At 44.0% G+C, this 216243-nt stretch overlaps 3 protein-coding genes across 8 annotated transcripts; all 3 read right to left on the bottom strand.

The window, feature by feature from the left end:
* Positions 1-3594: 3594 nt before the first annotated feature.
* On the bottom strand, positions 3595-16142 carry HERPUD1 (homocysteine inducible ER protein with ubiquitin like domain 1). 2 transcript variants are annotated; one of them, XM_074968529.1, is made up of 8 exons: positions 15996-16142; positions 12109-12186; positions 11924-11995; positions 9958-10091; positions 8978-9097; positions 8076-8414; positions 6453-6558; positions 3595-5235 (listed from the first exon to the last, which is right to left on the bottom strand). In XM_074968529.1, the coding sequence occupies exons 1-8, from the start codon at positions 16140-16142 to the stop codon at positions 5068-5070; spliced, it is 1164 nt and encodes a 387-aa protein (XP_074824630.1). In that variant the 3' UTR covers positions 3595-5067. The 2 variants fall into 2 exon arrangements, with proteins under 2 accessions (XP_074824630.1, XP_074824629.1); XM_074968528.1 differs by having other exon boundaries at positions 11924-11998.
* Positions 16143-27657: 11515 nt separating this feature from the next.
* On the bottom strand, positions 27658-65245 carry SLC12A3 (solute carrier family 12 member 3). Of its 2 annotated transcripts, XM_074968530.1 has the most exons (26): positions 64877-65245; positions 62243-62389; positions 59033-59108; positions 58329-58424; positions 57240-57379; positions 56189-56299; positions 55208-55319; positions 52861-52991; positions 51087-51171; positions 50116-50270; positions 49332-49439; positions 48193-48316; positions 47077-47178; positions 46232-46387; positions 45755-45854; positions 45158-45269; positions 42136-42276; positions 41407-41513; positions 39836-39918; positions 37831-37908; positions 37183-37284; positions 35203-35314; positions 33728-33814; positions 32725-32860; positions 30813-30880; positions 27658-29087 (listed from the first exon to the last, which is right to left on the bottom strand). In XM_074968530.1, the coding sequence occupies exons 1-26, from the start codon at positions 65177-65179 to the stop codon at positions 28946-28948; spliced, it is 3114 nt and encodes a 1037-aa protein (XP_074824631.1). In that variant the 5' UTR covers positions 65180-65245; the 3' UTR covers positions 27658-28945. The 2 variants fall into 2 exon arrangements, with proteins under 2 accessions (XP_074824631.1, XP_074824632.1); XM_074968531.1 differs by lacking the exon at positions 56189-56299.
* Positions 65246-87693: 22448 nt separating this feature from the next.
* Positions 87694-212652, bottom strand: NUP93 (nucleoporin 93). 4 transcript variants are annotated; one of them, XM_074968533.1, is made up of 22 exons: positions 212459-212652; positions 199658-199875; positions 194831-194948; positions 140174-140236; positions 135548-135676; positions 119736-119810; positions 117103-117192; positions 114249-114388; positions 111226-111358; positions 108642-108799; positions 105419-105584; positions 104429-104522; positions 103152-103343; positions 102749-102875; positions 102565-102637; positions 102138-102182; positions 100232-100348; positions 99429-99547; positions 97038-97155; positions 96554-96637; positions 94604-94732; positions 87694-88052 (listed from the first exon to the last, which is right to left on the bottom strand). In XM_074968533.1, the coding sequence occupies exons 2-22, from the start codon at positions 199834-199836 to the stop codon at positions 87942-87944; spliced, it is 2460 nt and encodes an 819-aa protein (XP_074824634.1). In that variant the 5' UTR covers positions 199837-199875; positions 212459-212652; the 3' UTR covers positions 87694-87941. The 4 variants fall into 4 exon arrangements, with proteins under 4 accessions (XP_074824634.1, XP_074824633.1, XP_074824636.1 ...); XM_074968532.1 differs by lacking the exon at positions 212459-212652 and adding an exon at positions 210476-210569; XM_074968535.1 differs by lacking the exons at positions 194831-194948; positions 199658-199875; positions 212459-212652 and adding an exon at positions 157406-157685 and having other exon boundaries at positions 87699-88052.
* Between the last annotated feature and the right edge of the window lie 3591 nt (positions 212653-216243).

Consider the following 216243-nt stretch of genomic DNA (forward strand, 5'->3'; position numbering starts at 1 on the left):
CTCAGAGGGGACTCCAGCTAGGCTGAGGAATTTACTGGCCAAATATCCAGTGCAGCCAATTTATGATTTTATCCCAAGTCTCATTGCTTTGGTGCTTTCCTTAAAGCCCTAGGTCTGGGAGGCCTGGTATTATATTAGACTCTCCCATGAAAAGAGTTCAACGTTTATTAACTCTCATGATTCCCAAGCAAGTCTCGTGATTTTGGGAGGTCTGACCCAGGATTTATGAATCCTTGGGGCTAACACTGCTCAATATCTTAAATCCATGCTTGAATTCTTCAACAGAGGCAGGAGCATTCAAGCATCCAACTCTCTTCAGGTTTAACCAAAGGTAAATGACTTAGAGAATCATCAAATTTTAGTAACACCCCCCTGGCCAAACAAACACATTCTCTGTCTTGAGCTCCGCAGGGACAGCCTGGTTCATAGAGGGGGCAAAACACAGCAGGAAGAAGTGGTCAGTCAACTAAACATCAGGTTAAAAAAATCCCAGATTCCTTACACATACAGGTTCAGACCACCTGGTTTTTCACCCTGCTGAGTGAGACACCCGGAAAATGAAGTAGTTCACTCTAAAAGAGTTTTTCAGATTCAACTTTAGAGGGCAGCTCTGTTTGACAACATGCCTCTGTACAAACAGCACCATAAAATCCCATGGTTATCATCTCCCAGATCATGTCCCATGTTCTCACTACCAGGGAAAATCCATTGCTGACTAGTACTCCTGCAAACCTCACCTGAGAGCCAGCCTGGGCTTTGTTCTTTTACACACCGGTAAGAAAGGCCAAATTATGCTCAGTGACACCTTTGCAGTCCTAGTGCCATCAATAGGTTTGTACAGGTGAAATGGTTTGCTCAGTTCCAACCAATCATGTTGATGAGGCACAGTAAGGAATAGAATCCACCTGCCTCTCTTTGAGCAGGTGTTTCTTCTGGGCTAAAGAGATTAAAAAGCAATAGAAACATATTTTTGTCTCTGATACATGCACTCGGTGGATCGGATTATGTCATTTTATGCAATTGCGTTTCAGGGTAGAGCTGTTCTCTGCTACTTATAGGTATAAAATCCCAGTAGGCAACTCTAGATATTCCAGGGATGAGCACATTAGCAATGTCTTAATAAGTTCAAGGGGAAGAGGAGCTCACTGTTATGTCCCTAACTGAAAATTCTAGTACCTGTTCATAAACTGATCATGGCTTTTCCCTAAAGGGGATTGGCATCTGGTAAAAATTAAACCACACTGGGCCTAGATAATCCCCTATCATTTATACCTGAAGGAAGCAGGACAGATCCTCAGCTGGAGAAAAGTGTCTGAGCTCCCATGAGGCTCTTCCCCCACAACCCCAGGGTAGGGACAAAACGTTACCAGTAGTGGGAGTGAAGAGGAAATGTTTCCATGATGACCCGCAGCAGTTACCTATTAGCAGTTATTGGGCTTGAGCAGCAGTCAGTCTGGTTTTAAATTCCTCTTTCCTGTGCCATGGGGAGCATCCCAGGCTAGCACCAGTATTTTGATTGCAGTTTTACACACTCACTAAGTTAATGCACTGTCACGTTAAAATAGCTGGAAAGACAAAAGCTTGAAATCATTTTAGAACCCAGAACTTAGGATCTCCCTGCCCTGGTTTCCCAACAGGGACAAAGATCTGTTCACCGTGCAGGCAAAGTAGCCAGAAGCTAGGAAGGGACAGAGCGCCATGGAAAGCAGTTGTCATTTCTTCACTCACTCTGCCACCTTGTGACCAATCCCCCTATTTACAACTTTTGTTCTTTCAGAGATCTATTGTTTTCTATCACCTTAGCCTGCGTCCAGGCTGCTGGTTGAAAAGCTACAGCCCCGAGCTGCTGTTTGTTTCAGTTGTTGAAATACGGTTGGTGATGCAAACAGCGGATAAAGCGAGAAGTTATAATTGAACAGCTTGTTGTTGGACCAACCAGTAAAGCCTAAATTATGTATAAAAGTTCTTTGCCCATAAACCTAGGGCTCATCTTCAACTTCTCCTCCCTCAGCCAGGCAGTTTCCACATCCTTCTGCATCTTCCTCCAGAATGTTATGAGAAATCAATCCATTTTTCTGCTGCCAAAGCTCCCTTCAGACCCTCATCTTCTGTCTGCTCAGTAACCTCTGGACTACCCTTCCCCCCCACCCCGCAGTTCTAATCATATAAGCCTCCCCCACAACTTTATCCCTCTGTTCTATCCCACCCCAGCTCCCCCACTTCCACCCCATCAAGCTTCTAGGACCTTCACAACTCAGCCCCTCCAGACCTGTCTTGCATCCTTATCCTGCTCCTCCACCCCACCCATTTATCAGCCTCTCTCAACATCTTTTACAAGGCTCCTGGCACACTACCCTACATATGGGCTGTCTTCCCAGACCTCATCATCCTGGCCCACACCCTCTTTTTCCTTCAAAACCACCCGTGATAATCCTAATAGGAAAATCAATCCATGAGGGTCTGATGGATGGGAAAAATTGACACTAATACAGCAGGTTAATTAACTTATACATTTAACTACATCCTCTTCCCCTGCTTTATCAATGAGTTGGCTCCTTAGATGTACTCTTCAGGACAGGGGCTGTCATCTGATACACTTCAGTTCAATTTTGCATAGGCTTGGCAAATTTTGATTTTATTATAATTCCATAAGATAGTTTTTATCACTTTAAATGGTTGCAGTTGCAGGAAATTATGAGGTGGATGGGGCAGACAATTTGATCAAATCAATTTGGGATGCCTAAGGCTGATTCTTCCTCAACTTTCAGAGTAATGAATACAGTACAATTACTGGAGCACCAGCTCTAGTAACAGCAGAAGCAGCTGTTTTAAGAGAAATGTAACGATGTTTTATGCACATAAAGGTGAAACTAAGAAAAACATGGCTTTAACTTACTGTGCCCATCTGAAAGGTTCAGTTATCAATGGAAAGATTCTTTCAGCAATTTGTGTTTGGCGAAATCAACATTTGCCAACAAGAGTAGCCTTTCCAAGCATAATCATGTCTACTAATGGGGCCTCTGCCCTACTGTAATATTATATACATATGAAAAACAAGGCTGGTGGAGGCTTTCAGGCACATTACATTGGAACAATAAACATGAAGATTTCTCACTGCTCTCAGGGATACAGATGATCATGCTTTATAAAGATTTGTTAAAGGCTGTATTACTTTACTTAACCTTCCTCTTCACTGCCACCTCAGCAGATTTATAGGAGTGACAGCTTCCCACTGAGGTTGCAAGCTTCTGAAACAGGAACTCTTATGCAGTGGTGACGGATTTATCTAAAGCTAATTTGTTATGATAAGGAATGAAAAAAAAAGCTTAACTGCAATAGATAAAACACTGACAAACATTAAACCCTGTTTAATGGGTAGGTGTAATATGTGCAAAGAACAGGATTAAGAATTTCAGATTAAGGAATTACATGGTCAGCTGTACAGAACAAATTCATGCACATTAGCATGACAAGATATTTACTTTAAAGCTTTATCATGCAGTTTTGCCATCTACAAATAGCATTACTGACAAGAGATGTTAATCCCACATCCCAGGAAAAAAAAAAAAAAAAAACACAACCCCCCCCCCCCCCCCAGATGTTTACTTCACAATAAAACATCATCCTTGAGCTAAAACAATGTATTGCAAACCCATGCATATGTCAAAGGAGCCTCGTACATCAGGCCAACTTCCTGAAAGCCTCTAGAACTACTAGGAGCAGCTACAAGTTGTTTATGACCATTGTAACTTCAACTTCTTTTGTTTGTTCAAAGAAAAGCTATCCAAGGCACATTGGGAAACAGAGTTATAGGCTGCAGAGGAGTAAATCTAGTTTTAAAATGTGCAAAGGCTCTGTTCACCTATACATGCAATTAGTGACTGGGTGTGCAGAGTGCAAGTTAGGTGCATAGCCATCCATTTGCAGAGGGCAATTTGATAATTGTGGTCAAGTCTGCACCCAACTGATTGTTTTCGAAAACAAAGCCCTTGAAAATATTAGAAGTTAAAGGGAACACCATGAAGGAAGAAATTAGTACAGTGACAGTTCTGGAGCAGTCTTGTGCTTGCTGGGATGCAAAAGCCTAGTCACTTTTCTGTACATCTCAAAAGGAATGTAGCCATTTGTCATGAACTTCTGGGATTCGGAAAGTTCTAACTGACAAAGGTAACAGGCCCTTCTGAGTTTAAGTTGACAGCAAAAAAGTGATTTTGGCATTGGACTTTCTAACAGTACAGAAACTTACATGGATTGAATACAGAACCGCTAGGCTACTTAAACTGAGCATCCTGGAAGCGGTTACAAGATGCACAGCACAACTAAATTCTACATGAATGAAGCTTTGGGATTTACAAGCAAGAAAAGGAACCTTTAAATGGTTTTTAAAAATACCTGAATTTGACAACTTGAAATTCACCCTGTAACTCAGCTGATCCATTTGGTGTACTTTTTTATCAAAGGCTCTGGTTATCTTTCATTTTCTGACAAAGTAGGTACTTACTGTATTACACAGCATGTCCTCCATAGGAAATTTACAGAGAAAACATGATTTGTCTTCATTTTCGTTTAAGATTAATCACTACATTCCTTTAAGCAATTTAGGGGTAAATCTTCCCTAGAAAAGTCTGCCAATACTTAACAGCAGTTCCTTGTTTTAGATGAGATACTACACTCAGTGTAATTTAAATAGCATTTGAAACATTCCAACAGGAATCAAATAGCATTGGTAGAAGCAGTCTGCTTCTCTTACATCTCCGACACACTTGCTTAACGTCTGTGCATTTAGGGCACTGCTGTACAATGCTAGGCCCTCTAGTTTAATGCCTGTTATACAGCACATTGAAGTTCTTTGGAACGAAGACATGGAAAGCACTGTACATTTTAGTCTATATGCTGTAAAGGTTTAAGGCTTCTTGCAGCTTTGAGGTTGCTTAGCTGCTATAAGATAGGGAAATCCCACTGATACTTGTCATTTTAACTTTGGAGTTGGTGTCCAGACTAGTCAGGTATACATAAGAGTAATCTGCTGGAGTTACAGATGGGCTAGTACATCGATAGCAAAATCGGTTAGTTGGCCACAGCTGGAGGCCCTTCTGGCAGGAGTGATGCAAAGAAAGTCTTGAAGAAAAGCCAGGCTGTGTTCATAAATGAAGGACTGTCCTGCTGATTTTCTGGTAAAGCTCTTCCTTCATCAGGAACAGCCTCGGGTTCAGCTTCGCCACCTACATTTTCCTCCTGCCAATATAAAGTATCTCTTATAAGTGGGGATAGTTGTTTTAACAAGTCTAAAAACCAGATTCCTTTCTAAAACAAGCTATTTTAATTCCTTTCAACTGAAGAGCGTAAAGAACTCATTAACAGCCCTGATTATACTGCAGTATTTCATTCCTTTATTACCCATTGTCCCAGAATTGCAGCTCAAGAGACCACACAGCTAAAACACAGTAAAGCCACCCACCATTGTCACCAGGGCCAATACTGTCCTGTGCTAAATAAAACTATTTTATGACATTTACAAGTGGGAATGATGCATCTGATACACCAAAACAAGCTGCTGAGTCGGAATATTTTGATGTTCTAGTTGTAAATCGGTCAGCACCAGGAGCACAATTCCACACCGAGTACTAATACCAAATGAAAATGCCAACTTGAACATGTCCCATTAACGGCATATACAGAGAGAAACATTGTGTATAACCCCCCATACCAGATTAAGATTCATACACATTCAAGTATTATCTGCAATTATGAGAGCTGTTCACTTGTAGCAGAGACAGATTACGGTGGGACTGTTAACACCTGCTGCAGCAGTGTTGTGTAAACAAGCACTGCAAATATTTGCCTCTTCTCAAAATATGAAAATTGTTGAGCCTGTTACACTGCTAACAGCCACAGTAGCCCTTGGCCAAGCAGGGATTTTCAGGAACAAAATGCATCAACTACAAATACCAGTGATTGCCAGGGTTAAGTTTTAAAACCAAATACATTTCTAACGTACAGCAGGAAAGATACTTTGATTTCTATGAAAGCAAAAGTATCAGAGTACCTATTACAGTGGTAACAACTAGAAACAGCAACCAGACAGAGCAGGAATTAACCAGATCCCTCCTGTTCTTTGCCTATGGCACATAATGAATTTAGTCTCCTGAAGGCTGTTAATATTTTAGTCTAATTTCAGTTGGGTTTAGTATGCGAGTGGGCTGGGCGGTGTTGGTGGCCTCTAAAATACAGGCAGTCAGACTAGAGGATCTGTGGTCCTTCTGGCCTTGAACTCTATGACTTAGTGAGAAAAGTAGGCTAGTTTAGGTATTATTTTACCAGGAAAAGAAGTTTCCAGCAGAAGATTTTGTAGAGAATACTATTCATCTTTACTAATACAAATGTTTGGAAAATGGAAACTAAACCTTTTCCCAGGATTTCCTGCTGTTGTATGTCAAATATTGAGCCAATACCTGTAAGTTATTGTTTTGGTCCTGGTTTATCACAGCTTGGGGAACAACATTGTTTGGAAGAGGGTGAACTGGCCGTCGTCTAAATGGAAACCATCCAGCATGGTGCCTGGAAGACAAGAACTCATTGTTAAGACCAGTTAGCTAAATGTTACTCCTGCCTTGCTACACTTCAGGCCGAGCAAACACTTGAATATGCACACAAGAGTAGACAGTTTGTTCAACACCCTGGGATAAATTCTGATTTGTTCAGGTGCTGGAGGAAGGCTCCCAAAACCTTCTCCGCCACAATCCCTACCACCCAGCATTATGGCAGCAAGGCACAGCATAGCATTCAAGAGGTAGCAGTGGATCCAGCTCTAAACAGGCTGGTGCATCATAGCCTAAGGGGTCTTGATCAGGCCCCCAGCAGGCTAGAGCATATGCTGCAGCATGTACCACCATACCTTGGATTTCCCTACATCTGCCCTGTGCTAACATGATAACTAAAACTGTGATGCTGGCATTGCTCCCTCATCCTGTGCGGCTTACAAACAGGAGTCATAACAGGCCACTAGGAAAACTAATCTCTTCCCCTCCCTAGTGGCTGCATCTTGTGCTCCAAAAATATAAACTTTTAAAATGCTGTACCCTAATTGCTGTGAAGATAAACTTCAAAATACTAACCAGATGTAATCCAATGCTGACTTCCTGAGTCTGCAGACAGCCTAAAATAGCTCTGAGAAGTGTGGACTGCTTCTGTTTGAATGTGTTAACTCTTAAGCCTACTTGTGGCAATTTAAAGGTCTACACTAATGTCACAACTGATTCAAGCATGTAAAGGAGGACGACAATTATTTGAAGATCAGTGCAACAAATTATGAGCAGCTTCACAAGTGGGCAGAGATTGGGAAGTACTACAAATTACCACCCCATTCAGAGCAAAAGTGGTCTGTTTGACTGGTAACATTTTTTCTAGTCAAGAAAGTGGCTAATGATTACACTGCATTCAATCAGTTTTGCATGTTTAGAAGCAGTCAACCATGGTAAAAAAATGCTTAGCCACATCTTATATAAAGGTATGGGATCAATTCCCCTACCAAAGACATGGTTGCACACGACTACACGATCTTTAGCCATGTTCTTTGAATATTAACCTGAACTGCTAACGTATGATGTAGTATGTTAATGCTTTATTGTAACTTTGACTTAAAACAATTCGCCCAAAAAATGTTGAGCTAAGAGTTACAGTAAGAGATTTGCTGATCCTGGGATACATTTTGACACGCCAATCTAAGACCTGGTCTTATCAATTATTTTGGCTAGGAATGCGATTTCTTACAGTGATACTGATAAGCCCTCATGTGGCTACAGTTATACCAGTATAAAGGTGTCCTATCTTAGTACAGCACCTTCCTATCCCATATGGGATAAGCACTTTTATACTACTATGAATGCATCCACACTAGGGGGTTGTATTGCTTTAACTATACGACTATAGTTAAACTGGTACAACTGATGCATAAATGAGCTGTAAGAGACTTGATTACAACAAAGACTATCACAGTGCAGACAAACTGCTCCAAAGAGCAGTCACCTGAATGACAAGTCACTGAAATGTTTACTTCATGAGACATGTATGCTTACAGGTACATCAGAACTGTGCCGCCCATAACCATGAGGAACCTGCTCAGGCTGGAGTAGAAGTAGATAATGTTGACAAAAACGAAGAACAGGGTTGCCGAATAAAGCCAGTCCAACCAATCTCGATTCATCTCCTCCTCCTCTTCCATGAGAGGACCCCCCTGGGCATTCATTTGCAAATTCTGATTGGCTCCTGCATTAAGCTGAGGAGGGGCGTTATGGTTTCCGGGCAGGTTTTGTGCAGGAAATGCATCTGGAAGAGGGGCTGGAGCTGCAACTGGTGCCACTGGTATCTCTTGTGACCTTTGGGTAGGTGATCTATCAGCAGAAACGGCAGCCAAGCTGAAAAGAAGATAAAAGTAGTAAGACTTTGCCATGCTCTGCAAAGGATAATAAAGCAGACATAAAAACTTGTTAATCTTAGATTCATGTGCAACTAGGAAGCAGCACGTGGTTAGAACAGTGACAGAAATCGGCCCTGTTTATGCCAATGACATGCCACGTGATGGGACAAGTTCAACTTTGTGGATCAGTTTCACCCTCTGTAAAATGGGGTAACAACCATCTTTGTAAAGTTGGAATACAAAGGGTTTATTTCAGTACTCCACTGTTGAAATATTTCAAAACCTCAATACTTAGACCCGGTAGTAGGCTGGGTAACAGTATCAAGTTTTGCAGCACTTAGCTTTATCTAGGCAAAAAGTTGCAAGTAAAACTAAACCTAATTACATTTTAGGAGCCACATACAGCATTTATATTTACATCAGACATTTGAATCATAAAGGCTAAGTAACTTGCCTTTCAACTACATTACACCTGAGGGAAAGAAAAAATTCCCTCATTAGCAAATAGTTAGAACATTTCAAGGCTCTCAGGGAGAATAGGAAACAAAAATGAAAACTTACTATTGCATGTAGTACTGTCTTGCATAAATCTGTTGAAACCAGGACATCTGTAGTATGTTGTAAGTGGTATATGCAGAGTACCCAGGAGCCACACCATGGGGAGGCTGAGCAGCTTCAACCCTTATTCAAAGGGTAAAACACAGGATGTTTGTTTACAAAAGAACAGGTATGCCCACCTCCCCAGGTCTTTCCCTACTTGTACTATTAAAGAGACAAGCAAACAGCTTTTGTGATGCTGTGCATCTTATTGTGGGTAAAGCATCATATACCATATACTTTCAGTATATCCTGACTTAAATCTGGGCTTGAAATACTGCAATCATTTTTATTAGAACATGATTGCAAAAATCTACATTTCATCCTGAAAAATATGCTGTTGTGAAAGCAGAGGGGGACTCGAAGACAGTCTTACTACCACTGGATCACATGTACCATATTTCTGATTAAATGATCTGATATTCAGCTTTTAAGTTCAGTTCAGGTCCATTCAAACGGAATGGCAATGCTTAAGGAGTGTTCCAGAAAGTAGTACTATGATCTCAGAGGAAAGCAAGCCCCCTCAATCTAGCCTTCTTAGAAGCTCAATAGAATAGTGGAGACAGCAATTCCTGGGAGAAAAATATTGATCTCCTAACAAAGGAGAATTAATTGTAGGGGCTACCTGCATCAGAATTTAGGGATCAACATAGAAGCTCCTGGATTCATAGTTCCATGAAAATGTAACAATTCTACTTTCCCACATATAACAGTAAAGATAACTCTTCCCCACTGGTTGGAGAGGCATACATCCCTTTCACCCCTTCAGTGTCCACTTAACTATCCAGAAGAGTAATATACATGGCTTATATTCCACTGACATTTACAACACTAAGTATGGCATGAGGTGCTGGTATTCAAAGCTTAGATTGTCCAAAAAACAGACAGTTGAACATGAACAGTCAACGTTTTCAGAAAGCTATTGGCATGTGTGGCATATTTACCTAGTACTGGCTTCCCCTGTAGAAAGCTGGTTGCAGGAAGTCTCCCTTTGTCTCAAGCCATCATTTGAAGAAACTACAGAAGGATCTTGACCAGGTCCTGAAACAGTCTTTGGCTCTTGATTGGTTTCGTCAATCTAAATAATAATAGAGTTAATATTGGAGCTGACTCATAACAGTATTGGAGAAAAGTCTTTTATTCCAAAGCTAAGAGGACGGTCTTGAAGTTTCACCAAATTGCTGTGCATTTGTACAGATCTTTGACAATGGCTAGGACTATTAATTTGTACTGTTGTAATGCCCATTGTTATAACCAGTCCGTCCATACATATTCAGTTTCTAACACTCCTTTAAAGGTAACCTGGAAAGGAAAAATTAGTTTTGTGATTTTTTCCCCTGCCCCAGCCATCTCATGATATATAAAGGTCTGAGTAGGTTTTTTAAAATTTTTGTTTGCTTATGGGTTTTTTGGATTAGAAATTCAGATCCTGTGCTGGATAAAAACAATAACCGGAAAACTCAGACTTGTCTACACAAAGAAGTTGCACCAACTTAAACTGGGATAACTTTGTGCTTGTCTAAACACAAGCTGTTCTTCTTTAACGATTCCATTCCCATACAGGAATAAGTTATACCAGTACAAGCATTTTTATGCTAGTATAAATGCATCCATCCATACTAGATCATTGGACCACTAACTATACTGGTATGGTTAAAATGGTATAACTGGTGTGTTTAGACAAGCTCTAAGCATAAAAAAAAGTAAAGCTTCCTTGGGCCTTTTTTCTACACCATAAAGCAAAAAATGTTCGCTCTCTTTTTTCTTAATTCTTTTGCAGGTCCCCTTTAAGAGCAAAGATCATCTGTCCTTCTCATACGTGTACTAGTACGAGAATTTATTTTTAAATGTGTATCTAATTTTGGAGTTTATGAAATGAGGTCTTAAGTCCTAGCAGCATGTGGGTGGCTGCTCTGCAAACTGCTCTATAGAACTAGGACAATGCACCTTAATCAAAATGCAATACCTGAACATTTCTAGTCCCAAGGATCTCTGCCTCTTGTGTTGTGACAAATATCCAACTAGAATTAGGACCTACTGTATGCAGTTCACTTTTGATTTAAAGAAGGGTGGAAATTTATGCCTTCAGATATGAAGCTTGTGCATTAGTTAATCACCCAACTTCCATTCAAGAAAAAAAAAATTGAGAGATCATATGGTATTGTGTACTGAACTCACACACATAAAATTGAAATTCTAATGCTCATTTTTAGTTTCAATTTCCTCTTCCATATACTTTTGAAGTTTTGTTGCCACAGTAAGTCCCAGCAAAATTCGTATGATGGACACTCCCTATTCAAATGGTAATCACTTCCCCCTCCCTCTGCATAACCATTAGTGTGATTGGAGTCAGTAATCATGGGGGAACAGGCACAATTTCATCCTTTGCATACAGCCCAGCCACCGTGTCCATCACTGGCTGAAGAGTCTACAATATGAGGTGTCACTAGCTATTTAATGGGACTAAATTACATGTGATTAAACATTTCGCCCCCCTCCGGCAGTAATGTCAACTCAAGTTTATGCAAACAATTAGAAACTGAGGTTTGACAAGTTAGACACAAAGTGGGTGAAGTAATATCTTTTATTGAACCAACTTCTGTTGGTGAAAGATAAGCTTCCGAGCTCCACAGAGCTCTTCAGGTGCCATCAGCTCAAACTTAAACAATCCTTGCTCTGCGATTACCATACTTATTCCAAATGTGTAAGTGTTCCTTCCCCCAGCCCTATTACAACTCTGAAGCAATGCTGCCACAACACTTAAAATGACAGAACTTTTGACACATGAGGTTTGCCACCCTGCTTTGACATTATCAACCTTTACAAACATACAGTAATTAAAAAACGAGGTCACATTCCACAGATTTTTGCTGATTCTTTCAATACCTAATGTAGGAAAAAACTACATACCTTTGCATTGGTTTCTTTCATTTTTGACAGATTCTTTGAATGGTATACCAGATGAAGAGCATGAAACGTCTCCTGCTAAAATAAAAGTCAAGACCTCTTATAATCATTTTGTTTCATCTATTAAAACTTTATTTGACCTCACTTGATACTGCAGTGCAGCTACCACAAACATGTAAATACCATACCTTGGGCAGCACATCTCTCAAATAAAGATGGTCAAGCAGCAACTTCCCAGAATAAATCAGCTTCTGGTCCTCTTCAGGCTTTGAGAGGAGACAAAAATATACTGGTTACCAATCCGTCAAATGTCAAAAAGAGCTGTGTAAGTAAAAGCTGACTGATAAACACCAGAGGCCAAACACTGCTGTCAAATACACAAATCACAAATGCTACTCCCCCCATCCCCTCCCCCACCGAACAGAAGTTGTGTGCATCTCTATTAAAGATTAATTCAGTCAATTACCTGTATGCAAAATTTGTAATACCCTAGAGATTTAGACAAATGTATACAGAACGAGGATAAAACAGCTGCTCCGGTATATGAAGTGATTAATTTGTAGTGTAGGCCAGAACCCCAATATTTGCTGTCCCCACCACAATCCTGGCAAAAAGGAACCTCTCTACACTCCTTAAAGCAGAGCTTTGGGATATTGACCAACTTGAGCAGCACAGCAGGCACTTTGTAATCTTGTGACAATTTGCATTCTCCCCCACCCAGTAAGTCTGAGCAGCTCTTTACACAGAAATCCACCTGCAGGTGGAGCACAGTCACTGGGAGTTGCCCCAGAGCAGGAGAGCCCATGTTCCCCGCCCTACAGGAAAAGGTCAGCTCTGCCAGCCTACAAAGCAAGAGTGCTACTGCAGCTTCCAAATTTAAGTCTTCAAAGCTACTAAAAACCAGTCTTACGTGATTGCTACATAAATAATGTATCTAACCAATGCTGATGGATACCATTTTAACACCCCAAAGCAGCATATAAAGACCTCTAGGCTTCCACTGACACTGGACATTAAGCAGAAAGCTGCATTTCCCATAGCAGCACATCACCACAACATGCATGGAATTTGCTCAGATTGTCCATCATCTAGCACTCGAAAGCAGGGTGGATAAAAATGGATTTAAACAAATCAGATTTTTTCAATCAAATTAAATAAGCAGGTTTAGTTCTAAAGAATAAACCTATTTAAAATTAAATTTGAAATTTAAAACCTAAGTTAAGGCCTAAATTTATAATCTATTGAAATCATTTAAATAAAATACAAAAAATTGTCTTAAGCAGTACATGTTTGAATTTCTTTAACACTTGGCAGCAAAGTATTGAAAGATGGAAGTCACTAGCTAAACATCTGGAACTAGACTCCACTGAAGTGCTAAAATAGTTTTTGACAGCAAAAAGAAAAGGAGTACTAGTGGCACCTTAGAGACTAACCAATTTATCTGAGCATTAGTCAGTCTCTAAGGTGCCACTAGTCCTCCTTTTCTTTTTACGAATACAGACTAACATGGCTGCTACTCTGAAACCTTTTTGACAGCAGTAGCCTCTTCCACAGGTGCAGAGAGAATATATTCTTCATTTCCAGTCTATTCACCTAGTTCATTCAAAGTTAGCAATTGGGAGTTGAAAAAGCAGGAAAACTTGTTTTCCTCTTCAAATCTATGAATAAAAACTAGTTGAGAGAAGATGAGATCCAAGTTATAAAATCCTGAAGGACACAGTCAACAGAATTAATCAGGTTAAATTCACTAACTAGAGAGAGCACTTTCTTTGTTTAATAAAAATCAGTTTTAAAAGCAAAACTATTTGAATTTTTGTATGTTTCCGCACAATTAAAATTTAGTAATTTTAAATACTGTTTGTGTATTTTAATTGAATTTGATTCCGCATCCAAGTAGAGCTTGACACAAATCATAAGTTTAAAAAAAAAATCCAATCTAGTCAAAATAAAAGATAAAAAAAAGGAAAGCGTCATTCAACATTTCCTACCAAATACATATACGTATATAATTGCTTAAATACAGATGTAGTAAATCCTCAGCAAAAGAACAATAGACTTAGTGCAAAGGCTATATTTAGTTACAAACCAACAGGTTGGTTTCTAAAAAGGTTGATTCTCTTTGGTAGAGTAACTAGAGTGCAAAACCACAATTAAAATCTATTACTTAAAATCAAGGTTTCCTGCTTGCTGATTGACAGCAGATTAAAACTGATTATTTAAATCAAGCCACCCTGCTTGAAACCCCACTGTGAGCCTACTGCCCCCCTGCATCATGTCAATTCACATTTGTACCGAATTGTTATGTCAACTTATTTGATTAGTCTTAAGAAGCATATAGAACAGAGTTATTTTGGGGTTTCCTATAGTGCCCATAACCAGAATATCTGACATAGTAAAAACAACATCTAAATACTATTTCACACTGAAACAAGCAGCTGTTTGTTTTTTTTGTTTTTAAGGCTAAGTCCAAAAGATTTCTCTCAATCAATCTAATGCTTACAGGCAAAACAGTTTCGTAGTTATTTCATGGACAAAGTTTCTTTTGACAAAAATAATGCAGCAGTTTAATTCCCTTGTCTTGCCTGGAACACTAACTTAAAACGTTTTTTTTTTTGTTTGTTTTTGTTTTGTTTTGTTTTTTACACTTTGTTACCATTGGGGGGAAAATACTAAGACTCCAATTACATACTACTTCAGCATCCAACAAGCTACTAAGCCACATCAACATTAAATGGCAGCTGAACAGGAAGAAATAAATCAAAAAGCCCCAAACAGGTTCCCCATACACTGAACAAGTTTCGCTTCTGTATTTACAACCGATTTCCATAACATATTTACAAACTATTTTGAATTGCACTGTAACATTTGCAACTAGCCAACCATGCAGAAGCAGGTGTTCTGGAATGGGGGGGGGGGGGGAGAGAGAAGAAGAGAGGAGAGGAGAAGAGGGAGGGAACCACACTTTTTTTGCATCCCATTATCAAACTTTAAAGAGACATCAAATAGATGCTGAAGTTCCCTGAACCTGTGAACACTTTTACAGACACAAAGTGGGTGATGTAATATCCTTTTTTGGACCCGCTTCTGCTGGTGAAGACTAGTTTCAAGCTTACACAGAGCTCTTCTTCAGGTCCTGAAGAAGGTTCTTCAGCTCTGTGTAAGCTTGAGACTTTGTCTCCCCCACCAACAGAAGCCGGTCCAATACAGAAAGTTTTACTTCACCCAGCTCGTACTGCTAAAACCCTGGTACCAACAAAGCCACGACAGGGCATGAACATTTTTGCCTCTTGTGGACAGCAAGGTAAACAGTGAAACCTTTTAGAGCCAAGGCTGCCATAATTAGCATGCTTTATTTATTTATTTTTTTTTTTTTAAGAGGGAGGGCAAAGCAGATTGTGCAATGTAAACGACAACAGCTCTGCTGTAACACAACCACTCACGTCCACGCCTGGAAGCGGCCCAAGCATGGGCTCTCATCGTCAGGGCCCTACCAAACTCACAGTCCGTGTGGGTCAAGGTCAGGGGAGTTTAAAAATCGCAAAGGTCATGATTCCCGCTATTTAAATGGTACATTTCACCGTGTGGTAACTGCAGGGGTCCTGACCCCAAAGGGTGTTGTGGGGGAGGGGGGGGGCGCAAGGTGGGGGGGGGGATTTTGCCTTCTGTGCGGCTGCGTCCAGAGCCGGGCCCTTGGCTAGCAGAAGGCAGCGCAGAACTCAGGGTGCCCCCCCAACTAACCCCCTGCTGGGTCAGGACCCCCCCGCCGCCGCCGGGTGAGGAAACACCCCTCTCCCCAGGGAGGCCCGCAGCGGAGCGGGCCACAGCACTGAGGAGACCCGCTGTCGCACGGCCCCACTCACCCTCCCGGCTTGGCGGGCCCCCGGGGGGGGGGCGGCCCCGCAGACGAGACGAATCCCAGCTACTCCCCCCGCCCACACACACACACACACACACACACACCCGTGGGTGAGGAAGGCGGGCACGACGCCCCCTCCCCCCGCCGCAGCCCTGCCCGGGGGGGGAGGGGGTGCCCGGCGGGGAAAGGTGGCGGCAGGGCGGGGGGTCCCCTCCTCACCGGCTCCTCGGGGTGCAGGCGCCGCAGCCGGGCCTTGAGCTGCCGCACGGTCCAGCCGGGCTCCCCGCGGAGGCGCAGGTCCGGGTGCCGCTGCGTGGGGCTCCGCACGAGCAGGTCGAAGGGCTCCGCGTCGCGGCCGGGCTCCATGGCGCGCGGGGCTGGGGCTCGGCCTCCGCGGGCGACCGGCTGTGAGGAGACGGCGCGCGCGCCAACGGTGACCTACGACCGCCGGGCCCCTTTTATAGCCTCACCGCCCCTCGCCCCGCCCCCTGTTCGCCTGTGCGCTGTGGCTCCTGCGGATTGGCTCCTCGTAGAGAGCGTGTCAATACGTGGGCCTATCAGAGTGCACATCCGGCAGGAGGGTGACAGAGGGTGGAGCCTAGGGAAGGGGCGGGGCTAGGAGGGAGGCTTGGGCGGGGCTGCCCAGCTGGGCTGCGGTGAAAGAGGCTAAGGGCCACCCCTGCAAGGGCCAGGGGCCAGTGTCAGCCTCACCTGCCCTGGTGCGGGCCACGGTGGCTGTGGCTCCTGTAGGGCCACCCCTTCCAGAGCACACCGACAAAGCATCCCGGGACCGTCGAATTCTTGAGGGTCTTGCTTCAGCCCAAGGTGCCATGGAAGGGAAGAAAGGAATTCCTTTCTCCCACCCTTTGTCTATCTTGTCTATTTAGATTCCAAGTTCTCTGGGGCGGGGACTGTCTCGGGGGTGTTTGTACAATGCTAAAAACAACAGGATCCAGAGCTCAGCCAGACCCTCTAGGCCAGCGGTTCTCAAACTTTAGCAACCTCGGGACCCCCATTTTGATTTAAAAATTTTTTGCAGACGCCTAAGCTGCCCTGCTCAGGCCCAGGTCCTGCCCCTTCTCTTCCCTTCCCCTGAGCGTGCCTTGTCCCTGCTCCTCCTCCTCCCTCCCAGCACCTCCTGCACACCGCTGAACAGCTGGCGTCCAGGAGGCAGTGGGAGGGAGGAGGAGGAGTTGATCAGTGGTGCCCGGGGACCCCCTGGAGTACCCTTGCAGACCCCAGTTTGAGAAACGCTGCTCTAGGCACCATTGCTTCAATACAGAAACAACACCCCTGGGACCCTAAACACCTACTTGTCACCTGCCACCCCACACTGGAACCCATACAGTGCATCATCAAACAACTCCACCCCATATTTGATAGAGTCCCCATTCTGAAAGAAATCATTCCTGAACTCACTACCTCCACTTCGGGCCTTCAAACAACCCCCCCGACTTCTCCAAGCTTATCATCAGATGCAAGCTCCCCCAGTCAAGGACACACAAACTTAAAGTGCCACCCGACTCTGCCAGAACAACAGAGGCAACGCCTGCAATCATAGCTCCACTGCTACAATGATCAACACCCCCCCCAACAAACCTTTCTCAAGATCCATGGATCCTACACAAGCCCATCACAACATGTGGGGTTCCTCATCCAGTGCACTAAATGTCTCAATAACTTTGGGTGAAACTAATCACTGTGCTCTTGAATGAACTCACACAGAAAAATGATGAAAGACAAAAACAGCCCATCACCTGTGGGTGAACATTTTTCACAAAGTGATCGCTCTATGTCTGACCTATCTGTCTTCATCCTCAAAGGAAACCTGCACAAAGCTTTCAAAAGATGAGCCTGGGGGCTTAAATTCATAATGCTGCTTGAGGCTAAAAATCCTGGACTGAACAGAGACAGTGGATTTATGGTTTATTACAACAATCTGTAACCCAGGAACTAACCAGCCTCTTTTTGTCCTGTGACTGCAGAGGTGTTAATGGGCCACTCTACCTTGAATGGCCCCTTTGAATATGGACTAACTACTTTTGCTAAACAATCTGTCCCCCTTGCATTTGGCTGTGATGCTTGGAGTACCTTTCCCAGTCCTGAAGAAGAGCTCTGTGTGGCTCGAAAGCTTGTCTCTCTAACCAGTAGAAGTTGGTCCAGTAAAATGTATTATCTCACCCACTTTATCTCTCTCATATCCTGGGGCAGACATAAATACAACTATACCGCATACAAAAACAATGTAAGGAAAGAGAAGAGCACCATGTCTGAGTAAGTTACTGTTATACTTCTCTAATATTTGTATTGCATTAGCGCCTAGACCCCCCGGGTGCTTGGCACTGTACAAACATTTAACAAAGAGAGAGTCCCTACCCGAAAGACCTTACAGTCTCAGAGTATGTCTACACTACAGTCTAACCCTAGAGAGAAGCAACAGTACTGAGACAGAGAGATGCTTTCTGCGCCAATGTCTCAAATACAACTGCAAGAGACAGATTTCCTCAAATTTGGGGAATTATAAAAGACATCTCAGCAAAGTGCAGTGAGGAAAAATTGTTCCTGGCCCTGAAAGACAGGGGAGCAATGGCACTGCACCACTTACTATCCTGACACCAGATCAGGTATGGACAGTAATAACAAATGGACCCTCAAACAGTGTGTGACCCCATACTGGCTGGGACATACCTGCCCCTGACAGACACCTGAAGGGTCTTACACTTTAGCAACACGTGTGTATCTTGTCATCCCAATAAAGTCTCATTGAATTGAACTGCTTGGTCTAACCCTCCCTGATACCCTCCACAAACCCCAAACAACCAATAAACTGGCAATCCTCTGCTGTGTCATCTCCTTTCAGTCCAGTAGGCTCAGATCTCTGGATCTTGACTCAGTTTCCCTGGAAACAGGGATGTCCAGTTCCCATTGGCTCTCTGACAGATTCTGACATATCCATAATTTGCAGATACCTGAAGCACAATTGCTTGGCTCTTCTCTTACTTTCAAGGTAAAGTGCCATTAAGTCCTAAAAGTCAAGGAGACCCTCCCTGATCTGATGCTGTTTAGTGCAGAGTCTCTTTCCCATTCTTTGTCCCCAGTTGAAATTTTCTTCTGAACCCTCTTTCCTCCATTGACATCAATGGTAAAACTCCCATTAATGTGAACTGGATCACGGCTGTAGTGTGATTAAAAAAATAAATAAAGCAAGATATCAGTTTTATTTCCAAGCACAAAGTATTTATTTTTTGCCCATTTCATTAGGTGCTCAGTTTTCTCTGGCAGCTGGCGACTGTTGCCCTGAGGCACAATCGGTTCACGGCCAGTACTGTACACTTGTCTCTCATGTGTGTGTCATTTGCGGGATTAGCGAGACAAGGAGGGTGAGGTCATATCTTTTATTGGACCAACTTCTGTTGGTGAGAGAGACGAGCCTGCAAGCTTACCCAGAGCCCTTCTTCCAGTCTGTGTAAGCTTGAAAGTTTGTCTCTCTCACTAACTGAAGTTGGTCCAATAAAAGCTATTACCTCACCCACTTTGCCTCTCTAATATCCTGGGACCAACATGGCTACAACACCACTGCATACATTTGGACGCTTGTCATTTTTGGTTCTAAGCCAAGGTGAGCTGCAGTGTCTTATCCTGGATTGCCATGTGCGGTTACCCATGACACGATTATTTATTATTTGTATAACAATAGTGCCTAGCAGCCCCGGTCATGGCCCAGGATCCCATTGTGCTAGGCACCATACAAACACAGTCCCTGCGCCCTAAATCTCTACTGCCCTCCTCTACGAGGTTCCAGGGATGGGGGTGGTTCTATCATTGGGGCACTATCCCACTCAGAAAAAAATGAGAAAATAAAATGTGAAATCAGTTGAGCCTCATCCCAGTTCCATGACCCATCCACAGCTGATCAGTCTTTAACAGAGTAGCTTTTAGAGACAAAGGATGCAGATGGATGCCCTGCATTGTATAGCACCATCCAGGGGTACCAAAGCAGCAGGATCAGTTTAGCTGCTGGAGGAGAGCTGCTGTTCTTTAGTCACCCTGCCCCTGTCAACCAGCTAATAAGTTTCCGCCCGCCTCTCCCATAAGCAGGAAGGTTTTGGCTTCTCCAGTCCTGATCAGTAGTTGTACTCCATGCCCTCTCCTGGGAAGTAAGGAGGAAGGAAAATGCTGCAGTGATACAACCCAAGAACCTGATCCTCACGTGGTGCAAATAGAAGTCAATGGAGCTAGGACAGTTACCGCCTGTTGAGGACTTGGCCGTAAAACTCTAGCAGAACCAGCTGCTGCTCTGGTTTTGTTCCTGGTGTAACTGGCTGAGCACCCCTAGCACCTACCTTCTAGCTGGAAGTGGAAGAGGGCTTGGCAGGAGAGACCAATATGATCAAGAATTTAAAGGGGCACACCTGTAAAGGCCCAAAGCAAGATTTTTACAATGCGGCGTTGGCACACAGGGCCATCCAAATGTTAGGAGTGGATCTTGTGGGTTGGGTGTCTGTGTCTAGTGTAGGATCTTTGGGATTTGAAGAGATTAGTCCCAAGCTTATTGTCAGACTTTTCCTGTGTGGTTTCAATAAGTGGCTGTCATTTCCTCCACACTGTGTTCAGCTTTCCACTGACCCATGAACTATGCAAACAATGGAAGTCACCGTGCCTTTTCTGTAATCAAGATTAAAACTCGAACATAAGTTTGAGGGACAGAGGGCTGAGCACTTGCCGAGGCCAGATCCCACCTTCCTCCTGCCCTGCTCCTGCCCTAGATGTTTCTCGGACAGTTTGGAATGTCATTTGAAACCTCCCACCATTCAGTGTTTTTCCTTCCTCTGGGCAGGTTCTTGGGCAGAGGGGAGTCAGGACCTGGCCAAGTCATGGGAGTAGGATATTGGGGATCCCTCAGATGTTCTCTCTGCATGAGAGAATAGCCCTGTCTCTCACTCTGCATTTTGTTCCACCTTGCCACCGGTCAGGAGATGCAGCACAGGATGATCAAGGGATAATAGGATAACTCCATCCTAAAGGCAAGTACAGAGGCTGTATTGTTGTGTTTAGAAGCACTGGATTTTCTGGGGGGGGGGGAAGGAAAGGAGCAGGGCTGGCATATTATTCTTTATGGTTCTTATTCTGTATGGCTATATTGTTATTATATATGGACTGCAAGCATCCCATGAGCTCTCCTTCTCCTCCAGGGTAACGCCTCTGGGGATTTGGAGGTCACCTCCCCATGGTGATTCTTTTTCCAGTTGGCCCTGGTGTGTCTCCTCTCACTCTGTCCTCCTCCTCCTTGAGTTAGCTCTGCTTTGCAGAGAGGCTCCTCTTGTTGGCCTTTCCTCCCCCTTCTGGGTGTCACTTCTCCTTCTGGGCAGCTTCTGAGTTTGTAACACATCCTCTCATTCTCCATAGGATTGCCTCCAATGCAGCCTTTCTGTCTTTGGAAAAGAATGGCTGTGGATCCAAACGTCCACGAGCAGACTCAGCAAAAGTGTGAGTAAGGAAGATGCGGTTGGCTAGTAACATATAAGTAATATGGACAGCCAATCCATTGTCATTCAGAGCATATGACAAAGGCATTCCCAGCATATGTCCCACACGGACTGAGCACATGTCCAATTCGGCAGTGTTGTGGCAGAACCCCTGGATCTCTATGCCTTGGGAATGCTCTGCAGCTGAGCATGCTCCGTGCCCTTACATGCCCAAATAATCATGTCTTGGATCACAAAGTCAACAGGAAAGTACTAAATATAGCAACCAAACCTTTCCGTTTGTTCCCAGAGCCCAAAAACTGCTCTCATACTGCGGTGCATTACTAAGCCCTTTCTTTGCTACAGAATTCCTGTGACCACCTCCACAACGAGAAGTAAATTTGGAACCAGAGTTGAATCTAACCAGATCATATGGATGTGTACAACAGCAGAATGGCATTTTAGCCTTTTTGCATGATACAGACTCCTGACCTGGCAATGATAGAAAAGGCCACAGCCTAAGCATCAGAGAGGGCTAGAGGACAAAGGCAGGGAAAGCCATAAACATGTCTGGCTGGTAAAAGACACAAGGAAGAACTCAGTGCTGCTAGGAAAGAGATGTCCTTCCAGTTCCACTATATAAGGGTCCCAGGGGTTGGATTCAAGCCTTCACACAATGATTTAGACCTTGGAGAAGCTGTGGCTGGCAGCTGGTGTTTTTTAAGCTTCTTTTTAAATAGATATCTATAAAAAAAACCAGCTCTCCCTTTTTCACACCACACCAAAAGGCAGCGCTCCTAAACCATGCAGCAACAACCAACAGAATGGTTCTCACCATGTCCAGCTGCAGATGGAACTGTGGGTCTTTATTGGATCAGTCAGAGCCCAAAGAAAGAGCTGTCAGCTCCAGGAAGTTTGAAGCTGAGTTAGAGTGACATCTTGTTCAGTCAGCTAGTGAGTCAGGTGTGTGGTTCCTTTGATGTCCCTGATTCTGCAGGGTGTTTGTTCAAACATCTGTGCTTTCTAGCACAGTGGATCCTGCGGTCTCCAAAGCATGCTCTTCTGCCTTGTGATTAGAGAGAGGAGGCCCACACATCCACTGACTGTTTGCTTCCCTTGGTGGCAAATGCATTTTTCAAAGGCTGTGATCAGGCACGGAGTGAAGGGGATGACGCACTTGAACTTTATATAATTCTGTTACATTTTAAACAAATTAATCCTGGATCCGATTCTTCGCTGCTTCCACAAGTTCCAAAAAACTAAGATATGGGAGGGAGGGATTCTCAGAGAAACTGATTTACATCGGTTGTAGAGTTCCTTTAGGGGCTAGATCACGCCACCGGGGCACTGGCCTGAGTAGAGAGGCAGTATGGAGCTGCACTGCCCCGTGCTGGGCTTGGGGAGGGATTCAGACACAATTTCTTCTTGCACTCCCCACTGTGCAGAATAAGCCTGGTCCCCCAAAACGGCTGGTCTCCTCTGTGATCCAGTGTAGGAGGCGGGGAAGAGCCATGGCCCCACCTCTTCCTCATCACTGCCTACCCCCTTGGGACAACGTGGGCTCCTAGAGGTGCACAGAGAGAGTCTGTGATTGTCTGAGACTGCGATTAGTTCTTGGATGGGGTATGTGATGGAGAAAGGCTCCCCATGCCCTCCATCTCCCCAAGCACCTGGGGAAGGGCTTCTCACCATGAAGTCCTGCATGATAAGGACATTTGCAGCAGTCCAGTTGTCAATGTCAGGTAGAGTTTTGCCCATGAAAGGATCCATGCTGTGTCCATGAAAGATCAATTAACACCTGTAAAGCTCTTTGAAGATATAAAGTGCCAAGTAAGAGCAAAGTGTTATTCTCATTAATGCCTGGAGCATTGGCATTTCCCAGGCTGCAAGCCCAATGCATCTATTTGAATATATTACTGCATATGGCTGTAGTCTCTGAAGGGTTTGAAAGTACTGTGCTCACAAGAATTGTAGGCAGCTACGCTCCATTCAGCTCTTTTCTATCCCATCCTCAACAGATGCCAAGGTAGGGGAAAGGAGCGAACAGGGACTAGTCCTTTGACTCTGTGAAAAAGTGGCTGAGGCCAACATTTTCAAAAGTGGCCGCTGATTTTGGGTGCCCAACTTGAGACATCTCAGGTTGTGGGTGCTCAGTTGCTCGGAACATCGAGCCCAAGCTGTCGAAAGATGGGCTCCCAGGAATCGAGGGATCCAAAATGAGTAGGCACGTCTGAAAATCTGGCTGCGTGTGTGCCAGTCCCAGAGGCTGATGATCCTGAGCACTTTAAGCTAAAGCAAGAACATGTATCGTCGGTGATTATTCTATACTTAGCTTCATCTCTGTTCTGTGGTAATGCATACTTGGAAGGAACTTAGCAAACATGGGGTGACCAGCATGTGATCAAAATGCCCTAATGTACAATTAACTCCGATGTTCAAAAATACAAAGGCCTTTATGGATCAGAAATCCAGGCTTGTTATGATACAGCTGCATTCCTTGGCCTTAGTCTGATTTCACTTACACTGGAGTAAATCAAGATTAAATCACTGAAGTCAAAAGTGTTTACTGGTGTAAAACCCATCAGAATTAAGTCCCTTGGGTGAGATTATCAGCTTGCTTTCAACACTCCTGCTAATGCAAGATCCTAACCCTTAGAAATAAAAGATGTTCCCTTTTCAAAAGTACAGTGCAACCGGACAATTGTAATTCAGCAAAAACCTAATTAAAGACAAAGGGATATTGCCTGAATTAGGACTGCCCTATAACATCAACAGATATTAAGGTTACTTTGCACTTGCATAGGGCTTTCAACCCAAGGATCTCAAAGTACTTTGCAAACAGTAAAGAATTCAGGCTCAAAGCACCCCAGGAGGCATGGAAGAATCATTATCCTTATTTTACTTATTATTATTTACACACACACACACACACACACACACACACACACTCTTAAAAGAAGGTTAAAGTTGCAAAGTCAAGCCCTCAAAAGTGAGGAAAGGCCAGAATCAAGGTTTGCAGTCTTGTTGTAGCCATGCCGGTCCCAGGATATTAGAGAGACAAGGTGGGTGAGTTCATATATTTTATTGGACCAACTTCTCTTGGTGAAAGAAACAAGTTTTTGAGCAATACACAGCTCCTTCTTCAGTTCTGGGAAAGGCACTCAGAGTGTCACAGCTAAATACAAGGTGGACCAGATTGTTTATCATGCGTAGTTAACGTATATAGTAAGAGACCATTCAACAGGAGGTGGCTTGTTAACACCCCTCCAGTCCAAGGGCAAAAAAGGGAGGCTAGTGGGTTACAGATTGTTGTAATCAGCCATAAATCCATTGTCCTCATTAAAGACCATGATTTTTAGTGTTTAGCAAAGTTATGAATGTAAGTTCCCAGGCTTCTCTTTTGACAGTGTTGTGCAGGTTTCTCCTAAGGAGGAGAACTGAGAGGTCAGATATGGAGTGATTGTTGTGTGAAAAGCGTACGCCCGTAAGTGACAGAATGTTTTGTCTTTTATCGTGTTTCTGTGTGAGTTCATTTGAGAACACAGTGATTGTCTTGGGTTTCACCCACAGAGTTGCGTTATTGGGACATTTAGTGCACTGCATGAGGTATACCACATGTTGTGACAGGCATGTGAAGGAGGACCCACGGATTGTGAAAGGTGTGGTGTGGGAGAGTGTTGATCATTGTAGCAGTGGAGAGACATCTGCAGGTTTTGCATCTGTTGCTATGGCAGGGTCTGGGCACTACTTTAAGTTCTTAGGTCCTGGTCTGTGGGGAGCTTGTGTCTGATGATGAGTTTGGCAAGGTTGGGAGGCTGTTTGAAGGCCAGAAGAGGGGGTTTGGGAAAGATTTCTTTCAGGATGTGGTCCCCATTGAGGATGGGTTGTAATTGTTTAATGATAGCCCATATGGCAGGTGACAACGAGGTCTGTGTGGTCGGAGGTTCTCCTCCCCCCAGCCATATTGAAGTAGTTTCTCTTGGGGTCTTTGGGTGACCTGTTCCATGATGTGATCTACTTCTCTGGTGGAGCATCCTTATTCGCTGAAGGTGGTGTTAAGGTGTGTATCCTGGAATTTCTCCTTGGAGCATATTCTGTGCTATCTGAATGCCTGGCTGTAGATTACAGATTTCTTGGTGTGTTTGGGGTGGTTACTGGATCTGTGAAGGTAGGTGTGGTGATCCATGAGTTTCTTGTCCATGGTTGTTTGTAATGTTCCATTGCTGAAGCTGATTGTGAGTCCAGGAAGTTGATACTGGTGCAGGACTGTTCTAGAGAACATTCTTCTAGCCTTCAAACAACGCCCCAGACTCACCAAGCTCATCATTGGAAGCAAGCTCCCCACAGACCAGGGGACACAACTCAAAGTGGCACCAGACCCTGCCAGAACAACAGATGCAAAACCTTCTGGCATTTCTCCACTGCTACAATGCATTATATGTACAATGGACAGGATGGGAGCATATTAATGTTGGCTGGAGTCTTCTGCGGTATGCACCGGATATAAATGCTTGTACATCTGCTATGTATTTTGAAAATAGATCTCCTTGTTTGTCCTCGTGTGCTGAAAGGACTTTTTATCCTCTAAGGATTGTTTGCTACAGATAAACTCTATAGGTAAGTGCATGTGACCTTTCATCAATCAGAAAAAAAGACCAGATGATGGAGTGGTTTGAGGGGAAGTCCCAGGAACTTAAAACAGCCAGGACTCCTGTGGCAGCCGTTAGTCCTACTGTGAATTGGGTTCTTGGGAAGGGAGGGTGGGAATATTTGTAGAGGGCGTGAGCAGTTTGTGCTTTCAGTTGCACTTGGAGAGAGCGTTGCACCTGACCCCTGGACCTGAAGTTTATCACTGGGGCCTCAAAATAGAGCCTGGGGCCAGCTGCCCTGCTGGCGGCTGGTGTTTAAAGAGGAGGGGAGGCCTGAAAACAGATCCCGTGACCAGCAACATTGTAGTTGGGTGACATTGAGGAGGAGCAGGCAGGCTGGAAGCTGAACATAGCAGCCCATCCTCTCTGGCATCTCACTAACCTCCCTCTCTCCTGAAGAATTAGCAACCGATTCAATGACTGTGCTCACATTAGCAGATGTATCCGCTGCAAATAGCACTTTGCTTAGCACTTAGCACATCATCCTTTGATGCAGCGCTGAGCTCCCTGGCATTGGTCCAGCATATCACTAAAGCACATGCTTGGCTTTAAGCATGGGAGTCACTCTGTTAACATGCTTCAGTGCTTTGCTGGATGGCTAGGGTGACCAGACAGCAAGTGTGAAAAATCGGGACGGGGTGGGAGGTGATAGGAGCCTATATAAGAAAAAGATCCAAAAATCTGGACATCTGGTCACCCTAGAGCACACAGCACCTGGCAGGATCAAGCCCTGCCTACTTCTGGCTTTATGATGCAGTGGTGGAAAAGGCTGTTCCATAATCTAACTGGTCTTTAAGGATAACAATCTCAGCAGAGAGGCCAAGGATTTAAAGGGCCAAGGAAATGGAACCATGACAGCTGGTCCGAATTAAGACCCAGCATGTGAAAAGCTTCCATTGCTGCTGCCCAGGCTTTACCTGTTCTGAGGAAAGACAGGACTGCAGTCTCCAGGTCAGCCCAGCACCTTTCACCATCCCAAAGACAAGAGATGAATTGGCCTGGCTGCCTCTGTCACTCACGTCTCTGAAGTACCGGGAGGGAGGGATTTTTCTCCATGATGGAAGAGTTTACTAGGTGGAAAAACACCAGCCTCCGGCTCGGCACTGGAGAGAAGTCCATTTGTGCTGCCCACGTCACACATGGCTGAAAACAATCCATGGGCCATTGTGAAAAGCGGAGCCTGGTACCCGTGCCAAGGTCAGGGTGACCTAGGCTTTGCTGACCCTCGGGTAGCATTCACACCACTGGTGCAGTCTCACCAGTGGTTCAAACATGGGAGCACTAGTGCGGACAGGCACCAGCACCTGCCAGGGTTTTAAGCATCATATCACGCTGCCCTGCCCTGAGCAGAGTTACCCCTGGACCCCTGTCTTCACCAGTGCTCCCACCATGCTGCTGCTGGCAGAACTGAACCAATGGGAGCAAGAACAGGGAATTTCACACAGCCTTAGGCTGAGGTGCTAACAGCCGGGCCAGGTGATGCAGTGTCACCAGACAGAGCTAAGGCTCACGGCGATGCCAAGGTGTCACTCTGGAAGGAAATGATAGAAGACAATAAGCATCAGTTGCCACTGTGGGCCACTCATTTCCCCCCTCATTTCACACATGGGCAGCCACTTTCCCTCACCCGACGGGCCTATGGGTTTTGCGAGCTTAATACCTGTTTTTAATAGAAGAGAGGACTGCAGGGCGGCGTGTTTCATGTACCCCCGCCAGTGTTGTGTGCGGGTCTAAGGAAGGCAGACAAGCGCTCTCGCTAATGCTTGATTGGGGTCAGGGTAGGTCATTAAAACAAACACGACCAGGGAGGACAGCAGTATCACTGTCAAACCTTATGGTGAGCACATTCCCCGTAGCATTCACTCTGAACCAAATCTGTCTCTGACAGTATCTTAGAAGAAGGTTGATTAGAAAACTGGCCTGGGGATCAGGAGACCCGAAGTCTGCCACTGACATGTTGTGTGACCTTTGGCAGATCACATCACCTCTCTCAGCATCGCCAGCTGTAAAATGGCTATAATAATGAGGGAGGCAGTGTGGCCAGCAGGAATGAGGGAATGGCTGGGAGTCAGAGTGCGGAGTTCTAATCCTAGCTCTGCTAGTGACTCACAATGTGGCCTTGGGCCTCTCACTTAACCTCTCTGCCTCAGTTTCCTCAGCTTTACTAAGGGTCGGCAAACCTGACTTACTGAGTGTCATGAGAATGGAACAGTTCAGATTTTTAACAGTGCAGTTTCCTTTGTGGGGACAAAGGAGACACAATATGTGCTGACACAGCAGCAGAACATCCTGGAGCAATGCGTGGTCATTGGCACAAACCTCTACGCTGCAGTGCAGGATTGTAATGCAGTGGGGTCTCCCTTTCCTTCCCTAAAATTCTAAGGCAAGTCCCGTCCCTATTAATTTTTCTTCCTGTTTTCCCTCACCCCCTTTCTCTTCTCTCACCAGCCTCTTTCCTTCACTGACAAAGAAGCATACAGCTACTATACAATTGGGGCTAGAAACTTTGATGAATTTCCCAGCTTCTAACAGCCAGCAGTCACATTCTGATTGGAATCACAGGGTCATTTTCAGCAAATTAATGGGAAATAAATGGGCCAGATGATATCTGGGGGAACTGGAAGCCCAGTTCCTTTGGGCATCCAAATCTTTTAGGCAGCTTTGAAAATCTCCCGTAAAAGCTCTGACTTTCCCCCCATTACTGCCTCTTCTGTGTTGCCCAATAGGTCCCACTCAGGAATTTGCATTAGAGAACTCAGGAACAAATTATTCCCCCCATACAACATTTGGCATGTGGTGGTATTAAGGCGCTCCCAGGATATGCAAAGACTAGGATCAGCAAGATCGGTTTTCAGGAGGGGGAGAGCAGAGTTGGTATAAACCAGTGTTAGTCATTTCCCATCAGTAATCCTTTATCAATGGTTGCCATCAGCTGAAACCAGGAGAGTTTGCTTTTACCAGTGACTAGCACCCGAAAAACCGGAAGAGTTCATTCCAAGGCCAAAACCTGGCCTGAAAAAGTCACATCCCAACCCACCGTGCATTCAACCACATTCTATTGGCAGTAAAACGTCAGAACATTTTCTTGGTTTCCTCTGGTCAGAATAACTGGGGGTCTCAGGTCTTGCGAGAGGGTTTCTAGCCAGGCCATATAGAGGGAGCTGGGGCATCGCCCCTTTCTGCCTATTGGCAAGGTTCTGGAAAGGAGAAGAACAAAAACAAGAGAGGTATAAAGGGGGGGAAGAGAAAACCCTTGCATCTATTTTTGCCTTGGAAGAGTTTTATTCCCTGTGTGATGAGTCCATGTAGATTTGCAGATTATAGATCCACCTCATACACGAAAAGAACAGGAGGACTTGTGGCACCTTAGAGACTAACAAATTTATTTGAGTATAAGCTTTCGTGAGCTACAGCATCCGATGAAGTGAGCTGTAGCTCACGAAAGCTTATGCTCAAATAAATTGGTTAGTCTCTAAGGTGCCACAAGTCCTCCTGGTCTTTTCGCGAATACAGACTAACACGGCTGCTACTCTGAAACCTCATACCAACTGTGTGCCACCAACTTTCTGGGTCCTGTCCACCACACTGATTCCTGTTCACTTTGAATTCTGCTTTCTTTGTACTATCTCTGCTAGCAGAGGGGCTGAGCAGAACTGGTAAACTTGACTCGCCCTATAAACAGTCCTTGTGCTGCAGATGCTTCCATAGGCAGCCCCTGTTTAAGATTCAGTTCCCTGAATAGTTTGTGTCATGTCGAGCATTCACAAATGAAGAGCTGTGTTTCCTCAACTGGTCACTAGGTGGCCTGTGACTACAGGCTGTGGGGGGAGTTCAGTGCTCGTGACTTGTAGCTCTTACAATCAGGGCAAGGACCAGAAGAAAGTTAATTGAATTCAGTCAGCTGGCCTTGACAGGAGAGGGGCTCGGCTTCCTGTGTCACACTTGTGACCAACACTGTCTGGAGGGTTGAAAAGATTTCTGAATGAATGACAGTCTCACAAGAGTCAAAATCTAACTGGGCATCACTGACACAGGGACACCTGCTCGCCTGTTTATGGCCATATGAATGTAGCCTCCAAAACTACACCCAATAGGCCTTATGGGCCAGATTTTGTTGTGAAATCCGGCCCTTTTGCACCACTCAGGAGGTGAAACAGGGGCCAGAAAGCAGATGGACCTCCCCAGTTGAGAATTCTCCCACCATGTGGAGTCATCAGCCATGTGACAGACCCAGAGTAACCCACTCCTACACAACTCCCACACACCACCTTGGCAAAGCCAATACAACTGGAGTGCTGTTGCATTCCAGCTATTCTGAGCCTGAGATTGGCCCTTTTAGGGGATTCTATCAACTGGTATAGTTTAAAGCAACCTTGAGGCTGCTCTAAATTATGCCAGGACAGGTTCCAGCATCGAGCCAACCTCAATCAGGGAGCTGCAACCAGCTTTTTTGTGGCCCCTTCCCCTCTTCTGGAGCAGCAGAGAACCTGGCCTTCTAGGTGGAGATTATATCATCAGAGGAGCAATTATCCAGTCTACACAATTAGGTCTGCTCCAAACTGCTGCACTATTGTACAAACAAATTGAAAAAATATTGCATTATGCTACAGTAATGATCCTGAGCCCTACCTCCTATAATAACATCACTCATAGTGTATGAGGCCATCACTGTAGAAAACTAGTATTTTTCGGTGGGCCTTTCTGCAGATGCTGCATAGAAGGGGGTATACTTGTGGGCATACATGGACTGGTAGTGTCTGCTTAGTTGTTATTATGTAGAAGGAAGAAGACTGAAGGGACTGTTTCCATAGTAATCTATCCAAGAACAAGAACAGCCCATCAATACACTGACTTGTTGGAGAAGACAATACATAAGAGGCACATTATGGACCCTGATCACTCTGGGGGCTGCTGTTACTTACATGGCTATGAGAGCAGCATCCCGTGAGTAATCCAGCAAAATCTCATTCAGTCTCACTTGGCGAAGTGACTAAGGAGCAAGAAGTAAAAATCACATCAGCACACAGTCAGTCAGGCAGCGTCCCCCCGGAATGCCCGCGGATTTCCCTGATTCAACACCCGCCGTCCCCAGTGGGAGTCATTCCATCGACTTCAGTGAGTCCTGAGCGCATGCTGCAGGGCTGTGGTCGTTTGCCAAACAGAGGAGAGATCTGTGACACTCGGGACTGTCCCACGGGATCAGTGCTGGGTTTACAATGGCTCCAGTGGCGTCATGGAGCCATGCCCATGCTCAGAAGGGGCCCTGGCCTGCTCTGCTTGCCCTGTGCCCCGAGACCCTGCTGGCTCCCCCCGCCCACCACTTGCTCCTCTCGGCCTACCCGCTGGCTGGCCAAGGGCTCCTCTCTGCTCCCTGGCCCCACCCCCCCTGCTCAGACCCCAGTGCACCTCCGGCTCTGGGAAGTCTCTGCTTTCCACCACCTGTGGGCCCCCAGCTGTCCCCCCGGAGCTGGGCTGCTTGGGACTGGTGCAGAAGCCTGGCCAGTCTCGGCCAGGTGTGTGTCTGTGTGTGTGTGGTGGGGGGGAAACAATGTGGAGGGCTTGGCTGGGACCCTCCTGGCAAGTGCGTCTTGAGGGAGCCTGGCCGGGCAGGCGCTAACCTGGCTAATCACACCACTCCCGAGGGGCCAGGGCGATTCCCAGCCCTGGGCCCAGCCCTGGCTGCACTGCCGGCTCAGCCCGGCAGACACAGTCGCCTTCCCGAGGGCCGGTGAGAGCGGCCGGGAGGCAGGGCTTGGGGGAGTGGGTCTGTGGGGAGTAGGGGGGGTTGCTGGGCTGTGAAGCGGTGGGGAGGATCTGTGTGTGTTGGGGCACTAGGGAGTGGGGGTTCTGTGGGGGGTGCTGGGCAGTTGTGGTGGGGCTGTGCACAGGGGTGGTGTTGTGCAGGGTCCTGTGCATTTGTGGGTGGGTCTGGGGGGGTGCTGGGCATAGTGGGTCCAAGGGGCCTCTGGCTATAGGGAGTCGGGGAGTGTTGGGCAGGGGGGGCTGTGTGGTGCGGCATAGGCCTGCCCCTGAGGGGAAGGGGCTTGTTGCCAGCACAGAGTCGGGCAGGCCACTGTGCGTCTGGCAACTGCTGGTTTGTAAATAGTGCCCTCGCATTGGGCGGAGCAGGGCCACCCCTGCCATGCCATGCCCATTGCCTCTGGCTGGCCCCTCGCCATGCTGCATTGCCTCCATGGGGTCCACATATATGTTTGGCGCCGGCCCACAAAAGATCCCCTGCATGGGATTAAGGATGAACCATGACCTCACCCTGGTTACTGGTGAGGCCCCTAGCTGCCAGCACCGGGCATTCCTAAAGTCAGCCCGGTCTGCCTGCTGACCTCGTCTCCAGCCGAACGATGCCGCCTCCCTTCACCTCTCCTGAGAGCCATTTCCTTCCAAACCCTTTGGTCCTTCCACTGCGTCAGCATGGAATCAGCATGAAAACCCTCTGCAGCTCACTCTGTTCTCCACAGCACCAGACGAGCTCATGAAGGATCCAGTCTGCACCCAGTGAAGTCAATGGCAACACTTCCATTGACATCAGTGGGTGCAGGATGGAGCCCAGAGGGCTCCCAAATCATTAAGGGCCCAATCCTGTAAGGTGCTGAATGCTATTGCTTTGTAGTGATTTCAGTGGGAGTGGAGGGTGCTCAGCAACCCACAGGAGGCGCTCACGGCACCTTACAGGATTGGGATCCTGGAAAAGCCTGGAAGCAAGAAAAGCTTTCTGAATCATGGATTAGGTCAGGAAAATCCTTTACATGAGAATTCCTAGGTATTCTCCCTTGCCCAGCTGTTCAAATCTCCCAATAGCAGTGGTCATGTCCCTACCTTTGCTTTGTTTTTATTAACCTCCTCATCAGAAATCTTCCACGGGCAGTCACGCCTCATTTCATTCACCACGGCCTCATCCTTAAACCCATCGTTCAGCCTGAAGGGGGCGATCAGGTCATCAAATCTCTTGATGCTGCAAACAAACAAAGAGCATGATAGGATTGGAGCTCTGTCCTGACATTTGCTGTACTGTGTAAATGCTGCTAGGGTTTGTGAGCAAGCTAGGGGATCCCATTAGAAAGATGGTGGCTGTGGTTTGTTTCTGTCTTCTGAAGAGAGATCCTGGATCAACAAGAATGCTGGTCAGGTCTGAGTCATCATGGATAGTTCCCTGAAAACTTCAGCTCAATGCGCAGCGGTGATCAAGAAAGCTAATAGTATGTTAGGAGCCATTAAGAAAGGGGTAGAAAATAAGACAGAAAATATCATAATGCCTCTATATAAATCCATGGTACACCCACACCTTGAATACTGTGTGCAGTTCTGGTTTCCCCATTTCATAAAGGATATCACGGAACTGGAACTGGTTCAGAGAAGGGCAACAAAGACCATCAAGGGTCTGGAATGGCTTCCATATGAGGAGAGACTAAAAAGATCAAGGCTGTTCAGCTTAGAAAAGTGGTGACTGAAGTGGAATATGACGGTGGTCTATAAAAGCACAAATGGTGAGGAGAAAGTGAATAGAGAAGTGTTATTTATACTTTCCTACAGTACAAACACCTGAGGTCACCCAGTGAAATTAATGGGTAGCAGGTTTAATACAAACAACCGGAAATACTTTTTCACACAACACACAAATTAACCTGTGGAACTCATTGCCATAGGGTGTTACAATAGCTAAATGTATAACTGGGTTAAAAAAAACCTGAATAAGTTCATGGAGGATAGCCATTGATGGACCTATTAACCACTTGATATACCCACAATCAAGACACACACACACAGGAACCACGTCTAGAGAATCAAAGAGGCAAAGACAAAAACTATAGCAATAACGTACTGTTCAGGGCGTGGTTTCTGGTTAATGTCTGGAAGGACATGCACCTCATGGAACCCAAGTCGGAACTTGCTCAACAGAGAGACAATCCTGTAAGAGAGAAAAGGGGGGGATTTTTTAAAAAATCTACTCATTTTTTCCTGCTCAATATTTTACCAACCATCCCAGAAACTCTCTGAACATTTAAGACTCAAGAGAAGCAGATCACTAGCCTGAGACTCAGGAGACCTGGGCTCCACCACTGGCCTGCTGAGTAACCATGGGTAAGTCAATTTGCCTCTCTGTGCCTCAGTTTCCCCCTCTGTAAAATAGGGAAATTGCTACTGACCTCTTTTGTGGAGCACTTTGAGCTCTACTGATGTAAAGTGCTAAAGAAGAGTATTATTATAAATATCTGTCTGCTTAACAAGCCCTGCAAACACTAGGCCCACTCATGGTAGTAAGAATTTAGCCAGGTAGTAAGTATTGGCACGGTCATCTTCAAGGTGAAAAGTCAGAACCAGGAGGTAGCAGGGCGAGCTTTCATGGCATGGCCAATTTCTCTTTTTCTGGTCCACTGAGTATTTAACAATCACCTAACTACCACATCTTCTGTAGTGGCATTCGGCTACTTTCCCATTTACTGCTGACAGCTCTTTCTGTGTTCAGCTCCTGTAATTTCACGAGCCACCTAGTTCAGGCCTCTTACCAGCGGGAATTTCATTTCCGTGGCCCTAGGGTTTGCATTTTTAAAAATCATATTTGCATTTTTTATTCTCAACCCTTGTGCACTCTCAGTACATTTTCCCACAAACACAAGCAATGTCACTTTAAAATAAACAGACAAACAAACAAATGGAGCAGATCCTCCGATGATGAAAATCAACATAGCTCCGTTAGCTGGAATGGAATTATGCTGATTTACACAAGCTGATGACCAGGACCATGGCATACCATGCAGAAGAAATACAATTTAAAAATGATCAAAATAAAAAAAGAGCTTTTGACATTTCTAAAACGAAGAGAAGAGTGTTGGGTAAACAGCAAAATTCCAGACTTAAATCCCCAGAAGGTGCAGCAAATCTGTGAGATAGTACAATCTATGGGGTAGGTGGCAGGTAACTGTTATTATTTTGTTTTCTGTATGCTGTGCCTTTACATTTCTAGGAATCTGGTGAGGCAAGCTGCCATTTTGGGCGGTTGAGTTGATTTCACAGCAGACACACAGATTGGGCTCTCCCATGGAAACTTTGCTTTTGTTCTTTCTTCCTTAGTTATTTCAATTAATCCAAAATACACGCTATTCTGACTGAATATACAGAGTTGATGCAAGGTCCACTCAAGTCAATGGAAAGACTCCTATTGGCTACACTAGGCTTTGTACTAGGCACTTTGTGTACAGAAAATCATAACAGAAGTGACTCTGAATTACTGATGGGATTAGTGGCATCTAATGGTCTCACGAGCTCTATTTGATCAATGCTCAGTAATGCACTTACGCCTTCCTCTCTTCATCCATCCTGTGGATCTGCCCACCAACAAACACCCGGGTTTTGCACTTGCCCCATCGCTTCTTGCGGCTGAGGAGGTATGGAATCAGGAGCGTGAGACCTGCCACAGGGAAGAGCACAGGGATTGGGTCTTACTTTTGGGGACCAAACAACTGTTTAACATTCTAAATCAGAGATGGAGAAGACCCTGTGTGCTTGCCAGCCCATCCCCCCACCAGTGTGAGATTGCACCCTGGGATGTATTTTCTAGTGTACTGCTCCGTCTAGTATTAAATGTCCCCAGCTAAAAATCACACCCTGCATTGCCAGATCTCTGGGTTGCAGTTAGTCCCAGATGGAGACTCATGCAAATATTGTAGTGCAATCTCTTTATCTTGAAAGTGCAAATTACAAATGTAGAATTATTATTTTTTACATAACTGCACTCAAACACAGTGTAAAACTTTAAAGCCTACAAGTCGAACCATGAAGGGGCATACGAAGGTTTAGCATATCTGGCATGTAAATACCTTGCAGCACTGGCTACAACAGTGCATTGCGAACGCTTGTGCTCACTTTCAGGTGACATTGTAAATAAGAAGCATTCTCTCTCATTAATGTAAATAAACGTGTTTGTCTGAGCGATTGGCTGAACAAGACATAGGACTGAGCGGACTTGTATGAGGTGAATTGAAAAATACTCTTTCTTTTCTCTTTTTTTACAGTGCAAATATTTGGAATAAAAAATAATCATATAAAATGAGCACTGTATGCTTTGTATTCTGTGTTGTAATCGCAATCAATATATTTGAAAATGTAGAAAAACATCCAAAAAGTGTTTATAATAAATATAAATTGGTATTTTGGTATTGTTTAACAGTGCATTTAAAACTGCAATTAATCGCAACTATGTTTTTTAATCTAGTTAATTTGCTTTGCGTTAATCGCATGCATTAACTGTGATTAATTGACAGCCCTAATAATATAGTAATTCACCTCCGCTTCACTCTACATCTTACCCTCCTACCTTCCTCCCCTCAAGTTTTTCCTCTGTTCTGTCCCCGTCGCTCCTCTCCCTTCTCTTGTCTTTCCGTTTAGCTGTTTCCTCCTACCTAACACTCTTGGGGGAAAAAATCATGGAACAAATACTCCATTTGCCATCATCACATTGATTGCTCTGCTTGTAGATTGTATTCTTTTCCACTACCCCTTGTCTGTCCTGTCTATTTAGATGGCAACCCTTTTGGGCAGAGACAGCCTACTGCTTATGTCTGTACCGTGCCTTGCACAACGGAACCCCCATCTCGGTTGGTCCCTAGGTGCTACCGTAACAAACATGATTAACCGAAGCAAGTCTCTGTAGCCAGTGCTGCTGTCGAATGTTTTCTGCTCAAAACGATTATATTGAAAGCCTCCTGCGTGCTATCAGCAGCCCTGGTAGAAAGGGCAGTGCAGGAGAGATTTTGCAAAGAGAGTATGAGTGAGATTTGCAAAAAGAGTCTAAGAGAGTTGGGCACCCAAATCCCACTGGTTTCAATGAGAGTTGGGCACCTACCTCTCTTCATCGCCTTTGAGAATCTCAGGCAATGTCCTCCGTAGGCCACGCTGGCCAAGCATGGCAAGGTTTTGGTGGAACTTAACAGCACTGTACAGGAGCAGTACAGTGATCTGGGGGTAGCTGACAACTGCTAGGCGGACACTGCTGTGAAGGGCTTCACCCTGCGGAAAGCTGGAAATGCATGGGTAGGAACTGTCCTTCGGAGAACTTGACCCTGACACTGCTGAGGAATGACTGAGATGGATGATTACATGGGGGTGAGCACAGCTGAAGAGGTCACTGCCCTGCAGTGGCTTGAGACCCAGCTGTAGCGGGGAAAACCTTCAGTGATCAGACTCATTCATGAGCTGAATGGAGGGTGGGATGGAAATAATGAGATAAAAAAGTCCCAAATCTGTGTGCAGACTCAGAGTATTAAGGTCAAAGGTCACCTCCATCATCAAAGAGCCAGTAGATGTCAATAGTCTTCTTGCCCTGTTCAGTCTGGAAGATGGTGCTTGCTTGCTGTTCCGCTGTAAGGGCATCAGGATCCGCTAGCAAGGGGGAAAGAACCCACAGCATGAGAGACAGGTCCTGGAATTTGACATGTGCTGTTCTTCCAACTCTCTGCAGCAGGTGGCAGGCCCTTCCTATTTACAGCCTGCAGGCTACGGCAAAATGCTGTCTAGGCCAGTGCTACTCAAAGTGGTGGTCTGCGGACCGATGCCGGTCCGCGAGCCATCGGCTGCCGGTCTGCGCGCACATTGGAAAAAAAAATGCCGGTCCCCCACATCAGATAGCTTGAGAAGCACTGGTCTAGGCCATATCCTGTAAATGTATGATCCAGAGCAAAGCTTAGTAGCTGAACCCTATTTCTGTATTTGGTTAGACCAAAACGCTTGATCCAAACATCCCCAAACCCTGCAGACCCAAACTTTAGCGAAGTTCAGATCTGGACTTTGCAGCCAGGGTCCCTGTGTAACTAGTAGCCAAAAATCAGTCAGCTAGTTGGCCCTGATATGGTAGAACATCATTATTTTTCACTGCAAGTTGGAGGGTGAGCATTTCATATTACAAAGATGAACGTGGTTAGAACTAACATGTGCCTGTCACAGTGGGTACCACACCATTTGCTCCATTCTCTTTAGGGTCTTCTGCTGGGTCAAACACCGGGTTAACTGCAAAAGAGATGATGAGAAGAATAAAAAAAACAAGGAGTACTTGTGGCACCTTAGAGACTAACAAATTTATTTGGGCATAAGCTTTTGCGGGCTAAAACGCACTTCATCGGATGCATGCAGTGGAAAATACAGTAGGAAAATTATATACACAGAGAACATGAAACAATGGGTGTTGCCATACCAACTGTAACAAGACTAATCAATTAAGGTGGGCTATTATCAGCAGCAGAAAAAAAACTTTTGTAGTGGTAATCAGGATGGCCCATTTCAAACAGTTGACAAGAAGGTATGAGTAACAGTAGGGGAAAAAATTAGCATGAGGAAATAATTTTTACTTTATGTAATGACCCATCCACTCCCAGTCTTTATTCAAGCCTAATTTAATGGTGTCCAGTTTGCAAATTAATTCCAATTCTGCAGTTTCTCATTGAAGAATAAAGAATAAAGGCAATGGAGACGTGAAAGACAAAACAATGGAAGGTTCTTTTCACTTAGAAAACTATTATGGCTAAATCCAATGAACATTGAACTTATGTTCATTTTAATTTGAACTCTAAAAACATCCTGAACAGAAAAGTTAAAGCTAGTTTAGAAAACGTTTGCATTTATAGTTGCAGCGTTAAATTCTGCTGCATGTGTGCTAGTTTAGGGGAAAATTCACTTCTGCACAGAAAGCCAGCACAAAGGACAGACACCACTTAAATTCCACTTAAGCCCTACGCTGAAGACTTAAATGGTCCATAGACTTCATGCCAGCCTTTTGCACGATGGTGAATTTCATCGTTAGCCAATCTGCACGGAACCTAACAAAGATTTAAAGCATGTTAAAAAGCAGAAGGTAATTGACTTTAGACAAAGACCACTTCTGTCAGCCCCAAGAACTCCTGTGCACCTGTGGCAGAGGGTGTTCCAGCTGCTCATGAGGAGCTCATTGTTATTTCAGAGATGTGCATGACATAGGACTGCTGTTCACTGTGGTGAATTTACCCCAAGGCAGAGCACAAGGCCTGGGCACTGTTCAAGCGAGTCTTAAGTGGTGCATAGACTTTGTGTGAGCCCTCTGCACGGGAGTGAATGGTCACCCTGAGAGTAATTTGCTGTAATGACACTGGCAATTCGTTCTATAGCCTTTCATCACTCTTTGTGGGTGCGGTGATGAATTAATGGAGAACCAAGCGGCCAGGCTGATCTCAGACACTGGAGCTCTGTAAAGCAAGCTCTGAATTTTACAAGAAGTCTGTGGTGAGGTGCGGTGACTGAGTTGTTCAGGGGGTTGCCTGCGGTCCTGAAGGCTGTGGGTGTGTCTTATTTGATCTCACACTGAAAGGCCACCTCCAGTTCACCCAGCAGCAAGATGGGTACCTGATCCACTGGGACAGGGCCGTCAAAGGCGGTCAGATGTGATGCTGGCAGTACCACTCCCTTGTGTACCATTGGCTGTGAAACGGACATGCCTTCACCATGTCAGCCCAATGAGCCGCTGGCTAGGGGGCACTTTGAAATGACCCAGAAATATGTTATACACTTCATTTCCCCAGTGACATTCCCCAGTGCAGCCGCTCGGGTGGAACAGTGCAGAGTACTGCCATGAAATGATTTTGGGCTGGGAAGTGAAGAATAGCACGTTCAGTTGCAGTAACTGGAAGAATTTGGGGAGTCAGAAGGATTCTGGCCACGTACAGTCAAAGTTCTGTGTCAAAGCCCTTCCTCTTGCAGGGGGAAATATTTGACACCTTGTTTAATTATTAACAAGAGGGGCACCGTTACTGATCTGCAAAGGGCAAGTGGGTTTGACTTACTGTGTTCATCCATTCAACTGATATGCCCGTGTGCACTCCCTGCTACTTAAGACTAGGGATCTAACAGTCTCACCCCAGCAGCAGCTGGTGCAGTTCCTGCACGTGTGGCTGCAACAGACACTTACTGTGAGCCTGGATCATTCTGGAAACATTCAGCCCTTCCTTCGTTCTCATTAAGCATATTCCATACTTGAAGTCAAACGCATCACTGGAACGAGAGCGAGAACACACACTTAGCACTGACATTCTTTGCATTCGATGGGACTCTAGGAACAGGCTCAGAGGGGCTGTCCCTTTAGTTCAGTATGCTAGCCATCTGACATTGGTCACTATTGGAGACAAGACACCAAATGAACCTGACCTCTGAGCTTTTCCAGTGGGGAATGCCTTTAAAAGCTAACCAAAACTTCAAGACAAATGGTACTGGTGTGATCACTGTAACTGAGGTTACTACAGAGCAAATCCTGCCCCCAGCACAAATCCTAGGTGGCCAGACTACACCTTGAGGAGTCTCAGAGAGAGCCCAGAGACATGAACCCTTCCTACTCCAGCACAGAGCAGTCTAAGAGCTACTCACTTCAGTCCCAGGGCTGTGGTGGAGGTGGTGTTCAGTGATCACTCCGTGCTTCAGGTGAATGCAAGAGCTCTGCTTTATTCTGTGTCCAGTTCCAGCTGGCTGTGCCTAACAAGAGCTTCCCAGTGCCCCACCCAGACGCTGTCTGGGAAGCTCAGCCCTTAAGGGCACAGGCCCCAGTACCACAGTGGCTGTGTTTCCCTTCTACACTGGAAGTAGGGGGGAGTGTGGCCTGTGGATCTTCCCAGATCATAGCGAGCTTCCAAAAACCACTGCTCCATGGCACCCTTGATGCAACGGAATTGTCATCTTTCTGCTGCATCCAGGGTCTTCTCCACCCATGGAGAGGGTGGGCAGGATTGTGCAGAGCACCGAGCTTGTCAGATCCTCTTCCCCCACGTGCCTGGAAATACTACTGATGCAAACGCTTGTCAGCCCTTAATTGGAGCAAAGCTAAAGCAAACACATCCCTGGGATTGCCTTTGCCTATCAGATGTGGTCAAGGCAGCTGGTGAGATGTAGTCAGTGTATGGATGCAAAAATGGGCAGAGCAATTTAGACGTCTGAGGTGCAGATAAACTGCGGTGGTTGGAATCCACCTAATTTAACACATGCTAATAAAAACAATCACGGAAATAAGGCTTTGCCCTCCTAAAGAAAGTCACAACTCAGGGTCAGGTAGGTATTCTTATCCCCCTTTACAGAAGGAGAAGCTGGGGCACAGAGAGACTGAGTGACTTCCCAGAGGTCACACAGGAAGCTAGGAATTAGATCTCCATCCCGACCTCCTGACTCCCAAGTCCCCTGCTTTAGCCTCAAGCCCATCCTTCCCCACTGCAGTGAGAGACTGGTAGTAGCCCTGAACACCCACCAATACACATCTTGCTGACCAGCGGCTGCAACAGCCTTGCTAAGTTTCCAGAGGCTAAACTGGGAGCCAATGGAGGCTGCTGGTGTCAAACTTTGCAGTGGATTCATGAAGATGGATAGCCATGAAAGCGGGCTAGTTATACACCACCATATTCCTTCCTGAGTGTCCTCCAGTTCACCCAGAACTCCCTACTGTTCAACTGGGAGCAAACAAAGCAGGCAACACTATCATCAACCAGCCTCCCAACTTACTGCAGGATTCCAGTGTACTCCTCCACCGTCCTAGGGTGAGCTGTCTGCCAGTTCTTCTTGTACCCGATCACCAGGATATTGGGTTTCATCTTCCCAAGACCAGATGCCTTGGTTAATAGATATTTTTCCAGTGTTAATAGGACTATATATACATCCCTGCCATACACACATGCATTTATTTCATCTGAAGGTATCATCACATGCACAGAGTCCTATGACCCAGGAGCCACTAGATAGTGCCCTCTAGGCCCAGTTCTGAGCAAGGAGTAGTGTGTAAACTGCACTATGCCAGGAGCAGTCCCAGGAGCACTGTGTCTCAGAGACACCCCTCTAAATCTTAAGTCCTCCTCCTTGCTCCATGGGGGACAAGGATAATATGCCATTGGAATAGGTCAACAGCAAATTATAACATTGGCCAGTGAGTGGGGGGTTGGAGCCAAGGGTCCACTCATTCCCCACCCACCTGCTCCAGAGATGGAATGAAGAGTGCTGGCTAACCCATGAAGGGGCACCAGGAGAGTTTTTACTCCCCTCTAGTCCCTTGGACGGGCATGAACGCCAAGTCATAATCCATCCCTTAGCAAATCATGCTGGCTCCCACAATACTGACCTCTTCTCAGTGAAAAGGTTGAAGGCCGCTTTTAAGAAACATTGAAGAATTCCTTGATGCAAGATTTACAGCAGGGGACTGCAGTTCCTTCATAATTCATATCCAGTTTAGGGCTTTACCTGCATAAGTGTTTGGGCTCCGCTTCTCAAGTCATCAGCTACCACGTCCGTATAGAAAGCTTTGATCTTTCTCTTGGTCAGCCACTTTGTATGGCCATTGGAGGTGAGCCTGGATTCTGGCATCTTCTGCTTGCATGGTCCCTGTTATTGAGTGGGAGGAAAGGACACAACAGTAGCATTAAGGCTCGGTGTGTTTGCGACATGCAAACCATTTTTAGCTGGTGGTTTTAAGTTTATCCCCATAAAATAATATGCTTTACTTTGCACCAAACAGCTTCATATCCTGCAGTCTCCTGAATCATATATGAGATCCAGACTTAGCCCCTGGAAATGTGGGATGACATAAGAACAGCCATACTAGATCAGACCAATGGTCCATCTAGCCCAGTATCCTGTCTTCTGACAGTGGCCAGTGCCAGATGCTTCAGAGGAAATGAAAATAATAAGGCAATCTATCAAGTGATCCATACCCTGCCATCCGGTCCCAGCTTCTGGCAGTCAGAGGTCTAGGGACACCCAGAGCATGGGCTTGCATCCCTGCCCATCTTGGCTAATAGCTATTGATGGACCTATCCTCCATGAACTTATCTAATTGTTTTTTTGAACCCAGTTATACATTTGGCCTTCACCACATCCCCTGGCATTGAGTTCCCCAGGGTGACTGTGCGTTGTGTGAAGAAATACTTCCTTGTGTTTGTTTTAAACCAGCTGCCTATTCATTTCACTGGGTGATATCTGGTTCTTGTGTTAAGTGGTTCTTACTCACCTTCTCCACACCAGTCATGATTTTATAGACCTCTATCATATCCCCCTTTAGTTGTCTCTTTTCCAAGCTGAACAGTCCCAGTCTTATTAATCTCTCCTCATAGGGAAGCTGTTCCATCCCCTTAGTCGTTTTTGTTGCCCTTCTCTGTACTTTTTCCAAGCCATCATTAGGCAGAAGTTCGATTAATCCTCATCACACTGCAGTGTGATTTGGAATACATGTTCCCCATCCCACACACACATTACATTAATAGTGGCTCCACAGGGCTCACTGTGTCTGTGTAAAATAAGGTTGAAAATAATTGGAAGCTGAAGACAATCTTATAGGGCCAAATCCTGAAGTCCTGACCCAGGTCCTGATTCTGTCTCCCACTGAGATCTCTGGCAAAACTTCTGTGGACTTTAAATGATACCAGAATTCAGTCCTGCCTTTGCCAAAATCTCACTGATACCAATGAAGTTTTATGTGGCACAGGACCTGGTAAAATCTGTGAAAAGCCTTCATGATATCGCCTGGAATGCAGGTTTCATTGGTTGCTTTTAAAGAAGGACTTTTATGTACACAGATCCATATTCATGTACCAATACAGCTTTGAAAATCCTAGCCTCAGTGGTTTGCCCAAGGTCGCACACAGCCGGAAATTGACCACAGAGCCTCATCTTGGTGCCTTTACTGCAAGATTATCTTTAGTAATACAATGTACTGATTATGCTCCTGTTGATCGGGCTCTGTGTGAGCAACTGTCAGTCTGCTACACCTCAGGCAAAAATGAATACATCTACATCAGCCATTTGGTCTGGAAGAAATGAAGTCACTGGGACAGAATGTTGTCCTATGATCAATGTCCCCTTTCAAAAGCAATGCCTGATCTTCACATTGACAATTCATCTGCAGCAGGAGGCCATTAGCCCATGAAAATGTTGTAGCCTGTCACCAATATTGCTTAATTAGCCTGGGATCTTTCCAACAGAAATGAGTTTACTTTTTTTTTTTTTTTTTGTCATTTAACAGTGCCTAAAAATATATTTTTAAATCATAGGTACGTGGTAAAGAATTGGGTTTGTCTATCTACCTCCAAGTCTTCTATACAATCCATCACCACAGTGAGCAAGGTGGAAGGATGCCAACATCCCAGTCAAACACCTCATCAAGGACCCAACCAAAGAATCCCCATGGTTTTTCATTCCCATAGAAAATATGGTCGACTTTTAGCTGCATCCCACAACACATGACAGATGCATCTGCCTTTTCCATAAATGGGGACTGAAACACAATCCTATCTGTGACTTCAGAAATGGACATCAAACTACAGAACACCTCCTCAATCAACATCCCAAACCATCATATCCCCATGAGATCTCTGCCATCCACTCCGCATCACCTGAACCAATCCATTGGATCACTAACCTAGACTTGGACATCTAACAGTGCTGTTTTTAAGACAGACGAAAAAAGAAGACCATAGTATCTAAGTGACTCCCAGATATCTCCATGATGAGATTCCTAGTGATCTTCATGGAGTTCCTCTCCCTAGTTAAAGGAGGCTTTGCTTGGAGATTATTTTTGTTTTTTTATCTTCAGGTTGTTATGCTCTGTCAAAGAAAAGGGTCTTTATCTTGGCCTCAGGGTGCCCCAACTCTGGACTACTCTAATTTCCTTAGGAAGCTTGTGCCACAGGTAAACCCCTCAGCCAAGAACGCTTTATCTTCAGCTCTCATGTCCTATTGTGACTGAGGGGTAAGGCAGCATAGGTGCTGGTTCACTCAGCAGTGGTAGACTACTAACCTGCAAAGGTTCTGCTATGTGCCAACTCCGCAAAAGTCCGGGCATCAAACCCTGAAATCCCCTCTCTGGCAAAACTCAAACTGAACCAACTCCTTGGCCGTTAATGAGGTTTGAACCCAGGACCTTCAGAGCTGAAAACATAAGTCTCTACCACATCAGCTCCTTAGCTAGAGATAGTATCAGCCTCATGACCCTCGTAGGTAACCCCACCACCAAAGGGAAACAAAGACCTGCAGTTTGCATGGGCTACATAAGGACTGGAAGAGTCATCCCCATGCATTTAACAACCCTGGATATTATTTTTCAGGGCCCTGCCAGGGAATATATCACACAGCTTACTCCTTTTGTACTGGCAGTGAACAGATGCCAGATTAGGGTTGGTGTAGATACCTGCATCCTACCCCACCTTGCACTGCTGCTCGTGCTGCTCTTATGGAGGTGGTAGAGAGAAGCTGAACCGAAAATACTTACTACCAGCACATTCCCACAAATCATCAAGCTGAGGTTTTTGGTGAAAGTGCCCACAAAATCCACCAGGGCTGGGCGGAAGTTGGGAGGGCCTGTTAAGACCAGACACTGGGGTCTAGAGAGGAAGAAGAAAAGATGGCTGGTAACTTACAGCAAAAAAGTCACTGCTGAGATCTTCTGGTGGAATTTGATCACTATGCCCCTGTATGGCTAATGGCACCCACCCAATCTACGCAGTATCTTTTGGATGCATGGGTCCTTCACTACCAAACTATCAGATCCTCCAGGAAGTACACAACTGGGCTGGAGACCTCAGGCTTCCTTGCAAGGACTTCCGGTGTCTAGCTGGGCTGAAAAGACTGTGAAAACTCTCTTCCTCTTCCATCCTTCTGGCCCTGGCTGCAACCCAGAGGTGCAGAGAGGAGCAGAAATTTAAACAAGTTTACTAACGCTCAGTTGAGTCTCATTTGGGGTTCAGCTGACTAGTCATGCCTTTGAGGGGAACATGGGGGACTTATTCAAACACATGAGCCCCTTCTGTGTTTCGGGATGAGGGCCATGTTCCCTTGCCGTCATCCTCCACACAGCACTATTACTTGCCTGTAGTTCTTAATGTGTTCGTTGACTTCGTTGAGTCCCACGGAATAGTTCAGGGCCAAGTTGTATGAACCAGCCTGCACAGACGAGCCCCAGTTCACTTCTGGAGAGGGACAATCATTCGGAACATATTAGACCATTTAAAAACAGAAATAGGAGTGATGCTGGCAATGAGCTGGGCACGTGCACGGGCTGCTTTGTTATTGTAGGGTTGCTCCAGAGAGCCTGGCTGTGCATGCGTTGGTTTGTTTAGTTGCCCGTGTGAAGCAAGTGGGAGGGTTTGGGTTCAGTTACTACGGCAGGCTTGGCCGCGTCATAGAAACCTCTCTCCCAGATGACTGCCTTGTTGGCAGAAGAGAGCATGGTGGAATCTTGCACGGATGCTGCCCTGCTCCGAGACCAATAGACTTCCGATATCTCAGCCTGGCATTTTCACTAGAGCCACTGTCTGCTTAAGAACAAGAAGCCCCAGTTACTCACCAGGCTTTTTGTAGAGCACGTATCCCAGTAAGAAGACAATGATGCCAATGGCTATCAGGGCTGCCCACCAGGTCAACAGAAACATGATCACGACAGAGATGATGGCACCGAAGAGCGCAGCCCACTTGCTGTAATACCTAAAGGATGGTCTCCATCCTGCGTGGACATGACACAAAAATACATTCATCACTTACATGGCTAAATTCTTCCCTCACACCTGGGGGAGGGGTCCTCCAGCCTCTGAGGAGAGAGAGTAGAACAGGGGCACCCTATCTATCTTAGGTACTTATCTGGCCTCCATCACCACCACACCTGCGCGCCTCACAACCTTTAATGTGTTTATCCTCATCACACCTCTGGGAGGCAGGATGGTTACCCCCACTGTACGGATAAGGCACATGGAGGCTAAGCGACTGGCCCAAGGTCACACAGGAAGTATGTGGCAGAGTAGGGAAGTAAACCCACATCTCCCAAGTCCTAGGCTAGTGCCCGTATCACTGGCTCATGCTTTCTTTGTAACCCTGGGAGACAAAGGCGGGGTGGAGAGAGAACCTGACATCTCTCAGAGTAGGAGCAGACACCTGTACCCAACCACCCCCACCCAGAGATGCTCTGTTTATGGAATTGAAGATACTCCCCATCTCCTAATCACCATGGATCCTCCAAGCATATCGCCTTGTTCAGCTCAAAGAGCTTCTTACTATGAAACTTTTGGGCTAGGTCTCACACCTTACCCTGATGCAGAGAGTGACCCTCCAGCCTTATAAAGCTCAGAGACCCCTGACACTACCTCCCAGCCAACAAGACGGGTGTAGCTACCGAGAACCAGTGTAGCGATCACTCACCCGGTGAGTTGGTGATGGAGGCGTGGAAACAGCTGAAATTGATGAGTGCGTACGAGCACAGGAAGAAGTTGGAGATGATTGGGGCAATACTGTTCAATTCCGCTACAGGGAAGGGAAAGAGAGGGATGGCTCATTAGTGCATTTGCTACACCCTGGCCAACTCAACCTCTGAGAATGGGAGAAAGGTGAAAATCAAGAAGAAACTGAGAGCCCTGGCTGATTGTTCCAGCTATCGTAGAGATTTCTAAGATGTCCATCAACAACTTAGGGGTGGAGGGATAGCTCAGTGGTTTGAGCATTAGCCTGCTAAACCCAGGGTTGTGAATTCAATCCTTGAGGGGCCCATTTAGGGATCTGGGGCAAAAATTGGGGATTGGCCCTGATTTGAGCAGGGGGTTGGACTAGATGACCTCCTGAGGTCCCTTTCAACCCTGGTATTCTATGATTCTATGATATTGAAGAGCCATTGGATATGGGTTCTACTTCCAGCTCTCTCTTTCCCTGTGTATTTGTTATGAAAGGACTCTTCCCCCTAATATTAGAATGCACCTGGGGAAGGATTAGCCCCTTCCATCAAGATCAAACTTCAGTTAAAAAAGCAGCCGTGTCTTAGTGGTTTAACATATGCCCTACTGAGCTCCCTGCTCCTGGGAGGGAATTGCGCTCAGTGCTGGCTTGGCTGGTCAGGTTTCAGTGCAACTGGAGAAGTAGCCATCAGAATCTTCTTGCTGAGCGAAGGACAGAACTCTCTTAGATTTGACATTTTGTTCCATGAAGGTAAGAAATATCTGGGCCTGATCTCCCCTCACCTGGGTGTAAATATGGAGTAACTCTACTCCAGACTAGCCAAGCGTGTAAGAGAGGGTGGAATTAGGCTCTCCCAATCTACCTTGCACTCATCCTTTGGTAGAATATAGTTTTATCTTCTGGCCTCCTGTGTGTAGGAAACCTGCAGCTATTTTTCATACCACAGTGGAAGAAGTTAACAAAGGCAGGAATTTGGTTTGACAAAGAAAGAGCCACCCGGCACCACACTGATCATTAATCGGCCTGTAGAAAAAAAGGAGAGAAAACTACCTACTGGATCTGGCAGCCTATTAAATCTGAGGCACTTACCGATAAGAATGAACCCCACTGCTATGATGTAGGTCAGCATGTAACCCCTGATCGGCTCGTTGTTCTTCCCATAGCCCTTCCCAAAGAAGTCGATCAGAGGGTAGAGCTGGTCCTTGCACAGGCACTGTGGAGAGAAAGAGATGTCATCTAGACTTGACAGGCACTGCGGACTATTGGTTAGAGATGAGAGCAAGGGTCCACTGAACCAGGGTTCAGCTCCAAGCACTTTCACTGGCTCAGTGTATATCCTTGTTCTTGAGTGGACTTACTCCAGATTTAACAGTGTGAGAACAGAATTTGGCCCCCACCCTAGAGGGCTGATATATTTTTAGAACCAGTTTGCCCATTCCTGCTATCAGGTCCCCTTCACTTTGGAAAAGCTAACTGTAATAACTTTCATCCCAATATCAGTGGTAACAATCCTAGCACACTTGTACTCTGCTGATGGGGCATTGCTACCACGGATGGCACTATGGAAAGGGCAGGAGATGTCACCTTAATTATCTTAATTCATAAAATGAACAAAAGCAATGAGCCATATACTGCCTCATTTATACTCTTGCAAGCCCACTGAAAGGGAAGAAGCTGCATGGGAGTGACTGAGGACAGAATCTGTCCCATTAGGATTAGCCAAGTAGGAGCAAAGCCAAGGGGACAGCATGAAAAAGTAGCAATGTGCATAACCCCCAGCTCGTGGGCTGCACCACATGATGGGATCTGCTGGAACAGAGCTCCAAGCAAAAACCCCAGAAGCATCAAGAATATCAGATTAAAGAATTTGTCCAGAAAGCTGGCAATTCCCGGTGATTAGGGTGACCAGATGTCCCATTTTTATCGGGACAGTCCCGTTTTTTGGGACTTTTTCTTATATAGGCGCCTATCACCCCCCACCCCCTGTCCTGTTTTTTCACAGTTGCTATCTGGTCACCCTACCAGTGATGCATTGTGAGGCCCAACTACGGTGGTTATCCAGCTTATTATAGAACTCACAATGCCTACGCATGGTGGAGACTCAGCCTGTAATTATGGCTCTGAAATGCCAGGGACCTGCTAGCTTGCCGTGGACTCATGTTTATTGTATACATGAAAGACAACGCTGGAGATGTTTTCATGGTCCCCTGAGCATGCCACCATCTCACCTGGAAGACTTTGGGTGCTGAGACCAGGCAGGCCAAAGCAGAAGAAAGGGTGGCCCCGAAGATTCCAGCCGTGATCAGGGGGGCAAATCCAGATACCATGCTCATACTCTACAGAAAAAACAGGAGGCGATAGATCGCTCCAGCATCACCCTCACCTAACAGCCTGGGCTCCTTCCCCTGCAAGCCTCAGACTCTGACAGCCACCACTCAGAGCTCCTCAGAGCACAGCTTATTACAGCCCAAAACACCCTACATCAAAAGAACCTTATTAAGACTGCAAAGTCAAGCACTCAAAAGGTAGGAAGTGCCAGTATTCAGGCTGCCTGTGCAACCTTAACTCAGCCCTCTAGTGCATATGCATTATAATACAGTCTTTAATTACATGGTCACGTGCGATTTTTCCCCCACAGGGCCCCATCTCGTTCATGTCACAGGAGGCTCTGGGAATGAATCAGGGTGGCGTAGGGAAAGAGCCCATTATCTGTAGGACCCCTTCCTCATTTGTGGCAAGTTACTTTTTTAAAAGAGAGAAAGCAGCAATTCAGGCAACTGACCTATCACCCTCAGTGGCTACTGGCTGCATTGGGATGTGACCACTACTTCCGCTCTGAGGGGCGCTAATGCAGACCTAACAGAGTACAGCAAAGGAACTGGGGTGGGGACGGGAAGGGGGTCAGAACCACCAGCCATGGATATCTTAGGATTTTGCGCACCCCAGGCCAAAGTGACCAACCCTGTTTCAGCCTTCTAAGCCATGCTGCTGAGAGCACCAGAGTGACAGTACCTGGTAATAATTGCTGAGTCCATAGTTACAGCTCTGCTTCTGAGCACACTCCGTGAAGTTCCACCCATAGTCACAAGCAAGTCCTTCGCAGCCCGGAGAGCCAAAAGGAATGGAGTCATTCAGGCTCCCAGAGGCATCTCGTACCACACAGGCGCCTAGGAGGGAACAGCTCTCATTCACTTCCCAATCTTTCTTTTCCAATACGATGCATGATGCCCAGATGTGCTTTAACAAAGGTCCCTGTGTAATTGTAACCCACTACTGAATGTGTGTTACAGGTGCCCTTCTGTGCCTGATCCACAGAGGAGATAAGTCTGTCACAGTCCCCATCTAGAGAGCTTTAGCTCAAGCTGTAGCAGCTTATGCTTTCCCCTCTGAACCAGGGACCTCCAATCTCCAATGTCCCAACCAAGATGGCGGCTATCACAGACTGCCCATTCATTTTGCCCAGTGTCCCAAGTTCCTGGCTGCTCCTGGAATTAACTTGTACTAATTTTGTTTTTAAAGTAACTTTCAGCTGTATCAGACATGTCCACCCTGCATAGGCATCCACCCAGTGCTAACTAAAGCTCCCAAGGTTCCATACCATGGATAGTACATACTGGGCCCAGTGTCAAACCTGGGTTGAATTCTTTGGAGACACTTGCAGGGTTGCCAATCTCAAGAGGTCAAAATTCCTGAGTCAGATCTCAAAAAATCATGAAATTAAAAAAAAAAAATCATCAAACTATAATTTTATTAGTCTGTCTTTTTACTGTTTAATGCCCCTCTACTCTGCACCCCTGCTGGTACCCAGGATCAGAATGGGTATCTGAGCCAGACTGAATCAAAGTGCCCTGTGTCCCAGGATTCCTGATAACTGGGAATTGCCCTGTCCCTAATAACATGAAAGCATTAAATTAACCATGAACATTTAATCATTTGTCACTTCCCCACCACTGCCATGGATTAAGTCTATGCATGTTACTTACCAATTGTAGCAGAAATAGCCAGATAGGATATTGTAGTCCAGAATATAGCCATCAGAGTGCCTTTGGGAATGGCTACAGCTGGATCCTAAGCAAGGCAACCACAGAGTTACACAGCAGCTTTCCATAGGCACCACAAAATTACCTTTCATTTTTGTAGCCATAAAGAAGAGAAAACACTCCTAGATACTCAAAAACCACAGGACAGCTTTCAACCTGATACTTGCTTTGTCCAGAGTCTGGATTTCTTAACCTGCTGGGCACTCTGCAAAGCCCACTTTCGGTGCTAGATGTTTGGAGGTGAAGTGGGATTGATGGGCTGGCGTGTTGGAAATCTCAGAGCATGTCGTACTGAACGTTGTTTTAATCTACTTAAAGTGACAGTGACAGAGGATATTGCATGCACTGGCCTCATCTGGGAAGAAGTATCACAACAAGCGAGTGACTGATCAATAGAGGAACTGGACTGCCCAATGTGTCAGTGGTACAGGAGGAACTAAGGTTTAAAGTAGGGTAAAGCTTCGGGTACAAGATAGGAGCTATAAAATCAACTAAACAGCTGTCAGGCTGGACAAGCCTCGTAAGGATCCAAGGTGCCAGAAATGGCCCTAAACTTGAACTTTATAAATATGTCACTACAAGGGAGGAGGGTGTGATCCCTGGTGAATAAGGAAGACAAAGTTGGGCTGTGCAGAAGCCTGTTTGTTTGTGTCTATAGTTTGTTGCTCTCGTCTTTAATAAGCACCTCCTCTTTAAGAAGGGCTGGGTTTCCATTTATCATGCAACCCAAACCCTTGGATCCAAACTCCGGAGCGTTCGGCATGCCAGTCCAAATCAGCATGCTGGGTCCATCTATAACTGATTGAATTTGGATACTTATAGCCAAACTATCTGACATTTGTTTGGGATGCAAAATGAGCTGGGAATCTCCTGAGCCCAAGCCTTTTGGAGAGATTTCCATTCATTTCTAATCTGCGGCTAGCTCAACACTTCTGCAGGAACGGTCTTCCTCACATGATTTTGGCACTCATGCCCCAGGCAGCAAGGGCAGAGACCTGTGGAAATGAAGAAACGAAGCTTACCAGACTTTCTCTAACCTCAAAAATAGTTCAATTTATTGCACGGGCAACTGATTTATCCAAATCAGTTCAACCATGTCTGTGCAATAAATGTAGGCAGCCCAGTATTAATTCTATTCTATTCTATGTAGAGTCTTGTAGCGCATCCATCGCTGTGTAATCCAATGCCTCAATCCTGCAAGAGGCTTTGGACCCCTGTGCTAATGTAACTGGGCCTCTATATGGGTGATGGGCGCAGGATCAGGATCCAAGAACCGATTGAGTAGAGCTAGTTGGAAATGCAGTAAAAAATATATATCCATGAACATTTCTTGAAATTTTGTGTTAAAATTTTAAAAATGTCAACCAGTTCCATCGCTGCTCAAAAAATGAATAAAACATCTGGGGGTTTTTTTAAATTATTTTTACTGTTCTTTCAAAATTTGGATAAAATGTTTTGAAAATAAAAATATTTTGGCCAGCTCTAAAACAGAGATAGACCAAAAAATTGTCCAAGTAAAGCAGGACCTGGATCCAAACCATGCCTGCTCTTGGATTTACAAAATCAAAAGCCAATCAAGGAAGTTTTGCCGACTCTGGAGTTTGCCCATTTCTGACACACAGAGCTTGATCAGCACTACCTCATTCCTGCCTATAGCACACAACCTGGGACGCTTGCCCTTGTGATGCTGTATTGGCCAGGAGTAGTAAAAACCTACCTTCAAATCGCCTGAAATGTTGGCTCCAGCCAAGATGCCAGTTGCTGATGGAAAGAAAATGGAAAACAAACCAAAGAAGGTGCCATCTGGTCCACGCCAATTTGGCACAAAGTTCTGAGCAAAAATATCAGCTGGAGGAGAAAAATATTTATCTATCAATTCCAATCTACTAGATCATTTTAATCTCGTTTCTTTCATTTTAAAGGCAATCGTTGAAACAGTAGCTGCAGTGACGAACGGCTCTTGAGAGGCAACCTTGCAGCGTTTCATTGTTATTTATACAGCACCCTAAAACATGCTATGTGCTTTCTTGTCATAAAGTTAGATCAGAGTTCACAGTCTAAGACTCTGTGTTTGCAGGCAGATCAGTGGGTTTGCCTACACATGTGTCCAGTTTCTTAAAGGTATTTAAAAGCAAGGCCTAAGTGATTTAGAGGGTTATGTGCCTTTTTCAAAAGTGCCTAAATACCTTTATAAATCTGGGCCTGGGCTCCTGCACAGGTGTATGGATCTGCCCATGCCAATCTGATTGTGAAATGAAGGTCTACACAGACAACACAAACTCTAAGGAGGGCTGGGAAAGGATGCGTCATGAGCTAATTTCTTGTTTGCTATTTTTACCCCTCAATCTGTTATAGGGTCGGGCCTTAAAGTGGACAGGGCGGAGTCCAAATTAAAGATGCTTCTAGATATAAAAAATTATTCTGCCACTGCCTGCCTGGAGATTTTGCTCCAGGGGATGAGAATGATTCCAGCAGAAATGGAGAAACTCACTAAATGAAAGAGAACCATTTCATCACAGCCTTAATTATCACGACTGTTTCATCCATTGATCCATCAAGCTCTCTCAGTGATAAGCCCTTTCCCTGGCAATAAATGGGCGTTCTGTTTGACAGCAACAAATAGCCACATTCAGCCGATTCATTTTGATCCTTCTTACGTCAAAGAGTAAATGGTAATTAAGACAAATGCCAGCATATTTTATCCCCAGGAGTGAAATCAATGGGATCTGTGGATGCTCAGCTCCTATGAAAATGAGGCTCATGCCATACTTGTATGCTTGGTAAATGACACCCACAAGAACTCTAGAGTCCCAATGGTCTTCCGCTCTTCACTCAGAATGAGGGTCCAAAGCGGTTTGCACAGAACCAGGCTGAAACATGTATTGAGCTGGGTCCCCTGCCACACGGGCTGGGTCCATCTCATACACACGGCAGGAGCATTCACCTCTCTGCCCCTGGATGTAGATCCTTATGGGCCTCCAGCATCTTGCAAATGTTCAGCAGAACATTCAGGAAAGTGTCATTGTCTCCCTGGAAGCTTTAATCATTACCACACTGCTCTTACTCAGAACAAGCAGGCCAGAGCGGGCGCTTAACGTGAGAGGCTATTTTCCTTGCAGGCACATAACAGACCTGAACGAGATACATTTCTGTTACATGCTGCCCTACTCTCAACTAACTGTCAGGACCTTGAGAACAAAGTGACCATATGGAAATGTTCAGTTCAACACTGTACTAGAGCATTCATCTACATTTGTAAATAAACCATAATCATGCTAGTCCAGTAGAACAAAGCCCTGGACCGGATGATTTAGTTGGAGATGGTCCTGCTTTGAGCAAGGGGTTGGACTAGATGACCTCCTGAGGTCTCTTCCAACCCTAATCTTCTATGATTCTATGATCCAAAAGCCATATAATCCACCAAAACTAACCAGGCCCTCTCCACCGAAATGGAACAGCGGCGATTATGGTGAGATGTCTGAGCACCAAGACTTCCTCGTTTTGTGACATGTAGCGGAGAACATTTGTTAGCACATTATCATAATTAAGAGTCCTGCTGAATAGAAAACTCTGGTGCAACCCTCACTGTGGTTTTGTTCCCATTCCACCATAACCATTAGAACTAAACTCCAGTTGACACAGTAAACTGACTGAAAATACATTCTGGCCAGCTTATGTGCATATCTGACCCCCACCACCTTAGTACCCAAATGCCTCACGATCTTGTAATGGCTTTGGCCTCACAACCGCCCTGGGAGGTAGGGAAGTTCTATTATCCTTACTGTACGGGTGGGGAACTGAGGCTCAGAGACAAGTTGCGTGAGATCACACAGGAAGTCTGCTCCCGAACAAGAATTTGAACCTGAGTCTTCCCAGTCCCAGGCTGCCTCCCTAACCACTGAACCATCCTTCCTCTTCCTTTAGGGGACGCGTTTGTCTTCCCTTTTCACTGTTTGTTTGCTTACTTGCAAACCTCAGTCATTCACGCCGGCTCTCCCAGCCATCCATGAGAATTAGTAAGAGTCCCCCCCAAACTCCTGCCTCTAGCCACCGCTGGAACCTACCTCGGTAACTGAAAAATCCTTTTGCCTGCTTCTCCTCGGAGGCTGGAATCACCGTCCCCACTATGTAATTTAAGAAGGAAATCATGATGATGATGAAGAACAGCACCTGTGCCTGCGAGACCAAAAGAATCCAGCTGAACAATCTGCTGGCTGAGTACCTGCTGCAAACGCTGTACAAAGGGGTGGAGTGAAAAGTACCGGTGGGCAACTCCTAATTAAGTTTAACCCATCTGCCAGCTGGGAATCTGCAAACAGGCCCCCCTGAAGCAACATTCTGCCCTTGTGACTAGTAGGTCAGGGTAAGTAACCTGTGCATTCCTCCCAAGCTGCAATGCTGCTTATACCCTAATGCTACTTGGTGCAAAGGAGCGACCCAACCTCTTCCCCCAACCTCTCCTCTGTACCATGCTTCCTGCCCCTCCTAAACTTGGGGACAGATGGTTCTCATCCAATCTAACAGGCTGAGCTAAGCATCCGTTCTGGCTAGACCTGTATTACAAGATGCAGCATGACCCTTGAGACGTGCCTTGCACAGTCTTCTGTATTTGTCTGTCTCTCTAGGTTTTCTTGGCCAGCAGGCTTTTGTGGCTAGTTAAAGGAGGCCAATAGCAGCATCTGAACAAATGAAGCAGACAAAGGACAACACTGAGGCAAACGCGGTGATAAGATTCAAGAAAGATTTGGATATTGGTATGAATGAGAACAGATTCTGCAGTTTCAACAGTCAGAAGAAAATTATATCTAGGCTGACAATGCTTATGCTGCAGGGCAAAACCCAATCATCAGGAAGGATCAGGAAGAATTTTCCTGGTGGTAAGAACCTTGCAATTAGGTGTATTATTGGAGGGAGGGTATAGGTCCACTATTCCCTGAAGCAACTGGCTTTGGCTGCTGTTGGAGGCCGGATACTGAACTAGCTGGACCATGGATGTGTTGTGGTATGGAAATTCCTACATTCATCCTAACAATTGAGACCGTTACCTTTGCTTCCCATTCCATTCCAGCCAAGGAAATCCCAAGTAGCACTGTCACTGTGATGACCCCGATGATGCGGATGTCATTTGTGGGGTCTACAATGGGCGAGTTATGTTCCTGGGAAAGGAAGCCCAAGTCAGCAGTCTGCAGTTCTGGAAGCTGATGGCAGAGTTGAACCTAACCATACAGACCGCATCCGATTCCTTCACTTCCTTATGTCTTTCTGTACTTTTAAATTCCTCTTTTTATTAAAAACCAATAGAGAATGAAGAGGCCTATAAAACCATCATTCTTTTGTACCAACATTCAACCAGCTAAGTCATTTCAGTCGGCAGTGACCTTAAATCTGGTCTGCCAGGCACTTTTCTAGACTTTTATTTTACATTAAAACATTATGGACCTACTGACTGTGAGTTCTTCAATGCCAGGGCTGTGTCTTACCTAAGTTCCATAGAGCACTGCGTGAATGGATGGGTCTATATAATTTTCGGTGTGTTTGTGGTATGGATCTGTAAAGTCATTTATACTTCCTAAATAAACAGCTTTAAAATGATATTTAAAACAAATGTGAATCATTAAAAAAACAAATTTCCAATTTCAAACCAGGCAGGAGCAGGCTGTATGGAACAAGCCTGAACTGGCAAACATGTGGAATGGAAGAGCAACTAGGTCATTGTCATCTCTAATTAGCATGATTTCCATGGTTATTGATTGCTGTTGATTATTAATTGTTGGTTATTGATTTGAGTATTGATAACTAATCAGTGGCTATAAGTGATTAATTACCATTCATGTATCAACTATTGATTATTAATTTGCTTATGATTAATGCACACGCAATGGCATGTCAAGAGCAAAAAGTTTAATGACAGAAAAGTTGAGGGGAAAGAGAAAGAACAAATACAGATTTTTTTGTACAACTAGATTCACCGTCGGCAGCATGGCAGAAGTTGGCCTTTAAGAAGGACTTAAATGTTGACACGGTACAAGTTCTTGCGGATGAAATCGGGGGGGGGGGGGGCGGGAGGGGCATCGTGAAACAACTCGGATTCCTTACCTGGAGCAGATCACGCACAGTTTCCGCAAAGCCCACTGTGTGCATGGCCACCGCCACGGCATTCGCAAAGGCAAATATGAGACCGATGGAACCACCCAGCTCTGGACCGAGGCTTCTTGAGATAAGGAAATAGGTGCCACCTAACACATGCCAGAAACATTTCGTTGTTTAAATACTTCACACGCAGGATCAGCACTGCAGCACCTGAGGTGATCACAGATATTCATGACCCAAACAACATGTCCTTAATGACTCTTTGTCCTCCGCACAAACTAATGACAAGTAGACCACAAAAGCCTGTGTGGCAGACACCTATCTACATCCATGCACTGTATGCACGATGAGTGACAATGACACAGGGAGATAGGATAAGATGCTCAACATTTTACAAGGCAATTTATCAGGGTCTGAATATCAAAGTTCAGGCAAGTCTGGATCTGGAATTTTGAGACAGGCCCATCTCTAATTAAAAAGCATTAATTTTGTGCTCATAAAGAATCCCTTCCTAGGAGAAGGAAGAGTTTGAAGGGAGATTGGAACAGTGACTTAGAACTAGACAAGAGCAAACCCTTGAGAAATCGGCATGAGGGAACTAGGTGTTGATAAGACAAAACCAGACTGAACCTTTCTTTAACACGTCAGAGATTTCATATTTCTGTTTCACCCAGGACTGCCCCCCCTTAGCCATAGACTCCTCTACAAGTCATGTGAATGTCCTTGCTGAGCCGCTCTATCTCCTGCCAGAGTGGGCCCAGAAGCAGAAGAGATGGAGGAGGTAGCTTGAGGGGATGGCAGCCCAGAGTTCTGGGAAGCAGGGAGCTGGGTCCAGGGATCCTGGGGGCCAGAGCCTCAGGAGGAGCCATCTCCCCTCCAGCCAGTTGCTGACAGCTTCTATCACCACTTCTTCCCCATATCCAGGGACCAGCCTTAGGTGAGAGGGACTGCCTGGGACCTGTTCCCCTTCCCCTCCAACCAGAGAGACCGGGATCAGCCGAGAGAGATCTGTGCCAGCTGGGACCTCTTCCCCCTCTCCTCCCCCAGGAGAGACCAGGGCCAGCCCTCAGAAGGAAAATGGGAGCCAAGCACTACCTGATTTCACTTTGCCGTTGGTGGAGATGGCAGAGATGGACAAGCCTGTGATGCTCGTTACTGTCACAGACATGAAGATAATCAGCCATGTGAGCGCTGCAGAGAAGAGGAACTATTTTCACTTTGTTGCCTGGTGAAGAAAGCAATACCACCATCTCTGACTCTTTTCCTTGGTGCCCCGTACATTGATCCATAAAGTCACCCTTCCCCTCAACCCACTTCTTCCAGGATGTCGATAAGGGCCCATGTCCTCTTCTGAGCCCAATTTCTATATTGCATCTGCCTGTCTATATCCCTAGCCCATCTTCTCCATTGCTGTCCCATAGACACCAAAGCCCAGATTTTTAAAGGTATTTAGGCATTGCTGAGTTAAGTGTTGCAACAATTAACAGATTTAGGAGCCTATGTCTTCTTTTCAAAAAAGATTTAGGAACTAAATCCCTCAGTCAATGGGATTTGGTCTCCTAAGTGCCTAAATAACTTTAGAAAATGAGATTTAGGCTCCTAAATCAGTAGGCTTTGCAATGGGGGGCGCAGCGACCCCTGAATACCTTTAAGAATTGGGCCTAAGGATATCGGGGAAGGGAGGGACTGTTTTCATGGTGTCTTGAATAGTGCCAAACACTCTGTCAGGGTTTACAATTAAACAAATTATGTCAAATATAATTGTTGCTGGCAACTCTAGAGAATGGAGCTGCACCTACCAATCCCTGCCTGTGCAGTGATCCAGGGCAATCGCAGATAGAGAATCACACCCCAGATGTTCAGCATGCATCGAACCTAGAAGGAAAACAGCCACATTAATCTCATGTGATCGTCTGCATAGCTAACAGTGAGCGTGAATAGAGAAACAGCAGAATTGCCAGCTCAGACCTATGGCTCCTCAAGTCCAATATCCTATCTGCAATAGTGGCCAGTGCCAAATGCTTGAGACCCATGAAGTGGAGTGACCAGCCCACAGGAAGGTTTCCTCCTAACCTCATCAGCCAGAGGCTGGTTTAAGCCCTGAAGCAGGAGGCTTAATTTCCCTTCTAGAAGTTTTTAAATCCTTCCTATTGCAACTCTGTGGTGTTCGTATTATCCAAGTCTATGTCTAGCTCTTATCTAGCACTTTTCATCAGTAGATCTCAAAGAGCTTTACAAAGCAGGTCAGGATCATCATCCCCCATTTTACAGATGGGAAAACTGAGGCACAGGGCAGGGAAGCGACTTGCTCACAGCCTCTCCAGCAACAAAGCAGGGAATGGAGCCCAGGTCTCATGAATCTTAGCCCAGTGCTCCATCCGCTTGGCAACACTGCATCCTCTTCGGAATCCTGCTAAGCTCTCGGCCTCAGTGATCTATCTGTGTTAGGTATTTCTGTAACCCCCATGGCCATAGCTGAGAACGTCACAACCTTTCAGTATATTTACTCTCACAACACCACTCTGAGGTAGGCCAGGCCTCTTGCTATTATCCCCATTACAGTTGGAGAACACAGGCACAGAGAGATGGAGGCTACATCTATACTGCAAGCTAAGGGTGTGACTTCCCTGCTCATGACTGGATGTTTTTTTTCCCTAAAAGATCTGCTCTAGGAATTATTTTATAGAAGGTCTTTGGCTTGTGTTATACAGGAGTTCAGCGTATATGAGCACAATGGCCCCGTCTGGCCTTAGAATCCACGAACGTGAAGCTGGTGGGTCTCTACTCGGCATGGCTCGTCCGTGCCTTCACTGCCTCTGCTACACATGCCACTGCAGCTGCACTGCTATTTATACTCACGCGAGCTTGAGGAGAGCTAGCGCAAATACATGTACACAAGCAGGGAATCACGCTCCTAGCCTGAGGTGTAGATGTAGCCTGACTTCCCCAAAATCACACAGGAAGTCTGTGGTGGAGTAGAGGATTGAACCTGAGTCTCTCAGGGGCCAGGCTCATGCCTTCAGCACAGGACCATCCTTCCTCTCTACCTGAACATGCTACCTCTGATACCTTGTGGCAATGAGTTCCACAGATCCATTGTGCATTCTGTGTTAAAAAAAAAAAAAGCATTTCTTTTTATTGTTTTTTGAATATGTCACTTTGCCATTTCGTTGAAGGACCCTTTTGTTCTTGTATTATTAGCAAGGCTCCGTGTTTGTCCCGGAGGTCAGGGAAATCAGGGATTCCATGACCTCCATGACTTCCGCAGCAGCACAGTGCGGCTGGGCTGGGAGCCACCTGAGATGCTCAGGCAGCCCCTGGGCCAGTTGCAGCAGGAGTTTGGGTGTGTGGGGGGGATCAGGGCTGGGGACTGGGGTGCAGGGTGGTGCTTACCTGGGGGGAACTCCCCGGAAGGGTGACAGGAACTCCCCTCCCTCAGCTCCTAGTTCCATGAGCTGCCTCTGCCCACAGGCACCGCCCCCGCAACTCCCATTGGCTGCAGTTCCCAGCCAATGGGAGCTTCAGAACGGGGGCTTGGGGCGGAGAGGAGGCAGCACGTGGAGCTAGGAGCTGGAGTTCCCGCTGCCCAGGAGCTGGGTAGGGAGCCTGCCCCAGCCCTGCCAACCCCACCCCATAGCACCCGCATCGCCCCCCTGGGCCTCACCCTCCACTGCACCCGAGGCATCCCCCCAGGCTGTGCCCCACCCTCCACAGCACCCATGGCGCCTTCCCCGGGCTGCACCTTCCCCGAGTACCCGCGGCGCTTCCCCAGGCTGCACCCCCACGCAGCGCCCGCACCCCCCCAGTACCCAGGGCGCCCCCCGGGCCACCCCCGGAGTAACTCCCCACCCCCGCAAGTTTTAGTTAGGGGTATATAGTAAAAGTCACGGACAGGTCACGGGCCGTGAATTTTTGTTTACTGCCCGTGACCTGTCCGTGACTTTTACTAAAAAGTACTCATGACTAAAACGTAGCCTTAATTATTAGAGCGGGTTAATAGAAATGTCTGATCTACCCTCTCTAGACCATTCATTGTTATGTATACTTTTATCACATCCCTCTTATCTGTCTCATCTCTAAGATGACTCCCAATTCAAATCTCCCTTCATATGGAACCCTTCTTATGCCCCAAATTATTTCATCACTGGTCTTGCACCCTGTACCACATTCTTTCTGTTGTATGCTGCCTGAAATAGGGTGAACGGAACTGAACGGAGTCTTCCAGGTGAGGGCATTGGATTGACATATAATGAAATGAACATATTTTCAGTATGATTTCTCATCCCATTCCTTACACCTCCTAACCATTTGATTGTTTTTTCGGCACCTTGAGCAGCGACTTCCCTGAGCTTGCTGCAAAGATACCCAGTGGAGGCAGTCAGGTTAGAACCTAGTAATGTGCAACAATTATTCAACTGTTTCCTTTGAATCTGTCTTCTATTTGCCATGTCACCCTAGTATTCGAGCATCTCACGGTCTTTAATGTACCTAAGCTCACAGCAAGTAAAGTGCTATTATCTCCATTTCACAGGGGAGACACTGAGGCACAGGGTGGCTCTGTAACACACACAGAATGCCTTCAGCAGAACACAAAATTGAACCAAGGTCTCCAAAGTCCTAGACTGATCCCCTGGACCATCCTTCCTCCCTACCTACATCACCTGCCATTTATCGAGTTTGAACGTCACCTGCCATCATGTGGCTTAATATAATGGGTTATACTTGGCAGATGAGGCATCAGGGTTGCATACTTGTCACAGTAAAATAAGCTAGATTATACAGTGAACCCAGGGAGAAGAAAAGTTCTGCACTGACTTTCAAACACAAGCCATTACCCTCTGTATGGTCCCATTGAAGTCAATGTAGGAGTGATCTACAACTTGGGGAGAGTGAAGGTGGCGAGATCGGGCTGTACGTGAATTGTTGCCAGCATAGGACCCGAGGTCTCCCATTACACTTCCTTCTGGTCTGTAGGCAGCAAAAAAAACAAAACAAAACAAAAAACTCACCATCACCCCTTTCACCCATCCAAATCGGACAGGCTCTCCTTGAGGCTTTTCCCCACCCTCACCACCATCTTCCTCAGTAGTTTCGTCACTCAGGCCATTACTTCTCTGGGGCTCGTACACGGGGTTGTGGAGATGACTATTGTCCGACTGAGAAAGCAGAGAGAAATCAAGTCACAACAGGGCATAGAGGTGAGACAGAAAGGAAGATGTCTGGGACCATATTCGACCTTGTCAATTTTCAACCCTCCGTTTGAAATTTTTAATCCTAGAGGTAAGCAGCAATGTTGTGCTAACAAGGTTTGTCCGGGCAGGACCTGTCTCTCACTAGGTGTCTGTACAGCGCTGAGCACAATGGGACCCCAATTTCAGTTCACACCACCATCATACAAATAATGAACACCACCACCCTACAAGTAGAGACGTACTCCTGTTTCTTCTTAAAATACTGTAAATCAGAACTTGCAAATAACAATAATACCTAGCTTGTGTACAGTGGTTTTCATCAGTAGATCAGTAGTAGCAGATCTGGGGAGTGGAGACTTTGGGTTTTTTGCTTCACAATTAGTTAATATTTGTATAGTGCTGTAAAAATATAAGGAACTATGGGTGAGATTTTCACAATCTGTCTGTCTTAAGGACTGACATGGCCCCCGTCACTATTGGATCTGAGGACCTCACAATCTTTAGTGCATTTATCTTCACACAATCCTGGGAGGCTGGGAAGCACGGTTATCCCCATTTTATAGATGGGAAACAGAAGCTAAAGACCAGATTTTAAAGGTATTTAGGTGCTTAAAGATGCAAGTGTTTTCAGAGGGATTTAGGTGCCTAGGTGCTTTTGAAATCCCCCATAGCAGCTATTTGCATCTTTAGGTGCTGAAATACTTTTAAAAACATGGCCCTTAGTAAAGGCGGTGGGACGCATGGGAAAACCACTGTTCACACGATGCCTCAAATGGAGCTTTCATCAGCAGTGCAAGGACAAAAATATCTCCGAGCACGGGGGCAAGATGATGGCAGGTTTCAATGAGCCCCAGGAGCTTGCTGACTACAGGCTGCAGAGAAACGAGTCCATCTTCAGCTCATCCCTGGAATGCTGAGATAGCAAAAGACCCCTCATGGAGAAGGCCTGTGACCTAGACCACAACAACAGAGTGACTCGCAATAGGATGCACACAGGCCATGTCACACAGCCCTGCAGTCTTTACTGCTTGAGTCTGTGTCATGCTGGTATGCCCCTTCCCAATAGCTGGAGTAAGACAACTTGAAACACCTTGTTTGAAATTACTGAACCTCCATGACTACTTTCTTAAGAGCTTTGGCAACAGAGAAGGTGGTTCTGGGTTGGGATGCAGATAGATACCCCTAAGGCCAGAGATTTTACAGACCATGGAGCCCTCTTCCCCGTCCAAGTAAGGGGTACAATAGTGGGAGCAGTTTAGGGAAAACATGCCCTGCCCAAAGTCAATCTGTTTGCTGGATAAATACAGGATTTGAGTCTCTTGGTCCATCAAGCCAGGAACTTTCTGCAGCACTAATTTCACTTGAAAATAAAAAGCCACAAGCATACCTCTGTTTGCCGCAAGGTCAAGGTAAATGACCATAACCGTGCAGAGAGACTTCAACAGCATTCCTTCTATCCCCCAGGACAGAAAAAGGACGGGACACAGAAACATAACCCTACACCACCATTTATGAGGCGGATGCATGGCCCAAGAGCTCAGACCTGACTTTGCTAGGAAGCAACTGAGTTTTGCAAGTCCTCTGCCAGGCCATTTCTTTTCTTTATTTACTTGAGTTTATAAAAATGCTAAAAAGTTCTCGGCACCCTTGGCATAACTTAAAAATACATCCGAATGCAGGTGACCCTCCCAGTCCCCATCCTGGCAATTACAATTCTTCCCTAGCTGCTCCTTGCCATGCCTGGAGGGAAAATATGTTCTGAAGAGCATCAGAAATGGGATGTTTTGGACCAAGGAAGGGGCGGATTCCAAAGCTGGAGACAGATTTCACTCTACTTGGACATGATGGAAGCAAGGCCTTGTTATTATTGGAAAGCAGACAGGCTTCCTCTTCATATGCAGTAGAACGACATCAATGGGAAAATATTGCAGAGCATGAGGGTAGTTAGGTTACAATACTACCGCAGGTTTGTTTTATGTCTGGGAATATGAATTTACAGCAATCTTCATTGTTCATCCTATATGCCAGTGTGATTTACCTCTGCCCTCTCAGGAGGGTGACACAAGCCGATGGAGTCATGAGCTGATCCATCTGCCTGATATTTAAGTCTCAAGAGCCAACATTTTCTCCTGGTGGAAACAGGGCACTCAGCGCTCCAAAGCTGTTGGTTGTCTGCAATAGAGCTGGAGAACCATTTGCAGTGACCTAAAGCATCAGATTTCACCTTTGTTGTCGGTTAGTAACTAGATTAAGAACAGATCACGATTTCCACCCATGGTTCACAGTTATTCAGCGACTCTTTCTATGACCCATGTTTGCAGAAGGCTTATTTCAAAGTCTATGTTTCTTCTGCAGGGACAGAGATAAGTACAGAAAGAGCATTCGCTACACACAGACTACAGCACTGCTCAAGTAAATCGATGTTTGAGACAGTCCTGCTACATCGCTTACCTTCAAGAAAGAATGTAGATCTGCCAGCGTGGGCCTAACTTTATTGGTTTCACCCACCGCCTTCGTGTTGGCATAATGTTCATAAGTCGGCACAACATCCACTGTGTTGTAGCCAAAGGTCCTCATGTAGAATGTGCTCCTGTGGGTGAGGTGGCTGGGATGGGGAGCCTCGCAGGGGGCAGCGGCAGGCGGTCCATAGTGAGGTTTGCCGCTGTCCTCGGTGCTGATCAGGGTGCTAATGGTGAACCTGCCACTGGCATGGGCCAAGTCAGTTAATTCTGTGGCTGGCAATTCTGTGGCCATTTCATCCCTGCTCTTCTCTCTGCCTGGGTCTCTCTTGGTCAAGTGATGGGGAGCTGTGATGCGATTGGCGACACACAGGAGCGTATGGAGACTTTATACACAGCGAAACCAGAACAAACCAACTGGCCACCACTTAATCAATTACTCACGGGGAAAACTAATTGGCTTGAACCACCCGGAGCTGGTCGTGGGAAAGTATAGCCTGAGGGGGTATCAAAATGCCTGTTACCCGAATAGCTGACTCCCAGTGCCTGATCGGGGCTGCGATAACAGATTGGAGATTAAGTCCCAAGGACAGATCAGTGGGAGAATGTGGAGTTATGTTTCCCCTGCAGCCTAACCAGGTACATTCTGTTCCCGCTGTTAGGTAAAAACAAACAGATCTCTCTCGGGGATATTGCCCCAGCCTGAATGGCCTCTGTAAAATGGCTATAGAGGAAGCATATTGGCCTTTCCTTGGGTTTTTCTTGTCACTGCCCATGTCGCTCAGAGGCTTTCAGGTCGAGCTGCTGAGTTTAAGCCTGTAAAACAGGAGCCATCTAGACTCTCTGTTATGTCATGTAACTTCATGCAACATACTGTGTCAGATTCAGCTATTTACAGTGCAATTTTAGTTTAGACAGCACCTTCTCTACACACCAGGAATCCCAAAGGTCTTTGCAGTGTGGAATAGGGAAGTTGTAGAGTTAAATAAAATGAGAGAGAGAGAGAGAGGGAGAGAGAGGAGTTGAGCGAAGGCTCAGGGAGAAAAGAAATGTCTCCCTCAGGGATCTGATGGAGAGAGGAAGATGTGAGGGGGATACAGGGAGAGTGCTCCAGATGACAGGCGAGGCAGAGAAGAAAGCTCTCCTGCCAACACCAGCAAGACTGTGGGAAGGAACAGGGAGGAGGCTGACATGAGATGAGAGACCTCACATGGCCAGATGCTGAGTGCCTTCAACTCCTATTGATTGAGCGGGAGCTCAGAGTGCGCAGTACCTCACAGGAGGCACTCAGCCGCTTGTAGGCTCTTGTCTGAGCAGAGGGAAATTGGAGATGCAGGGCAGAGTTGCTTGTGATTCTCTGTATGCGTGGGACACGGGAGGGCAGCATCCTGTGCATGCTGGGGTCCAGAGACATAGGGCTGTAGCATTGCAGTTCTCATCTCAGCACTGGGGGTGGGAGCACCCATGATTGAGCCGTCTGATTATTATACACAGCGTTCTCCACTCATGTGCAGTGCCTGGGGGCAAAGCTGTGAACTTATCTCCCTCTGGCTTCCATTACCCAGTGCCTAAGCAACTAGCAATCTTCAGTCCTCACAGCAACCCAGTGAGGTAGGGCAGTGCTATCACCCCCATTTTACAGATGGAGAACTGAGGCACAGAAGGACTAAATGACTTGCCCAAGGTGAGGTCACTCAGAAGAGCAGGAATTGGACTCAGCTCTCCTTGAGTCCCTGGTTGGTCCCCTAACTATTGGGCCATCCTCAGAAGGATAGGCAGGTACCCAAGAGTTAGGCATTTAGGTCATGGGACAGTTATGTTCCCTCTAGTGAGCACAGTGCCAGATTTTTCAGAACTGCACGTGATCAAGCAGCTCTCTGACCAACATTGTGTATACGAGCACATCCTTCATCCACATGCCATCACCAGGATCCTGTGTGCATATACTAGGGCCACTGGAGGGTGGCGGGGTGGGGGGTATATTTTATTGGCACACCAGAAGCTGGGGTGTCGTGTTTTTGTAATGAGTGGACACATACGTGTGTGTAGTGTGTAATCTGGAGCAATTCCCAGAATATGGATCTCCGCGTGGTGCGCAAATAGCTGGATTTGGCAAACAGGCATAACAGGCAAACAGGCATGGTGTAAAAATAGAACATTTTACCAAAAAGAATTTTTTGCTGTTGCCTGCAAAACACTAGGAAAGGTATTTGAAGGCGGCCTGCACAGGGAAATAAAGTGGGCTTTGTGCTCATTTTCCTTCTGTATGATATAAAGAGAAAACCTGAAGTGGTTCTGTGCAAAAAAAGTTGGGTTTTTTTAGCATTATAAATCCAGATCATGTCTACCCTGGGGGACTCTGTGGTGACTGGAGAGCTAGTGAAATAAACATCTCAAGAGACTGAAAGTTGAACAGTGACAGGGAAAGGGATTTTAAAGTCAGATAGTTTAAAACTTTGCTTTTGCTAATGCCAGTGTCTCATAATCTCTTGGGAGAAGTGATTTTTTTAAAACAAAAGTTAAACTCTCCTGGCCTTTGGGTTAAAGCATGAAAGCTCATGAGACAAATCTCCATGACTTCCACAACATTCTCCATCAAAACCTGGAAACACCAGCTAGACCAGATAAGAATGGTTCAAGTTGGGTACATGCTCTGGATTAGAGATCATGAAAAATACAGGACAAATGTACAGATCTGAGGCAGCGGTAGTGCTGGAAAGCATTATGCAAGCACCTTTCACAGAACTCTGCCAACCTGCCTTGCTCCTAACCTGCAGCATCTCCCCGAGCTGCTCGTACCACACCGTGCAAAAGAATATGGCAGTTGTGTGATGGGGACACAATGAACCAATCAGATATTAATGTTATCTTCCAATTAATCCCCCCTCATTGCATCCTTCCACTGGGGCTCCTCCCTCACAGACACAAATTTCTTGCCTCTACTTTTAGGGCTCTCCCTAGTTTGGCCTCACTGTCTGTCACCTCTAACTTGAAGCCAGATGCTGCTGCTTCTGTGCCAGAGGTGCTAGCCATTAGGACCCATCCATCAAGTCTCTTTGGGCTTTCTCCCATGCTGTCCCTTATGCACAGGAGTAGCTCCCATGAAACACCAGATTGTCATAAGCAGAGACTGGTGCTTATTCCCCAATTGTGATCTCGTGATCTTCCTCCCCTGCCCCCCGATTTGTCATACCATGTGCTCAGATTGTAAAGCAGGGGCTGTCTTATCACACATGTGTATGGTGCCCAGCTCAAGAGGGCCTTGATCCTGGGCTGGGGTCTCCAGGCACGACCACAATACAAATAATAAAACCACAGTGAGAAATTAAGCCCCAGTTCACCAATGTATTTAAGTGCCTGCTTCACTTTAAGGATTTGACTTAAGCACATACTTTGGTGCCTTGTTCGATAGGGCTGAGATTTCTCACGTTTACAGCTAGGCATGTCTCGAGTGCTTTGCTGACTCAGCGTGGTAGGGCTGCTGGGAAGATTTGTGAACCCCTAATCCACACAACAGGTATTGTACTAGAGGTGGCAGCAGTGTGGGATTCCTCCATGGGGTCCCACTGATGTGCTCCCACCTCACCATGCAGAGTCCAGACCTCACGCAGAAAGAGCAACCTACAGGGGTTCACCTCGAGAATGAGACTGGCATCAAGGGTGCCCATTAGCCAGAACGGCAGCGACTTACTGTGATGTGGACACCAGTTAACGAACCCATTCCATATAGGGCATCAAACACCCTTCATATGGTAACAAGTCCTGGCCTGGCCTGGCCTGGCCTGGCCTCAAGCGAGTGACCTAGAGATGAAAGACCACATAGACCATTAACAACCCCCTGAGCCCTCCAGAACCCAAAATTGCCTTTCAAATGGGCTTCTGTATAACCGATGCTTGAAGCCTGTGAAACTCCTACCGGCACTAACAGGTACCCCGCAGGGACTGGATTATTTACTTTGCGTAAAGCCCTCACACCTCAAGGGAGCTGAGTAGCTGCAGCTCCCGGACTCCTGGGTACACTATTCAGCACCGCTCAGGATAGGGCCCATATTGAATATACTACGGAGATGCTAAGGTAATCTGTCATTATTATCTGTCTTGCAGTAGCCCTGAAGGGCCCCATGCAGGGATTGAGGCCCCATTTCTAGAAACACGTCTTGAAAGATCCAGAGATTATGGCCCTAATTCAGAAAGCCAACTAAGTGCAGGCTTATTTCCTTTCCTATTCAGGAGAGCCCCCAAAACCAGGCTCAGGTTCCGCTGGCTTCAATGAGGGGGACAGCTCCTAAATTTCAAGTTGACCTCAATGGCGCATAATCGTGCACTTAAAGACAAGCATATTCTCAAGCGCTGCCCTGAATAGGGACGGGCTGCCTGAATCGGGGCCTAAATGCTGATCTCATCTGATCAAACAGAACTTCTGAACAGCACAGAGGTGGGTGTACGCGTGTGTGTGGCGGCGAGGGGCTTTTCCAGGGACTGAATACTGGGACGCTTGTTCCCAAAGTCACATGTCCATTTAAAAGCAGTTACAGATAAGATCTCTCAAGACAGCAAATAGAAGTCAGGTCATAAAGTTTGAGTGCGACACCAGAAAAGCCATTTGAAATTCAGCCCTGTATACGCTGGCTGGCGGGTTAATGGAAAATTCAGTCTGCTCTCTGGAGTGCCTCTGGCGATCTTTTGTATTCACATTACACCTTTCACCTGCCTTCCTTTTACTGGGGGTTATTTCCTTCTGGGTTGTATTGTTTTATGTACTGGCCCGCAGAGAGCTAGCTTATGCGCCTCAGAGGACGAGCTTATGCACCTCTTGCTCCCTTGGGTGGGCTCTTACTCATGTGAGGCCACCTGACAGCAATGAGCTTACGCACTTTGGTAAGCACTCCCTCGCTTGGGTAAAGGTTACACAATCTACCTCACAAGACCCTGCGTAAAGCAACACTAACCTGCGTCAGCACACTCATCCCCTTCAGACATTTCTGGAGCCTGGCAAACCAGCCACCTGTCTGTAACATTACTGTGCATTCAGTTGGTCCCCTTCTTTCTGGTGGGTGCTGATGAAGGATCCAAAATGCTAAGGCCAAGGGTGGATCCCCAAATCTGAAGTCCACTGACTCTCAGGCTGACAGTTTAAGCTTTACCCTCCCATCGTCCATCTCCTCCGGCAGAAGGGAAGCCAGTACTGCCGGCTGGCTGGGCTTGGGAGGGGAAAGAGAAGGGACTCAGGTTCCCAGAGCTGTGAAGGCAAGAGGCTTGTTAGCCGTCCAACCATAAGCAACTGAGGAAAATGCTCTTTGCGGGGCGGGGGGGGGGGTGCTGAGGAAAACTGACAGGCCCCACTCTCCAGTGTGCAAGTGGGGTCAACTGTCTCTATCCTGGGCCGGGGCGCAGGGCAGGCCTCAGGTGAGGAGTGGAGCACAAGCCTGCCCCACACTCAGCCCGCAATGGCGGCTTCTGTCCCGCAGAGTCCCACTCCGGCCCTTTGGCTCTCCCCGCTCGTAGATTTGCTGTGGCAGGCTCCCCAACATGGGGGCTGGGTCTAGCCATCAGATCACCCCAAGAAGACAATGAGAGGAGGGGAAATGTCACCAGCCCTGTGTAACACTCCAGAGCGACGATGGGATGCTGATGCCAGGGCTAAAGGAGTGAAGGGCCCTGTGGGGAGTTCCTGGGCAAGCTATACGGGGCTGGAGCAATTGAAGGGAGCAGGGGGGATTGATGCAGCCAGGAATTGGGGACATTTGTGCTGATCTATTCAGACTGAATGGACTTGGATGCTGGGCACAGCAGAAGGGCCCTGAGGGGAATAAGGGGTGCAGCGGGAGCGGGGGGAGGAACATGCTGAGGCAGAAGACTGGTGGGAGGGAAGTGGTTTGGGGCCAGTGAGGGATGGGGGAGCTTTTAAGAGGTGGGTTTACTAGGGAATGGGGGGGGGAGCAGTTGCAGGGGAAGGTTTGGGGGTGGGGATGTGGGGCTTTGGGGAGTGGAGGGAGGATTTTGGTAGGGGGGTGTTTCGTTGGGGTGTTTTCGGGGGGTGCTGCAAAGGATGGGTTTATTTGAGGAAATGGGGTTGGTATGGGGGGGAGGTGGGATGGGCAGGGGGCCATGGCAGTAGGAGGGTTTGAGTTTATTCGCGGGTGGGGGTTAAGCAGGGTTTGGAGGCGTGGAGGAGCTGTGAGGGGGCAGGTTGGATGTTGTGGCAGGATGGTTATTAGGAAGATTATGGCAGGGGGTGGGTAGGAGGCTGTGGGAGGGAGATGATTTGAGGATCTATTATGGGGGATTTGGGTAGGGGTCTGGGGGAAGGGCCTGGGGGAGTGCGGGGAGCTGTGTGGCAGTGCCACTAGCTGCGGCTGGCTCCCCGCTCTGCACCCCTATCCCCGCTCCTCCCTCTCACGCTGGCACCAGCCCCAGCTCCCCTCACAGGCACCGGGGGGGGGGGGTGGACTCACCGCCGGCACACCAGGGACAGGGTTAGCTCACTGGGGCAGACTCTGCCTGCAGCACCAGGCCAGGCCTCTGTGGACACAGTCTGGCCCCCCACCCTGGGCTCCAGGGTCTCCGCCTGCTTGTCCTGCCGCTGGGCAGCTCAGCACCATGTCCGGGCACCACCTGAGGTGGGGCTATCCCTGCTGAGCTGGGCTGTGCTCAGGCGCTGGGGTGGCTCGGACTTGAGGGGGGGCTCCGGCCAGGCTCTGTTCCACACGAGGACCCTGCCTTGGAGCCCAGTGGCGTGGGTGGGGCCTGGGTTCCCCTAAACCCCAGGGGAGGAGTGTAGAGAAGGCTCTAAACCCTCTAGGCCGAGGGCTGTCAAATCCCCTCGAACAACGATTCTCAACCGGCTTACCAGTGTGGGCCACATATATGGCCCACAACGTGTTATGTGGGCTGCATCCAATACAACCCGTACGGCCCTGGGGGTGTCACATGGGCCACAGCTCTGTGCTGAGGGGGCCGCAAGCGGCCCACAGGCCACAGGTTGAGAACCACTGAGCTAGAGCCACTCCTCCCTGTTAGCCTGCAAGGGACAGAGCCTACTAAGGACCTGACGAACAGAATTGGATGTGGTGGCATACGGAGGGTGGAGTCCGGTAGTGCAGCTCCCCATCTGGCCTCAAGGGGGTAGTAACAGATAACAGCCCCATCTTGCCGCCACAAAGCTTAGGGCATCCCACCCTTAGGGCCAGGAGGAATAATCAGCTGTCATTAGAAGGGGTGTCATTAATCAACAGTCAACTGCTCCATAGGCCCAACCTGCACCATGAAGAGCATTGCAGACCCGCCCCAGCAAGGCACTTAAGCAGGTGGTTAATGTTAAGCAGGTGATTAAATTTAAGCATGTGTTTAAGTGCTATACAGGATCAGAGCCAGAATACTTGGTACCCTGCAGGATCAAGCACCAGCGTTGGTAGAGTTTACTTGCACCAGGCACTTGGGCATACTTTTGTTCAGTTGTTTCAACTAAAAAAAAATCTCCCAACTTCTAGCTGGAAGGGTGGGGTTTAGTCGAGTACACACCCTAGGGTAAATTCATCTCCTTCTAGGTTAGACTACATGATCCAGTGGCGCTTTCAAACTGTATAAAACTTCAGATTTCATGGCAGGCCTCGTCCCCTAACCCAGCTGAGAGGCTTTCCCTTTGGGGTGTTGGACAGTGAGACGTGGTCTTGAATTCATTTTTTCTGCCCAATGCACGCCTTGTGGACTGTGAGGCTGGTTGTACATAAAGGAGACCTCTGCTCTGTTGAAGGCCTCAGTTCAACAAAGAACTTTAAGCTAGTGCTTGAGGCATGCCCGAGACACACTAGGGTACTGCTGTAATGGCTGTCAATACAGCTTGATTTTATGATTTGACCAAAATATTTGTGAAATTTTTTCATTTTTGGAAAAAGAACCATTTTTAATTTTTCTCAATTTTTCCAGTGTTTGACCAGTTAAGGAGACTTCTTGGTGCTGGGAGCTGTTCGTATATATAGTAAGAGAGAGTTCCTGCCCCAACGGGCTCTCACTAGACAAACCAAAAGGAGCACTATCCCTATTTTTCTGATTAAATGACTTGCCCAAGGTCACCCAGACAGCCTGTGGCAGAGCTGGTAAACTGAAGCCAGCTTGCCTGAGATCCAGTCCAGTGCAATAACCACAAGTCCATCTTGCCGGTGCAGATCTGGATCCAGACTTCCTGAATTGGGTCTGTCTCCAGTAAATACAAAATAACCGCAACTCTCCAGCGCTAAACAAAGACAAGGAGGGAAACTGTCTGGGGCTTGGGGGCCTTTCCAGTGTCTAAACTGCAAATCTCTCGGCAAGAATTACATGTAAGACACACGGCAATCAGAGGGAAATTAAAGCGGACAAAACCCTTTCCAGGTAAAACACTGCATCATGTGAACTTGCCTTCTGGGTAGCTGTCCAGTTACAACAGACGGAGAGGCCCACAATCTGTGAGGGAAGAAAGGAAGAGTTTCCGAGGAAGGGAGGCAATGACAGGGGAAACTGAGGCAGTGCGTAATAGCATTCAAAATACTACAGCATGACAAAGGGCAGGAAAAGCTGCACAAAATGAGATGATTTGCAACAGAAATTATGCATCTGCAGTGGGAAACCGATGGCTCAGTGGGCTGACAATAGATGGAGCATGTTCTTGAAATGAATCATAGCCAGGATCTGCAATGCCCACATTGCAATAGTAGCTTGTATTCCAGCAGCACCTAGAATATCCAACCAAGATGAGGACTGTCTTATGCTAGGTGCTGTAAATTCACATAGTGAGAGACACTCCCTTCCCCAAGGAGCTTGCAAGCTAAGCAATGAAGGGGAGGAGTATTATTGTCAGTGGTTTACGAATGGGGAACTGAGGCACTGAGAGATTGTGACTTGCCCATGGTTCGTAGCAGAGGCAGGAATTGAACCCAGGCTGCAGACCACACCCTTCCCACAGAGCGCCAGCCCTGTTCTCTACATGGTGTGCCACTGGTATGGAGAATAATCCACTTCATCCAGACGTGCTTAACCAGGACACCTCCCTGAGGAGCGATTTAAACCCAGTGCTAGGTCTTAATGGGCGCCTCACTCTCCCGCTGGTTCTCTCTGCTTGCTCCTCAGCAGCTCGGGCTCCCACCTACAAATGAAATATGCAGAGAGCATAGAAGCTGCCAGGACCTGGCTGTTTGCCCCTCCCCCGCCGACTCACATGTGCTACCCTCCAGGCACCTTGCACTGGGCAGGCATTAGGCTTAGTCCTTGGCTGAGCACAGCGTCACCTCCACGGGCCTGTTCAGAAGCGTCATGACCATCTAGCTACCCCAACGGCAGCATTATTACGGAAATAGTAACTAACAGGGGCGAAGGGCCAGCCATCTGATGGCTGATCACTCTAAATTACCCCAAGGCCACAGTTCATACGGCTGACGCTCGTCACGGCACCAAACGCATTCCTGGAAGGTGCTCAGATGCCAGGGTGATGGGCACGGTATAGGAACCAAATAGAATATTTCGCTCCTCAGAAAACACAGTTCTGCATGAACTGAGCATCCCCGAGTAGTCAGAGCGTATGCAGGCACGGTGTGTTCTGGCTGGCTTGTGTCAAGACTGGTAGTAGCCACTCAGTCACTTCACATTGTAACTTATTTTTTTTAGATCAGTGTAACAAACCAGGTCCATCAACATAAATGTTTTATTCTAGACACCCTTATGCTGAGCTCTTATTTCAAAAGAAATAAACGTAGTTAGCACCACTGGAAAATCCGACTTTATAGCTAGATTGTAAACCCATGGGGGCAGGGATCGTGTGTGTTCTGGGTTTGTACAGCACCTCACACAACAGGGTCCTGGTCTGTGATGAGGGCTCCTAGGGGCCACGATCATGCAAACTGAATAATCATTTAAACCCTACATTGATGGTACACATGTATGATTGCTTCTTACGATCCCTACGGCAATGCCTTCACTAGGGGTTTCTGGGATGAATGCCGAGGCTTCCTGAGAGTAAACTTACGTGAATGCTGAACGCTGAACTAAAGCTATGCCCCAGTTTGAGTCTGGACTCTGCCATTTCTAGCTGCATACGATAGCTGGTCCCAGCTGTTGGTTGGTAAGGGTGGAGGCCTGGCTTGACATGGGCGTGGCCACATTTCTTGGGAGACAGGATTAGGGAGCTAAATGGATCAGCGGGCTAAAAACAGAATGTCTACACTAGCTAAGAGAAAGGGGTGCATCCAGGGAGGGAACAATTTCCGATAGACAAGGTAACAATGGATAAGATATGCCTGGAACGTAAGGTGAGGTAGAGAGGAAATAGTGCACGGCCAGTGTGTGGCCAGAACATGTGGTGCAGGGATTGGTTCCTACAGAGACCAACCAATCCCAAAGCATGTGAGGCAATGTCCAGTGAATGCAATATACTGTGTAAATATAGATAAAGGAAGAGGTCTGCCGTGTAACTTGGGATCTGTGGTTCACCCTATACCCAACCCCTTGGCTTAAGTCTGCTCAACTCAGCATGGCTTTAGTGTATGCCAAACAAAGGAACCGGAGTCAAACTGAGTTCTTGGGGGACCAAGTGGAAGAGGCCTTGGGGGAACCCCGAGAGAGAGATGCTCACTTCTCTTTGCCATCGGTTTGGAAGAGACCAGCCTCTGCGGGAGAGACAAATCCCCCAGGAGCTGAGCGTTGGAGATGTAGCGCTGGGAACCGAGGCTCTGTGGAGGAAAGTCAGTGGCTTATGTCCTGACCCTTTCCGGGGCACGTGACCGAGAGCTAACAAGCACTTGTCCCCTGAGTTGCAGAATGATTCATCGGAAGGCAGCCTTTTAATCTGAGATGCTGTCGTTTGCTGCCCTGTGAGGTTCCAGCCCCATGCTTTGTGCCTACCCAGCAGTGCTTATCAGAGCATCCACCTCAGTATAGTTATTTCCCGCGGTCTTTCTTCTGACAACTGGCTAATAAAATCCCTTTAATTATGCTGCTTGGAAGTGGCGGTGGACACTTAACACGGGGGCCTCCGCAAGGGACCACACAAATCAGTGTCTTCAGGGGAGCTGACGCAGAGGGTAGGGGAACGGTTCAGCTGCCCTGCCATGCATAGCGGAGGTGGCAATCTCTACCCCCTGAACAGCACTGGCCCAGGCAGGCATGCTGTAAGGCACGAGGAGGACCAGGCTTTCCTACAGTTCCCTATCAGAAACTGTTACACAGCCAAAACCCTTAGAACATTACTCTCCTGGAGCAGATGATTGGATCAGACCCAGTATCTGCTGTGCAGTGGACAACACTACTTAAGGGGACTCCAAAAACAACAGTAGAATTCCATTCAGCAGCTCCTTGAGGACCAGCCCATGGACTTTACTGGGCTGCGTGCTAGGGAACAGAATGCGGGCAATGCATTTCAGGGACTCCAATCAAGGGATAAATGCTACACCTGGCTCATTCAAGCAGCGTGTCCAGTAGAACAAGCCTCTATTCACAGAGTTAAGAGATGCCAACTAATTTCTGCTCCGGGGCCTTTGTTCACTTCACGCTGCTTCCTTTGGTCCAAAGCAAAATGCCTTCCTGACCCAGGAGGCAACGGACAGCTTGAAACAGAAGCATGACTACCCCCTCTTAGCACCACCAAGTGCTCATACTAATGTGCATAAAAGGATCTGTTTTTAAAAGAGAGCTAGAGCCCTCCAATTAAGAGACAGCCTCAGGGCTCACAAACTGAATTTAAACCTTTCCCTAAAACTCTACCTGACTAAATTGCATTGGGAGTCACTCAGGATCAGCAGAGATCACTCAGCTCTACTCTGCCGTAACCCATCCAAAACTTCAAAATTTCATTCCCGCAAGTTCATCAACTTCCATTCAAAATAGCTCCAGGTCAGGAAATCTCACACGCCTTGTAGGGAAGGGCTTTATTTTGACAACATATTTAAATAACAGGCATCAGCTGTTTCCAAGGACATGCGAGTTGTACATTGAAGCTGGATCCAAGCGGTGTACAATCAAAGCAGGTGCAGCAACGGTGGAGGAACGCAGAAGACTCCCGGCGCTGGCTGTGTAGCGAAGTTGAGTGGTATGATGCAACCCTGGTGTAGTGAAATAGCCGGATAGTAGGATGAGCTTGTTGTCGGCCTGATTCACAACACCAGCTGCAGCAACAATACCTTACGCCATCCTGTGACTCCAGGACTCTCCTCCACCTCTGCAAACAGCTTCTCAGTCCCGTGGTGCAGGATTCTCAGTCCCGTGGCGCACTAAAGCGGATTGCAGAAACCTTTCAACAAACCCCTCTGCAGTCACAGCTTACTCGTTCCATTCCCCCCGCCCCACAGCTATTGTATCCCTTTGCCATGAGCGGGCATCTCACCACCTCCTGCTATTTCTTACAATAGCAAAGGAGTTTGGGAGCTAGCCTTTGTTATAGAAGGGGAAACCATTTGCACTGGCCCGGCCAAAGCCTTTCTAAATGCTGGCTTCGATGCCACATAGCAGCAACCCAGTGGCATCAAACTGACAAAACACAGCAGTAGAATTCCATGCAGCAGCTCACCGACGAGCAACCCACCCACTTGATTGGGCTGCGTGCCAGGGAACGGAGTCAAGGCAATCCATCTCCGTGACTCTAATCAAGGAATAAATGCTACACCTGGCTCATTCAAGCAGCGTGTCCAGCAGAACAAGCCTCTATTCACAGAGTTAAGAGATGCCGACAAATTCTGCTCTGGGGGGCCTTTGTTCACTTTCCTTTGGTCCATTCTGGCTGTTAAACAAGACAAATGAACCTTAATCTAGTTTAAAAAGAGAAACATTTCAGTGCGTTATCGACAGCTTGCTTTTAACGTTCTGCCAGCAGAGTTTATTCCTCCGAGCTGTTAACAATCGGGACAAGGTTTTAATTGACATGTTTCCATCTCCTCTGGCGCATGCCGGGGAAGAGGAAATCTACTGCACTGGAACGGAGAGGCATTGCATTACATTACAACAACATACGAGCAGGGCCTTAGCATTGAAAATACACAGTGCAGAATGAAACAATGTCTGAAACCACAGGGAAGTCTGAAAAGGGAAAATACAGGAGTTGTTCAGACAGTTTCTGAATATCTTACAGGGCAAGCAAAAGTGGCCCAACTTCCCCACCCACCCAGGGCCCATTCAGACACCAGAGGGATGAGGGTCTGAACAGAACGGCACAGAATTAGATGGCAACTCGCATTCCGGCAGGATCTGAGCACCCCTCTCCCCAGGTATTTAAAAACAGATCTAACAACAATCTCTTTCTTCCTTCCCAGCCTGTGGAGAAATAGCTTGATTAGTTGGAAGGTTTTGGGGTTCCTTTTTTTTGAGGGAGGGAGGTTGGCATGAGGGGGGTTTACAGCATATTGAGGGGAAGCTTAAATCACAGAACTGAGTTTTGCATTTTGTTCTGAAAGCAGTGAGCCCATCGGTTTCTCTTATCTCTTGCAAGGGACAAATCCATAGCATGGGTCCCACTCATGCTTCCAGGTGTCACGCTAGGGGCTGAGATTGTCATTGTGCCAGTGGAACAAAGTTGTTGTGGGAGGTTAGCATCGTGGTGGAGGGAGAGACAGCCTCTCACCTCGCTCGTTAATCCCGTCCGGATTGAAAGCTCTGAAGATCAGGACAAAGACCTTGAACTGGAATCTGTACTCAACAGGGAGCCAGGCATTAAACCCAGAAGCCAGTTTTTCAGTAGTAGTAGATACTGACACAGGCTATTGTCAGCCACTCTATGCCAACGGGAGAGAGCTCTCCCGGCAGTAAAATAAAACCACCTCCACGAGCGGCAGTAGCTTTGTTGGTGTAAGCAGCTCTCCCGCCAACAGCACTGTGCACACTACCGCTTATGCCGGCGAAATGTGGTTGTGGGGTTTTGCCGACATAAGCGGTAGTGTCGATGTGGCCAGATGGACAGACTTTGAGAATTACATCAGTGCAGCAACTCGCTCAGAAGCCAACAAACATTTATATTTTAAATACGTGTTTTTCCTTTGGTGGCTGGTAAGCGAGTTACAGATTGCCCTTCAGGGCCCTTCACTGGCTTTGTGGTGCCTATAAACTGATTCTCATCTCGCTTACATTGGCAGAGAGGCAGCGTAATACCGCTGACACCCGATGTACCTTGTGTTACCAGAATCAGTGTGCCTGATTGGCTCCCATAGGTCTGTCATATATACTTGTATCAGACAGCGTGGAGAGCACTGAGCAAACAGATCTGGCAGGATCGATTTACCAACATCTCCAGTCCCAGGCAGGAAAGGAGCCTACACCCATTTCCTCTCAGCAGCCAGGATTGTGATGAAAGAGAAGAACCAAGCAGGTGAAAAACATTATCACACTGCAATGCAATCTCATCCCCTGCTGCTGCAACATCAGGACATAGCAATAGATATCTTGTGGCTCCATCAGATGGCGAAGTAGCTGTAAGGGACACTCCTATAACAGAATAGAATACAAGATAGCTATTGACTTCTTTAAAAAGGACACATGTATTTTTAAAAACATAACGGAACTGATTATCCAAACTAGGCTTTCTTCCTGCCTGGTGTTCTGCATTCCGGCCAGGCAGCTCACAAAGCAGAAACAGCATCAAAACCCAGATTCAGCAGAGGACATAAGCATGTGCTTAAGTCTCATTGAAATCAATGGACCATCGCGTTTAAATGCTTTACTGAATTGGAGCCTATATTACTCCATGTAGAGCCTGAACCAGTGGGGAACATATTGACATCAGTGGGCCATGGACTGGGCCTTTGAGAAGTGCTAAGTAGTCCTCAGTATTATTCGAACACAATATACATGATGGAAAGCACCAGGATCTCAACTGGGAACACTTTTAAACAAATACCCACTATGAGGTCGACGTCTGTATCGTTATTTTAAAAAAAAGAAAACTCAGATAAAGAAACTGATCTGCAAACCTTTTGGGAGAACGCAGGAAGATGTCCTGGAAATGTGTTTAAACAGACTTTCTCCTCGTTGGCACAAGGCGAAGAGTTCGCACAAAGCGGGGCTGTGCGGTTCAACTCCAGCTCATGCAAAGATTTCTACTTACAGCCCAAGGCTAATCTCAGTGCAGTTCCCGGAGAGACATCTGAAAGGTGATGATGGCCGGCAGGCTAGCCACAAACTGCATGCAGCCAGCCGGAGGAATAACTGCAGGCCAGAGATCTTGACAGCCAGAAATAACTCACAGTTTAGCTTAGGGAGCTACAGCAAACGCTCCTTACCCAGTTCAAACAAATGCTTGCGGGGCGGGAATGAAAAAAGGATATTTACTTTAACTGTTCTTTTACTGGGCAAGTAACACATGCTAGAACTACACAGTGATGATTTTTAGCTTTGCTGCTAAAAAAATGTTCCCTCTGTGTAAACCCATCAGCCTTCCTGCAAAAAATATTGTTTAAAATGTCCTTAAACACATGCCCAACTCAGAGATAGCAGTCTATTCCACTGTCAATTTGTCAATTAACTAAGTCCGCAAAGCTAGAAGACCTGTTAAACTAAAGTCAAGATACTGACAGATGTTTCACTAAAGAGATGTTACAACCAGAAATGTGACGTGTAAAATGGCACTTCCCTACTCAATAACGCTGCTCCCTGTTTGTCGACAGTCAGATCTACCTACTTCAATAGCAAGGTGTCCTTTTTTTTAACCTGTCACCACTGCAGCTCTAACACAGCTAAGAGAATGAGCTGCATGCTATTGAATATTGAGGAGCCCTCCTTGGAGCTGCTAACTTAAGTTCCAACTGGAGAATCTTTATGGCTGGGGATGAGGCACGGAACCGGAAAGACCCTCAAGGTATGGTCAGACTCCAGCTTTAGTTCGCAGCGTTGACAGTTGAACAAAACCCCAAACCTCATCCTTTCACTTCTACCCTGAGAAAACGTTACAGGGGTTCACTGGAGCAAACGCTCTTCTTGGAGACAAATGAGCAGAGCTTCCTTGACGCCAATGGTGTTTTGCCAATTTACAGCAGCAGACTTGGCTCATTAATGGAAAAAATGACACCCAAAGTCACTGTCCGGAAAATAACTGTACTTTAGTTCACTCAGAGGATCTGGCAACATCAACAGTTTCAGAGAAATACTTTGGCCAGTGGAAGTTTGTACCCTTTAGATTAAGGCCCTTCATGCAAAACGGTTTCCTAGAAAGGTGATTCCACAACCTCCCTCGAAAGCCTATTCCAATATTCTCATATCCTTATTGTTAGAAAGTTTTTCCTAATATCTAACCTAAATCTCCCTCGCTCCATTTCTCCTATCACCGTCCTCTCTAACAGCCCTTCATATAGTTCAACACTTACCAGGTCCCCCCTTCAGTCTTCGTTTCTCAAGACTAAACATGCCCAGGTTTTATTTGTTTTAGATAGTCTCCTTCAGCAATGGAGAGAGCTTGGGCGCCACCCCACCCAGGACACCTGGGTTAGGATGCTGGCTTACGAAGACCATTGAAAAAGATCAGTCTAACTCAGTTGGTCGGACCAAGCCTTTTGTTGGCATTGCCCCAAACACCATGGGCCTGAAGTTTACCAGAATGGTAGCGAACTAGGGCATCATAATGGTATCTTGAACAATGGCTGGTTTACTCTTTAGGGGAGAACTGGTACTGTGCCTTTGAAAGACACCAGTTAGTATCAGAACAGAGATGGAAAAGGGTTATTCGATTCATCCAGACCATCTCTTTGCCAGCACAGGATTGTTCCCTACAGGATACGTATAGAATCACAGAAGCTAAAAAAGCACCAGGCCCAACATGTGGCTCCGATCCCCACCCTGTGATGAATAATCTCATGTTCCACCAGCTGAGACCAGACCTCACCCAGAGCACTGATGACCATATCTCGGAAGAGGAGAGGACTACATTTGAGAAGATGCTGTGCAGAGTAACTAGACCAGAAGAGTAAAAAACCCCAGCCAACCAAACAGCAAACAAACAAAACACATGGGAGAGAAAAGAGCTTCGCCAGGGACAGTATTTCTGGGCAGGTCACGCAAAAAAGCTGTGAAGGGAATTAATATTACAAACAAACAAACTGTGTCTCCTAGCTAAAGTCCCCAAAACTAGAGAGTAAATTAAACAGCTTAAGAAACCTGGGAGCAATGGTACAGAAGCAAACACATTTCATGCCAGGGCAGCTGAACACAGCTGTAACAAACAGAAACCAGGGAAAGGGGCAGAGAGAAATGCAATAAAATGTGTATTTGGAGCTTCTTAAGAAAGGATAAAACTGAAAATAGGCCAGCTGAATAAAGCAGAAAGTTCTTTTCTACATGGCAGAGTCCCAAGGGAGCAGAAATTGAAAGCTTCCCCCTTCTCTAAGAATAAACTTGTAACTATAAGATTTATTTAATCTCAGATGTTTACAGCAGAATAACAGATGGAGAGTCACTAAGGTCCTGATTCAGCAAAGCAGCTAAAGCCCAGCCCTGTGCAGCAAAGCACTTACTTACAGCAGAACAGAGATGGGTTTACTAGGTACAGAATACGGCACAGTAGACAAGTCACAGAGTCTGCTGTCCTGGGAACATAAAGACGACTTATTGTGCAGGAATTAGCACCTGCACTTGGGCATGGATGGGAGAAGAGACCGGGAGGTGCTTTTCTCTTCCCGGAGAGCTAGCGGGCCCATGAAAAGCAAAGGGAATGGAAAACAAAAGCCCTCTACTTATGTCTATGCAGTCCTCCCATCAACGATATCAATCCCTGACTGGAGGAAGGTGGGATCTGGAAACGAGGGCAAAACCACCCTTAGTCTGGACATCTGTAACTGTCCACTAGCCTCCTGTAAGGGCAGGTTTACAAAAAGAGCAACATGCTCGCGGGGTGAGGCCACCCCACTACACTCAGAGATTTAAGCTGGACTATGGACAAGATCTCCGAGGAAGAAAGACTAAAGCTGAGCTACTTTGAAACCTATAAACCTAGCATGAAACACAACAGTGTTATTTCACTGGTACTTTATTCATCAGGGTATCCCCTCTCTCCTTGCACATCTCACTTCCATTCATCATGCTACACTGAGAAATTGCCTATCCCCTGCAACCTGCTAGGACTCTGCTAGCGTTGAGAGCTAGGATGGAGCTTTCCAGGGTTAGCACCATGTTTTCTTAGCCAAGGGTCTTCATCTATGGGATCTATTTCCCTGTCAGTTCCCAAGAGACCGGGCGTGTGGGCTGTTAAAGCACAGCGCAAGGCATCCCTGTTTCAGGCCAGCTTTCGGCTAAAACATATGCTTAGGAAGAGGCCACAGAGGCAGGAGTTACAGCCACTATGACATGGAAGGAGCGGCTTAAAATGAAGTTTGCTTCAATGGGTCTGTTTTTTTGGTAATTATTTTGGGTTCAGGCTGTGAGATCATAGCCATGAAGGGCTGGAAGGGAATCTCAAAAAGTCATCAAGTCCAGCCTCCTTCACTGAGGCAAGACCAAGTAAACCTAGACCATCCCTGTTTGTCCAACTTGTTCTTAAGAACTTACAGTGATGGGGATTCCACAACCTCCCTCGGAAGCCTGTCCCAGAGCCTAACCTTATAGTTAGAGAGTTTTTCCCAATACCTAACCTGAGTCCCTCTTGCTGCAGATCAATCCCATTACTGGTCCTACCTTCAGGGGACAAGAACAATTGATCACCATCCTTTTTATAACAGCCCGTAACATATTTGAAAACTGTTATCAGGTCCTCACCTCAGTCTTTTCTCAAGACTAAACATACCCAGGGTTGGTTTGTTTTTTTAAAACCTTTTCTCACAGGTCACGTTTTCTAAAGCTTTGATCATTTTTGTTGCTCTCCTCCGGGCTCTCTCCAAATTGTTCATATTTTTCCTAAAGTGCGGCACCCAGAATTGAGCACAGTACTGCAGCTGAGGCCTCACCAGTCCCGAGCTGAGTGGGACAATTACATCCCTTGTTAATACACCCCAGAATCATATTAGCTTTTTAGCAACTGCATCACATTGTTGACTCATTTTCAATTTGTGATCCACTATAATCCCCAGATCCTTTTCAGCAGGACTACCATCTAGGCAGTTATTTCCCATTCTGCAGCTGTGCATTTGGTTTTTCCTTCCTAAAAATGCACTTGTCTTTATTGAATTTCAGACCAATTTTCCAATTTGTCACGGTCATATTGAATTATATTCCTGGCCTCTAGAGTGCTTGTAACCCCCCGCAGCTGGTGTCATCTGCAGATTTCCTCAGCATACTCTGCATTCCATTATCCATTAATGAAAATATTGAATAGTGCCAGAACGGATACCTCTGGGACCTCCAGTAAATGCATCCTCCCAGTTTGACAGCAAACCATTGATAACTACTCTTTGACTAAAGTCTTTCAGCCAGTTGTGCACCCACTTTATAGTAGGTTTCAGAGTAACAGCCGTGTTAGTCTGTATTCGCAAAAAGAAAAGGAGTACTTGTGGCACCTTAGAGACTAACCAATTTATTTGAGCATAAGCTTTCGTGAGCTACAGCTCACTTCGTCGGATGCATACTGTGGAAAGTACAGAAGATCTTTTTATACACACAAAGCATGAAAAAAGGTAAACACCCATTTTTTCATGCTTTGTGTGTATAAAAAGATCTTCTGTACTTTCCACAGTATGCATCTGACGAAGTGAGCTGTAGCTCACGAAAGCTTATGCTCAAATAAATTGGTTAGTCTCCAAGGTGCCACAAGTACTCCTTTTCTTTTTGCACTTTATAGTAATTTCATCTAGACCACATTTCCCTACTTTGCTTAGGAGACTGTCACGTGGCACTATGTCAAAATCCTCACTAAAATCAAAATATATCACATCTACCACTTCCCCCAGATCTGTTGGATGCCTCTGCAACAGCATCCTAATAGACCAGGTTTGAAAAAACAATCATCAGCTGTGCAAAGGACCAAGAGTCCTTTAATCATCCAAATTCAAGAACAAAATTACACCAATAAAATAACATGGCTTAATAGCTAACCAGAGTGGGAACAGGTAACACACAAGCCACCAAGATAAACATGCACTGGAAACTACAGTAATAAAAACAAGCAACGGGAAGTCTTCCATCCCACTGTGAAGATGCACCAATGCAAATAACCAAGGGGATGGAATTATAAACAAGCAGGCCCTTCAGGAAAAAGGCCTGCTCCTCTCAAGGTGATCTCTTCGGAGAGGGAGCAGTTCCAGTGCTGCCTCAGGACAAGGCATGATTCCTCGGGTCCTGTATTACATAGGGTGTTATAAGGTAACGACTAAGGACGTCCTGTTAGTGCACTTGCTGACGTACAGACAGGTGGAGAATTGGGGAAGGAAAGAGAGGGGACTGGACTTCACCTGAAAAAACACAAGTGAAATAATTTGGTCAATGATTATTAAACAGTTGGCTTTAGAAAAGACGCCCCACTCTCTTGTCTAGTTTACAGCCCTGATCTAGCAGATCAGACTAAGTGGTGAAGTGGGTCATATCAGGAAATGCCCAAACATACCAGAAATATTAAAGATAGGAGATTTGCATGTTGAATTAGTGATGATTTTTTTCATTATGAAACCATAATGTAGGCAGTTAGCTGGTATGTAGGATCACTCCAATACATCCTCCAGGCCTTGTCTACACTATGTGTGAAAGTCGATCTGAGCTACGCAATTTGAGTTACGCTAGTAGTGCGACCCAGGTCGACGTAGCTTAGAACTACTTACTGCGGGGTCCACACTATGCTATGTCAACAGGAGAGGGAGACTCCCCCTACTCTTCTCGTTCCGGTGGAATACAGGAGTCAACGGGAGAGCGATCCGTGGTTGATTTAGCAGGTCTTCACTAGACCCGTTAAATCTACCACCCATGTATTGATTGCCATGCATCAATCCCTGGTAAGTGTAGACAAGCCCCGAATAATGTTTAGGTATCTCAACATCCCCACCCTTAACTGTGCTGTCATCTTATGCCTCCTCCTGTCCTTTCTTGCACTTTACGCTCTTCAGGCCAGAGAACGTGTCATATTTTGTAGAGCGCCACATACATTTGTAGCGCTATACAGATGATCAATACCAGTAACAGTCATCTTTCTAACAGGTTAGTGCCACAGTCTAGAATTTCCCAGGACTAAGTCTCCCGCTGTGTGCTGTCTTGTGGTTTCTCGTCAAGCGGAGAAAAGTTGACAAAATTAGGCATAACAAAGATGTGGTAAAAGGCGGTTAGAAAAATCTGACCCAATAGTTTGCAAGTCACTCAGAACAGCAACTAGCAGTGTGTTTATATATCCCTCTACACATGTTACGAATCATACTCAGTGATGCAAAATAGGAAACCAGTTCTTCCCATCCTGGGCACCGAGATGGGAAAGCTGGTACTATTCTGTGTATTAACCTCTTGACTGCTGGTTCGTCTCTTTGGAACACATCTGCTGTGCTTCTAACCATGTATGTCCTGACATTTCCATGATCTGAAAAGCTACATAGCAGGTGCTATGGAGGACCAGGAGCAAAAAGGCTAAGAGCTGGTATCTGTCCCATTCCATTTTTAAGATGGATAGGCCGCTATATACAAGTGTATTTTAAACCGTGAGTTTTCATACAATCCAATCCCTGGGCCTTCCTGATGACACACTTCAGTCAACATTTTCAAACTTGGGTGCCTAAGTTTAGTCACCTAAAATCCACACTGCAGCACTGATTTTCAAAGGTGTTAAAGCACCCAGAACTCTTAGTGACGACAGTTGGAATTGTGGGTACTTGCTACCACGGGAACTGTACCCTGCGTCAGACACCCACGTTTGAACATTTTGGTCTTCCTCTTTCAGATCTCTAGCATTCTAACCTGTGGGTAAATTGTACACTGTGTCATGGCAACCTGAAGTCTTGACTGGCTAAAAAGTGACTGGTATTTAGTGAGACTCTTCTGTTCAAATCTTTTTCTGAAATATCATCCTTTTGAATCAGCTACAGTAGTTTCTGTTTTTCTTTGGAAACCTCACTGATTCCTGCAAAGGCGTCAGTGCAGTTAGATTGGATCTCCACCAGCGTACGTAAGCTCAGAATCTGGCCTCGTATTTTAAACCTCCTCTGAAGTGTCAGTTTATGCTACCTATCCTTAGGCTTGGAAGGGTTAGATTTTTATCAGTAAAAAAGTCAGTAAACATCCATTTCACCACACACCCTAATCCATGAAAAAAAAATATTTCCATTGATCATCTAAATTTACAAGATAGGCAAAGTAAGGAAAATGCTGTATGAGAACTTATTACAGTTTGATTTAAGGATATTTACTTTGTACATTTTGAAGGGATGTTGACATTTGTGTTAGAAAGCTTTTGATTTTTTAAAATCGCATTGTCTAATAGTCATTAAATAATTATTGTCTGACCTCCCTGTAATTTTCTGCAACTGTGAAAAATTTAAAATAGATAGAAATTGAAAAGTGTGCTTAAAACTCAATGTCCTGCAACTGTGAACATTTATATTGATAAAAATTAAAAATACGAAAAATAAACAGTGATATTATTCATCAAAACTTTAAAAAAATAAAAGTCTAATTCTGCCAACTCTACCTATTCTATGTAAAGCTGAACTGCAGCATATAAAGGTATATAGTTATTCACAAGAGAACAATGTATGCTATGTACAGCAGCTCTTATGTAAGACAAAGAACATATACATATTTTCAACTTATAAATTACCTTCATTTTTCAAAGAAGCCCAAAAAGGTGAAGATTTCCAAGCTGTGCAGTTATTAAATGCTCAAATCAGAGAAAAGTGCATTGCCATTAAAACCTTCCTCTGTCACTTCCTGATTGTACTCTACAGTAGTTTACTGACCTCTCCAAAAATAACAGCTACCCCATCTCTCTCCGTATGGCAGCCCATTTACTTAAAGCATGTTTTTCTATAAAGCAATGGTTAAAAAACGAATAAAAAAATACAAATCGGTGAAAATAAAAAGATGTCAAAAACAAATATAAACCAAAGAAATTTATTTTCATTGACAAAAATACAGGATACAAAATGATACTGGGCCCATCTGCTTAAAGAGCTAATGACAGGAAGGAGATGCTACAGTTCTAACTGAAAGCATCTGTGCTAATTCATAAGGACCTCCATCTGCACCAGTCTTGCATTCGTGTCTCCTGACGTTCTGTAAGGGATCATTCCAGCAAACGTTATCAGTGCACGAGCTTGGGATCGGAGTTGCTAAGAAATAAAAAAATTAAGTACTGGTTACTTTAAATTAGGTCCATCGAAATACCATTCAACTCTGAACAGTGGTTCATTTAAAGACTCATTTATTAAACACTCCCAAATCAAACAGGCACAGATAATCTTTCTTTCACACTGTTACTCTTCTGACAATGCTTCTCCACGTTTAGCAAGGAAATCCAATTATTTTCATTTGTGACTGTCAAAAGTATGTTCAGTCACCCATTCATTTAAAAATCCCATTGATGTAAAGTTTCTCCAGAAAAGGCTTTTTCAGCAACAGAGTATTACCCTGCTGCAAGAACAATCTCACTGATTTCCATCACTGTATCAAAATTTTTCTCTACTTTAAAAGAAGACTACGAAATGCAAAAAAAAAAAAAAAAAAAAATCACATCAATGCAATGTGACAATTGACACTTTAAAGCACTAATGAAAGGAAATACAAACTTATTGATCCTGGAAGTCAGCCACACTACACATACATTTAGGTCTTCATTCTCTGTTACACTAAGGCCCTTACCAACACTGGCAGAGTGGGTTATACTCCTTGTAAGGTGCCTTTGCTCTGCCACAGCAGTGAACGTAACTGAGAATCAGGCCTATAAAGGTATTAAATTAAAGTTAACACCCTCTACTGTAACAGAAAATACGATACGTGCACGAAGGTGGCCAAGGTGCAGCTGCAGCATCCAAAACTATTTTTCTTAAATTTCCTGAATTAAAAAAATTAAATGCGTAAAAACCAACTCTGGGATCTTGAGAATGTTTCAGGTTACATGGTTAGGTTAGCCATAGTCTGTGCATAATAAATCTGAGGCTGAAAACTGAGGCTTTTTGTCAGCCTGCAGTAAGGTTTTCCTCCTAAACATGAAGTATCCTTAAATTGTTATACTGAAAAGTCTGTGTTTAGAGACATAATGAGACTCAAGATCATTCTTCAGTCTGCTGGATGAATTGGGAAGTTGAAGCAACCATGATTGTTGTGGGCATATCAATGGTTAATCAAGTGCAGGATGAATCAGGGTACAGGGATTTACAAACCGCAGAGTTATTGAACCCTATTGTATAACTGGAGTCAGTAACAACAGCACCCCGGCACCCTGTCTGGGCAAGACCCTCCCTTTTCAGTACAATATTACACCGGTTATTTGGCCAATGGAAACAGAACCTGGCTGGATGTAATTTAATAAGGGCATCCACATTTGGCTAATGCATAAATCCAGTGTCTCACATGTAAGGAAAATTGGATTAATAATATTATAGGAAAATACTAAACAATTTTCATTTAATACGGAGATCAAACGTCATTTTATTCCACTTGTGATATATAAACAACATGTGTATAAACCCCTGGGAAGGGAGGATCACAGGGACTTCAGCTCTGTTTTCTAAAGGTAGGGCACTACACAAAACCAGACGGCACAGCTGCAATACATCAGCACATTTTGATCCGGGGCTGCAATCCTGTTGGTCATCCCTCCCAAGGTAAGCAAGGTTGGGCTGAGTAAGGATTTCGATGAGAGGCCTCCAAGAACACCAACGTGCGGCAAACGGTGCTGCTGGTGATTCAACAGGGGGCACTCTTCCCGCCGAGTCAGGGCTGAACCACTGCAGCAGCAATTCATTGCTGGAGGTGACCTCTCAAGGGAGATGCAAAGCCGAGGTTCTGACGATCTGCAGTCGCTCAGATCCCATTGCAATTTATGAGACAGTAGGTTATTTAATACATTTCAGAGAGTTTAAGGCCAGAAGGGACCATCAGATCATCTAGCCTGACCTCTGTATATTAGAGGCAATTAAATTTCACCCAGTTAGTCTTGTGTTGAGCCCAGTAACCTGGGTTTCACTGGGGGTATGTCTACACTGAAACGTAAGCCCGTGCTTGAGCCCAGGCTCAAGCCTAATTCCCCTTGTGTCTACACTGCAATTGTGCCTACCCAGGGCTCGGACCCAGGGTCCAAAGACTCTGGAGGGTCCAAGCCGGGACCCAGGGTCTGAGCCCTACTGCTTTGCAGCATAGATGCAGCCCCACTTGACTCAGGTACCAGGAATGAGCCGGAAATATCCCACAATTCCATGGGACAACTTCCTTAGCCGCTCTGTCCCAACAATCTGCAATCCATTCTGCTGAAAATGGAAGCCATGATAACAGCTCAGGTCAGTGGTAACCCATTCTGTTCTGATCACCAATTTGCAAGCACACTATCAGAGAGCTTCCTGGGTTTGCAATGGAGAAAGAACCCATCAAGCCTTTTGCAAAGTGAGCTGCTTCCTGGTAACGTGCAGGGCGGGCAGTAACTTTTCCCCACAGTGCAGCACGGTCCTAGGGCTAGACCAACGATACTTTGGAGGGCAGGGGGGAGCACTAGAGACTGTGGGACAGAGTTACTTCGACTCGGGTTTGTGCACTGCACTGTGGACACCAGAGCCCTAGGTTCGAGCACAAGTTAGAAAATTCTTAACACAGGGTTAAAATACAGTGTAGATGCTCAAGCCCAGGGTTCCCTCACGTGGGTCAGCTGACTCGAGTCCCACTAACCTTGGGTTTACATTGCGGTGTAGACATAACCCTAAGGCATTTCAGTCCTCAGGCAGAGAACAGAAGGGAGAAGGTTGCTACCAATGCCTGAGGCCTCTGCAACGGCAGGAAAATTATTAAGTGAGATAGGGGATATTAATCTCTGTAACCTAGCCAAATCCCAAATCAGATGACAACTTTCTGTACACAGACTCTGAATCACCCCTGCATTTTCTCCCACCGTCAACATTTTTCTTTTACAATCTCCCTAAGCTGTTGGGCACAGTTGCTGGGCAGCCACATTTTGCCCCACAGGTGGGCTGCATATTAGCAGTGGGCAAAGTGATCATCGAGTAGAATGGAATCGGTTACGTTTGTAAAAGTGCGGGGTGATTCTTTGAGATGAAAGCGCTGTACAGAAAGGCAAGAGATTATTCCTATGATGAATACTAACTCTGAGGAGCAGGGAATAAATGCTGAGCAAACCTCTTTAAAGTCAGTGCATTTACTGTTCCCCTTATCTTTTCATTGGCGATGATATGGGAGTCAACATATTTTTAAAAAGCCATTCTGAACCCCAGCAGTAACTCATCAGGAAGGGGTGGAGGTTTTCGGAGAAGGTTAAAAGAAGCCGAGAGATGTAGGTGTTCCATTGGTTGTAATTCCTTAGGGAACATTCAGGAAGAAATCAACGAAACAAAACAACGCAACTTTCACTTGTGCCTTGAAAAAACAAACAAACTGCAAATAAAAAAATGCACTGTGGCTTTTTCACTTCCTCTGCCAGGAGCATGCCCTTCAGCTGTCCCAAAGAGTTAATAGCAAATCACTGGGCGAATGTATTACATGGCAGTGACGTGTTAATTAGGGTTTAGCTGCCGCTGCCATTAAAAACATGCTTTCCCAGATCGTAATGTGGCTTGCTGTAATCTGTTTCGGACTGAAACTTGGCAAACAGACCAGGTCTGGCTGGATAGGATTTTGTTTCTTAATCCACGATGCCAATTAATTTCATCATTAAATAAATTCCTAAAAATTGCTCTACTTAAAAACCTGGCTATTTAAAAAATATTTTAAAAGGTAGCTTGGCTTTCAACTGGCATTAGGAAAGCTAGAGATGAGATGAGGCTTATTATTTTAATGGAAGCAGGAAGACTGAAAAAGCCAAAAAGCGCACGCGTACCACCACTGGTGGTATTCTTACACATCCCCATTGCTGTGTACTCTATATGGACCTATACAACTCCCCCTGATTTCACTGGAATATGGCTCAAGATGGTCACCCCAGTGGCCCTATTTGGCAACAGTGGGCACATTTAAGTGGCGATTAAGAGAATTAGGTTCTTCTAACTCAGAGTCCCATTCTCCCCTGAGTAGGAATAACCTACATGGGGACTGGAAACTGCAAGAAGTGCTACTTGTGACATTTCCTATTAGTTCTCCCGACGAGAGGGGGGTCCCCTACCACTGAAGAAGCTAAAGGGCTCCAGGAGGCAGTTGCAGGTCTCTAGAGATCTGATGAAGGTAACGGATCTCTCTGTGAATAACCTTTGACTCTACACTGCTGCCCAGCCTCTCCTCATCTTGCCGAGTCCCCTGGACAATGCTGACAAGAGCCAGGCTGCCAGGAGCTTTCCCTAGAATCTCTCCCCAGGAGGGGCGGGTTTGTATTTTCCAAATCTGCAGAGGGGGAAGTGCTCTACAGGAACTTGTGTTGGCTTCCCCTGCTGATTTGGGTGGGCGAGATTTTGCTGGAGCAAGGCCCCTTCCTTCTCTCATCCACTCCCCCCACCAAAAAATAAGCACCCCAACAACAGTGAAACTGGAATGCCACAGAGCCATCCCACCCCGGTGGGGTTTCTGCATGGTACGGCGAAAGGGAAGCACGCTAGAGAGCCATTAACTACCTCTCCTTCCATGCCCCAGGGGTGAGATCTGTGGGTCTGAGCCCTTCTTTGCAGAAGGAAGGGGAGGATGGTGGCCATAGTTGTGGTTTTTTTACATCCCCCAGCAAATGTAACTAATTCCACAGGAGGGAGATGTCTTCATTCTTGTGGAGCTATGATCAGCACCACTGTCCTCTTCTCCCACAAGTGACTCCACTGAACAGGGCACAGCAGCCATACCGCCCACTGCAACGTCTAACAGTAAGCTCCTGTTGCACAGAAGTGGGATGGTACTGAAACCGAAATCCAGTTGTGCCTCTGATCACCACCAAATAGCTACGATGCCATAACTAGGCTAGAAAGCCAGGTAACAAGCTTTCATGCCTGAAATATAAAAGTTAAAAGGATTTTTAAACAAGGAAAATAATCAGCAGCTGTCCACAACTGCAATAGCACAGGAATGCACAGGCTGCTCACTGAACACCTTCACAGCAAAGAAGCTGACATTATAATGGCTCCGGAAAACATACATTTCGTTTTATGCAAAGTCCTGCTAGCTAGCAGCTAATTCTGTCAATGATCAGCTTTATAATCCCTGAAGAACCATGCACCTTGCAATGGGACTTGCTGGAGTTATACCTCAGTGGAGATGGCAGAAAACAGAACCTACACAATATGGCACAACAAAACACACAGTAGAAGGAAAGGGCTTAACTTAAAAGCAAGGGACTTTGGAGCTAAGGCTGCCGCTCCTCCACCCTTACGCCAGTTCTGGGATAATATTACAGGTATTATCTTGCATTATTCTGATATTGCTTCTCATAAGAGTAAGTTCAAAGTGACGTGACAGCCCAACTGCTAAAAGTCCTTCTTTGCTTCTGCCACTCTAGGCTACAATTGTTATTGCAAGATTGGGTTTTGTAGTTAAAATAACCTAGACAAGTATGGACTGTACATCAAAGCAAAAAGGTACTTTATCACCTTGATTTTTAAAAAATGTAAACTTTACTCTCTTTTAAATGTATCTATTGTGGAAAAGGTTCTCTCTAACACTGAAATGTGCAAGTCAAGCGATAGTATTTGCCTCGTATGTGATAAACACAGGAAATAAAGCTGACTACGACCTGAGTTGTTATTAACTCGAAAGGGGGAATTGATTTTTTTCCCCCTAACCAGTTAAATTAAAGGCCAAGTTCCTGTACTCCTTACTCAGGCCTATCCATGGGAGGTTTACCTGCGTAAAGACTTGAGGTCTGGTCCCAGTCGTAACCAGTAATACTGAAAACTCTCTAGTTCGGTTTAAAGTCTGTCCCTGCAGTGACACATACTGGAGGTTTATTTCGCTGCCCTTGAGTAATTTCTACATGTTCCTAATGTCCTTCCATGTTTCCTTGGTGTGGAAGTTTTGGGATCGTGGGGTCCCTTAAATCCCTCCCCCTCACCCCACCCCACTCAGGTTAAAATGGAAACAAGATCTAGAAATCTGTTTTGCAACATCAGGGACAAAGCATTAACCTAAATGACAGGAGGAGAGTGAGTCAGGTTCTTAACAGTGAACGGTGTAACAGTCAAATCCACTGCATCAATCATTGGATTCAGTGCATTAGTTATGGGACAATAGCTAATAAAGATCCCATCAATGGGCAAATTTATCACACTTTTCTTGATAAGAGCGGGTACGGGATGTAACTACATTTTAAAAATTAGGGTGGTGCGATTTACAATGACATTCTTTCCCAACATTAAAGGGTTGAGCCCCCATACATCTTTGTCCTTACCCTTTTTTTTAAGCCTGCATCCTCACTACAAAGTGGGCAGGCTCAAGCCTCAGTCAACGCAGTGCTTGGGTTCTAACGCACATCCCTAGCCAGGTCAGGTAGCCGAGGCTTAAAGTGCCTCCAAACCCGGGTCAGAGATTTGTGTGTGTGGATCACAGGCTAAAGCCCGGCTAAGAGCCTGGGTTATCTGGAATGTAGACATACCCTAAGCAAGCTGTCTTGTAAGTGAAGAACAAGTCAGTCTAAGATAGTGACCATCTGAGGTTCATTGTTACATGCATTTGAGACCCAAAATCTTGAAACAAAAGAAGAAAGCATTCAGAAAACATCACTGACCGACGATAAGGACTATAACCTTACCGAATCTCTATCCTCCATTACACGCTGGGGTCTTGCAGGAGTGGCAGGGCTTGTGCCTTTCATCCTCTTGTATTGCATGAACAAAATATTCATGGTCGCAAGAAGGACCTCAGATAAATTGTGTCTGATCTATGCAAAGAAAAAAACACAAGGGAATGAAGAGCGGGTCAATATGGACTCATTACTGTTAGTACAAGAGGTCAGAAAGCCGAGCACTATCTGTTGTTTATACAGAAGGATGTGTTGAGAAATGCCACCTCATAATTAACTTGATTTGAAGATGACTGGGTCATAACGAATAGAGGATTGTGACTTCAGGTGGGGAATGAGCAGCAGGAGAATATGAACTCTGAAGAAACAAAATACGCTGATTTATGGCAAATATCCAAAGAAATAAAACCGGAGGGAAGAAAAAAGTTGATGACATCAGCTGAACTGCTGCTAAACAGGACAGATTTCCAAGGTTTCCATGAAGACACTATAGACTTGATTTACCAATCTAGGACATGAAGAGTGAAACTGAAAACAGTACCTTTTCCATTCTTAGTACTGTATGATTCATTGCTCCAAACAGAGTCAAGAGATGACAGCAATGCTGTCACATCAGCATGGGCACAGTCCCTGAGCATTAGGCTGTCATTCATTTGGTCAGTCTCCTATTCCTGTATTCATTTCCAAGCTGACAATACCAAGCAAGACATTTTCTTAAAATGTTGTTGTGAGATCAACTGAACTGGACTTGAAAGGCCAACAAAGGCAACCACTATTCAGTATTCGGAACCGGGTATTACACTGAAGAGATTGCTTTCAAATGGCTCCAGACACTCTTCTCTTTTAAATTCTGATCTAACCCTTATGTCAAAAGGCTGTGGTTCTTCATTAGAAACTGGTAGGCAGAGAGGATGCTTTACAGATGGGCCATGCTATGGAATGTTAGAAAATTCCCCCTGCTGCTACCATCAATTATGCTGCAGCAGTGAGGGGTTTTTTTTCCCCTAAAATTCTGTGGCGTTAGCTATGGGCATGGTGGTCATTTGGATACTAGTTTTTGTGCTAAGATGATAGAAAGCACAGTAAAGGCTGCTCAGGATGCTTCATCCTACCACTAACCATCATGATAGAATAAATGGTAGGAAAATCCTTCTTTTACCACCTCAGCTAGTACTTTGAAGATGGGTGAATTTACAAGCAAAAAGAGTCAAGACCCACAATATTAAACTCTTCAGCTGGATTTGCACCTGTTAGAATCTAAAGCAGTTTGATTACAGGGAAGTGACTTTAGGGCAACAGTCTACCGCATGTATGAGTCAGGAAGGAATCAATAAATTCTAAGGCTTGACGGGAAATGTCATTCATTCATTCACAAGCCTTTCATCTACAAATTCACGTAGCAGCCAAAAACGATTATGCTATTAAAAATTCTCTTTAATATATTTTAAGATTACATCTAACATTTGATAGAATGTTCAAAAGTAAGTGCTAGGGAGGCTTTGCCCCTGGCATGTCAATTTCAATGGACAATCTCCCAGGGTAATTGCTGCAGCCTGCAAACCAGTAATAATTTCCTTTAGTTTGGAAGGAAAGAAACCCACATTCCCTCACACGCTGAGTGGCTGTTGAAAGCATCGAGGGCCCAATTCAATACAAATGTTGAAACTTTTCAAATAAATTTTCTAGAACTCACAAAACACGGTGTGGAAGATTCCAAACAGATCCTGTTCCACAAAATGGATACGAAGTTCTGAGATTTCTAGTGCCTGATCTTAATGCTGCACGAAGGAGCCCAAGTGGTGTAATGGAAAACTTTGCGATCAAAGACTAGAATATGGAATTAATCTGGGCCTGATCAATAATATTTCCAGTTACAAACTATAAAACGGCAAAACTACAGGGCTCTTCCACATAAATAGCATAAGTAGCAAAAGGTTGAGGGCACAAGGCGTTGCTTACTTCATCGCTGAAATTTCTGAAGGCAGCCACCCTCTCTTCCACACAGTCTTGGCTCAGGGGCACGAGCTTTAGATGTTCAATAATCTGCAAAAAGGAGAGCAGGAATAAGAGTAGATTTTAAACGTAATTTCTCTCTACCATATGCTAAGTAACAGGTTTGTAATTTTGAAATGTTTGCAAAGAACCCCATTACGTAACTGAATTGTACCCGATAATGCTATTAGACAGCATTTTACCGCTTCCCCATTCATTGACGTAGCATGGACATTTTGGTCTGGGGCTACAAACTGTCTCAAGAAAAAAATCTTCCTGATCAGATTACAGGAAAGAAATACACTTTTTAAACTCATGTATCATCACTGCACCTTTTAACTCATTCAGTGTAAGATCCCATGACACCTTTTTATTGTTTTAAGTCGTGTTACATGAAATGCTTTGGGTTTGCAAGGGCATCGGTAAGTCTTGTACTTCAAATGGAACTTACATCAAAGGCCCTGTCAAGGTGGCCGGCATGATATTCATCAAAAAATGTGATCAAGTCTAACAGAAGGTAGAATGTGGAGTCAATGGATTTCTTTGTACTTATCCCTTGAGCTTTATATCTGAAAGAAAAAAAAAAGTGTTTATAATTTTACTGTGCAAAACAGCATCCACTTATAGACATGAGTCCCTAACTTGCAATTCCTTGGAAGATCAGGCTTGAAGCAAAAAGACAGAGGCATCTAACAACAAAAAGGCAGCTTTCATTTCTCTTAACCGTAACAGAGTTTCTGGCGGCTTTCTCTTTGGCTCACTTTAATTATTCCTCCCACTCCTAATTCTTACTCACAAATAAAATGTTTATTTACATTTACATTGCTAATGTTTCCATATGCAAGTGACAACTGGCTATGGAAACTGGAATGCTATTTATCTGATGGGCAGGTGTGGTCTAAGCATCTCTAAAATACTGCTTATACAGCATAGTTACCTGTGAAACTTGCTGCCTTGGGATATTCAGGCAAATACCTTAGTAAGACTTAAGAAAGGGTTAGACACTTAGGAATATTATTTCTAGCTATACTACTTAGAACAGAAATACAAAAGCTACCAATCCTCATTCTTTAGAGTCTGAGCAGATTGCCAACAGGGTCTGTTTCTCTTCCCCACTCCAGTACTACAGTGCAGTCGGTCCAGTGCATTATATAGACTTTTAACCATCTGTCCTCTGATGCATCTTGTATTAGCCACTGCGGGGACAGAATACCAAACTAGATGGACATTTGGTCTACTGCGTATATGGCATGTCCTCTGTTTCTGCGAAATGGTGCAAGAAGGTGATCACTGGCTCAAGTGCTGCTTGTGTCACTAAAACATTGTCCACAATACATAAGCTGAAGAAAAGCCCTAGACAATAATTAAATGGGAAAAAGAAACCCATGGCCTAGTCAAGTGTCCTGAACATTAGGAAGCACAAGGTGGGGAGAAAAAGCAGAAGTGGCTGACCTAGCCATTGATGGTGTGGCTGTAAAGCAGTACTATAGAACAGTCATGTTTAGAAGTCCCCCTCATGGAGACTGAAACAAGCTATTAAAGTGCTACTGTAGATTCTGTTACATCATAAATTCTAACCATCGGCTTCATTCTTCTTGATGGCTGCTGAATATCATATTAAGTCAATATAGTACTAATTTTCACTCTTGTTTTAACCCTCACTATCAGGAGATAGGATAAATTGAAACAGTGACCTGAAAATATCACTTTTCAGTAAAGAAAGTCAAAGATAGGCTAAAACTCAACACATCATTTTAAAAGACAGAAATGCTTGGAGATTTGCTTGGTTTATTTTATTTATTTTTTGCACAGCAGAAGGTACTATGGTAAGAATTAAGAAGTTTTCTAAAAGCACGGGGATTTTCCTCTATTGAAACACAGGAATTCCCATACTTCATCAGAAGCATGATGTATAGTATCCTGTCTCTGACAACAGCCCCTATCAGATGTTTCAAAGGAAGATGTAAAAATGGGACTATTTGCAACAACGTGCCAATGAGAGCAGTTTACTCCTAACCCCAGAAAGTTGGTGGCGCAGGAAGGCTGAAGACCCTTATAAACGTTTATCCCAGTTAGTGTACTGTAACAGCAAATGACAATCTTACTGTTCATATAAACATCTTCCTTTTTGGATTCCTATAACGCGCTTTATCTCAATAACATTTTGTGGCAGGACTGGTTCACTTCATCTTCTGTAAAACAGCCTTATCCATTTTGAGTTTAAATCTGTTGCCTTTTTAATCCAATGCTATCTTCTTAAAACAGCAATGAAACAAACCTGGTTCTTGGAAAACCAAGTTTTCAGGATGCTAACCTCCAACACTTCCATCTGGTCTCCAATTCTCTCAGAACAGCCCCAGTCATTAAAGCTTATTCTTAATTCAAACTTTAAGTTAGTGGGTTGCACTACTAACTAACAACTACTACTCACTAATCTGCCTAGGGAAATTTCATTAAAAATTCTCTTTCTAAAACGTACAACTAATTATACTTACTGCTGTTTAGATTATCTCTCTCTCCCCACCACCCTCCTTCTTTCCAGTGATATTGCAAGTCTCCTTTTCTAATCTGACCAAGGGTAATATATCTTGCTTCTGTCACATTCATCTGACCAGGAACACGAGATTACATTTTCTATTTGTGTAATATACAGTAATTAAAAGCAGGGCAGGGCAAGTTCTGCCCCTTCTCCATTGAAATCATCAATAAGGATACTGCTCAAGCCAGCATGAGCAAGGTTAAGAAAATCTCCAGTGTATTGACTGTCAGAGGTGTAGAAACCTGAACTGGAATGGTCAGGTACACTCTAGTCACTTTGCAGACATCCAACTCCCCGTCTTACCTCTCTGCAATGGAATGTGCCATATTCTTCAGCCTCTCTTTGTTAGACTGGGGAGTGCTGATCTGTGGAACCACGGGACTGAGTAATTTATTAATCAGTTCTAATACCTTATCTGGATTCTGTTAAATAAAAAGACGTGAAAGAAAAAGCAATGTTACAGAACCTGGCTCTCGCACCTTGTGAAGAAAATGTAAAAAGTCCTGATCCTGTGGGTGCTGAGTGTCTCCCCATTGAAATCAGAGATTGGGCACTCCATTATTACCGGTTAGATAGCCATCTGTTATACCAGAAAATTGGAAAAGCACGTGGCATTCCATTCCCTATTAAACAGCTGGCTACCGCACCATTCTCTTTGACTTCAGATAGATTTCAATAGCAAAATAAGTGTACCTACTGCAATAAAGGCCCTATTGTTTTAGCCTTGTTTCCAAGTGCTATTTCAATTAAATATGAAAAAAACACACTGGGTAAATTGCTTTGTTGGCTAGAACAATCTTGCTCATGGAAACAATTATTCGAAAAGTGAATTGTACATCGATCAGGAACCTAGACTGCTTAAGGACTATATAGCTAAATCCCAGTATGGGTTGGATGCTAAGATCCAAGTCCTCTTTGCTTTACTTTCGAGTCACCTCAGTAAAGCCAATGGAAGAGCTTGAGCAATGAGATGAGCAAGATTTGGGCTTAATATTGTCAAGACAGTTCACATTCTGAGATTAAAATAACCTTCAAATCAATGTTGATGTGTTTTAAAATAAGATGAAATAGGTAGATATGGATGGCAGCTATGAGAACACATTTACCTTCGCAAGGTCGTAAAGTTTTGCAGCTTCTTCAAATAATCCTTTATTTTCTGCCGCTGAAGCAACTTTGTTAATAATAGGTTTTGTGTCACCAGTAAACTTGTCTATCACTCCTGGCTGATGAGACAAGACAAAAGGGGAGGAAGAGGGGGAAAAAGCATTTGAAATCAGACAGACAGTTTTTAAATTCCTGGAATATTCTGTCAAGGCAATGAATAGTATACATGTCAGGTTGTGGTCAGAATGGACTGTACATTTCCATGGGAACAAATAAGAAGGCCACATTAAAAATAGAAAGAGCTCTTGTAAGAGAAGAGTTCTCCAACTGGGGAGTGAGCACGGAAATATCAGCTGTTTCTAATTTATTCAAAATGACCCACATAATAGGTCAAATTCTAAATTATTTTAATTTGCTGAAGACATCACCAGGGAGAACAGTGAAACACAAAAGGCTTGGGCATATAACACTTCAGAGGCTTTGGAAAGGTTGTATATATGGTTTGACAGGTTGCAAAAATGTTATGCTGACAAATGAAAGGCAAGAGTTATTAGCACAAAGAAAAAGTACAAAATAAAAGGGAGAGAAAAAAAATGTCCAGAGGTTTCTGAGAAAGACATAGGAGCAGTATAAAAATGGGATCACATAAATTCCTGGAAAGATTCACTACTTTAAAAATGGTTCTGAATTCTGGTCTCACCGTCTTCATAAACAAACAGTTATACTTGAAAGGAATCAAGTAAAAGCACGAAAACAGGAATAATCATTAAAGATAACCTGAAACCTCTCTCTCTAAATATACCACACACAGAAATATAAAAAGGAAAAACACAGGGAAAGATCATTGCATAAAAGAAAATAGGGCAACCTATGCTTGATGCTTTTAGCCTAAAAACCGATAAAAGCCGACAGGGGAGAAATGTCCAAAGAAAAATTCTGTCAGAAATCAAAAGTACTTTTTGACACTGGTAAGTGTAAAACATCAGGCAAGATTATTGAGATCTGAACATGTTAGGGAATTAGGTTTATGCTCCAAACTAAGGAGCACAAAGAAAAATGGGGCTTCATTGAACAGAAACTTTTTATTCATTTTCCAGAACTGTATACAGTTTAAAAAACAAAGCTCAAATTTTCTCCTACCCTAGGTGTGTGCATACATTTTAGTTGTTTCGGGGTTTTTTGCAGCAGTAGCAAGATTCATCACTCAGTTAAGACGACTGATTCTTTGATCAGATATTCATCTTCATTTGTATGGAGAGACAGGATCACTTACTTGTGCTATGCCTTTGGTATGTTAGCCCTCATTTCCTTAGTCATAAGGATTTGTAAGGGGTTGCAACACATTTCTCCTTTGAAGCGAATGAGTATATATATATATATTCCACATTAACAACAGAAGAAAAAAAATTTTCGCAGGCTATTTATGGGTGCAGCTACTGGTTTATTATATAAGCCTTCTTTAACCCAAAACCTAAATCCAACGCCAAAATCTTGGCTGTTGATTACAGAACAGATGAAATCCTGGCCTCACTGAAGTCAGTTGAGAATTTTGCCACGAAATTCAATAGAGCCAGGATTTCACACTATGCCTTGTGTCTCTTTAGATATATACTTTAACTATATCCTCTTTTCATTCTAGACCCCTTGTAATTTGCCTTCCTCCTTGCCAACCATCACCCCTTTACAATTACGCAGCTCACAATGACTTTGTGCTTGCAGCAATAGTCTGCATGCAACCATGGTATTACCTTAGCTGTGAAAAAATGCAGGAAAGCCAGAAATTTGACTCGAGAATAACTGGAAAATCATCTTGTGTGCATGCACACACATCCATCCACGCCCAGAGAACGAGATATATATCATATCATATATCATATCATATATATACACAAAATGCTCTCAACTCACCTTCCTACTGCCATCATTCTCCAGCTTCCCCAGAATCATATCAAACTACAGGCACACAAAAAAATAAGAAAGAAAGGAAATTAACTGCATACCTACTGCAACACACTTGGTAGCAGCCTAAAGTTGCAGTCCTGAGTATACCACAAACAGAGCACTCAGTGAAGCCAAGATTTTTATTTAAAATAAATACATAAAAATGCAAACACCTCTGGTGCTGTATTAAACTAACACCAAACATATGGTCATACGGCCTTTCTGAGAAATAGATCAGTTCTCTCTTGATCCATGCAATGGGAGAGAAACAGACCAGGAGAGAAATTAGATGTCTCAGGCCAATTTGGCTTAAGTAGTGCACAAGGCCTTGAATTGGCCTTCTATAAAGGGGTGAATTGCACTTTAAGTGAAGAAAACGGTGACCCAAACATACCTCTCTACTTTCGATTACTAGCTCACTAACACAACGCAAGAACATGTTCTCTCCTTGGCTATCCTTCTCGTTCCTGCAAAATACAAACAAAACAAAAGAAACAAAATGTGTGTTTCACAGACAGTCTATGGTTATTGCTAACATAATATAACTGTGCCACTGAATTTTAGACCCAGGCTCCTACCTGAGAAAGTAAAAATACTGCAGAGCTTCCCTTGGGTCCGTTGACTCAAATTTACGGGTGTAGAGCATCAAAAGGCGAACGAAATTAAGGCGCCTCATGCCGGGAGGGTCGCCAGCTTCATGACTTACTGTGACATTGGAAATAACATGGACCAAAACAAGATTTCTTAGCATCAGACATTTTGGCACCATCCTACATTAACCCAAAGATCAAAGCAGTGTTTCATCCAAGACACTCACTCACTCTGTGAATATCTAAACAGACCCACATGGTTAACCCTTAGGGAACGCTGGCATGTTTCACTGTTGGTTCAAATGATGGGTTAGGATGGATATGTCCACCTGCAGTCTCTCCAGGGTTAAAGGCCAGGGCCGAATGGTAGTGGGAAGCATGCAGGACTTACACAGCTGTGCGCTCTGCCCAGAAGATTTCAGGAGCAGCTTTAACTCAAAGAGGACCAAAGCAATGTGAACAGCATGACAACGCAAGCGCTCCATCCGGAAGAGAAAAGCAATTGCAGCTTCAAACTGTGCTGTCAAGAACAATACTTGGAAGTAGAGAAGAGGCTGCTGATTCACTGCAAAATGCGATTCGCCTGAGGAAAGAAACATACCCATGTAAGTGAAGATGATTTTGCAACTGGGATCTGTGACAGTAGGTGCTTTCTGTCACCGTATATCACCATCGCTTACTCACTCCACGTGGAAATAAACACACAAGACAAAACAGAATATCTAATCACGCATCTCTGGCTTATCTATAATTGCCCTATTGCATGTACATCATGAAAGGTTGCAGCAGCAGAAGGGAACACAGTTACTCATCATGAAAGGAGTCCCTCTTCTCCCTCCTGACAAAGATGCCTCAATTCAGCCAGATTCTCCACTGTCCTGAACCTCGTGTCCACATTTACCCCTGTGCAAAGCAAGTGCAAAACACCACCAAATCAGAATTCTCCACCCACTCGCAGCACTGGTACCTGTTTACACTCTCTCTGCACTCACTGTACGAGCGTATAAACGATAAAAGTACAGGGCAGTGGAGAATCAAGCCCGGTATTTTTTCAGCAGTCAGAATGACCAGATGATTTTTGAATACAGGCATCCGGGGGAGGAACTGGACACTCTCACCTCACCGCTCGCCCACTCCCCAAACATTCCAAAGTGGAAATGACCACGATTTATATGGCCAAGCTCCTGCCATATTCACTCGTTTGAGTCTTCAGTGAGTGACTTGGTAGGGTCATCTACAGACAGGAACTCAGGGGTTCAAGTGTTCAGACAAATGTTGGAAAGAAAGACATTCCTGCGACCGAGAGAGACTCCATTTTCTTCCCTTGATTCCAACAACGGGCAGCTCTACTAGAAGAGTTTAGCAGACCCAGGAAGAGAGAAAACGATCTGCAATTTGGAACAGACACAACACATGGGACTCCTGCTCTGGACAGCGTATGGGTGTTACTTACCTGGACTGATGACAAGGCATATGATCCATTCAGCAGTTCTTATGAAATCTGCTAGTCCTCTCCGGGACTCGCTGTATTTGAGGGTTCTCAGAGACTCAGAAGTAAGCAACTGGGGAGCTGAAGTGGATTTTAGAGTTTACATAAGAAGTAGAAAGTACTTTAAGCAGAGAGGTTGAACCCCAGCCGAAGAGTCAGTCCCACAAAAGCTCCCTTACCATAGTCTTCAAGTAGTTGTTTCTGGAACTGCGATAACGTTAACCTGTCCTGGGGGGAGCTGGTACCATCATCCTCAAAACACACCTGGTTCAGCTAAACACAAAAAAGGGGAAACACGGACCTTTAGGTAACTGTCTCCTGCATGATGGAGGCAACTGAAAAGTGCTCTTCCAGGAGCTGGCCAATGGACTAGCAGCCACTTGCAGTCAGACACTGGACCTACGTTAAATCAACTGCTGGAGCACGAAGAGACGAGAAAGAAGAATAACAGAATTCTATTTCGACACACCTAACGATTTCTTCACAGTTGTGCATGCAATCAAATGAAATCCATGGGGCACAAGCCACCAATAATAATGACAACATTTTGCATTTACAAGGCAAACTCGCTATTCTAATTCCTTGGCTTCCATGTAGGAGGAGGAAATACCCTAATGACCAATATTTACCCATATTCCCTCCGTGGAACCCCCAACACTGTAGAGAGTTATTCACATTTTCTTCTTCTCTCAACTCCCAGGCCAACATTTCAGCCAAGATCCATCCAGGAAGGATGAACTGTAAAGGACTCTCTTTGCAACAAGTTAGTTATGCTCCTTAATCAGCTGAAGGGAATTGCTGTTGAGTGAGGAGAGCCACTCTCTTCCTGCAGAGGATAAGTAAGCTGCCTTCACACTAATGTCAGCTCTGGTGCCATGGGAAATGACAGACTGGAGTTGGGACAGGTTTCTGTCACCATTTTGCCACCACAACTGCCGTAAACCATGTCATTTTAATGCAGCAGAAAGACTTAAGATTGGAATGTACTGGGAGGCAGAATAACTGTGTGTAATGCTGGAGGAAGAACCATCCTTCCTCACCTTCCAATAGCTATAAGTACACGGAGGTCAGATCCTCATCTAATGAACCTCAGTGAAGATCGCTGAAGTCAATGGACCAATGCTGAGAGGATGTGGCCTATTGAATCCTAGTATTGAAATCACACTTACCTTTAGCCAAAGATAATCTTCTGTTTTGTCAGCAACTTCACTCTGGTTATCAGCGATGTCACACCGGCCTATGATACAATAAACAGCTCTTTTGTAAGGGTCTGTATTGTTCCTCAGGGCTCGTCTGTAATGGAGGCGAAGCTTGTTTTCAGTGGTAGGGGACAATCTAAAAAATAAAACCAAATGATTATACAAGAAGTCTTGGAACACCTACAAATTCCAACCTTCTCCCTGTTAGAACACTTTGAAACAGATAAACACGTGCAGGGTACAGGTTCACAGGGACGAGTGAAACGCAAGTAAATATCTGTTTGGGAAACACACATTGCAAGAAGAAAAGGAGGACTTGTGGCATCTTAGAGACTAACCAATTTATTTGAGCATAAGCTTTCGTGAGCTACAGCTCACTTCATCCGATGAAGTGAGCTGTAGCTCACGAAAGCTTATGCTCAAATAAATTGGTTAGTCTCTAAGATGCCACAAGTCCTCCTTTTCTTTTTGCGAATACAGACTAACACGGCTGCTACTCTGAAACCACACATTGCAAGGCAATCCTTGCGCTTACCACTTATGATTGCAAATAAATAAGCATTAGAGCTGCAGATTTGTCATGGTGAAAAATCATGGAGTGGTCACGGTAAATTTAGTAAAAGTTTAGTGACCACTCTGAGTTTTGATAAAAAAAATGCCCTGACAAACGAAATTCAATTATACCTCTTCAAAATCCTCGCAATCCAGCGTCACCCTCTTCTGCAACTGCCGCCTCCTAGCCACACCGCGGGGACACTGACCAACCGTAGCAGCCCCTCCACGCTGACTCTGCAACCCTAATCCTGGCCTGGTAATGGCCCAAGGAGGGGAGGGGGGCACTGGAGAGTTAGCCCTCCCTCACAGTCACCTTTGGGCTGTGCCTGGCTTCCCGTTCCGGGTGCTGTGACCTGGCGCACAGGGTTGCAGCGCCACTCAGGTTTGCCCCGGCCACCCTTCCGTCATGATGGAGGGGCGGCCAGGCCAAATTTGAGGGAGTGCACCAGGCCGCAACGCCACTCACTCAAATTTCGCCCAGGTGCCTTCCACCGCTCCCAGCAGTCATGACAGAGGGGTGGCAGGGCCAAACCTGAGCGGTGCTGTGACCCCATACAGCAGCTTGCAACACCCAGAGTGGGGAGACAACAGGACACAGAAGCCGACTCTGCGGCGTGAGGGCGGGGCCAGTGGGATGACCCACACAGAGCATTCCCATGCAGAAGTTACGGCAACAGAGAAGTCATAGTATCTGACTTTCACCACCACAGCAAGGGTTGTGAGTTCAATCCTTGAGGGGGCCATTTAGGGATCTGAGGCAAAAATTGGGGATTGGTCCTGCTTTGAGCAGGGGGCTGGACTAGATGACCTCCTGAGGTCCCTTCCAACCCTGAGATTCTATGAACAGAAACCTGCAGCCCTAGTAATACTAATATCACTTACATAACATGTAAAAAGCACTTTTCTCCCCTTTAAATTAGCTAACACACACATATACATACACACACACACATTAAATGAATGGAAAGACTTTTGAAAAAACACCAAAATGGAAAATTAGAAGGAGCAGTTTTAAGAATGTGTTTATATTACGTAACATGGGTATCAACTATTTGGGCCTGAGGCTACATCACCTTTCTCACTTAAGCAATCATCAGTCACACAGGTCAATGGGAATACTTGGATGAGTAAACATTACTCAAGCAAGTAAGAATTTGTTGTATCGAGCCCTTTATGGGGGCACTGTTTCATCTTTATCATTAAATATTACCACAATGTGTTCTAGGACGTGTTTTCCTTGGAGAAAAACCTAACAGAGTCAAAGCAATGAAAATGAAATGCGCTCTCGTTTGTCAAGTCTGTAGCCAGAGCACATTTTTATAGCTGTAATAAAGTCAGAAAAAATCAAACCTAACATATAATATTAAAATGTTTGTAATAGAAACAATGATAGAGTCGTCACCAAGGTTTCTGGAACAGTAATGCTATAACGTGCACTGTTTCAGACTTTATGAGACTCAGGTTAGTCTATGAATCAATCTACATTCGGCAAGAAAGAAATAGAAAACTTGACTAATGGCAGTTGTAGCATTTTTCATATTTATTCTTTTAGACCTTGATCCTGCAAGAACGTATGCACTTGAGTAATTTTACACACACAACTAGTCCCATTGGGCTCAATGCATTTGCAGGACTGGGGCCTTAATTTGTCTTAATAATTCTGTCACAAGGGGGAGTGAGATACAGAGGTTATGTCTACACTGCAATAAGAGACCCACAGCTGGCCCGGGCCAGCTAACTTGGGCTCATGGGGCTATGAAATTGTGGTGTAGACGTTCGGGCTCTGGCTGGAACCCTGCAAGGTGGGAGGGTCCTAGAGCCCAGACTCCAGCCCAACCCCCGAAGTCTACACTGCAGTGAAACAGCCCCGCAGCCCCAGCCCTGCAAGCCCAAGTCGGCTGGCACGGCCCACCTGTGGGTGTCTAGTTGCAGTGTAGACAGACCCTAAGGGGCTCAAGTCCCAGCGGTGATGCTGACCTCTGCCTGGTTTCCCCATGCTCTCGATTCCCCAGGTCCTGGACAGCAGCCCAACACAGGGTCACTCTTACCAGCTCTTCTGGGCTCACAGAGAACAGATTAGTTCTCACAAATTCCAGCAGGACTAGCTCTAAGTCACCTTCACTCTGTGAAGTGATGAGGGAGGGGGTATATGAGAGGGAGAACAGACAGAGTCAGAGCTGAGGCTTGAATCCCTTTACAAGGCCCAGTTCATCCTGTAAAAAATACCAGTTTCCTTTGCTGCATGGCTAGTCGTGTGAAAACAGTCACAGCAAAGAGTAAAATATAGGGTTTAAGATAGCAGATCAGATCTTTGATCTATCAAGTCCAATATCCTACCCTGATCTAGAAAATGGATCATACATTAAAAAATTGAAGCTAACACTAGTAAATTAGTTTTGAAGTGTAAATTCCTGCATGTTTTCCAATCTCTCTCTCTCTCTCTCGGTGGAGGTTTCTAGACTTCAAAGCCATGAGTTAAAAATGTGAAAAACGTATGTGTAAAATTAAATAGGCAATGCACATATTAGCCAGCCATTTTCACAAGAAGAGACCTCAGGGTTTCATTTTCCTCCCAAAGCATTAACCTTATTCCATAGCGATTTTTCACAGCACATAGATTTTTCCCAGGTCACAATACCTTTTATCTTTACTGTGCATATACTCCTGGAACCAGGTTTTAAACTCGCCCAGCTGATGCTGCGCCCGATTCACCACGTGCAAAGCGGCGATTAAATCTCCACAGCGCATGCAATAGTAAATCAATGCCCAAACGGGATGGCCTTCCACCTCCCCATCCTGGAAACAAAGGAAGACTTTTAAAGCAGAACAGCTTGCACAATACTTTGATTTATTTTTCTTTATACGCGCCAACCACCTAGTTCATTTTGTTTCAGCAAAATACTCAAGTTCTCCCTCATACTCAGTTCTCCATTGACTTCAGGCAGAATTCCATTTGTGTAACAAAAATGCAGGATCAGACCCACTTGATTTAAGTTCTGGGGAAGCTGTGCGTGTCTGTGGATATGAAAGAATATCCTGCTTTTAGTTCCCTTTCCCCCGCATTTTCCCCTCTGGATGAGAACTCTCCAATCATACTAGTACCATCTATACGAGCTGACCTCATCACTTTGCTGGGAAAAAGCATAAACCAGCCAGGTCTGTGGCACCCACTCGCATAAGTAGTGACATGCTTAGTCCCAATGGGACGAGCATAAGAGGACGATTGGGCAGTCCACTGTTAGCACATTCCTGTGTGCACTCTCCAGGGCTGTGAAGGAAGGGACTCTTTATGCCTTCCAGCTGCATGACATCACAGTGACAGAGGGAATCAACGGGAAGGAAACAGGAGTGGGATTAGAGTCAGTAAGTGTTCTGGACACAGATCTACTCTCTTTGCTCACTATTTATTTTGGCACTTCTAGGCCTGGAACTGGCCAGGCCTCATCTATCTTCCAACAGGAAACAGAATTATTAGAGCCATGTCAGCCCCAGGGTATTAGAAAGACAAGGCGGGTGAGGTCGTATCTTTTATTGGACCAAGCTTGTCTCTCTCACCAACAGAAGCTGGTCCAACAAAAGACGTTACCTCACCCACCGTCTCTCTCTCACAGGAAAGAGCCATTCAGAATCTTCCCACTGCACAGTAGCGAGCCAGTAGGTACAGAACAGCAGGTTCAAATGCTCCACTGAACTGCTTTTTTTGTACCTTTCTACAGAAATACTCCGCAGTTAAGATCACCACATCCTTGAGCCCCTGTGATTCGGTTAAGAGAACAGGCACAAAAGCGCTGAAGGGCTTGGTGATGGAAAGAATAAATATTTTTTATTGACTATAATAAGTGAAGTGCTAAGCTATTTGTTCATCCATATACCTATAAATGATTTCATGCTGCTAGCAGCCATCGTGAGTCTCTATCTGAGCACCTACGAATCACCCACTAGCCATATTCTTTTACTTCTACTGGATTATTTGGAGCACTGAGGTTCATTCTCCTTGCTCAGAAGGGGACATGGCTGGGGAGAAGATACACCCAGCTACGGGCAGGGACAAAACAAAAACGCTAAAATGAATTCCAAACAGATACAAAGCTTTAACGTATGGAAGCCATAAGTATAAGAAAGGGTTCACGGACTATTACTTCAATAGGAGGTAATTCTGTAAAGAGATCCCCCTTTCCAGTTATTAAAAAAGGAGTACTTTTGGCACCTTAGAGACTAACAAGCACTCCTTTTCTTTTTGCAGATACAGACTAACATGGCTGCTACTCTGAAACCTTTCCAATTATTGTCAGTTATTCAGATTTTATTTAAAAGGTGATCTCAGAAACTTGTCAGCTGCAAAAAACCAAGTTCCAGTTGCAAAAATTGAGGCTATTCTCTAGCACTGATAACAGAAGAGGGAATTACTTTTTCTGCTCTCCATTCAGGGGCTTATCCAAAGCCCAATTAAGTCAATGGAAGTTGTTACAAAGGGCTTTGTCTGGATTAGGCCATAAAGTATTCGTGATGCTGTTACCAAGGGAAAAAACCCATTAAACATGGGTCTCAGCAAGTCAGCAAAGGAGGAGCTGAATTTCAACTATTTTGTTTCTAATTGTCTCTATTCGCAAATCTTTCATCCTCCCTATTTGCACCTACAATTTTGTGGTTCACGTAACAGTTGGCACAACTTTGCACTGACGGGGATGGGCGGGCCGAGCTGGTTTGGGTTCGATTGCTGAACACTTGATTTCTGCCTGTGCTTCAGTAGTTAGACATCTCAATGGCAGCAACTGGTGCCAGCACAGCATTATGGGTGCAAAGTCGTGCCCAAAATTACTTGCACCTGCAATCTGCAGCAGCAAAAAGAAAGCTGCTTTTTAGATGTTTAAATTTAGCCCTTTAAAAACGACAGCTGTATGATTTCTCTATCTTAAACAGTTGAATATATCTCAATGCTCTTTTAAGAGAAAATTCTAACATGCATAATTCTAAGGCTTAAATATAGAAAATCACCATTTTGTAACTGTTTCTAAACAGTCAAGTGATTTCCATCTACTATACTCCATTTTACCAATGAACCGTTACGGTTATTCAAGGGTGGGGGGAAGGAAAGAGAGCACTGCCTAATGCAATCTAAATAAAATAAAATCATCAGGGGGTTGCACTGGCCTATTGCCTACACTAGTGTGAAGAAGTGTGCAATAGCACATTGGCTGTATCAGTAACGGTACTGCACATACCTGGAGACCGGGGACAGGTGCTGGGAGTTTGATATTAAGGAAACTGCAGACTAGTTGGTAGGTCCCAGGTACTCCACCCAATTGAGCCTGGTGCAAGTTTCCAAATACTGTCACCAAAGTATAATCCTTGTAACTGTAAGAAAGCATTTTAATAAAAGTAAAATACAAGCCCTGGAAAAAGGCCATGACTTTTCCTGTTCAAAAGAACCATCTATCTTTGAGTGAATTACTATGAAGTGCAAACACTATCGTGGGGGCAACATGATCCATGGAGTTATGTTCCTTCATGTAGGTGTTTGTACGTGGAAATCATTTGAGAAACTGTAACGTTCACAGTGCACTACAGCTCAACTCTCATGCTAGCAAAACACATTTCCATCTAACGATGCTAACAAGGACAAAATGACATTTAAAATGCCACATGCATGCTCTCGCCATGTCTGTGATGGAGAAACGATCAATAAGACCCTACTTGAATTGCGGGACGCTTGTCAAATAATTGTGAGTTGCAGACAAGACGTGAAAAAATTGTGGAAAAGTAATAATGGACCTTTATTAATTGCGGTATTTTGGAAAAGCCAGAGAAAACCTATTTGTTTAAGAAATATTTGCTGGAACAATATAAAACACTCAGGTATTACGTTATGTTTTTTTTTTTTTTTTTTTTTTGATAACCAGACATTTTGCTGCAACTATATTACAGCCACTAATGCGTGGAACTGACAGCCAGAGCCCCGCCATTGTCAGCTCAGATAAATGGGGTTCCAGTGGACTCCTGCGGGGAAAAGTGTGTGTTGCAAACCCCAAAATGTATGCAAAATTGTGGACTGTGCAAAGCAAGCTAATTAAAATAAAAACTGTGATAGAAGCTTAATATTGCGAGATCTGCAATTTGCACAATACTGCAAATTAAGTAGGGCCTTAATGATAAACTTCAGAGACACTGGCTTACCGTAAGGGAACCACAGGGGAAAAAGAGAATTTAGATGCAAAATCTCTACATACAGAAAGTGGATCTGAGAACACTATCTACAAGTGAAAGTAATTCACCGAGGCAAGCTAATAAAAAACTCTCCATGTACTGAAACTACAGGGAACGGGCCGGAATATGAATTAAAAAAACTGTAGCAACACTATATGGATGGCTGGGACAAATGAGCTCCTGCTTTTTCCTTCAGCCAGTAATGAACTAATGAAATTCAACAGCCTTCTACCTAGCGTGCACGCTACAGAAAACTAGGCTAGAAGATTAATACGTGAGACTGAACTGCATGTGTGAAAAGCTATGCTAAATTTAGTACAGTATCAGAACTCTAGAGTTCTGGTTGAGTTAAGTATGTGTTCCTCAGGGTTTAAGACCACAGATGTCTGCTGTAAATGACCTGACAAAAGGCCAGCTGTGAGTGACTTCAATTTACCCAAGGCATACCTGCAGCAGTGATAGGGCTCCAGTAGGGAAAGTTCACTCTCATAAGGGTCTGCTTTGCCAGTAGGCCAATTCATGGCAAATAAAAATTAATGCTGCGAAGCATGTTAGTTGGGCTTTAAAAATAGTAAGCCTGAAAGGCCTCATTTCAAAAACCATGCAAGAAAAAAATGTGGTTGTGATCATTTACCAAGCTGGATACTCAGCAAATTGGGTTAAGACCCAAATTGGCCTGTTGTGCATTGCTAATGCTGAAGAATTTGCAGCAGAGGATTCTTCTGATGGGTCAATTCATCTGGAAACAGATGGGCATGCTGCCATGAAGCCCATGAGTGATAATGAGCGACAGCGTACTGATGAGGCATGGCAACCAACTGTTAGTGGTCAGAAGGAGGCTATGATGGGAGGGGAAAACACCTCACCCCAAGGTACTGTATCAGGCCCCAGTGCCTTAGCAACCCCTACACAAAACTAGAGAAGGTTATATCTATTGTTTGCTCTCTACGATCATACTTTCCAGCTAATGTCATGATGGCAGCTGTTGGAACGAAGGACACTCTCATAGTCAGCTCTGTGACTACTCATGCAATGAACAGTTCAGATTTTGTAATGCTCAACACACAGTCAGTGGAATCTTGCCTTGAATCCTAACTTTGTGGGCACCCTACCTGCTGCTGCAGTTGTTCTATGCACGTAACCGTGCACACACCTTGTTCAAGCTCTGACAGTTTGTGCCCCAGCTCTTGCTGATATTTGCTGGGACTGATGATCTGTGTCTGGCCTAAATTCCATCATACTCTCTATGGCCCTCTTCCCTACAAGCAAACTGACAGAACGTTGGCTATTGATTTATCGGTGTTTTCATATAGTAACTTGGAGAGGCAGGGGGGAAAACAACAGGCTTCATAATCATTAGGAACAAACGCATTAGTGGGTTTGTTCATGACAAACTTAAATTTTGCAGGACTTCTATTGCAAACACACAACAAAAAACAGGCCACATTTAGCTCCTTTTGCAGTCTGACAAGCACGGAGTTATGAAAGCATTCCACCCCCTCCGCCCTTGTCATACGCTCCAACTGCAGTCTCCTGCAATTTCACCAAGAAAAGCAAAATATTCAGGGTCACTGCATGAAAAGGAAGGAGAACTGTATTTACACAACTTTTCAGCAAAGCATGCTCACCACTTTCACCCAGCCCTAGTTTCCAGTATCTCCATGTCATTAGCATCCCGAAGGGAATGAGGAAGAGGGAGACTATTTTTTTTTGTAGGCAGGGATAATTTATCTATTTCAATTAGTCATATTATGTCCAGCACCTGTTTGCCACCTCGGCAAGTACATAAAGAGTGACAGGGAAGGAATAATAAAGAGTGGTTGTGTCTTCAAAACAGTCTCCCAATGGACTCAAGAATTTTTTCAAAACTGGAATAGTTCTCTACCCCAGTGGCTGCTCTCTGATGGGGAATTAGGTTCTTCTGATTTATTCACTAACCTTCAGTGTGTGCATGTATCTATTTAGAGAATACCAGTGGAGCCACAGGAAAGTTGTTGCTGTATGTAATTAAGGATGCTTTTCTCCATTATGTTTGCCTTACCTTTGTTCTAGGTACCGCAGAGCCTGCCTTACAAACTCCATGCGCACCTCCATGTTGGTCCGGACTTTCAACGCATCGCTTGCAGGAACCAGCAATACCTCTGTCATTAGTTTAACCATGGCCCACATATCAGAGATATTCTAGAAATGAATCCGTTCAAACAACAGTGGTTATTACAGCCATTAGGGATTTACCCAGTCTGAGCAGTATGATCGTTTTACATAAAAAAGGATAAGTTACAGCTAGTCAAGACTTATAACGAAGACATTAGAAGCACACATCAGAGTAAGCCATCTCTGTCTGCCTGACAGAATGAGTCCAGGTGACAGGACGCACACCAGAGTTAGGCTGATAACGATGTTCCCAACCTTCTCTGCATCACCCCCCTTTGAAGGAGCATTTGCCTGCAAAGATTTTGCCTGACTGTGGACCACAGATGATGGACTATGGCTTTCAGACAGCTGGCTGGGGGCTTGGTGATGGGTCTGCTTCCTTGCTTCAAGTCATTATATCACTCTAAAGCAGGGGTGGCCAACCAGAGCCTGAGAAGGAGCCAGAATTTACCAGTGTGCATTGCCAAAGAGCCACAGTAACACGTCAGCAGCCCCTCTTCAGCTCTCCCGCCCCATCAGCCAGCAGCACCGTCAATCAGTGCCTAACCCTCTATCCCTGCACCTCCTGTCCGCCATGATCAGTTGTTGTGGTGTGCAGGAGGCTGGGGGGAGGAGGAGCAGCAAGGGCGCGGCAGACGAAGGGGAAGGGGTGGAGTGGGGTTGGGCCTGGGGCAGAGCCAGGGGTTGAGCAGTGAGCACCCCCCAGCACACTGGAAAGTTGGCACCTGTAGCTCCAGCCCCGGGGTCGGCGCCTATACAAGGAGCCGCATATTAACTTCTGAAGAGCCCCATGTGGCTCCGGAGCCCCAGGTTGGCCACCCCTGCTCTAAACAAATGCTTTCCTAGCTGTAGTTTCCGGATAAACAATTGCTGTAGTTGCCCTGGGAAGTTATGGAATCACAAACAGGAGGGGATGTATCCACAAGACTCTCTCTGTCTGTTCAGATGTGGTCCACATTACAAAAAATGTGGAGACCCTGGGGCCTCGGCCTACATCTTCATGCAGATTAAGTTATCACTACACACAGGACCAGGCCTCCTCTACTAAAATAGTAAGACACGTGAGATGAAATCCTGACCACACTGAAATCAATGGGAGTTTTGCCATCGCCTCCAATGAGGTCAGAATTTCACCCACGATGCTTCTATGTGACAAGCACTGAAACTCTGAGTTGTCTCTGTTAAAATGAATACAGAATTGCTCAAAGCCCTCAGAGTCTGTTAAGGTCTCAAGTACAGGTGTACATTCGAAGTCATTTAGGTTTGTTAGATGGCCAAGAAATTTTGGACACCTGGTTTGGCAACCTCTGCACTGGCTTTACTTTCCAATATGAGTCATTTCCCTGTTCTCTTCCCACAGCTCTCCATAGTCTGTGCGTTTGTTTTGGAGGAAAACCGGGGAGTGTTATAAGTAGTCACTATCACTTGTACTCATCTAGAACTTCCTTTCTTCCCCCAAGCGTGAGTCACATACGCATTCAATCTCTCTCCTTACAACCCTTCTGCTTTAAGATTATACCCACCTCATCGAAAACAGTTGTGTGAAGGACACTGATGTATGGTATAAAGCTGTTTTTACTGTTGTTATCCTTTTTTTTTTTTTTTTTTTTTTTTTACTCTTCTTGATAAAAGCCCCTCCCTGCTATTCTTTCATCTGAAAGCTCTCTGAGCGAGACTCTGATCTCATCTACATGGCTTTTCACTGCATTGGAGTTATTGCTGACTTACACCAATGTAACAGAGCAGAATCAGGCTCTTTTATCACCTGCAAGATGTCTATCCAACTGGTAATTTCTTCAAGGATTTTTTTTAAAAAAAAGGATAACTTACATGAAAATAAAATAATCGATAAGCCCAGAAAAAAAATACAAAAGAGCTGCAATATTCAGGAAAAGGTTAGAAATACTAAATCATACAATGAAGATCTCTGGCTCAGCGACTATGTCCAGCTGTGCATTTGGAGCGTGCCTAGCACAACGCATCCCTGGTGCTTATGGGAACTGTGGGGTGTTACTGTAATATGAAATATTGTGGAGGAAAAAAGAAGAAAAGCAAAAACAGCAGCAAGTCCAAAAGCAGTGTTATTTTGCAATAGCACCTTTAGCGACTGCCACGGGCCAGCAAGAAGGTGAAGGGATTTCCCAGATAGGTGGCACCATCCAGAACAAAGCTGAGACTTGACGAATTAAAGTTCACAGCACAGTATAATTCGACGAGTCTGCTATCACAGCAATCCCGCTGAGGGAGTGAAATAGGAAAAGCAGATTTAATGTTGACTTAAAGCCACTGCAAGGCTATTTAGTTGGTGCTTGGGTTTAAACAGAAACCAGTATTATTATTGGAGACCAACCTACATTCTCCATAATCCAGATCTGAAGATGAGCCCCTTCATTCAGGAACTCTTTGAAAGTACAATGGCACATGTGGATATCGGGGGGCCTGTTTTTAAAGCAAGACACAACAGGACCCATTTAAAGTGAAGTACTTGTTTCTAGGGATCACAAAGCAATGAAACAACAGGGCATTTTTTTCTACCTCGCTGTAAATAGAATTTCAGTCCCAGAGTTTACCACATGGGCCCTGCTGTACAGAAGAAGACTGCATTCCTGGCTCGTTATCTTCTGTAAAGCAATGCAATTATGTCTTGTGATATCAGTACATTTTTGTAAATGTCAGCAGGCTGCTAATCACAGCTGAAAACAGATTAAGGACATCTCCCTATGTTAACTGATTGGCATTACCTTATCATCCTGTTCAGCAACAGCAACACAAAAGTCTACCAGGTTAGGCTGCACATGTCCGTTCACTATCTTCTCATTATAAATATAAATCTGAAACGTATCAAAAGTAAGCAATTTTCACAATGCATATGGTTCTTTCCTCCACCCTGCTACAGCAGCAGAATTTGAAACAGGCTTCAAGACTGGATGGCCTTCAAGGTCTCCAGCCAGTTTTCTTCCCACATCAGCTGCCTTCTACCCAGGACACAAGGGGAGGGATGGGCAGCAACATGAAATGCATCCCCCACGAAACTACCACAGCCCCAGAACTGCTTGAATGTCAGGAACAATACAGTTATTCAGTTGTTCTGCATGGCAGAGCTTTGCACTGGTTGCTCTGTTAGACTAATTGCAACGTAGGAGGGAAAAGTGCTGGCAGATATATGACTGTCAGAGTGACGGTTCACTGTACACCACTCCCATTTCTGTCGAAGAGACAGGAAAAGAATTCTGGAAACGATAATATTAAGTCCCTTAGTGGTAGCAGTGTTTATAAACCCCAACCCAGAGCAACCTGTACAGCAGAAACTTGTTAAATGAAGCTGTGTTGCAAGAGAAAAAGTATTCCTTTCAGATCCATCCCAGAGCCTTAAAATTCCTCCAGTCCTGCAAGAGATTATCTGCCCTGCAGAGTGAATTCCACCAAACATTGAGCAAGCTGCTCTAACATTGCCCTCTCTTCTTGGAATTTTTAAGACTTGAGGACTGTAATTTGCAGAGAGAGAAATATATGCATTGAACAGATCAATTGTTCATTACAGTTCAGTTATTTGTGTATTAGAAGCTAGGTGAAGATTTTCAAAAATTGCTCCTAAACCCTCATTTGGGCACATCCATTTTCAGAGGTGACTTCAGCCCACTTGTTTAGGTGCCTGAATAATGATTTAGGAGCATAATGCCCATTTTTAAAAATCCTGATCTTATTTTAGCTGCTACTTTTCTACATTTTCCTTCATTCCCAGCCCAGAAACCTTCCCTTCCAGTTAAAAGGGATAATTAGAGCTACCTCTGAAAACGTTCCAGGCATTTACCTGGAAGGGAGAGTTGGAGGCTGATAAAAGGCTCCCCCCTACTCTCTAGCAGCTGGATATACTATTGTCTCCTCAGCATTCCTAGCATAGATGCAAGGAACTGTACTCAGGATCCAAACTGTCCCCAATGATGGTAATGCGTTCCTCTACCACTACAGCAGTGGGCTTGCCCTCTGAACTATTCCATTACCAGGCAGTCGTTGAAACTAAACTTCACTGTGCTCCTGTGAATGGTTCTGGGCTGCTGCATGGAACAATTATTTTATCCCGTATTAAAAAGAGCTTCACTGTAGTTTTATTAAATAGGTACTGATACCATGCTGAGACAGTATATAACAATAACCTGATTTTTAGAGTGCTGAGCACCCTAAACTTCCACTGAAATCCATAGCAGCTGAAGGTGCTAGGACCTTTGAAACTCAGACCCTCCGTTTTTGCAGTAGGGGATCTGATAGTGTCTTATTTACTGAATTTAGAAGTATTCCTATATTCATGAGCTATTACAGTAAACTAAATCTATTCCAGAAAAATGAGGAATGATCTTCCTGTAATCTAAAACCATGGTTTGAACCCTACTGTATGGGGGCTTTAGCACAGTCGTTCTACAGTGCAGATGGGAGCCAACGAATTAATTATGGATTAACAACAAATAGAACAGAATCAGAACCGATGCTAAGTGAATAAAGGTATTTCAGCCCCAATTTTAAAAAACACGTTTATCAATGTGTAACTAATTTTGTACACAGTTACCATGACTGCATATAGAAATGGCAAAACAGATGTGTAACTAGCCATCTGTCTGCACAAATACCTGATTTACGCATGTAATCCTGGTAATTCAGTGCAAGGAACTGGGTGCACAGTTTTGCACGTGCAATCCTGAAAATGAAGTCCCTGTCTTTTATTTTGCTTCCAATATTACTGGTAATCAGAACCTTAGTCTTTGAATAAAAAAACCAAAAAGCCAAAACCAAAGAAACCAAAAACATAATTGCTTATGGTTATGAATAGATTTAATATCTTCTCCTGAAATTTTTCAGATCAGTTCCAATGCAGCCATCTAATTCAGCCCTGGTGTTCTGCAGTTCCTCATAAGTGACCCAGTTAAAACTGGATATAACTTGACAACTGCCATAATGAATATTTGAGTCTCTTTCCCCACTGCCACCTCCCCAATCACCAAGGGTGCCTCTGAAATCTGAAAAACTGCGAGAATGTAGAGTATTGGTTGGAATACTTTTACATTTTAACATGAGTTTGAAAAGTCTCACATAACAAAGGATAAAAAAGTTTCCATTTACTATATAACCATGAGTGATCTGGGTAACTACACATGGCATCAGCATCACCTTTAGATGCAAACTGTGCAGTAGATAGAGAAGCACATTTCTGAGAAAAAGCCAGGTTAAGTTTCTTGTCTTTTCTTGACTGCATTTTCATCCCAGCCAAGTGCGGTCATCCCTGTCCTGATGTACCTCTTTTCACTCACTCGGGGGTTCTCCCATGTCTGTCGTGGCTAAGGCGCATTGGCAATGATTTGTTATCCCCTTTCAGCATACTCACTTGTCGGGCATAGGCCATCTCCATGCTATCCAAAGAGCTGCGACCTGGAGGACCCAACTCACTGATGCAACTGGGCTGTTGAACAAGAAACACGGCAGGGATTAAGGAGTCTGTTGTTCAAATATAGCAGCTCTTTCGCATGCATTTTTAGTTCAGCCTCTTTGTGGTGCACCACATCAAACAGGTCAAACCACTCCACCCTCTTTGTTTCCCCCTCTTACCTATTCACAAGACAGGGAATGCAAAACTGCTTGTGGCCAGACATGCTCAAGAGGCAAAACACAGCAACCTATTGCTGAACTCTTCACATGTAGAAATCCACACTCACCATCACTGAACTACTCTATTGTAAGCTTAGTACAATAAGCTTCTACACTTAATACTAAATAGTATTTACAATTTACAATAGTACAATTAAGCATCTACACTTAATGTTAAATGTATAAAAGGGCAGAAGCCTTCCTGACTCAGCACACAAACCAACCATTCACTTTTCGCTTTTTCGGATTAGGAAGAAACACCCTCAGAAGAAAGACCCGAGGACTTGTGGCACCTTAGAGACTAACAAATTTATTTGAGCATAAGCTTTCGTGAGCTACAGCTCACTTCATTGGATGCATCAGATGAAGTGAGCTTTAGCTCACAAAAGCTTATGCTCCCCATCTGATGGAGTGAGCTGTAGCTCACGAAAGCTTATGCTCAAATAAATTTGTTAGTCTCTAAGGTGCCACAAGTACTCCTGTTCTTTTTGCGGATACAGGCTAACATGGCTGCTACTCTGAAACCCTCAGAAGGCATTTTATAATTATTTGTCTGCTTATGGTTACTGAAGTATTGTTTATTACAATGCTGCATACCTTCCTGTGAAGCATTTGATATTGACTTCAGTCAGAGACAAGACATTGAACCTGAAGGACCACTTTCTCCAGCCTATGTGGCAATTCTTATGTTCCTATTTTGTCCTACTGAAATGTATTGAGACTCACAAAGGCATAAGAATATTGCACTACCTACCAACGCTGACCCCCCATTGTTGGCAACCTTAGCAGAGAGAGGTCAGTGAGTGATTGGACCTGGAGAATAAATCATTTTCTCATCCAGACTTGAGACATGCTGGCTTGGTAGTGGGGGGATAGCTCACCACAATTTTTCTATGTTAAGATTCTGTTCTTCTCAAAGGTGGAATAAACTAAATCCATACTACTGTGGTGCGATAAGGCTGCACTGTCAAATGGCCACCAAAAATTGCGGGCCCGTTTGTCTGTACAGCTGTGGCTAAATGTGAGTGCTCACTGCTGCTCATAGAATCTCAGGGTTGGAAGGGACCTCAGGAGGTCATGTAGTCCCACCCCCTGCTCAAAGCAGGACCAATCCCCAACTAAATCATCCTAGCCAGGGCTTTGTCAAGCCTGACCTTAAAAGCTTCTAAGGAAGGAGATTCCACCACCTCCCTAGGGAACACATTCCAGTGCTTCCCCACCCTCCTAGCGAAAAAGCTTTTCCTAATATCCAACCTAAACCTCCCCCACTGCAACTTGAGACCATTAGTCCTCGTTCTGTCATCTGCTACCATTGAGAACAGTCTAGATCCATCCTCTTTGGAACCCCCTTTCAGGTAGTTGAAAGCAGCTATCAAATCCCCCCTCATTCTTCTCTTCTGCAGACTAAACAATCCCAGTTCCCTCAGCCTCTCCTCATAAATCATGTGTTCCAGTCCCCTAATCATTTTTGTTGCCCTCCACTGGATGTCTTCCAATTTTTTCCACATCCTTCTTGTAATGTGGGGCCCAAAACTGGACACAGTACTCCAGATGAGGCCTCACCAATGTCGAATAGAGGGGAACGATCAGGTCCCTCGATCTGCTGGCTATGCCCCTACTTATACATCCCAAAATGCCATTGGCCTTCTTGGCAACAAGGGCACACTGTAGACTCATATCCAGCTTCTCGTCCACTGTCACCCCAGGTCCTTTTCCGCAGAACTGCTGCTGAGCCATTCGTTCCCTAGTCTGTAGTGGTGCATGGGATTCTTCCGTCCTAAGTGCAGGACTCTGCACTTGTCCTTGTTGAACCTCATCAGATTTCTTTTGGCCCAATCCTCTAATTTGTCTGGGGCCCTCTGTATCCTATCCCTACCCTCCAGCGTATCTACCTCTCCTCCCAGTTTAGTGTCATCTGAAAACTTGCTGAGGGTGCAATCCACGCCATCCTTCAGATCATTAATGAAGATACTGAACAAAACTGGCTCCAGAACCGACCCTTGGGGCACTCCGCTTAATACCGGCTGCCAACTAGACATGGAGCCATTGATCACTACCCGTTGAGCCCAACCATCTAGCCAGCTTTCTATCCACCTTATAGTCCATTCATCCAGCCCATACTACTTTAACTTGCTGGCAAGAATACTGTGGGAGACTGTGTCAAAAGCTTTGCTGAAGTCAAGAAACAACACATCCACTGCTTTCCCCTCATCCACAGAACCAGTTATCTCATCATAGAAGGCAATTAGATTAGTTAGGCATGACTTGTCCTTGGTGGATCCATGCTGACTGTTCCTGATCACTTTCCTCTCCTCTAAGTGCTTCAGAATTGATTTCTCGAGGACCTGCTCCATGATTTTTCCAGGGACTGAGGTGAGGCTGACTGGCCTGTAGTTCCCAGGATCCTCCTTCTTCCCTTTTTTTAAAAGATGGGCACTATATTAGCCTTTTTCCAGTCATCCGGGACCTCCCCCGATTGCCATGAGTTTTCAAAGATAATGGCCAATGGCTCTGCAATCACATCCGCCAACTCCTTTAGCACTCTCGGATGCAAAGCATCCGGCCCCATGGACTTGTGCTCGTCCAGCTTTTCTAAATAGTCCCGAACCACTTCTTTCTCCACAGAGGGCTGGCCACCTACTCCCCATGCTGTGCTGCCCAGTGCAGTAGTCTGGGAGCTGACCTTGTTCGTGAAGACAGAGGCAAAAAAAGCATTGAGTACATTAGCTTTTTCCACATGCTCTGTCACTAGGTTGTATCCCTCATTCAGTAAAGGGCCCACACTTTCCTTGACTTTCTTCTTGTTGCTAACATACCTGAAGAAACCCTTCTTGTTACTCTTAACATCTCTTGCTAGCTGCAACTCCAGGTGTGATTTGGCCTTCCTGATTTCACTCCTGCATGCCTGAGCAATATTTTTTTTTACTCTTCCCTGGTCATTTGTCCAATCTTCCACTTCTTGTAAGCTTCCTTTTTGTGTTTAAGATCAGCAAGGATTTCACTGTTAAGCCAAGCTAGTCGCCTGCCATATTTACTATTCTTTCGACACATCGGGATGGTTTGTCCCTGTAACCTCAATAAGGATTCTTTAAAATACAGCCAGCTCTCCTGGATTCCTTTCCTCCTCATGTTATTCTCCCAGGGGATCCTGCCCATCAGTTCCCTGAGGGAGTCAAAGTCTGCTTTTCTGAAGTCCAGGGTCCGTATTCTGCTGCTCTCCTTTCTTCCTTGTGTCAGGATCCTGAACTCGGCCATCTCATGGTCACTGCCTCCCAGGTTCCCATCCACTTTTGCTTCCCCTAATAATTCTTGCCGGTTTGTGAGCAGCAGGTCAAGAAGAGCTCTGCCCCTAGTTGGTTCCTCCAGCACTTGCACCAGGAAATTGGCCCCTACACTTTCCAAAAACTTCCTGGATTGTCTGTGCACCGCTGTATTGCTCTCCCAGCAGATATCAGGGTGATTGAAGTCTCCCATGAGAACTAGGGCCTGTGATCTAGTAACTTCCGTTAGTTGCCGGAAGAAAGCCTCATCCATCTCTTCCCCTGGGTCCGGTGGTCTATAGCAGACTCCCACCATGACATCACCCTTGTTGCTCACACTTCTCAACTTAATCCAGAGACTCTCAGATTTTTCTGCAGTTTCCTAGTGGAGCTCTGAGCAGTCATACTGCTCTCTTACATACAATGCAACTCCCCCACCTTTTCTGCCCTGCCTGTCCTTCCTGAACAGTTTAGATCCATCCATGACAGTACTCCAGTCATGTGACTTATCCCACCAAGTCTCCATTATTCCAATCACATCATAATTCTTTGACTGTGCCAGGACTTCCAGTTCTCCCTGTTTGTTTCCCAGGCTTCCTGCATTTGTGTATAGGCAGTTGAGATAACTCGCTGATCGTCCCTCTTTCTCAGTATGAGGCAGGAAAGAGGCTATTTCCAACTGAACATACTTGATCAAGACAGAGCAGGTGTTTGGACTTTACCAACCAAAACATAATTCCCTCCAATTCAAAATATGTTTGTTAACATCTCCTTTTGTTTTGGTAGGAGGAGTCTTTTTTTAATGCCAGTTATCCTTTGGACAGTATTCCATTATAGATAATTAATTATATTATGTACTTATAAACTAAAAACACATGTCCACCTATATGGCCTCTAAATTGGAATTAGTTGCTTATTCTGATAAAGAGCATGTGGGGTTGGATAGTTTTTAAAATAAGCATTTTAATGGTAAAGCCAGGTACAGCTGGCTGGACCCAGCCATTATCCATTGGGCTTCACCTTATCACTATTGTCAAATGTCTTATTTTCCCTATTTGTAACCTATCCAGAATGTTAACACTCTTGTGTGTAGATCAGATCACCTAAAGACATTGCTTAATGACATGTTATATCCATTACTGGAAGGGCGCAGTTTGCCATGACTGCCTGTCTAAGCACGTCTTTAACTTTAAACAGTCTTTGTTTGAACAGTCAGCTCCAGGATGGGTTTTCTTTTCACTTCTTGTTTAGTCCAGTCAAGCTATCTTCAGATCTGTTGAAGTTTGTTGTGCTTTGGCAGCACTTACTGCGATTAATTGCAGTATAATATCCATCTTCCATTAAATAACACTTTTATTCAGCATCTGAAACTAGACAGAGCTACTCATTTTTGCTGCGTTCATGAGGGATCTCTATTGAACTCTCCTCTCATAAATTGGATATTATAATATTTTGTTACTGTCTTTCCTACATTTGTTTAAAATCAATATTTCACACAGAAAAAAATCATAAGACTTAAAATCACACTGCCAAGTTTATTACCTGCTACTATTAAAGTAGTGTCAAGTAGATACTTGAAAATATATTTTTTAAAATCTTTCCCTCCCAATTTTGTCTCTTTGTATTTGACAAAATACTGATTTCCCCCTCTGATTTTAACAAGGATTTACGTTAACATGGCTTTTTTGGTTTACTTCCCAGTGTGTTTGTGCTGGAATCATTGATTATGTCAACAGCGACTTGGAAATGAGATTTAGCTGATTGATTGATTGGTTTTGATTTCTCTGGCACCTATCCAAATCTCTAGGAACCACTTTTCACCTATGGGCAGGATATTCCATAAATTACCATTTAGGGTTTTCTTGCATCTTCTTCTGAAGCATCTGGTATTGCCTCTGTCAACTACAGTACTCTGGATTAGACGAATTCTGCCATGGTCCAGCATGGCAGTACCCATGTCCCTAAATGGCCTGGGTTCTGCATATCAGAGACTGTGTGTGTGTGTGTGTGTGTGTGTGTGTGTGTGTGTGTGTGTGTGTGTGTGTGTGTGTGTGTGTGTGTGTGTGTGTGTGTGTGTGTGTGTGTGTGTGTGTGTGTGTGTGTTCATGCCACAGCTGCTGTCAGTAGTGATTTTTAAACTGGACGCCCCTGGGTATAGATGAGAGGGAACTGTTGGCAAGATGTTCTTGACAAGGGCTCCTTGTCTCCCCAACTTTAGCCTAAAATGGCCCAAATCTATTGACCTTCCGGACACATGGCAATGGCTATTTGCAGTAGCCTTTTCGAACGACTGGGGTATATTTTTCCGCGTTGACTTGAGGGCTGGTTAAGCTTACATAATTTTTGTTGAGTTTTGATTTCTCTGGCACCTATCCGGCTCTGTTACATTGCTGGGTATATCATCCTGCATGGATTGTGACTGTAAATTGGGAAGAGTCTAAGCTTTGGACAGGTGCATTCTTGCACTTAAATCGAAATAACTAAATACAAGGTCACTAGTATAGCAATGGGAGAGAAGCTGTCTCTCAGCTAATAGAGTCCCAGAACCAGCAATTCCACCCAGAAACTTATCAGAAGCTCAGAACATTGGTGTTTTACAACCCCTTGGCTCAAATAATACTGAGTCAAATTTGGACCATCATTTTTAGCTACATTATGCAGAATAGTAGATACAGATTTATTTGCTGTTTTCATTTCTTGGCAACAGTGCAGTGGAGAATTATTTAAAATACGGAGATATTTAGAACATGAAAAACATGCCCATGAAATTATAAATAATTAAAGACTGGTGAATTTAAGTACTAAGACTAATAATTTCCTCAAACTAAAAACACGTGTTTAAAAACACATTATATACCAATAAACTCACATTTTAAAAATCTTTAATGATCATTCCTAGTGGATCCCGATATTTGGAAGTGTTTGTATGCTTCTTCCAGTGCCAAATCATCTGATACATATTCCTTTAAACCCACCTAAATAATGACAAAGGCTTTGTTCTGAAGAACAAAGAAGCTGTTAAAGCAGGTTTCCTGGGAAACAGAGGTGAAGGCAGAAATGGTGCTTTGCAGTCTCTCCCTATGGTGTGCCAGATAAATTGCAGAACTATTTAAAGAAATGCTAAATTATGGACTCTGTCATTATTCACTGATGAGATCTCAACTGCTAACACAAGCTGGGGGTGGGTGGGTTCGTTGTGACAATGCCACTTTTCAGTCAATGCCTCAATGCCACAAATATAAAGATCGAGGCTTTCATCTCTGAATCTGATTTCTCTCTCCTCCACTATCGTTTTGCAGCACTGAGCATATATGTGGCTGCTACTCTACAAGGCTGTATGACTGACAGGCTGAAATGCACAAGTTAACATTTGAATTTAAAATGCACGTCAAACTAGCAAACAATTGTTATAGGAATTTTTTTTTTTAAACACACGTGTCTATTTTTCTTTCCTCCAGTTTAATTTCCTCATAACCTTTATGGTTTTGAAAATCATTTTTATTAACAATCTGCCAGAGATGACAGAGCGACAGTCCATTCTTTAAATATCCATTGTCTCCACCTTTCAGGAATGCATAAAAAGAATTCCAGGAGTTTACAAATTATTGTTTCCCCTCTTTTTGCATTCCCACATCCCACCTTTCACTTCCTATTAGAAGATCTGCAGGAGCAGGTTTAGTGCCACTTCAAATCTGAATTCTAGGTAGACCTCTGGATTCTTTTTAAATCAAGTTGTTCCATGGAATTTTTGTGACTGAGCCAATGTGATGGAAAAAATGATTACCTACCTTTCGTAACTGTTGTTCTTTGAGATGTGTTGCTTATGTCCATTCCAAGTAGGCGTGTGCATGCCGCATGCACAGTCAGAAGGTTTTTCCCCTAGCAGTACCGGTCGGGTCGGCTGTGGAGCCCCCTGGAGTCACAGCTTCATGGCAGTGTATGTAGGTCCCTGCCGACCCGCCACCTCCTCAATTCCTTCTTACCAGAGTACTCCAACAGAGGGGTAGGTGGGCAGGTCTTGGAACGGACATCAGCAATACATCTCGAAGAACAACAGTTATGCGAGGTAGGTAACCATTTTTTCTTCTTCCAATGCTTGCTCACGTCAATTCCAAGTAGGTGACTCCCAAGCAGTTCCCAGGAGGAAGGGTCAGAGTTCACCAAGTTGCAGACTGCAGCACCGCTCTGCCAAATGCTGCATCATCTCTAGCCTGCTGAGTAATGACGTAGTGAGATGTAAAGGTGTGGATTGATGACCACCTTGCAGCCCTGCAGATGTCCTGAATGGGAACCTGCACCAGGAACACTGCTAAGGAAGCCTGCGCCCTTGTGGAGTGCACTGTCAATGCTGGGGCAGGTATCTTTGCTAGGTCTTAGCACTCCCTGATACAAGCCATGATCCGTGACAAGATCCTTTGGGACAACACTGGGAGCCCCCTCATCCGCTCAGCAACTGCAATGAAGAGCTGTGTCGACTTTCAAAATGGCTTCGTACTTTCAATATAAAAAGTTAACGCTCATCTGACATCCAGGAAGTGGAGCATCCATTCCTGGTTACTAGCATGTGGCTTAGGGAAGAACACTGAAAGAAAAATGTCCTGATTCACGTGGAATTGAGAAACTACCGGGGGGGGGGGGGGGGGGGGATATGGCCACAACTGTATCTTGTCCTTGTAAAAAAAGAGTATAAGGGGACTCGGACATTAAGGCCTTAAGCTCAGACACCCTCCTGGCAGAAGTTATGGCCACTAAGAATGCCACTTTCCAGGAAACACAGAGGAGAGAGCAAGTTGCTAGGGGCTCAAAAGGAGGGCCCATCAGCCTTGAGAGCACCAGGTTGAAATCCCATGGCGGGAACAGCTATCTTTCCTTGGGATACAGCCAATCTAGTCCTTTGAGGAAGCAGCCAACCATGGGGTTAGCGAATACTGACCGGCTAGCAGAACCGGGATGGAAAGCCAAGAGAGCGGCCATGTGCACCTTTATTGACAACACTGCCAGGCCTTGCTGTTTCAGGTGTAGTAAATAGTCCGGGATAATGGGAATCAATTACTGTAATGACAGAGTGTCTTTTTGCAGAAACCAGATTGAGAATCTCTTCCACTTAGCCAGATAAGTGGCTCGAGTGGATGGTTTTCTGCTGCCAAGGGGAACTTCCCCAATGGAGTTTGGGCAAGCAAGCACCAAGGGGTTTAGCTTCAGAGTTTCCATGCTGTGAGGTGGAGACACTCTAGGTTGGGATGCTGGAGGCAGCCGTGGTTCTGCGTGATCAAGTCCGGGACCAGGGGCTGTGTTATAGGTGTGTCCACTGACAGGTCTAGAAGCGTGGTGAACCCGTGTTAATGTGGCCATGCTGGTGCTATCAAGATGATTGATGCTCCCTCTCTTCTGACCTTCAGCAGGAGCTTGTGTATGAGCGGGAAGGGCGGGAATGCTTAAAGCAGGTGCCCCTTCCAAGGGAGGAGAAAAGCGTCTGTGAGAGAACGTGGGCTGTAATTCGGGAAGGAACAGAACTGCTGACACTTCCTGTTGAGCCATGTTACGAACAACTCTATCTGGAGAAATCCCCACCTCTGGAGGATGTTGATTACGACATCCAGGCAGAGGGACCACTTGTGGTTGTGAAAGGACCTGCTGAGATGATCGGCCAGTTTGTTCTGAGAGCACAGAAGGTGCGATGCCTGCAGATGTATGGAGGGGGCAATGCAGAAGTCCCATAGCTTGAGGGCTTCCTGACACAGGGGAGAGGAGTGAGCACCACCCTGTTTGTTTATATAGAACATCGCTGTTGTAATGTCTGTCAATTCTGATAACCCATCTACCCTGCAGATGGGTTTGAAATATCTGGCAAGCAAGGTGAACTGCACATAGCTCCCAATGTTGATGTGCAGCGAAAGTTCAGCTTGGGACCAGAGACCTCGAGTCCTGATTCTTCTTCCTAAGTGCGTCCCCCAACCCATCGCCGACGCATCCATTCCTAGAGACAGCGAGGGTTGCCCAGAGAAGGGCACTCCTGCACATAGTGCTTGTGGGTCGGGCCACCACCTGAGGGACTCAATAACTGGAGGAGCGAGTGTGACCAACCTGTCTAGGCGGTCTCAGTTCAGCCTGTACACCGAGGCTAGCCAAGCCTGAAGTGGGCGGAGCCACAGCCTGCCATGCTGTACTACATACGTACAAGCAGTCATATGGCTAAGCAACTTCAGGCAATTTCGCACCGTAGTGGCGGGGTATCGCCTGAGTTCGTCTATGATGGCATCCATGGCGAGAAAGCAAGTTTCCAGAAGGAATGCCCTGGCTTGACCGGAGTCCAGGAGAGCTCTGATTAACTCTGTCCTCCGAGTAGGGATTAGGGTTGACTTTGCTGCGTTCAGTATCAGGCCGAGCCTGTGGAACGTCATCCGAACTAGGGTCACATGGGCCTCCACTTGGGCCCTGGAGCAGTCTTTGATTAGCCAGTCGTCGAGGTACGGGAATACTTGCACCTGCTGTTTCTGCAGGAAGGCTGCCATGACCAACATGCACTTGGTGAATACCCCAGAGGCCACCGAGAGGCCGCGGAGAACTGTAAACTGATAGTGAGTGTTGTTGACCACAAAGCGGAGGAACCGTCTGTGGGACGGGACTATGGACACATGAAAGTAAGCATCCTTCAAGTCAAAGGCGGTGTACCAGTCCCCCAGATCCAGAGAGGGGATAATGGAAGCCAGGGAGACCATGAAGAACTTTATCTTCATGAATCTGTTGAGGTTTTGCAGGTCTAAAATAGGTCTGAGCTCACCCTTGACCTTTGGGATTAGGAAATACCGGGAATAGAACCCTCTGCCCCTGAACTCTAGAGGGACTTCCTCTACCGCCTTGAGTAGTAGGAGCGATTGCACCTCCTGCATGAGGAATTGCTTGTGAGAAGGGTCCCTGAAGAGGGACGGGGAAGGAGGGAGGGAACAGAATTGCAGAGAATATCCCAATTCTACCGTGCTCAAGACCCATTGGCCATGGGGGGGGGGAAGAGAGGCGGGCATGTGCCACAACGCTTTAGCAGTATTATGGATGGTTTTAATTAGGGACAAAGCCACCCTCGAGAGACCTTCAGGCACGAGAATGTCAGTCATGGGGTTGGTCTCCTCCAACACCTCCTCTGCCTGCACACCTAAATTCTGAGCCACCCTTCTGAGCAACTCTTGCTGGGCTCTGTTGTCCATGGCCAGCTGCGTGGTGGATGTGCCTGCCACCGCTTCATCAGGGCAGGATGAGGAAGATGCCGGGTGGGGGACGGGGGGCACCAGGTCTTCCTGACCTTCTGGCTCGCAGGGATCCCCCTGCACCGAAATGACCTGCATGGTGCAGGAAGCAGTGCTGGTTTCTGGGCCTGTGCTTGTCTCGGTACTGGACCCAGTGCCAGGTCCCACTGCGGTCTCGGTGCCATGCTGCATGCCCATCTCTTGGCCTCGTGGAGGTTCCTGGGCTAAAGATGACTATGATGGAGGGGCCCATGTCTCCGAAACCACCGACAAGGATCTGGATCCTGGCCCTGGAGGTTGGTGGTAGGCCCATAGGGTCCAGAAGGGCTATTGAGCCAGCGTCTGCCACTGGGTAGCCACGGCACCATAGGTAATAGCTGTCTTTCCTCTTGTCTGGAGCGGCACCGGCTTTGCCTAGAAGCGTACGACTCTGCCTCCAAGTCGGATGAGGCCTCCGACCTCAGCAACCAACAGAGTGACACGGTGCCAGGGAGCAGTGCTGAGGTGAGGGCGAGTGGTCCCGCATCATCACTGGCTTGCCCTTAGAAGGCACTGTGCCTCTACAGTGCCGGTGCCCGTGCAGGGGACTGCCCCATCATCACAATGAGGTCCCTAGCTGCCTCAAAGGTGTCTGGCGTGGAGGGAAGGTCTAAGTCCTCCCCCAACACTCCCGCATCGGGGATTTCACTAGAACCAGACTCAACAGACCTCCCTGTGAGGCCCGAGTTGACGGTGCCAGCTGAGTCAGAGCCGGATTAGGATTTCCCAGTGTGGAACGCACCACGCTGGTGCCTCCTCACTACACTGCTCTACTGGGAGAGAGACTTCTGTTGGTCTTTCTTTTGTGCTGACTGATGAATGGGAGCGATGCTGGGCACTCGCACCTGAGGTGATCTTTGGCGTCAGGGAATGGTGGTGCTGAGGGTCCCTGGAGCCCAAGTCCTTTCTCGGCGCCGCAGCCTCTCTTACCAAGGCCGGCGCACTCTGCACCGAAGTGCTGGGCTTGGGTTCGCACGCCACCTGGGGACGAAGGGCAGACTCCATTAAGAGCAATTTCAGCCTAAAGTCCCCCTCCTTCTTAGTCCTTGGGCGGAAGCCTCTGCAGATTTTGCACTTCTCCATCTAACGGGCTTCTCCCAAACACTTTAAGCAGGAGTCATGTGGGTCTCCCTTTGGCATAGGCTTCGGACAGGACCCGCATGGTCTGAACCCCTGAGACCGAGGCACGCCCCGGACCCCGGGAGGGGAAACGTGGTGGGGGGGAACCCCCAACTAAAACTTATCTAAACTATGAACTACTAAAACTAACTAATACTAAGTTTTCAACTATTTACCGGTACAAGAAAAGTCCACAAGGGGATGGCTTGCCGTAGCAAGAGAAGAGCTGCTCCAACGACCGTCACTGGTGGTAAGAAGAAATTGAGGAGGCAGCGCGTCGGCAGGGACCTATATACACCACCATGAAGGCGCGACTCCAGGGGGCTCCACAGCCGACCCAATGGGTACCGCTAGGGGAAAAACCTTCCGACAACCATGCACGCGGTGCGTACACATCTAACTTGGAATTGACAGGAGCAAGCACTCGAAGAAAAACAGCAGCATTACCTCTCCTAACTAAATTGGAAATTGGAGACAGCACTTTTAGGTTCATTTTAAGAAGTGGACACTAAAGTCAACAAGTTAACGTGGAAAAGGGCATTTGCTGCTCCCTGCCCCAAAATGGAATAACAGAGCACTGTGCAAGCTGTCATTTTATAACCAGCAACCTCAAAAAGCTATTCCTACTGTTAAATGGGGAAAGGGGGTCATTTAGGATTCTTCAGGGAGGAGGGCAGAGGTGATCAAATATTTAAAAGGTGAAGATTATAAAAGAAGAGAGAAAGACTAGCAGTTGATAAGGCAACATGTATTATGTTATCTTAAATGCAACAGTAGCAGGAAAAGAAACATAGGGAGAAAGTGTGTTGAATGAACTGGAGAAATATATACAGTATATGCACATCCACACCCTTATGTTTATGTAGTGTCCTACGATTTAAATGGTTTGTTCTGCTTTCACGACTCACATTTGTTTCTTCCTGCCAAGAATTTAGGTCTTTAAAAAGATTTTTCTGGGACTGCAATATTTATTTTTCAAAAGTATCCATTTCCCAAAATTGCCATTAGACGGCACTGTCATCACACTTCTATTTTAAAATTAATTTTGCTCAACAATGCTGTCTTTTAAAAGGATTCTTCCTTTATTTGTACTCAGCCGAGCATTTACTTTCACTTGTGCACCAAACCGCATGCTTATAAAGATGCATTATTCATTAACCTCATATGCATATGAACATTTGTAAGCGGAAACCTGGGCAGACATTTTGTCAGCGCTCCAAATGGCTTGGCCAGTGGACAGTATATTACTATGCAGGAGACGAGGATGGGAGAACACCCATCAAAATACTCACACTTTTGTGCAGTGCTGCCTGAAAGCATCACGAAGTCCTAGAATTCAGGGAATGTGAAGGCATGTTATACTGGGCAGAAAGAAGATTTAGAGCAGTAGTGCCTCTTCATCACTGCAGGAACGGGCTGCTTGACAGCAAAGCTTTACAACAGGAGGGGAGGATCGGGATAGAGCAAAAAGCAGCAGCTCAGAATGACAGGCCAAAAGAAAAGCCTAAGAACTAATGTGAACTGGCCTGATTACATGAGCAGTTCTGGAACACGCAACCAGGTTTAGGTGGGTAACACAAAAACCATGATCTCCTCCTATTTCCCATGCAACATGTTTTTAAGAGAGAAATAGTTGGCGGGTGGCGGGGTGAAAGGAGAGGTGGGATTCAGAAGCAAGTTCTGTGCTGGCTTCTTTGAATTATAAGCTTTGCCTGTTAATTGGTCTTATTTCCATGAGTAATGTATTGGTATTGCAGTCTGCCTAAACTGGCTTGCCCAAAGCCTGAGAACTGGCTCACTGGCTGGCTTGCCTCCTGCTGTGTTTGGATCTGTGCCTTTTCAACTGATTCTGCATCTCCAAAGGATATCAATTAAGCCTCTGCTATACTCTACATGCTGTGTCTGTTTGTGTCACACACACACACAAATCTTATTTGACTGGAACAAGGCTTTAGAAGAACAACCTGCTGTGGGGGGCTTAGATAACCGGCTTTTAACACAGTAGATGCACTTCAAACCTCTCAGACCTTTGACTTCTCAAGGCAAGGACTGGAATATATCAAGGATTTTAAATGCTCTTGAAATGACACACTGATACCACAAGAGCTTTGAAGGGGAGAGTGGAGTTTAGACACTGGATCTGCACTATCATTCTATAAAACTCATTCACAAAAATTATTGGGGGGAAATCTCTTTCCACCAGTGTGCACTCTGTGTCTCAAGTGCTTTGGATGGGCTTAGTGTCCATTTTGATATTGAAGACGTCGGAAGACAAGATTTGCCATAATCAGCAGTCCGTTGGGCTACTAATTACAGTATCCAGCTTTGGCCAGCAGCCAAGAGCTGATGCTTCAAAGAAAAGCAAAAGAAAAACTTCAAAATATCTCTCTCGCACTCAAAATTAAGATGCTGGAAGACACCAGAATAGCTTCGGCATCTACAGACTCCCATGTCGCAAGACAATGGGATGGTCTTGCCTAGCTTTAAATGAGTTTAGCCTACATTATTTGCCATTCCTAATACAGCAAAGCTGGTGCCTGCAGGGAAGCCACAGTAAAGCACTAGTAAAATACCTTCCAGGGGGAGGGTGTTTCCATAAAAAGCAATGTATTAACCGGATTAACCTATATTTAAGAGATCAGCAATCAAAGAGGAACATTTCATTCACAACTTTTAATTATTTCCAAATCCCCATACAGACCATAGCCCATTAACTCCAGTATTTTTTTTTTTTTTTAAAATACCACCCCGCAGTTTGCAGTGCCATAAATGGCTCCAAGGAGCAGCAGTTTTACAGGAGAGAGGAGAAAAAAGCAAGGCTAAAAAAACTGGGACTGTTTTCAGGCTTTTAAGCACAGTAATATGCTGCTTCTCCTCTTCAAGGTTATAGTTTTGCATGGAACAGTGGCTGGGGGGCTGGGATGTAACTGCACATTCCAGGGACATAGTTTGGTCTGGTGCTCCCAGCACAAAAGAAGTCGCGTTACCATAGCTTTGCGCTCAGCTGTGTACTGTTCTGCTCACGATGTGGAGGGGTGTTTTGTTTTTTGGGTTTTTCTTGGCGGGGGTGGGGGGAGAATATACTGGGTAATTGTTTGGGTTTTTTTAATTTGCACATAAGTATGTATCCAGCTTTCCTTAAATGATTTTGTTACTCTTATTCATTTTAATTAATTTGCATTGAACAAACATACAGATGAGGACTCAGAAGCATAAAACACCAACCTCCATAGAAAATGGCACCTTCAATAGGAGTCCAAGCTGTGACATTTGTTGTTTGAAGCATGTGAATTAGAGGTGGCTTGCAGTTAAACTGGGCTCAGCACAGAGAAACTTGGAGGATAAAACTTTCCTGACCCAAATCACACTCCCACACTTCTCCGTTCATTTGGTTTCTCCATGTCAGCCCATGCCAAATCAAGCAAGTGAATGTAGCTGCCCCCCTTAGGTAGAAGGAATATCATCTATCTAGGCTGGTACAAGATGATACTGGAGAGATATAGGATAAGAGTAAGGTTTAGACACTACCCACAGTTATACCCAGGCAGCTCCAATGACTTCACCAGAACTGCCTTGGCATTACTGCAGGCAAAGTTCTCCCCAATGGTGTTGATGGGATCAATGTGTCTAACAAGTTCCAGCCTGTGTAAGCTGTTGCATAATAAATGGGAATAACAATAAGTGTTCTACTGTTCACTCAGTAAATAAAAATCATTTTAAGAAGTCCTAGTCGCTTTAGAATTCACTAGAGATTTTAAATAAATACCACTACCTCTCTTTTCTCATACAATCATATCTGTACAATAATCGCCACTGAATTCAGCAACACCGGATACTAGCGGTGAGTGTACTGTATAGAACCACGCACAATGTTGATCAAATTTCAGAAATACCTCATTTTCCTGGGTAAAGTCAAGAGCATCTTCTCCTGAAGCAAGAAGCGTATGAAGGATCCTTTGTTTCACCTGTTCCCATTCGACCAGCATTGATTCTCGGTGGTACTCTTCAGCCATACCAAAAGTCTATTAGCAGAGAAAAGATAAAAGCTAAAGAACACATAGAAATACCAAATAGTCTCTAAAGGACAATATAAATTATAACCACTAACTAGTTCTGCTGTAAGTAAAGCACAGACAGGAATCGAAAGACAAGAAAAACATTAACTAGTTTAACGAATACTGAGAGAGCCCTAGAGCCATTGTCCAGCAGGAAATAATTTAGAAGGTATTACTATTCAGCTTTTTGGTGATTCAAACACAAGTGAAGGGTAGCAAAATGAAGCCATTTTAACACGTGTCTAGCTCTGTAAAATGAGTGCCTTGCACAATCAAGCCCTGCTCCTGGTTGGAGCCTCTAGGCACTACTGTAACACAAATAACATTAACAGGTTTGCATTCAAAGATGTACATTACTGATGCAACACAGAGAGCAATCTGACTTTCATTCCATCTCTACCAGACACACCACAGGGAATTGGTTGAACTCCCAGCTTTCATCAGTTGGTGCCAACTGCAGCTTCTGTTGCCAAAAAGTCTGGAGTAGAAATACAGATGATGCAGTATTTGTTCACAGACCTGCCTTACCAAGGGAGGAAAAGATTTCTTATAATCTTAACTACAGGTTTAATTTTGTATCAGATTGTCCAATTAAGTGGAAGTAGGGGAATCACAGTCTGCAAAGTCTGCTCCACTTTCAGGTTTCAAGGAGCATTTGAAATGGCCTTGTGTATTCACTTTCTGCATGGAATACCACCAGTAAGGAATGGGTTGATCCTCCTTGCTCTGTCAGATGCAGGTAGCTCCAACCCTTTACCCTACAGCCACCTCACATCACTGATCAAACACTTCCTTGGTATCCAATACTATTAGATAGCTAATAGGAAAACTGGCAATAAACACAACTAGAACTGCCCACTTTGCATCTCAAAACCTTGTCCAGGGACAAGTAGAAGCTGGCTGCTCCACACCATTAGTGCTGAAAGGTGAATTCAGTAAGGAGATGAAGGGGATAGAGCTCGGAGGCCCCCACCCGACCGTGCCCTGCTCCAGACCTACATCTCAGCCAGGGTAACTCCCATTTTGGGCAGTCCATCCATTTGCTGGGTGCCCATTAGTGAGGGAGGAGATGACAAGACACCTCTTTCTGGGGTAACGAACAGCTGCAGGTGACAGGCTAGGTAAAAGGGATCTGCTCCGAGGCCATTATGCCATCCCCACACTGCCACCATCATCTGATGTGCCTTTTTACAGGCATATCTGCCACCACACTGCATTATACTCCAAGCTAGGGAGACTGGGAGGTAGGGGCAGATCCAGGTTCTTCTGGGGAGCGAGATGCTAACGCTTTTTCAGTATGGAGGCAGAGCTATGTGTCACTCAGAGTGTGAGAAGCCAGCCCATTCCAGACTGGGGTGGGGGCCCTCCCACACGGAAACAATAAAGAGTGATGTGAATGAAATCTGCACCTAGGACTATTCCTTCAGGCAACCTTCCCTGTCCCACTTCCTTCTCTGTTCTTGACTTTAGAATAAATCCAAGGTTTCTAGGTCAAATTTGTTCTATCTACTTTGAAAAGACCAGCCTCTCTATTAGGCAACTAGTTTTGGTGGGCTCTTGGGCAGTCCCGTTAAAATAAAGGTTTCACTGTATTATTACAAATCTAAAAGACATAGCATGAAAGAGAGATGCATGTTTAATGCCCCTGTTTTATTTGGAGGCTTTTATGGGATACTCCTCATTTTTCAGGAAGCAGGCTGAAGACATCGCCCCTGAAGAATTTAAAAACAAAAAAAAATCAGGGAAGAGAGCTCAAAATTCCGGCTATCTAAGTGGCATATTATGTGTTTGTATAGTGCCTAGAACAACAGGGCCCTGATCCTGACTAGGGCCTCTGTCTTATAAACAACATACAGAATGCAGGGACTGTATTCCATCTGCTTGTGGGGGGAATCACTGCAGATGATAACAGAACCACCACTTGGCCTGCTGAAGACCTAGAAGCTATAAGAAGAGATACTTTAGGACTTAATTGACTCTTCTTGTGGGGGAGGAGATTGGATTCCAGGGCAGACGTGGCATTGGAATTCAATGAGCTAGGCTTCACAGCAAAAACACTTCCCACTTTCTGTCACCTGCTTGCCAGGCTGGGAGTGCCGTGGCAGCATCTCATGCAGGAGTGGAGCTCATAGATGCTAAGGCAGCCCACCTTAACCTTGGCCAGGAGAACAGCATGCAACATGGGGCACTGGACTATGGGCAGCTGTTGTCGGAGGAGCCACAGAACATTGTGAGAAACACAAATAGGCCCTGGTGAGGCGTGGAAAGCAATGATTAACGGTCCGAAAGTGCTAAACACCAGCTACTCACATGGAGTTCATGCTCAGCACCTTTCAAGGACAGTCCCTAAGTTGCCCTGTTCTCTTAGCCTTTCCAAAATTCAAGGAAGTAAACAGGACCACCTTATCTTGGAAGCAAAGATAGTTTACCTCTGAAGTGACTAAACTGATGAGACGCTGAGCCCTTCAGATATGACTTTTAAACTCATGGAAGGACAGGAGTTTGCTCACTATTCCTTCAGCAACAGCACTAGAGAAGAAAAGGAGTACTTGTGGCACCTTAGAGACTAACCAATTTATTTGAGCATGAGCTTTCGTGAGCTACAGCTCACTTCATCGGATGCATACTGTGGAAACTGCAGAAGACATTATATACGCAGAGACCATGAAACAATACCTCCTCCCACCCCACTCTCCTGCTGGTAACAGCTTATTTAAAGTGATCATCAAGTTGGGCCATTTCCAGCACAAATCCAGGTTTTCTCACCCTCCGCCCCCCCGCCCCACAAACTCACTCTCTTGCTAGAGAAGAGATGCTGCTTCATTGCAGTCCCATTCAATATTGGTGTGATGGTGACAAGTAGCCACGAACAAATGAGACAGGAAATAACCCAACATCTTCATTAGCTCCAGATCATCTCCTCTCTATCTTAGATCAGGGGTAATCAATTTTTTTTTTTTTGTCAAGGTTCAAATTTCTTGGTCAAGGTACAGTCAAGGTCCAAAGAAAATAACAATAATAATGATAAGTAAATAAAAAGATTTCACGGTCTGTTCAAAAGCATCTGGCAGTCCGGATTTGACCCGCCGTCTGCCTATTGACTATCCCTGCCTTAGCCCTGGCCTACACTGGGGGTGGGATCGATCTAACTTAGATCGACTTACCGTGGTGTCTCCACCGCGGTGAGTCAACTGCTGCTGCCCCCCATCAACTCTGCCTGTGCCTCTCGCGGCGCTGGAGTACAGGAGTCGACGGGAGAGCGCTTGGCGGTCGCTTCATCGCGTCTAGACTAGACGTGATAAATCGATCCCCACTGGATCGATCACTACCTGCCAATCCGACGGGTAGTGAAGACATACCCTTAGATCTCACTTCCTTTCCCTCATCCAACTCTCTCTCTTTCTCACACACACACAATTTTGCACTGTGGTGTGTGACTAAATTTTTTTCCATCTCATTATGGCCCAATATTAGGATACTGTCAATTGGAAAAAAACGCAACAGTATATATGATTTCATAAAAGGCCATTTGACAGCCAACATTTAATTGCGGTGCCTGCGTACGAGTAGATCATGAGACTTTTGCTTCTTCCTTATTGTATAACATTAAATACTCTTATGTAGTCAGGACTGGATCCAGCTAGGCTCCATATTTCCACTGTAGTGTCATTACCTTTATGATTAAACAGAAATTCCAATTAGGTTTTTAAACAAGCGTTTCGAGTGTTTGTGTGTATATGGAAACCCAGTGCTGCAATATTTTTGCATACAGCTTTAGTGAATATCATTTTTATATAAAAAGAATTTAGCTCTGAACATTTACCCACTAAAAACAAACCATTTAATAAGGATGCTTCGAATGTTGTATATACACAATAGTTAAATCTCATAGCACCATTGCTTGCTGGACTCTGAACACAAGTACTCACTGTATGTAGAGAACTTCACAACTCAGCATATTGACGTGTAAATTGAGACATGCTTACAGTGAATTCACTGCATATTGTCCTTTTATGGAAAGTTATCATCTTGGGAGTCTGCTATCTCCCCAAGACATTTCTTAATAAGTAAGGATCAGAGTGTTTTTCAGTGTCACAAAGAGGACGTTGCCACTTTAATAAAGAGGTTCTAATGTCCAATACTCTGCATCGTGTGTGTGTCTCAGATCTATTGTCAAACCCATAATGGCTAACCCACTTGTTAACAGAATTACCACATTCTCAAAATCAAACTCATTATACTGCAAGGACTTTCTGAAAATACAGTTTCAAAGGCTATGTACACAAAAACAAATTCTACTCTATTCATAGAGCAAAGAATAAGTAGTACTAGCCATTTATAATTGTTCCATACACTGTGAAAGAATTAAGAGCTTTTAAATTTTGTCTGTTTATCAAAGACAGCACTTGATTTGTGGAAATGTTCTTTGGGATTTTATTTTTTTAATACTCCTTTCCAACTTACTCTTTTCCTGGACTCTTCAATGGCTGACAGCAAAGCATTATCTTTTTCATTCTTCAGGAATCCCTAGGGAAAGGAGAAATACAGTTTTGGTTGAAAATCAGCCTTACATCAGATGCACACTGCACTACTCAGCTCTTTCAACTTTAAAGAAGTGCTAACAGCTTCCTCCCCAGTCCACCTCTGAGGAGTTTAAAGGTCATTTTATTTCACCCAAGGAACAGTAAGATGCCCATAAAGCTCAATGTGAAAATGAAAATACATTAATCCCCTGTTTTAATATGCATTAAATCCTAGTGAAGTGTCCTGCCTCTATTCTTTTATCTCTGTGTCCCAGCAACTGCTTCCTCTCGCTCTCCATTTGAGGGAACCGGGATGAAAGCTTGTTAGAGCGATAAGCTAAGATAAGATTGTTGGACGCTAGTAAGTAAAGAAGGTTTGGACTTCACAGCTTCAGGCAAGGGCAGAGTTTTAGAGGCCAACTGGAAAGCATGAGTAAGAGCTTACGGAAATTAGTTGCAAATGGGTAAAATGACTAAACAGTTGAAAAACACTCTGGAAAAGTTTGTAAACAGTCTCTTCCCTCCTCCCCCCAGCACGCCATAAAAAAGGGGATTTAAAAAAAAAATCTATTTAGATTATTTTTTACTCAAACATGGCTGGTTTAGGTTAGCAAAACATGCAAGCCATTGCAGTTAACACCTTGCCTGCACCTGCATGTTATTTTTGTTACTCTTCATCAGCAAGAACATGTTGTATTTCAAAGATTTGGTGTGGATCTCATTCATTACCTTCAGAAGCAAGCACTAAGACCAACCAAGATGCCTTTATTAGACCAGAATTCACATATCTTTATTTTGTAATTTTTCTGTGATGTATCTCCAATTACCAAATCATCCAGGTTTGTTATCCCTGGGCTTGGAGTCAACTCATTAGTAAGCCTTAAAAAAAAAAAAAAAAACACCCACCAACTTTCATTTCCGCTAAAACTATCAATTATAATGACTGATAAAATAGGAATAACTTAAAACTGTGTGTTAATTGAAGAAAGCTCTCAGATTAAGAGTAGGAGTTCAGCATGTTGTACCTTTGATGTTATATGCACTAATCATAAGGAATATGTGGTTGCAGAAGCACCTAGTGGTCCCAATCAGGAATCGGAGTCCAATTGTGTTATGCACTGCACACACACACACACACACACACACACACACCAAAAAGATGGTCCCTGTCCTGCAGATCTTACAGACTATCAGTACCACTCCTTATTCCCAGACTAGTGCTGATGGGCTCCTGAGGGGTGCTGAACTTCCTCAACTCTCACTGACTTCCATGGGATAGGACAGCACTCAGTTTCACACATGCTTGAGCCCTTAACGGAGGATATCTGCCATAGGCACTACACAAGCAAAGCTGTGCATAATGTGACAGAGTGGAGGGCAGTTTTATACGATCTTGAGTGCTACATTTTTAATTTTGGGAGGTGTGCATTTTTTTTATACAAAGATGGCACTGACTCTGGGTGATAAGTCACACACTGGCGCTACAGATCCAGAGCTATGTGCATGCGTGCACAGCGTAACAAGTTTATGTATTACAGTCAGACAATTGCGATATAAGTCATACATGCACAGGTAACCAGAAGGTGAAGCCTGGTTTTTCAGTTCTCCCAAAAATCCAGGCCTGAATCAGTTTAGCAACTAGAGAACTCTTTAGCTGATAACAATAACAGGGTCCCTATTCTCTGTGCCCCAAGCCACTTGACAGCAGCACTGCACAGACAGCCCATGCAGGTGACGTATGTTTTGCCTTTATTGAATGATTTAAAAAAAAATGAAAAAAAATTGAGCACCAAGGCTCGATGAATTTCAAATTCTAAAGATAAATCAAGACAGATGATCCTTGTGTGCTGCCTTTGAACTGTAGGGTTGGGGACTACCCCTACAGCTGTCAGTGACAACCCTAGTCACCTACTGACTGGGACAGGACTGAATCTTTGATTGGCTCCTCTGCTAACCCCCACCTTCCAAGATCACTAATCAATAAGGTTTGCTGGCATCTTCAGGGGGTCATTCCTTGAGCACGTCTCTCTTAAATGTAAGCACCTTCTGAGCAATAATGCTCATCTCTAACAAGCAGGGCCTCTAGGATATCAAGGCTCTTTGTCCAGTATACCAAGCAGGGGACAAGTTTCCCCTCCTGCCAGGAGGATGCTGATGTTACAGAGAATGTCACATGCCTCCTGTGCCACATGTTGCTGTTCATTTTTCACAGAGAAAACCCTTCCTCCAAGACCCAGAGCTGCAGGTTTCTGGATGGGATGGAAGCCGAAGGTGCTGAGTATAACCCTGGAGATCCCAGGTCCCTGTGACTCTCGATGAGGCTGCTGTCTAGTTCTCCTGTGACAAATGAACTCTCTTTGAGGAGTGGCAGACGGAGCTGTATCATGATGTAATGGAGAAGAATTATGCACTCCGCACCTCCCTGAGTAAAGCTCAGCTCTCCTCCTTTCACTGGGCACTCCGTGAACTCAGATGTCCAGGGCCTATACCAGAGCCTGCAACTCCCCTGAGAATAGCCACCAGCGCAGAAGGGAGGACATCATTGATTTCATGGGGGAAAGTGGTTACTGTGATATGAGCAGAGCTCAGGATATTGCCCTCAAGGGAGGTGATGTGAGAGATGGGATGACTGCTCATGCACCTGGCTAAGAAATAAGGTGCGATTTTTTAACAGTGAGGGTAATTAACCAATGGAACAGTTTACCTGCAGATGTAGTGGATTCTCTGCCATGAAGTTTTAAAACAAAGACTGAAAGTCTTCTAAAAGATATTCTCTAGCTCAACCAGAGGTTGTGGGCCTGACAAAGAGTTTATTGGGTGAAATTCGATGGCCTGCGTTATGCAGACTATATGGCCATAATGATCCTTTCTGGCCTCAGAATATATGGTTCTATTAATTTAAAAACCCGGAATAAACCTCGCAAGGCCTATCCTAAGAAAACAGATTTGTTTTAAAATGAAGATGTACCTCATGTTAAACTTTAGGTCTGGAACATGACAATCACTTTTTAAATTAAATGGAAGCTAATCATTCAACTTCTGAAGGGGGAGCTTCCAGCAGCTGCTGTTGGACTGAATCCCAGCTACTTAATTCATGCTTTGTTTTAACAAAAATAAGTTCTGGCACTTGTTACATATGGGTCTGTAACCAGAACTGGTATACATTAAAAACGTAAAGGATGACCACCTATTACTACTACTTATTCCTTATATGTTGATTACATTGCCACCTAGTGGCAATAGGTTTTTTGTTTTAAGCACAGATTAATATTTGCATGTACTGTATCTGCTTTGAGGAAACTCCTCTCTGGAACCAGGGAGGATGGTAGGATTGGGATGCAAGTGGGACAGGGGGAGAGAGATGCACTCCATAAATATTAATTAATTTATTTTCACAACACTCCTGTGAGATGAGGGGGTGGCATTATACCAATTTTACAGCTGGGGAACTGAGGCACAGATTTTGAGATCTAGTTTTCACTAATTTTGTGTGCCAATTTGAGACACCTAGGATCTGATAATTCAGAGTACATAGCATTACATAACACTTTTTATGTGCAAAGCACAGCTCCCATTGATGTCAGTTGCAGCTGTGCTCAACCCTTCTGCAAATCAGACCCCAGCATACCAAGTCAGGGCCATAGAAAAAGAGGAACTAGTGACAACCTGTGAAAAGTTAGGTTTAAGTGACTTGACTAGCATCACACAGGAATGTTGTGACAGAGGCAGGGATAGAATCCAGTTCTTGTGGGCAGCATTCAGTTGCCTTAACTATGAGACCATGCTTTGACTTCCAGCAACCCTCTGCCTCATTCACTATACACCTTCCAACTTCTGCAACAAAAAGAAGCAGGGGACCTAAGGACAATGGACTCCTTCACTACTCAACCTTGATTCATCCCCCAGAGCACGTCCATCCTGTGGGCTGAATCAGACAGTGGTCCTCTGGAAAAAATACAATGTGATCATGTAATTCAGGATTATATCACAATGCATACACACCAGGGGGATGAATTAAGATTGCTTTTGAGTGCTTGACTTTGCAACCTTAATAATGTTATTTTAACATAGTTTGTGTGTGAACACTTTCATAGAATTTTAAAACAAGCAAATTGAAGAACAGAAATTCTATCATGTGGCAAATCTGACACCCACATGGGTCATCAGCAGGGTTGGAACTTTAGATTTACTGCAGAGGTCTCTGCTACTTGAGCTAATAAAATAACTGATACCAGAAGTAGGTTATCTTCTATGAGAGCCAGCATTTAAGTGGGATGAGACACTCTGCCAATAGGTTTCACAGGTATTCGCGGACAGCAGAGGAATCGTAAGACACTGGAATCTTGGGTTCCATTCCAGACTCTGTAGAAGGGTGCCCTCTAGTGGCTACAGACCCCTTCTCTCCTGTCCCCTTCCTTTCTCTTCCCCACCCCAGCTCCTCATACCATTTTCCCATTCTCCTCACCTACCAGCCCCAGGCTCCAATACTCATATTTGTCATTCCAGTCTCCCCCCACCCTTCAATACAAGCCCCTCCCCAGGTCCAGCTTTCTTCCCTTCTGCATCCGTAGCAGGTTGCTTCCTCCTTCTCCTCACTGCCTGGGTATGAGCATGGGCATTATGACAGCACAAGAAATATAGGTTTCAGAATAACAGCCGTGTTACTCTGCAAAAAGAAAAGGAGTAGTTGTGGCACCTTAGAGACTAACCAATTTATTTGAGCATAAGTTTTCGTGAGCTACAACTGCATCCGATGAAGTGAGCTGTAGCTCATGAAAACTTATGCTCAAATAAATTGGTTAGTCTCTAAGGTGCCACAAGTACTCCTTTTCTTTTTACAAGAAATATAGTCTCCCTGATCTCATTTCTGATGCCCAGCCCTCAGCAGCCCAGAGCTGCATTTGCAGGGAAAGCCCTGCTCAGTCCCCTGGAGCACCAGGCTGCAGAATACCCAGTGCAGGAGGGATTCTTCAGGGAATTTAGCTGTGAAGCTCTAACAGGTCTCAACTGAGCATGTACAAACTGCAATTTTTCTAAGGCTCATAACTTGGCCATGACACCAAGGCCATCACTCTGCCAAATTTCAGGTCCCTGAGATGGGGGCGCTAGATCTATTCAAAGAAAAGGTTGCCAGAATTTTATAATGTATTTTCTCTACCCTTGTTCTTAGAAATGGCTGAACCATTTTGGCTGAAATTTTCAAAGAAAAACAAACAATGAGCCCAAAGCAGACACATGGCACAGAAAAATTCAGCCCAATTTATTAAAGTTCAGCATGGTTACAAGTTTCTGAAAACAGGGTCTTATAATGGAAAGTGCTGGACTACCTTGATAGTATGCAGTGCTCTGAGCCTTGCCTATAATAATCCAGCCTCATTTTTGGCCACTTTACAGAGTAATGTAGTTATTGTCTCTGGTCAAAAATAATCTCTAATCCGGTCCTAAAAGTTAACTTGTAAATTAACATGAGAAGTGGATAAGACTTCAGGGTAGAGACGACATGATCTATTCTGAGGCACCAGTGACCACTTTCCTAGGTAATAGTAAGCTCTTCTACCATAATAACTGACAGTAAAATAAGGTTTTTCTAGAATTTACAAAAAACAAAACCCCAAACCTTGGTTTGCAAGGCATTATCTTCTCAGGAGGTGGCATAAGAGGTTATTTTTTACAGCTACACCTAGAACTCCAAGAAATCATAAAGCTTGAACATCTGTGCCACTTGATTACTCTCTCAAAACTTGAAATCATTTGATGCCTATTAGTTTTATTGCCTTCGTTGTCTGACAGGAAGGCTGAAATGACTGTAGTCAGCACCTTCCTGCTCACGTTTGAATCCCAGAAAAAGTGTTTCAGTAAATAATTAATTATTGCTGAGAAAGGGCATGTGTGGTCTCAGTGGTCTCTTTTGGATAAAGGACTGAAAGTCTCTTTCATTTACTGCAATAAATAAGGTTAGTAGATTCTCACCTAGCTGGTGGAAGGATCTTAATTACTTCCACCAAACAGGCCATACTTTTAATACTTGCTCTCAGTATTCTAGCCCTCCGAGGAAGCAAATGTTGCCAACTCAGTGAACTGGGGCATTTTATGGGATGGCAAAGCTTCCTTTTTCACTGGCATGGGAAGAAAGGAAAAAAAACTAAGCAGTCTGTGACCTTTTTTCCCTCCCAACTGTGTTAAACCCAGTAGCTTTTGGCCAGTTATAGATTCTTAAAATAACTGGATTTTGAGTACATTGAAATTTTTTCAGGTAAACGGTGGGAGAGAAAAGTTATATAGTGGGCAACAGAGCCACTCTTCAGTGGTGGCCTCTATACATTGGCGATGGAAGATCCAGATGAAGCATCTTGTTTTATTTATAATTATTTCTATTTGCAGTGGTTTGCTTTAGTTAAGAAAGAATCGGAAAACCATTTGAATATACTAGCATTGGTATGCCTTGACATGCTTTACTTTCAAGGATAGCTCAGTCTGGAAACATGGAATGTACAGCAAAACTGCCTGGAGGTTAATGAAACAATATGAGGCCCTGCTATATATAACGAATTGTCTATCGTTATTGGTTACGCCTTCGCTGGTTTTATGACAGATGGGTTTAGCGTAACATGATATGGCGTGGCCATGCCCCTATAAGTCATTCTGTGCCTCTGCAGAAGATGAGAACTTTCCAGAGTAGCATATGCAGTGCTCGGGCTTTGCTCAGGCTCCTCTCACATTTCCAAGGTCACACACCCTTTGGGAGTTTTTGCAGATCTTTTGAGGTCTTTTGCATTGTGGCTGATATAGCAGCAAAGCAAATACGGTAGACACTCAGAGTTAGGAACACCAAGGGAATGCAGGTCATAACTCTGAAATCTTTGTAACACTAAACAAAACATTTTGGTTTTTCTTTTAAAAGTTTACAACTGAACATTGACTTAATACAACTTTGAAACTTTAATATGCAGAAGAAAAATGCTGCTTTTCACCATCTTAATTTAAATGAAACAAGGACAAGAAACAGTGTCCTTATCTTTTCAAAACTTTTTTTTTTAAAGCTTTCCCTTTATTTTTTTAGTGGTTTACATTTAACACAGTACTGTACAATATTTGCTTTTTATTTTTTTCGTCTCTGCTGCTGCCAGATTGCATACTTCTGGTTCCAAATGAGGTATGTGGTAGACCGGTCAGTTTGTAACTCTGGTGTTCATAACTCTGAGGTTCTACTGTAGGAAGCTTCAGCTTGTGCATAGATTTTGGACACAGGTACAGATTTTGGCATGCATACGAGGTATACTGTTTCTTCCAAAGTATCAAGGCAGCTCTCCTAGGATCTGCTGCCTGAGCCTGAAAGACCCAGCAAGCTTTATACAACTGATTTTCCTCTTAGGGAATTTTAGATGGTAGGATTATGATGGGGCAAAAGTAGATTCCACTGCCAAGGACCCAATCTGGAAGTTCTTACTCACAACAAGCTCCCAGTTAAGTCTGAAATTAGAATAAGTGGGCACCAGAAGTCCAGTGGAAGTTGTGTGCAAGTAAGGAGTGGATGGTCAAGTCATAAGTTAGAATGCATGGATAAGTGAAGAAGGAAGGTAGAACAGGGCTCACCACACTGTATAGAGCAATGTTTTGAGTATAAATTGTTCAACAAACACACACCTTGCAAATGAGTTGGTCTTTGTGGAGGGAACATGTCCGTGGCTCAATGGCAGAACAGATGTTCTCAATGGAGAACCGTAATGAGGCCTACCTCTTCTACCCTTAAATTAGACAATGAGAGGTGAAGGATAAAGTTAGCACTTCAGGGCTTAGCAGAATGGAAAGCTGGCAGAGTTTGAGAAAGGCAGCTGAGCTTGTCAAACTGCAAATAAGCATTAGTTCCCTGTCATTATGTTTATGCTAGGAAATCCTGCAGGAATTTCTGAAGTGGGAAGAGATTTCCATTATTGATTGAGCTGAAAGAAGGCAACAGAGCACACTGGAAATATTCATATTTCTAGGGTTACCATACGTCCGTATTTTCCCGGACATGTCCAGCTTTTTGGTTCTTAAATCGCCATCCGGGAGGACTTTTTAAATATCTAAAAACGTCCAGGATTTTGCCATTATTATTTTTCCCCAAAGAAGAGTTATCATTCAAGAAAGAGAGTGAATGTGGATCACTCATGAGAGTGCCCGCTTTTTCCCCCCTTGCTCCCAGCGCTTGCGCCGCAAAGCAAGCGGGGGGGGAGGTGAGGAGGGGGAACACGGCGCGTTCAGGGGAGGAGGTGGGGCTGTGCAGGGATTTGGGGAAGGGGTTGGAATGGGGGCAGGGAAGGGGTGAAGTTGGGGCGAGGTCGTGGGCAAGGGGCACAAGCAAATACCCTCCTTCCCCCGCCCCCCGTGGAGTGTCCTCTTTTTGAATGTTCAAATATGGTAACCTAATATTTCCCCACAGTCAGGAATCAGCTACTAGGTATCAGAGGGGGTAAACATTTTGAAGTTTAAGGGGTAAAATGTAAGGGTCAATAATCATTAAACAGAACGCTACACTGATAAATTGAAATAGTTTGCTCTCAAGGGAGATTTATTGCTCTTTTGGCTGCATTCTTAGAGGTTGGCAACCAGTTCCCCATCGCCACCACGTCTAAGAGCGCCATGGGATGGTGGGTCATATTTAATTCATTTTAAATTGAAGGTCAGAGAATAACATACGTTTTGCAGTGGTTAGTATTTCAAACATATTCCAACTCAGGCACAAACGCCACTCAATCATTCTGGTCACAGGGATGGTCCTAAAGATACGTTACTTGCCTTTTTTTTTTTATTAAAGCAAAGCAAAACTATGCAACACTGCTTCAAGCAAGTTCAATTTTGCAAGGCTACTTTAATATATATTTTAATGTGTGTTAATTCACTACAGACTAAGAGGACCACAGAAATTATTCCTACAGCAACAAAATGCTGTACAGAGAGCTGACATATACCCACAGTAACCTATTTTTCGTATAGCGGCAGAATTTCTTGCTGGGTAGTTACGCAGAGAACTAAGTGTTCAAACTCAGCAGGGGGCAGCATACATTGCAAAACTAAAAAAGGGGTACTGCCATTTGCCAGGAAGGCTGTTCAAGGAGGCTGCATGCTGTTTAGAAGCCGCAGGTTGCAACTTTTGCTTTAAAAGGTGGCATCAGGTGGAGCAGGACCTCTCTGCCCTTCTGCCAGGGTATCACTGATGTAGTGCTCAATTTTAAATGCAGCCTTTAATCTCTGTGTTGCACAGTGAGCCTACAGCAAATATTTACAAGCAAATTGCTCCATGCTGTAGATTAGTGCCTGCACTGAGACATCTTTGCTAGTACTGTTTTAACCATTTTAGACAATCTGATCTGTGCTAGAAACAGTTTTCAGATGCAGCTATGCTGGGTTCTGTTGCAGTAATGTCATTACCGCTTTTAGCTACAGCAGGGAAAGCTCTCGAAACTGCTGAAAGAACAGTTTCTCTTGAAGTTTGTAGATTCTCTTGATGTCTTTGCCACTGGAGTGGGGCAGATGGTGCATGATCTTTGGCTCTTGATGAAACCATTTGGATCTGGCAAATGGAGACGTGAAATGTTCTCCCCTGACAGACATAATGCCTCTAAGGTAAGGATAAGAGATATAAATTGGCATCATCTTGATAGGAGTGGAGGAGTTACAAGAAAAGGCTCCCTTTATGGTCTATTCTGCTAATAATGATTACTAACTTTGTGCCCTCTATCAATTACAGGTACAAATCACAGAATGCGTCTACTGGCTTTTTGAACACATGCAACATGTGCATCCACAAATCACGTAGACCGGACATCTGCAGCCTATCACTGTTCCTGCAGTTGTATCTGAAAAACCAGGGTATTTTTTGAAAATTTGGCCCACAGTCTACAGCGGGCATAAGATAGGATAGGAGATCACCATATGCGGATTGATACAGTAAGGCAGGATTCCTGAAAACGCTCTCCAGTTCCATCATCCTGAGAGTCAGAGTAAAGCTCCACAACTCACAACTTTGCACATAGGACGGCTCTAGGCATGTTACACAGATGCAGGCGTGTCCACTGCTAGCGACAAGGTCACTGAACAAATAGTCACTCGTAAAGACTATAAAGAAATGAAAGACTAGGGGAAAAAGGATTACACTTAGACTAACTGTTTCACACAGATACGACAATGGCGAACTACAGTACATTGGATTTAGAAGAGGCAGGCAACGACCACATTTTCAGGGAGATGCACCAATTCAATCATGCTTCTCATTCTTGGTAACTTTCAAAGGAAGCAGGATGGGAAAAGAAATTTAAGTCCACATGTCAAAGAGACAAAGCAGACAGGGTTGAGCGACTAAGTGGGCAGCACAAGTAGGTTTACAATGGCTGCAAGGCACACGACAACTGAACTCTCTAGGTTGAGTAATGTCAATTGTCTGTTAGCTAACAGACTAACTATATTTCACACTGTTCTGCCACCTTCCATCTCCAGAAGGATCTCAAAGTGACGGACCATCATTAATCTTCACATTACCTTTGTGAAGGAGATAAGTGCGTAATGGCAGAGGCAAGAGTAGAACTCATAGCTCCTAACTCCCAGCCCTGTGCTTTCGCCACTAGATGACTTTTCAGCCCAGAGACAAACTTAATATTCTCTACTGATATTAAAGAGCTCCATTGTGCCATATGTGACAAATGTTAGTTCTCCAAACTGTATTTGCTGTATACAGCCATGGAGGAGAGTGAAAGGCGTATACAGTGAATATAAACAGCATTTACCATTTATTCCCTGCTGGTACATAGTGTCAGTCACTTAGACTGGAGTCACCAAATAGAACTATATTCCTGCTTTGCAGTGTTGCTCACGCTGATTATTTCTGAGCAGAGATCGTCACTATTGGCATAGGAAAATGAGTCTCAGCTTGATTTTGGTTTCTTCTAATTCAATATCATTTTGTTTGGTGTACTCTTTTGTTCTATTACGTGAAATGATATTTACAATTTGCTTCATCCCTAATAGCACATGGAAATCCACAGAAATGTTTCAATTCACATTGTTTTGTAGTATTATTTTACCGACATCACAGGAGTTTGTGAGGTTTAATAATCCCAAACCTAATTATAAAATTGGACAGATTTTTAATCTTAAAAGGGACTATCAGTTTAAAAAAAATCATATTGTTAATAAAACATACCCTTACCTGTATTATTTGTAACACACTAAAACTGAAATTTTTTAAAACTATCGTTTAAAAATATTTCTTCTGTTTTTTTCCACTTCATGACAATGAAATCAGAATAGCCACTTTCACTTTTGCATACCAGCCAAGTTTGCTTTTGGGTTCTAAGACACCTTCCCAACATTGCTGTGGTTGAACTGCAGACAGCATAGGGGAAAGTGTAGTTAAAAAACTGTTTCTATAGGAATTTTTTTTTTAAAGTCACAAACAATGTTCCCTCTAATTTTTGACAGGCCGTGTGCGCAAAAAATGTCTTCTGTGCAAACTGTTGTGCTTCTGTGCAAATTTTTGTGTGTGCAGTGTTTCGCTGTGTGCGCAGGGTTTAGGATCTGTGTGCGCACGCACAGCTTAGAGGGAACAGTGGTCACAAACACTTCTATCGGCATTAGATTTTGTATAATGTTATTTTTATAAAACCTAGATCTGGGGCAAATTGCCTGAGACTGAGCCTCTTTAAATGGTAGATTGTAGGAAATGCTGCAGAATCCCCGTGTGCATCAGCTTTTACGATAGTCACTGACATGATACACACACGTATTAGAAGGATTATCCTCCCTTCTCCTATTCCTCCTCTCTCCACTGTTAGATATCCTCATACTCTTACTTTGTGTCATGTCTACAATTAAACCATAAGCACTTTGGTACTGGGAACTAAGTCTTATTTGTTCTATAAAGCACCTGACAGACTGTTCACTGTATAAGTAATAAACAAGATGTAACGTTACTAAGAATCCTGATCTATTTCGATATCATGGCAAAGAATAGACGCACCACATCTGAGAAGGGAGAAAAGGGTAGCCAAAGAAGGCAGCCACCTTTCCAGATGGAAAAGTCAAAACCTAAACAAGAGAACCCAGGTGACTGATCTCTTGTACATTGTTTAAGTAGAATGGCCAACTGTTACACTGTTCATCCCAAATGTGCTAGCTCAGCTTGCTAACAATACTGGTACAATATACCCGAAAACAAAAATAATAATAATAATCATCTCATCCACAGCTCCCATTAGTATTAGTGAAAGCAAACAATTATAATTTGACATTTTGGTTAAAGGGCAACATTGTATTTATAGCATTGCTCACAATACAATTCTTTGAAATGGGGGATAGACCCACCCTGATAGATTGGTTCAGCATAAGAGACTGATTCATCCAAAGCAATTTGGCACAAGGTGTTTCACCATTAGCAATGACATCCGCTCTAGACAGAAGTGAATGAACCATACACACCAGAAGTTGAGGTGGTGACTAATCTTATCACACTGCAATCCTAGCTAATTTTCTAATCTACTAGTGAATGTCTTTTATTCTGTTTTTAAACAAGATTTTTAAATGCAGAGAATGAGTCTGCTCTGGGGTTTTGTTCAGAACCATCAATAGGAGCTATTGTACCTCTCCTGTCTTATAAATGCACCCGCATTAGCATCCTGATAAAAAATGGCAGAAACAATGAAACATTATTGCAAATGTACAAAAGTGTGTATGCACCATAGTACCTAGAATCAAAATAAAACACTGCACTTGGGCTGTTCTTAGGAACCAGCAGTTTTGCTTGAAAGAAACAAAATTATAATGTATTTCGCTCTAAAGGCTTTGGGATCCAAAGTGCTATCTTCTATAAACAGCAATAAGGAAGCAATGTAATTAATACAGAAAGATCATTTCAGATCAGGTATTCTGGTAAACTACTATTCCAGCTTCTTCCAACATCATTCCTTTAAATGGAATACTGGAATTAAATGAAGATCAAAATGATTCAGTGTTCTTGCCTGGTCTTAAAAAGTGCCAGTCATAACTAGTACCGCAGTATAACACTTGCCACTGAAGGCATCTCTTCCTCAAACTAAGCAGAGGAACACCCTGAATCAGGCCACCAAAACTAATTTTACTGATGACGCCATTTTATTACTTCTTCTGCTGCCATTTTAGTACCGTAGTTACCACATAATTTTCCAGAAAACTAAGCTGTGTGCTCTCTCCCCGAGCATGAAACTATGCTCAAATAATCTAGTGACAAGCACACATGTACTTTTTCCTTTTTAATGGCCGGTAGGGCCATGTTCTTACATCTAAAGGGCAGGAAAGCTCAACTCACTGTTACCCCAGAGGACCACACCTCAATTCTCTGCACTGATGGGCTGGGTCAGGAGCCTTGAGAGATTGTTTGAACTGAGAAACCAGTCACTGGAAATCTGTCAGCACCAAAGACAGACTTATAAATGTAGGGGAACAGAGGGAGTGTGCAGCCACCATGCAGGAAGGCAGATTTCCCTCCAGTTTCCATTAAGAATCCTTAGACAAAATGGGCGTGCAAGGAAAAGGAAACAAGGCACAGAGGAGATAAGCACTCGATCTATTAACAATATCTGTGACGGTCTTACTCAGCACCATCATTAACGTGTCGCCAGACACAAGAACTCACTGAAACTGCAAAGGGAAAACTAGTTTCTTCCGAAATATAGTTAGAATCCGAGTGCTAACCTGCCAATTTGATTAATAAAAGATAGACCACTCTTAGATTATTACATGTCTCTCCTGGAACACTGTCAAGAGAAACAGTGTATTAGACGAACAGTCCGGTAATTAACACTTAACCAATCCCCTCCACGCCATTTCCCACATTTAATGTAATCCTTCCTTCGTTCTTAGCCCCTGCCACTCACTACCTCTGCTATAGAGACTGTATTCTTCTATGATGAGCTGCCTGTTTCATTCTAGCATACAAACCCTACCGCTTCTGTGCAATGCATGGGTGTCTGCAGCTTTTTAGAAACTGATCACATTACTGATCGGTATTTGCATACATATTCTTCCACAGTTTTAGGAATATTAAAAAAAGTTACATCTTAAAATTAAACTAAACATTTTATGTAAAATCTAATGGAAAGATTTGTATTCTCTCCCCCTCTTGCCCCTTTAGCTAGCTAGCTCAACGCTTTGAGCTGGACACGCTTCCCGTTCTCAAACCAAATCATATGCAAGGATTCTAAACACCACGCTCTCAACGTGTTACAGCAATCCACATTTACCTGTTTCCTGCACAATCCTTGGGAGTACTAGTAACCTTTCTTCTTGAATAAAAAAGGTAGAAGCGAGAGCCTTCCACCATCTAGCCATATTTTAAACGCCCATTGCTTGTGCACAGCAACGCCCATTGACAGAGGGACAACGCCTGGTTCAGAGAGACCTCGAAATACTGCCAGCATTGTAAATATGATAACCAAGTTAAAGCAGGATGCCAATACAGAATCAGAGCACAGACAGGTTTAGTTATTGCAGCACTTTCACAATGATGATATTTATTGCAACATTTTTACAGCCATTTGAAATCTTAACCAAACAACCCGACATGCAAAAGAAAACCTTACAAAAGTAAAATCCACTTTATTTTGCTCGCTCACCAATGAGCTGGATAAAGCTACAAAGAAAAGAGGCGAGGTTATATTGATTTCAGTTTCAAGAACTACAAGCGTTCTCTAGCACAATTTATACAAAACTGTGTTTTGAAACAAATCGACAGTTCCAAAGTTATGCACTCTTAAATAAGCATTTAGGAAAGATTAGCAAAATCATCCAGACAAGTCAGAAAATAAACCTGGACCAGTTTGTCCATTATTCCAAAATATTTTAAATCAGAGATACTTGGTTAACACTCAAAGTGAGTCCATCATGGCAGCATTTCCCCTGGAAAATACAGAAATCCTTTTTCCTTAGTGGAGACAAAGCTATTTTGAGGAAGAAAATTAAAATATACTATGATATCTTTAAATGCTAAATTTAAACATCTCGTAGCCTTTAAAAATGATGTTTTCCTACCATATTGCCAATATATTCCATAAGCTAATCATTTAAATTACTTATGAATGATTAATTGCTGATCATTACAATAAAAAAATACAGAAGTCAGTAAGAATATGCCTGTTAGAATTATACAATTATTATTTGAATGTTTATATATTACAATACGTGGTGAGAAAAGCCGTATCTTTAATCATTTCCTACTGCAGTCAATGATATATTTTAATGCAAATGTTATTTATTTTCAGATCTACTTTACCTACATATAGTATACGCCTGCGGTTTAAACTTTTTATACTTAGACCATTACACTAGTCTGGTAAGTACACACTGTAGACAAAAGGCTTCCATTTTTCTCCTGACTGTACTCCACCCTTGCTAAGGAACTCTCCTGATGTACAAGCATTATTTGTGAGTTACATTAAGAAGGCACATAAGCTTTAGGACTTTAATGCAAACAATATACCAACTCCGGCTGCTGCCACTAGATTTCAGACAGAGTTCTATTATAGCAGAGCTAGTGCTAATTGTTAAAAACGGTGCCTTCGATATCTTCCATACATTAATTTACAAAGCTCAGTTGAACTCTGGCTCCCACCCACTTCAGACAAAGGAAAATAATTTGCAACACTGTACCAACTGCAAGGATAATTGAGCCATCTTCCACACAGGGTCAGTGGTGATGGCTTCCTCCATCTTTTCACACATGCAAACCACACATTTCATTGTCTTTTATCTAAGGAGTTAATTTCTTGCTCTACTGTTTCTGGGGTGAGACTTCCTTAAAACAGGTTATCTTGCTTAGACAGAGAACTTTTTGGTCAAGCTATGTCAGTCCTTCAACATTTCTCTTTGCAGAACAGGTCACACATTTCACACTTAACAATAGAAAGGGTGCAGGACGTGTCATGTTATACACCTTGATACTCGGAGATGAATCTCCGAAGTGGGCTAATAATTCTCTATTGCCTTTATTTCTTAAGCACAGTTGTGGTCCCATCATGGCACATTTGATTAATCCACTTTTCACCGTAAAGGATGAATACAGCCTAAGCAAGGAAAAGCTATACTTTCATTTCCCATTCCAAAGACAGGCAGACAGACAGAGTTGCTAATTAGCATGCAGTTTGAGAGTCTGTGGATTTTAGAGTAATAATCAGCTGATACTCACCCAACTAATCCAGGCCCCTAAGATAGACAGATAGATAGATAGATATAGATATATAGAGAGAGAGACAGACAGACACACACACACACATATAATATATAAATTTTTATTCCTTGAGTGGTTTATATTCCAATGATTTTGGAAGTTTAGCCCTGTTCTCACACACCCTATTACCTGAAGGGAATGGGTGAATCTAAAACTGAGAGAATCTATGTTAGTTTCTTTATGTGCTTAGTTAAATAACTAGCAAAAAGACAATATTGCCAAGTATATTACTTGGCTACTGAAAATGGGAAATACTTTGTATTAGAGCCTCTTTAAATTATTGTAATTTTTATGCCAGATTTGAAACCCTTCCCCAAAATAAGGTTTAATGTGTCTTCTAAATAAATCACTAGTGCATTTGTAGAAACATAGGCGACCTAGCAAAATTTCCGTAACTGATGTGTGTGTGTGTGTGTGTTTATATATATATTTTTCTACCACAGTGATACCTTAGAAAGCCATATTATAAACAGTGTCTTATCTTTTTTAAAATACTTCGGTAGATGTTTCATATTGTAGGTGAGAAAAACAGGAATAAACACATGCAAAAAGTTAAACTAGTATATTTCTCATTAAATTCAAACAAAAGCTACAATGTCAAAGATAATCTTTTAAAAGGCGACAATCAAGATCCAAAAGCCGACACCACACTGCCCCACCCTAGAGCTGTTCTAAAGGATACTATAAGACGAGAAAGGTATAGATCTTAAGGTTTCTCTTTGATTAGAAGGCTATTCCTCTGAAATGATCCACCTGGTCACAATTCCTCACCTACAAAATTTAAACAAACTATGGGAATATCCACAAGAAAAATTATGATACGAAACCTTAAAAAACAACTGTCAGCCTATTTAACAGTAAGCTTTTATCTTAATTTTTCTATATATTTTAAATATAGACAATCCTACCTGTGGATCACAGAACCAAGGAGTTACAAACCTGTTAACACTGGCTGTGGCTGCAATACTTCAAATGCCTAAAATTTGGGCTTATACAGCGGTCTCTTTCTGTAGTAACGCTCAAGTTTTTTCATCTTTAAAAAAAAAAAAAACCTGCAAGTCCTGAAATGGCTGAGACAGTGAAGAGTCCAGCAAGACAATGAGAAAGCAGCTGCCTCAACTGCTGTACACCACTGCCCATAAAGCATCTATGTAATTTTCCAGTGGTGCTTTATTCAAATTCTAAGGAAAGCATCAGTCTGAAACCAGTAACTGATGAGAGTAGCAGTTTATAGGTTACAGAAGGATATTTTATTGTTAATGGACTGTACCATGTAAGATTTAAGAAGGGGGAGGGACAATATCCGGGCAAGGGGAAAGATTCTACTGTGTTTTTTTCCCCAAGCCACTGCAATTACTCTGATGTGAATTTTTGATGACTTCCGACATCTTGCATGGTTAATAATCGTTTCAGCTGTCATGTTTAGACCAGGAAAATGCATTTGCTGCATTGTGATGCAGTGCTGTGGCCACAGATTGTAACACCAGTTGTGAAGCTATTCCCTTAACTGAGCAGCATGAATTTGCACATACCATGAGGCTGAAAAAAGTGGTAGTTAGATTTTATACAGAGAGCTTCTGCCATTTTAGACTTGCAGAATATGTTGAAACAACATATTTTGTTCATTTAATTTAACAGTGTATTAACTGGTGTCATTATTTCTATTAAAAAGAGCCTTGAGTCTTTATTGTTTTTATCTGTTTGGGTTATTTGGTGGTTAAAGATTTAGATACCATTTAAATTAAACTTTGGACTTAATTGTAGCTTTGAGCAGAGGTTATTGCATTGCAGGCATATACAGCCCAACAAAACTGTCAGCGACATGAAAATGCAGACCCTTTATTAACATACATTTAGCTTAACTACCATTTTTCCACGATATTTAAACAATATATAATATTGTTATGATGAATCTGAAGGATAAAATATGCTGCTTATAGAAGAAGGAAAATTTTTTTTAAAGTATTACTCTTTCACATACACCTTAAACATCAAATGAAAAGTAAAAGGTTATGTAAAATATCAATGTGTCTTTCATTGTCACCAAAAGAAAGTAAATGCTGCAAGCAATCATGCAATTACAGGAAGGGATGTAAAACAGCAGAGATGAAACCATGTTAAGAGCCAGTCACCCGATGATTAAAGTCAGGCCAGTATATTCCAGCAGTCAGGTGATGGTGCCATCATTACAGTGCAGAAAGCCAGAGAAAAATCGAGAAACGAACCACCCCCATCTTAAAGAAAAAAATTAGAAGCACCAAAGAACTAAGGAATGCATTTGTTGATCTCCAAAACACACCACCATGATGAAGTGCTTTACAGTTTGTGAGCGTACCGTTATCAGACGGCTGGATGCACACACTCAAACTGCATATTTAACACACACAACACATAACAATTCAGCTCCCTCCACCATTAACAATTTGTTGGTGCACAGAACTCTTTGAATTTTAAGCTTTTCAACATAACCCTGCTCTAATCACACTTCACCATGCAGAAATTTTGACAACCAAATGCAAATTTAATATGGTCTCTCAAAAAATCCAAGAGTCTCGGGCATCTGAGCTTTGTTTTTTTGAAGTATGAAGAACTAACAAACCACCATTTTAATGCGCGTTAACGCCAAGTTCATATGCAGCACCGACATCAACATCAAATCAATTCACTATTTCCATTGTTTTACTCATTAAAAACAACTCTCAATGAGCAACAGAGTGTTAGCAAAAACAGCAGCACCACAGAGATGTACAGTTTATTTCTAGGCAGCGAAGAAAGCTGGATCTCTGAATTAACACTGTACTACCTGTTTTGGTGGCTGTGTCATTTAATAGCTGCTATATTTGCAGAATGTGCTTTGTGACTCAGACTTATCAATTTGAGAGGCAACACTGGGCATCTCTAAGGCCAACTAAGGGGCTTCACAGTACAGAGACCTTCCCAAGTGGCAGAGTTGTCTCTTCAAGGCACTGTGTTTCTGCTTTGAAATTAGCAAATTTGAGCTTTGGCTCAGATTACTGCGAAAAGGGACAATCCAGGACGAGTTTTTCCTTTAGCAATGCAAAAAGTAAACCCTCCTTGTTTCTGATCAAATAACTACTGCACTGAGAAGCTGGAGCCTTAAACCAGAAGTTGCACAGGTAAAAACAGGGTTCAACACACTCATATTCTTAAAGGGAAATCCCCCAGTCAGTACCATTTAAGGAAAAGCTATTGACAAGCTGCCCAGGAGGTTGGGCAGACTCCATTTTGGGAGAGGAAGGGAAAGGAGAAGGATACTTTTAAAATATTTTTATAGATATAATCTAGTTCATTTATTTCTCCTCTTTATTCCAAGTGACTCAGTAACTGAGGGACTCTTGATAGTTCTGCACACTTCAGCAGCTCATCCTTTCTCTGGAGTAGGAAAGAAATGTAGTCTAGAGTACTGCAGTTCTCAACCCAGATATATAGCATTTTTGAAAGGCTTGCCACCTGCCTAACCTACTCTTCAGAATTAGATGGTATAGTACCACGTGTTGGGCACGCGGATTGCTTTCACTTTATAACCACAGGCATGAAGGAGGAAAGGGTATTATTTAGATTGTAAGCTCTTTGGAGTAGGGGCTGCCTATTATTATGAATCTGTGCAGTGTCTAGCACAAAAGAGTCACGTTCTTGGCTGCAAAGGTCTTCTGTTACTTCTTGGCTATGTAAATTGCTGCAGAGTTATATGTTACATCTAAGCTTTTATTTTAAAAATGTTTCATTTCTAGCTCTTATGGTTGCAAAGAAAGCCTACCTAATAAGGTGTACATTTTTGATAGTGTGGGTACTTAACCACTGCAACAGTTTACCAAGGATCATGGTGGATTCTCCATCATTGACAATTTTTAGAAGAGGACTGGCTGTTTTTCTAAAAGATCTGCTATAGGAATTATTTGGGGGAAATTCTCTGGCCTGTGCTGTACAGGAGGTCACAGTGGTCCCTTCTGGCCTTGATGGTCACAGTGGACCCTTCTGGCCTTGGAATCTAGGAATTACTGTAATGTAATGCAGAGTAACTCAATTCAGTGTTGCTTTCCCAAGTCTGCAGATATCTGAGAGCAACAGCTCCGAGGGAAGCGAACTGCACCCATTCATCCTAAAAAAGTGGTAAAATCTGAAGCCTGGCGATCGCTTCACTTTTGATTACTTTAGTACAGTGGTTCCCAAACTGGGGTTCACAAAATGTTACAGGGGGTTCTCGGGGAAAAAATTCCCTAATGGCGGATAGAGCTGTCCCTAGGTACCCCGGGCAGCATGGAGCCAGCAGCCTGGAGCCCCTGGACTTCCAAGAGCTAAGCAGATCAAAGCAAGCATATCTATCACGCTGAGGAGATTTAAACTTCAAGACTCCTTATAAGAAATGGAAAGGGAGGTGGATATATTTTGCTGTTTTTAAAATTAAATTGGCAGCTAGTATTGTTTTTAAAATGATTATGAAGAACAGGGCTTTGGAGCTGTGCTCCCGCTCCAGACAAAAACCTGCAGCTCCACTGCTCCGGAGCTGCTCCATGCTCCAGCTCCAGGCTCTGCTCCAAAGCCCTGATGAAGAACAAGTTTAAGCTTTGTTGTAACGTGCGTTGTTTGCCTGGACTGCTGCTTGTGTAGGAGGAACTCTGAGTTGGCTTCCTAAATCCCTTCATGTTGTTTCACATCTGATACTCCTCGATGAAAGATAGGAGCCTTGTTTTATAACAAGCTTATTCAAAGTGATACAAGCTACAAAAGTGAGATCTTGGGTGAGTATTGCCATTTTCATAATGTAATAAAAATACTGTAATGATAAATAATAAATAATAAATAGTGTGCAATAAGCATGTCATAAAAACAAATTTTATATTTCCAAGATCACAGCTTTTATAATTCGTACTCTGGTAAAGGAGAAAATCCCTGGAAATATTCAATTTTAAGAGGGGGTTCGCAAGACTTGACATTTTTAGTGAAAGGGGCTGACAGGTTGTTAAAGTTTGGGAACCACTGCTTTAGTAGAAACATTCAGTTAGCATGCCTCTCGATCATTATTGGACATAGTAGCAGCTACTGTAGGGGCAGGTAGGAAAGTACTGTCAAGGGTTGTGGGGTCAGTGGCAAGGGGAGTTATGCACATCCTAGTATAATGCACCATGTCCCAAACAGAGAGAGAAGCAAAAATAGTACAGAAAGGGTTATGAACAATTTTTAATGATCTATTCTAAGAATTTGTGAAGTGCACATCACAGTCATTTGGACAATCGGCATCCACAACTATATTCCAATAGGACAACTAAATGTTAACCTGCCTATCAGAGAGATGGAGTGAAGGAAGAGGTGTGTGTCTAAGGAACTCATCTGACTTCACCCTGTGAGGCAGGAAATCCCATGCAGGTCAAGCAGACTTTTAAATTATGGACATTATATGAACAGTTACTTTCACTTCCCATCTTCTTTTCTCGTATGTGCGTGCACGCCTGTTCTCTTCATCAGACCCCACAAAAAACTTCCTCCCTCTCAAATGTACAGTTACATCTCTGTGGACAAAGGGATAGTTTCTTTCAAAACAAACAGAAAAACAAAAGCCACTGCCACTTCCCGCCTTAAATTCAAGTAACTCCCTTAAAGCAACCTACTATACAATCACTGGGGCTTCATAGTAATCTGTGCTTCATTTCTTTCACTTGAGAGAGTCTTCTGTGGGGAAATGAGCATGAAAAGCTCTCCTGGATCTTATATTAGCTCATGTTTGAGCGTCTATATCTACAGTGTCTGCTATTATCAATGAGCATTAGACAGTGACAATCATGGGCATTGTTGGCAGTCAGTTAAAACAGTGGTAGGTAGCTTCCTTCCTGAAAATCTTTTTCCCGGTTAATCCAACTTCACGGTCGCACTGGTTTTGGTGAGTGACTTAAGGAATTCTCTCTCTCCCTCCCTCTACCAGGTTGGTGGAGACTGATTATCTAGTATTAGTGACATTCTAGGTCTCTTTAGAAAGAGGGCAGCAGTACCCACCCCATGGACTGCCGACGTTAGCAGATCTGCAGAGAAACACTTGTCATCCTCTTGGTGTATGGGGATCGATAAGAGGCCTGTGAGTGCAAGAGTCACATTGAGCAGATTAGAATAAAAGGACACCTAGGAGAAAGGAATGTCAACTCCACATTGATACCCTGTTTTGCATCCTACAAGTGCGTTCACATGAGAACGGCGCAGAACTAAATTTGAACTTGGCGAAATGTGTATTGTTATTGAACCTCATTCACTGGAAGGAAGCAAGGGCTTGGCAGTGCTTGATAAAGTTTTTGGACTAATGCAGACAGAAAGTGGCTTGCCTAAGGCCACAGAAAGAGTCAGTGCCAGAGCTAAGATTGGAGCTCAGTTGACTGGTTCTCAGACCAGCGCTTGAGCCCCTACACCATGCTACCTCTCCTACGAAAAACAGCAAAGCCAAGAATCAAACTGTCTTCTGATAACACGGCACAGAGGAGTCCTGCATTTAGGTACAGACTCTTTCCTGAAGTCTGTTCCAGACAAGAGTCAAGAAGCTAGTGCCCATGGCATTAGGAGACCCCCACGCCTCCCAACAGCAGTCAGTGTGTGCTGCTTTTACGATTAGGCAGATGGGGAAAGAATTCTCCTTTTAGTTTACAGATAGTGACAGCCCCAAGTGGCGGAGAGGAGGGGGAAGCCTCCCCTTTCTAGACTAGTAATAAAGATTAGCACTAACACTAGCTGTGCTGTTCCTGCCGTCCATGCCCCACACGCCAATTAGCGGTACGGTTTGTCAGACTGAAGAGAGAACTTGCACCCAGGTCAGCAATTTGACAAAGCGTCACTGAACTACTGTACGTCCATATTTATACAAGAGACGAGAGCAGGAACTGGTTTTAATTAGAGCCTTTTTAACAAAGAACCAAGGATATTACCCATGCTCTCAGCATCCAGTGACAATGCAGTTGTAATCCTTTAAACAGAGTAACAAGTGTCCATTTACCCAAAGCAATTGTTAAATGCCTACTAGGATATTATTATCAACATTATAATGTGCCATGCATATTCAAACCACTTTCCACCCCCAGCATTGAAAAGAATAATCACCTTAAAAAACAATTAACCCTAAGCCAAACAGCTAGTTTGCTGCAGAATTCTAGGCATGTTTAAAACATGCCTATGGTCATTTAAAAGAAAGTCCAGTGTTTGGACCATTAAACGCTGTCTGGAAATCCCTCCCGCATGCAGTGTTAGTGCATGGTGAGAGAGAGTCTATAATTAGGCAAAGGAACATTTTATTTTTAATTCAGAACACTATCCCCTTTTTTACATAGAAGCCCTCAACATCAATCCCGCTTGCAGAGGGCTGCACGTGTTGACATGACCAAATTGGAGTCTCTCTCCTAGCACTGCACTCTCACTGGGAGGTTCACTTTGGAAATCCAATGAAGTCCATGCTCAAAGAGCTCTTTTATAAAATTGTCACCTCAGCATCATCGTATGCAAAGTCCTCCTAACCCAGAGATAGAATTATAATGTTCAAATATAGCTGGGTGGCCACACACACTTTCCCTAATTTCAGTATTTTTATTTTAGCCACTACAACAGTTAATAGAATTGCACAAGAAGTTAAAATCCAGCACCCCTCATTGCCATACATTCAAAAGAGCATAGAACCAATGCAGTTAACCAAGTATCTTATAGAGACCCAAATCAAATTAATGACTGTCAAAAAACAAGTCCATCTTTCAACTTTAACGCCTAGTGATGGCTCACTGATGTCCTTAATTCACTAAGGGACCTGATTTAAGAGCATCCTTTGACACAGCCCAACAATGAATTATTAACTTCAGTGGAAGTAGCAAAGCATCAGCTACCCGCAGTCATGATCTTTCTACTATGATTAGGCAGAATGTAATTATTAATGCCCCTGTTTCTGTCACCTCACACACAGTCCCTGAATTTTCTTTGCACAGGGCCCAAAAGGCAACACACACACAGGTTATATTTCTACCAGCTTCTTCTGGATGATCAGAACCAGCTGAAGACTGAAAACGAAGAACACAGGGCTTGATTCACCACAGCTACACATTTTACAGGCAGGTATGAAGACAAGATCTCCAACTTGAAGAGCTTATAATCTAAATGGAAGGCGATGAGCTGCAATAAAAAGCAGTGTGACTGAATGGTGGAGTTCAGCATGTTTCATTAGTTCCCAGATTTGTTTGGAGTTTTTAATTTTAATTTTTGGAGTGGGGAGAGAATCCATTGTATAGTTTATAGTAGAGCGGACCAAGGTTTGCGAGCCTTTTGGAAAAAATATTTCTTCTGATGGGGACTCAAATAAAAAATAATAATGTACTGTCACCAGCATTAAAGAAATGTGTGTTTGATCCATCCGCATGTACTAGGATTAAAATGCTGACATTAGAAATAAGGTGCTTAATACACTCATGGGGTTCAGACACTTCAAAAACACACACACTTGCCTTGTAGAGCCAACCTGAATCTTACACGTGAAAGCTCACTTGAAATCCACGTTGGTGTGCGGGTGGGTTAAATTTAAGTCAATTCTGTTCTATATAGGTTCTTACGTTGCACTTGTTACCGCAGTCCCTGAGCGCCCTCCAGTAGTGCATTCAGCCGCCATAACTAACATTGATCGTGTACCGTTTGTTCTCGCATCCTCTCCACAGCGGGAGTTAGAGACCGTAACCATATGTACCAAATACCTGTAACAACGAAGCAGGGAATTCCTGCAGATTTTGGCAGACACACCTGATTCCTCCTCACACACCACAACGTTGCAATTTCTGATGGGACAACATCATGAGATTGCTAGCAACATGGTCTGACAACAGCCTGCCGCTTCGCCTTCAAACACCGTTTTTATGCAGACGGTGTCCCAGAATCAGAAGACCAACATGAAAAAAAAACAAGATCTATTCTTGCCACTACAAATTACCTTAGAGATACTCAACAGCGTGGAGCGGATCTTCCTTTCCTCTCCTAGGCCCAATCCAGTACGGTCTCCTTTGCGTAGGGATAGGGTATCTAGGATGTCACCTTCCAGAGGGGAAGTAAAAATATTTGTTTCTTGGGTTTGAGTAGAAAGAAACAACAAAAAAAGATCTTTACATTTAGTTGATGGATGGCGCTCCCTGTCCTTGAATCCTTTCCAAAAGTGGCGTGTGTGATGAATGTAGAAATTGTATTGTAATATTTTTTATGAACTATCCGTAGGACTCTATACCTATCACCCTGGCATTGCATCGCTGCCTGCGATGATCTGAATGGGTCCTTAAGGTCTGTCCTGAGGCTACCTATATCAATGGAGGATCCACAAAGAAAATGGGAACCCAACAACTGAACAACTGACACCTAACAACAAGAAACTCTGGCAGGCTGAACATATGAGCTATGGGGGGGATAAGAAGCGGGGCTTGGAGAGACACAGGAATGCTCTTACCTGGAACTGAGAGGCAGATAGACAGGACCAAAATGGTTTTCACAGCAGCATGGCTGAGTGGAGCCCTGACGCTAGCCAGTATGGACTGTGTCTTAACCTTTGCTTCTCTAAGCTACCGTAAGGACTTCCCGATTCTGCAGGCCAGTTGACTAATAAATTGTTACTTGATTAGAGGCCAGCTGGTGCCCAAAGACCCAGTTTCAGAGTTGTGGAGGCCACGGGCCTACCCTGTGCAACAGTATGGATCCCTGGGGCCCAACGTAATACAGGGGTCACTCCCAAGGGACCGGTTACAGACTGGGGCACAGACCAGACCCTGTGAATCTGTGGCAGTTGGGATATAAAATTTTAAGGTGAAGAGGTTTTAAAACTAATGGCTTAATTAGTGGTATCATTTCTCTTGCATGCACATAGAATCATAGAATATCAGGGTCAGAAAGGACCTCAGGAGGTCATCTAGTCCAACCCCCTGCTCAAAGCAGGACCAATCCCAATTTTTGCCCCAGATCCCTAAATGGCCCCCTCAAGGGTTGAACTCACAACCCTGGGTTTAGCAGGCCAATGCTCAAACCACTGAGCTATCCCTCCCCCCCAAACTATTTGTGAACAGGGATAAGAGTACTTCCCTGTCTCCTTAATGCCTCAGTCTTTCCCACTCCACCCTCTTTTCTGCATCTCCTCCCTTCTAGTTTGTGTCTTTGCCTGTAGGGTGCGAAAGTTAACAAGTGCCAGTGCACTCTGGCTTCTACACAGTAGCTCTTTCTGAAAGGCAAAGGCAAGGAGTAGGACAGATCATTAGGGTGTGGTGAGTAGATTTGGGAGGTGACAAATCTTAGGGCGCAGTCCGGCCATCAAGCATGGTGCAGGGTGGCAAAGCTGTGTGTCTTGTAAGACCAGCGTCTCTGCTTGTGCAGACACTCTTCTAGAAGCAATAAACACCAAGAGAAAGGTCAAACCCAAGAAGACAGACACAGACACCTCCAAGCACACTGGTAAGGAAGCAAATATGGAAAATTTGTTATTTCATCCCTCGCTCACCCCTTGATAAGAGAAGCTCACAGAAAACTGAGTCGCAAGCTGCCAGTTTAGAAGAGGAGCAAGAACTCGTTCCAGGCAGATGAGGCGAGTATACAGAGGCTTTCATTTTAGGCAATGTGCATAGCCATACGAAACAGGGATTAGTCTTTCACAAAAAGACAACCTTGTCAAGTGCACAGATAAAGACAAGCTCTCTCAAGAAGGGACATGGGCTGCCTTCGAGGAATAGCAAAAGGATAGAGCGTCTTTCAATTGGAGGTCACCAGCTCAAATGCAGACTAGATCTGTAGTGACCAAAAGCTATTAACATCTAAAGGCCCGTCAGTGGTTTTGGCAAAAAGTATTGCTGATCTTGCTTCAGCTCCCAATGGACAAGTGTCTATGCTAAAACCACCAGAGAAATTGACACTAACTGACATTTCTGTTGGCTCCAAGAAGAAGGACCAAGGACTGAATGGGCATGATGAGTGGTCAGGATTGAGGAGCAATAGCAGAGAGGGAAAGGTTGCACGGCTCCCTTTGCGCAGTACCTGGTCTGTGGATAAATTGAGGACTTCATTCTCCACGGCTGTCAAGCCAGTATCTTAATCAATTGCAACTATTGCCACAAACAGCTAGGCATACACAACTGCTTATTGCTTAGTGTCTGTAACTAGAGTATTGCACTTAGGAAGATATCCATTTAACATCTACAAGGGGGCAGCATAAAGATCCAGTCACAACTGCACTGCTCACATCTCAATAGAGTTTCAGGTAAAACTGATTTTGATAATCCATTAACTTTACATAAATTTACATGTCATGCAAAATAACCCCCTAAATATTACTTATTTTCCCCCCGAAGACTAGAAGAGACTCCAACTACCATTCAGGGCCTTGCTATGCTGTCAAAAAAAGGAACCCAATAGAAACGATCCTATGCAAATATCCCTATACTGATTAAGGTTATGCGTACGGCCCAGATAGATCAACTAATGGCAGGTAACCTAGTAAGGATACTGGGCCAGACTTCTTAAATCCTGACCACCAAATCTACAATTTGAACATCTGGATCTTATCTTGAATAGTGACGTATATCGGGTTTGGAAAGTAAAAACTACAATTTCATCATATAAATGTTTAATACTCAGAGATACATCCAATATTGTAGTCAATTTAGCTTCAGTCATGAACTTGAATCTCTCTTACATGTATCCCATTGAACTGGTAGCCATGCAGCAACATGTTGTATAATTCAGAGAGACGTCCCTGAAATATATTCCTTTCTAAATCACCATTTGATCAATAACAGAGGCCTGTGGATATTTCTGCATAGGGTTTGGGTCAATCAACATCCATACACTATTCTGGAAGAATACATTTCTTTTGGACCACTACATAGACCAAGCTTCAGTAATATGGCCATTACAAAGTATACTGCCACATCATCATGAAAAAAACCGTAAGTAGTCAGTCGAGATATAATGCAATAACCAATTAGACACTGATTTGGAACCAGTTCCCTATTGACAATATGAATTTTTGTCCGTGTTCACTTGGGACGGGGTGAACTGCAGCGAAGCGAAATATTTTTTTTCCTTTTAAAATATCTTTAATATTATTTCCTACAAGCAGGATCCTCCAACTGCTGAAGTAGTCTAACACTCCCAAAATAATTGTCACCCTGCATCCTTCGTTATCAGCAAAGGCCTTTCTTGCAAGTCCATGGATTCTTTCAACAGATCCTCTTTGCTATCTAATTTGAGAGCCTTAGGTATTAAGCGTTCGAGGAATGCAATCAAATCCTGTCACTTCCAGGCCTTCCGGGACACCTATTAATTTACCCTCCTATAGAGAGATAGTTTATCATCTCTTGCAATTGCAAGAATCTAAAAAAGTGGAACAGGTCAACTTAAATTGGCATTGGCATTGCAATTATTTAAAGTCTATAAATAGGAGTTGCCACTCTATAAATTAAAATGTTATATGGTAATGCCCTCTCTCCTTTCTAGCTTCTAAAACTAAGCTCTGATTAAAGTCAGGTATACAGGGACTATGGCTAAGGCTACAATTTTTTCCACGGATTCCGTGACTTCTAAAGACCTCCATGACTTCTGCCCATGGTGGCTGGGAGTTGCAGGGTCCCACTGCCTCCCATGGGGGCAGGGAGCTGCGGGGTACACCTGCCACCTGAGGTGGTGTGGCCCCCGGGCTCCAAGCCACCACAGGCGGCAGGGGGACCCCCACACCATCTGTGGGCAGCAGGGGGACCTCCCCCCAGCTCCCCAGCCCCCATTGGTGGCAGGAGGACCCCCGCAGCTCCGAGTCATGGGTGAATGGGACCCTGGAGCTCCAAGTCAGCCCCAGCAGCTGCCCAGCAGCTTCCCATTTGGTCGCAGATATTTTCAGTAAAAATCAGGGACAGGTCATGGGCTTCTATGATTTTTTTCTTTATTGCCTGTGACCTGCCCATGACTTTTACTAAAAATATCTGTGACAAAAGCTTTGACTCTGCTATGGCCATAGCAGAGTCAATGGAGAGAGTGTGACAGGGTACGTAATTTTTAAGCACTCTATGTCATACTAATAAAGATGGGCTTAATATCTAAAGAACAACTTGTTAGAATCTCTCTTTTCCATTAAATATGGAAATGACAAGAGGATTCATCATCTCCAAATTGTTTCATAATTGCTGTCTTTCTCTATCCCTTGTATATCAGGGAGCCAACGGAAAGATGTCTACAATCAAACCCTAGTAATAACAGGAGCTTGGAGTAGCCAGGCATCTAACAACAAAAGGAAGAGAAGATGGCCTGGTTTTCTCTGATATCCTTATATTCCTTGGCAGGAAAGTTGGACAACGTGAAAGGCTACCTTTGCACCGGACAATCAGAGGGGCTGACCATTTAAAAATAAAAACACTGCATCTTCATGGCTAGAGAGGTGCAGAAGGAGGAAAGAGGGCATAAGGATTTGCAATACAAATTTATCCCAGATTGTCCTTAGTATTAGGAAAAGTCAATTTCAACATAGATGTTGTCAGCATAAGTTTCAGTTGATAGCATTGCTGGCTCAAATTGACTTTCACTTTAAAGTTTGAACGATTACTATTAGGTCCCACTGGGAGAAAATCATAAGCTTTTTGGCAAGCATAAGCTGCTCATTTCCTTTTTAAAAGGTACGGTCTAACAGGTGATAACTCTACCTTCTAAAATCCTATAATTTAATGGAAAGCTGAAATGGCAGGAAATGGACTGCAATAAGTCTTGGCTAGAAGTCGGAGTGAAAAAGACTCAATAAAACACAGGACAGTTGCCGGAGGGAAAATTCTTGGTTCCTGATCTTTCAAAGAAACCCCCACACTGTTGTTATCCCACACTTGGTACCGTACAAAGCTGTGGTCTGAGCTGCAGTTTAACCTTCAGCAATCTCCTTTAACTTCCTGTATTTGCTTCTAATCCTAACATATGAACTATAGACTCAAGCCTGCCACCTTTGTGGATATGAATAATCTTTATGGATGAAACTACCCATTTGAGTAAGAATTGCAAGATCAGGTCCTCGGTTACATATATTTTTAAAGAGCTTGAAATTCTTGTTTCTGCAACCCAGAAGACTGTCTAAGCAGCCTGGCTCCCTGAGCTTCTGAGTGCCCCACGCAGAACAAGAAATACAAGAGACTGAGCAAGGAATCAATGGTTTTAAATTCCAGACAAGAAAGGAGTGTTGTACATCACAGCCGAAATGAGTTATCAGAAGAAGAGAGATCTGTTTTGGTATGCAAGGCTATTAACCTTTAATTCAAAAGGATCTTTTAAAAAATTGTGAACAAAAGGAAAGGCCAATATAAGAAAGTTTTCTATAAAAGAGAAAAATAATGGCAAAGTAATTTTTATTATTTGTATTATTGTGCGTAGCAGCCCCAGTCACGAACCAGGACCCCATTGTGCTAGACACTGTACAGAAAGACAGTCCCTGCCCCAAAGCATGTAATCTATGTATAAGACAATAGATATAGGACAGACTGAGGGAGGAGTACAAGCAAACAATGAGACAACATTCCTACACTTGCCCCAATGTCTTCAAGATGCACAGTGCTGGTGAGCTTTTTGACAGAGGCCAATTTGAATGGTTTCATGCTTTCTACCACTTGATAACTAGTTTTCATGGACCAACATGAAGCTCTTATTTTAGAGATTCTTTCCAGTATGCAGAAGTTAAATACTCAAACATGGAAACTTAAGGCATGTCCACTTTTTAAAATCAAAACCACATTAGAACTCTTGGATGGTCAAATTATCTCATAAAATGCAGGATTTCAACTTTCTGGCATTGAGCCAACAGCATAATGGATATTCAGATACTAAGTAAGGAAATGGTTCTGCATTAAGCCTACAAATAAGTCAACAATCAATAGCTCAGAATTACAGTAAAAATGTGACGTACTCTTTAAAATTGCTTCTGGCTTCATCCTTCTCTTTGTCATGCACAGCTCCCAACATAAAACCACAGAGTATCAAGAGGGGACTGAAATACAACTTATTTTCACAGCTACCAAACAGATTTATCTTAAGTTCCTAACCTAAATAGTGCTCTAATACTGCAAGGAAATTTTTTATTCTGTAACTGCAGGGCGGCATACGCCAAAGAAATAAAAGGATAGAATTTCAGACAGTAAATTAATCTGGCAGTTCAGCAGGTACAGCAGCAACACTAAAAATAAAATAAATAAATAAATAAAGTGAGTGAGCAAGCGAGCAAGCTACAGTGAATTAAGTGCTTGATTCAGACCCTGGCTCTCCAAAAAAAAAAAAAAAAAAAAAATTTCTCAACTAAAAGGCAAGCAAAAAAAGTTTGCATCCACATACATGAAGGCTGCTATGGTTTAGTGTTGAATCCAGGCTTATTTTGGTATTGCCTATATGGCCCCATCACAATCGTATCCAGGCAACTCAACATACTGGACCAATCTAGAAAAACTAGCACCCATATCAGTGACAGGATGTTGGACTTCCAGGAAAGAAGTATAACACACCACTCATTCCCTGCTTGTAACAGAATGAATGCCTTAAATCTAGCTTCTGTCTTAGATCTCCCATCTACATGCTGCTGAACCACTGGGGGAATCCTCCTCTCTTTTTAAGTGATTCCATTGTACGACTGCACAGCGTAAAATAATTGTTGACTAAGTTTAGAGAGCTGTTTTTGTTTGGAGACATTGGATTAAACCATGTTTTTCAGAATAAATCATTGCGGTTCTTAACCCAGCATGGTGAAACCATGAGAAAGCAGAAGCATACTCCAAGTGATCATTCTCATCCCCACAGCCTCATTCAATCCACTGCAAGAGAACTTCACCATGTCTTGTCAAGCATACCTTATAGTTCCTACAAATACCCCTTGCTGAATTTTCCATTTTCTTCCTTGTGCTCAAAAGGTACCAGCATCTATACATTCACTCTCTTCTGCTGACACATTACTTTCCGACCAACGGAAAAAATTAATGGCCAACCTCTGGCCATGGAACTTCTGGAGTTGAGGAAGTTAGGAGGTAAGACATTGTAATGTTGTTGCAACCAAGGTTCTATGAACATGTGCAGTGCCCTTGTCTTTTCAGAAGGGTCAGTTGTAAGTTTTGTGAAGCAGTTCACAGTGGCAGTTTTATTCCCCAGGTTTCACTACAAAAGTTGCAAGTTGGGATAGAATACCTCAACAGCTTGGTAATGGGATACAAAGAGTTTTGCCACCAGGGCTGTGTCTTTGCTGCTCAAGATAACTCCTCTCAAGTTAGCCTCACTCAAGGAAGTTCAACCACACTGCAAAACAACACCCAACCCGCACAGAGTGATTGTATTAGCAGCACAAAGTGACTGTGTTAGCCGGTAACAGGCTGTGCTAACTCAAGCTGTAGCTTATACCCTTTGACATCCAGTCAACTCAAGCAAAAAGCACCACCACACTGAAGTTAAGGGTGTTCGTGTGTGGACAGGACTCAAGTTACGGGTAACAGTTATAATTTGCGTTAATTCCGCAGTGAAGACAAGCCATAGGTCGCTGATTCAGAGCCACCCCAGGTTGGTTGCGACTTGAAACATTCTGCCATTCAATGGCTGTTTAGTGGTCTTCAAAAATATAACGATGTAGACACCTATTCTCAGGGAACTAGACTGAAACTGCCCATTTTATTTGTTTTTTCAGGTCAGCGAAGCAGCTCTCCCACTGCTGTCAACTTCACGCTCCAAAAATACATGGGGCTGGCCAAGAGTAAAAGCACTTATGAGCAGTAAGCCAGACAGTCCACTTATGAGGAGAAGCAAGTCCATTTTTATCCAGCATTCTAAGTTTATTAGGACTTATAAGAGGAATACTGATGAATATTAAAACACATTTGTGGTAAGTAAACAGGTTCTGAATGACAATAAAGAGAAGATATTTAATACATTCATACTACCTTCCATCAGAGGACGCCAAAACACTAAGCAGCACAAAAGTCAGAGATCCATATGATAAGCATTATCCCCTTTTACAGTTAGAAAAATTGAGGCATGGAAAAGTAATTGACTAGCTTGAGGTCACAAATGAAGTGGATGTTGAAAACAAGATTAGAACCCAATTCTGACAATATGGTGGTCCCTTCTGGCCTTAAACTTTATGACTTCCAGTCCTCAGATTCAACCACTAAAGAACGCTGCCTCCTCTCTACATAAATAAAAACACTGTGGGGTTCTAGTCAGGCTATATAGTTCAGTGATATTGGGCAGCTACTAAGTCCATGTTTGAATCGGCGCACTAAAACACTACAAAAATATTTGGATTGGCATTCTTGTTCCAGAATGTTCTTGGAACCTATTTCAACCTGTTACTTTCAAAGTCTATAACTGACATCCCTTATTGAATTATACCCTGTGGAGCCTCCATGAAGACAAAAAACCTGCCGTTACCTGCTTGTCCAGAACATATCTGACAATAGTTCACTCATTTGTTTTGAACGTGCTGCTTTCAGTCAGCAAATACTAATGGATAAATCTAAAGTGCTGAAATCTTATATCCTTGTCTATGCACGGAGGCTTTGTTCCAAATTCCTGACATGAGAGGAGTACCTCTAATACATCACCAATTTTTATTTCTAATTTATAACCTTTAGCATAAGAAGCCCAACCCTTTGTGTTCCATTTTATCTTTACATTCTCACAATGGACTGTGTGCTATAAAATAATGGTAAGACTATCTGTTATTAGATCTTTCCAAAGAACAGAGAATGGGATATTTGTCAGATCAGAAAATGACTTTTTAAAAGACAGATCGAAGGAGATGCGCCTCGATTTTCCAAATAACCTATAGATTCAGATATATTTGGCATCTGAAATTAGTATAGAAAAGGTGTTTGGTTTTTTAACATCAACCATTGACTTTATGAAGGTTGCAGGTGTTCCACTAAAACCTTTGTAAAATATCAGGATTTACTGTATTTCTTTTCTGTATTTTTTTAGAATTGTTAATTTAATATTTAATGGAACTAAAATGCATCAGCTAGAACGAGGAACAATGCAACGACCTTTGCCCCTCCCCAAAGCACAACCCTCCACTCCCAAGTTCTAACAATTCAACTTAATGCCGAACTGCTACAGTCTTGGGACGCCAATACAGCCATATTAATGCCACTCCATCTGGGCTTCCATCACTTGCTGCTATTCCAGCCCTAGCCACCCCACTTCCCACCCCACCCCACCTCCTAAAAACAAATCACAGCTTTGCCAATGTAGTTATGCCCAAAACTGGAACACATCTTATCTGAGTTCTGGCCTTCTCCTTATCAGAGACTTAAACAAAGTTTACACTAACAACTGACACTGTAAAAATGACATCATGGAGTTTGTTCTATGCTTACTGTCAGTGATTCCCTATCAAGTGGGCTCAGTTTACAAGTAAAAAGATATTTTTCCCCCCCAACTTCCAGCCCTGAAAAATTGACAAGAGATCTGACAGTCCAGCTGGTGTTTTCCTTCTTATGCCAACAGTGATAAAGGTTCTACAGTGATAAAGGTTCTTGGTAACACCTATGCAAATCCTTCAATGGTTTAATGATGATGTACAATAACGAACAGAATCCAGCTTAATTCTTCTTGGCTGTGTTAGCTCTTCCGGGTTAACACGGGTAACAAGCAATACAATTTTAATCATGAATTTGAGCACATAGGACTTAATATATACAGAAGGCAGAAAATGCCAGTTTCACAATCACTGTTCAGAGTTGAACTGCACCTTAAATAATTTCCACTGAATGTCATGGTGGTCTTGCAACACAGAAAACCACCCAGTGGAATCTAGGAGGAGACCAAGCTCAGTGATATGGGTGACCAAATCTAGAATTTGAATCTGTCTCCGTAAGGGAAAGGCTAACATGAATACAGTGCCCCAGACCATTAATACAAGTGTTTGTTTTGGATCCCTGAAGATGATCTAATACTGTCAGTGTCACAAGCCTGGTTCATCCTGGTGTCTGTCCCTTTGTCGGTCAAGAAGCCTGGGGCCTGCCAGCCCTGTTTGATTATCAGACCCCACTGGAAAGGGGCAAGTGTTCCCTATCAAAGGGCTGAGAGGCAGAGTTGAAGATGAGGCTGCAGGAGAAAGGTTGGCTCCTGTGACTTAGGCCTCTGGGTCTCGGCAGCCTGCTTTGGTTGGGAGTTATGTGTTATGTGAACATCTGGTTGAATTAATATATCAGCACTCTAGAGGAATGGTCTAAGAGATACTAGCCATGGCACTGGGTGTAGGCTGGGGAGGCAAGCCAGAAGCCTACACCTGGCCAGGGGCCCATCAGCATTACTCTGTATGGCCAGGAAGGAGCTATCAGGTAGCCATCGGGGCTAACGTAAGATATGGTGTACTATTTCATTAGATGGTAAAACTGCTGACCCACTCTGTGAAGCCTTGTGAATAGTTTATCCTACATTGCTGGCCAGGTAGGGTACTGCAACTGTGGAAACCAATGGGGAAATGGGGTTATTTGGAGACATACAAAATGGAGCAGGTTAATTCAGCAACCTCCAGAATAAATTGCCTTGTCTGCATTCTGATCTCCTACCCGTCAGTGCCCAAAAGCAAACAGCTTATTGGTTCTCTCGCCCCTGGGTCTTTAATAGAATTCCATACTCCACATGGAACTGCATTAACTGCACATATGTCAACACCCATAGAAAGAAGAGCTGCGATGCGAGGTGGGAGGGAAAAAAAAAAAGAGCCCCTCTAGAAAACTTTCTGTTATTTAGACACGTGACAGCAATTCAATTTCACTGTCTATTGCATGCGTTTTATAGAAGGCAAAGAGGCACAGGATGCTGTCCCTGATCATTTTCTATTTATCAGCTTGGAACTTCAGATAGAAAGGTGGTGCAACCAAGCACACAATTGCCTCCTACGCCAATGAAAGAGACTAAAAGAAAATCTTAACTCTATGAGGACACAGCCTATGTAGACATCTGCAGTTTTCAGCTCCATAGATTAGAACTTTTGCAGCAAATATGTTCTGAGAACAAATTATCCTTTTCCCTTTTAATTTATTTTCTCTGCCTGACATGATCAACACAGACAGAGTTTTCAGAGTTCCAGATGGCAACAAGCAGAAAATGCAACCCAGGCAAAGTATTTCCATTCCCTGGGATGGTTCTTTCTCCTCATTCCTCATCAACCTGAGATCCTTTTCTGATTCTAAAGACTTCAAGGGGAAGTTCATATGAACTCTGGAGAATGTGATCCAGGCTCCAGGGAGATCTAACAAGAGGATTAAAGGAAAGATCTGTTTTCAGAAGCCAGCAGACCAGAAAAGAAGATCCTACTGAACCTTGTGAGTGCTAAGAGCAGAAACTTTTATAAGTTCTTTTAGAGTTTCACTTTGGCTCTTCAAGCTGTCATATCCTCGGCCCTGCACGAGACTGCGAACATATTCTGGACTTTGCAATATGCAAACTGCATAGACTTTAGGAAAACATATGAAAAAGGGGATCCCTCGCTCTTGAGAGGGGCCTTGCCAGGTCAAGAGACTTTGGGAGCTTGGATCAGGAAGAAGAAGTAGACAAGATGGTAAGGCAGCAGTTCTCCGTGGTCTTTCTTTCCATGGTCAGCCTCTGTGCATTTCCTTTCAGAAGCAGATGATGTGTTCTCCAAGTCTGAGCTTCAATCCCAGATGGGTGTTGTGGGGGAATCTGCCTAACAGTGGCTTTTTCCTGCTATGCAATTTGAAAGCCCTCTGTAAAATATGGACTCTAAAAGTCACGCTCTGTCCCTAGCAGAAAGGAAGTAAGAGAGGGCCCTTTCTATCAACATTTCAGTGTTGAAAATAATGGCAACAGCCTGTGTCACACCCACGGCCAAACTGACCTCCTCTAAATCTGCTCAGGGGGTTGTCAGGCAAATTTTTCAGGTTGAATTGTCATCTTTCTAGGACAAGGTGAAACAATCTTGACAGACATTTACTTATTTTCTCAGTTCTTCGCAGTTCTAGAAATGGTAAGCAGTCAGAGCCCTTCAATCAGTTATGAGAGCTAATCTGCAAGCTTGGATACATCTTATAAACAAACTTATAAGAAGAGAATCTGAGAAGATAATAACTTGTCCTGACTAATGGGGTGGGGGAAGATGCCTTTAAAAAGCATAGAAGGTAGGATGTCTCCCATGTGGATTTAACCACAGAGAAGCAACAAAAATACAGTACAGTATATTGCTAACAAATTATGCACAATACCATTAAGCACTTCATCCTACCAGCAAATGTGAAGCCAAAGACTTAAACCTCAAGTCAAACAGTGAAACGAAAATAGAAGAGAAGATATAATGTTGATATACGGCATTACTAAAGCAGCTGGGCCTCAGTAACCATCTCTTTCCTCATCATTATAAATGCATTTAAAATCTCCTGGATATGCCATCTTTAATTCTGAACAAACTAAATTAGGAGGCGGGCCGGGCATGGACTAAGAAAAATATGACAGTGCTATATGTATGCAAATATATATATATATATATTATGGAGTCACACAGTATCATTCCAGAGTTAAGTTTTCTCTGCATCACACTTCTGCAGCTTGGCATTCACAGAGATGTGGGTGGGAGGGCTGTCTGTTAGACAGGGTGATAGAGGGTCCCTTTCATCGCCAAATTAGTGCTGGTTCCAGATTTACCAAAGCCTTTCAGCATCTTTTAACTATTTAATAGACAGAATAAAAGGGTTCAAACATGCCATTTTCAGTTACAAGCCTCAGGGCAGAAGAGGAAAGAAATAACAAATGTTTCATCAGACTTATTATATGGTAACCCATAGCAGGCAAAATCAATTACTGCCAAGAGGATTTGTAGATATAGCTCACACATCTCATTGCAGTGCTGTTCTCCCCCCCCGACCCCATTTTCTGTTTGAAAATCTCTTTTCTGCTTCTCTTTCTATATATTAGAATCGAGCCTACAGAATCTTGATGGATTCCAAACACATTCAGAGCAGACAATTTTTCAAGATGCGGTATGACATTCCCACCTGCACACACCCACTCACCTAAGATAAGAATCAAATCTTCAGCAAACTATAACCATTTTCAGTTTTAGACTACGTTTTTGTTTTGCTGGACTTCAGTCTATCAAAAAGTAAATGGTGGGGCCTCAGGTGGAATACAGTATGTAGTACTGGTTACTCCATCTCAAAAAGGGTATTGCAGAACCAAAGGGGGTTCAAAGAAAGATGACAAGAATGATCAAAGGCCTACAAAAAAAAAAAACCCTCTCGTATGAAGAAAGATTGAAAAGACTGCGTTTACTGGGGAGAGCATAAAGGCCTATAAAATAATTAGAAAGTAGATCAGAAACATCTATTCTCCTTGTCTTGTAACAGAAGAAATAGGAGACATTTAATTAAATTAAAAGGTGGCAAAAATTCAAAATGGATAAAGGGAATTTTTTTTTTTTTTGCACAATATGTAAACGTAGAACTCACTGCCACTGGAAGTCGTTGGGGCAAAAAATTTTACAGGATCAAAAAAGGAACTGAACATTTTTATAGATATCAAGCATATCCAGAATTAATGATGACAAAAAATTGTGGAAGGGACATCGAACCTCATACTTCAGGGCTTAAGCCAAACTCTAACTATTAGACCTCACAAAGGGAGCAGATGACTACACATCAGCCCACTGCAGGGTTCTTACCCCTTCCTCTGAGGCTCTTGCAACTGGCCGTTGTCAGAGACAGGATATTGTTCTAGATGAGAACAGCAGGTCTGTTCCAATATGGCAATTCCTATGTTTAACATGGTTCCAGCTAATCCCGGTCCCTACCTTGACTCAAACTCAATATTGCCAATCCCAAGTATTCATAAATCATGAGTCAGGCCCCCCTCCCCGAATCTGAGTCTGATTTTAAAAAAAACCATGAGATTAAAAAAAAAAAAAATTAATTCAGGGTTCTTTCTGCGTACCTTTTAGTTTCAGACATGCATCCGACGAAGTGGGTATTCACCCACGAAAGCTTATGCTCCAATATGTCTGATAGTCTATAAGGTGCCACAGGACTTTTTGCCACTTTTACAGATCCAGACTAACATGGCTGCCCCTCTGATTCTAGTTTCAGAGGCTCTCTGGTCATGTTTTCAAGCTTTTCTTCACAACCACAACAGCTAGAAACTTCCCTTTTTCTTTTTAAAATGAAAGCCGAGAATCTCACATAATCACCTTTAAGATTTAGCAAGGCTGCTACATTGATTTTAAAACTCTCAGCTCTGAGTTTCCCACACCATTATGGCTGGCCATTAGGCTTGGTTTAAACATTGTTCCAGCTAAGTTCAAACTCTTTTGAAATGCGACTCAAATTCCAGCATAGGCTTTTTGTTTCAAGCACAGAATGCCTTCTTGCTGAGAAACAATATGTTGATAGATATACATGAATTCCTAGCTAGGGCTCCCCTAAATTTCTGTAGACCATGACAGACATGAAAGGTTAGTAAGGAAAACAAATACAGGAGGAAGATTGCAGCAGCATCTGTTTTCACAGGATTTTCATGATCTAGCTCAAGGTAAATAAATAACCTACTGATGGCCACAATGTAGCTACATCATATAGTATGAAGAATGGGGAGAAGGGAGGAATCATGGAACTGAACATGGAAAGCAATGGGAATGAGCGTGGGTGGAGTCCAAGAACAACAAAATGGAAGAGAGAGAAGGGATGAGAAAAGAAGAGGGGACAGCAAAACGAGAAGAGGCTGGAAAAGAGGAGGGAAATAGAGTACAGGGGGTGAGAACACAGCCCACCAGAAGGGCCCAACTGAATAAGCTAAATAGATCCACTTTAGGAAGTGTGTGATTTGCCTTAAGGGGCATGGGCTTGGGGGGAGTGATAAAAGGTGGGCTTGATTCACTTTGTTCTCTAATAGAAAGTTGGGAAATGTATGCCCACATCCAAGTACCCTGGGTCTTGTCTGTAATGCTCCAGAGATTTCAGGTGCCTATTATGCTTGGGAAACTGAATTGTTTTACCAGTTTGAACTCAAATGGTTGTGGAGATCTCTGAAAGCCTTTACCCTTGTTACTTAGTGATCATTTTAAATTAAGAGGCTAGTGATGCCTAGAAGTAAGGCTTTGGAAAGCAGTCAATATGGCTAATTACTACAGACTGGATGGAGAAGCAGACACATATAGCATTGTACTGGTGGCCTTTCCCAGACAGGTAAATCAAATAAATCAGTGAAATTAATGAGTTGAGTAACTTCAGAGTAAATGAGCTGGATTTGAAAAGGTTTAATATTAATCATAGTTTGAGAGCTGAAGCTGCTGCAGGTTTCTCTAACAGCTTTGATGAGCAGCTTTGTTGGAGAGAAACAGCCCAGAGTTCAATGCTGCTTGTGAACCACACAGACTCAGTACCAAGAAAATAAAATAAAGGTAAAAAGGCACGGGCTCAGTTCTCCCACCTGTAAAATGGGGATAATGACACTTACCCTTGGGACAGTGCTTCGAGATCCAATGCAGCTCCCATGAGGATATTGACATAACAGGCATCACAAAAACTTGGTGGAATGATAATAAATGGGACATGGGAATACCAGAGGACAAAATATACAGGAATGACAGAGTAGGTCATGCTGGTGGGGGGTGGCACTATATGTGAAAGAAAGCAAGTAAACAGTAAATACAATAAAAATCTCAAATGACTCAAACTGTACCACAGAATCTCTATGGATAGAAATTCCATGCTTGAGTAAGAAGAGTAGTGCAGCAGGAATATACTACTGACGACCTGGAGATTAGAGGGGCTATAGAAATAGAAAACTCAATAATGGGGGGGGGGGGGGAAGACTATGCCCATATTGACTGGGTACATGTCACCTCAGGACAGGATGCAGAGATAAAGTTTCTAGACACCCTTAATGACTGGTTCTTGGAGCAGCTAGTCCTAGAACACACAAGGGGAGAGGCAATTCTTGATTTATCCAAAGTGGAGCAAAGGATCTGGTCAAAGAGGAGAATATAATTGAACCGTTCAGTAATAGCAACCATAATATAATTAAATTTAACATCCTTTGGGGGATAATACCAAAGAAGCCCACCACAGTAACATTTAACTTCAGAAAGGGGAACTACACAAATATGACAAAGCTAGTTAAAAGGCACAGTCACAAGAGTGAAACGCCTACAAGCTGCACAGAAACTTTTTAAAACAAGTTTCAGAGTAACAGCCGTGTTAGTCTGTATTCGCAAAAAGAAAAGGAGTACTTGTGGCACCTTAGAGACTAACCAATTTATTTGAGCATAAGCTTTCATGAGCTACAGCAAACTTCATCGGATGCATACTGTGGAAAATACAGAAGATGTTCTTATACATACAAACCATGAAAAAATGGGTGTTTACCACTACAAAAGGTTTTCTCTCCCCCCACCCCACTCTCCTGCTGGTAATAGCTTATCTTAAACTCTCGTGAATCAAGTGCAAAAACATAATTAGGCAGGCCAAAAAAGAATTTGAAGAGCAACTAGCAAAAGAGACAAGAACAGCAAAAAACGTTTAAGTACATCAGAAGCAGGAAGCCGACCAAACAATCAGCAGGCTACTGGAAAATCAAGATGCTAAAGGAGCACTCAAAGAAAACCATGGCATTGCAGAGAAACTAAATGAATTCTTTCCATCAGTCTTCACTGCAGAGGATGTGAGGGAGATTCCCACACCTGTGTCATTCTTTTTAGGTGATAAGCCTGAGGAACTGTCCCAGACTGAGGTGTCAGTAGAGGAGGTTTTGGAACAAATTAAAGTAAACAGTAAAAAGTCACCAGAACCAGATGGTATTCACCCAAGAGTTCTGAAGGAACTCAACTATGCAACTGTAGAACTACTGACTGTGGTATCTAACCCAACACTCAAATCAGCTTCTATACCATATGACTGAAGGATAGCTAATGTGACACCAATTTTTTAAAAAGGCTTCAGAGGTGATCCTGACAAATACCAGCCAGTAAACCTAACTGAAGTACCAGGCAAATTGATTGGAACTATAGTTATAGTAAACAGCACAATTACGAGACACAGATGAACATGATTTGTGGGGAAGAATTAACACAGCTTCTGTAAAAGGAAATCATGCCTCACAAATCTATTAGAATTAGGAGTCAATAAATATGTGGACAAAAGTGATCATGTGGATATAGAGTACTTGGACTTTCAGAAAGCCTTTGGCAAGATCCCTCATCAAAAGCTCTTAAGCAAAATAAGCAGTCATAGGATAAGAGAGAAGGTCCTCTCATGGATCAGTAACCGATTAGAAGACAGAAAACAAAGGTAGGAATAAATTATCAGTTTTCACAATGGAGAGAGGTAAATAGTGGTGTCCCCCAGGGATCTGCACTGAGACCAGTGATGTTCAATATATTCCTAAAGGATCTGGAAAAAGAGGTAAACAGTGAGGTTGCAAAGTTTGCAGATGATACAAAATTACTCAAGATAGTTAAGTCCAAAACAGACTGCAAAAATTTACAAAGGAATCTCACAAAACTGGGTGACTGGGCAGCAAAATGGTAGATGAAATTTAATGTTGATAAATGTGAAGTAATGCATATTGGAAAATATAACCCCAATTATGCAAACGAAATGATGGGGTCTAAATTAGCTGTTACCACTCAAGAAAAATCTTGGTGTCATTGTGGATAGTTCTCTGAAAACATCTGCTCAATATGCAGCAGTAATCAAAAAAAGCTGACAATATTGGGAATCATTAGGAAAGGGACAGATTATAACAGTAAATATCATAATACCACTATGTAAAGCCGTGGTACCCCCACATCCTGAATACTGCGTGTAGTTCTGGTCGCCCCATCTCAGAAACAGTATATTAGAAATGGAAAAGGTTCAGAAAAGGGAAACAAAAATTATTAGGGGTATGGAACAGCTTCCCATATGAGGAGAGATTAACAAAACTCGGACTTTTCATCTTGGAAAAGAGATGACTAAGGGGGGATATGATAGAGGTCTATCAGAACTGTAGCCTTAGAACTGTAAATGAGAAGTATGCTAACTTCAAAGCATGGATCGTTGCATTCAACAATGGGAAATTTACAGACCCCTGCTGTGATGGGAACACTTGACACTGCTTTCTGGGAAAACAGCTGTAAAAATGAACACTGGGAGCAATCCTGTATCTCTGGACTGTTTTGATTCTAACAGTGGGGGAGTTACTAAGCGAGTCGACACTTACAAACTTTGACTCACTTGTTAATGTATTTTACCTGCTTTAACCTCTCACTAACTCATTTCTTTTCTTAGCTAATAAACCTTTAGTTAGTTTACTAGAGAAATTGGCTTTCAGGTTGTCTTTGGTGAGATATCTCTAGAGTGTCCATTGACATGGGGTAAGCGGCTGTTCCTTTGGAATTGGGAGAAACCTAATGTAATGTGCTTTTTGGTTTTAATAACCTTTTAACACAAAGTCCAGTTTGGGTGGTAAGAATAACTGAAGTGCCTAAAGGGGACTGTGAAGCAATGGTAAGACTGGTGTAGCAATCTAGGAGCTCACATTTATTACTGGCTTGGTGAAATCTAATTATAGAATATGCCACCAGTTTGGGGTGTCTGCCCTGTTTTGTGACAATCTGACCTGAGACTGGCACCACTCCAGACACCGTGACAGTATTTATCCCCCTTCCACTGGAGGGGAACTGAAATACGAAGAGGCTCAGTGATTTTCCATGAAAGAATCAGTGGCTGAGTGGAGAGCACAACTCCAAAGTTCTTCATACCCAGCCTCACACTTAAACCATGCAACCACTCTATACCAGGGGAAAGCTGGAGCTGAAGCATGGACTTGTGATTAGAGCACAAGAGATTTGAGTTCAATTTCCATCTTGGCAACAGACTCACCATGCAAGTGACTTATACCCAGATTTCTAAGAGTATCTGGGCATTGCTTAACTCAGCCCTGCCAAGTCTGAGTGATGTACATGGTTACGTCCCATTTTCAAAAGTGACTGTCAATGGGATTTTGGCTCTTTGGTGCCAAAATCCCTTTTGAAAATGAGACTTAGGAGTTGAAATGCTGAGCACGGCAATACTAAATACCTTTAAAAATCCAGACCTAAATCTCTCTGTGCCTCAGTTCCTCAACTCTAAAATGGACTTAATACTTCCTGTCGCCTGGTCTATTCAGTTTACAAACTCTTCAGGTTAAGGACTGACTCTTGTATTGATACAGCACCTAGCACAATGGGGCCTGACCTTAGTTGGGACCTCTAGGCACTACTGCAAACCAACAAGATTTGAACTAAAACAACATAGTTAAGATGGAAGCTGGCTTCCCATTATAAATGTAAGCCATATGTTCAAACCACTCCCTTCCCCCGCTCGCCATGAAATTTCACAGGCTCATCTCAGGAAAGTTTATTGAAAGTCAGCGTAAACTTTTCATGGTGTGTGGAAAATTTCCCTAAAGTTTCATTTAGTTCTTCCATTTGAAGAGTAAGGACTGAAGGTAAATGTTCAAGTTCAGAACCAACAATCTTGAGACTGTGTCTCCGTAAAATCTATTAATCCACTGCTATACTTTGGTCATTACAATGCACTGGGGCTGAGAAGCTGCTACCACCTAAAAGAAGCAGCAGTACTGTACTTATGCATGACCATGAACCAAGTTTAGCTCCTGAATCAGAGCCCAAAGCATCCATGTTTATTTACCATTTTTGTTTCTATGAAAGAAAGTGGTATTTGTGCTTTTAGGGACGCTATCGGGTTAAAAATTATATATTTCTGAAAACAAGATGTATTCCCTTTGTTATTAACAAGAGTTTAGATGATATTTTAGAAATCTAATTCTTTTTTGTCATTAATGTTCTCCACTTTTTCCATTTCTCTAAGCTCAGACAAGGCAAAGAGAGCAGTCGGTTTCACTTTTGTTTATACTCCGTTTCCCCTGTCAAGTTCCTGCTCACTAGCACAAAGCTGCTGCATCCCGTCTGCAAACAGCTGCTGGGGAACCCTAAAATCCATCCTGATAAAGTCATTTTCTTCACGGTTTTCTTTTCAAAATTCATGGAAACATCAATGTTTTACAAAACAAACTGATTAATGTTTCACAAAACTACATTCTGAGCCTAAAAATCAATAGGTGCCTTGAACCAGAGTAATTGCTGTTACAGGCTATACATGGAAGAAGCTAAAGTTGCCAGATTGCAGGAAACTGTCTAAAATACTGCGTCTTCTTACAGATGTTGAAGTTCAATAATCTTATAGATGAAATAGGGCAGCTACGCTTTTTCCTGCACTGCACGAGCATAGATTCTAATAGTTTATTTGCACATTAAGCTGATGTTAGCCAGGTCAGTAGTTAGTATAATACTTTGCAAACAAGAATTGCTCAGGGCCCAGTCAGTCCTGAATTAATGCTCCAGCACAGTATTAGCGGGAACTAAGCTGCTAGAAGTGCTGTATTTCTGGTAAGATGTTATGCCAAAGTCTTGGGAATCGCTAACGATCCCCAAGCACTTTTTGCAAGAGGAGAAGTCTGTTACCTGGGTCATTCTAACTCAGATAATTGTATTCTGCCAGTCTAGATTCCCTCTGCATGTGGTATTTTGAAAGCTTGCTTAGTGTTGCTGTGAGGAGTTAAACAGCTTCCACACACAATACTCTAGAGGTGGCTGCATTTCAACAATGGGAGATGTGATCTCTCTATTTCCCTCACCTACCTCCTAGACGTGTTTGATCTTCAGATGAAGAGTGCTGCAACACAGGCAGCGATAAGCAAAATCTTCATCAGGAGCATTACAGTTGTGCACTCCCCTCAGCCAAAGTAAAAGAGGGGCAAAACAAAGCGTTAAGACCCAATATTCAACCCCGATTTTAAAATGTTTTTTAAGCCTACCGTACGATCTGTCTGAGACAAACAGAAACCATCTGGGTTGAGCATGCAGGAGCAATAAGAATACACTAGTAGGCAGTAGAATTTAAATACATCGGATAAATATATACACTACAACAATGGTTCTCTACTTTTTCCCCATACTGTGACATCATATTAGCATAGATAAAGTTTCAGAACATCTCTTCTGTAGCTTTGGGACTTCCAATCTAGCCATAAAATAAAATAAAAAGGATGGCCGTGACTTTCCTGGATGTGTTTCAAATCCCCAGGTTGAGAAGCCATGCTCTAAAAACACATTACTTCACATGTGGAACTGGGAGACCAACTGCAAATTATTCTGTTTTGTGAATTAGCATGTAAAACATCAAAAGAACAGAAATAAAATGCACTTTGCTAATTCATGTGAGGAGTGTAGTTTAAACTACTGATAATGCTTCATATTACAGTCTACTACTAAACGTACTGTAGTCTATTTTGTAAAAGTAATAAAGTCTTAGTAATTTAAGACCTCACTACAGTCCTGTGTTATTAAATCACAAATATGAAGTGGGAGAAACTGTTGGTTGTGTGTAAACTATGGAGTGGGCAAAGTACCAAGTGGGAAAATTGTATTAACAATTTACTCTGTTTCCTGCTACATGGGGCTATTCAGCACACCCATCACAGCCAAAGGAAGCAAGGAGCAGCCGATTATTTATCCTTCGCAGGACAATGGATGAGCATCCCCTGCACTCTTCAGTACTATCTGTTTATCGCAGGCCAACTATTTTCTATTGCCAAAGGTCTTTGGAAGACTTGACCAAATAAATACTTGACAAACAGCAATCTGGTGATTCAGAGATACAAACTGCAAGACCAAGTACTGGCAGGATATCAACAGAGCTAGCTAACTATCCCCCAACCGCCTGGTGAAGACTGCAAGCCATGAAGCTAAGCCACTCACAGATAACTACTGGATTCTTGTTGTACTCACTGAGATATTTCCATTCTGCAGCTGGCCATGGGATTTGTGAGTATACACAAAGATGTTTATTTAAATTCATTTTTCTAAGATACATCAGGGAAACTCCCTACTCCAGTTCTGAGGTGGAACAGATTTCTCCCTTCTTTTATGTTATTTATATTTCAAAGGGTGCCCCGATCACCTCACTCTGAATATGCTTCCAGATTGTACTCCAAAAACCGACTGCTGCATGTCAGAAATTAATTCCACTTCTCCACCTTTCCCTTTATCGTGTTAAACTGCCTTTGGCCACATTTTATTATCTGGCTGTTATCTTCTCCTTTATTTGTCCATATGCAATCCTGCTTGAAATCAATGGGACTACTTAAGCAAGTAGGGTTTGGCCCTTGTGGTAAACGTCATGCATTGATCATAAGTGAATAAAGACTACCATCGAGGAACATCATTTTCAAAGTCTGTCATTTCTGCAACATTTTAAAAATTCAGCCGCCATCATTACACTTTTTGTAACCTATTTCTCCTGAAGATAATGGGGATCAGGGAGAAATCAACCAACTGACCCTACATAACCAAAGCGTGGGAGTTTGCCCTGATGTTCCCTACACTGGCTCTGCAATAGTTAAAAGGTCCCCACAGCTGTGCAGGCAACATCCATTGGAACGAACAAGGAAACTAGACAAAAATAAAGCTACGTTAATTTCAAGCGCCATTAGAATTGAAGGAGGTGGGGGGGGGGTGGAAATCAATGTTTGGCAAATGGGGAAGGACAAAATCTGTAGGAGGAAAAATGCATTTTCAGGCTAAGGTGATGCAAACAATGGAGGGTAAACAGTACTTGAGGTTGCCCCTTTAAGGCTGTGGCAGTGTTTCCATTTATAAAGCTTGATTTTAGTTACTCTATAGAAGTACAAAATGTTCATCATCATACAAACAAAAAAAAAAAAAACAAAACACACCACCGCTCACTGCCTGAATGGTCTCAAGACTTCAGCCACTGAAGCCACAAGCAGCATATTTTACTTTCCTGGTTTAAGTGTTTTGGGAGACCATGCCACCTCAAAATGACTGGGGGGTTTTAAATGTCACAATTAATCATGGGTCGGAAACCTACCGTGTTGGGGGGGAACCCCACAAAATATCCAAGATATTTAATGTTGGTCATACGCAGTTGCTATTCGGACAAATTTAAGGCCTAATCCTGCCATCTTCATTCAGGCAAAACTCCCATTGACTGGATGTATTTGGATTTTTAAAGATGCATCCCAGTCAATACTCTGGGTACATACGCGTAAGAAACAATAAATAAAACAAGTAACTTTCACTGGGAGTTTTGCCTGAATCAGGAATGCAGGATCAGGCCCTCAGATCATTCTATCCTGGCTCCAGTAAAGGCAAAGGCAAAACTCCCACTGACTTTCATGGCGCTAGGATTTCACCCAACATTTTCGAAGCAGTTAGAACAGGGTTGTTCACAGAGGCCCGAATTCAGCGTCCACAGGAGTCTTTTCATTCATGGACTTCACTGGGAGTTGGATCAGGCCCTAAACGCGGGAGCTGCACATTTCCAAAAGTTATATCACAGCTCTTATGCTCACACATATGAAAACAAGCAGACTTGTGGGTCAAACCAGAAGACTTTTTAAACCACTGGTCTAGAAGTTGTAGTGATTTCATACCAGGGTATGATACTGCATATTTAGGCGTGGAAAGATTCAATTTTTATAGGTTAATGTCACTAAACGTCAATTTCATCATACACTCACAAACTGACAAAAAAAAATATTTCCATTGACAATTAATGAAGTTTACAGATAAGCAAAGCTTAAAAAAATGCTGCTTAAGAACTTAAGAGTTTGATTTAAGATTATTTACGTTGTCTAATTTGACATGAGATGTTGACCATTTGTGTTTTAATGGTTATAAAGCTTTGACTTTTTGAATCGCAATGTCTGCCGGCATTAAAGAATTGTCGTCTGACTCCCCCCCCACCCCCGCATATATCATTTCCCGCAACTGTGAAAATTTATACTGATAAAAACAGGGGGGGAGGGGCTGTGAGCGGGGGGCGGAATGCTTAAATGCATTGTGCAACTGTGAAAATTTAAATTGATAAACAAATGCTTAAAAATAAACATCAATACTTGCCGGTGAAATGATAAAAAAATCAAAATTGAATTCTGCTAAGCCTATGCATATTGCACCACATATTACAATACAAAAGACACAAAGCCCCTTGCTTTTATCTGTCACAATGTTTATAATCATTTAGGAGATACAAATTAAGACCCGTTTCTGCAGCTGGCTCCAAGCATGGATGCTACTTCACTTGCACATTGACTTAAGTGACACTCATACAGGCAGTTGTAAGATCAGGATCTTAGCTTGTATGTTGTAAGCTGTGACTGAACATGCAAACTATCTTGCCTCTATAAAATTTAACATGGTTATTCCTAAAATATGTGGAAAAAAATTCTTTCACCTATGTGCCAGGAATCTAGAATCTTTACCAGAAGTTTTCCAGCCAACTACTCTAGTGGGAGACTTTCCCGGACTAACCCCTTTTATGAACAAGTCATCCAGGTTTTATGACTGATAAATAATTCAGGTAATTGATTGAGACCCAATTTGGTGCACCTCTCTGTAGTCAGCACTAAAGAGTACAGTATAAAATGGGTTCAGCATAGAAAGACACTCTGCTAATTAACTAAATAGGGCGAGGTTGCCAATAAGTTGAAATCCTGGGTTCTCACACTTTGAGCCACTCAAGACATTAGGTTTATAGGCCTGTGTCCCCCAAGACTCTCCTTCTGTTGTCTTTCCCTTTTGTGTTCTGTCCTGTCTACAGGAAACAGAAATTTGACAGAATCCTCTCTCTGCAATGCTGACTGCCCTCATTAGAGAAATCTGCTAGACTAATCTCTCCATGCTGCCCACTTACAGAACACTAGCACTTGCAACACAAGACGACAGGAAGAAAAAAAGTCAATAATTTAGGCAAAAGAGCTTAAAAACCTGAGAGGCTTAAATAACTTGGCAGGAGACAAAGATTATTTTTCTCTTATAGGGCCCTGAAAATTTTCTCTAGAGTGCTATGCATGGAAAAGATGTAAGAGTACCTGGCAGGAAGTCAAAGGACAATATCCAGTATTTTCTTGTGCAGGAAGCTTTGACTGGGTTTAAATCTAGCACTGGCCTAAAATTCATATAACAGATAATTTTTTAAAAACTTTTTTTTAAAACCCTAGCCCAAGCAGCAACAATGAAGAAAGGCTAGAGACCAGATCTGGTGTAGATCCCATATTTCCCTCCCCAAAGATCACCCCCACTCCTGCAATGCGAGGTGCATCGGCAGACAGCTGTACCAATGCAGCGTTCCAGTGACGTTTTGCTGCCCCTGACGCAACAGTGGCTAGAACTGTAAGCTCCTGGCAAACGCTTGCTCTAACTATGGTAAAGAGTGCAAAAGCTCAGGCAGGGTCTACACTATGAAGTTTTATTGGCATAGCCAAGTCAGTGAGGGGTGTGAAGAAACTACACCCCTAACCGACATACCTATGCCAGAAAAAACCCCAGCTATGATGACAAAAGAGGGCTTCTGTTGGCAGAGCTAACATCCATGGGGAAGGTGATGTTACTGTGCTGGCAGAACATGTCCTCCTCCTCTGGACATACACTGCATCCACGCTAGAGGGCTCTGCAGTATAGCTATACCAGTATAGCTGCATTGGCAGAGCCTAGGTAGCGTAGACAAGGCCTCAGTGCCTAGAGAATGCAAACGAAAAGGAACCAAGGAAGGACAATTAGGGTACGTCTACGCTATAGCTGGAGACATAACTTCCAGTCCAGGTAGACGAAGACAGGCTAGGTTTGATTGAACACCAGCATAGACATGACGGTATGGGCGACCTGCCTCAGCACAATCCTGTCTGAGATCCTAGGTACATACTTGAGCCACACCTATTTTTAGCATGATAGCTCAATCAAAGCTCCCGTGTATGCGCTTTTCTGAGCTGGAATTTACACCTCCAGCTCCAGTGTAGACGTGGCCTTAGGTCAAAGGAAGTCGGTAAAGATAAATCTGAACTGAAGTCGTACAAATTATTTGGAGTAGACATGATTGTTAACAAACACTATGAATAGTGGTCACTGAGTGCTAGCCACACGCTCAATGCTGTACAAGAAAAACAGTTTCTCCCCCAACATTAAAACCTATTTATCTAGCCGTTTCCAGAGTAACCAGCGTAACTGTAAAATAATGGAGTAATTAGAGCAATGACAAATCGCAAGCCAGATTCTGCTGCCCTTGCTTCCTTGACTCGCATATTACTCCACTCACTGAGCAAAATGGGACAACTCACAGAACAGAATACTACTCAAGTAACGGTGGCGTAATGTGACCCTAAAGGAGCAAAATTATTTTAAATGACTACTAGGCTTCTAGAGAAGCAGCCAATAAACCAGCAAAAAGACTATCACGACCATCAGGCTAAAATATCACTAAAGCTTTGGTAGGAGCTTTTGTCTAAAATAAACAAGCAAGTAAAACCTACATGATTTAACAGGACCAACATGACAGGCAAAGGATAACCAGAGGCATACAAGACCCAAGATCTCTTGCCATCAGTAAAACCTTGATAAAAATTTCTCTCAGAGAACCAGATGCTCTTGTAGACATCTGTTTACCAGGACCTACAGACAAGCAAAGCCTTGTCCATATTCTGAGTAGGTATTTTCAGACACAGACAGTTATCAACATCAGCCAGACAACTTGAGATGTGACTGCAAATGTCCTCAGACAAAGCAGAGAATGATGTCCTGCAAACCTGCACAAAATACTGAAAACCCTTGTGCCTGTATTAAATTGAAGTTGAACAATAAGGGGACCAAGGGCAGAGCCCTGAAGCTCCCTTGTGTCTGTAAAATCACATAAAACCAGGAATATCGTCATACTTCCTGTTTTAGATCACTGTTTTATTTAATTTATATATTTTTGCTGGCAGTCATAGAATCATAGAATATCAGGGTTGGAAGGGACCTGAGGAGGTCCTCTAGTCCAACCCCCTGCTCAAAGCAGGACCAAGCCCCAATTTTTGCCCCAGATCCCTAAGGATTGAATTCAAAACCCTGGGTTTAGCAGGCCAATGCTCAAACCGCTGAGCTATCCCTCCCCCTTAAATTCACAGTCATCTGTGAAGAAAGATTTAAGACTCAAAGCTTGGGTGTTAGGCCTCAGACACCAAAAAAATAATAATTAAAAATAGAAGGAGCATTTGATTAACGGTATCAAATAACCCTCCTATTGATGAGACCTTGAGATTTGGTAGAAATCAGACGGAAAACCTTAAAGTTGTTTTGGTAAAATCAAAAGAAAAATCAAGATTGACATGCATAATATATAAGAAGATGAAAAATAAATGGCAACATTTGGCCCATGTACCCAAACAGCTTGGAAACAAAAAAGTCATTTTAGTGCTATTTCTAGGGGGTTGAGAATCTACAGCAAGACTGTGTATTGTATTCTTAAACAAGAAAGGACAGACACCCAAAATCAGAAAAGAATAAATAGAGTAAATCTAGATGTAAAAAGGAAGAAGAGCTCTTGCAAAAAGCTAGATGGACTGGGGTCAAGAAAGACATCTAGTAAGTTTAATAAATCCTAATAAGAGATATCAGAAACTGGAACAAAGGAATAAAATAAAATTTAAATAAAAGAAAGAAAGTGAATAATACCAGCAGCAGTAAAAGCTATCACTCTATGATCATGCAATAGATCTCCTGACCCTGCTAATCTTTGCTGAGAAGGAGTGGCAAAATCTTCCGGGGGGGGGGGGGGGGGGCAAGGAACAGTAGGAACAGCTAGAGAGTGAAGAGGAACAAAGTACCATATCAACAACGAATCAGATTACATAGAAATTTGTCTAGAGCTGTTCACATACACAAATACTGCTTTGCAGACACTAATTTGAGGACATATGAATCACTAGACTGGATCTGACCAGTGGTCCATCTAGCCCAGTACCCTGCCTCGGACAGTGGCCGATACCAGCTACTTCAAATAATGTGCAAGAACCCCTGCAGTAGGCAGATGAGCTAACCTGTCCCCAGGGAAAGTTTCCTTCTAACCCCCTGTAATAACAGGGTGGTCTGCCCTTATAAGGGCCTGGGACCAGCCAGTCCTCTTCGATATTCAGATCCAGCTGAGAAGGGGGTCAGGTGATTCATATAAGAGGCTGAAAGAGCTCAGCTAAGGAGAGCTGTGGGAAGCAACCTAAATCCTGTGTGGCTGGCCCTGGAGAGGGAGAGAAACACACAAAAGGAATAGCTTCTGGGACCCTGTAGCCTGCTTTGGTCAGAGGGGTAACCTTTTGATACTTCACAAGCTTTATACAGCAGCACCCCGACTAGTCGATCTAATTGGGACCGGAGCCAGATCGGATCATCAGAAATCTGGATAATCAGGAGAAAGGGCAGGGCTCCAGCTGCCAGCCTGAGCCCGACCACCTTGTTCAGTTAATACAGAGAGCCAGATAATTCTACCGCATTTGAAAAAGAAAACTGTGCCCTGAAAGCCTCGACAGACTTGTGGGGGTAGCTTTAGCATTTCGTGGGCTGGGAAGACAGGTCAGCACCCTACAGCTCCAGTAGAGATTGGCCAATATCCTGAACCATGAGGGCTAAGAACCCTTCTGGATATCCTTAATTATCTGTACACCAGTAGAAGATGAGGATAACCCTCTAAATCATTAAACAATAGGTAAGCCGAGCTCCATTCAAATCTTCTCAAAACTTACAGATCCACAGCTAACAAGCTCTTAACTGAGTCATTAATCCAGCAGCTCTCTTCTCAGTGCTGGAAACAGCAGTACTATTAAAGTTAGTCTAATAACGCAGGCAACTCATACAAGGTGAAAAGAAGACCATGACAAAACAAGTCACATTTAAAACTATCGAACTAGTTACCCCTAAGATGCTGGTGACTAGCTCTATGCTGTAAAGGTGATTTACAGCAAAAACAGATACATCAATAAACTACATCAAACTGTGATCAAAAGTAGGAAACATGGCATGTAAGCTTATCAATAGGACAATGTCTCACAATTACAAGATCCACAATACAGAGCATAAATTTATAAGGAAGAAGGCTGCTCGCTCCCCATATTCCTTGAATCAAGCTGGCTTGACTGAGAAAAAGAGCTGCCCCCAAAACCAGTCACTTAAAATTATTGAGTGAATCAACATGAGTTCATCCACCCAAACACAAGAAAGGTCTAAAAGCTAGAAGGGAGGGACAGCCTGCTACAATCCAGGTTTGCAAAACACAGACCTACCACCTCATCCAAAACCTAACCCCCAAATCTTTCAGGCTAGGTTTTTGACTGCATGGAATTCTCTGCTTTGTGCTTCACCTTGCCAGGAACCAAAACACAAGGCAAAAATGCTTCTGCAACTGCCCATCTTAGAAGAGCTTGGACTAAAAAAACCCACAAATACCAGTTATTTGTCGGGAGAGTGTAAGTAACCTGTAGGTCACAGACTGCCCTTACCTGTATGTCAGTGTCCTTCACAGGCTCAAGAGGCTCAAATGTAGTGACTGCACTAAGACTCTCCAGCCGCTGAGAGATATGGGGTATGTCAAGTCCTCTGGACCCAAGAAGAACGGATCTATATGGGGGAGAAAGAGAAATTTGATATTAAACAGATAAGGCTACTTTTAATATCTCTGGAAAAAACATCTGCATTTCATAGAATATCAGGATTGGAAGGGACCTCAGGAGGTCATCTAGTCCAACCCCCTGCTCAAAGCAGGACCAATCCCCAACTAAATCATCCCAGCCAGGGATATTTCAAATATTTAGATCAGTGGATGTACAGAGAAAGAAGGTGCTCTCTTTTTACATCAAACCCTGAACACACATATGTGTAAAGCTATAACATCTAGTATTATCAGCCCTGAAAAGACGTGAAGAGAAAATAGGATCTCCCTTTTTAAACCAATGTTGTTCTCATTGCCCAATGCAGGAGCGGACAGCTGTCAAATCTTTCCATTCGTAAAAATTCTAAAGCACCTTGGTAACTTAGTGCCATTTCCAGAACAGAATGCAGTTTGATTTAAATGGTGGCGCCGCAGATTAATACATTGGTCACTTACCAAAAACTCAAAGTTCCAGCATTTTCTTCTATCAAGCCTCTGAGTGGAAAATAATTACTTATCAGTAATTCTGTCTGCCCTGATCATCTCTTTCCCTCTTCGCCCTCCCACATCTTTCCAAAATCCCTTACCCTATTCTGCATGCCTCCTCTTTAGTTGGAAGCAAAGGGCAAAGAGAATCAACCACCCCAGCAAACCAGAACCTGATCCACTCCTTCATTCTAGGGCCGCCTAGGCAATTTGCCTCTAAAATAACATGAGCAATGGATTCATATATTGGGGAGGACAGGAAGGATGTGGAATGTGGGAAAGAGGAAGGGATGCAGACAAAGAGCTTTAAACCGGGAACTTGGGGGAAACGGTTGAGACATGCTCATGTAATCTCCATGCCTGATTCTAATATTGACCGGGAGGAAAATCAAGGAAGGGAGAGTACAGCAATGGAGAAAGGGTAGGAGAATGGGCATTAAGAGGAAATAAGAGTGCCAGTACCAATGAAGCTAACAGTCAGGTAGGTGATACTGGCAATAGAATGACTGTACCTAATCAGGCGAGGAATCTGGGCAAAGCCAAACAGATGTTTGTACACCAATGCAAGGAGTCTGGCTAACAAAATGAAGGAACTAGAACGGTGTGGGGAGTGAAATCAGATATTATAGGGATAACAGAAAAAATGGTGGAATAGTAGTCAAACCAACCTAATAGCTTTCTTTGACAGGGTAACAAGCCTTGTGGAAAGGGGGGGAAGTGATAGATGTGGTATATCTTGACTTTAGTAAGGCTTTTGACACTGTCTCGCATGACCTTCTCATAAACAAACTGGGGAAATACAACCTAGATGGAGCTTAGGTGGGTGCATAACTGACTGGAAAAACGTTCCCAGAGAGTAGTTATCAGTGGTTCACAGTCAAGCTGGAAGGGCATAAAGAGTGGGGTCTCCAGGGATCGGTTCTGGTTCTGTTCAATATCTTCATCAATGATTTAGACAATGGCATAAAGAGTACACTTACAAACTTTGCGGACAATGTCAAGCCTGGAGGAGGAGTTGCAAGTGCTTTGGAGGATAGGATTAAAATTCAAAATCATCTGGACAAACTGGAGAAATGGTCTGAAGTAAACAGGATGATATTCAATAAGGACAAATACAAAGTACTCCACTTAGAAAGAAACAATCACCTGCACACGAACAAAATGGGAAATGACTGCCGATGAAGGAGTACTGCAGAAAGAAATCTGGGGAACATAGTGGATCACCAGCTAAAGATGAGTCAACAGTGTAACACTGTTGCAAAAAAGCAAACATATTCTAGGATGTATTAGCAGGAGTGTTGTAAACAAGACACAAGAAGTAATTCTTCTGCTCTATTCCACACTGATTAGGCCTCAACTGGAGTATTGTGTCCAGTTCTGGGTGCCACATTTCAAAAAGATGTGGACAAATTGGAGAAAGTCTACAGAAAAGCAACAAAAACCATTAAAGGTCTAGAAAACACGACCTATGAGTAGAGCCCTACCACATTCAGGATCCATTCTGGTCAATTTCAAGGCCCTAGGATTTGAAAAACTGGTAAATTTCACAGTTTCAGATGCTTTAAATCTGAAATTTCACCTGTTGTAACTATGGGGGTCCCAACGCAAAAGAGGGTTGGGGGGGGTGTCACAAACCTGTTGTAGGGGAGTCACGGGATTGCCACCTTCACTTCTGTGTTGCCTTCAGAGCTGGGCTCTGAAGCTCCTAGCTGCTAGTCCCAGCCAGGCTGGGGAGGACAGGACTTGCTCTTCCCCTGCAGGGCTGCTCTCGGAGGGCGGAGGGGAATGATGGAGCAGATCCACCTCCGGATGTTCCCCCTGCTGGACTCTGAAGGCAGCACAGAAGTCCTGTCCTGCCCCAGCTCGGCTGGGACTCGCAGTTAGAGGCCCGCGGCTGGGACACTCCCAGCAGCACAGGGGAGATCAGATTTCACAGGGAAGGGCTTATTTCACACTCCGTGACACATTTTTTAAGGCCCTGAAATTGGTAGGGCCCTACCTATGAGGGAAGATTGAAAAATATTAGGGTTGTTTAGTCGGGAGAAGAGAAGACAGAGGGGACATGATACCAGTTTTCAAGTACATAAAAGGTTGTTACAAGGAGGAGGGAGAAAAACTGTTCTCCTTAACCTCTGAGGGTAGGACAAGAAGCAATGGACTTAAATTGCAGCAAGGGAGGTTTAGATTGAACATAAGGAAAATCTTCCTGTCAGGGTGGTTAAGCACTGGAATAAATTACCTCGGGAGGTTGTGGAATCTTTATCATTGGAGATTTATAAGAGCAGGTTACAGGGTCCGCAAAGTGGGGCCGAAGCCCCTTTGAATGGGGTCGCCAGGGCTGGCTTAGACTTGCTGGAGCCCAGGGCTGAAGCCTGAGCCCCGCTGCCCAGGGCCGAAGCCAGAGCTTGACGGCTTGCAGCCCTGGGCAGCAAGACTCAGGTTGCAGGCCCCTGCCTGGGGCTGAAGCCCTTGAGCTTCAGCTTTGACCCCCTGCTTAGAGTGGTGGGGCTCGGGCTTTGGCCCCCGCACCTAGGGCAGTGGGGCTTGGGTGGGCTCAGGCTTCGGTCCCCTCTCCTGGGGTCATGAAGTAATTTTCGTTGTCAGAAGGGGGTCGCAGTGCAATGAAGTTTGAGAACCCCTGGTCTAGATAATACCTAGCCCTGCCATGAAAGCAGAGAACTGGACTAGATGACCTCTCAAGGTCCCTTCCAGTCCTACAATTCTATGATTCTACGAACCAAATTACAAGTTGTTTTCTCTTGCTGTATGTAATGGAGACCCTTTGTCCTTTCTAAATAAAAATTCAAGAACCCACTTTCCAGAATGCATTTCTGCCAGAGAACTTCAGTGTAGAAATATGGAATGCAAGGACAGAGAGTTCTTAACATGAATGGAGTGTTCTCTTAAGGAGACTACGAAAAATCCTATCAGCTGGCAATTAAGGACAGCCAAAACTCAAAGTAATTACTTACTTCCCAGTGCACAAGTTGCTGACTTACACTTAAAAATTTGGGGTCCACTCACAGATCTCGACAGCTAACCTGAGGTGGACAATACCCCCAGCCTCCCACCTAAGTTTTACTGCTTCTGAGTTACTGCCTTAGTGGCAGAAGAAATTAAATTATTTGCCCATCCAGTTGACTGTGTTAAATTTCTCCTCCAGCTGCACTCAGCGGTTTACCCCCCAAACTCCACGTTAGGAAGAGTGCAAATGGCTAACTGCATGTGCACTCTCATCAAACTGCATTAGAAGGCACAGCTAAAGTCTGTGCTACCAGTAAGGGAACGGAGACAGTTTTCATCTTCAACCTCAAGCCAGAGGTGCCAGTCAGCCAACCTATCTGTCTTCTGACAGGGCCCTACATGGTAATACCTAAGCACTTCACAAAAACATTAACCTGTTTATCCTCAAAACTCCCTTGTGATGCAGGACAGTGTCATTATCCTAATTTTACAGAGGCTCAGAGAGATCAACTGACTTGCCCATGGTCACACAGGGAGTTGGTTGCAGAACCTGGAATAGAATCCAGATCTCCAGAGTCCCAATCCAACACTTGATCCACAAGCCCATATTCCCTCCCTATATTTAAATTTGCAGTTCAGAGCAGGTTGTCCTTGGGTGATCACAGGTAGCCCAACACCCGGGATGGCGTGGGGTTGGGTTTTAGTAACTCATTTCGACTTCGTACAAAAATGCTGGGACAAATTGTATTCTTTTATCAGACAGCCAAATTTAAGATGCAGCATGTCCGTTTGCAGAAGGCCTGGTCTGGACTTCAATCTGGGAAATCCTAAGGCAAACTAACATGAAGCAGGTCTTTACAAAGTCAGGATTATTTGACAGTCTTTTTTTTGTGTCCTGATTCCTGGTAGGCAGAGACACAAGCGATTTGGGCAGGACTGAGGGATATCAAGTGACAGGTTATAAATGGATGCACATAAAAGGTAAGAGACGACTGGTGAGACTCAATCATACCTATCAAAATTACCACCACCGAAAGCAGTATTTGTACAGCATAAGTAGGAGGTATGTGTAGATCTTTACAAACATCAGGAGTCTCCCTAACTTCTACTCAAAGTAGTTCACGGCTCCATTTCAAGATCTTTAAATACGTTAGCTCCTGAAAAGCTAACGGGCTGTTTCTTCGGCATTCCTAGCTCAAAACAGAGTCTCAAAAACCCAAGTACTTACGCCTTGACATTGGCAGTCTCCTGCGACGTGCGGGTCAGAGTCCGAGACCGCAGACGCTCTCCTGCCTGTTGGATCTCCTGGAGGTTGCGTTCTACATGAGGAAGTTCAGAGATGCCCTCTGTCTCAGCTGCAAGCTGTTCTGCTTGCTGGAGAAGTTCTCCAAACCCTTCAGTGTCCATGTGTAATGCCGGTCCTACACAAGACACACACAGAAACCCCTAAGGAAAGAGAGAGAGAGAGAGAGACTTGCTTGACAAAACACGTAAAAGTTCCCTCATTGATTCCAGTAACACCTGTTCTCAGGGTGCAATAATTGGTTGTTGAGTACAGAATAATCACACTACAGATCACCCCAAACTGCTGTAAATCTTGAGGATACTTTAAAGTGGTCTCTTAAGACAGGCAGTTGCCTAGTAGAGATGAGGTTATTAGTGCAGGTTTATGTACTTAAAACAAGTCTAGTGGAGTACCATAGTTAATTCAAATATATGGAGGTGGAAGTGAACAGAAGGTACAACTGCCCAAGTGAAGGTATTAATTCGGTCTTGAGTTTAAACTACTTGTGTTTCAACCTGCATATATTTTCTTTTTTTATTTTAATCTTTCAGAAAAAGATACAAAGCCATGCATCACTAAGTCCATAGATGGAAGAAATATGAACAGGCTGTTCCACCGTGAAGGGTATACGGTCTTCCCTCAGTGCACAAGTGAAACTTTCATTAGTGTTAATAAGAATTACATACATACATTGAAGGTAGAATGGATCATCTGGAGGAAGTGGACAGTATAAAGTGTGTCGATAACAAACAGGCTGTAACTGATGGGGTCACTAAGGCATCACATAAATCTGAATTCAGAACAGATTTCTAAAAAGGGCTGGGAATGTAGACTTATAGGGATTGATGTGTGAAAGGCCTCTTCTAGTTTCAGCAAGGAAACACATGTTAATGAAAGACAAGGCTTCAAACGACAAACTTGGGTGCCTAAAATTAGGCTCAGACATCCATTAAATTCACAGTCAAGTTAATGGGAGCTGCACATGTACAGCATCTCTGAAAATTCAGGCCACTTATTTCAGTTCTTAACTTTTTAGGCACCTAAGTCTGCAAAATTTGACCTCAGCTCCTCACAAGCCTGGAAAAATGGAATCTTGCCTCATCCTGAACAGGGCTAGGCAAGATACCGAGACCGAAGCAGCAGAATATTGTTCTGATTCACAGATTGTTCAGGGAGTACCCCAGGCCAAATGTAAGACAAAGGTTGCTCTAGAGAAGAGCTCTGACTTCTAAAAATTGCAGCAGCTCAGAGTTCCTGAAATTTAATGTGTTTGGCAAGAATTAAATATCAGAACAGCTGTTTTCAACCCAAGATGAAGTTGGGACAGGCATAATAAAGGTGTAACTTGATGTAGCTCTGCAGATATCTCCTGTAAATAGGATTTATTTTTCATTTAATGCAAGGGATTTACATGTCTAACTCATTAGCAATGATAAATAATATCCACCTAACCCTCCCATGCAACCAATAAACTTAGAAGTCTGAAAAAAAAAAAAAAAGAAAAAGAAAAAAAAAAGGAGAAGAGCAGAAGCTAATTAATGGACTTGTTTCTCCCAGCAGAGAACATCTGGCCATGCTTACATGAAGGCCTGGTGACCCAGAACAGGAAGGATGTATTATTTTAAAACTATTTGTAATGATCAGCATTCAGTAAACAAGATTTTCCAATGTGCAGAGTGCTGGTGCAAAGATGACCATGTTACCTGCAGAGGATATTGAAAGTGAAACTGGACCAGCACAAATGCTGATGTGAACCAACGCTAAACATTCAGCATTAGACTAAGTAGTTCAACACACAAAAGGTGTCACTCTAATGCAGAATCAGCATCATAATCATCTTCTGGGAACTGACTAATTAGTTCCCATTTGCTGCCTTTTTTTTTTTAATTAAATGTATCAATACCCCCCACCCCACCCCGTCTACAGCATCCAGACATTTCATATATCTTGACAGAATCCTATAAACAACAATAATGGAACCTTGAGTCCATTCCCCACCACCACCACCACCCCCAACCCCATCATTACCCTTACTTGCAGCATTCCAAGTACAGCAAAAACAAATAACAAAAATAAGCAATATTTCTGAATTATTCTCAATAAGGGTATGTCTACACTGTAAAATAAAAAAACAAACAAACAAGGTCTGTTCTTAACTTGATTAGCAGCTTGATTGTAAGCCTATGCTGGAGCTGAATTTGATCTCCTAAACTGAGTTAAAAGCAGAGCTACCATGTCGTCACTACTGTTTTAACCTAAGTTTGCTAATGTGGGTTAGCTAACCTGAATTAGGAACACAGGGGTTGTTGGGTTTTTTGGGGTTTTTTTTTTTTGGGGGGGGGGGGGGGGAAGGGTTTGCAGTGTAGACATACAAGTGAGACAAAGGAGTGTCCTTAGAGAGGACACTGGCAAATAAAATGGCACCACATCTGTCTTTGGTCATTACCCAATTCTCAAAGCATGGATATTGACCTTTGCAGAGGCCATCTTTCTTTTTGCAATCTTAAAAAAAGTCCTCTAAATAGAGGTCACATACTTCCAAGAATTATTCTCCTTACATGGAAGCCACAAATCCAGCTAACTCCTGAACTCAAACAGAGGAGAAGATAGGGGAGAAACACCCTACACTCATATCAGCCTCAATGCACTGATCCACAAACTGGGATCCTCCCTAAACCAAATCTGAACATTGGTGTAACCCCTTCGAATGTCCCCTCTCTCCAAATCATCTCCTTTATCCAGAATTTTAAAATGTCCCTAAACAGAAGAGAAATTAGCACACCTTCTTCCTTTCTAAGTGATCAGAGGAGACAAACTAAGGTCTATAGCACTAACTGTGATCCTTTAACACTAATATGTTGCAAGAGAATAATGAGAAGTAATTTTACTTGCTTATTTGAACAACAAACAGCAAATGAGTCCAATGTGAAAACAGGACTATTTTATAGAAGGAAAATGCCTACAGTTTAAACATCTCAGCATCCCCAAAAGAGACTGAACTTCTTACAAAATGCTCCCTTGAGCAGATGCATTTGTATTTCTCTTACTGTAGTTTCAGTTGTTCAAGAGATATTTGATTAGCACAGTCAGATCACAATTAAGTAGTTTATACCTGTGAAGGAGGGAGGAACGATCAAAGCCACACACACACACAAAGAGGGAGCATCTGAGCCTTCCAACAGGATAGGAGGGAAGGGCCAAAAGCTACTTCTTGCCAAGTCATCCAAGTACATCCAAACAAGCAGCCACCTTCTGTGATGTTGAATATATCCAGTACATCCTGGCAATCACATGATTTCCATCCATCATCAGTCTAAGATGAAATCATCATGAACTGACAAGGAGGATAAGAAGAGAGTGAGGGAGTTCACAAGTAAAAGGTAACATATTTTAGCTCTGAAAAATGTATTTTAAAAATCCTCTGCTTAAGACATACAGTGTAGTAGAAAAGAAATCCAAGAATTCTAATGGAATGGATTTTATATTCACTAGGCATCCAGTTTCATCACTGTGGCTAAGCACCACTGTTACCAGTGCTAAGAGAACTATTTAGCACTATCTAGATAGGCGTTTGCTTAAAAGTATTACGTTTTGTGATTCAGACACATGCAGTTAATTAAAAAAAAATCCAAGAACATTTCATACTATTATTTTGCATAAACACAGCGACACAAACTAATAGCCTGCCTCCAGACATTAGGGCCCATGTAAACATTCTCCACCCACTGCTGGCTAGCTACCGAACTGTGCTGGGGCAGAGGTGGCAATCAGGTTTATGCCTGCCAACAAACCAGACTGGATAGTTTGTACTGGATTTGTTAGAAAAGATTAGCAAGCCAGTGGAAGAAAGGCAATTTCATGCCCTGCAATGCAGTATAGGACATTTTTTCAGCGTTTACTTGTGAACTGCTTCCCCTTAGCAGAGATCTCCTGTGCTTGGCTGCCAGAAGCAGCCTCTGTTGGCAGACAGTGACCAGAATAACCACGCTCCCATACAGTTAAGACTGCTAATGTCAGTTTCTGAGGGAGCAGCGTGTATGGCACTGACTGCAAGAATAGCACAGAATTTAGTTTGATCTGATTTGATCCGGTCCACTTCCCTTTTTCATTAACTACCTAGATAAAAAGCCAGCAGCATAAGCAAGAGCTAACATCTCAGAGAGCACTGAAATCAAAAGCATGAAGAGTCAGTGCAGTGTAAAACAGCTCCCAAACCTGCACTTTTAGCCATAGACTCAGCGTCAACACCATGCAGGGTTTGTTCCATAAATTTTCAGATATGGGACCATTTCAACAAACTCTGTGAAAACAGAGAACGGTTTCGGTAAATCTGGAATAAACAGGAGTTATTTTAACCACACACACATTAAACTAACTGTGGTTATAACAAATCTGTGGTAATGACAACTCACTACTCATCTAGAGAATGATCAGCAAATGGCTTTTTTCCAAACAACAACATTAAAATGGTTAGACAGAACAGCAGCACAAAGAAGATAGTCTTTACACTGACAGAATTTACTGCATTCAAGAGACTGCAGTCTGACTCTTAATACTGCTGTTCAAGATGGGAACTGCTACTACAGTAAGGAGCAGAATGATGGCAGATTTTCATGTCTGGCTTGGGAAAGAACAACTGACACCTCAGGGAAAGAAAATGCAGAGAGAAGAAATTAAACTAACTTCTGTGATGCCAGATTGACCCTGGGCTAAAAGCCAGGACAGACACAGCTCTTCTGGAAAACAACATTAATAACTTATCAATAGATGATGCTGCATTAAACTACTATTCCATGTCCAATAAAACACAAATTTTAACATTTCTCTAACATTCTGAAACCAAGAATAAACTCCGAAGATTGTATTAGTTGCCTGAATTTAAGCCAAAAGGAGCCCATAAGAGACTGACTGGTTTGTTAACTCCACACAGAGTATTTTCAATGATGGTTTGCTATTAAAAAACAAAGTCTCCTAAAGAAGACGGATACACTGTCTTATGAAGAATGTTGTAATTACTGTATTCCAAATATAGCCACGCTGAATATTTTATTGAACTGGCTTTAAAAAGATCTAAAGCTTAAATATTCAAATGTGTGAACAGTGTCTGTTATCTTTCAAATACTGAAAGGCTTATGTCAGCTAATTAATTAGCTTTAAGTAAGATGGGCCAAAAATGTTAATTCCTTTATTACTGGAAAATGTTCTGAAACAGATAAATGTAACAGATAAAGCACAGGTACCTGACTCTTAAGTTGGACATTAAAACTCAGAGTTTTAAAAACAGTCACCCACACAGCTATGAACTGCAAGAAACTTTCATTGGAGAACAGAGGACTGTAAGCCCTTAAACGCTGATTAAAGTTCATGCTTCTATTTAAAAAAAAAAATATCTAGCAAAGATATTCTTTCAAATATGATGTGAACATGAATAAATCCAGTGCTGCTCTCATTCCCACAAGACCCTGTTCCAGCTACTGCTGGCTCAGAGAGCTCAGCACTGTGAAATAGACATGTCTGGGTCAGTTTCAGGACTTCTACTCAAAATACAAGCAGTGGAGAAAGAGACAAAAATCAGGTCAATTTCACACTGCTGTTCCTAGGAAAGCTATCAGCAACAGCAGAGTTAGGAACTAGAGATAATCATGTGGGGAAAGAAGATATAAAAAACCACAAGGATGAGAATTGGGCAGAGTTGCAGAGTCCCCTTTCCCTTGTAGCAGCCAGGGCTCTGAAAGTACAAGTGAGGGGGTAGAAAGGACCTTCTGGACTGGATCCAGGGACAGCATTTTGGCAGGAATTCTAGTACCTTCTCCTCACAGCCAGCACTTCCCACTCTACCCCCTTTATCTTCTATGCTAGCCTCTGGATAGGAAGTGTCTGGTAAATATTTCAAATTGGTTGGCGGGAAGGAGGGTAAAAAAACCAAACAAAAAAACAAGTCCAGATTTTTCAACATCTACCAGAATTTATTATATTACTATTTCTACATACAAACAACCTAGAACATGAATGCTGCAAGCTGCATGTTGTCTATGGTGTAAAAATAACCTTGTTTAGTATTTTTGATTACCAGTCTGTTTTTATGCTTTGCAAATGTTGATATACAATCAGTTTTCTATATAAACATCCATATTATGGTTTTCCCTGCTTCCTTTTGTTTTTCCTTGAGCAGATAGGTGCTGGGGAAAAATATTTTTGAAAGCTGGATGAGAATCCAAAAGATCAATATGTAAAAACCCCATTCTGCAGGCCTCAAGCATTTTGCAAGAGCATGAATTGCAGGGTCAGAGCCTGAAACTAAAGAGAGTTTCAAATGTGTTTTAAAGTAAAGCATCTTGAAATTATAGTACAACAAGTGGAAATGGTCTGCCGAAACCACAAGCCAACAGGGTATTTTCAGCCAAAGGAACTGTATCCTCCCCCATGAATTAAAAGCATGACAGATATCCAGTTTGAGAACACTTCCAAGTACTGAGCACATCAGGATGAAGTGAGATACCACAGGGTAGATAAAAAATAAATGTCATTTACGAACATAGGAACTGCCATACTAGATCAGATCAATGATCCATCTAGTCCAATATCCTGTCTCCAACAGTGGTCAGTGCCAAATGCTTCAAATGAGGGCAAGAATATCCATAATGGCCATCTTTTTTATCAGTTTCTAAAAGTTACCAGTTAGAATTAAGAATATCTAGGCCAAAAACTATCTGTTTTAACTGTGGATATACATTTATCCATACAAAGTCTAATTTTCTAATGACTGCTACTAAGCTCTTGGTTTCATTGATCTCTTGCAGCCATGAGTTCCATAAGTCAATTATGCACTGCATAAAATAATCTCCTTCCATCAGTTTTAAACGTGTTGCCTTTCAGTTTCATTTAATGCTCCCTTGTTCTTGTATTATGAGAAAGGATAAATACGTGCATCCGACTTACCTTCTCTCTACCCTTCATTATTTAATTTAGGACCCAGCAACGTGTCTGAGTATTTCAAATTATTCCTTTCCATGTGTATTACCTTGCATTTGTCAACACTGACTTTCATCTGCCATTTGACTTTGAAGTTCCTCACAGACTTCCCTAGTCTTAGCTATCTTAAATAATTGTGTCATCTGTCAATGTTGCAACCTCATCGTTCACCCTCTTTTCCAATTCCTCAATAAATATATTAAATGGCACCTGATCCTAGCACAGGTCATTGGGACACCCCACCATTAACCTTTGCAACATGGAAAACTGATTACATCAAGTATTTAATTTTGTTTCTGAAAATCCTTGGAGGAAAATCAAACTAAAAATTCTCTCCACTCTCTGAACTGACAGAGGGTACTACAAGGAAAATTTAGAAACCACTGTGACATTACCTCTATTGGAAAGTCAGGATGTAGAAACTCATATATTCTATACTCCTGGGGGAATTCTGCACCTATAATTAAAAATTCTGCACACATTTTAACACACATTGCGCATATTTTATTTGTCAAAACAACACAGTATAATCACACTCCCATTGTCAGCCCCAGCCACCCAAGGCTCAGAGCAGGAGCTCCAGCCACCCGGGGCTCAGGGCGGGAGCCCCAGCCACCTGTGAAAGGCACAGGTGGGAGCGCCAAGGAGAAATCACAAATTCTGTGTGAAAAAATAAAATTCTACAGGGAACATTAATTTTGCACAAATTCTGCATTCCACAGTGATGCAGAATTCCAGCAGGAGTATTTCTACCATGATGACTGAACCAGGAGGGAAGCAGGCCCAGTTGCAACAGAGCAAAACCTCAGGGTGATTTATAAAACTACAACATGCCTAAGGAGGGGACTTAAAAGTTCTGTCCTCTTCTCCCCCAGGTATAAGGGGAGGACAATGTCATGCCATGCTGGGTACCCGTCATTCCACATTAGCAGCTGTCTACCCAGCAATTCTTACTGCACCAGGAGTTCATGTTTTAACATACGAGCACCCAAACCATGTTATAAGAGTTTTTGCCTTGCCTGTGTAGATGGGACCAAACAATGTTACAATCATCTTATCACTCTGTGCTGCAGCCCTGTAAAGATCAGAGCTATAACATGGAGAGGATCCTGTTTAGAAAGATTCAGCAAAGCTAGTGGCCCAAGAAGAACCAGCTGTTGAAAGGTCATATCCCAACCCACTGGAAAGAAAACAATAGAAGCAGAAAGTAGAAGATACAGAGAAAAATAAGGGAGCCCAAAACAAACCGATGACATTATTTCTTTTAAATTTTACATAAAAACCCTGCACCTGGGATATTTTTCATGTAACATTTATTTTCCCCTGTACCCTTCTTGTACTAATAGGTCATCCAACCAAAGAACAAGGGAAGTAAGTGGGAAATCATTGGTAGGAAACAATAGCATCTCTCAAGCCATATGGGGCCACAAGCCACAATTTGGGCAGCTATGTCTCACATGGAGAACCTGAAGCTGTAAGGTCAACTCTGCTTATCGCTAGGACCCTATCAATTTCACGACTGTGAAAAATGTGTCATGGACTGCGAAATAAGCCCTTCCCCGTGAAATCTGATCTCCCCGTTGCTGCTGGGAGCGCCCCATCCAGCTGCAAGTCCCCACAGGGCTGGGAAGGGACAGGACTTGTCCTTCCCCTATAGGGGGGCAAGGGGGAGGAGGTTAGACTCATCTCTGGGTACCTTTTGGGTTGGGAGCCAACACCATGAAATTTCAAATGTAAACACCTGAAAATGTGAAATTGATCAATTTTAAAACCCTCCGGCCATGAAATTGATCAAACGGGACTGTGAATTTGGTAGGGCCCTACTTATCACTATAGCCTGCTTTTGCCTGAAAAAAAGCTGAAGCTTAGATATGTTTCAGAGGGGTTACTTTCATTTAGGTTTTTATTGCAGGCCTCACTCTAGGCATCCAAAGAGAGTTGCCCTGTATACATCAAAATGACCATTTGCTGAAGTACAGTTTACCAGATACTGTTCACACTCCCACTTCTGTTGTTCCAAAATGTCTCTCTAACAGAGCACACTGAATTTAAAAATACTACTTGGCAACTATCATGTCACATGATCTGAACGGTGCATTCTCACCAGAGCTTACAAATTAAGCCAGCCATGGAATGTGGCAGTAACTGGATGTGATATCACCAAAGAACAACATGTTCATCAGGATACACTCTTGCCTCCGAGTCAGTAACGAACCAAATATTCTCACATGGTGTTACAGGGAAATGTAAGGCTGACAACAGTGTTTCAGAATAGATTTTAAACAGAGATCTCAGCCATTTGTGATCATTAAAGATCTCATAGCACTTTTCACAAGAGGAGTCCAGTTCAGACTATTAGAGTCAGCATTCAAGGCCAGAAGGGACCACCAGATCATCTAGGTGGACCTGCTGTCCATCGCAGGCCACCCCCCACATACCTGCACACTAAATCCAACAACCTAAATTACATTAAAGTATTGCAGCCCACAGGTGACAAGACTGTTATGTGCCCCAGGCAGAGAACAGCAGGGACCCAAGTGCACCAATGCCCGAGGCCTCCACAATTGCAGGGAAATGATTAAGTGAGATATTCCCAGATAAACCTGACAAGTGACCCCATGCCTCATGCTGCAGAGGCAAAAAACCATCCAAGTCACTGCAATTTGAGCTGCGGGGAAATGCCTTCCCTCGCCGCCACATATGGTGATCATAGAATCATAGAATATCAGGGTTGGAAGGGACCTCAGGAGGTCATCTAGTCCAACCCCCTGCTCAATGTGGGCAAGAACCAGCCAACCAAGCACCTGAGACAGAATGCTCAGTGCCACCTCAGATTCTACCTACTTAAATTCCCAAATGGAGTTTCAATTAGATGCAATACTGTTTCTTCACATCCTGTCTTATGTGGCTTCGTAGTGTCGCTCTACAGTATTAAGCAGATGCCATGATGAACCACCCCAGAGAGGACTGCAGTCAGTAGCCAATGAAGGAATCCATGTGTATTGTTTGCATAAAAATGCATAAAGCACTTTGGGCAGGAATCTCTAAGGAGCCTAGGGAACTCTGGCACCAGACTCCCACTGAATCTGGGTGCTTAACTCCCTTAGGCTCCTTTGAAAAATCTCAGCCGTGAGGATCTTCCAGGATGAAGGGTACTAGACACATGCCCGACTATGTTAAAGCTCATTCATCTGACAGGAGAAAACGATTAACACCACAGAGCAAAAGAACTCAACCCTCCTTGGCCAGACACCTCCTCCGGCAGAGCCTGTGTGGAGGGGGCCGGCAGGGCTGGTGGTGGGGACGGGGAAGACACGCCAGAGAAGCCCGTGGATTAACGGTATCTGGCACGGACGCTGTAGTTACCCGCTGGCCACCTCAAAGCACTTTACCACCCTGTTTCCCCTCCCCCAATTTTACCTGGGGGGGGAAACTGAGGCACGGAGGAGTTAAGCAACGTACCCACGGCCAGGCAGGGCTGAGCGAGGCTCCAGCCACTAGACCCGGCTGCCTCCCCCGGCACAGTCCCCGGGCGTTCCCCGAGCCAAGGGCACCCGGCTTTGCCCAGCGGCGGGCCCCTCGCCCGGCCCGCTCCGCACGTGGGGCCGGCCCGCTACACCAGCCTCGCCGCCAGGGGGCGCCCCGGGCTGCGCCGCGGCCACCTCAGGGGGAGCCGTGCGGGGGCAGGGGCGTCAAGCGGGGACCCTGCGCGTGGCGTGGGGGGGGGGCCGCTGGCACCTGCCGAGGGGGCGGGGAGCACGAGGCGCCCCGGCCCAGGCCCGCTCCTACCTGCCGCCTCCTTCCGCCGCGGGACTCGCTCCGGCAGCCGGCGGCCTCCGCGCCGCGCCGCGCCGCGCCCGCTGATTGGAGGAGCCGCCGATCCCCCAGCGGCCCCCGCGCCGCCGCCGTCCGCTCAAAACTTTATTGAGACGCGTAGAGAGGGACACGGGCGGGGCCGCCGGGGGGGCGGGGCCGCCTCTCCGGGGGTGCAGGGGGCGCCGGGCCAGGGGCTCCCCCAGGCCAGGGTCTGGGGATTCCCCTATGGAGCTAGCTGGGCGGAGCCCCGGCTGTGGAGACCCCTGGCGAGGGCTCCTCCTCGGGGGCAGAGCCCAGTGGGGGCCTGGCACCCCCTCCCCCAACAGGCGGGGGCCTCTGGCCTCGTCCCTGCTCCAGCGGCAGCCCGGGGCACCACGTCCCGGGCGGGGGGGTGCCACCTGACTGGGGTTGCCTCAGCACCGCGGTGCCAGGCGCTGTACAAACACCGGAAGCACCTGGGCTCGCCCCCAGCACGGACCCTCCCCCCCCTCCCCCGGCCCCTTGTGAGCTCCATCTTCACCATGCCGGATTGAGCGGGTCTGAGGGGGAAAGACAAATCCACATGGGAAGTGCCCAAGAGGGGGTGAAATGAACAAAAGGGGAAACAAAGGCAGGTTCAGACCCAGGGTCCCTGTCTGGGCAGAGTCCTGACAGCCCTGCCTGCAGGCACTAGGCAGACAAGGAGCATGGTTCCCCGCCTTACAGCAGGGCGCTGCAGTGACTGCCACGGCGTTACTCCTGACTTATGCCCCTCTGAGGGCTTGGCTACAATTACCACACCGCGCTGTGCTGTAGACACTGCTTATGCCAACAGGAGGCATTCTCCTGTTGGGCAGGTAATCCACCTCCCTGAGCAATGGTAGCTAGGCTGACAGAAGAAGAGGAGAGAACGACCCAGAAAACAACATCTGCTTTCTACCAGCATTAATCACCCCCAGGTTATATGGGGAGAGGCTGGACCAAGGTGCAATTTGCACTTCCCTACGCTACTGGCAGTAGGATTTGGTCCCCAGTTTCTTATTCGTGTTCAGTTTGGTATGGGGGCAAAATTTAACAAAAATGGCCCATTTATACACTTTCCAGCTCTCAGGCCACATTCCTTAGGGCTGCTGCAGGGAGATGTAAATTATCCCAGTAGGGATTCATTTAGAGGGTGGTCAGCTGTGGTGCCATCACTACCCTATTACTCCAGATTTCTGCTGGGGAGATGAGCAGCTTTGTTTTACAGCTAGGACTCTAAGGAAGCTGCTCTAGCTGAAGCTACCCGGAGAGAAGCACTGAATTAGTCCCCTGCATAGCCACGCCCACTTCCTAGCCAGTGCTGCCCATTCTGGGGGCTGTGCAGGTCCCCTTATGTAACCCCCAAGGGTTGAAATCTGTTTCTGACCCTACAGTCTGGCCGATTTGCCATCTCAGGGAAGTGGTTTTGCCAGCGTAACCCCATCCTGAATTTACTCTGTAAACATCTTCCATTAGAATACAGCTAGGAGATTCAAATATATCAGATTACTGTGTAATGATTTTGGCACTGAAATCCACACTGAAAGGAATAAACAAGGGTGGGGATTAAAAGCATATTACAATAAAGCGTCTAAAGATTATGGCATCCAGGCATATTAACTGTCTTAATTTAACAGGGTGAGAGTTAATGATGCTCTCTTGTGCCACGTGAAATCACAAAGAAATCAAATTGCCACGCAAGAGAGCAGAAGAAAGTGATTGCTTCCCCCTTCCTCCCTCCAGATATGCACTATACTCCTTGCTAACACTAACAAATCCTCTAGGAGCAGATTCTCCCACTCTCATTTTCCTGGCTTTGGCTGCTGCCAGAGAGTAAAGGGTTAAAGATGCTGCCCGTTTGAAGGCTTTTAAGTGCTTTTGTTGAAAGATCAGCAACATTATTTAAAAGACAGCCAGAGAACAGCTCTCCTTCCCTCCTGCCTAGTAGTTTCTTACCTTGCCATCTGGATTTGTTTCATGCTGTCTGCCTCGCTGGTGACATGGAGCTGCGTGATCGTCTGGTGTCTGACATTCAGACTGCCAGCATCAGACACTGGCCTTCAAGGACACTGGATCCAGCATCCTAGTTCAAAATACCAGCTGTCTAGGATAGAGATAGTAGATGGAGGATTTTTTCCCCCCACCATCTTCTTTCTTTTCTCTACCGTCCTTTAAAGATTGCACAGTGGTGATTTGCAAGATTACAGGAAACACAAAGAATGTACAGGGATGCCCTGTCCTTGGGCAGAAGAGTGTTCTTCCAACCAACTGAATTAGGATGGGAGGCTGTCAGGTTGGGGGTTGGTTAGTTATGTTTTGTTTTTAACAGTTCCTGTTTCCTGCAAGATTCAACCAAGATCCCAGGCCTTTAGTATGGACTAAATTGGCACATGTTTGCAAAGTGAGGGAGAGGGTACAAAAAGTCTCCCTCCTTGCATCCCAGCATAGGGCTAGTCAGTCACTGAGCTCCCTGAGCCTGATCCTGCAAGGTACTGAGTGCCCTCGACTCCCATTGGAATTGAAGGCAATTTAGTACCTTTTGCAGGTGACACTATGTACCTTGGGGATTGGGGCCCATAAGGGCACTCTGCTTGAGGGGAGGGATGAGCCTGCCCCCTTCTGTGGCCCTCAGCAGAGATGACCTAATGCGTGGGTACTGCATGCATTCCCACAATCACTGTGACTTCTGGATGCAAAGTCAGTAACCAGACCTTCAGACCTAGGGATCGCCCGGTCTTTGTAAAGTTACCTGTTTTCAAAAACCCTCCACTATATATGATCCCACCCCACCAGCAGACAATGAAGTATTGTGGTTTCAGTTAACAAATAGTTGTGACTTGTATAATTTTACAATAATGATAGAAAGCAACAATTCTGTGATCGCTCTTGTAACGCACTCTATATGATTTTATAAAAATATGCTAATGAGTGTGAATATAATGTAACTGGAATATGCTTCATGCAAAAAGTGTCTTGTAAAATATCATTACAAAGTTTATAATCTACTGCGTGTGGTCATCCTATTTGTATAAATGTATCACTCTTGTATCTGAAACTAGAAATATAAAATATAACTCTGAGGCAGCCACCATGAGAAATCCCCTAGCTACCACCTGAGCTGGAACAAGGACTGTACCAGGGGAAAGGATTGGGCCCAGACTAGAAAGGTGTCCGGTCTGTGAAAGAAACTTATTGAAACATCTCTAAGGGTGAGATTTTATCTGTATTGAGTTTTTATTACTGTACTAGACTTAGACTTGCGTGTTTTATTTTATTTCGCTTGGTAATTCACTTTGTTCTGTCTGTTACTACTTGGAACCACTTAAATCCTACTTTCTGTATTTAATAAAATCACTTTTTACTTATTAATTAACCCTGAGTATGCATTAATACCTGGGGGGGACAAACAGCTGTGCATATCTCTCTATCAGTGTTATAGAGGGCAAACAATTTATGAGTTTACCCTGTATATGCTTTATACAGGGTAAAACGGATTTATTTAGGGTTTGGACCCTATTGGGAGTTGGGCATCTGAGTGTCAAAGACAGGAACACTTCTGTAAGCTGCTTTCAGTTAAGCCTACAGCTGTCAGGGGACGTGGTTCAGACCTGGGTCTGGGTTTGCAGCAGGCTAGTGGGTCTGGCTGAAACCAAGTAGGATATTGAAGTCCTAGTCTGACTGGGCAGGAAAGCAGGAGAAGTAGTAGTCTTGGCACATCAGGTGGCAGCCCCCAAAGGGGTTTCTGTGATCCAACCCGTCACAGCTCTCTTCATGTTATTATAGACACGAAGCTTGAGTCAACCCTGCTGGTGCATAGGGTTGCAAATTGCCCCTCTTTGAGATAATAGGGACTACTGCTTCCCAGGGGGAACTCACCCACAGGGGAAAGCTATCAGTGTTTTCACTACTCTGCTTGTGCAGCACCTAGCACAGTGGGGCCCCAATCTTGGTTACATAAACATAAAAATGGTCAATGGTCCATTTAACTCAGTATCCTGCATTCTGACAGTGACCAGTGCCAGATCTGTAAGAGGGAATGAACAGAACAGGGCAATTACTGAGTCATCCAGTCTCAGCTTCTGGCACTCAGAGGCTTAGGGACACCCAGAGCATGGTGTTACCACTCCGAGCTTTTTGGCTAATAGCCATTGATGGGTCTATCCGCCATGAACTTACCTAATTATTTTCTGAACCCAGTTATACTTTTGGCCTTCACCACATTCTCTGGCAAAGAGTTCCACAGGTTGGCTGTGAGTTGTGTGAAGAAGTCCTTCCTTATGTTTGTTTTAAACCTGCTGCCTATTAATTTCATCGGGTGACCCCTGGTTCTTGTGCTATGCGAAGAGGTAAATAACACTTCCTTATTCACTTTCTCCACACCATTAATGATTGCATAGATCTCTATCATATTCCCCCCTTAATCATCTCCTTTCCAAGATGAACAGTCCCAGTCTTTGTAATCTTACCTCACATGGAAGCTGTTCCATACCCCTAATAATTTTTGTTGCCCTTCTCCGCACCTTTTCCAAGTATGTATCTTTTTTGAGATGGGAAGACCAGAACTGCAGGGAGTATTCAAGGGATGGTCATATCACGGATTTATATAGTATAAATAATATATATATTTTATATATATATCCACTCTATAACTATCCACAATGACTCCAAGATCTCTGTCTTGAGTGGTAACAGCTAGTTTAGACCCCATCATTTTGTACGTGTAGTTGGGATTATGTTTTCCAATGTGCAGCACTTTGCATTTACCAACATAGAATTTCATCTTACATTTGGTTCCCTGTTTTGTTGGTTGGTCTCTAGGAACACCGATAATAAACATGAATAATAATCATAATTAATATCTTCTTTGTGGGCTCCATCAGGGATGGCAGCTTTAATTTCCACAGGAGCTCCACAGCAAAGCCAGTGGCAGAGACAGCTGGGGGATGGGTACAACAATACAGCCAAGAGCCAGCAATGCCCACTTTTGGGACTGCATCAACTGGCTACAGCTCTTCCAATGACGTGGGAATTACAGGGGCCATTTGCTGCTGCAAACTCTTCTCCAGGTGGACTTCTCTTCATTACGGTCTCCAGTGCCTCCTTCCAGCACAAACTCTGCATCAGTGAAGTCCAAGGCTTACAAATGCTAATCACCCAGGAGAACCCAAAATTCAGAGATAAGCTTGTTGCTTTACAATGAGATGTAACATCAAAAAAGAAAGGAGCGCGCTCAGGCCATTATCCCATCATGCTTCTAGGGGATAATGTTACACTTAGCATAGATCTTTTCTTCTTGCAGGACAGCTGATTTATACTATCTACAGGCCCAGTCTCGTAGCCACTCCATGTATAGAACTCCCACTGTCTCTGGTGGGAGTTGTGAGCTCAGAGCCACCCCGGGTCAGGGCCTATATAAATCCAGTGCCACTAAATTGCTGCACTACCGGGATGAAGGTACCAGACAGACAGGCTAATAGTTCATAGCGCACTCCATAACAAAATGGGGAATTTTTAACAAGGATTAACCCTGACTGACGCATCATAGGATCTTATGATTTATTTATTTTTGTAACTATTGGTGATGATAAACAGACAATCCCTCTGCAAGAATCAAGAATGGGAACAAACTCAGGGGAATAATAAAAACATTAATAGCAATTCCTAGGACCTAATTCTGTCAGGCCTTTATGATTTAATTCTGGCATTGGATTAGTGACAGTGATTCTGTGAGGAGTTTGTGA

Source organism: Natator depressus, chromosome 12, assembly GCF_965152275.1.
Source record: "Natator depressus isolate rNatDep1 chromosome 12, rNatDep2.hap1, whole genome shotgun sequence".
NCBI classification, from domain to species: Eukaryota; Metazoa; Chordata; order Testudines; family Cheloniidae; genus Natator; species Natator depressus.

What these genes read in the sequence shown, in the direction of transcription:
- HERPUD1 (XM_074968528.1), bottom strand. Translation starts at nt 16,142, where the DNA reads ATGGAGCCCGGCCGCGACGCGGAGCCCTTCGACCTGCTCGTGCGGAGC. An exon ending in GCCTGCACCCCGAGGAGCCG is followed by an intron (nt 12,187 to 15,995) that starts GTGAGGAGGGGA and finishes CTCCTCTCAAAG; the next exon opens with CCTGAAGAGGACCAGAAGCT. An exon ending in GGCACAGTTCTGATGTACCT is followed by an intron (nt 6,559 to 8,075) that starts GTAAGCATACAT and finishes CTTGTCTTCCAG; the next exon opens with GCACCATGCTGGATGGTTTC.
- NUP93 (XM_074968533.1), bottom strand. Translation starts at nt 199,836, where the DNA reads ATGGACACTGAAGGGTTTGGAGAACTTCTCCAGCAAGCAGAACAGCTT. An exon ending in TTGAAGAGTCCAGGAAAAGA is followed by an intron (nt 135,677 to 140,173) that starts GTAAGTTGGAAA and finishes CTCTGCTAATAG; the next exon opens with ACTTTTGGTATGGCTGAAGA. An exon ending in AGAATGATGGCAGTAGGAAG is followed by an intron (nt 100,349 to 102,137) that starts GTGAGTTGAGAG and finishes TTGTCTCATCAG; the next exon opens with CCAGGAGTGATAGACAAGTT.
- SLC12A3 (XM_074968530.1), bottom strand. Translation starts at nt 65,179, where the DNA reads ATGGCCACAGAATTGCCAGCCACAGAATTAACTGACTTGGCCCATGCC. An exon ending in ACATTTCAGGCGATTTGAAG is followed by an intron (nt 51,172 to 52,860) that starts GTAGGTTTTTAC and finishes TGCCTTGCTTAG; the next exon opens with GATCCAGCTGTAGCCATTCC. An exon ending in CAGAATGATCCAGGCTCACA is followed by an intron (nt 37,909 to 39,835) that starts GTAAGTGTCTGT and finishes TCTCTTTTGCAG; the next exon opens with TTAACCCGGTGTTTGACCCA.